This window comes from Carettochelys insculpta, chromosome 22 (assembly GCF_033958435.1).
Source record: "Carettochelys insculpta isolate YL-2023 chromosome 22, ASM3395843v1, whole genome shotgun sequence".
In the NCBI taxonomy this organism is placed as follows: Eukaryota; Metazoa; Chordata; order Testudines; family Carettochelyidae; genus Carettochelys; species Carettochelys insculpta.
This window is the reverse complement of record NC_134158.1, coordinates 17,497,243-17,740,836: the sequence shown is the minus strand read 5'-3', so window position 1 is coordinate 17,740,836 and position 243,594 is coordinate 17,497,243. Positions and strand designations below refer to the sequence as shown.

The following is a 243,594-nucleotide window of genomic DNA, read 5'->3' as shown; positions in this document are numbered from 1 at the left end:
TGGGCCTTTCCACCATCCCCTGGAACACAGGTGCCCCAGGAGGCTGGGAAGGAATAATTTCTTTGGTTAAAATCTGCTGCCTACAAATGTCACTGCGGGAGCTTTGTGTGGCCTGTGAATGAAGGAGCAAAATCACTTTCCCTTGTTCATTTCTCCCACACCATTCAGGATTTTCTAGCCCTCTAACACACCCACCCCGAAGAGTCCTGGTCTTCTTCATTTCCCCCATGTGGACACTGGTCCTAACCCCTCGGCATTGCTGTTACCCATCTCTGTCACTTTTCCAAACCCAACATATCTGTTTTGAGATGGGGCGACCAGATCTGCAGGCACCACGCCTGACGTGGGCATGTCGCGTGGCATGGAGTCGGGGGGGTCACCAGGCCCTGCACCCCCCACCCACAATCCGATGTGACGCACATTCAGCAGGGAGAACAGACCTGTCAGCACAGAAACCAGAAGCCGTCAGCACCATCCATCTTGGGGAGAGGGGCCAGAGGGGGTCCGGGAGCCAGAGCACTGGCCCCCCTTCCTCCCTCTCCCCACTCGACTGCCTGGTTCCAATTCAACCCAGCCAGGCCCCTCAGCCTTCCTTTGTCCTGTTTCCAGGGGAAGAAAGGTGTCTCCTGGCCGCCCAGGTTACAAAGAGCCTGGAGCCCCATTCTCCACATGTGAGACGTCATCCCACTGAAACGCCCATCACCACTCTGCACTGCTGCTGTGCCTGGGGAAACTGAGGCACCCACCTCGGGTTACTACAGGGCATCAGGAAACACACGCCACCCAACCGGGGGATACAATCCCCACACCCCCCACTTCATCACACCATGACTCTACATAGAGACACTATGGTATTTTCTGTCTCATTATCTAGGCCCTTCCTAATGATTCCCAGTGTTCGGTGAGCTTTGTAGATTGCTCCGGAACACTGAGCAGATGTGCTCAGGGAGCAATCCACCAGGATCCCCAGATCTTGCTCCTGAGTGATAACAGCTGTTACATACTTAGATTTGTCCATGTGCATTATTTTGCATTTCTCTTTGCTGAATTCCACCCGCCCATGTGTGGCCCAGTCAGCCGGTTTTTTGAGACCCTTTTGCTACCCTTTGCCATCAGCTCTGGGCTCTGCTATCCTGAGTATATATCACTGGCCAATTATGCCAGCCTGCCATCTACCCCTTTATTTCTCCTCTGGGTTTCCTGCCTTTTCTGGAAAGTCCCTGGCACAGTTTTCAGGATCGGTTAAGTTTCAGAAGTTTGGCCGTGGTCGTCTGAATCTTCAAAACCAACAAGGACTCCTGTGGCACCTTAGACACTAACAGATTTTGGAGCATGAGCTTTCGTGGGCAAAGACCTGCTTCAGCTAAGGAGCCTTCAGTGACGTGAATGAGGAGCCTTTGATTATGCTAAACTCCCAGCTGCCCTCTGCTTAGAAACAAGCATCAGAAGGGGAACCGCGTCAGTCTGTATCTGCAAAAACAACGAGAAGTTCGGTGGCACCTTATAGACACAGATGTTTTGGGGCATGACCTTCTGTGGGCAAACACCAAAGGGAACCTCCACTACCTGGCATCTTGTGCTGTAGATCTGCACAAGTGGGTCTGCCCCACCAAAGCTCATCACTTGATAAACCATTTTGTTATTCAAAGTGCGACAGGACTGCCGGTTCCCTTTGTTAGGATACAGACTGACACAGTGACCTCTCTGTGCCTCGCCAAAATATGGGTTAGTCTATAAGGTTGTCATGGGGTTCAGGGGTCCCCAAGCTCTGCCCCCCATCTGCAGGCAGGAGTGACTCTTTCAGCAGGTAGAACAGAAGGGGTATTAGCCAACAGGGACACACGCAGTGCAGAGGTGTCAGACAGCAGCCAGAAGCAGTCAGTCCAATCCATCTTGGGGAGAGGAGGCCCCAAGGGAGCCCCCAAGCCGGGGCCTTGCCCCCTCCTTTCTCTCTCTCTCTCTCTCCCAGACCAACTCCCAGTACCAGGTTCAAACCCTCAGGCTCCACATCCCCCTTTGACATCAGTCCAGAGGTGTCACCTGCTCACCTCGGTAACCCTCAGCAGGAGCCCCCCACCCTCTGTGAGCCACTCAGGAACACACCCGTATCCCCCACCACATCACAAAGGTGCCATTGTTTAGAGCCAAACTCCCTGCCCCAAAGCAACGCCGGGATCAGCACAAGCCCCGGCCCCCGGCCCAGCTCTCCAGGGTGAAATTCAGAGGTTCAGACTTCAGGGGGTGCTACAGCCCCCCCAGCTCCCCCGAATGGTGTCCCAGTCTCCAGCTCCCCCATACAGCCATTGCCCCAGGGGCTCTGGAGTGTGCCAGGTGGGCAGCAATGGGGCTGGAGGGGGGCCCTGGCACAGAACCCCCCCGACTTGCACCCGCAGACCAGTTCAGGACTTTGTCCCCTGCTGCCGCTGGGGGGCCAGTGCAGCCCTGCCCCCTCTGTGGGGTGATGGCAGTTCCAAGCCAGCTGCTGGCACCGGCCTGGCCTTGCTCTTTGCTCGCTCTGCCCCTGCCCTGGTCTTGGCCCCGTTGTGTCCTGGGAGCACCTGGCTCCAGCCCTCTGCCCTGCTGGCAAAACAGCCCAGCCTGTCTCCTGCTCTCCCAGGGCCCTGCAGAGACCCGGGGCCGTCCTGACCAGAAAAACCCCAGCACCGTCTTCTGGAGCCTGGCAGGGTGTTGAGCCGGGGCCCGAGCACGGACAGGAGGAGCTGGTTGACCGGCACCCGAGCAGTCCCCTCCCCCTCTGCGGCCGCTCTCCCAGCCAGGCCACCGACCCTGCCAGTTCTCCGCCCGGGAGGGATGCCTGGCGGAAAGGGAGATGCCAAGGTGGGGCCAGGGACTGGCAGGTGTCTGCAATGCCTCCAGGGACTCCTTGTTCCTGACTCTCTGCTGCCCCCCTGTGGACATCCCCCAGCAGACAGCGGGGCTGGGAGCCAGGGCCTGACATTCCCTTTGGGGCAGCCGAGGAGCTGGGAGCTGGCAGCAATGGGTGAGTGGGGCCAGTGCAGGGCTGGCAGGGGACCTGCCTGCAAGAAGTAGCAGAGAGGGGGCCTGGGAGGGGGCTGTCAGAGCGGGGCAGGCAGGGGAGCAGGGGGCCTGGCAGACCGGGTCAGGTGTGGGGGCTGGCAGCTGGGCTGGGAACCTGAGGCAGGAAAGGGCCTGGCAGAGCAGGTCAGGTGTGGGGGCTGGCAGCGGGGCTGGGAGCCTGGCGCTGGCAGACTGCAGCAGGCCAGGACCCCCCTCAATGGGGATGCGTACAGCCCCAGGGTCCCCTCTCCCTTCTAGGAGGTGCTGCTGCCTGGCACCACCAATCACACCTGGATCTGGCTACTGGGACCCCAAAGTCTGCCAGGCTGTGGCTGGTGGGATCGGCCCCTTGTCTGACCCTGGGTGATGGCGGAGGGCTAGGCCAGGGGGCCCACTCCAGGCAACGGGTGGTGGGAGGAGGACTGGGCTAGATCTGTCTCTTCTCAAGCCTCACTCAGCACCGTTTCCTGAATCTTAGAGACATTGTGCCTTTGTGGGTAGTTAGGGCCCTACCAAATTCACAGCCATGGGAAATGCAGCATGGACCATGAAATCTGGTCCTTGTGTGCTTACCCTCTAGTGCACAGACCTCACAGGGAAGACCGGTGTTTCTCAAAAGAGAGTTGCCAGTGGGGGGCGGGGGATCACCAGGCTATTTTCAGGGGTCGCAGTATTGTTGCCTTTCTGCACTTCTGCCTTCAGAGCTGTGCAGCCAGAGAGCAGCGGCTGCTGACCGAGGACCCAGCTCTGAGGCCAGCAGCGCAGAAGGGCGACAATACCTGACTAGGCCATTCTGACTTCTGCACAGCTGCTGGCAGCTGGTCTGCCTTCAAAGCTGGGCTCCCGGCCAGCAGGCACCACTCGCCAGCTGCCCAGCTCTGAAGGCAGCATCATCACTAGAAGATGCACAGGGGTAAGAGTAGCAGTGGTGTAAACCCCCCCACCCCCAGCAACGATAACCTTGTGACCCCTCCCAGCAATTCATTTTGGGCTCAAGACTCCTACCAGTGATTTAAATAGCCGAAATCATGAAACGTACCATTTTTAAAACCCTAAGGCCCTGAAAACGACCCAAGAGGACCTCGAATTCAGTAAGACCCTACAGATGGGTCATTGAGCCTGATGATTATCTGGATCCTTGCTGCAGCTCCAGGCACCATCTGCCCTGGCAGAGGCCTCCTGATCAGCCCCCCACACCCTGCCGAGCCTCATCTGCCCCATCAGATTCTGTAATGTTTCTGTTCCAGTCAGGAGCTGGGCTGCACTATGTGGCTCTCTTTGTTTGCCTTTGCACCCACTTAGATCCCACTCTTTGTATGTAATTAAAGCCTTTTGTTTCCTATCAAGCCCATTATAAATAAAAGTTACTGGGGTGGGGGGTGCAGCCAATCTCTCTTCCACTGACAAAGGGGGCTGACTGATGGGCTTACACCCTGTAAAAGTTTTGCACAGAGACAGGTGGATGCATGTGGGGGCTTGGGGGGTTGGTTTCCTGGGGACTGAGCCTTAGAACTGCCTCCTCCCACAGCAGAAGTGGGTCAGTGTCTGCATTGCTCTGCAGGGGGGGCGGTAACCCCAACTTGCTGCCTTGTCTGGGGGAGCCAGGGGATGTGGGGGTGGGGGAGCCCCAAAGAACAAGCAGGAGAGCATCAGCAGCACAATCAGCACCCTGGGGAACAATCCCAAGGGGTCTTTTGTGACCGTGTCCCGTCGCATTGCAGGCTGGTGTCAAACTAGGCGAATACCGAGCTGAGCTGCTGCCCCTCTGCGTACCTCCAGGGTGCAGTACCCTGGTGTGAGAACCACTCCCTGGTCACAGGGAGGCCGGCTTCCCACCCAGCACTCCCACAGCAGGGCATTCACCCAGAAACCCACCATAGTGGTGAAGCACTGGAATGTGTTACCAAGAGAGGTGGTGGATTCTTCACCCCTGGGGGTTTTTAAGTCCCGGCTTGACAAGGTCCTGGCTGGGATGATTTAGTTGGGGCTGATCCTGCTGTGGGCAGGGGGCTGAACCTGATGGACCTCCTGAGCACCCTTCCAGCCCTCGGATTCAATGATTCTACGAGTAGCTGTATTGGTAAGCGCCTTCCACTCCCGCCTCTTGGAGCATCAGCCACTGACAAGCACTCGCCGGTGTTCCCCGTCCTGGGCGATCTGTTCCAGTTCTCACCGGGTGTGTCCTGTCTTTGTGGTGTCTGCCTTCGGGTCACTACGCCAGGCGTTTCTTGAGGCTGTTATTGATGAATGCCTGGATTTTTGGCCAGGCCTCCTGGTTGTTCTCCACATTTCTGCTCCGTGCAGTAGGCACGATTTGACACTGGAGTTGAATTACCTGAGCTGAGTCTGAGTTCTGACCTGCTTAGAAACCCCCAGCCTCCAAGCGTAGTCTGCAAGAGCTGCTAAGTCTCCCAGGCCCAGGGGATCTTCAAGACGTTGAGACCCTTTCCTACTACAGCAGCACCTTCCTTCAGAGTTGGCTTTGTTTTGTGCTATCTGGTCTGGCTCTGCGGCTGTCTACTGCGCCTCTGAACCTCCTGTGGGCCATTCTACCCAGATCCAGCCTCCTCTGGTCCTTACAACACTTGGGCAGTTTGTCAGACGTGTGATCAGACACAGGAGCTGGTGCTGGTCTCACCAGGGCTGTATCCTCCCTGTTCCTGCTGGCCAGCCCTGCTCAGCCACCCCTGACTCAGCCACACCCAACCCCAAAGTCTTCTGTAGCCTCCCTGTTTCCCAGGACACAGCCTCCATCCAGGACGCGGAGCCAATACACTTCGGCCTTTGCGTGTGACCTCACCGTTGGCTGGGCGGTCCCAGGGTGCAGGCAGACCAGGCTGGGACGAAGCATGGCTGTTCTTTGCCTTGTTACGTTGTATGCGAGTTTGCACCATGTGTGTGCCTCAGTTTCCCTAGGCACTGCACTAATACCTAGATGCTGGTGGCAATTTTGGTTGGATAGTCTCCCACACGCACAAAAGGGCCTATGTCCTCTGAAGAAGTGGGTCTCATCCACGAAAGCTCATCGCCTGATAAATGTGGTGGTCTCTATGGTGCTGCAGGGTTGCTTGTTACAATGGCCGATGCCTCCTGAGGCTGGGAGGGGGTGCAGCTGGGCGACACCTTTTGCTCAGGAAGGTCAAAGGCCAGAGGGGGACAGGGACCGGGAGCTGGGAGCGGGTCAGTCTCAGTGGGCTTGGGAGATGGGCCGGGCGGCAGGGCCCCCTCTCCCCAGAGTGGATTGCACTCACTGCTTCCATTTCTGTGCACACAAGTCTGTTCTCGGCTGCATCCCTGTCGCCTAATAACCTGTCTGCTCTCCCTGCTGCGTGAGAGCCGCGTCTGACTGCAGACGGGGGGCAGAGCCTGGTGACTCCCCAGTCGATTGCTGCGTGAGACTGGTCTGACCTCACTGCCATGCGCTGCTCTGCATGGACTTTGCAACCCTCCCCAGCAGCCCTTGGATATTTACTTCCACATCACCCATAAAGCTCTGGGTCGGCGTTGGACCAAAAGCCCAGCCCTGCAGGAACCCGCAGGACACACCCACGGGTGATGGCTCCCCTAGATGGTCGTTGATCTCATACGGGCACCGGGATGGGTGTGTAGGGCCCAGGCTGGCGCTGTGCTGCTCCCCAGCTGGCCAGGGGTCTCTGGAGGTGGGCAGCAGCCCAGGGAAACCCCGGGACACACAATAGGCCTGTGTCTCGTGGGGCTGCTCAGCACCTTCGTTATCTCCCGGGGGCTGCTCAGCAGAGGGGAACCGGCCAGAGGGACCTGATTCGCCACTTGGGCACTTGGCAGGCTATAGGCCAGTCCCTTGGCTGCCCAGCCCCAAACAAGGGCAGCAGCTGGACAGAGCTCAGAGCAGCTCCCTGGACCTCAGGGCCAGCTCCCAGACAGGCGGAGTCAGGTCGGGCTGGGACAGGGGCAGAGGAGCCTGAGGTTAGGACCCGCCTCTCTGCAGTGCAGCGGGATCCTGCTGGGGTGGGTGCTGCAGGGGATGGCGCTGCTGGGGATGCCTCTCTCGGATGACCCTGGCTCTCACCGCCCTGCTGCCCCGCTGGCTTGCGGGTCCTTCTGAGGCCTGTTGGGGTGGGGGGGATCCAGGCCCATCGGGATGGAGCTGGCATCCTGCCAAAGGAGGCAGTCAGACTAGCTGAGACTCAGGGCTCAACCACAAGCCCTCAGGATTGTTCCAGCCTGGGGGAGTCCCCCCCGTCACTCCCCAGACTCCCCAGTGGTGCAGCAGAGCAGCCCAGGCCGGCTGCCCTGGCCGGTCCCCACTGAGGCCCCACTGCAGCATGCACCGCACATGCAGTCTGCTGCTATGCGGAACAGGCACCGCTCCTGGAGGGGGCCCGAACCGGGCAAACAGACACCAGCCCTGAGGTGGCTCCTGACCCATCCGCCCAGCACCAGCTGCTGCAAGCCGGCCGCTAGAGGGCAGCAGTGCCCAAACGCACGGGCACACGCCTGCATGCACACATCCACACACTGGTGCGCACACGTATGTACACGGCTGTGCACACGCTCCCGAGAGAAAACCGGCTTTGTCTCCAGCCATCCCCTCCCCCTCTCCACTCAGCTGCGGGGGAGAGGGCAGCACAGCCCAGAGGTCCCTGCTGGGTGCAGGGGAGCTGGGTGCTGCCCTAGCCTCAGCAGGGGAGGGGAATGGAACTACAGCGCCCCCTCCACCCCAGAGAGCTGCCAGTAAGCCCTCAGCCCCAGCGGCCCTGCAAGGGGAAGGGCTGCAGCTCCGAGGCTCCCCTCAGAGCAGTGCTGGTGGCTGGGCTTTGCAAACCTGCCGTGGGCTTTGCATAGTCCCCTCTGCGCATGTGCAGGGCTGTGCCTGGGTCAGCGCGTGCGAGCACGAGTGTGGCAGAGTGCACGCCTGCATGTGATTGTGCATTTGTACCAGGGGAGCGTGGTTTTGCTGGGTTCTGTTTGCACAGGATTTAAAGACAAATGAGCCCATGAGACCCTTTAGCTCAGCCTCCCACGTCTTGCAGGGTGTTCCAGCTCCCACGGCCCCTTGGGATGGGGCCTATTGCTCGGGCTTGGCTAAAGCATCTTCTCCAGAGAAGCCAGGTGGGCCAGGGATTATCAGAGGATGGTGCCTCCTTTCCTGCCTAGTTCTCTGTCTCATGGGTTAATCACCCTCCCTGTGGGCTGCCTGTGCCTTATTCCCAGTGGGAACGTGTCCAGCTGCAGCCAGCAGACCTGGACCATTGTCCTGCCTTGGCTGGGTCAGACCTCTGTAGCGCCCAGTGTTTGCTGAGACCCGGGCCACAAGGCTGGTTATACATAGGTACCCTGGTGGGTGGCTCGTTATACGTGTGTGCCAATGCCCTGGGCGTGGTTACATGTGCCCGTGCCAGTATAATGGCCACTGTAGTGGGTTACATAAGTGACCGTGCCAAGGGATGGATAATGTGTGTTTCTGTCAATGCCACACGCCCAGTTACACGCGTAGGCCCATGTCACATGGGTGTGTTACATGTGTGTGCTGTGCCATGTGTCCCATGACAAAGGTGTGCCTGGGGTCGCATCATCACTAACACGCATGTGCCTGTGCCCCATGGCTGGGCGCGTGCGTGTGTGTGTGTGTGTGTGTGTGAGCCAAGTGCCAGATGTCTGGTTACACACGTGTGTTCAGTGTGGCATGTCCAGTTACATGTGTGTGCCCATGAGCGATGCTGTGGCCTCTGTGTGGGGACATGTGTGCAGCAGGGCATGGTCCGTAGGGGACCCCACTGCCGCCCCCAGGTGCAGCCCGATGCCACACCCCCGCCTCCCCCCGAAATGACCCCTTCGGGGTGAGGGGAGCTGTTCCCTGGCCGCTGGGCAGCGAAGGGTTAACCTCCTGCTACTCCACGGGCTGAGCGCTGGGGATTGGCCGCTGGGTCAGCCAATGGTGAGCGAGCAGCCCCGCCCCAGGGCTGATGGACAGGTCTTGTCTCCATGCCTCGCCGCAGCCAATCGCCGCCGCACTGGGCGGCCGCCTCTAGCTCCGCCCCCTACCCTTGGAGGGAGCCCCGCCCCCAGCCCAACCCACTTCCCCCGCCCCTGGCGGGAGCCCCACCCCTATCCCCGCCCATTCTGCAGGAGCCCCGCCCCCAGCCCCTCCCTGGTGCCCCCAGCCTTGGAAGGACCCCACATCTTGCTTCCTTCTGTCCCACCCCCTAAGCCTGGAAGGAGCCCTGCCCTCTTCCCCTCCCCCTCCCCTGGAGGTAGCCCCTCCCCAGCTGTGCCCCCCGCAGTGTAGCTCTCTGTCCCCATCTCTGGAGGGAGTCCTAGCCCTAGGCTTCCTCCATGCCTGTCTCCCCATATGGGGCATAATCTCACTGCCTTCCTCTGAGCAGCCCCATCACCCATGGGTGCAGCTTGGAGAGCAGAGGCCCCATTGCCTGCCCCAGGGCTCTGGCACTGCCCCGCCCTCAGCTGCAGGGAGGGGAAGTGCACCCCTGGGAGCATTGCAAAGAGCAGGACCCAGCCACCCAGCTCATTCCGGCCTGGGTCCCCCATTTCCTGACAGGGAGAGAGGACTCTCCAGCCTGACTGCCTGTCACAACCAGTAGTTGTGCCCCCCCCCCGCCTTCCCCACACAGCCATGCCCCCCAACGCAGGCCTTGTTCCCCCTCCTAAGAGCCACAGGCCCCCACTCCATGTTGCTCAGCCCACAGCAATATAAATCCATCTCTGTGAAGCAACACCCCCCCCCCCGGTGCCCAGCCACACCCCCAAAAGCCACCCTCTTCCCTCTGTCAGCTCTTTCCCCTGCACACCCTGCTGCCTCTCCCAGCCCTCCCCCCCAGCATTTGTACCCTCCCTCCTTGGAGTCCTCAGGGTCATGGGGGTGGGGGCACAGCCTGGGGCACGGCCCCAGTAGGGCAGCACGCAGGCGTGGTGGAGCGGACCCCCTCTTGCGGCACCGCGGAAGCTGGCAACAGGCTCAGCCCAACCAGCAGGAGGGTGGGAGATCAGGCGCCAAGCGCAATTTTCTGGCTGAACTGCGACATTGTGTCCCCAGCTGTGCGGACGTCACCGCCCCGGAGCCGGCGTGGGAAGAAGGCCCTTGTGCAGCGCTGCAGCCCCACGCTGCGCTGTGCTCTGAGTGGGCCTCCACCCTGCTGGGGAGTGAGGAGGGGAGGGTGCTGCTCTCCGACCCCCTCTAGTTCCTTTCCTGGATGAATTGGAACCCAGGCTCTGACCAGCCCTCCACAGCTATTACGAAGTGTGGGGGTGGGGGTGAGGATTGTACCCCCCCGGTTGGGTGGCGTGTGTTTCCTGGTGTCCTGTAGTAACACCAGGTGGGTGCCTCAGTTTCCCCAGGCACAGCAGCAGTGCAGAGCGGTGATGGGCGTTTCAGTGGGATGACGTCTCACATGTGGATAATGGGGCTCCAGGCTCTTTGTAACCTGTGCAGCCAGGAGACACCTTTCTTCCCTGGGAAACAGGACAAAGGGGGGAGCTGGTTTGAACTGGAACTGGGCAGTTGGGTGGGGCAAGCTGGACTGGCTGCAGAGGGAGGAAGGAGGCCAGTGCCCTGGCTCGAGGATCCCCCTCCCCAAGATGGATTGCACTCACTGCTTGTTTCTGTGCTGACAAGTCTGTTCTAGGCTGTGTCCCTGTTGCCTAATAACCTGTCTCGTCTCCCTGCTGAGTGAGAGTCACATCTGACTGCAGATGGAGGGCAGGGCATGGGACCCCCACACTCCGTGACACAAACCAAGCCAGCATCAGTTAAACACAGGGCTTGTTCCAAGCCCTCACACTCCCCCAAGCAGCTGTACACTCCTGAGATCACTTCCTTTTTCCCACAATCCCCAGGCCATGGCCCAGCTGCCAGACTCCTGGTACAACCCCAGCTTCAGTAAGGGGGTGCTGCTTGAAGACAAGAACAGCTCCCGAGTCCCAGAGCCTAAGGTCAGAAGGGAACAAGGTGGCCTTTTCACCTGCCCTCCTGTGTCCGCCTGCCCTGAAGTAATCCCGCTTCTGGAGCCCATCTAGAAAGAACACATTCCCCTCTCCATTTCAAGCCGGTATGGAGAAGCCCTTCCAACCCTCTGTCCATTGTTCCACCCCACCTCCCTGGTAAAAATGCATCCCTTGTTTCCAACCTGAATTCATCCAGCTCATTGTCTGCTTGCCTGGAGAGCCCGTGGTCACGTATTTGTTCCCTTTGCAGGCTGTGATCACAGCTCTCCTCTGTTAAGATGAGAGGTTCAGCAGGCAGGTTTTCTGCCTGTTCCATCAGATTCCTGGCACTTCCCTGGCCCCTCTCCAATTGTTCAACACCCTCCTTGAACTGCAGGCACAGACCTGGCCTTAGCATCCCAGCAGCAGCTGCGCCAGTGCCAAACACAGAGGTGAAATCACCTCGCTGCTCCTGCCCCGGCTTGAGCCGCCAGGCTAGCACTAGCCCCTTTGGCCACAGCATCACGGCAGGAGCTTGTGTTCAGTGCATTATCCAACCTGGGCCACAAGCTATTTTAGCATCATAGCCCCTCAGAATTGAGTTCCCCACCCCACCCACCCTCCAACCCTAAGAACCGGTGAAGGGCACTGGGGTGCAGATGCTGATAAATAGAACTTTCTCCTGTGGTTATAACTATGGGCTTGCCAGCTGGCAATGACTTTATTAGGACAGCTGGGGTTTGCTTGTGCTGTTTTCCAAGGGATCCAGACCATGCTGGGTCAGTGGCCCAGCTGTCTGCTTCATGAGTCACCTCTCCCACAAGTTTTGGGCCTCCCGCAAATGGGAGCAAGGGCAATTTTGTATTTTCTTCCAAGTCACTGGGGAAAAACAATACACGGCTCAGGGCCAAGGACCAGTCCCTGGGGACCCTGCTGAAAAAGGAGCCACTCAGTGATGTGTCCCCAGTTCCAGGTACCTCTTGGTTAGCCCGTAATTAATCTGTTTAACTTGTGTTGTGTCAGGAGCATGGTCCACCTACAGGCAAAGGCCAGTATTCCCTGTAACCCGAGTGCTTGAGTGGCTGCCTGGGAGAGATTCGGGTGCTGTTCAGAGGGTTAGCAGAGCCTCCACAGCAGCTGGCCTGGGTTTCTACTGGTGGTGCACATCTCAACATGCCTTGGTGCACAGAACAAAATTTATTCTGCCCCTGGATTGAAAAATTAGAGGGAACCCTGGCACCCAGACTGCTCCTTCCAGGACAGGCAGCTCCACCACTGGCGACCCAGCTGCTCCGTGTCTTGTTCCTGCATTCAGGGGAGAAGTGCCTGGCATGGATGCCATGACTCTGACCCAGCCACCCTGGGGCACAGGGTCAATGTGCCTTGGCAGCCCTGGTTTCTGTGCCAGTGGGGACACAGCACTGAGGCTGTTCATGGCAGTACCAGAGGAGGAGGCTGCAGGCTCCGAGGATGCTGCTTTATAAATGCGCTAAGCTTCCCCCTGCCTTGTGTGGCAGGCTGGCATGAGCATGGCACTGCCGTCTGCTGCCAAGTCCCTGCAGTCAGAGCTGCACCCTGGTGAGGCCGCCATGGGGAGGGACTGCTTTGGATGCCTGGTGTTCACAGCTGGCTGTGCTTGGGGGGGTGAGCTGTTATGACGAGCATTTGTCTGTCTATCAGCATCTGTCACCTGACACGCTACCCTGTCTGGCTACTGGTAGCCACCTATCCTGTTTGTAACCATCCCTGGCAGTGCCTGGGGTATGCTCCCTCACACTCATCTAGACAACCCCTGCCACCCTTATACAGCCCCCTTCACTGCTTTGCACCCCCGTCCAGCCCCTCCACGCCCCACCCCATCCATTCCTATCCACCTCCCAGCCCAGAGCCTCCCTCCACCCATCCCCATCCATCCAAATACACCCCATTCACCTGTCCCATCCGCCCACATATACCCTCAGCCATCCACGCCTCACCTCTACACACCGCATGCACCCCTCTGCATCCCCATCCACCCTTCCATCCCCTCCACCTACACACACTCCCATCCAGCCCTCCATGCATGTACGCTCCGTCATCCATACCCCCACCTGGGCACTCCCTCCTCCACAGGCACCCTTATCCATGCCCCCCATCCCTCCACACCCCCCTACATACCCCTTCCCCCTTATAAACCTCCTTCACCCCATGCACCGCCATCTGCCCTTATGCACCCCCCTCCACACCACAGACTCCCATCCATCCATCCTCATCCACTCTACCCTTCCACCCCGCACACCCTCTATTGACCCCTCCCCAACCCTCAACGCCTCACCCATCCACCCGTGTCCCACCCCATAGACCCCCTCCCCCTCCTCCTCTCCCTCTCCACCCCATACAAACCCGTCTACTCCGTCACCCCCACACCCATCCATCCATGCCCCAAACCACCCCATCCACCCCACCGATCCCTCCGCCCACTGATCCCTCCATCCCCACACAGCCCCACCCACCTCTCCACCCCGCGCCATCCACCCCACCCCGCCCCTCTCTCCACGCTGTCCCCGGCGCTCCAGGGGCTCGCGCTCTGTGCCGCACCCCGCTTGCTGGGGCCCAGGCCCCCGGCTCTCTCCCCGGCCCGCCCGGCCGTACGCCTCCGGGCCCGGCAGGGGACACGGCGCGGGGGGCGGGAGGGCCCCCCAGCAGGCCGTGGGGGCGCTCCGCCTGCGCCTTTAAGAGGCGGGGGGAGGGGTGGCCCCGGCCCAGCCCCGCTCGCTCCCTGACGTCGGTTCCTTCCCTTTCTCTCGCTGTTTTGCAGCCGCCCCGGCCAGGCGGGGACCCCGCTCGCCCCCTCCCCCCCATGGCGCCCCGCCGCAGCGCCCCGGCCGGAGCCCGCGGCTGGCGCTAGGGGCCCGGCTCCCCCTGCACCGCGTGGGGCCGGCAGCGGCAGCAGCCTCCCGGCGGGCGGCGCCCCGGTGCCGGCCGCCCCCGCCCTTGGGGCGCACGGAGCCGGGCGGCGCGGCCCCCACCCTCCCCCCGCCGCTGCAGCCCAGCCCGGCTCGGCCCGGCCCGGCCCGCGGGCCATGAGTGGCCCCTGGTAGCGCCCGCCGCGCCAGCCCCCGCCCGGGGAAGATGTCTTCGCGCACCGCCCTGGCGTCTGGCAACGAGCGCAACTCGGAGGCGGTGAGTCCTGGGCCCTTTGTTCCCCGGGGCCCCGTCCCCTGCCCTGCAGCCGCCCGGCCCGGCCCGGCGCGCCGCGGGGCAGAGCTTGTCTGCGAGCCGGGGCGGAGCGGGGATGCAGGGGGCCCGGCCCCGGTGCAGAGCTCCGGCGACAGGGGCGGGGGGGCGCGGGCCCGGTGCACAGCCCCGGGTTGCAGAAGCGGAGCGGGGCCCCGGCCCCGGTGTAGGGAGCCTGGGAGGAGCGGGGCCCGGGCCTGGGGCAGAGCCCCAGGTTTCAGGGACTGAGCGGGGCCCGGCTTCGGTGCAGGGAGCGGGGCAGGCTGCTGGGGCCCGGCCCTTGCCAGCTGCGCCCACCTGCAGCATGGTGCTTCTGCAAAGGCTCAGCCGGGGGGGCCTTGCGGGGAGGGCGAGGCTAACAGAGGGGCCACTGCCCCCCAGCCTCTCTGGCTCCCATCCAGCTAGTGCCTTAGGCGCCCCCCCCCCCGGGGGAGAGGGGCTGGGCTGGGCTGGGCTGGGCTGGGGGCGCAGGGGAGTTGCTAAGGTCGGCAATGACATTTGCCTCCGTGAGGGGGCACGTGGTGTCTCTGTGGGCAGGGTGGGGGCTACCACGTGTGAGGTGGGGGGGGTCCTGCATTGGCTCCGCCCAGGCCTTAATCCACTGCAGCAGGGCTCTGCTCCGTGGGGTGTGAGTGGAAGGAGGGAGTGGGGTGGGGATGGTGGAGCGGGACATCCCCCTGTGGTGCAGAGCTGGAGAAGGGGCTGCTCACCCAGCCCGGCCTGCCGCACACCTTGATGCAAACCTTGCACGTGTGTGCTTTGCACACGCACACCTTGCACACACACACTTTTCACACCCTTCTGCCACAGGGAGACCCTCTTGCCCCCCCAAGGTGCACAACCCCAGCCTCACGCCTGCAGGCACAGCCCCCGCCCCACGTCACCCGCCTTGCGCCCTGTCAGGGGAGCGGAGAATCCCGCTGGCCCGGGCCTCCCCGCCTGCCGGTGTGTCATCATTGCCATGGAGTCTCCAGAGCCGCTCTGCCCCTCACTGGATCTACTTCCCAGGGAAAAGTAGTTCCTTAGCAACCAAGGTGGCATTTCCTGGAGCTGTGGGCATGGGGGGCCCCTCTACGCTGGCACCCTCCGCACCCTGGGACGCCGGTCTCGACCCTGGGGCGGCGAACATGGGGTTTCTCTTGGCCTAGCCCCGTGGCCTGGGGGGGCACTGGGATTTCTGGGCAGGGCTGCTTCGTGGTCAGTGCCGTGGTGTGGAGCCCCTGCAGAAGGCATTCGGGGTGGCCTCCTTCCAGCTGGGCTGAGCTGTCCCCTCGCTCTGCCAGGCTGGGCTGAGCCATGGGGAGGCTGGGGCATGGCCTCTGCTGGATACTCCCAGCATGCACCTGGCCTGATGTGGGATGCGGATCCCCTGGAGCGCCAGTCAATGAACCCCTCCACTCTCCTTGCTGGCTGCTGTGCGTGACATTGGGCAGCCCTCTTCGAGCCCGGCTCAGCTTGCGGGGAGCTGGCCCTGCTCCTGGCCTTTGTGTGGAGGGACAGCTCAGTCCTCACAATGGCCCTGCACCCATGGAGACCCAGATGTGTCTGGGCACCTGCTGCCTGTGGCCACTGGAGATGGGCGTGGGGAGTAAATCCATCGTGGCCCTGTGCTGTCTGCCCTCGGAAAGGAGCCTGCTCTGGGGAGATGGCCTGCTCCTCAGCCCCCACCAGAACAGCAGCAGAGCGGCACCTGCCTGGGGTAAACTGAGGCGGGGGGAAGTGACTTGCTCTGGGTCATGCTGCGAGTCAGACGGGTGCGGGGGAGGAGTCCTGTAACTCTCTAGCCCCCCCTTACCTACAGCTGGAGATCAAACCAGGAGCCGTGACCCTTCCAAGCTCCCTTGGCTCTAGCCACCTGACTCCCCACCCCTCAGGACGCCTGGGTTCCTTTCCCAGCTCTGCCACCTCTGCTCCACTCCCCTCACAGATTCTAAGCTCCTGCCTCCCTCTTCCCGCAGCTTTGGCTGTGCCCTTCTCTGCTGCTGCTGCTGCCCCCTTTGGCCCCAGCTGCAGAGGCAATAACTGTGGGCTGGGCTGTCTTGACTCACCAGTGAGCTCTGGGGCGGAGGGAGTGGGAGTTTTCCACCACCGCCAGTGACCCTGCCCGCCCCCTGTCCCTGGCTTCGGGGAAGTGGTTTTCTGAGACTGCACTACTCTCGGGCTTTTCCCCTGCCCGGCTGGGACGTGGGTGTCCAAGGAAGTTTCCTCCAGAGAAGGCCCTTGCCCTGCCCCCTCTGGTGCTGCAAAGTGGGCTCCCGGTCTCCCACTTTCGTGACTCAACCCCCTGTGCTGCCCTCCTGGGGGCAGGGTCCAGGAGTCCTTCCCAGAACCTGGCACCAACCCAGAGCTCTGTGCCCCACTCCACTTAGGGGGTTGGTACCAGGTGGCATCCGGTCCCCTTCCTAGTGAGTTGAGCAAGCCCTCCACCCCCCGCCCTGGCACTCAGAAGTGGGGCTTCCCAAGCCAGTACAGGCTCTGCACCCATGGGTGCTGGTGTCCTCCCTCCCATTCTCCTTTGGGTCCCCTTGGAGAAGTACTGGACCAGAAGAGACCCGACTGGAGAAGTCATCAGATCTAGTGCCTGTGCTGAGACTGGGCTCAGTCAACCTAACCATCCCTCACCTGCTGGGGAGTCCGGCCCCACCCAGAGCTGGGCTCCCCTTCTACTGCGCGATGGCCTGGCCTCCTCTCCAATCCAGAGCCGGCTCGCTGCTGCATCAGGCCTCTGGCCACCATGGCTGACAGTCCATCCCTGCCTTGTTTGGCCTTTGGCCGGTCTGATGGCCGTTCAGCCTCTTCTCAGCCTCTCTCAGGACTCTGTCTGCTCAGTTGTTTTTACCTGTTCTCCCTGCTCAGGTTTGCTAACCCCTGGATCGTTTTTGTTGCTCTCTGGACTGATGTTCTGCTTAATCTTTCCTGTCCCTGTGCAGAATAAATTTTATGTGCACCAAGGCATGTGTGGCTGTGCACCACAATAGAAACAAGTTGCTGGCTGTGGATGCTCTGCTAATCAGCTGGGCAGGACCTGTCTCTCTCCCGGGTGGCCACCCCAGAGCTCACCTTACAGGGAACGCTGCTCTGGATTCTCTCCAGGTGGTTCCCATTTTTCCTAAAATGCAGTGCCCAGAACCGGACCCAGCCTCTTGCTGAACTGCCCGCCCTGTGCCCCAGGACCAAGCACAGCAGGACAATGAGCCCCTGTGCCTTCTGGCTCTCCTGGTGACGCACCCAGCGTGAGATTGGCCTTGGTGCATTGCCTCCCGTTGTCGGCTCATCCTGAGTGTTTTGAGCCGCTGGACGCCGGCTCCCTTACTGCAGCCTTCCCCCCCCGCCCCCCCCCAGCCAGCCCCTACTTTACATGACTGCCTGTAATTTTTTTTTTTTTCCCTGCCTATGTGAAGTATTTTGCACTTGACTTTAAAAATCCAGCCCCGTTCTCTGGTTTGTCAGGGTTGTTCGGAATTCTGATCCCAGCCTCCAAAGCGCATCCTGCCCTCCAGCAGGGCAACTCCTGCAGGGTGTATAACCCTGCCCTTCACGCCGTCCTCTGCATCAGTCCTGACAATACTGACTCCTGCCCGGCCTGGCACCCTGTGGGAGTTCCCTGTAAGCTGAGTGCTTGCTGATCCGCTGGGTGATCACTCAGAGTGCCTGCAGCAGGCAGCATGTGTATCTGGTGGAGGTGCACATCCATGCATCCCTTGGTGCACGTAACATTTATTCTGCCCACAGATGGAAAAAATTAGAGGGAACCCTGAACCCTGCTAAATAGCTCCCGTCCCCCTCCCCGTTGAGCAGCAAACCCACTCTCTGTGCTTGGTCTGCCAGCCAATAGTTCACTCCCCTTACAGTAATTGTCTCGGGACCCCTTGGCCCTAGTTTGGTTATGATGTTTTCAAGCTTCAATCTGCAGCCCCCACAGATGGGCTGAGGCTGTCGAAGGTGCCCTCCTCTCCTGGCGAAATCCTGGTTGAAAACCGCCGTCTTGGAAGACGAAGATCAGAGAGGGAGCCGAGTTAGTCTGTATCTTCAAAAACAACCCAAAGTTCTGTGGCACCTGTTAGATGAACAGATATTTTGGAGCATCAGGTGCGTCTGCTGAAGGGCGTCTTTGTCCACGAAAGCTCATGCTCCAAAGTATCTGTTTGTCTATCAGGTGCCACGTGATGGTGGCTGACACCTCACTCAGGGGGTCCCTGCTGCCGCTCTCCTGCTGCCATTCACTAAGTCAGGAAGCTGAGGGAGAGAAGGAAATTAGATTGGCTTAGAGCAGGAGTGAGCAAACTTTTTACTTTGGGCCCTGCTTTAAATTCCTGCATTTAGCAGAGTCCCCCTAATCCATCTAATGTCATCCAACTTGATGGACATTTCAGGTATGTTTGTATGGGACAAATCCCTCTTGGCGTGTGTAAGAAAATAAGTCTGTAGAATGGAAAAAAACTCTGAGTTAGTCTAGAAGCATGACTGTGCGGAACAGTAACAAATCTCAGCATTTGTAATGAGGTGAGCAAGCCCAACACCCAGTCATGCCCTCCCCACTGAAGGGCCACCACCCACTTTGCACACCTCTGGCTTGTTGTCTCCCATCCAAGCTGTGTGTTCATTCCAGCCTGCTTAGCTGCCATCTAGAAGCAGCTCTTTAGCAGAGGTACCAGGGTTCACTGGCTGCTTGGACAGCCGTGGAGCTCTGTGGTGGAGGCCTGCGGGAAGTGCCTGGTTATTGAGTGGCTCCAGTGCCCAAGCAAGGGGAGAGCTGGGCCCCCAAAGTCTTCCCAAGCCACCCTTCTGCTCAGCTCAGAGGGGGGCAGCTGCCTCAGTACCAGCCCCATTCTCACTAGGCTGTGCCTTGAGGGCATGGCTCTGTGTTGTCCCTCCATGCTCTGCCCCGTACCGTGGACACGGTGCCTGGCGGAGCTCCGTCCCTGCAGCTGCTCCCGTGGCGGGACGAAGGCCACCAGCCTGCAAATCCAGGGGGTTATTTATGGACTCAGGCCAGGTGGGGTGCCGAGTACCACCCCCCTCCCTCCCCCCCCCGGAAGGGCTCACGTGGCATCCCAGCATGCATTGCTGTCTGCCTCCCATGGCCAGAGCGAAGGGGTCTAGGAGCAGCAGTTCCTGCATGATGTGTTGCTGTTTGACTGCGGCCCCCGCCGAGGGACCGGGCTGGGGCTGGAGCCCTGGATCCCGTTGCTCATGCAGGGAGTGGGCGATGCTGCAGCCCACGCCGCCTGTGAAAGGGAGCTGGCGTCTGCCTCGTGCCCAGGTCAGCGAGTGGTTCGGTTTCGTTGGGCACCTCTGGCCTGAGGGCGACAGAGAAGGGCCTGGGGAAGGCTGTGGGGCTGGGGGAGCCAGGAGGGGGCTGGCAGGAAGGTACCGGTCCGGCATGAGGGGCTGGATTCCAGCGCTGGCACAGCTGGGGGCTACGGGGCGGGAGTGAGGGGCATCGGTGGGGCATGGGGGCCAGAGGAGAGGTTGGCGAATGGGCGGCTGGGATACTGCCACGTCGCAGCAGGCCCCCATGAGTGGGGGGGCGGCAGGACCCTGCCATTGGAGGGGCTGCGGGGCTCCCAGGGGGCCTGGATGTGGAGGCGCCGAAGTCGGTTAAGTTGTGTGCAGACCCGGGCCTGAAGCTCCCTGCCAGGACCGGGCTGAGGAGCGCCCCCTGCTGGAGCCGGGAGGGCGAAGGGAGGGAACCGGTGCTGGTGGGGGAGGGGCGGGGTGCTAACCTGGAGGTGGCCAGCGTGGGGGAGGGGCCGGGGGGGGGGCTCGCTGCTGTGACCGAGGGGAGGTGCGGCCTGGGAGAACAGCCCCCAGTGCACGGCCTCGGGCAGGGGGTGCGTCCTGGCCTCTGAACGCCGGCTCCCTGGGCCAGTGGGAACAGACTGTGCCCTGCTGCCAGTGCCCCTCTCTGCTGCAGCTCTGGGCGTCTCCTGCTCTTGGCATGGTGCCTGTCTGGCATGGCTAAAGAGCTGGTGCCCCATTGCCCTGCCTGGACCTGGCACCTCCCCCACCCCCCAGCTGTGCAGCGCCTCCCATGGCTGCTCTTGGACCCTGGCAGCCAGCCCTGAGCCCTTGGGCAGGGGAGGCTGCTGCGTTCCCATGTGTTTGCTGCTCACTCCCAGCTCCTGCCGGGTTAAACGCCGCGCTGGCTGGCACCCCCCACAAGCCTCGGCCACTAGGAAGGGCTGGGGTGCTGCACTGGAAGCCAGGTGCCCTGCCCAGCCCCGGGGCAGGGGAGGCGCAGACAGGACCGGGCTGCGTTTGACTGCAGGGGTGGCGTAGCTACACCTGAGTCTGGCGCTCAGGCTGCTGCCGCACCACCCTGGCGAGGGAGATGCTATCCTTCAAGGCCCAGGGCTGCTCCTGCCTGACAAGCCTGGCCCAGGGTGGGGCAATCCCCTGCTGCGGCCTGGGATGGGTGCTCCCTGCCCCAGAGCGCTGGTGGAGGGGCTGGGTTAGATCTGCATCAGCTGGGCCCGGCTTGCAGCTCAGCTCCCTGGGCCCCAGCCAGATGCTCTGTACGTGAGCTGTGTGCATGTCTCAGCTGCTGGACCTGAGCCGGCCGGCATGAGGGGTACGAGCCCCCAGAAGCTCAGCTCTGCAGCCCAGCTGGGGCCTGGCTCGTGGACACTCAGCCATCCCCTTGCCAGGCCCCAGGGTTGGGAGCAGGCAGGCAGCTTCCCCTCGCCCACCGTGGCTTCCGTGGCAGTGCAGGGCGGGTTATGGCACCTGGGGCCGCCCGCCGGGGCGAGTCAAGCTCCGCGCTCGGCCTGCCCGTTCTGCGCAGCGAGCTCGGGGAAGTGCCGCTCCAGCCGTTAATTAGCTTGAGTTTAAATTACTTTTCAAAGGGGCCGTGCAGAAGCCACGCCCCGGGGATCTGTGAGGGTGCGCAGTGACGGCTCCGGCGGCCCTGGTCCAGAGAGCTCACCAGGGCCCTGGCCAGGGGGCGGGAAGAGGGGGCACTGTATCTTCATGTCCCCTGGTTCCCTCCACATCAGGCGTTCTCTTTCCACAGGGCTGGAGAGGGGGTTCCCCTGGGAGAGGTGCCCTCTCCCCCGGCCCCAGTAGTGTGGCTGGCTTGGGGATCGCAGCTGGCGTGAGAAAGGAGCCCGGGGGGGTGCTAAGCCTGTGGCCTTCCTGGGCGATGCCAGGTGCTAGTGACTGGCTCCTGACCCATGTCCCTGCTGGGCAGCAGTTCAGGGGGCTCGGCCTCGCCCTGGCCCCATGGGGCTCCGTAAGTGTAACTCAAGTGGACAGCTGCGGCTTCCTGCAAGGCAGATGTCCCCTGGCCCAGCCTGGCGCTAGGCTTGACCGCGCCTTGAGCATCCGCAGCCGATGGGGAGGGGGAGCCGCGGAACTGGAGACCGGATGCAGCCAAGTGGGCCCCGGCTCGGGCGGGCGGGCGCAGGGCGAGGCTGATGTAGTGAGGTAGCTGAGTGTGTTGGTTACCCGCTGGGGGTGGGGCATGGGTGCCCCTTTCACTGGGGCGGGGGGGGTGTGCATCCACGGGAGAGCAGAGCTCTGAGCTCCTGTGGAGTCACTGGGGGAGGGTTGGCCCCCTGGCTCTGTCATGGGGCAACACTGCTGGGATGGGGACCCTGAAGTGCTGCCTCTGCTTGAGGGGGGGGTCGGCATCCGCGGTGCAGTTGGCGGGGTGGGTCGTGCTGCCAGAATCGGAGGACTTCCTGCAGGCCGGTGCTTGCTCCAGGAGGGGGGGGAAACCTGACTGTGCTGGGATGGGCAGGGCTCTGCGGCTCTGGCCGTGCTCCAGGATCGGAGGCAGTGGCAGCACCAGGGTGGGATGGGGACAAACCACCTCTTACCTCTAATCTGTGCCAACCGTGTGCAGAATAAACTTTCCGATCTGCACCAAGGCTGGCGCAATGTGCACCACCCGTAGACACACGAGCTCTGGGCGCTCTGCTAATCCGCTGGGCGGCGTTGGACTTTCCTGCACAGCCACCCGAGCTCCCAGCTGGCAGGGAGCCCTGGCGCTCAGGATTGCCGCCCCCTGTGCGTGGGCTGTGCCCGAAAGCCGTCTCTTTCATTCAGTGCCCCTGGCTGACGGCCTCAGTTTACCCACAGGAGGCGGGCAGTGCAAGGAGGCTCCCCCTTGGCCCTATGCCAGCCTCAGGGGGCAGGGGAGGAGGCAGTGCTGGTGGTGAGTTATATTCCCTGTAAGCTGAGCGCTCGGGCGGCCGATCAGGAGAGATTCAGGTGGTGCCCAGCTGGTTAGCAGAGCACGCGCAGCCGGCAGTGTGTGTTTCTGTCGGTGGTGCACGTCCGCACATGGTGCCCAGAAGAAAATGTATTATGCCCATGGATGGAAAAAATGAAAGGGACCCCGGTGGGGTGGGCGTGGGGCAGGTCTAGCTCCTGCCACCCGCCCCTCCACAGTGGCACGAAGCCGTCGAGCCTTGGGCTTTATGGGGCCATCCCTCGCTCTTGTCTCTGCACACCCAGGCCCGGCCAGGTGCTGGGCACAACGCACGCAGACTGCCAGCAACACTGGGCGGAGAGTGGCACAGCGCTGGCTGCTCTGGCTGTGAGCGCCGAGGCTGCAGCCTGGGTCCCTGGCAAACGTGTGAGCCCCCAGCCCCTGCTCCTGTGTGCCTCTGGGGAATCCCAGCTGTTCAGCCCCTCCCCTTCCCAGCATGAGTCACAGAGCGCTCGAATGGGAAAGGGCCTCGAGAGGTCATTGGGTCCAGTCCCCTGCCCTCATGGCAGGACCAAGCACCGTCAGACCATCCCCGACAGGCGTGTGATGGAGATTCCACAACCTCCCAGGCAATTTATTGCAGTGCTTCACCACCCTGGTGGGAAATTCTTCTTCATGTCCAACCTAAACCTCGCTGGCTGCCATTTAAGCCCATTGCTTCATGTCCGACATCAGAGGCCAAGGAGAACAATTTTTCTCTCTCCTTTGTAACACCCTTCGAGGCACTGGAAAACGGCTATCAAATCCCCTCTCTGCTAAACAGAGCAAGCCTCGTTCTTACACTCGTCCCTCCCAGGTCCTGGTTTCTAGCCCTTTAATCATTTTTGTTGCCCTTCTCTGGAACTTCTCCAGTGTCCCCATACCTTTCCTGAAGCGTGGTGCCCAGAACTAGGCACAAGGCTCGGACTGAGGCAGAGCAGAACGACGGCTCCTCGTGTCTTGCTCACAACACTCAGGTTAATGCATCCCAGAAGCACGTGTCCTTTTTTTAGCAACCACGTCGCACCGTTGGCTGCCTGTTGACGGAGCCCGTGGCAGGGCGCACCAGCACTTGAGGGTGTTCACGCTAAGTGAGAACCTGCTCGGAGGCGGCTGCTGGGCCAGCCCCTTCCACGGCGCTGGGACAGAGGACAGCGGTTACTCATTCTGCAGCCGTACAGGCAGCCACTAGAGTGACACACACCAAGCTGTGCAACCTGGTGGCTCTGGGTTCTGGCTGGCCTTGGGGTTGACTCTGCGGCATCTGGCAGGGCACTGGGCACAGACCTGTGCCAAGGCCAGCTTGGCCAGGTGTCTTTAACATCACTGTGGGTAGGACAGGTTCCCTGGTGCCACTTACCTCGCCGAACCACAGGCTGGGACTTGGAGGTGACTGGCCTTTGCTCATTTGGGGTTGGCAGCAGTGCCCTCTGCTAACGCGGGCTCTCTCCTAGCCCCACGGGCCTGGCTTCAGATCAGTGTGCCCTCTAATCTTTTCTATTCAGGGTGGAATAAATTTTACATGCACCAAGGCAAGTGCGGGTGTTCACCACCAATAGGAACACAGGCTGTGGGTGCTCTGCTAACTAGCTGGGCAGCACCTGAATCTCACCGGGGAGGCCACACAAGTGCTAAGCTTACAGTGGGTACTGCCGCAGACCCACGCCCGCAGCAGCCTCTGGCTCAGTAGCTCCATCCCCCTCTTTGGCAGAGATGGTCTCTCCAGACGACCGACAGAGCCTCTGAACGGCTCCGTGGACACGTTCTTGGAGTGCTGCTCTGTATCAGCACTCCAGGGAGCATTCTACCCAAGCACCCTGCGGCTGGAGCTGAGGATTTTGCAAGTAGCAGACCCCGCAGGGCCGTGGGCACACGTTTCACCCGACGTGGTAAAGGGTGGAGCAGACCCAACCCCATTCTCAGTTCTCCTCCCCACCGCGTGGCCCGGTGCTCGCCTTGCCTCTTGTCCCTCTGGGATGCACTTAAAATAAAGACTCTCTAGTTCTGAACATAATTAATTTGGTGTGGTCTGGGTACTGGGTTACGAGAAAGGCATCGGAGTTCGAGATCTGAAATTCTTGCCTGTACTTGTTCTCAACTGTGGTTGTTTGGCAGAAGTCCCTGTTGCTTCCAGAGGCCGTGTCTGCCCCTTCTTTCCGAGCCGTGCCCAGGCAGGCTGTGCTCTCTGCTCCGAGAACCACCTCAAGCGGCCGTCAGACCCAAACCTGCAGTTCCTCCCTCCGCCTCACTTCCGGTCCCTGCAGGTCCTCCTGAGAACCCCAGGAACGTGCCTCCTACCACGGAGACCTAGTGCAGTTCTGCCAGTACCGGTTCAGTGGGCCCTGTGCCGGGGCCTAATGAGGCACGGAAGCATGTGAATAATAAGGCGGCGAAGCTTGACGTGCCTAACCTATGTTCTGGCTGCAGAGCAGTGGGCCGTTCTCACGGGCCTGACAAGATGTGGCAAGGACTGCTGGATCCGTCGGTTCTGTCCACTGAGCTGTATGCACCTTCCAGGTTGGCACTCCCTCAGTCAAGGGAAGCTACGGTGCCAAGGCAGTGCTCCAGTCTGGCTTGGTTCCAACTGGATCTTGCACCACTCCTTGGGGGAGCTTGTGTCTCTCTAGGGCCTTGGGAACTTCACATCCTCCACACCTTTCAAACCAGGATCTGACTTCTCAGTGTCAGAGGATTTGGGATACAGGACGGGGACTGGCCCTCCCGTACTGTAGATACAACCATCCAAAGGCTCTGCCAACTCCATGGCAATACCATTAGTTTCCACCACTGGCGCCCAGTTCCTTGGGAACCTCTGCACCATCTGCCGGATCCCTCTCCTGGGCTGTGCTGTGGGTCCTGTCCCCCGTGTCCCCTGCTGGAACTTTCCTATTCCTCCCTCTTTCCTTTCCCACTGTCCTGGAGAAGGTGTTCGGAGCCAGAGTTGGAAGACAAGCTGCTGGGCCTGGCTCTGACGGTACCGCTGGAGCAGGACTGGTTCCGTTCATCATCTCCAGCCACCACTGTGTCTTCTGTTCCCTCCTCGCTCCAGGCTGATGACCAGTTCCTGGATCTCTTAAGGAGGCTGCAGCCACTCCGCCTGTCTCACAGGAGGTGGTACAGGACAAAAAGTATCTACTTTTTGAGACTGTGGATGCCTGAGTACCAACCACTGTATCTCTACCAGTCCATGATGCTGTTATCCAACCAACCCAAACCGTCTGGCACACTCCAGCCACCTCTGTATCCACCCCTAAGGGGCAGAGAAGGGGTATTGTGTGTCAGCAAAAGAGTCTGAGTTTGTTTTCTCACCTCCCTTTCCCTTCGCCCCGTTCCTTTGTGATACAGCCAGTGACAAAGCAGCCCAGACAGACAAGGAGAGTAAGCAGCTGGATCTCTTGTGTTGCAAAGTTGTCGTCTTGGCCAGCCTTCAGTTCTGACTTTCCCATTACCTGGCACAGTTTGCCAAATGTGACTTTCTAACTTAGGTCAAGTTGAATAGTAACAGAGAGGTCGCTGGGGTAGTCTGTACTCTAGCAAAACAAACCAGCATCCTGTAGCACTTTAAAGACTAATAAGTGATATGTCAGGTTGGTGGACTTGGCAAACAGGCGTCCCCTGAATGCTTGTGCCCACATTCAGGCGGTCTTAGAATAGAGATTCTCAGCCTGGGATATGTGTACCCTTGGGGGTACACAGAGATCTTCCCGGAGGTACATCAGCTCAGCTAGATATTTGCCTAGCTGTACAGCTGGCTACATAAAAAGCACTAGCAAAGTCAGCAGAAACTAAAATGTCATACGATGACTGGTTTATACAGCTCTATAGACAATACACCGAAATGTAAGTACGAGGTTTATATTCCGGTCGATTTCCTTCAGAGTTGTATGTTAACAGTGGGAAAGGCAATCCTCGTTCAGTACGAGCAGGCTGGGACCCTGTAATGTTGGTAAGCAAAGTCGTTTTCAAGTAAGGTGGAACAGGGGGTTTGCAAGACTCGTCAGCCTCCTGAAGGGGGAGAGTAGCCTGGAAAAGTTGAGAACCTCTGTCTTGGAGGAGGACGTACGCATGGGGGGATGACATTCCAGGCCTCGGTGGATGTGGTGAGTGTCTCTTCATGCCCAGGGGCTGTTGAGTACCACAGAGGTTCTCCCCTTTGATGAATCTCATCTCTTCAATCTGAAGACCAACCGTTCCCACCACTCCCTCGATGAACCCAGAGCCACACTACAATTGTTGAGGAGGTACCCACCAGCACCCAAGCGTGAGTCCTGCTGCCCGCCACCGACAGCGATTTGGAACACCTCCGTTCTTCCATCCAGGGCCACATCCATCACTGCACAAGCAACAAAAGACCTAATGGCCCCATTCTCCTCCAAACTCCTCATTGTGTTCTTCCGCATCTTGCGCTCAGAGTGATATCAGAATGCACCAAGAGAACCACCAACCGCCTTGTTTGCCATGGTGCATTCAAGCACCCGTTTTGGCAGGGAAGAGCCTTAGCATTCTTTTGTTACCAGCTTGGCAGGTGATAGCAGTGGACAAGCAGTCCCTGGATGTCATTTGTCATCAAGCTCACCTGTGCTACGGTCATCTCAGAGATCTCTCTCACAGGAGCCTCCTTGCCCTAGAAGTGGATTCCTTACTGCAGAGGGGCTCGGCAGAACCCGTTCCACTGAGTTACCCAGTGGTAAGTGCAGGGTTCTGTTACACCCGTGTCCTCTTGTAACCCACACGCCAATCTGTGGTTCACTGTCCCACTTAGTGGCATCCAGCCCACGTCACAGAGAGAGAATGAGTGTCCTTGACAGCCTAAGCTGAGAGCCAGTTGCCTTTTAGCACAAACTGTAGCAGCACCTGCGCGACATTCCAGAGGTCTCAGGTTCGAGTCTGCCTATGGGCCGTTACACTCATAACCAAGAACTGAGCAGATGGAGCCCCATCTTGGACCTGTATCATCTCTGGCCACTGGTGACGGCAAGCAGCAAATACCTCCAATCAGCTGCGTGCCTCATGTGGGGCAGTCTCCTCATCCCATCCCTTCCAGAATCTTATCAAGCTCAGTTGTGAAATCGGGTAGGAAATTTGCCTCTTGGGAGGCTGCTCCACAACGTCGCTTCTGTGATGGTTAGAAGCTTTCACATAATTTTCAGGCCTCACGCTGCTGATGGGCAGTTTCTAACCATTTGTACTTGGCTGTACATAACTCCTGTCCCTTCTTGGCGTTTGTCCTGGTGCTGTGTGTACAGAGAGCAGGTGCATCTCTTCTCGGCCTTCGCTTGGTTAGGCCTGACAAACCAAGCTCTTTGATTCTCCTGTTAGTGTAACACAGGGTTTCCATTCCTTGGACTCTCCTAGCAGCTCCTTCCTGTACCTGCTCCTTTTTGGCTCAGTCTTTCTTGAACGTGGGAGACCAGAACTTCAGCGGAGGTCTCACCCATGCCTGGTGTAACGTGTCCTGAGCTCTGCTGGAAATACCTCACCGGATGCATTCTTGGACTGACTTAACCTTTTCCACGGCTGAATCCATTGTACCTAGTCATCCTGTGCTCTGCCGATACACCCAGTTTTTGGTTTAGGTTGGATGTTAGGAAAAAGTTCCTAACTGTCAGGGTGGTCAAACAGTGGAATAAGTTGCCAAAGGAGATTGTGGAATGTCCATCACTGGAGATATTTCAGAACAGGTTAGATAGATGTCTGTCGGGGATGGTTGAGACATTACTCGGTCCTGCCGTTGGGGCAGGGGCCTGGACTCGATGGCCTCTTGAGGTCCCTTCCAGTCCTAGTATTCTATGATTCTACTCCAGTTTTCAGTTTCCTAGAGATCGTCCTGTTTGATATTCCTGTACTGGCAATACCTCCCTCCGGCCCAGGTTCTGCCTTGGCTCATAGAATCGTAGGACTGGATGGGACCTCGAGAGGTCGTCAAGTCCAGTCCCCTGAGCTCACGACAGCACTAAGCACCAAGATCATCCCCGACAGATGTTTGTCTAACCTGCTCTTAAATATCTCCGATGATGGAGATTCCACAACCTCCCTTGGCAATTTATTCCAGTGTTCAACCACCCTGACAGCTGGGAAGGTTTTCCTGATGTCCAGATTCCCTTGCTGCTTGTCCTGTCCTCAGAGGTTAACAAGAATAATTTTTCTCTGTCCTCATGTACTTGAAAATTGCTGTGGCATGCCCCTTTTCTCTGGACAAAACAATTGGAATTCTTTCAGTCTTGTCTCGTAGGTCAGGGCCTCTAGGCCAGCGTTTCCTAGTGTGATCCGTGGCCCAGTACCTGTGCTTGGAAAAAAATTACTGGTCCTAAGAAAATATACAAGTTGTGACACACACTCCCATTAATTTGGTACATTTCGTATTTTTCTGCATAATTAAGGTAATAACAGTAATAACAGAGAGGTCGCCGGGTTAGTCTGTACTCCAGCAAAACAAAGCAGCAGAAATGTATTACTTTAGATACTAACAAAATAATTTATTCAGTGATGAGCTTTCGTGGGACAGACCCACTTCATCAGATCTGAAAGCCCATTGCCGAATAAATCATTTACGTTTCTGCTGCTTTGCTTTGTAATAACAGTAAGTTAGGCACATAACATAAATCTTGATATAAAATACTTATGTGCTATTATTATTGTGAATATATAATAAACAGTGAAAATTGATTCATTTTTCATTCACTGTTTATATTTTTGGGCTGCAAAAAAGGGTATTGAAAAAAACCAGGTTCCAACTATATAAAGTTTGGGAAACCCCGTTCTGGACCTGTAATCATTGTCTCTCTGTCTTGTCCTGTCCTGCCGGGGTAGGTAGGAAGAGGGAGAAGGCCACGGTTGTCATTTAGTGGTCTCAAGCATGTTGCTGCAGGATGAACGCCAGCTGTGGCACAGTGGGGCCCTGCTGCCAGGTGGAGAGGGTGCCGGATGCCAGGCTGAGGCTGGGAGGGAGAAGCCTGGGGTGGGGGCCATGGCTGTTGGTATGGGCCAGCAAGTTTGAGCCCGTAGGGTTCAGAAAAGGCAACCCTGGGGGTCAGGGCAGGGCAGCCCAGCCTGCTGTGTAGGAGGGCCCAGCCGTTGTGAGGCTCGGGGCTCATACATGGCTGTCACAAGGGGCTGGGCCTCGCATGGGGCGGGGAGGGGTCTGCCAGGCCTGCGTGCTCTGTGGGCTGGGGCTGGCACTCCTGCAGCGTGGTGGGCTCCATAGGTTCTGGCCCCGCCAGCAAAGACCGGAGGTCGTTCCGTGCTGGCCCTGAGCCCAGCCCGCCAGGCTCGGGAGGGGGGCGCTCTTGCTTAGCTGGGGTCGAACCAGCTACCGGGTGCCGAGCTCCCAGGGCCCAGCAGGGGCTGAGCAGATGTGAGGCCGGATGGACAGAGACACACGCGGGCGTTTCCAAGGAAACAGCAACGATTGGCATGGAGCTGCAGCTGCAGGTCGCTCAGCCTTTCCCAGGGAAACGGCTGCTGTGGGTGCAGCGGTACCCTGCCAAGTGCCACCCTCCTCCTGGCCCACGGGCACCTTATTGCTGCCCCCCCAGGTGTGCCCCCTCCCTCTGCCCCCCCCCCCCCGTGGCCCAGCCAGCCGGCCTATCAGCCTTCATCTTCTCTGCCCCCCACTCCTCCAGCGCCCATGCCAACCCACCCCCCGGCCTTGCTCTACCTACCCAGGGCAGGGCATTTCTGGGGCATCCGTGGGGCGGGGGGGGGGGGCTGGCTGGGGGTTCCCTGGGCTCTGGCAGATGTGTTGGCTGCAGCTGTGACATGGGGCTCCCCAGCTGGTGCCAGCCACTGGCCTCCTGCCTGCACTGCTGAAATGAGGGTGGGGGGGGCTGTGATAGGCCTTTTGTGAGGAAAGGGGGCAGAAAAGGGGCTGGGGCAGGTGGCCTTTCACCTTCCTGATGGGGGTGGCGTTGTGGTCCCCCGTGGGTGTCTTGGAGACCTTCTGGCTGTTGGAGGGGCCCAGGGGCTGGCCAGCCCCCAGGCACAGGGTTTGGAGGGTCCTGTGCTGGGGAGGGGAGGGCAGGGGGTGGGTTCGGGGGAGGTGTGAGGCGGGGGGAGGGGCAGCTGTGGCGTAGGGGGAGGGGGATGTTTCCCTTCTCTGCTTCCTGGTCGCCGCTGGGTTTTCTGGGAGGCAGAGGGGCAGCAGTGCCAGGCGGTGCCAATGCCCAGCGTGATGTGCTGGGGCGGGCGTCTCCTGCTGCCCCTTCTCCTTCTGCCTGAGGAGGGGCAAGCTTGGTTAGGGCGCCACTCGGAGACGGCCGGCGAGCAGCCAGGCATGGCAGGGTGCGTTCTTGCCACGCAGTCAGGGCTGACTTGCACAGCAGCAGGGGGCGCTGTGCCGCAGGGAGTGAGTTTTTGGGGGTCCCAGCAGGGGGCGCTGTGCTGCAGGGAGGGGGTGGGGGCCCAGCAGGGGGTGCTGTGCCGCAGGGAGCAGGACGGGGGCCCAGCAGGGGGCACTGTGCTGCAGGGAGTGAGTTTTTGGGGGTCCCAGCAGGGGGCGCTGTGCTGCAGGGAGGGGGTGGGGGCCCAGCAGGGGGTGCTGTGCCACAGGGAGCAGGACGGGGGCCCAGCAGGGGGTGCTCTCCCTTCACAGGGCTGATCCTTGCTGCACTTGGGGGCACTGTACTAAGGGGGGGGCAAGTACTTAGCAGGGGGCACTCTCCCCTCATGGGGATGACTCGTGGCAGCACTCGGGGGGGGGGACTCAGGGGGGTGGGGCAGGGATGTAGCAGGGCCAAGAAGAGATGGGGGCAAGAGCAGGCAGGGGCAGGGGGCTCGGGGAAAAGCGTGGTGCAAGGGTGGGGCCTCGGACAGGGCAGGTTGAGCCCCTGGTGGCTGAAAGGGGGATCAGCACCTGTGCAAGGATGGACTGGGACACAGAGTTTATCACTCTAACGGTCTCCTCCCCTCCCCAGCTTGCAACGGAACACAGGGACCCTGAGTTTCGCCAGTTCTCTGCTGTCACACCACCCTTTGGAAAGTGTGACGCTCATCCCCCTCTGGTCTAACAGTCGCCTGCTGCTACCCAGGCCCCCGTCAGCCCAAACAATAGAGCACGGTGTGGTGGGTGTGAATGTCCAGCCTTGCCTGTGACCTGGGGGGGGGCCTCAGGTCTGTTCCCAAGGACGGGACACAGGTGCTCAGTTTGCTCTTATAAACACAGGCATTGGCTAAAAGCAGATTAGGCTTGTGAAGCCCAGCGCTAGGGACACTGGGTTTCCAGGGGCCCACGTGGGACAGAGGTGGGAATTTGTATGAAGGGTGCGTAGGACTCGGTTTTGCTGCCCAGATAGCACTGAAGAGTTAAATACTCCTGGGGCAGAGCAGGAGACGTTCCCACGGGTGGTAAAGTTCTGGCTGAAACTCCCGGAGGGTGACGGTGGATTGAGAGGCCTTGGGTGTCTGCAATACCAGCGGAGCTCACAAACTCTGAGCTTTTAGGCCAGGGGTACAACCATCCCTAACTTCGGTATTACGTATGTTGCTTGTGGTGTGAATAAGCCACTGCCCCCAAGTTACTCCATCTTATGGTCTTCCGCAAGCCTACAGCCTCTTCACCAGACATGCCGACGTAGTGCTTCTGCTGTCGACTAGCCCAGGGGTCAGCAACCTCGGGCACGCATGCGAGCCAACTTTCGTCAGCATGCAAGGTGAGAGCTCAGCCCTGCTCCTCCCCACTGCAGCCAGGAGCTTGCTAAAAGCCAGGCTGCCTGCGGATTAGTGAAGGACCAGCTAATGCTGCCAACCACCACCTAAATGGTACAGCTCTGCATCTTCATTTATTCACAAAGCTGTTGCAAGAGGGACTATTAGTGACTTTAAAAAGTGTCACCAGCACTCGGCCCATACATAGAGGTCAAAAGGTCAGATTTCGGCACACTGCCTCGGAAAGGTTGCTGACCCCAGGATTAGCCCTAACTTTTACACGGAGCTTTAGAGAGATAAGGAGGCTGGGGTGATAACTTGTTGGGCCAACTTCTGCTGGTGGGCTAGAGAAGCTTTTGAGCAAGACAAAGGCTGTTCCTCAGGGCTGGGAAACGTTCTGAGGGTCACAACTCAATGCCAGGTGGAACAGATTGTTATGTGTTAACTACTTATGCCGGTTCTCTTCTATCTGTGTAGTTCCCAGCATATTGTGTGTTTCCATGTTCAAAGAGACCATTTGAGGTGAAGTGACCCTGGAGCCAGAGGATAAAAAGGAGGGGTTAGTGGGTTACAGATTGTTGTAATGAGCCATAAATCCAGGATCTGTCCTATGACCCTGTCTAGTAAAGTTATGAATTTTAGCTCCCACGCTCATCTTTTGAAAGGGTTGTGTAGGATGCCTGCGTGCGGAAGGGCTCAGAGGTCAGATACGGAGGGATCGTTCTGCAAAAATCGTTCATCCCAGGTGACGTGCCTGTGTTTGTGTCTTTTTATACTTTTTCTGAGTGAGTTCATTCTGGTTTCACCCACACTATTCGTATCACTGGGGCATTAGGTGTGCGTTATGCTAGGCATGGCCAGGACCCAGGGACCCTGAAAGGTGTGTTGTGTGGAACAGTGATCATCACAGCAATGGAGAGAGGGCTGCTAGTGTTGTGTTAGTGGTTCTGGCACGGTCTGGTGCCATTTTGAGTTGCCGAGCCCTGATCTGTGGGGGAGCTTAACTGGTTGTCCTGTGCAGTAGACAACCACACGCTCGATCATTACATTGATTGCTTCAGGGAAAATCACTGACTATGAAGTCAACAAGCAGCATGTCCGCCACAACAACTCTGCTGCTGTGAGGAGGACAAGACCAGATACTGGTCCAACCAGCCCATAAAGGGGCCACGGTTGTAATTCTGAATCACAACGACTAGGTCAGCAAGGCCAACCCAAGTGACAGCTCTCTGACACTAACATTCTCATAGAGAAAACACCACAATTCACCCAGAAACTTAAGGATATCATCAAATCTTTCCCCCAGACGACTCCAAGAGAAACTCTGCCATTTCATCCTGCCTCAAGCCCACCCTGGGGGCCCTCTGCCTGCTTCCCAAGGTGTGCAAGTGAGGGAACTCAGGCAGACTGATTGTATCCGGCCTGGGAACTCGTACCGGAGGAATATCAGCACACTCAGAAACTATCCTCAAACCTCTCAGGACACAAAGGGCACATTTCCTCCAGGATACAATGGACTTCCTGCAGAAACTCTGCAACATTAACAGCCTTCCTCTGAACACATCCCTCATCACCTTCCCGCACACCACATCCCTCACAATGGAGGCACCCTGCCTGCCTCGAGAGGATGGACAACCCTCAGCTGTCTGCCCCAAACGCAGCACCAAACTTACCCCTTTTATCCACATCCAAAATAGTCATCGTTCACCACTTTGTCCCAATCCATGGGACCAGCGCAGGGCGCTAGGACAGTATCCCGGTGTATGGGGGCACCACGTGGAAGAATTTCTGGAGAAATGCAGCACAGGCGACAAAATACCTGGGAAACCACAATGGTGTTTTCACCCTGTGGGCAGGCAGCCTGGACTCCCACCTGGGTTTCCAGTACAACTTCAGTAGCTACCACTTGTCCATTAAACTCTCCAGGATGTTCCTGGACCAGCACCAACTTCCTGAATGCTGCAGTTGGCTTCAGCAAGGGAACCTGATGGCCAACAGCACAAGGGGAAACTACATCTGCCATCACCGATCCTGTAACCAACCCAAACACCATGGAATCTAGCAAAGCAATTTCTTCACTGATGAGCTTTGCTTTGGGGATCCCCAAGGGCTGGGCTCAGAATCCTGAGTTTTCAGGGCCACCATTCAAACCACTGAGCTATTCCATGCCCTGGAGAAGGCCTCCCTTGCTGGAAATCTCTCACCATCAGCTGTCGGTTGGTCCAATAAAAGCCCTCACCTCCCTCTCGTTGGCTGGCCACCATCTTGGGGCTGACTTGGCTACACCCACCCAGCGAGCATGAAGCTTTCCTGCCCCTGAGCAGCTGAAGGGGCAGAGAGACAAAACCAGAGTGGGGTCCTGCCACTGGCCAGTCTGTTCTGCCTTACCTTGATGTCTCTCTTCTGCCTAAGGATGTCCCGCAGGCTGCCTGGAGTGGCTGCAGTTGCCGATCCCCTGTGGTGCTGGGCAGGGGGGTGCAAGGGGGATACCTGGCTTGCAGAGCTGTGGGGGTTCTGAGCACTTGGGTTCCCCTTCAGTTCGGGGGGGTACCCAGGCTAGGAGCCGTTGGGTTCTTAGTGCTGCAGCTCTCCGCAGTGCCGGGAAGGAGGTGCCCAACTTATGGGGCTGTGGAGTACTGAGCGCTGGGCCCCCTGCAGTGCTGGGAAGGAAGTGCCGGGCTTGTGGGACCATGTGGCACTGAGCCCTGCCCCCTCCCATGGCGCTGGGGGCCCACCTGGCCTGCGGGCTGTGCTGCCGGTGTCCATCCCTGAGCTCCTTCTGCCGAGCCGCCTGAGCTCATTAACACGATCGGCTTCCTGGGCCTGGCCCCCTCGCTGCCAGCCTGGGAGACGGCAGCTCTGCAAACACGGGGCATTTGGCAGGGTGGTGAGGGCTCAGGCTGGGATTTGGGGGGGGGGGGGTCTTTACTGCTGCAGAACAGGGAGCACGTAGCACTGAGCAGCGAGGGTGGGGGTTGGCAGTGCTGTGTGGGGGCAATGGCAGGTGTTGGGGGTCCCAGGAGCTACTCTCGCTATCTGGGCCCTCCTGACACCATCCCCTGCTTCTGCTTCCCTCCCCAGCAGGGTGCAGCTGGGACAGGGGCCGGGGCCGGAGGGAATGGATGGAGTCTCCTTGGAGCTGCAGCTTTCGGGACTGGCACAGGCTGCAGGAACTGGCAGGGGCAGTGACTCTGAACAGGCTGGGCTTGCTGTGACCCCGGCAGGACTGGCTGCAACCCTCCCCTCCCCTGACTCCCCAGCAGTGCCCCACCCTTGCTCCTGTGGCTGGGCCTGACCCCAAAGCTCAGCAGGGGGCTCTGACAGTTGGGCAGGTTCTGGTGCCAGTGCTGTGCCCAACCCCAGGGCTTGGCAGGGGCTCCAGCAGCCAGGCCAGGCCGGACGTTCAGCGACTCTTCCTCCACTGAGGGTCCCTTCCCAGGGTGGGACTCACGATCCTGTTCCCCCCTGGCCAGTGCCCGGGAAGGGGGTGGAGGATATGGAGGGCATCTTCCCGCCCTCCTGGTTGCGGTCTGTGGTGCACCATTATCCCACCGCAGACTGGCAGCATGGGATCCCCACTGGGCTTTCGTGCTCAGCTGGGCACATGGCCCTTGGGGCAGGGGCGCTGTACTGACTTATCCCAGCTGGTGGGAGGAGCTGAGGGGTGTGGGGTGTAGTGGTTAGAGCGGGGGGGCGTTGGGAGACAGGCTGCTTGGGCTCCCTCCCCAGCTCTGGGAGGGGAGTGGTGTCTAACGGTTAGAGAAGGGGGCTTGGGAGCCAGGGCGCCTGGTTTCTAGTCCCAGCTCTGGGAGGGGAGTGGGCTGTAGTGGTTAGAGCAGAGGGGTTGGGAGGCAGGACTCCTGGGTTCCCCGCCCAGCTCTGGGAGGGGCATGGGGCATGGTGCTGAGAGCAGGATGCTGGGAGCTAGGGCTCTGCCAATGGCACCCAGTGCCCCCGCCGGTGATGCTGTTGCTCTCCCCACAGCACTCCAGCCTGGCCAGCAGCCGCTCGGAGAAGGGCTCGTCGTGGTCCAGCCGATCGCTAGGCGCGCGCTGCCGGAACTCCATCGCCTCCTGCACCGACGAGCAGCCCCACATCGGCAACTACCGGCTCCTCAAGACCATCGGCAAGGGCAACTTCGCCAAGGTCAAGCTGGCCCGGCACATCCTGACGGGCAGAGAGGTGAGAGGGCGGGAGCCAGGGGGGCAGCACTCTCAAGGGGTGGGCAGAGGCCTATGGGGCAGTGCTGGGAGAGGGCAGGGAAGGAGACAGGGCATATGGTGGGGAGCCATGGGGCTGTCCTGGGAGAGGGGCGTGGGACATGGGGGGCGGATCCGTGGGCAGTGCTCTGTGCAGGGGATCAGTGGGGAGGCCAGGGGGCACCCCTGTGGGGAGGCCAGACAGATAGTAGGGGGAGCCATAGGGTAGGTGATGGAAATGGGGGGCTCTCTGGAGCTGTGTGAATAGAGGGGGGCCCAACAGCTCTGTCAAACTTGGAGAGGGAATGCAGGGAAGGGCCAGGGAGGGTGAGGTGTTAGGCGCTGCTGGGTATAGCAGGAGGTCGGGCGGGGGGACGGGGGCGCCGTGGGGGGCACAAGGAGAGAAGTGGGGGGCGGGGCCACCCAGCGCTTGACCCTCCCTCTCCCCCCAGACAGAATCTGCTTTGTCTGTAGGTTGCAATAAAAATCATTGACAAGACGCAGCTGAACCCTACGAGCCTCCAGAAGGTGAGTGGGGGGCTGGAAGGGAGGGGTAGCCCCAGGAGGGGCAGGCCCAGCAGTCCCCGCTCCCTGCTGGTGCCACAGGCCCATGCGCTGCTGAGGGGGTGCTGCCCGGGCTGGGGACGTGCTGCTGGGGCCTGGGCTGGGTGGGAGGATCAGCAGCCCCAGGCCGGTCTGCACAGGGATTGCCTCCTGCAGCTCTGACACCAGCCGCTGGGTTCCCAGGCTCCACAAAGAGCCCATTGTGCTCTTTGGGGCAGGGGTAGGACTGAGGGGGCTCCAGGCCCCGTGTTCAGGTCCCCCATGCCTGGCCCTGCAGCGGGAGCTGGGGACCCATACCCCACACCTGCCCCCCTCGCTGCGGTGGGGTCCCCCTCCCTTGGGCACCTGCCCTGCCCTGCTTCTCCGCCCAGCTAACCCAGGACACCCCCCAGCACCCCCTCGGCTTCTGCACCCCCCCATGCTAACCGACCGCCCCCCGCCTGGCTCCCCACCCCCCCAAATCCCAGCTCTGAGTTAGTGCCCAGAGGCCAGGGTGGTCGCTGTGGTAACAGCCACTCGGGAGGCATCTCCAGGGGCTGCTAATTAGCTCCCGACTCGGAGGTCAAAGCAGCTGCCAGCAGAGAGTACATCAGTGCAAACCTGAGCCAGCCCCTCCCCAGCCATCCGAGCGGTGCCCCCCAGAGGGGGACGTTCCCGCGCCCCTCCCCTGCCCCCAAACCAGCCCCTCCCCCACCATCCGAGCGGTGAACCCCCGGAGGGGGAAGTTCCCGCGCCCCTCCCCTGCCCCCAAACCAGCCCCTCCCCCACCATCCGAGCGGTGAACCCCCGGAGGGGAAGGGCGCTTTGCAACCCCTGCTGTCGGGCTGGGTCGGAGCTGGTGCCCCATAGGAGCAGAGGCCCTGCGGGCTAGAGGAGCTGTGAGACTAACCCCGGCCCCCGTCTCTCTGCCTCGTGCAGCTCTTCCGGGAAGTGCGGATCATGAAGGGCCTGAACCACCCCAACATCGGTGAGCCGGGGGACGGGGGCCTGGCTCTGGGGCCCAAAAATACAACTGCTCCACCTGGCCCAGCTGAGGGGGTCAGGGCCCTGGCACTGTGGCAGTGTGGGCAGCGCCCCAGGGGTCCCTCAGCTACTGGGGCCCAGGCCTTTCCCAGGGGGAGGGATCGGGGCCATCCTGTTAGGCAGGTGGGATGGGCATTGGGTGGGAGTCAGGCGGTCTTGTGGTGACGCTGAGGGGGTGGATCGGGCCCATCCCAGGAGGGCGGCAGACAGGGTGGCTGTGACCCATCTGTTTCAGGGAAGGGGTCCAGGCACCCCAGGGTGAGCCCAGCGGGTTCGGGCTCCTGGCAGTGCAGCCATGGGCCTGTCTGCCGGCTCCGAGCACCGGCCAGAGCAGACCTGCAGGGGCCAAGCCCAGGCCGATGGCCGCACAAACCTTTCCCCCAGTGTTTCCAGACACCGGTTCATCCCCGTCCCTGCTGCGGTCACTGGGACGTGCGTGAGGAGGGAGCAGAGCGTGGGGGGCTGGGCAGGGGGCAGTGGGGCTCACCGCCGCCCTGGCAGCCGGGCCCTGACCTGTGTCCCTGTGCTACAGTGAAGCTGTTTGAGGTGATTGAGACGGAGAAAACGCTCTACTTGGTGATGGAGTATGCCAGTGCTGGTGAGCACGTCCCCGCCTGCCCCACTGCCCCCCCATCCCTGCCACTCCTGGGCACGTCTGGGCCCCCTAGAGCTCTGACCCCTCTGCACCCCGCTCTGCCTGGCGCCACTGCCCCCAGCTCCCCTCCAGTCTAGGGGCTGTGGCCACACCCAGCCTACCCTGGGATGCCGCCTGGCCTTGGGACCCTCTGAAGCTATGGGAGCCGGCCTGGCCCAGCCCAGCCAGGTCCCCAAAGGCTTTTCCAGCGATCGGAGCCTGGGCTGGGGGGGTAGGAAAATGGGGGAGGGCAGGAGTCCTGCCCGGCCTGTGCCCTCAGCCCGGCCTGAGCAGAGGGCCTTCCTGACGTGGTTAGCTCCCCCCACACCCCCTCATCCCCCCTCCCCCCCACAGCCCGGCCCGACAAAATTATCCTCCCTCGGCTTAAAATAAGCTGAGCCAGTGGGCCCCGGCAGGTGCCGCCCACCTGGCAGCTGCCTCCCTGCCGCCAGCTGGCACGGGCAGGCGGGCAGGCACGCGGGGGTGGCCACAGTCCCATCCCTGCCAGTGGCTCCCATCTGCCCCGTGAGCTCAGGCTCATCCCGAGCGGATGCTGCAGGGCGCAGATGGGTGGGCTGGGGGGCGGGGCCACGGACCCTGGCACAGCCTGCTTCTGGCCAGGGCCTTGCCCAGCGGTGGGGGGGCGCCTGCCTCCTGGCCTGGGGTTCCCTGGCACTGCCCCGCCACCTCGGCCGACTGCTGCTGATGGGACCCCTCCCCGCAGGCGAAGTCTTTGACTACCTCGTGTCGCACGGACGGATGAAGGAGAAGGAAGCCCGGGCCAAGTTCAGACAGGTCAGGACAGAATCCGGAAAGGGGGATGGACAAAAGACCTGACCACCCCAGCAGGGGGCGCTGTGGGCCAGGGCACCAGCTTTGGGGGCAGCCCTGGGCTACGCCAGCCCCAGCCTCTCCCAGCAGGGGCGCTGTAGGGGGAGCTCTGGGCTAGACCAGCCCCACTTCTCCCAGCAGGGGGCGCTGTGGGGCAGGGCAGTGGCTGTGGGGTGAGCTCTGGGCTAGACCAGCCCCACTTTTCCCAGCACGGGGCGCTGTGGGGCAGGGCAGTGGCTGTGGGGTGAGCTCTGGGCTAAGCTAGCCCCACCTCTCCCAGCAGGGGGCGCTGTGGGGCAGGGCAGTGGCTGTGGGGTGAGCTCGAGACTGTGCCAGCTCCACCTCTCCCTGCAGGGGGCGCTGTGGGGCAGGGCAATGGCGGGAGCTCCTGGCTATGCCAACCCCGGCCTCTCCCTGCCAGGGGCGCTGTGGGGCACAGGGTGGGAGACCCGTCCAGTCTTGCACATCGCGGTAGCTCAGGGTGGGGGCCGCTGGCGTGAGCCTGGTTCCTCATGGTGATGGCTGGGCCGTGCCGTGCAGCAGGAGGCAGGAATCAGCACTCAGCCCCTCTGCTGCCCGGCCTGATCCCTGCTGCAGCCCCACGGGGCAGCTGGCTGTGCCCGCCTCAGGGGACTGCACCCTCTGTGCCTGAGGTGGCAGCCCCGCTGTGTTGCTGGCCCGCGGCGAGTGGGGCGTCCGGTGGGAGGAGGGGGCCGGGCTGCTGTCTCCTGTGTGGTCGGGGGGCTGAGGGCTGCCTGAGAGCCGGGCTGGAAACCCAGAGCAGGCGCTGCCTTGCCAGCCTCTGGTGCCTGGCAGCCGGGCGCCCGCCTTCCCGGGGCCGTTCCCCTTTGCTGCCCTCACTCCCGCCTCTGCCCCCAGATCGTCTCAGCTGTGCACTACTGCCACCAGAAGAACATCGTCCACCGAGACCTGAAGGTGGGTTGCGCTCCCCTGGCACCCGGCACTGCCCCTCCCCCGTGGGCGTGTTCCCTCTCCCAGCCTGGGCACTGGCTGAGCAAGCCCTGGCCTGTGGGGCCTACCCCCCTCCCCCCGCAGCCCCGGTCATTTCCCCTCTCACCCCCGGGCCCTGCCTGAGCATCCCCGCCGCCCCCGGATAAGCTCCAGACCCGAGGGGAGATCCCCTTTCTGCCCTGGCTCAGGCCCCTGCCAGCACACCCCACCCACTGCTCCTCCCTCCCGGGCACTGCCCTTCCCTCCACCCCAAGCTGTGGGGATGGGGCCTGCTCCGGACGTCTTAACAGTGGGGATGGAGGCTGATGTTGCCCACTCCCTCATTCCCTCCCCCTGCTCTGGGGGCATAGCCAGACCCTGTGGTGCCCCCCCGCCAGCCCTGGGGGTGTGGCCAGACCTTGTGCCCCGCCTCCTCCCATTGTGGGGGCATGGCCAGACCCTGTGTGTCCCCCATCCGCACCCCAGGCAGAGAACCTGCTGCTGGACGCCGATGCCAACATCAAGATCGCCGACTTCGGGTTCAGCAACGAGTTCACGCTGGGCTCCAAGCTGGACACGTTCTGCGGCAGCCCCCCCTACGCTGCCCCTGAGCTCTTCCAGGGCAAGAAGTATGACGGGCCCGAGGTCGACATCTGGAGCCTGGGGGTCATCCTGTACACCCTGGTTAGCGGCTCGCTGCCCTTCGACGGGCAGAACCTCAAGGTGGGTGCCGGGGGGGCAGGGAGGAGGGTCAGGGGGGCACAGGAAGAAGGGTGTCCTGGGGGGACACAGGAATGGAGAAATGGACATGGGACGCCTTGGGGGCGTGGGGACGGGGATGTGGACATGGGGGGGTCTGGAGAGGCCTGAAGGTGGGGAGCGATGGGGGTGGGGAGATAAAGGGATGGGGGGTCCTTGGGTGATACAGGGAGGCATTGGGGTCCTGGGGGGGGACATGGAAGAGGGTGGGGGCTCAGAGAGTGCACAGAGGTATGGAGAATGTGGGAGATGGGATGCGAGGGACCCCCGGGGAAGGGAGAGAGATGGGTGGCGTGGGCTGGGGGCAGTGGGGGGGTCCCAGGTGGCCAGTGGCAGGGCAGTCTCTGGGTTGGGCTGTGCTCTGTGCATTTCCCTGCCCCCAGCATCACATGGGGGCTCTGGACCCCTACGGCCAGAGCCTGCCCTTCCCCAGTTGCCTGGGTGCAGAGCCGGGGCCCTGCGACCCTGCAGGGCGGATCCCAGGCCCAGCCTCTCCACAGATTTTTTTCCCCCATTTATGCGGGGAGCCGGGGGGGAGCCTTTGGGGCCAGCTTCTAGCCAAGTACCGGGGCTGGGAGTCCCCAGCAGGCAGGGGAGGCTGGCTGGGGGATCCCTGCCTGACCCGGACCCCCACGGACCGCCCCCCCCAGGAGCTGCGGGAGCGGGTGCTGCGAGGCAAGTACCGCGTGCCCTTCTACATGTCCACCGACTGCGAGACCATCCTGCGCCGCTTTCTGGTGCTCAACCCAGCCAAGCGCTGCACCCTGGAGGTGAGCGGGGGGGCGGCTGTCCCGGGGAGTGGGGGTGCCTAGCGGGTTGCGCCCCCAGGGCGGGGGGTGGCAGGGCACCTCTGGGGTAACTGGGACCTCATGGCGTCTCCTGTCGCGGACCCAGAGAGGCTGCTCCGCGCCCCGGCCCTTGGCAGGGCCCCCTTTCGTGGGCTGGGCCCCAAGAAACCAGTTTTTCCAGGGCCGAACCCACAGCTTCCAGGGCAGCAATCCTGGGCCCGGGGCGCCAGCCACACCAGCTGCCAGCAGCAAGTCCAGCCTGGCCGGGCCCTGTCCCATCCCCTCCAGCTCCCAGGCGTATGGCAGCGAAAGCAGCAGCCTGTGCAGAACAAGGCGGCTGGGGACTCTCATGGGGGCCCCAGCCCAGCCTCTGCCCCCAGAGGAGCTGTTTTAACCCTTTGCACCCTGGGCAGAGCAGCACCAAGCCCAGAGGGAAACTGAGGCACACAGGGGCCTCATAGAAATCTTGGCAACATTCCTGCTCCCTCACCCCCTCCCCGCCGCTCCTCTGTGGCCCCGTTTACCTGCCCCCCAGTTCTGCCCATGAAGCTGGGACCCCATCCTTGCCTCAGCTTCGCTTGGTGCCCACCCCCGCAAGCAGCAGCAGTCCCCAAGGGGGCTGAGCTCTCATTAAGCTGGTGCTGCCTGTGCGGGGCCCTGCCTGGTGCTGTCTCCCCAATGACTGTAATTAGTGTAATTGATTCAGGGGATAATTACAGGGTGTCTGGGACCCAGGCAGGCTCGGTGCAGCCCCCGCGGAGCACGACTGCCTGGGTGGGTGGGTTTTCGGAGCCAGCAGGGAGTGCTGGGAGGGGGGCAGCTCACACAGGCCGAGGGGGCTCCCCTGGGGGCAGTCTGGCTCCTGGGCTCCCTGACACCCAGCCCTCTACAATTGGCGGGGATGGGGCCCAGGTGCACTGGAAGGAGTGTGCTGAGCCAGGGGTCTCCGTGCCGGGTCTGCAGCCCTCTTGGGCATGGGGAGCCTGGTTCATGTCCCAGCCAGGAGCAGCAGGCTGCGTCTTGGGGGTGCACAGCAGGGGGATGCGTCCCCTGTCCCGGGGGAGGGATGGGTGTGGGGCAAGGGGACAGCCCCTGGGCAGGGGGGCGCCGGGTGCCTGGCGGGAAGAGACAGCCTTTGTCCCTGGGAGGCCCAGCGTGTTGGGTGCCAGGCAGGGAGCCTTGGCTCCTGTCCGGGGGTTGGGGGATGGGTACAAGTGGGGGGTAGACGCAGCCCCTGTGCCTGTTGGGGGCGTCGGGGGGGGGTAGCAGAGGCGCAGCCCCTGTGCTGGTTATGTGGGGGGGGTCGGGTGTGTGGGGGGAGCCGTGACCCATGTGCTGGTTGGCGGGTGAGGGGTGTGTGCGGGGAGCAGATTTGGTCCCTGTGCTGGTTATGTGGGAGGGTGTGTGGGAGGGGAGGGCACAGCCCATCCTGGTTATGTGGGGGGGGGTGTGATGGGTGAGATCTGCCCCCCCCATGCGCGCACTGCCAGCGGGGAGGCCTGAGGCCCCTAACCCGTCCCTCCTCTCTCAGCAAATCATGAAGGACAAATGGATCAACATCGGCTACGAGGGTGACGAGCTGAAGCCCTACAAGGAGCCTGAGGAGGACTTCGGGGACACCAAGCGCATCGGTGAGGGCCTGGGGCTGCTGTGCTGTGTGGGCCCCCGGCAAGGAGGGAAGCCCGGGCGGGGGAGCAGCTCTGGAGTCAGGGCTGGGGCTGGGGAACGCTTCTCCACAGCTCCTCTGGGGGCCAGGGAGGGGCACACTGAAGTGGCCCAAGCCGGCTGTGGGGGGCAGAGCCAGGCCACATCCCCATGGCTTGCACCTTTTGGCCAGTTCCCATCCCAGGGCTGGGACGTGGCCCCTTCGCTCCAGCCCCCAGTGGGCTCAGGGGCGCCTGGGCAAAGGGGCACCACCCAGGGGCTACAGGGCGCGCGCCATCTGGCGGGGGGCAAGGGGGTGTCTGTGCCAGAAGGGACTCCAGCCCCGCTCTCTCCCAGAGGTGATGGTGGGTATGGGCTACACCCGCGAGGAGATCAAGGAAGCCCTGAGCAGCCAAAAATACAACGAGGTCACGGCCACCTACCTCCTGCTGGGCAGGAAGAACGAGGTGAGTGGGGGCCGTCGGGTGGGGGGACCTGCAGGGAGTGGGGAGGGGGTGAGGTTGAGGGGAGCCTGTGATGGTTCGCCCCAGTTCCTGGGGGAAACCTTGCTGAACCCTCCATCCCATTGCCTGGACTCCCCCTCACACTGTCGCGCTGTGGCGAGCGCCAGAGCCCTGCTAGTCCTGCACAGGACACAACCAGCTCTGTCCTAGGGCCCTAGGGGCCCTGCTTTGGAATCCCAGCTCTATTGTAGGGCCCCCTAGGGCCCTGCTCTGGAACCCCAGCCCTGCCTATGTATTTCCCAGTCCAGCCCTCTCTCAGAGCAGAGAAGACAATGCACCAATCCCTGGTCCTAGGCAGATTCCCCTTCACTTGAAACAAACCTCACAGTTTGAGGGAAAACAGAAAATCGATGTATTACCTAGAGCAAGTATCGGAGGGGTAGCCGTGTTAGTCTGGATCTGTAACAGCAACGAAGGGTCCTGTGGCACCTTATAGACTAACAGAAAAGTTTTGAGCATGAGCATCTGATGAAGTGAGTCTGTGCTCACGAAAGCTCATGCTCAAAACTTTTCTGTTAGTCTATAAGGTGCCACAGGACCCTTCGTTGCTGTTATCTAGAGCAGCGGCTCCCAGCCTGGGGTCTGCGGTCCCCTGGAGGTGCTGGGGGGTCCATGGGGAAAAAATGCAAGATAAATGCAAAGGATCATAGAAGAGAAGTTCTAGATAAACTGGAATGTTACAATCAATCGTCACTTTTAAATTAAATCTCTTCCAATGAGGTTATGAATCGCTGTCCCAAAATCCCCGTGGTGGTTGCCTTTTTAAAGTAATGAAGCATATGCAGTGGCTAGGACTGGCTTTGATGGGGGTCCAAGCACGGCTTTGGGGGGTGCGACTGGGGGTTTGCACTCGTGAAGAAGTTGACAACCGCTGGCCTAGAGCAGGATCTGCTTTCAGCGGCCAGAGCGTACAGCTCACAGTCCGTTAGCTCAAGAAACGGAAGCAGACTGCTGTCGAAATTCTCTGAACTCCATCAGTTCTGAAGCCGTCCCAGTGCTCACACCCTGACTGTAGCCACAGGTGCAGGAGTGGCTCACTCTCCGTATTCTTGGGCCGTTCAACTTGAATCAGCCCTTCGCAGGGGGCTGGCTAGACTGGGTGTGCAGCCGCGTGGGTGTTCCCAGGAGCAGACAGATGCGCAGTTGGTATTTATAACTCCCGATACCAAAATGGTACGTGCCTGCAAGTGGGATGATCCTTGTCAGCCAATCGGAGCTTTTCTCTTGGCCCCGCCCAGGAGATCTTTGGCACAAGATGTGTTGGGATGATAAGCGCATCACAACCGTATGGCTATGGTGAATATGGGGTGCAGGGGTCAGCCCTGCTCCCCAGCCCCTCTGCCCTGCAGTGCCTGCTCCCCTGCATCCAGCCCCATGGCGCTTCAGCCCTGCAGCACCCTGCTGCCCAGCCCCACAGCCTGACCCTCAGTGCACTGCTGCCCAGCCCTTCTTCCTGGCCCTACAGCTCCTTTGACCTCCAGTACCCGACTGCCCTGAGCCCAGCCCCACACCTCAGGCCCACAGCACCTCCAGCCCTCAGTGCCCTGCTGCCCTGCTCCCAGCTCTACTCAGACCCACTCCCTGGCCCCACAGCACCGCTGCCTTTCAGTGCCTGCTGCCCAGCCACACTCTCCTGCCCCATGGCACCTCTTCCCTTCGGCATCAAGCCCCACTGTCCAGTCCCACAGCACTTCTGACCCTCAGTTCCCCTGCATCCAGCCCCATGGCACCTTTCTGCCGCAGTGCCCCACGGCCATGCTCCCCTGCACCTAGACAGTGGCCGGTGCCAGTTGTTTCAGAGGGAATGCACAGAGCAGGGCAGTTACTGAGCGATCCATCCCTTGTCCTCCAGTGCCAGCTTCAGCCAGTCACCAGGGTCCTCTCTCCTCTGCCCCTTGTCCTTCCACTGGCCAAAAGTGACTGGGCCTCCTGGTCCTCAGGCTGCTGGGGTCCGGTGTTCCCCTTAATCTTTTCCATCCATGTGCAGAATAAACTTTTATGTGCGCCTAGATGTGTAAATGTGCACCACCCATACAAGCAAAAACCTAGCTGTGGTCACTCTGCTGATCAGCTGCATGCATTTGACTCTCTCCTAAGTGGCTGCACAAGCACCTCTCTGACAGGGTCTGCTGCTGGGGTCCCCCTCTCCAGGGTCCCAGCTGCTAAGTGAAGTCACCCTGATCCTCTGCAACAAGCCAGCTCCCACTCCCCTTGTTAAACATGCAGCGCACAGGCAAACTGAGGCCTGTGCACACTGTTCACTTAAAACACTACAAAAATCCCCAGCTTCATCACCACCTTCACAGCATCTCCTGACAGTGGGTTCCACAGGTCGACTGTGCCTTGGCTCCCTGAAGTTTGTTTTCTAATCTGCGGTCTATTGATGTCACTGGGCAATCCCCATTCCGGGATAAATAACACTTCTTATTTCCTTTCTTCACACCGGTCGCAAGGATAGACCTGTCGTAACTCCCATAGTTGTCTGTGTTCCAAGAGGAGTGTTCCTTGTGTTTTTTGAGCTTTGCTTACGTAGAAGGTATTCCACACCCTCCTCGTTTTTCTCCTTGCTCCCTCTGCACTTTTTCCCAAGTCTGGTGTCTCTCTCTGGAGATGGAGTGACCAGAGCTGCACACAGTAGTCAAGGTGTGGGCTTACCATGGTTGCATATAGCAGCATTGTGATATTTACTGTCTTCTTATCGGTCTCTTTTTCCAGTGGTTCCACACACTGTTTGCTTTTCTGACTGCTGCTGCTGCACCTTGAGCGGATATTTTCAGAACCTTATGTGGGATGAATTCAAGATCTTTCTTGATTGGTAGCAGCTAATTTAAGCTTCCTCATTTTGCATGCAGAGTGGGGATTGTGTTTTCCCAGGTGCATCACTTTGCATTTTTCCCCATTGAATGTCATCTGCCATTTTGATACTGGGTCACCCAGTTTGGTGCGATCTCTTTGGTGCAGTCAGCATTGGACTTAACAATCTTGAGTAGTCTTGGATCATCTGCAGGCATTGGCAGCTGGCTCTTTTTTACACATCGTTCATGAATATGTTGAACAGCACTGAGCCCTGTTCAGATTCCCAGGGGAGCCTGCTATTTACCCCTTTCCACTGTGAAAACCAACCATTTATTCTTATCCCTTGTTTCCTGTCTTTTAACCAGTTACTAACCACAGGAGGACTTTCCCTTGTGTCCCAGGACAACTTACTTTAAGAGCCTTTCATGAGCGAGGCTTTCTGGCAGTGCAAGTGCCCTATCCACTTGGTCCCCTTTGTCCTGCTGCTCCCTCAAAAAATTCTAATAGATTGGTGAGGCGTGGTTTTCCTTTGCAAGAGCCCCGCTGACCCTTCCTTAGCATACTGCCTTCTCTCAGCACATTTTGTGTATAGCACAGGACTCAGAACATTATTGCAGACTCAGCGGGCAATTCACGGGCTTTCTATGACACCACGTGCGCCAACATTCACTAGCTGAGAAATTCCAACCCTCAGAATCCTCTTTGTCATCCATACGAACAGCAAATGCGCCCAGTACTCCTGGGAAAGGGGGCAGAGCTCAGCACCTGCTTCCAAGGCAATGCCCTGGTCAGACCAGATCAGTTATTCCAGTCCTTCCCTGCTGCTCCTGCTATGTGTGCTATACAAGCTCAGACAGGAGAGAGCCGTGGTCGGTCTGATTGCTCTCCTCCAGCTTGGTCAAGGCTGGTTTTCCCTCCAGTGCAGGTCAACGCATCCCCGGCTTCCACTGCCAGCCTTCCTAGAGCGGCTCACACACCAGGCTCAGGCATCCAATCCACAGACGCTCCCCCCACAAGCTTGGTTTTCAGGTGGGCATCTCCACTAGAATGGGACTGTTTGTCCGAGGTGCAGGACATCCTCCCTAGTAATGTCATAAAATGCTAGAACTGGAAGGGAGCTTGAGAGGTCATCCAGTCCAATCCCCTTCCCTCCCAGCAGGACCAAGCACCGTCTCGATCAGGGGTCAGAAACCCTCGGCATGGGTGCCATGTGTGGCCCGTGAGCCTATTTTCATCGGCATTCGAGGTGGGAGCTCAGCTGCACCCCTCCTCCCCATGCAGCTGGGAGCTTGCTCAAAGCCAGGCCACCTGGGGATTAACAAAAGACCAGCTGCTGGGTTGGGGTCATCAACCACCACCTGAAGCTGTGCATCCCAATTGGTTTATTAATGAAGTGGTTACTGGTCGGACTCTTAGGCTGTGTCTACACTAGCTCCCTCCTTCGCAGGGAGGGTGGTAAGGAGGCTGCTGGGAGTTTATCAATGAAGCGCTGCGGCGCATAAGCACCATTTTAACACTTCGGAGTTGCCGCGGGGGGGAATTTGCTGAATGAGGTGGTACCTATGCGCCACAGCGCTTCATTGATAAATTCCCAACAGCCTCCTTACCACCCTCCCTGCGAGGGAGGGAGCTAGTGTAGCCAAGCCCTTAGTGACTTGAAAAAGCATCACCAGGCCCTGCCCCCCGACCGCAGTCAGACGCGGCTCTCACTCCGCTGGGAGAGCAGACGGGTTATGAGGCAACAGGGACACAGCGCAGAACAGATTTGTCAGCAACCGCCTGTGCAATCTGTTTTGGGGAGAGGGGCCCAGAGGGGGTCCCCAAGCCAAGGCCCTGGCCGCCTTCCTCCGTCTGCAGCCAGAGGAAACTGACCACCTCCCAAGTGCCCAAGCCCAGTTCAACCCAGCCAGGCCCCTGCTCCCTCCTTTGTTCTGTTGCCTGGGGAAGAAAGGGGTCACCTGGTGGCCTAGGTTACAAAGAGCAGAAACTTCCTTTGTCTTCGTGTGAGGGTTTTATTCCCCTGCCGTGTGTTTCCTGATGGCCTGTAGTGTAACACCAGGCGTGTGCCTCGGTTTCCCCATGACCACCATGCGCTGATGCTGTGTCTGGGGAAACCGAGGCGCACGCCTGGTGTTACTACAGGCCATCAGGAAACACGTGGCAGGGAAATAAAATCCTCACCTGTCCCACTTCTTCACCTTGGTGCCCTGCAACATGCCCCTGACTCCTACTGGCCTGGGGCAGCCAGCCTGGCCAAGCCAGTGCCTGAGGAGCCAGCCAAGCTGGGGTGGTTCCCCCCACAGCCTTTGCGCCAGGTCTGGGCTCGGCATGCCTGCAGGAGGCAGCCTGGATTGCAGCTCCTGAGCCCTTGTTCCCACGCCCGGCCCCCCATGAGTCCTGCTGCCTGTTGCGGGTGGTGGCTGTCTCTGGCTTGCTGGAGCTGCTGTTGGTCTGGATCAGGCAGCCAGCTGTCCCCTCCACACCCCCCCACAATTAACTCTTTGATAGCCATTGGGGAGCCAGGCAACATCCGGAGGGAAACTGAGGCATGCCTCGACTTCATAGGACAGTTACAGAAAACTTGCACTGGGTTACTGAGGGCAGCCACGGAGCCCATGGCAGGGTCTGGGCTTTGGGAACGCTCCCCAGGAATGGGTCCAGGGGGTAACGGACCCGCTGCAAGAAGGAGCCAGCCCCCAGGGTTCTTTCTGAGAATGGCTTTAGCAGCTAGAGGGGGCTGTGGCCTGTGTTCCCTGTAAGCTGCGCACTCGGGAGGCCGCCCAGGAGAGAATCAGGTGCCGTCCAGTTGATTAGCAGAGCGCCCGCAGCCGGCAGCCTGTGTTTCTGTTGGGGGTGCACTTCTGCTCAAGCCTCGGTGCATAGAACCAAATTTATTCCACTCATGGATGGGAAAACGGAAAACAGCGTGCTCTCTGGCTGTGGCGCAGTCTCCCTCCTCCAAACTGGGCTGGCCCAGGTCTGGTGTAGGGGCGAGTGGGGAGCCGCCCAGGCTTCCAGGTGGCCAGAATAGGCGCAGAGCATTGGCTGGCGTGGGCGTCATGCTCCATGCTGGGCTCTCCGAAGGGCTGGGGCCGGGCAGCCCGCCAGAGGCATGAACGAGTTGTCTCAGGGGCTCCTCTGGCAACGGGTGTCTCCTCGGTAGGTGGAGGGGAGCGAGTCACGCACGGGTAGCAGCCTCTCCCTGGCCCGGGTGCGGGCACCCAGCGAGGTCTCCAACGGCACCAGCAAGTCGTCCTCCCACACCAAAGGCCAGCGCAGCGCCTCCACCTACCACCGGCAGCGGCGGCACAGTGACTTCTGTGAGTGGCTGAGTGCCCCGTCTGTGTCCCCGGGCGGCTGGGGGCCGGGAGCCGCCTGGAGGTCCTCAGGCAGAGGTTGGGGTCCCACCAGGAACTGGAGGAGGGGTCAGGGCAGTGGGGGGGCTGTGTGCACTGGGCGTGAAGCAACGTGGGGGGCAAGATGGAGCCCCCCCCCACGCTGCCGAGGCTGCTGTATTTCTGGGCAGGATGTCAGAGCTGTCCCCTGCCCGCAGGTGGCCCCTCGCCGGTGCCCATGCACCCCAAGAGGAGCCCCACAAGCACGGGCGAGGCGGAGCTGAAGGAGGAGCAGATGCCCTCCCGCAAAGCCAGCTGCAGCGTGGTGAGCAGTGGGCGCGGCATCCCCCCCTCCAGCCCCATGGTGAGCAGTGCCAATAATCCCAACAAGTCGGAGATCCCCGACCGGCGGAAGGACAGCACCATCAACACGGTGAGGGGGCGTGCCGGGGTGGGGGAGGCAGGGGGTGCTGGGGCGGAGGGCGTGCCAGGGCTGGGGGTGTGCTGGCCGGGGGGGTCATGCCAGGGCGGGGGTGTGTGGTGTGCTGGCCGGGGATGTGCTGGGGCGGGGGGACGTGCCGGGTCGGGGGCGTGTGGTGTGCTGGCTGGGGATGTTCTGGGTTCGGGGGGGAGGCGGGGGCGGGCTGGGGTGGGGACGTGCCACAGGATGGGGAGGGGAGGGGAGGGTGGCAACATCGGGGGTACAGCCAGCAGGCCGGGACGCCAGGGAAGTGCTGGGCTCGTCTCCCGGTCTCAGCCCCGCTCGGTCCCTTGCAGAACAACATCCCCTCGAGCGTGATGACGCGGAGGAACACGTATGTGTGCACAGAGAGGCCGGGTGCCGACCGCCACTCCCTGCTGCACAACGGCAAGGAGAACAGGTAGCCCGGGGGTGGGGGGCTGGGGTTGGGGGGGGCCGGGGATAGACACCCCCCCCAATCTGTGGTTAAACTGGGGCTGCCCTAAGCCTGAGGCGGGAGCCCCCCGAGCTCACAGCCCAGGAGCCCCCAGCAGCCTGTGGGGAGGGGCTGCTGGATGGGTCAGGCCCTCGGGCAGTGGGACTGGGCTGCCAAGGGCTCCCCCGAGCCCAAGCACACAGGGGTGAGGGGCAGAGCCTGCCAGTCTGAGTCGGGGGAGGGGGGAAGGTCTGGTGGGGGATTGGGGGCCTGCTCTGCCCATCCCCCCACTTCGCGCTTTAGCCACAGTATTGCCACGTGGTCCTGGCACACGGCACCACCACCGCTGAGCTGCAGCTGCTCCCCCCTGCCCAGCACCCCCCCAGCACTCCGGGGGGGCCTCTGGCCCAGGTTCCACTTGCCCTGCTCCAGTGCCTCTTGGGCAGTGCTGTGCCAGACCCGGGATAACCACCCCCAGCGCCGCACCCCCCACGTACCCTCCAGCGCCCCGCAGGCAGCGCTGTGCCAGAACCGGGATAACCTGGCAGCAGGAGCTGAGCTCCCTGCTGAGTCGGGGCAGAGCTGCGTGGAGCGAGACCATTTCTGGCACTGCCTAGCCGGGGGGTGCGTGCAGGGGCTCTGGGGCGCAGGGGGAGCTGTGGGCTGGTGACACTGGTGTTGCGGGGGAGAGGTGAACGGGGCTGATCCAGCAGGGGAACGCAGTGGGGGCTACGTGGGGCTCACAGTGAGGCTCCCCCTCCCCTCCAGCTCCATCACCAGCCGGGTGCCTCCCGCCTCGCCCTCGACCCACAGCATTGCCACCTCCTCCGCGGACCGCACCCGCCTCTCGCGCGGCACCACCATCCGCAGCACCTTCCACGGGGGCCAGGTGCGGGACCGGCGGGGGGCCGTGCAGAACGGGCCACCTGCCTCCCCCACGCTGTCCCACGAGGCCACGCCGCTGCCCCAGAGCCGCAGCCGCGCCACCTCCAACCTCTTCAGCAAACTCACCTCCAAGCTGACGCGCAGGTGAGTGCCCCCCGCCCCCCCGCGGGGCAGGGGCGCCGGCTGTGGGCACTCCCGACGTCCCCCTCTGCCTCGCCCAGCAGGGGGCGCTGCAGCTCCCCTGGATGGGAGGGGAGGGCAGGGGACGGGACAAGGAGGGGCGGTCCCAGCTGGCTGATATGGGTGGGAGGGACAGCCCCCTTAGGCTGGGGTGAGGGAGGGCAGGGCAGGCTGGTCCCTAGGATGGGAGGCAGAGCTCCCAGCTACTCTAGCCCCCCTCCCCGCCTTTCCCAGCAGGGGGCGGTGTGGGGCACGGGGCAGGAGCTGGCTGGGCCTGGGCAGGGCTTGGTTCCTGGCTACTCCAGCCCCCGCCTCTCCCAGCAGGGGGCGCTGTGGGGCGTGGGCTTGGGGCGCTGTCTTTTGGGGGTGCTCCCAGTTACTCCAGCCCCAGCTGTGGTCCCTCCGGTTTGGGCCCCCGGCGCTGGGCGCCCACTCTCCCTGTGTGCGTGGTGTGCCGGGTGCGGGCGCCTGCTGTCTCTGGTCTCTGGCTCTCTGCTCCCCCTTCACTCCGGCCTCCTCTGTTTCAGGGTCACTCTTGACCCGTCTAAGCGGCAGAACTCTAACAGGTGCGTCTCTGGCGCCTCTGTGCCTCAAGGAGCCAAAATCAGTAAGTGCCGCTGCTTCCGCTCACCCCGCACGGCCCCTGTGCCCCCCTCGCTCTCTCGCTCTCTCACTTTGTACCTTTCCTGTCCAGCTCCGGCCTGCCTCACCCCGCCCCGCAGCCCGGGAGCCCCAGCTGTGCTCAGGGGGGCGGGTGTGGAGCTGGGTGCCCCGCAGACCCCAGACGGGCCCTTTCCAGGGCTGCGGGCATGCGGCCCGTGTCTGGGGGCGGCAAGGGGCCCTGTGCGTCTGGCCCGGAGGCAGTGTGGCCCCTGCCCGCATCGCTGCACAGACCTCTGGGGCTCACACTGCGGGGGTCTGAGCCTACGGGGGCTTCCCTCCACGAGCCTCCCACCCGTGCCTGCAGCCCGGGGGGTGACATACACCCAAGCAGAGAGTCCCACGGCAAGGCCCGTCTGCACCACCACCCTGGGGCTGAGCCAGGCTGCGTGGGAGGGGAGCCCCCGGTGGCGCAGCCAGCAGGAGGGGGAGACCGTCTCATGCCACTGGGGGGGGTAGCCTCAGGCCCCCAAAGGGGCAGACGTGCTGCCGCTTCTGGCCCCACCGCTCCCATCTCGGCCCAGCGGCTCTGCTGGGGCAGTGCCCAGCCACACCCAGGGCCTAGCACGCAGCAGGCACCTTCCTCTGGAGGGCTGAGGAACCTGCCGGCAGCGTGCCACAGCCTCAGTGCCCTCCTCTGGTCCCCCCTGCGGCTGCCTGGGCAGGGGTCTGTTCAGCCGCCCGCTGGGCGGATAAGCGAACCATCAGGAGGGCCCCTCGCAGCCCTGCCTGGGGCAAGGACGGGAACCAGCCCTGTCTGCTCAGGCCCAGCCCCTGGCCTGCCCCCGGCAAGCCTGGCACCCAGGCTCTGCCACTGACTGCAGCTCTGTCCCCGCCGCAGGGTCGCAGACGAACCTGAGAGAATCGGGGGATCTGCGCTCACAAGGTACGTGCGGCCGCACCCTGCCTAGCCCCATCCCGCCCCTTCCCCTCCAGCCTGCTTACCCACCCGCGGGCAGCTCTGCCCCAGCCCAGCCCAGCCCAGCCCAGCGCATCTGCTCCGTAGCAGTCCCCGGGGATCACCCCACCCATCCCGTCCCGTCCCAGCCTGCTGGGACCAGCCTGCCCTGCCCTCCCCAGCCCCGTCCCAGCCTGCTGGGACCAGCCTGCCCTGCCCTCCCCAGCCCCATCCCAGCCTGCTGGGACCAGCCTGCCCTGCCCTCCCCAGCCCCATCCCAGCCTGCTGGGACCAGCCTGCCCTGCCCTCCCCAGCCCCGTCCCAGCCTGCTGGGGCCAGCCTGCCCTGCCCTCCCCAGCCCCGTCCCAGCCTGCTGGGGCTGCCCCATCCCTGCACCCTGTGGCTGCCCTCCCTCCCCTCCTGCTGGCACCCCCCAACCCAGCTGCTGCTCCCATCAGCCCCTCCCATTCCCCTGGCCCGGCTCTGTCCCAGCCCCCTGGGCTGCCCTGCCTGAGCCATTTGCCCCCCCGCCCCCCCGCCACCTCCGCCTGCTGGGGCTGCGCCAAGCCCGTGGCATCCTACAGGGCCTGCCCAGACCTGGTCTCCGCACATCTCCCCCCCTGCAGCTCTGGCAGTGCCCGTCCAGCCCGTCGGTGTCACGGCAGGGACCCACCCCCTCCGCCCCCCCCACCCCCCGTCTGACGGCCTCTCTCCTCCTGCCACTTGCAGTTGCAATTTACCTTGGAATCAAAAGGAAGCCGAACCCCGGCTGCTCCGATGTGCCGGGCATGTGAAGGTGACCAGCGCCCGCCCCCCCGAGGCCATGATGGCCGCCCTGCGCCAGGCCACGGACTCAGCCAGCTGTCGCTGCCACCAGCTGGAGCCCTTCCTGCTGTCCTGCACGCACGCCAAGAGCGCCAGCGAGCACTTCTGCCACTTCGAGGCCGAGGTGTGCCGGCTGCAGCGCCTGGGCCTCACCGGCGTGCTCTTCCGGCGCCTGGCCGGCACCTCGCTGGCCTTCCGCACCGTGGTGACCAGCATCGCCAGCCAGCTGCAGCTCTGAGCCTGGGGCTGCCCTGGCACTGGGCCCCAGCTGCCTCCCCACGCCTGCCTGCCCTCGGTGGAGGTCCCCGGCCTGGGGCTAGCGTGGCTAGGGAGCAGTGCATCTGGCCGCTCAGCCCGCCCACCTGTCCTCCACTGGGCCCAGGCCTGGGGCCTGCCTGCCCCTCACAGGGCCTGCTGAGGCGAGCCTGGGACCCAGGCTTGTCTGCACTCTGCTAGACTTGGGGCTGTCCCCTGCGCAGAGTGGGGCCTGCCCAGCCTAGCCCAGGCTGTGGGACGTAAGTGAGCCCCTGGCCCCAGGGTAGGGGGCATTCCCCCCTCCGCTGCTGCTGGGGTGAGGACGGGCAAGGCAAGGCCTCCACGAGAGGCAGGGTGGGGTGCTCAGGGCCAAGGCAGTGCATTGGAGCCTGAGGGAGACGTGTCAGGTAGTGTCACCAAGGGCCTCCAGCTCCAGCCCAGAGGGGAGCCCTCGTCACCCTGGGGGCTGACGGCAGTGGCAGGCCAGTAACCCGAGGTGGAGGGGCAGCCGTGCCAGGGCCAGTGCTGATTGCCAGCCCGTGGCCAGCCGGGGCCTGGGTCCCACGTGCCCCTTGGACAGGAGTGGAGCTGGCAGCTCCGTAGTCCAGCGCCAGGGACCCTGCCCTCCTCCTGGGGCAGCGCTGACTCCAGACCCCCCTTATCCCCAGCTTGCCCCCCACCCCGCTCAGGTCTGGTGACCGGGAGGGGCCAGGGGGCGGCCCCAGGGAGGCTGGACCTCCAGGTGGACTTGGAGCTGCTGGGGCCCAGCCCCCTAGGCCCCAGGTGGGCCGTGGCCTTCCCCAAGCCTGGCCTGGCTGCATCTCCCCTGGCTGGGCATGGCATGGCCCCACATGCCCAGAGAAGAGGGGTGACATCATTTGGCGGGGGGTGGGGGACTCAGCCAGGCCTTGTGCCTTGCTCCTGTGCAGCTGATGGGGGGCAGGGCGGAGGTTGGTCCGAGGGGCAGGAATAAGCAGGGCAGGGGCTGTCCTGACTGTGGGGGGGGGAGGGTCTTGGGGTGGCAGGCAGCCTGGCCGTGGAGGGCGGGGTCCCACTGTGTCCTGTTGACCCAGCGTCTCCCTCCATTTCTTAGAGCAGAACAAAACAACCGGCAACTCCGGGGGGGTCCCGTCCCCCTGAGCCGGGCCCTCCCCTCTTGTACAGCTCCTGTAAATAGCCCCCGAGTCCCGTCGGGTTGTGTAGAGTAACGAGCCAGCTCGTAGCCTTGGGACGTTTTTAAGTTATTCCAGACCTACCCCCCCCACAGTCTGTAGCGACCCCCCCCAATAAACATAGGAAACCTCTGTCCTGCCTGGCTCCTCCTTCAGCCGCCCCTGGGCCCCAGCCGGGTCCCTCTGGCCTGGCACCACCACAGGCCGGTCTCCCTTGGACTGCCACCCTGGAGCAGGCAGCCCCTGTCCCTGGCTGGCTGTGCACACACGTGGGGCAGAGTGCAGGGGATTTTGCTGCAGGGCCAGGGGGGCTGTTTATTTCATGCTAAGGTCCCGCCCACCATGCCTGTCTGCATGGCACTGTCCCCATGCGCAGCAGGGGTGGGACTTCCTGTCTTTTCCCCCTTCCAGGAGCAGGGCCTGCTGGGAAATGGAGGCAGCAGGCCCAGCGAGCCCTGGGGCCAGGCGGGGTGGACCCCAGCCGCAGCGCTTTGCACACTGGGGCTGGGAGTTTTGCCTTGTGTTACAGAGTGTATCAGGGCCATGCCCCCCACCCCACCCATCGCATTGCTTCCTGGTGGTGGGGGCATCACCTCCCGCTGGGCTGGCAGGAGTGTAGGGCCCAGGACTGGCTACAGCACTGCATGGGCATGGCTGGTGGGGGTGGAGGGCAGGGGGCACTGAAGGGATGGCCAAGGTCCCATGTGGTAAGTAGAGTGGGCCCGGGGTGGGCGGAAGGGAATGTGGATGGGTGGGCAGAGCAGCCCAGCCCGGGGCAGCCTGGGGAGTGGTGGGCACAGCTCAGGCATGGCAGGGGCTGGGGTGGCTGAGGGGCACGGAAAGGTGGCAGGGACGGCCAGCAGCCTCCATGGGGGGGCAGGGAATGGGGGTGAGCACAGAGTGCCGACATGGGGCGGGGGAAGCACAGGGCCATGGGTGGGCAACTTGCATGCTGTGGGCTGGTGGGCAATGCTGAGGGTTTGGCAGGCGGTGCCAGACACTGGCACTGCTGCCATCCAGCTCCACCATTACTCAGCTCACCCTCTACCCCCTGCCCCAGCCCCCTTGGGAGCAGCTGGTGCTCTGGATGGCACAGCATTGGGGGGGGGGTGCAGCTGGCAGCCAGGAGCTGGCCCCCTGCTCCTGGTGGCATTTGGAGCTGTGCTCCCTGTGGCAGGGCAGTGCCTGGTGGGTGAATGCAGGGGCTCTGTATAGCCCTTGCACCAGTCCCCAGCAGAGGTCAGGCAGGGCCCCTGGCACCCAGCCCTGATGGAGGTGCCGCCATGCCAGAGCTCAGCACCTCCTGGGGGTGGCAGTTCCCAGAGCAGGATGGGAGCTTACTTCTGGGTCCTGGCCCCTGCCCAGCCGCCGGGCGCTTGTCCTACCTGCCTCCCCAGGCAATGTCAGGGGAGCGGTGGCCCCTGGGCCCAGAGCAGGGATGGGTTAGGGGGCAGGATCCCCCCAAAGCAGCCCTCACTTTAACCCTGCCCGCTGGGCCCCTCGGCAGGCAGCCATGGGGGCAGCAGGAGCTCTGGTCACTCCTGCCCAGACCACAGTGCTGAGCAAAGGTTTGGGACAGGGCTCAGGGTCTGGCCCATCACGTACCCCCGGGAAGGGCAGTTCCCACCTAATCTCCCCCACAGCACTGGAAAGGGGGGGGGCAAGATGGCCCCTTCTTGGGGCACCCCAGGGCTGTGCTGCCCACCACCGGGGCAGGGATTGTGGGCCCTGCCCCCCGCCCCATGCGCACAGCTCAGGCGGTCAGGCAGCCATCAGTGCTTTATTAGGTCACCCGTGCCCGCTGGCGAGAGCAGGTCTACTTCTGGGCTGGGACCATGTCGTCGATGGCCTGGCCCTTCTCCAGCTTCTTCTCCATCTCCACCATCAGCTTGACGCCGTCCACCACCATCTGCACCTGCTCCACCTCGGAGAAGCCCAGCCGGTCGGCGTTGGAGATGTCATATACGGCACCCACAGCCTCGGTGTCCACGCCGCCTGGGGGCACAGTGCCGGGGGGCTCAGCCAGACTGCTCCCTGGGCCTGCCCCTTGTTCAAGCGTGGGCCAGCACAGCTCCCCCCTGCATCCCTCTGCTCCACCACAGCTCCAGCTGGCATCCACGGCCCCCCTGGCGCAGGCCCTGCTCCAGTCAGTGGCACCCCAGGGCTCAGTCAGCCCCAAGCCTCTCTGCCCACAGAGCTGGTGAGCCCTGGCCTGAGTGCCCAGAGGTGGGGGTCACACCTCAGTCACCCAAAGGCCCCACTGGGGCAGGGCTGTGGCTGCTCGGCCCTCCCCCAACACCCGTGACCCTAGTGCTACCCCCACCCACTTGTGGCCCCTGCCAGCCTGGGTTGCCTGCCCCCCACGCCCACCCAGGCCCCTTGTCCCCCACCAGCCTGTACCCCCCAAGCCCCCCCATACCTGTGCCACGCTTCTGCAGCCGCAGCCTCTTGAGGATCTCCTCGAACTTGGGGTGCTTGCTGAGGTGGGGGAGCTTGACATGGACGCCGCCCCGCAGGCCGGTGCCCAGGTTGGAGGGGCAGGTCAACACGTAACCCAGGTGCTCGTTCCACATGAAGGGGTGGCCGGCCTTCTTGAAAATCTCCTCAATCTGCCGGGGTAGGGGCAGGGGGAGCCTGTCAGCCCAGCACCCACCTCCCAACCAGGCCCAAAGTCCCCCTGCCGGGGCCGGGGATGCCCCTGCCAGCTGGCACCAGAGGTGCGGGGGGGAGAAGCAATCTTGAGGTCCCAGGGTGGGGGGCATCTCTACCAAGGGGTGTGGGGGGCTGTGCCCGCAGAGGGCAGCACCTCAGCTGCATGTTGGGAGCTGCCCTGGACACCTGCAACTTCACCCCCCCCTCACAGCCCAGTGCCGGGGAGGGCAGTGGGGTTCAGTGGTTAGAGCAGAACGGAGTCTGCCATCTGGGGCTCGTGGGCTACTTCCCCGGCTCGGGGAGGGAGCCGGGTGTCAGGGCTGGAGGCAGAGGGCCGCCTGTGTTCCCACCCAGCTCCAGGCGCTCACCTTGTTCAGCCCAACGCAGAAGCGCCGGAACACTTCCTTCATGTTGCCACCTTTCTCCATGGAGATGACGCGCAGATGGTCCTCCTCGTTCACCCACACCAGGAAGGTCTTGTTGTCGTTGTGCCTGCAGCATAGGGGGTGTGAGGGCACTGGCCCAGCCTGCGTCCTGCATGGCATGGCCCAGCCTGGCCCCTCCACCCAGCCCGGTACCCAGCCAGCCTACCCAGGGCCAGACTCCGCTGCTCTGTTTTGGGCCCACTGGGCTGCAGGGCCAGCTCCTGGGCTGGGTAGGGCTACAGGTTGTCCTCCCCGCCAGGGGCACAGGGCCTGTTTGCTGGCAGACCCCCATCCCCTCATGCTGCCTTAGGGCCTGGGATAAAGGAAGGAGCATGCGGCACCACCTGGAGCAGGACGATCTAACCCCGTTGGGTGACCCCTCCCAGGGCTGGGACGGAGCAGAGTCCTGGCTCCCAGCCCGCTGCTCTAACCACTGGTCCCCAGGCCTCTCCCAGAGCCGGGATGGATGCCAGTGTCCCGGCCCCACACGTGCTCCAGTGCAGTGCTCACCAAATGCCCCTGGCGTCCGGCCAGTCGCGAGCCATGCCCGAGGCCAGCAGCAGGGGCGAGACCGGCTTGTCGAACAGGAAGTGGTCGTCGATCAGCTGCTGCTGCTCCTGGTCGCTCATGTCCTTCAGGGGGTAGTACTTGCCCTTGAACTCCCCGGTCAGGCTGTTCAGGGCTGGGGGCCGCAGAGCAGAGCTCAGCGCCAAGCCCAGCCCCACTCCCCGGCCCCACGGCTCCTCAGCGCCAAGCCCAGCCCCACTCCCTGGCCCCACGGCTCCTCCGCCCTCACCGCCAGGCCCAGCCCCACGGCTCCTCCGCCCTCAGCGCCCGGCCCAGCCCCACTCCCCGGCCCCCTGGCTCCTCCGCCCTTGGCGCCCGGCCCAGCCCCACGGCTCCTCCACCCTCGGCGCCCGGCCCAGCCCCCTACCTGTGATGGAGAGCTTCTCGATGGCCCGGCGCTCCCCGCGGCTGCAGTGGGGGGGCAGCGTGTAGCCCTTGATGCTCCGGCCTGTGCGCACCCGGCTGCTCAGCACGTACTTGGGGTCCAGATCGTCTCCGCCCTGTGCCAGCCGGTGGGAACCAGAGCCTGAGCCCTCCTGGGGTGGCGCTGGCCCCTGGCTGAGTTGGGGCCCTTCCCCCAGCTCTGCCCCCTGCTCCCCCAACCGTTCCCTGCCCCCCACCCCACTGCTCCCTCCTGCCAGCTCCCAGTCTGTCCCCTGTCCCATCCCAACCCGCCTCCACCCGCACCTTCAGGTTCTCGTGGTTCAGGTCGGTCTTGTGCTTGTCTGTGGGCTTGTATCCTCCGTGCCGGTCCTGGATGACTGGGTCGAACAGGTCCTTGAAGACCTCATAGGACTCCTCGTCCCCGGCCACACAGCCCACCGTCATGATGAAGGGGTGCCCTGCAGGCAGCAAGGGCGTGAGCCAGGGCGGGGAGGGGCTGTGGGGCGCAGCTGGGGACCATCCCCCCGAGCGGCTCCCAGGCAGGGCGGGGTGGGGGCTGTTCCCCAGCGAGGGGGCAGCCAGGCCAGGAGCTGGGGAATGGGTCCAGCCCCTGCTCCATCCCCACAGCCAGGGCCTAGGATGGGGAGGGTCGGCAGAGCAGGGACTGGGGGGGCTGTGATGGGGTTAGGGGGCTGAGTGGGGGACAGCCCCCAGCCGGGTGAGCTGGACCCCTTCCCCACAATGGAGGGTGGGCAGGAAGTGTGTGGGGGCGGGGTTACACTCTCCTGCCCTGCCTGGGCACTCTGCCCCTTTGCTGGCGGCTGTGTGGGAGGACCAGGTGGTGGGGGGCGGATCTTTCCTGGGCATAGGCTGGAGCCAGGCTGTTCAGCTGCAGGGTCTGAAGTGGGGAGAGCTCCTAGGAGCCTGGGTGCACTGGGGGGAGCAGGAGGCTCCCAGGAGCCTGGGTGCATAGAAGAGGGGGGAGCCTGTGTGCATTGAAGTGGGGCTCCCCTCAGTACCCGCCTGGGACTGAGGCCAACACTCAGGAACAGACACCTTCCAGGGCCCATTTCTGGCTCACCCCCAGCAGGCGGATGGGGTGGGGGCTGGGGAGTCAGGGATGCTGGGGGCAGCAGCTGCCAAGCCCAGCTTGACTTGGAGGTCAGAGCCCCCTCCCCCGCTCCGCCCTGATCTCAAGGGGTCAGAGCCCTGTCCCAGCTAACACTGGCTGGGGAGCAGCTGCCTGCAGGGTGGCCCTGCCAGGGGTCAAGGACCCCAGGTTTGGCCTTGGGGGCGGGGCGGGGCTTGGCCGGCACCCACCTGGGTTGTCCACCCCGGTCTGGATGATGTCATCCAGGGTGAAGCCGCTGGGGGTCTCCTTGTCCCGCAGCTTCTTGTAGATGTCCAGGGTGAGGGCCTTGGCCATGTGGTTGTTGTGCTTGGTCAGGTCGGGGAACTCCTCCTCCGCCGAGAAGTTCAGCTTGTACTTGTTGTGGGTGTTCCCGAAAGGCATGGTGGCGGTGGGGTGACTCCTGCAGGGACACAGCCCACTGAGGCCGGGGGTGGGGAAGGGGATCCCACCTGGGCCCAATAGCAGAGCAGCACCTCAGAGGCCCAGGCAGCCCGTGTTCATTGCACCAGCCCCAGGGCAGCCTGAAGCCTCCTGGGGGGAGCAGAGGTGCCTAAGGCAGGGTGACCCCATGTGACAAAGGGGGATTGTGCCTAATGGTTTGCCGGAAAACGGTGCGAGCCTCAGTTTCCCCTGAGTGTTACCCAAGAGCCCAGGAGGTGGGACGAGGGCGTGTGATGGCTGCAGAGACCCCTAGTGGGCAGGTGCGGCTGCTGCCTGGGCACAGACAAGGGCCGACACTCGAGCCTGGCACCTGACAGACGGAGTTCACCCGCTGCCAGGAGCCAGCTGGGGACGTTGGAGACCAAAGCCAGCGGTGGGAACCGGGGGAGCTGCTGGCCTGGGAGGAGACAAAGGACGGAGGAGGTGGCAGGTGTGGCTGAGGCTGGGCTGCTGGACGGGGCCGTGGCTGGGACTCTGGCAGGAAGCCCGGGATGCCGGATCCCCCCAGGACGGGCTTTGCTGTAAGGTCCTGTGCACTGTGCTGGCCGGTTCCACTCTGTGCCGGGTTCCCGACCTCTGAGCCCTGCCGGGGAACCTGCTGGCTGCAGGGTGAGGTGCAGGGCCCTGCTGGGGGATGTGCAGTTGTCCCATCTGGCAGATGCCCTGCAGGGAGCTCCAGGGTGAAGTGGGGGCTGAGTACGCCGGGTTGGACCCAGCCAGCTGCCCTAGGCAGAGTGAGCCCTGCATGGTGGGGGGGTGTCTCTGCTCATGCAGGGGCCAGGGGGTGCCTGTGGGGTGGCACGCACAGGCAGGCAGGGGTCACAGCCCTGCAGGGACATGCAGGGGGAGGGGCCGATCCAGTTGCTGCCCATGGAAAAGGGGGTGGTTTTCAGCTGCTCCGGGAGGGTTATTTTTAGCCCCTCTCCCAGGCACCTGCCCAGAGCAGCCACAGCTGCCAGCTGAGCCCACATTCCCGGGTGGCATTTGCGAGGTGTCAGCCCCCCTGCAGCCAGGGCTCACCAGTCCCCTAGGGCCCTCATGGGGGTGTGGGGCTCTGCCTGAGGCTTCCACAGTCTCCTCTGCCCTGGGGGCCTCACACAGGGTGTCCCCACCTCCCTCCAGGACCCAGCAACATTGCCAAGGTCAAACTGGCCGGCAGCATCCCTGGGCAAGCCCCAAACCCCAGCCCTGCCACCCCTCTGCTCCAGGGGGGCACCACTATCCTCCACCACATGGGGCCCCCTGCTCCTCTCAGGGGAATTCCCCCCAGGAGGCCAAGGGGGCTTTGCCCCATGCCTGCTGCACCCCTAGGGCCCCTAGCCCCAGCCCCTGCCTGGCAGCTCCTGGGGGTCTCAGCGTGCGCTGCCCAAGGTCACAGCAGGGGACATTTCAGGAGGCATTGCCCCTTCCCCCGCGGGGCTCCCTGAGCTGGTCCCCCCATGGGCCAAGACCTGGGTTACCTGATCAGCAGAACAGCGGGGACGGCACAGCACTACCTCCTCTACTCCAGCGCAACAAGTGACCCAGGACACCCACTGGAGAGCTGCCCTTATATACTGTGTGCCTGGCTCCCATTGGCTGTCCCCGAGCCACCGGACAGCTCTGATTGGACACTGCTGCCACCAGCCCAGCACAAAATTTGGGGATGTCTGCAGCGGGCCTGGCTGGGGTCCGGCGGCTGCAGGATCAGCCCAGCTGTATCCCGGTGACCAGCAAAACAGACAAACAGCATGGGGAGACATTCCACCTGCTGCTGTGTGACCGGCCGCGTCCGTCCCCGCCGCCCCAGGGCCACGACCGGCCCCATCCATCCTACCCACCAGCCAGGGCCACAACCAGCTGCGTCCATCCCAGCCACCCCAGGGCCACGACCTGCCCCGTCCATCCCAGCCACCCCCAGGGCCACGACTGGCCCCATCCATCCTACCCACCAGCCAGGGCCACAACCAGCTGCGTCCATCCCAGCCACCCCAGGGCCATGACCGGCCCCATCCGTCCCAGCCACCCCAAGGGCCGCGACCGTCTCCGTCCATCCCAGCCACCCACAGGGCCACGACCGGCCCTGTCCGTCCCAGCCACCCCCAGGGCCGCAACCGGCCCCGTCCATCCCAGCCACCCCCATGGCCACAACCAGCCATATCCATCCTACCCACCAGCCAGGGTCACAACCAGCTGCGTCCATCCCAGCCACCCCAGGGCCACAACTGGCCCCGTCCGTCCCAGCCACCCCCCGCAGGGCCGCGACCGTCCCTGTCCGTCCAAGCCACCAGCCAGGGCCACAACCAGCCACGTCCATCCTAACCCCCATCCAGGGCCATGATCGGATGTGTCCGTCCCACCCTACCGCATCCTTAGGCCACAACTATCCCAGCACCCCCCCCGCAGGCCACGAGCAGCCATGTCCATCCCAGGGCTACAAGCAACAGCATCCAGCCCAGCCACCCCTCGGAGCCACAATCAGCTGCATCCATCGCAGCCCTGCCCCACACCAGGGCCACGGCCAGCCGTGTCCATTCCACACCACCTCCCATTCTAGTTTTCCCCTTCACAACATCCCCCAGCAGCATGTGCCACGCCTCATCTCTGCTCCCTTGGCTGGGCCGGGCCAGGACCTTGGCGACCTCCTGCCAAAGAAAGTTTACTAGGCCCCAGGCAGCTGGCTCCAAGAGACATGTTCCTTGGATTAGCCAGCTGGCCCCATGTCCCCAGCAGGGCAGGAGCCCTGCTGGGTCTCCGTCGCCATTACCGCTCCCTTCCCCATGGAGCAGGGGCCACAATGCCCAGCCCTCCGGGATAACCCCGGGGATAACTCCGGAGAAGAGTACTTTGCAACAACACTCTGCTTGACTGAAAAACTTCCAGTGACAGTGAAGCCACCCTCTAATTTTTCCCGCCATGTGCAGACTAAATTTTATGTGCCCGGAGGAATGTGCGGATGTGCACCACAAGTATAAAATCAGGCTGTGGGCTCTCTGCTCATCATCTGGACAGCCACCCATGTGCTCCGCTCATAAGGAACATTGGATGACCCACAGGAATTTGTCCCCATGTTTAGTGACTCCCGTGGGGCCCAGCTGAGCTGTCAGACTCGACCGAAGAGCCATTGTTACCTATCGGCTTGGCTCAGCCCTGAACCGGCACTTGTTCTGCTAAACATCCGGGCTCCCGGGGCTGCTCACTCGCAGGCAGGGTTCCTAACCCTTTAGTCAGCCTTGGGGCTCTTCTCCGAGCCCCCGATTCAGCAACTTCTTGGGTGTCAGCCCCCTGGCTGTGGGCAGGGCCTTGAGTCCTTGACACAGCTCTGCTGGGGGCGGGGGCAGCCATGGCCCCAGTGCCAACCCCCCCTGCAGACACACACTGGCCTTGGCTCGGTTTCCATCTGCCCAGTCCCCCAGCCAGCCTGCCCCCCCCCGGCACCCACTGCCACCACACTGGTAGCATCCCAGCCTCCCTGCCAGCCTGCCCCCCCCCCACTGCCAAGACACTGGCAGCCCCCCAGCCCTCCTGCCCCCAGCCATCTGGTCCCCACAGCCCCTCAGCTTTCTTGCCCTCCCCCCCGGCCCCAGCCATCCTTTCACCTCAGACCTCCAGCCTGACCCTCCCCCAGCCTGTCCAGTGTGCAGCCAGCTTGGAGCGCAGGACCGGGCCAGCTGAGCTGGGCTTGTCAGCACATCATCCCCGCCCACCGCGGCCCAGGCCGCCTAACGCTTTATATAGGCAGCAATGCCATCCCTCCGCTTGCTCGGCAGCTGGCCCGAACCCAGCACTGCTTGGCAGCCTTCCACCAGCCCTGCATGCCAGGCTGGAGCCCAAAACAGCCCGGCTCGGGTTTCCCAGCCCCTGACCCCTTCCTAACGGGGAGCGGGGCCATGAGTGCCTGCGGCAGCTGGCCCTGCAGTGATTTATGGGAGTTCCAACCACAGCTGGGTCATGGCATGGGGAGGGGGCTCACAGGCTGGGCTGGGGCTCGCCTGGTCCCTCCACCTGGCCTGTAGGGTGGGGCCATGGCTGGGCTCCCCATGCCACAAAAATGGGGGATGCCAGCAGGGCTCCTTCTAATTTTTACCATCCATCGGGTGGAATAAATTTTGTTCTGTGCACCAGGGTGTGGGAGGATGTGCGCCACCCATAGAAACACACACGCCAGATGGGGACATTCTGCTAATCAGCTGGGCAGCGCCTGCATCGCCCCGGGCGGCCGCCCAAGCGCTTGGCTTACAGGGGACGCTGGTCACCAACCTGTGGCACGTACTGCAGCAGGATATGGCGGCAAAGTGAAAATCGCAGCCGGGCGGGTTTGTGTGATGCTTGTGCTGGCACGTGGGTGAGTTCGCGCTAGACCAGAGCTTGTGTGAGGTGCCTGAGTTCTGGGCATCTCTCCCTAACTGTTGGCACAGGCGCACCCTCCCTGGCGCTGGGGCAGGGGATCGGGGTGTCCCCCTGAGTCGAAGCCGTGCCTGGTGCCAGAGCACATCACAGCAGCCTGGGGCAGTAGAGAGGGGGCTGAGTGTGACTCAGAACTAGGCCTGAGCACTAACGCCCTAAGAGCTCAGCTCTCTGGGACTCAGCAGGCATCCCACAGAGCAGCACTGGATGCACACTGCTGCTGCACCAGAGTGCAGCCACTTCTGGGCTGGAGCAGGGCAGGAGGCACAGCCACACAGCACAGCCCAGAGCTCAGGGCTGGTGGGGGACTTGGACAGCAGATGGGAAGAAAACCGCTGAGAACAGCTGGGATTGTTGCCGTCTACCTGGGAAATGGAGTCCAGCATTTATACACTGCACTTGGCATGGGGTATGCAGTGCACCGCACGCAACGTGCTGCAGATGGCAGGCTGCGTCCCACATGTACACGGCATGTTGCACACTGCATGTGTCACACTGTACCCAGCACACTGCATGTTGCGTGTCATACTCTACGAACAGGATACTGCACGTCATGCTGCACTGCACTGCACTGCACACTGCATGCCACACACTGCACACCATATATTGCACTCCACACCATACACTGCGCACCACACACTGCACAGCATATTGCACAGCACGCCACATGCAGCACGCTGCATGCCACGTAGTGCACTTTGCACTGCACCTCACACACTGCGCCTCACACTGCACAGCTCGTCCCGTGTACTGAACACTGTATATTGCACACCACACAACACACTGCATGCCACACTGCAGGTCAGCTAGTGCATGGCACATCACACACTGCACTCTCACATATCACAAACACTGCACACTGCATGCCAAATACAGCACTTAGCACACCAACTGCTTCACACTCTTCTCAGGCATTTCAGTCCCCAGGTTAGGAAACCCAACACCCCCAAACCCAGCCAGCCCTCCAGGAGATTGTGCCTGGCACGTGGGCCACCAGGTAGCCCAGCCCAGTAGCCCACCTGCAAGTACTGGGGTCCCAGGGCCAGCTGAGGCCAGAGACTGGCTTCTCCCAAGAATACCCGTTTGCCAGTGCATGGGCACCACGGCTGCTCCAACCCCAGGGAGGCTGTGCTCACATCCGGCCAGAGAGAACACCCCCACCCTGGTCACTGCAGCCTTTGGGAGACACCCAGCCTGAGAACTGATCACCTCAGCTGGGCTGTGCCAGGGCCTCTCTGGCCCAGCTGCGTCACTGCACAGGGTAAGAACCCCAGAATGGGCGGTGCTGCTGGCCCCTGATGTGGGGGGGAGCTCCTCCCCCCGACCCCACAGGTAGAGCTGGGTGCCGCCTTGCAGGAGGAGGGCGCAGAGCCAGAGCTCCGTGGGGCCAAGGCTGCCCCATGGGCCACAGCCTACCTGCCTGTCCGGCCCTCTGTCCCCACAGGCTCCTGTTACGCTCAGATGACCAGCCTCCGCCTGGCCAGGTTATAAAAAGAAACAGCCGCACAGGGGAAAGGGGGCAGTGAGCCAACAGCCACCTCACGAGGTGCTCCTGTGCGCCCCGACCGGCTGCCCAACGCGGTCGGCTCAGCCCCAACCCTCTGGCCACACGTGTTCCCCCAGCAACATGCTGACAGGCAGGATCGGGCCCTCACAGGCAGGGCACTGCATGGGCAGGATCAGGCCCTCGATTGGCACGCACAAGCCTAGAGGCTGGGTGGTGGTGTGGCCACTCGGGAGAGATTCCGCTGCCATGCAGCTGGTTGGCAGCACGCCCACAGCTCGGTTTTGTTTCTAGCAGTGGTGCACGTCTGCACAAACCTCGGTGCACGAGAACATTTATTCTGCACATCCATGGGAAAAATAATCTGCCCCGAGCTGGAAAAGGTCAGCAGGGCCCCTGGGGAAGGAGCAGCTGAGGATGTGCAGTGCAGGGCCAGGTCTCGGGGATCCCGCCGCAGTCACTGGGGCCCGTGCCAGGCCCTCCTGCTGGGTGGCAGGAAGCTCCCTGCGGTGCCGCCGCTGAGTGGGTCAGTTGGCTCATGGGCACTGGCTCTGGCAGGCCAGGCACCTGGGAGCGAGCTGTTTGCAGAGCCCCAGAGAGGCTGAGCTGCACAGAGGTCACCCTGCCCACAGGTGGGGCGTGCAACTTGCCAGCCTGCAATAGGGACAGACCACAGGGACACCACCAGCTCCCGGGACCACCTGAGACCCCCCCCTACTGACACTGCCCATCCCCCGCCTGAGGCCCTCCCCCCTCACACGGACCATCGTCCACCTGGGACCCCCCCCACACACACACAGCCCATCCCCCACCAGGGACCTTCCACCACTCACACCCTGCCTGGGACCCTCCCCCACTCACACTGCCCATCCCCACCTGGGAACCTCCCCCCCCACTCACAGCCCATCCCCCACCAGGGACCTTCCACCACTCACACCGCTCATCCCCCGCCTGGGACCCTCCCCCACTCACACCGCCCATCCCCCAAGCAGCACCCCCACACCTCCACCCTGCAGTGCAAGGCCAGGGCTGGCGTGCTGCTCCCCTCCCCCGCTAGCACCCTATCTCCCCCCACAGCACCCCCAGCTGGGACAGGCTGCCTCCGCAGGCTCTAGTTTCTCATCTCCAGCAGGTCCCCAGCCAGGAGCTCACCCTGAACCCGCCCTTGGCCAGCACCTGTCACTTGGCTCTGCCGCGCTAGCCGGCCACTTGCTGACAGGGCGGCTGGGCTGCCAGCCGCGGGGCGCCCCAAGACGGCCTGCTGAGGAGCTGCTGGTGCTCGCCGGCCCGCAGGGGCTCCAGCCACTTGCAAATGGGCCCCGGAGGAGCTGTTGTAACCAGGGTGGGCCTGGGGTCTCCTCCCACCCACAGGCCCCATGCTTGGCACATGCTGGACCCGGTGCTGGGACTCTCTGTCCAGCGGTGCCTGAGCAGCACGTAGGCTGAGATGCTGGGGAAGGCAGCATAGCTCAGCGCGGCATCATCTTACCCGGGGCACTGCCTGGCTGGCCAGTAACCTCCCAGCCAGGCTGAGCCCCTCACAAGCCAGCCAGGGCGCTCCTGGCCCAGGGAGCTGGCGTGGGTGAGCCTGGTGCAATGCCCAGAGCAGCCCCCACACGCCCCCCCGCAGTCGGGCGCTCACCACCCTAGACGCTGCTGGAGTGTCCCGGCTGGCGGAGGGGGCTGGGAGCCAGGACTCCTGGGTTCCGTCCCCAGCTGGGGGAGGGCAGTGGGGCTAGTAACTGGAACAGGAGGGGGCTGGGAGCCTGGACGCCTGGGTTCAGGCTCAGCGTGAGCATGTAAAGTGGTCCCCCTCCCTCCCTTCCCTCTGGTTCTCTTCTTGCAGCAATGCCAGCCAGCGGCTCTCAGCTCCAGAGGTGCCTGGCCCGAGAACCTGCCCTTGGTTGGGGGAGTCCTCTGCTGTGCGGCATTCCTGGGAAGCCCAACCCCTGCTGTGGGTGCTGGGGATTCAGGTCCCAGTGCCTGCCCTCCCAAATCACCCCAGGGCAGCAGCCACACGGCCCAGCAGTGCCCCCTCCGGCCGCTCAGGAGCTGGCGGGGTGCCCGCCAGGCAGGCTAATACAGCTCCAGGACTGAGAGCTCCTGTACAGGCAACCCCAGCTGCTCCCCACCTCCAGGCTCCGAACCCAGGGCGGATGCCAAGGCCAGCAGCCTGAGCCTCAGGAAGGGCAAGTGACCCAGGGCTCTGCCGCCAAGAGTGGGAGCTGCTGTCTCCCTCCCTGCCATGGGCAGGGTTCCCTGGAAGCTGAGCGCTTGGGCAGCTGGCCTGGAGAGAGTCAGGTGCTGCCAGGCTGCTAAGCAGGGCGCCCGCAGCTGGGCTGTTTGTCTCCAGGTGGTGCACACCGCACAGCTCGCTGTGTGCATAACAAAATTTATTCTGCGCACGGATAGAGAAGGGTAAAGGGACCGCTGGCCGTGGGCCTCAGCGCCCGGCCGGGCCCTGCATGGCATCTCGTGCTCAACAGCTGGATCCAGCCCAAGCCAGGGCCCAGCTGTGCCCCTCAGCAGGGAGGAGTAGGCACTGAGCACTAATTACCTCGGTGCGCTGGTGGGGGCCAGCTGTGATTAACGCCCCCTGCTGTAATCACCGCAGGGGCCTCCCTTACCCGCCCCCAGCCCTGACCCAATTCCCAGGCACGCCCCGAAGCTCAGTGCTCATTGAGCGGGACCCCCCAAAGAGCTACACTCACCAGCTGCTGCTCCTGCACCCCTTTCAGCGAGGGGCCCAGGCACGGGGCCAGCGGAGGCTGGACAGGGCAGCGGGAGCCCCCATCATGTGGCCAGGCGGTTGTGTGGGCAGCCCCTGGGATGGCACGAGCCTCAGGCACAGTGTCGGGGGAGGGTCTCCCCAGGGGCCTGTGTGCTTCCCCCGCCCCCCCCCGACTCCTGCCCTATGCCACACACCCACCGTTGGCTCCACCCCCGCTGCCGGGAGCTGAGCTGCGGATACGGCCCTGGCAGGGACCCAACCTGGCATTTCTCTCACCCCTGCAGTCGCGCTGCCCCCTTCCCTGGTGGGATCCGCCCACCCCTGCCCCGCCTGGCTCCTCAGCCGCCCAGCAGGAACTGAAGCTGCCCCGGCCCAGCTCGTGCTCCCCCACAGAAACCCTCCCTCCGGACCCAGGGCACGGTCCCTTCCACGTAGCTGCATCCCCCCGGCTCTGCTCTGGCCCACAGTCCCCGTGGGGCAGGAGGGGTCCCCAAGGCCTGGCAACTGGCTGAGGGGGGATTTCAGGGTCTGTGGAATGTGACCCTGCTCCCCTTGGCCTGGGCCAGGCCTGGGGACTTCCCTGTTCTGGGACACCAGCCAGGCCCTTGCCCTGGGAGCTGCTGCATCTCGTAAGTGCGTGCTCAGGTGGGTGACTCCTCCAGGACTTGCCCTGCTACCCCCGAGCCCTGGAGCTGCTGCCTCAGTGGGTGGGGGAGGGGGGCAGGGCCCCTCCCAGCTCCCTGACCTCTGTAGCAGCACTGCTTCCCCGTCAGGCCCCAGGGCCAGCTCCTCAGCTGCACTCCAGCCCCTTCACACCCCTAGGGGCTCTGAGGGCTCCACCTGCCAGCCTGGGACTCCCCAGGGAGGAAGTCTGCAGAGCAGTGGGAGAGGCCCAGGTGCGTGTGAGTGCAGAATACCAGCTAGCAGAGGAGAAGCGAGCGCACAGAAAACACAGCAAGGACCTGCCAGACACCCATTACACATGCAACAGATGCAGCAAGGACTGTCACTCTCGTGTGGGTCTTCACAGTCACAGCCGACGCTGCAAACGAGGATGCTGAACGGCGCTACAAAGGCGCGATCCATAGTTTGCGTAGACCGAAGGATGCTACTAACTATCATTGCCACTTGGGAGCTGTGAGCCAGACACCCCTACTGACCATCAGGCTGCGACCCAAAGGCCACGTGCTGGGGCCTTGTTGAAGGGCTCTGTCGTGACCACCATGGTCCAAAGCCATCGCAGGGAGCTGGGGTTATTCGGACCCCTCCCACCCCCCCGTTTCCCCCTGGCTCCTTGTTCCAAAAGGAAACCCCTGATCGGTGGCGTGAGCCTGTGAGCGCCTCCTCGGCGCTGCCCTAGTGTCACAGAATAGGGGTCCCGGGTCCTGCCCCCCATCCGCAGCCGGGCACGACTCTCACTCCGCAGGGAGAACAGACGGGTTATTAGGCGGCAGGGACACAGCACAGAACAGACTTGTCTGCACAGAGCCCAGAAGGTGTCAGTGCCATCTATCCTGGGGAGAGGGGGGAACCCCGAGCCAGGGCCCTGGACCCCCTCCCTCCCTCTCCAGCCAGCTGAGACAGCCCCACCTGACAGCCCAGCAGTGTGTGTGTGGCTGTTGGTGGTGCCCATCCGTACAGGCCACCATGCGCAGAATAAAATTTGTCCTGCCCATGGCCGGAGGGAAAGGGGCCCCTGGCTGTGACCCCGCCTCCGGCACGGAGAAGCAGGAGCATCGTTTTCCAAAGACATGGACCCAGCCGAGCTGTGTTACTTCCCCCATGCCTGCTGGTCGCCCTTCTCAATGTCACCTGCCCTCATCCCCCCGCACGCGTGCTGCCCCCTCTGAGTCCCGCTTAACCCCCTGAGCCCCCCACCAGCTGTCAGGGCACGTGATGAATGGGGGGGGGCGTTTCTCGCTCTCCGTCTCCTCCATCTCCCTCGTGCTGCTCCTGCGCACCTCCTCTGCCGGACCATGTGGGTTGGGGAGGGCAGGTCCCACAACGGCACATTGTCTTCAACAGCTGCACCAAGGACCACGGGCCCTGGGATGGGGGTGGGCTGGGCTCTGTATGCCCACGTGCAGGGGGGCACTGTACTGTCAGACAGCTCTATGAAGGGGACCCTTCCTGGTGGCTTGGCATCTCCTGCCAGATCTCACAGATCTGCAGCAGGCCTGGGCCCCTGCAGGGTGCCAAGGCCGGGGATCTAAGCCAGTGTTCCTGTAAGCTGAGAGCTTGGGCAGCCACCCAGGAGAGATTCGGGTGCTACCCAGCTGGTAAGCAGAGCACCCACGGTCGGCAGCCTGGGGTTCTATGGTTGGTGCACCCCGGCACATACCTCGGTGCGCAGAATAAAAACTATTCTGCACATGGATGGGAAAAAATGAGTGGGAACATCCCAAGCCTGGTTCCTTGGCAGGCAGAGCCAGGCTGGAAAGGCAGAGCGTGACGTGCAGGCCTGGGGCATTGTCTGCTGGGGCCCCACACACCCTTTTGGGCAGCACACAACTCCACACCCCTCGGGGGGTCAAAAAATCGAAGGGGATGGGTTTGTGTAAATATGCAAATTAGCCCAAGAACTAATTTGTGTGGCATGGTCACAAAGTAGCAGGGCAGGGCCCTAATTTATCTCTCTCACTCTCTACCTCTCTCTGTCTCACACACACATTCACACACACACACGACCTAGGCAGGATGTTTTGCACACGCCGGAAGGTAACACACACACACACACACACACACACACACACACACACAAAGCCTAGGTAGGACGTTTGCACCCGCCGAAAGGTAACGTTCCACCGGACAGCAGCGCCACCTGCTGGCTGATGGGGGCGCTGGACCCGTCCCAGCCCCTGCTCTGCCCTGAGCAGGGGGTGGGTGCGTGTGAGTCGGGGGCCGGGGGACGTGGGACAGTGGGCGAGGCTCACCCCAAAGCACGGGAGGGCACCATAAGGGGCTGAGCAGCTCTGCTGGGTGGTGGGCTGCAGGTAGCGCCAGGGGTGCAGGGGGGGTCTGAGCTAAGGAGCCCAGCTCCACCTGCAGCAAGCAGGTGCTGAACCTCTGCACACAGCGGGCGGGGGGCCTGGGAATGGCAGAGCCTGGCAGGGGAATTCCGCAGTGGCTTCAGACCCGACTGTTTCTGGATTCTCCATGCCCCACCCCCACTGCCTCCCAGCACTCGCGGCTACCAGGAATCGATTGCCAGGGCCAAGAGCTGCTGGCATCCGGGAGGGTGGCATTGAATCCAGACAAAGCTGCATGGAGCTGCAATCCTGACCTGAAGAGGAGGCATCCCCAGGAGAGAACGGGTGTCCCCCCCCGTCTGCCTCTGTCCACTGCAGAGACCCCCTCCAAACTCACCTGGGAGGAAATATGCCAGAGAAAAGCAGCACCCAGTCCATATCCCCCAAGGCAGGCAGTGCTGTGGAGTTCCAGGGTCCACCAGTCCCACCATCTTTAAACAGGGGCTGGGAGAGCCCTAATAAGCACCAGGCTGAAGGGCCAGGAACCTCTGTGCCAAACAACTCCATGTTTGCACCATCAGCCCCTCCTCCAGCTCCCAGCAATTTTCAAGGCCATTTGAATCGGATGGATGGATTGGGGAAAAAATACCAAGTTCATCTTAACCTCGTCTATTGGGGGGAGTCCGTCACCATGGCCTCTGGGCACCTCCCAATCATCTGTGTCTATTCTCTGCACAGCAGGAAGTAAAGAAATGATGGAGATTTGAAATGGTGGGGAAACTGAGGCACGGGAGCACTAAAGATGCTTACCCGGCTGTCCTTGGGTGAGCTTGGAAGCCGTGGAGGGGGTCAGAACAGGGGCTGTTTACTTCTGGTATTTTAGCCATTTGTTGCCCTGAAACCCCACGCTAGCAGCTGACCACTTTGGCCTGAAGCAGAGGTGTGAAATCTGGAAATGGGCAGGTTTCCCCTGAGGATGACAGAGAATATTTCTGCCAAGTCTGAAGCTATTCCATCCCCCTGTTTCCAAGTCACAGACTGCAGGAAAATGAGCTTGTCTGTAGCAAAGATGTAGGCTTGGAGTGTGGGCATAAAAATGTCATCATAGTGATGGGAACAGGCGCAATGTTTGCTGTAAGTTTTGCTTCTTCTTGGCCCTGCAAACTAAGTCGTGTGAGGTTCTTTTGTTAGTTCTGCAGTAACAATAAACTCCTGGCCGAGATGCTCCATAAAATCAGTTGATGCGAGTGGCGGATGGCGGCATTGCTAAGGAGAAGTGTGAAACCCACCACCAACAGCCAGAGGGGCCCGGGCAGGGCTCAGCCATCTTTCCGAGATGGCGTGCCGAAATCTGACCTTTTGACCTCTGTGTACGGACCGAGTGCCAGTGATACTTTTTTAAAGTCACTAATAGTCCTACTTACAACAGTTTCACCAGTAAATAAATTCAGATGCAGCACTTGACCACGTAGGTGATGGTTGGGAGCATTATCTGGCCTTTTGTTAATCTGCAGGCGACCTGGCTTTGAGCAAGCTGGCTGCGTGGGGGTGGTGGGGCGGGGCTGAGCTGAGCTCTCATCACATGTGCCAAGGAAAATCAGCTCATGTGCCACTCGCTCTGGGGGCTACTGGCCCCTGCCCAACAGTAGCCATCAATGGACAACTATGGGAAAACCCTGAGATTAACCCCACATAAGGATCAAGGATTACAGCACGACATGGCTCAAACTGTAACAGGGAGGGCGCCAGGTCAGTCTGTATTCTAACAAAACCAAGCAGTGGAAATGGAGCAGTTTAAAGACGACCATGATTTATTCGGTGACAAGCTCTTGTGGGACAGACCCTCTTCATCAGCTCGATCGTGTTTGTGACTGATTAGAAGAAGTGGTTCTGTCCCACAAGAGCTGGTCACCGAATAAATCATTTTCTATGGCTCACATGGGCAGTCACAAGTATAAAGATGGGGGTTTTACCAGGGCTCTCTGGAGCCAGGCCTGCAGAGCCTGCGGGTATCAAATTGCAAGCGACAGAGCTCAGCTCCTCGCTTGTGTTTCAGCTCAGTGGCTGCAAGCCTGACTCATGCTATGACAGATTGGCAACTATAACGAGAAGTCCTGTAGCACCTTGTAGACAAACAGCTATTTTGAAGCCTAAGCGTTTGTGGGCAAAGGCCCACTTCATCAGATGTCAGTTGCATCTTTGCGCAGGAAAGCCCATGCTCCAAAATATCTGTTCTTCTATAAGGTGTCACACGACTTCTTGTTGTTTTTGCAGATACAGACTAACACAGCTACCCCTCTGATACTGGTAACTATGAGACCATCTGTAGGCCTTGTGTGTGAGTGGATGCACATGCTGCTTTCCCTGCTGTGTTCTCAATAACGTGGCGCATCTTCTCTTCCCCTGAAGAAAGATCCTGGTGATTTTTATAAGCATAATATGCTCCTGCCTGGCACCTTCCCACCACTTAGACAAAGCCACTCTCAGGCTATGTCTACACTGCCAGCTGTTTCAGAAATAATGTATTTCAGCACTCCAAGGCAGCTGAGCGTATAGCTGCACCGAGCCAATAACCTGATGAATGTCTCATTTGGCTAACAAAGTGTGGTGTAGCTTCTTGTTCAGGTCTCACATGCTCTGTGGGAATACTTTCGAGGTCACATCCTTTGCATGCTCTGGAACCTGCTGAATCAGGAAATACATAAAAGAGAAAAGTGCTGATCTAACTAAAAACCCTGTGAACCGTAAACAGAGGCGGGTGAAATATTCATCACCTGCTTATTAATATTAGTCAGGTGGGAGTTAACCTTCCACAGATGTAGTGATAGAAAAAATGGTGACAAATCATTGCTGCCTCAGAATGGTGTATGAGGATCCGAGGCAGGACAGTAACACAGTCCCTTTACTCCGTCCTTTCCCGAGTTTCCTGTTTTCGTCTCTAACATCCCAGCTCTGACAGCGGCCAGAAGCTGCGTGAGAACCCAGCACCGGTAGATGGTGGAGAATCTGCCCCTGCACAGCTGCTTTGCTGAGATCTTGTTGGTCAGGAGCCCTGCAGCAAGAGCTGCAATATCTGTATTATTCACTGGGGCAGCTGTTGTGAGAGCTGTGCAATGGTCCAATCTCATTTTATAGCCTAGCTAAATTCTTGGGCTCATCGAAGTCCTGTTCCAGGAAGTTTCACTGGTTAATCATGCCCATTGAATACAACTGCTTCCTTTCACAGGTTGGACCTCTCTAGCCCGGCACCCTCTGGTCCAGCAACATCCGTAGTCCAGCATGATTCTAGTTAACCACTTACCATGGGTGCGGCCAAGTTTCCTGTGGTCCCAGAATGTTTGTTTCCAGACACCGGTCCTGGCTGTCCGTGTTCTGTGCTGTTATTTAGCAATAATTTACCCTACATGTCTTCTAAGGGCCCAGTGAGCAGTGGACGCTTTAGTGATGTGCTAGAAGATATTGACCTCCTGTGGATCGGCAAATTCTCTGGTTCAGCACAGGTTGAGGATTGGCCTGCTAAACCCAGGGCTGTGAGTTCCCATTGACGGATCTGGGGCAAATGGAGGTGGGAGGAAAGGGGTGATAGTGCTTGGTCCTCCCAAGAGGGCAGGGGCCTGGACTCAGTGACTTCCCAAGGTCCCTTCCAGCTCCATGAGATGTGTGTAACACTGGCCAGGTCCCAAGGTGCTGGACTAGAGAGATTCAACTTGTGTTGGTTTTTTTGATTTCCTGCCATTTAACCCCCAGGGATGTTATTGTCCGTGGCATGGCCTTCTAGAACATTGTTGCAACCATGGTTCTATACTTGTCCCTACCCTTGTGCGATGTGTGCCCCGCAAGAGGTCTAGGACGAGGTGATGATCTGCTGGTTCTGATTTTATGATCTGAGCTCTCGTATCCTGTGGGCACTTGGTGATGTGGACCTTAGGTGTGTGCCGGGCTGCAGGTGCCAGGCCCTGGAGTAACACCCACAGAATAGCTGGACAGCATGTCAGGGAAGGGCCCGTCAAGGAACATTCAACAAACGATGAAGCATGTGAGGTACCATCTACCCTGAACGGCCTTTCCGGCAAACCTTCAACCCGGCACGTGGGCCGTGATGGACACCTGCACAGAACCGAGTCACGCAGGGACGGCTGACTCCAAAGTCCGCCTTGGGATGTGCTGTTACACAGGAGGACAATGGGAATCCCCTCACATGGCTGAGGAGATATAAAGAGCCCTGAGACCCCCCCAATTTTTGTCTCCGATCCGGCTTCTCACCTCTGGAGCATCTTGGCTATGAACGGAAGCTCTGAACAAAGGACGGATGACCCAGCCCAGCCCAGCCAGGGTTCTCTCCAAGTTTTCCCTTCCATGGCGGGAATAAATGTTGTTCCATACACTGAGGGGAGTGCACCATCCATAGAAGCACAGGCTGCCGGCTGTGGGCGCTCTGCTAATCAGCTGGGCAGTGTTTGAATCTCTCCTGGGCGGCTGCCCAAGCGCTGGGTTCCTTTTAAGCTGGGTCTGCACCAGGCCCCAGTGTCCTGCCAGCTGGGCCCCCCAACCCCTCCAAACCAGGCCCTGGTGCCCCCCCCAGCTGGGGCTCCCTGCCACACCAGACCCCCTTATTCCCCCACTGTGCTCCCTCGCTTGCTGTCTCAGGCCTGATGGAAGCTGCCTGCTGGCTGGACTCGCCCTTGTGCCAGTGCCAGCCTGAGGGAGCCGAGGGGGTGGTTTTCGGCTGGGGAGGAGGGGACCCCAGCTCCTGGCAGATGATGTGGGGGGCCTTGCTGGTGCCACGCTGGGGGTCCTAGGGCCGCTCTATGCGGAGCTGGGTGGGGCACAGCCCCGGGACGGGGTGAGCCTGTCACAGGGCATGGCGCCGTTCCCAGGGCAGTGCCAGCCCAGCAAGCTGCGAGAGGTGGCTGTGTCCACTACAGCATGTGGGCCCCTGCCACAGCCCCTACAACGTCTCTTTCCCCTTTTTGCCACCGGCTCACACCTTCCACACAGGGCCGACAAGTCGCACGCAGCATCTGCCAACCTGTGCCAGGAGCTCACTTGCAGCTGTGCCCCACACCTGAGCTGTGGGGCAGCGGGGGGCAAAGCTCTTGGCTGGCAGACTCCTTCCTCCCCTGCTGCCCCTGGCTCGGATGGCACCCAGGAAAGCTCACGACCCTCTGGCACGGGGCACTGCCCCAGAGGAGCTGAGCCCTGCATGTGCCAAAGCCCCACACAGTGCTGGCAGGGGGAACTTCACCACCGCTCAGCTAAACTCTGCTGTGGTGGTGAAGAAGCTATTTCCAGACTGTGTGCGCTCCAACCCGGCAGCGGGTAAACAGCATCTTCTGGGGGCACATCACCTCATCGAGCCATTTGCCTAGTTTTACAAGCGGCTACAGAAAAACCTCAGTTAAGTCAGTAGAATCTAAAAGTGCATTGCAACAGCAGCTGATTTCTACTGCTTCATATGCCGTAGGCTGAAATGTAAGGACGATATTTCCATTCCAGAAACAGCAAGAAGTCCTGTGGCACCTTACAGACTAACAGATATTTTGAAGCATGAGCTTTCGTGGGCAAAGACCCACTGCATCAAATGTTGCATCTGACAAAGCGGGTTTTTGCCCACTGAAGCTTATACTCCAAGATATTTGTTAGTCTATAAGGTGCCACAGGACTTCTTGTTGTTTTTGAAGATACAGACTAACTCGGCTCCCCCTCTGATACCTATTTCCAATTCATTGGCTTGATAAGAAGGGGGCACGAAGTCGGCACATTTTCAGCAGCCGTCTTCTGGGATATTTTGTGGTTTTGTAAGTAAGTCGTTTTTAAGCGGGTGTGACTTGGTGGTACGCAAAACCAAGCTGACTCCTGAAAAGGGGATAGTCATCTGGAAAGGTGGATTGGTGTTTGTTTCAAGACCTCAGATTACTTTAGGACCATATTTCTTAAGTGGTGGTGTGTGCACCTTTAGGGCTGGGGTCAGCAACCCCCCAGCACTGGGACCAAGAGCAGCACATGAGCTGATTTTCATCAGCATGAGAGGCAAGACCTCAGCCCCGCACCTTCACCCCTACCGCAGCCGGGAGCTTGCTCAAAGGCAGGCCACCCGGTGATTGACAAAAGACCAGCTTATGCTACCTACACAGTAAAGTTCCACATCTGAATTTATTAGCGAAACTTCTGTAAGTAGGACTATTAGCGACTTTAAAAAGTATCACCAGCACTTGGCCTGTACCTAGAGGTCAAAAGGTCAAATTTTGGCCGTCCACCTTGGAAAGGTGGCTGACCCCTGGAATAGGGGTACAAGAGAGAAGTCTGGGGGTACTTATAATTGTCTTTTTTTTTTAAAAATGGGGTACTTCATAAAAAAAAAAAGATTGAGAAACATGGATCTTCCTTCTGTTCAGCAGATGCTGGGAGTGGACAACAACGAAGGAGTGACCACCCAGTAATCCACCACAGCCCCTGGCGCTGGTCACTGACCGAGGGCAGGACCCTGGGCTGGATGGATCTCTGCTCTCGTGCGGTGGGGCTGTTCTTACGTTACAAGTCACGTAACGTTACGATGTCTCCAGATAGCCAGGGTGCGAGATAACAACCGTGTCAAATAACAATCTCGACCCACTAGGGAAGGTGCCTTTATACAGTTTCCCCATCCGCAAATCCAGCCCTTTGGAGCCGTCCCTACAGCATCACCCTGCACGGAAATGTCCCTGGTGTTTCCTAGCTCCTCCCAGGTACCCAGGGTGCTGCTGGATGCGGGTGGGGTCTCCCCAGATGTGGCAGCAGCTCGTCTCTCTCTTGGCACCTCTGTCGGCCTCCCTGGCATGAGATATAGCTGTAACATCTCCTCCTAGACGTTGACGTTCCTAGGGCTGGTTCAGAGCTGGGCCAGCACACCCCCTTTCCCCGTGGCTGGTGATCCGGTACCTCTGCCTGCGTCCGGCTGCAGCGTGGCAGGCGCATGTAGCCACCATGGGTGCTGGCAGTCACACGCACCAGTGGGGAATGGTTCAGTGCGATCGCCAAGCCAGGCACTCAGGGAGCAGAGCTCCGCACTGTGCTGAGCAGCCAGCGTCGGGCACTAGCGTACAGCAGCTGCGAGGGTCGATCTAGGTCCTGGGGCATCCATGCTGGCACAGCCTTGACCTCTGAAGCAGCCTGCAGCTCTACGCTGCTCGGGGCGCCAGTGGGACGCCAGCACTGGGGCTGGTGCTAACGGCAGCAGGAGACAAAGATGAGGGCAGACAGGTGACAACTGCGGCACGAGACAGCTAAAGTCAGTTTCACTCTGAAGGGCAGGCTGGGCCTCCGCAGGTACCCAGGTAAACCAGCCTGAGCCCCGTTCTCCATCGGACAACCAGAGACCCACAAGCACTTTGTCGCCCCATTGCCTGGAGGGAGCAGAGAAAGGCAGGCAGGTCTGGGAACAGGCCGCCCAGCCTGGCATAGTAATCCCAGCTCTGTCCCTGGCCAGCTGGGGACCCTGCACAGCCCCAGCCTCGCCTGACCTCAGGCTGTTCCACTTCTATCTTTTCACCTTATCCTGGAAGCTCTCCAGGGCAGTGACTGCCTCTCCCTAGATGTACAAGTAGCACCTGTAAGATGGGGGCCCTGATCTCAGCTGGGGTTTGTGCAGCACCTGGCACAATGGGAACCTGATATCCACTGGGGTCTGGGCAGCGCCTGGCACAATCAGGGCCCTGATCTCAGCACAGTGGAGCCACTGATCTTTTCTGGATCCCTGGGTGGTACGTACCCTGCCACAAGCAGCAATAACAATAGGACCCGGGAGGCTGGTCCTCATCTGTGAATGGTCCGTCCTGCCTTTGATAACAATAACTCCTCTGGCCACACGACGCCGGCACAGTCGTGTGCTGGCACGGTGCCAGCGCCCCAGAAGAGGTGAGGGCAAACTGCTGGGGTAGCAGCAGCTGCTCTGGAACCCAAGGCCCCCACTTGCGGCCCCCAGGCCCTGCTCCAGCCATGATCCATGACCAAGAGCCTGTTTCACTTGACATATTTGCAGCTCCCGGATTTGCCCGACGTTCCCTGCTTGGCGAGTGCTGGCTGGGGATCTGCCTACAGCTTCCACGCCTGTCAGAGGGCAGCTCATCTGCCTGCCATCATCTTCCCAGGTGCACCCAGCACTGCTCTAGCTGGGCCTTCGCTCCCATCTCCCGGGCAGGGAGGCCGGTGGAGTCTCCTGGAGCCGGTCTATGCCCCATGCAGGGGACTTGTGACACCAGCCAGAAGTACCGAGGATGTGGAGAGGCACAGGGAGCAGGTCCCCTTCTCAGCCAGGCCACCAAGCAGCCTCTGCCCTTGAGGGGAGTCCTAGAGTAGCAGGTCCCATGACCAGAGGCCCCGGTGAGGGGCACAGTCTGGATGCTCAGCCGGAGAGCAGGCCAGGGAGCCGTTAGGGTACGGGGCCCACGTCAGTTACAGTCAGGTCCCCCTGTGAGTGTGAGGGGGCCTTCAATGGAGCAGAGACAGAGACCTGTCTGCCAGACTGGAGCTGGCACATGAGCCCCACTCCCAGACTCCCACCGCGAGGGGCAGATGCACCTGGGGCCAGAGTGCAATTCCCTGCCCTACCCCCTAGCCCAGCCCAGGCCCCTGGCCGGCTGGTCGGAGCATGGCTCCAGCCCCCAGCATTGTGCCCGTTTCCTGCCCACCATGGCCCACGGGGGGGTGAGGGTGAGGCTAGATGCCCCAGGGCCTGCGGAAGTGTAAAACACCCCACTGGGGTCACTCTAACTTACAGCTAGCTGCTCCTTGTGGACCCCATGGGGTCCCTGATCACCGCAGAGGGCTCATCCAGCCGCCCCCTGGTCCAGGGCTGGCAGCAAAGAGCCAGCCCCAGGGGTTACGGCTCTGGGTTGGCACGTGGGGGCAGGAGCCTGGCCCAGGGGATTAAGGCACCAACCTGGCACTTGGGCAGGGGGGAGGGAGGCAGGCTCAAGGGGTTATGGCCCCAGGATGGCACTCGGGGCAGGGAGCTCGGCCCATTGGCTTATGGCACCTGACCAGCCTGGGGGTTATGGTCCTGGGCTGGCACTCGGGGGCGAGGGGGGTGGGCAGGGCCAGCCAAGGGGTTAAGGCACCTGCCCAGCCCAGAGGGTTAAGGTGCCAGCCGGGCCCAGGGGGTTATGGTCCTCGGCTGACACTCAGTGGTGGGGCCGGTCAGGGGGTTAAGGCACCGGCCTGGCACTCGGGGGAGGGGGGCCGGTCAGGGGGTTAAGGCACTGGCCCGGCCCAGGGGATTATGGTCCTAGGCTGGCATGAGGGGGCGGGGGCCCGGCCCAGAGGGGCTGTTCCCTCAAAGCCGGGCAAGCCCAAAGCCTATGGGGCTGGGGGTCAGACAGGGGGTGTGGGAGGGGACGTGCCTCGCCCACCCCTCGCCAGGCCCCCGCTCCACAGGCCGGGGCCGCCGCAGGGGATCAGGCCCCCGGAAAGGGGGGCGCGGCCCCACCCCACGCAGCCGGGGGGGGCATCTGGCCCCGCCCGGGAGGTGGGTGGAGCCCGGTGCATTGTGGGGCCGCCCATGGCAGCACCAGGTGAGCGATGAGCTGGGGCAGGGCAGGGCAGCGGCTCTGGGCGCGGCGCAGGCGGCGGATGCTCCGGCTCGGCCGGCAGGTGGGTCTCGGCGGGGCTGGGGGCTCTGCAGCTCGGACCCCCGCGGCCGGGCCGACCCGAGCGCTGGGGCTGGATGCGGGCGAGCGCGTAACCCACGCGCGTGCGCGTGCACCCGCACCCCTGCCTCTCTGCACGGGTCCTGTGCGCGTGCACCCCTGCCTCTCTGCACGGGTCGTGTGTGCACGGGTTCTGTGCGCGTGCCCTGCGACTGGCGCAGGTGTGCGTCGTACGGCTAGACGGGCGTGCCGGTCCTGTTTGCACACCCCCCCCCCCCGTAGTGACCCGTGAGACTGTGCCCTGGGCGGGTACCAAGCTGTGGCCGGGCACCCGTGTGACCCTTTTGGCTCGGTGTGTACTCGGGCTGGAGTGTGGGGTGCATGGGGGGTGTGCTTGTGTGCAAGTAGGTTGTGCAGCTCACAAGTGTGCCCCGTTTGTGTAGGTGTGCCCTGTGGCGGGAGTGCAGGGTGGAGTGTGTATACATGCTTGTGCACAGGCCAGGTGTGCTGCTCACGTGTGCCCCCTGCCCAGGCATGCTTGGTTCTGTGCCCCGCTGGGAGGCTGGGCCGCGCCCACCCTGCTGCAGGCCGGGCCGGTTGGTATAGGCGTCTCGCTGTGCGTCAGGCTGGTGGGACTGGTTCTCCAGGTGGAGAGGAACGTGGCATCAAAGCTGCGAGCGAGCGGGGCCCTTACACCCCTGCACCGCTCTGGGCCCAGCCCTGCTTGGGCTGGCCATGAGGCGCAGGCCCTGGTCCCATCCTCATCCACTTGGACTACACCCTGGTGCTCCCGTCCTGCCCATCTGAGCTCGGTCCCTCTCTGCTGCCCCAGTGCCCGTCAGCCTCCCTGGAGATAGGGGTCTCTCTGGAGGTGCCTGTCTCCCTGCCCCGCTGGGCCCCACACATGGAAGGATCAGGCTCATTCCCTGTCCCCAGCTCTTGCCCCTCTTTTGGGCAGGTCGCCTGCTTGCAGCTTTGCCAGCTCCGGGGGCTGAGAGTTGCACCTTTGAGGGGAGACGGGTGCAGGAGCTGCCCGGCCAGGGGCAGAGGAGCCAGTGCTGAGGACACCCTCTCTCTGCAGGCTCTGCTGTGCCATGTCCCTGATGGTGGAGGCCAGCGAGAGCCAGCTGGGGAGCATGACAGCTGACGACATCGTGGCCGGCACGCGGCAGGTGACGAAGGGGCTTGAGGCACTGCGCAGTGAGAACAGGGCCCTGGCGCAGCAGCTGCAGGAGGCCCTGCTCCAAGGCCACGGACAGGAGGAGCTGCTGGGGAGCCAGGCCCTGGAGCTCCTGGAGGAGAAGTACGACCTGGTCCACAAGTCCCTGGAGCGCCTCGAGCTGGGGCTTGGTGAGGCGAAGGTACCGGCTGGGCTGTATTGCAGCTGTGGCAGGAGCCCCCAGCTACTCCAGTCCCACCTCTCCCAGCAGGGGGCGCTGTGGGGGCCCGGGGGGCAGGGAAGCTCCTGGCTACCCCAGCTCAGCTTCTCCCAGCAGGGGGCGCTGTGGGGGAATGGCAGGTCCTGGCTGTGCCATGCATGGCCTGTCCCAGCAGGGGGTGCTGTGGGGGCCCGGGGGGTAGGGAAGCTTCTGGCTACCCCAGCTCAGCTTCTCCCAGCAGGGGGCGCTGTGGGGGAATGGCAGGAGCTGGCTGTGGAGGGAGGTCCTGGCTGTGCCATGCATGGCCTGTCCCAGCAGGGGGCACTCTGGGGCACGGGAAGGCACCAGCTGTGGGGGGAGCTCCAGGCTATGCCCACCCTGGCATCCCACGGGGGTGCTCCCAATGGCCGGTGGCCAGCGCAGCAGGCAGGGACGGGGTTCCCCGCTGAGCTGCGCCCTGTCCTGCCCAGGTGCTGATCGCGCTGTCGTCCCACATGGGGGCGCTGGAGGCCGAGAAGCAGAAGCTGTGGGCGCAGGTGAACCGGCTCGGCCAGGAGAACCTGTGGTTGAGGGACGAGCTGGCGGTCACCCAGGAGCGGCTGCAGCAGAGCGAGGAGACGGTGGCGCAGCTGGAGGAGGAGAAGAAGCACCTGGAGTTCATGAACCAGCTGAAGCAGTATGACGCCAAGGAGGAGCAGGTGGGGTCACACCCGCTCCCCTGCACCAGCAGGGTGGGGGAGGGGAGAGGAGCAGGAGGGGCTCGGATGCCCCTGGCTGGCGGGAAGGGAGAGAAACAGGGGGTCCCAGACTCCCCCCACTGGGTGGTGGCGGCGGCCTCCCTGGCTGCACAGCACCCAGGTCCCACTTTGCAGGGCAGGACAGGGCCAGGCCTGGCCCAGCAGCAGCGTGGGACAGATCTCTGCCGTAGATGGGGGCTGGCCAGGGCTCTGATGAGGGGAGCTCAGGCACGTGGGGTGCTGGACGGTGGGGCAGGAGTGCTCAGCCCCAGCTTCCCTGCCTATACCCACAGCCAGAGTTGGAGGATACCCAGTGGCGGAAGGACAGCCTGGTCTCCCTGTTTGCCAGCGATGAGGAGGAGCAGCGGCAGGGTATGTGCCAGGGGCCCTGCCTGGGGAGCTGTGGGGCACGGGCTGCAGTGGGTTCAGGGCTGGCTCACTGCCCTGCATCCTGTGCTTCCTGCTGGCCCCCGTCCCTGGAGCCAGCAGGCCCAATGGGCTCAGCACCTTGGTTCTGCCCTCGGGGAGCAGCGACCTGGCTGCCTGTTTCTGCCAGCGTGATTTAATGTTAACAGTGCAAACAGAGCACCCCAAGATTTGAACCTGCTCCATCTGCCCTGCCATACCCAGTGTCCCTTCCTGGGCCTCCACCTCACCTGCTCTGCAATGCCCACCTGCCTGCCCTCCTCTGCTCCAGCCCACCCCCACCCCATGCGCCTGTCCTGTGAAACCCCCCAGCTCCTCTCTGCTCCAGCTGCCGTGCACCTGCTCTGGTTCACTTTCCCCAAGTTCCAGGGCCCTGGCCCCCTCTGCCTGCCTTCCAGGGCACCCACCCTGCTACCCTGCAAAGCTCGCCTGCCTGTGCCCTGGCCCTCCACCTGGCCAGCCCTCCTGTGCCCCTGCCCTGCAACGCTTGCTTGCCTGTGAGCCTGCCCACCCTTGTGCTCCATCTCAGCCTGGGCAGAGCCAGCTTCTCTACACACCTGGCCTGCCCAGGCTGGGACAGGGCATCAGGGGAGGCATTGCTGTATGGAAGCTTCAGCTGCTGGCCCCACTACCCATCACAGAGCACTCCCCATCTGCCCCAAACCCTAAGGGCTCTGAGCCACCCAGAAAGCAGGACCAGATGCTCTTTGGGTGGCTCAGGGCTTGCATGCTCCCCATAGGGCCCCGGGGCTGCCCCCATCCCTAGGGACAGCTGCTTCCTGGCATCTAATTTCTCCCCCCTCCCCCATGGGCTTTTAGAGCCCTTGCCCTGAAGTTCAGCACAGCCACGATGGGAGCATCCACCCAGCTCTAGGTGCTGAGTCCAGCATCCTGGGGCAGGGGCAAGAGGAGGGCCAGTATGGGGGTGGGGTAGATGAAGGGGACCTGGGGGAGGGGAAAGCAGGGTTGGGGTGGCAGGGGAGGGAAGCCCAGGGGTGTAGCGGCCTCCCCTGGCTGAGCTTCATCAGCTGGGGAGCAATGAGAGACACACCTGCAGTAGCCACCTGGATGGTTCTGGGGGGGGTGCAAGCAGGGGGTGAGATGGGGCTATGCTAGGCCCAAGGATCAGTCCCAGGGGAGGCTGGGGTGGGGGGCTGACTCAGTCTGTCCCAGCACTCGGCCCCGTGGCTGGGCGCAGAAGGCTGCTGGGGCAGGGGGTGGGGGGGCTTGCAGACATCTGCCTTCACCGGGGCTCTCCGCAGGGAGCCAGCCAATCAGCATGGCTGTGGCGGCAGCGCAGCGGGGTGGCTACGAGATCCCGGCACGCCTGCGCACGATGCACAACCTGGTGATCCAGTACGCCTCACGGGGGCGCTACGAGGTGGCAGTGCCACTCTGCAAGCAGGCCCTGGCGGATCTGGAGAAGAGCTCCGGGCACAGCCACCCCGACGTGGCCACCATGCTCAACATCCTGGCACTGGTGTACAGGTGAGGGCCATGGGCCTGTCCCCGTCCCCATGGGCTCCTGGCCACCATTCCAGTTCACTATTTCCATTGTGTGCAGAATAAATTTTGTTGTGTGCTGAGGCATGTGCTGATGTGCACCACCCACTGAAACACAGGCCGTGGGTGCTCTGCTAATCAGCTGGGCAGCACCTGACTCTCAAAAGCTCAGCTCGGAGGGAACACTGCTCTTAGCTGATTCATGGCACAGGCCACAGAGCTCACAGCCCCTCTCCCCCCGCCTGGCATGGGGCAGCGCTGCCTCCGGCACTGAAGGATGCTGTCAGCATGAGCCCTGGAGGGGGGAGTGGCCCCAGGGTCCCTGCCCTAGGCCAAAGCGGGGCATGCACCTTGGCGACACTGCTGCCCTCTGCAGGGACCAGAACAAGTACAAGGAGGCCACGGACCTGCTGAATGACGCACTGGACATCCGGGAGCAGACCCTGGGCGTGGAGCACCCGGCGGTGAGGAAGGAAGCTCCCTAGGTCAGACACCCTGGGACTGTGGGTCCCCCAGAGGCTGCTGGGAAGCAGGAAGGGCCTCCGCCCATCCTGGTGGCTCTTGGGTGCAGCTGGGTTTCCAGACGCATGCCCTGAATCCTGGAGAGCCATGTCCTTTGCCAACCAGCACCCACAGACGGGCCCCCATCAGCCAGCATGCTGGCCTTGCTCCCCACCGGCGCCACTGCGGGGAGGGGCTGGCGCAGCCAGGAGCACCCGCAGCCTGTGCCCCCCCCCTCTGCTCCCAACAGCACCTCCTGCTGGAACAGGCTGGAGAAGCTGGGAGCTCCCCTCAGCCCCCCTGCTAGGAGAAGCTGGTGCTGGAGTAGCTGGGAGTTGCCCCCACAGCCATCAGCCCCAACCTGCCCCCTGACTCCCCAGGGAGGGTGGGGCTGGAGTAGCTGGGAGCTCCCCCACCACCAGCACCCCCTACTAGGAGAGGCCGGGGGCTGGAATGGCCAGGAATTCCTGCCCTGCCCTCAGCTGGTTCCTGCCCTGCTCCCCACAGCACCTCCTGCTGGGAGAGGCTGGAGCTGGCATAGCCAGGGCTGCCCCCCAGCACCCTCTGCTGGGAGAAGCCAGGAGCTCCCTGTAACACCCCCTGCTGGGTGGGTGGGGACTGGTGTAGCTGGGGGCTCCCCCCACCATGCCCCCTGCTGGGAGAGATGGGGGCTGGAGAAGCTGGGGGATGCCCCCCTATGCCCCCTTGCTGGAAGAGGCGGGGGCTGGCATAAACAGGGGAAGCCCCCATGCTTGGAGAAGCCAGGAGTTGAGTAGCTAGGAGCTCCCCCCCCCCCGAGCTCATGCATCTCACAACACCCCCTGCTGGGAGAGGTGGGGGCTGGCATAACCAGGGGGTGCTGCCACTGAGCCCCATAGCAGGAGCTCCCCCACCCCTGAGCACCTCTTGCTGGAAGATGCAGGGGGATGGAGAAGCCAGGGGTTGCCCCCGTCCCAGCGCCCCCTGCTGGGAGAGGCCAGGCTGGGGGTGGAGGTCCAGGCAGGGGCTGCTCCCGGCAGGAAGGAGGGCCCCCCCCGCCTCCCCGGTGCTGCTGTGCTGGGCCCTAACGCTGCCCCTCCCCTGGCAGGTGGCTGCCACGCTGAACAATCTGGCCGTGCTGTACGGCAAGCGGGGCAAGTACCAGGAGGCGGAGCCCCTGTGCAGGCGGGCGCTGGCCATCCGGGAGAAGGTAAGGCTGCCCCTGCCGGCCGCCGGCCCCACTCCCGCTGCCGGCCCCGGGCCTGACGCGCTGCCTCTCCCTCCCCCACCAGGTCCTGGGCCCCGCACACCCCGACGTGGCCAAGCAGCTCAGCAACCTGGCGCTGCTGTGCCAGAACCAGGGCAAGTTCGAGGAGATGGAGCGTTACTACCAGCGGGCGCTGCGCATCTACCAGAGCCAGCTGGGCCCCCACGACCCCACCGTGGCCAAGACCAAGAACAACCTGGTCAGGGGGCTGGGGGTGGGGGAAGGGCCCCACCTGCCTCTGGGGGAGGGAGGTGGGGGAAGGGCCCCTGACTGCGCCGGGGGAGAGGTTAAGAGTGGGAGAAGGGGCCCCAGTCACTCCTGGAGGGGGGGGCTGCTAGCTTGGCCTTGCTGTGATCAGTGTGGGCAGGTGGCACTGCAGGAGGGGGGCTGACCTCCCCCCTGCTCCTTGGCCTGGCCTTCCAGGGGGAACAGGCCCATCTCCCCGTAACACTCCCTTCCCCCCACAGGCCACCTCCTACCTGAAGCAGGGCAAGTACCAGCAGGCAGAGGAGCTGTACAAGGAGATCCTCACCTTGCACAACAAGGAGCTGGCAGCTGCCCGTCACGGTGAGGCCACCTGGCTCCCCTGGGGGCAGAGGGCTGCCCGGCAGCAGGGCCAGGCTGCACCGAGCAGGGGTGAGGGGGAGTTGCCTTCCCCTGGGGTAGTGGGGCTCCAGGGACAAGGACTCAGTCCTGTGTCCTTCTCCCCCTATCCAGGTGACCCCTCAGCAGGCCAGAGCCGTGCAGAACCCCTGAGCCAGGTAAGTGCTGGGGCTGGTGCTGGGAGAGGGGTGGGGGGAAGGGAGTCTCAGGGCTGCGGGGGGAGTGGGGCCATCGTTGGCCTTGGACAAGGCGAGAAGTGGGGCTTGGGGGGCTCCCTGGGGGAGCTCTGTGCACCCAGCTCTGTCTCCCCCAGGACGCCCTGGGCAGCCTGTGGCGGAGCAGCTCCTTCTCCAAGCTGCGGGAGTCCATCCGGCGCGGCAGCGAGAAGCTCGTTTCCCGGCTGAAAGGCGAGAGTGTGCGGGCTGTCGAGCCCCAGGCTGGGTAAAGGGTCCCCCTGCTCCCACCCTGCCCCTGTGAGGGGCCCAGTGCCAGCTGCCTGGGCTCTCCCACCAGCCCCTGGCCTGCCAGAGTCCTGGAGCCTGTGGCTGGTGAGATGCCCCTGGCCGGTGAGATGCCCCTGGCCTTTGGCTCATTCCCGCCAGCGTCCTGTGTAAGCTGGGCCAGCTGCTCCAGCGCCCTTCAAATGCCATCCAGCCGCTAAGCAGTGCGCCCCCAGCCCTGGTTCTGCTTGCTCTGGGTGGTGCACATTCGCACATGCCCCAGTGCCAGTAACATTTATTCTGCACATGGGTGGAAAAGATTAGAGGGAGCATTGGTTACAGCAGCTGAGGGGGCTAGGAGCAGAGCCTTGCAGAGTCCCCCTCGCATGCCCCAGAGGTGGTTGCTCCCCTTTCCCACAGGGGTGACAGGGCCAATGGTTAGCTGGAAGGGTTGGGGGGGACCGGTCAAACCCAGGCTCTCCTCTGCCAGGGGTCAGCTCCAGCCTGCAGGTCACTTGGGGGGTGGACACCCCCTGTTTTTGCAGTCAGCTGCCCCCAGGCAGGAGCCACGACTCGGGCTGCTCCCTTCACCCCACGCTCTCTCCCGCAGGATGAAGCGTGCCAGCTCTCTGAACGTCCTGCACCTGGGTGAAAGGCCAGCGGCCCCAGCAGCTTTCCCCACGGTGAGAACCACTCCTGGTCCCCCAGGGAGCCTCTGTCTGCAGCCTGGGCCCCCGCCCCAGCACCCCTTAACTCCCTGTTCCCCCCTCTTCCCTTCTACAGGTGGCCAGCAGGAATCTCAGCTCCAGCAGCAGCTCTCTGTCCAGCGCAGGCTGAGGCACCTGTGTCTCCCCACTGCTGCCTGATATCTCTCCGGCGTGCAGAGCCAGGGGCACTGCTGTCCAGCCGGCCCCCAGCTCGGCCCTGGCTGGCTGCTCTGAATGTGCCCCTACCCTAGGAGAGAGATGGCTGGGCCCTTGCTGGGCCGTGCTCCGTAGCACAAGCTGCTTTCTCAGGAAGCCCATGGGCCAGGTCTGGCCCTGCCGCAGCTGCCTTAACGCCCCTGCCTGCACTGACCGGGGCTCGCTATTTATTCTATTTATAGGAGAGCAGAAGAGGCACACAGTGAATAAAGGTGTTTGGGGACAGCTGGCTGGGGTTCCCTCTCAGAGCTCCTCTCCAGGCGCCTGTGGGAGGCAGCAGGATGGCACGGGTGCCCCGCAGGCCAGCAATCTCCCCTGCCCCAGGCATAGCTCAGGCAAGCAGCAAGGCCTGAGCACCCCAGTGAAAATCCTGCAGCTGGGGGAATACCCCAGCCCTGCCCCCAGGCAGCAGGAGATACCTGGACACAGTGAGACTCAGCTGCAGTGCCAGGTGCCCTGGAGGAATAAGGGGGCTGCTCTCCAGCACTGCACAGCAGACAGGCTCTGTCCTGACTTTTATTGCTGTGTCCCAGACAGTCACTTCCCATATAAAAGCCCGTATCAAAAAAAACAGTCCCGGGGCCAGCACATCACAGGGGCCCACGTCCCGCGCAGCCGTTGCTCCAGCTCACACCTGCTGCGCGATCTGCTCAATCTTGTGCAGCATGTCCTCGGACTGCAGCTGCTCCAGCGTGAGCAGGGACAGGCCCAGCTGGTCCTCCTGCCAAAAGCGCACAGCCTGTCAGAGCAGGGCCTGGCTGGAGCCTCCAGCCGCTTCCTGGCTCCAGGGCCATTCAGGCCCCATGGCACGAGCCGCTTTCGCGGGAAGCCCCCAGGCTCGGCCTGGCTGTACAGCAGGTGCCTTAGCTCCCCCGCCCAGCCTGCGCTCACCTTGTGGAAGGGCTGGGCCATCTGGCGCAGGAAGTACTTGGCCACCTGCACGGCCTCGTCCACCGTGAGGTTGAGGTTAGCGTCCGTGATGTGCTCCTGGATCCAGCGTGGCAGCTTCCCCCGCTTGTCGGCCCGGGCAAAACGCTACCAACGAGAGCCCCCCCCGGTACCCCCTGAGCCACGGCCCACGCAGGGGAAGGAAGGGTGGGGTAGGAGGCCACAGCGCCGGGGCTGTTCAGATCTTCAGCCCAGCGTGCTGCCTCCGCCTGCCCACGCACCTTGTCCGCGAAGACCATGAGCCCGTAGTCCGTCTTGCCGCGGATGGCCCGGCCCACGCACTGCGCTGCGTGCCGCATGGCGTCGAACGTCAGGAAGTCGTTCTCCCGAATCTGGAACTGGTCCCGCAGGTACTCCAGCCGCGCCTGAGGGCGAGAGGAGGCTGGGGCTCACCCCCAGCCCCGACCAGCTACAGGGGACGGGAGGTGGCCTTGGGCTGAGGCTCCTGCAATGCTCTCAGATTCAGAGTGGGGCTGGAGCCCCAAGGCTGATCTTGCATGTGCAGCCGCTTGGCCTGGCCGGCGGCTGCCAGGAAAAATCCCCCACCCCCCAGCGCAGAGGGGCAGGGCCCCGCCCGGCAGGACCAGCTCACCTTGAGGATGCGGCTCTGGGTGTAGACGTAGGGAACACCAAACATGATCACAGCTCTGCCGTAGTGATGCACTGCAAGGGCAGGCGGGGGGGGGGTCAGGCTGCCATCCAGCCCCCAACCCAGTGCCACGCAAGGGGTCTGGGCGGGAGCCCAGCATGAGAAAGGACAGGCTCAAGGGCACCTCAGCCCAGCCCTGCCTGCCAGGTTCTGCCCTGGCACCGAGGGGGAGCCCTGCTAGGGCACAGCAGTATCCTACGGGGCAGAGTCCTGCATGCCACGTACCCACCAGGGGCAGGGAGAACTCTGCCTGGTCAGTGTTACCCACCCATGGGCAAGGGGGGAGCCCCACACAGGGCTTGGGAAGAGTAAGTGGAGCAGTTCCTGTACCCTCCAACTGCAGCAGGGCCTAGAGATTCGAAAGGGCTCAGGGCTCCCAGCCCCCACTCCTTAGACCAGAGGCCTGGCCCTGTGCAGCACTGAAGGGCTGGCAGGCGGTGGGGGGAGGGAGAGGGCAGGCCCACAGGGTGACACTGGATGGGCTTCCCAGGAAGCCAACTCACCAAAGTCGATGCCTTCGGACACCTTTCCCCTGGCCACGGACAGCAGGATGGCTCCCCGTCCGTTCTCGCAGGCCTGCATGCAAACAGGGGTGAGGCCGGGCTGGGACCTGCCCCCGGGCTGGGCTGCACAGGAGAAGCCAGGGCTAAGTCCGGGAGCAAGAACAGCACCTAGGAGTCTCCCACGGCCGTGACTGGGTCACGCGCAGTCCAGCTGCCGTCTTCCAGCCCAGCTACCCAAGGGCTACAGGCTGCTTGGGAAATGATGCTGGGAGCGCCCCGGCCTTCCGTAACCAGCAGAGCAGGGCTCAGCCATGCTGCTGGAGCGGCGCACCCCCGTAACGTGCCTGGCCCGGGAACTGACTCCCCTCTGCATCGTCCCTCCCCAGCACCAGGACTGGGCGCAGCTCCCACAGCCACGGCCACCAACCTCCTGGTACTTCTCCAGCGCCATGCTGGTCTCGGCCCTGTCCTGCGTCTCAATGAAGATGAGCTTGTTACGCTGGATGTTCTCCAGGATGCCCTGTGGGGAGGGGTCAGACTGCCAGGAGGCACAGCAGGCCCAGCCTTCGCTGGGGCCCACAGCAGGTTCCAGTCCTGCTCCCAGCTTTGTGGAGGGAGCAGCGCGTTCCCCTTTGGTCACAGAAGGGGGGACGAGGCTGCTCCAGCACAGAGCAGGGGCTGCAGCATCTGGCCGGGGTGGCTCTGCTGGAAACCAACCCAGGCAGGGGAGGTGCTGCAGGACCCATCACCCCTCCCTCCTTCCCTTCCCTTTCCTTCCCCAGAACTGTAAACAGGGCTCAGGATGGGAGGCCCAACCCTTCTCAGAGGACTGAGGGAGGGGGGATGCCGTGCCAGGGACAGGCTGGGAGCCCCAGGAGAACTGCAGGTGGAGGTGAGACTCTGGCTCACTGCCCCGTCAGGCTGGTACGGGGTGTGAGCAGGCAGGGCTGGAGCTCAGGGCAAACCCACCAGCAGGGGTGATGTGCAGCAGATCCAGCTAAGACGGCCCTGCCCAGCCATTCCCTGCTAGACCCTCTGACAGGCCATTTCCTGGCCCGCTTCCCTTAGCGACACCCAGCCGGGCTGGCAGGGGCCTGGAGAGGTGCTGGGTTTGCCCCTTCAGCACCAGAGCTCGTGGTGTTAACACAACTCAGCGTAGGAATCCCCCAACACGGTGCCCACAGCCCAGGCCCTGCCACACTGCCTCCGCATCGGCTGGGCTTTGGCAGGGCCAGAGCAGGCGCCCGCTCCCCGGACAAGTCCAGGATTTCTGGCAGGCAAGCGGAGCAGGCAAATCCCTTGACATGACCCCAGGCCACTCCACCCACTAACCACTCCAGCCGCACCAGGCCAGACCGCAGGGCCCTCTGCATTTCATGGTCCCCCAACCCCTGTACGCACCTGCTCGTACCACGAGGCCACGATGTTCTCCATGTACTGGTAGCTGGTGAAGAAGGCCACGATGCCGTCCGGCACAATCGCAGACATCTCCAGCAGCAGGTTGCCGTAGTTCCGGATCACAGCTGCAAACAGGCAGGGAGGGTCTTGTCAGTCCAGGGCCACGACAGGGCAGGAACAGGGCTGAAATGTGACCCATGCTAGGGGCAGGCCCAGCCAGCATGGGGGCGGGGGGCACTATCAGCTCCCCAGTGCCAGAAGGCCATGGGGGGAGGGCCATGGCCCTGGAACCGCCCTGAGTCCCATGGCCAGCAAGGCCACCAGCTCACTCACACCACATGGTTGGGGACGGGTGGGCCCAGTGGCGTTACCTCAGAGCAGGGTCCCCTCCCAACCCCAGCAGAACAGAGGGAGCAGACAGCTGCCCCACCCCACCCAGGCTGGCGCTGCAGGACTCCAACTCTGCCCACAGGGCCAAGGCAGAGGGAGGAGCTCCAGCAAGGCAGCCTCACCCCACCCCCCCAGCTGCCCAGAGGTGAGGTAATTCTGGGGGTGGGAGCCCCACGCCCTCCCGCAGGCTAATGTCCAGCAGCAGCCCTACCAATGTCCTCACGGGTCTCGAACTTGGAGCTAATGGCCACCTGGTCATTTCCTCGCCCCACAATCTGAAAGGAAAAGGGGACATTGATGAGGGGCCCCTGCCCACAGCAGGGCTGGGCACAGCCACCCAGGAGCTGCTCCAGGCAGGGGCCATGAGGTGCCCAGCAACTGCCCAGACATGGAGGATCATGAAGCTCAGCAGACCCCCACCCCACGTATAGCCCCCCTGCAGCTACCCCAGCCAGCCCAGCTGCCCACTCACCATGGGGCAGAGACAGGTCCTGGCCAGGGTCATGGTGAAGCTGGCCATGGTAACGGGGTGGAAATCCAGGATCTTGGGGTATATGTCCAGCGGGGACAGTGTCTATATGGAGATGGGGCGCAGCATGAGCTGGGGGCTGCTGTTCCCAGACAAGCCCCTCCAAGCCTCACCCCAGGCCTGGTGACGAATGGGTGGCCGAGCAGAGAGGCCTGCGACAGACAGCTCCGAGGTCTCTGCTCTGCCAGGGCAGCGTTTTGCTCCCCGGGTGCCTCACAAGCAGAGCCCCCGGGAGCCAAGCGGGGCTCTCAGAACAGGGTTGGCAGCCCAGGCCCCAGGCTCTTTGCAAGCCGGGGCAGCAGAGGGCTCCAGCCATGTGCCCCCAGAACTCAGCCTGAGCCCAGGCCAGGCCGGTTCTGCGGGGGACAGAGAAGCCAGGCTGGCCCACGTGACGGCACATGCTGGGGAGCTGCCCCAAAGGCACCAGGCCAGGAGAGGCAGCAGCCCCCACTGAGGATGGGCAGAGCCGCCCTCCAGAGCAAAGGCCAATCGTGGGCACCCTCCAGACCCTGGCTGCAGGGCTTCCTGGGCCCAGCTCCCCCCAGGCTGCCCCTTACCCCCGACGTGATGATGACCGACTGGAACCTCTCGAAGATTGGCTTGATGGCGATGGAGGCGTCCATGCAGCTGGAAGGACAGGACAAGGGCTGGGGGAAGAGGAACCCAACAGCAGCCCCACCCCCACGGCCCCCGGCAGCCCGTGGCCTTTCCCCGGCTGGGCCCCCCCCAACTCACCTGAAGTGCAGGACGGGGTTGGCGATGGTGGGGGTCCTGTCGTCGAAGGGCTCGATGAGGATGGTGAAGCCTGCGGAGCGGAGCCACCAGCGTCAACGAGCCACCCGGATCTCCGTTCGTGCCAAGCCCTGGGGGCGCCCGACCCCCCCACCACCGAGCGCAGACCCCCCCTTGAGGCTGCAGCGTCCTGCTGCTCCCCTCCCGCCGCCCCCCAACAGCAAGCAGCAGGACATGGAGTGCTGCTGCCAGGCTTCCAGGGCAGTAAGTTCATGAGCTGCAGTTCAACACATCTTCCAATGGGCGCTCCCTCCCCCAGCCCCTTGTGCCACCAGGTCACTAGCCCCGTACTCAATCCCCCACACCTCGCTGCTCTGGGGCCTGCCCCACAGCACTGGCCTGTTGCAGCCGGGACTCGCTCCCTGCCCCCGCTGTAAGGAGCTCTGCACCCCACACGCCTCGTGAGGAGCCAGCTGGAAACCAGTCGCTCGCCGGCCAGTAACGGAGGAAACGGCAGCTCTGCGCACGACGCTGCTACGGGCAGAGGCTGCAGCCGGGAGGGACTCACGTTCCCCACACATGCCTGAGCCCGGGCCCTGCTTCTCAAGCGCAAAGCAAAGCGACGCGCAGCTGGACCAGGTTTGCTGTGGTGGCTGCAACCGCCCACTGCTCGCCCGAGAGCTGAGCTCTGGAGGAACCAGCCCTGGAGGCAGACAAATGAATGGGAAAGCCGGGTCCGGAGCGCTGCCTGCCCCCGGTACACCCGCGGCCTGCCTGGGCCCCACCCCCCGCACTAGCAGAGGAGCCGGCGAGGTGCCTTGTGCTGGGGGGCAGTGCTGGAGGAGGGCTGCACCCGTCTCCCCCAGGGCAGGTCACCCCCACGCAGCCACGAAGGCTCCATCCACGTGCGCAACCCCCAGGCCGGGGGCTCACAGGGCAGAGAGCTGCTCAGAGCCTAGGCTGCTGCACCCCTGGGGCTGAACTCACACGGGTGCCGAAGTGGGGATTCTCCTCCCCTGGTGGGGTGGCCTGTGTTTCCCACTGGCCTGGAGGAACTCCAGGCGGGTGCCTCAGTTTCCCTAGACGCAGCATCAGTGCATAGCTGGAAATGGGAGTTCTGGCGTGGTGACTTCCCGCACGCAGGCCCTGGCCCTCCACGGCCTCCGTAACCTAAGCAACCAGGTGTCACTCCCTCCCCCCGACCCCGAGGAATAGGACAGAGGAGCCCGGCTGGGTAGAAGTGGAACTGGGCTCGAGTGGGGCAGCCTCAGCTGGCGGCAGAGGGAGGAAGGCGGCCGGAGCCTGGTCTGGGGACCCCTCGGCGCCCCCCTCCCCAAGATAGATTCCACTCACTGCTTCTGAGCCAACAAGTCTGTTCTGGGCTGCGTCCCTGTCGCCTCATAACCCGTCTGTTCTCCCAGCTGAGCGAGAGCCGCGTCTGACTGCAGCCGGGGGGCAGGGCCTGGGGACCCCCCACCCCCAGCTCCGTGACAATCTGGCATTCATATTCTGCTGCCAGCATAGAGGGGCACCTTGGCCCCTGCAGGCTAATCCCCCAACACACCATAGGCCCAGACATGCGGCCAGTCCCACTCGCTGCTCTCCCCAGCACGCCCTGGCCTAGACAGATGTGTAGCCCCCTCATGCTCTCTGCTTCCTCTAGGGCCTGACAATGGCCGTTGCTTCCTCCAAGGCAGAGGGGCCAAGGTGAGCCCGGGCTTGGCTCTTTGCCTGGGGCCATGCTGCTGCTGGAGTGCCAGCCAAGCGCTGGGTTGGCATGGGGCGGAGAGACCAAGGCTTTGCTGAGGGCACAGGCTGGGGTCTGGCCCGGGGAGCCTCCACACTTGGTCAAGCTGAGCTGTGCCCCTCTGCATCTCCCTCTACCTGCCCCGAGCCTGCGAGGTGGCCGGCCGAGCCACAGCCCCGTTTGGGGGAAGAAGCAGGCTGAGCCCCCATTTGTCCTGCAGCAAACATGGCACACACTGGCAGCCCAGCGCCCTGCCCACGCAGCACGCACCCAAGACACTCTGGCATGTTGCTGGGGCACCCAGCCAGACTCAGAAGATTCCCCACTCGTACTGCAGCCCTACTGCAGCCACGAGCCGCTGCCCCGGCCCACCCTCGTGAGAGGCGCTCGAAGGCCACCCCCAAACCCCAGCCATTGATGCTGAGGGATCGGGGGGTGGGGGGCTCCAGGCTGGTCCCAGCACCTGCCTCTCCCTCCAACAGCAGTCTGCAGGCTTTGTACCCAGAGTAGGGCATGCTTGGGAGTCTCAGCTCCCTGCAAGGCGGGGCAGAGCCCCTCAGACTGAAAGAAAGCACAGGGGAGCCACCAGGCCGTGCACACCATGAGCCGACCCCTGGCTCCCGGGCGCAGGGAGCGCCTTACCCTTGGAGTAGGTGCTGACCAGCGTGGCGAAGTTGGCGATGAGGGTGATGGGAGAGAAGTCAGTGAGGTCCACGATCTCCAGCGTGCGGAGCAGGGAGCGCAGCCGCTCAGCACAGAACCTGCGGCCGGCAGGAGAGGGCAGGGGGCAGGACTTAGCAAACCAAACCCTGGCCAGCACAAGGGTCGAGAGCTGCCGGCCCCCATGTTGGAGGGGCGACTGCACGTCATGCAAAGAGCAGAAGGGCCGGCCAGGCCAGGCCGAGACGCAGAGCAGAGGAGCAGGCTCAGAGCCTGAGCCAGGCAGACCAGATAGAAGTGGTTTAGCGGGGCAGGCCAGGCCCAGCTGGCAGGGGGACGGGGACAGGGACAGGCCCAGGCCGGCTGCTTACCGCAGTGGCTTGCGCTCGATGCACACCTTCTCGAAGACGTCCTTGAGGAAGGAGGGGGGGCTTTCCTGCACCATGTGATGGACCCGCAGCCGCGACTTCAGGTACTCCAGGAAGCGCTTCATGAAGCCCACAAAGTGCTCGGCTGTCCGGATGTTCCCAGGCACGGCCTCTGCAAGGGGCACGTGTTCACCCCAACCCACAGCCTGCCCCTGCCCTACCCACACGGGAGCCACAGCCAGGCTGAGCACACCCCTGGACACTGCTGCTGCCCAGCCTTCCCTCTGCCCTGGGCCAAGAGGGCACAGGCCCAAGTCCATGCTGGACATGCATGGCCCCCTGCCTGCACCTGCAGGGCCTGCGCCAGTAATCGGGGCTGGACTCCATGAGTCCAAGGAGAGGGCTGAGAAACAGCAGCTCAGCTCTCATACCACACCAGGGGAAACAGCCTCCAAGTCAACGTCAGCCAGCCAGAGGTGGAATGGATGCTGTATCCCACTCCCCACCTGTCTCCTGCCCCTCTGAGGTCAGCCAGTCCCTGGCTCGGGATTAGATCAGCATCACAGCAGCAAAAGGCTCAGCCCTCCACCCCGGGCCAGCCAGCTCCCTTTGGTCCCCAGCAATGGCACCCCCCACAGCAGCTGGCAAGGCCCACCTTGGAGAACCGCATCTGGCAACACTGGATTGGCCAGGTAGACGTCCGTTTCCCGAGCAATGTTGGCCTCTCTCAGCCCTTCCACCAACCGCCTGTACTCCTCCTTCAGCTTCTGGGCATCCGTCTCCTTAATCCTGAAAGGGCACTGGTGCCTGTGAGCTGGGGGTGGGGGGCACCAGGAGGGCACGGGGGGGGGGGGGGGCAGGGAGGGCACTCACTTCTGGATGGTGGCCTGCAGCGTGGTCACGTTGGCCTGGCAGCGATCCAGCGTCCGGCGTGTGATGTTCACCCCCATGGAGTCGATGCACACGTTGTCTGCAGGAACAGGGCACCTGGTTGCCGAGGGTACCCAGCAGGCAGGGTACCCTTGGAGGGGCCTTTGGGGAGGGACTAAACCCCAGGTGGACAGCGAGGGGCCAGGCTGGGCAGATGCCCCTCCAGGCTGAGTGAAAGGCCAAGTCGGTTGTGCGAGTGGGGGACAGGGAAAAGGCAGTAACGAACAGGGGCAGAGACCAGCCTTTGCACACAGACCCGCTTCCGTCTCCCATGTCCCAGAGGAGGCAGCAGCTGTGACAGGCTGAGACCAGGACTCCCTCCCGCGGGTGCTAGGGCAGTCCCCCACCAGCTCGGGTGAGAGAAGCGTCCCATTTCGCAGGGCAGGAGCCAGGTGGCACGAGTCACAACAGGACCCGAGGACAGGAGGGACTCGGCAGAGGAGTCAGGGATGCCCTGACCCAGGCCACATTCAGACACCACGGAGCAGACCCAGGGCACTGGATCCAACCAGAGCGACGCAACAGGCACCGGTCTGCAAGGGTCCAAGCAGGGAGGGGACAGCCAGAAGCGATGGGGCACCTCATGGGCACAGAAGTGCTGATGAAGCGGAGGGAGATGGGAAGGGTACGTGGCTCCCCCCCCCGCATCTCCCTGGGAGGCTGGTAGTCCAGGACGGATACTGCAGGAGCCATCCAGGCCTGGATGAGGAGGGGAATCAGTCCCAGGGTGCTGGTGGTAGGATCGCTGCCAGCCCGCTGCCCTAGCACATTCAAAACCACCTAGGAAAGCATGCCAGCCAAGTGGGCAGGGAGAAGACCTGCAGTGCCAGCAAAAGGGGCGCAGCCACCCGTGTTCCCTGTCAGCTGGGCACTTGTGTGGCCGTGCAGGAGAGATTCCAGTGCTGCCCACCTGATGAGCAGAATGCCCACAGCTAGGTTTGTGTTTCCCCTGGTGGTGCACATTTACACATGCCTCAGTGCACTTAACAAAATTTATTCCATACTTGGATGGAAAAGTCCACACATGGACAAAAAAAAATTAGAGGAAACATTGCCAGCTGCTCCCATCAGGGGCCCCGACGACAGAAGGGCAGGAAGGACCCGCCCAGGAAACCCATTTCCCCCGTGGCACAGCTCGCCCCACAAAAGGGTCAGCCACCCCCCGTACCAATGTTGTGAGCTTCATCAAATACGACCACAGACTTCTTGGCCAGCTCCTTGGACACCAGGTCTGCAATCTTGGGGTCCAGCAGGTAGTGGTAACTGTACACGACAATGTTGGCATGGAGGATCTGACCAAAGGAAGGAAATGGTTAATATCCACAACACCTCGTCACCAGGGTCCCTGAGCCAGGCAGCTCCTGGCTGGGCAACTTCCCTGGTGAGCCGTTGAGGGACAAAAGCCAGCAGCCCCTGAGCAAGACAGAGGCTCCACACCCACGGCAACAGCTGGGAAGGGTTGCACCAAGACCAGCTGGGCTATGGCCTCGGCATGGCCGGCAGCCACACAGCACTCGATGGCCCTGACGCCACGGCAGGAAGCTCTGGGTGGGACGGGCCTCGGGCAGTGAGAGAAGGGAATGCCCGGATCTCCCACGGGGAAAGCTCAGGGACAGGGGGGCTGAGTCACCACTGTGGGGCACCGCCCAGACCAGGCCTGGCCCTGGTCAGCTCCTGCTGTGACCTTTTGAGAACACACAGCCCTGGAGGGCCAGACCTGCCTCAGTTTCAGCCTCTGCCCTGACAGCAGGCAGGCAGCCACCCTGGCCCAAGCCCCCTTGGGCCTGCCATGGGCCTGATTTGGACCTCACTCACCCAGGAACAGACCCACGCCACCCAACGGGTCACTACCAGCACTGGAGAGCACAGGAGTACCCCGCTGGAGGGGCAGAGCAGGCCGGAGCCACCCGAGTGGGAGGACAGGTTGGTATTGTGCCTGCGGGGAGGATGGGGCATCACATAGCCCCCTCCTGTCCACATGCAGTGCTAAGATGAGCTCTCAGCTGGCCCACCCCGTGCCCAGCTGCCTGCAGGGAAGGAGGGTTTGCTCTCCGGGGTTCAGAGCACCCCCAGCTCTCAGGAAACCTCCGATCCCACGTGCTGGGGCCCAGCAAGGCGGGAGGGACCCGCCACGTACCGAGTAGCGGGCAAGGAAGTATGGGCACCAGCCCTTCTGCCGACAGTACTCTTTCAGATCGTCCAGGTTGTAGACTCCATAGGGGATGGGCACCTGTCGCCCATGGGCGTCGAACTCCTGCAGGGAGACAGCACGCAGCATATCAGGGCCTCCTGCCACCCAGGCCCACACCCCTCCGCCTCTGCTGCTCCAACCCTGGGGCCAACCCATCCCCAGGGGCTGCTCCCCCCTCCTCAGCCCCCTCCTGTACCATCCCCGCTCCGCTCACTGTCCTTTAACCTTTCTGAGCAGGCCACGGGGAACACCTCCCACCAGTACTGAGGGCAAAAGCCATCTCAGCACGGGCAGCAGAAGGGTCTCTTCTTCACCGGTAACCCAGACTGGCCACTGGGGCCTGGAGCCTTCCCCTGGGCAGGGCAGACCCCCGGGTGTCACCTAGCTGAGGGGATAAGGGGCAAAAACGGGTTTACAGGGATCACTGGGATCTGATATTTACACCACTCTGCACCAACGGGTGGCGTGTGCTGTCCCTAGTGATGCCCCACAGCCGGCTGGTCACAGGACAGTGGGCGAGGTCGGGACTGCCGGTCTCAGCAGGAGATGCGCAGGGTCAGCCTAGGCAGGGGATAGCAGCCCCCTGTGACAAAGTAGGGGATTCCCTTGTTTCTCCAAGGGGGTGGGACTCTGTCTCTGGATGTTACTTGTTTAAGGAGGTGGTGGGAGAGGCTGGTGTTCCAGAGGACCGGGGAGTGAACGGACACCCCAACGACCAGCTCGTGACGAGAAGACCCAGCTGGAAAGTCACAGCTGGTTCTGGTCAGCGGGAGGACGCTGGGCTGCGGAGCGAGGGGGTCAGGCTCCCACCTGCAGACTCCAGCCAGAGAGGGAAGGAAGGACAGGCTGAAGACAACGGACAGGGGAGGAGCTGTTGGGGCAGGTGATACGAGATACTTCCACTGCACTGGGGAGAACACAGCCAGAGGCCACCTGGCTGCAGGTCAGGAGAGACCTGGATGTACCAGCTGCACGGAGGGAGGCGCTGAGAGCTTCCAATTCTGCGCTCGGGTGCTCCATAAACTCTCCTGTTTTACACAGGCTGAGTCACTCCAGTCTAGAGATCAGACTGGCGTTGTTCTCTCTGGGACTCAAGGCCCCAGGTGTCCCAAGGGGGCCCATGACAGGAGACACACGTGCTGATGGGTCAGGGGTGCAGTTCCAGGAGACAGGATCCTACAGCTTAGCCCCCAAAAGAGAGTGGACCCCTGAGAAGGGCTGTCGCACAGAGGGGGACTCCTCCCAAGGACCATATGGAGCCGAGAGAGAGCAGAAGCCTTGGAAGTCCATGACCCTGAGTCTGTCCTGGCAGCAGCTGGGTATCACGTGCCTTACAGTGCAAGTCCATTGGCACCAGGGGCCACCAACCCACCGAGACCACACGAGCTCCAGGAAGCTGCCAGCAGCCCCCTGCTCAGGCCTAAGATCAAATACGGAGGCTGCGTGCCAAGGGAGTGCAGAGACGCACCCGGGATCGTCCCTGGCCCAGCAGATCCGTGGATGTTTTGAGCATCCAGGCACCAGCGGCTGCCGGGTGCCCATCGCCAGCCTGCAGGAGCACGGCACAACTTGCCAGAGCTTGTGCAGAGCTTGGCCGGTGCCAACGAGGCTCCTGCGCGCACTGGCAGGTGATAGCGAGAGGCCTCGCACCCTGGGGCGTGTCCCAGCAACGCTCAGCTGGCGTGTCAAAGCCCGGCCCCACCTCGCCCCTCCTGGAAAGGTTGGCCCCGCAGCTGCGAGGGGCTTCCCCTCGCCCACAGCCCTGCTACCTCGAAGAAGCGGCACGAGGGGATGGAGCTGTCCCGCTGCTTCTGCGCCCGCACGTAGGACGCCGTCAGGCTCAGACACTTGCCATCCACTTCCTTCCCAAAGCGCAGCGAGCTCACCTGCAAGGAGCAGCTGTCAGCACAGTGCGTGCTGGGACACGTCCCCACAGGACAGCCCTGGGGAATACAGCACCACACCCAGGGTAGGAGGCAGCAGTTCCACACACACTCCATGCAGCAGCCTCGGCCTCTGCCCAGGGCACGTCCCTCAATGGGAGAGCCTGGCACTGGGGCAGCGGGCGCGGAAGGCAACCCAGCCCCAAGCTCCTCGCTGTGCCTGCAAGGGAGTGTGCTCCACAGCCAGGGACCCAAGGACAGACTCACCTCGGGGTGGACGCAGAGGTTCTTCCTGGAGCTCAGAGCCAGGCCGAGGAAGGAGAGCTTCTCCCCCGTCTGCTTCTCATAGAAATTCAGGAGTTTCCGTAGCTCCTCAATGACCTGTCAGAGCCAGGGGGAGGGGGTGTGAAGGTGGTGAGGGGCCCTGCTGTGAGCACCCCAAAAAACCTTCCATCCCAGGACAGCAGGAAGCCCTGTCACAATCCCCCCACCCCGTCACCCCAAACATCTCCCCCTTGGGCAGCAAAGCCCCCCCCCGCAATCCTCCCACCCCAACAATGATGCTCTTCCTGATGTGGGGCAGAGGGTCCCACCACATACAGGCCCCCGCTCCCTCCCCGCACCCGAGTCACCTTCTCGATCTCGGGCACAGTTCTGGAGCAGTAGATCAGCTTGGTCACCTCCAGCGGATAGGCCTGGGGAGAGAGATGGGGAACCTGCACTGCTGTGTGGAACGGGGGCTTGGCTGGTCCAAGGCTGCTGTGAGGACCCCACCAGGCCATAGAGCAGAAGGGTGGAGCCTGCACAGAGGAGGTCCTGACCCACAACCGCCAGAGCCCCCAGATCAAGGCAGCTCCAGCCCCCAAACAAGGCTCCAGCCCAGACCTATTCATGAGGTCTGCAGGACAGTGCCAGGGCTGGGTCAGCCCCACGCTGGGCTTGGGGGAAATGCCTCTCCCAGGACCCGGACCTGGCAGCCTCTGCCCCCAGGTCTTGCCTGGCACTCACCCGCTGGTAGGCCACAATGAGCGACAGAAGTGAAATGGTCTTTCCAGTCCCAGAGGGCATTTCCAGCACGCCATGGCCCTGGGAGAGAGGAACAGCAGTCACACAGGGAGCCCCCAGCGGCAGGGAGGGGGCTGGCAAAGGAGGCTGAGCCTCAGTAAGGAACAGAGGGGAGACAGCAAGAGTCCTGCAAGAGGCGGCCCTGGGAGCCAAAGTCACCAGGCCTAGGACAGAAGCGAGTCTGAGAGCAGCAGAAGGACCACAGAGACTGGGCCACACTGGTCCCTCCCAGCACAGCAGCCTGGACAGCACAGGTACAGAGTCCCACTTGGGGGTGGAGGACAGGAGGACACCTCCCAGCCAATGATCTCTGCCCCCACAACCAGACCTCAGGCTCCAGGGGTGGCGAGCACCACTCATAAGCAAGATGTAGCACCCTGCAGTGCCCGTGCCCACCCCCACCACGCAGACATTCCTCTTCTACCCCCGAAGAAGGGACCTTGGCATCCAGCGTCCTTTTGAGCTCCAGCATATACGAGTACTGCTCGGGGTAAATGTAGTCATAGGGGAAATACACCAGCAGCCCATCGATGTTCAGCCTGACAACGAGATCAAGTCACAGGGTCAGAGAATGCAGCTGAACCATCACGACATGGGGCTCCCTAGCACGGTGAGGTGGCAGAGGTGAGGGGCAGAAATAAGCAAGCAGAGTTAACACCCGTCCCCTGCCCTCCCTCCCCACCTCTGCCCAGCCCTACTGCACCACCAAATTCCTCTGCCTGTTCCCAGGGCATTCCTCCATTTCTAAGCAGTGGGACTTCCAGCAGGAACCTCTGCCTGCCCCAGCCTGGCTCGGGCAAGCAGCCTCGCTATCTACTCCATGAAAACATCTAGTCCTGTTTGAATGCTGCTGAACTCTGGGCCCCAAAGACAACCTGTGGCAAGGAACTCCACAGGCTACTTGTGTGTTTTCTCTTTTATTGGTTTCAAATTTGCCACCTTCCTATTCCATGGAACGTTCCTTTGTCCTTGTGCAGGGAGAGCAGAATCTCCTTCCTCTAGACCAGTCAGGGTTGCATAGACCGTTATTCTGGCCTCTCCTATCGGTCTCTAAGGGAACTCCTCCCAACTTTTTGCCTTCTCATTGCAGGGAAGGTTTTCCAGGCTGATGGTTCCTCCCTGTTCTGTGCCATTCTGCATGTGACAGGCTGACGGACCTTGCACCTGGCCAGATGAAGCCACACTGCTGATTTCTATGGAGGCATACAAATACTCGCCAGTCCTTAGGGCTGGTGACATTCTGTCTGGTTTCTTGACCACATCTGCATATTAAGCCAAGGTCTCTGTGGAGCCATCTATAGCCATGTCTGGGTCCATCTTAAGTGACGCAGTCTGTTTAAGATTGTCAGATGTACAAACAGGTAACTCATTCTGTCCATCGTTCATTGCTTTGCATCTATAGACAGGGAATCCCACGTGCCATTGGGCCATCCACTCCCTGGCTGGGTCAGGTCCCTCTGAAGTTCCCTTTAGTCTTCTGTCTTTACTGAGCTAACTGTGTCACTTGCAAATGTCTTCTGCCTGCTCCCACTTCCCCAGCTCTTTAACATCCTGCTCCAGCAGCTCCCAGCAACAAGGGAAGCTGGTCGTCAATCCCGGTGTCCAGTCTCGTAGGCAGCCATTGATCTGGGACAATTCTTGGCTTTCACACCCTGAGAGATCAGCTTCCTTTGCAGCTGACTGTAAGGAACCTACGGGTTCAGTGAATTCTTCCATCCACTTCTGTATTCCCTACTTCAGTGACACGTGCAAAGAACGCAAACAGATGCCCAAGGTACAATCTTCCTCATCACAGGACTGCTTCATGTTGTTATCTTCCAGATGGTGTTTTGATGAGGGGCTAAAGAGGAGTCCCAGTAGCTCAGGGTGGGATTTTTACTTTATCTCTTTGTTCCATCATCTCCCCTTCCAACTCCAGCAGAGTTTCATCTTTGTTCCCAAGTGGAGTACACTGGAGCAGAAATCTCCCCAGCAGACAAAGGTGCAAAGAACTTCACAAGAGTTTCAAAAACATCCTTGTCTTCCATAAGTGTGCCCCTTGCCCAGAAAGCCAGCCAGCCACTGGCCTTCAGGGGCCTCCTGCTCCCATGTTTCAGCAACATGCTTGGTTAGCGCTACCATAAGTCTGGGTTTTCCAGACACAGCATCTTTTTTAGGCTTCCTTTCTTTGTCCAGGGAGGACTTTTAAAATAACAAGAAACCTCTTGGGGTTTTGATCAGCAGACATGGTACAGCTCAGAAAGGGCACTGATTGATCCTTTCCCTGGCAAGCTATAACTTCTGGATCTTACCCACTCAGGTCCCTGCTCCCAGACCCAAGGAAGGGGCCCACAGGCATAGGGGGCATTGCCCATACACCATTGCCCTGCCACTGTGACAGGGAATCATTGTCCCCTCCTCCCTCCAGCAACACCAACTGTATCCCCAGTGTTTGATTTTTGGAGGACCTGAAGGATGGTAACCGAAGCTTGGCAGTGTCACACCTTTAACACTTGGGTCAGAAATGGCAGCTCATCCGCCAACCCTTTGCCTGCTGTGCCACACGCAGGGCGCGCCAGGATGCAACGCTAGGTGCTGCAGGGGGCTTTTCCCACCCGCAGCCCCTGCAACCCACAGCTCCCCTCCCTGCCGTCCCTCACCCCTCCACACCCTCAACCTTTTCCTCCAACCACTCTCAGCCCCCACCCTTCCCTTACCGTCCTGCCCCCTCCATCTCCCACCCCTTCCTTCCAGCCCTCTAAGACCCCCAGCTCTTTCCACTCACAACCCCTTCCTCCTTAGCTCCTCACCCCACAACCTCCTCAGCCCCCCACTGCCTCCTCCCACTTCCCTTAGCCCCCTCTTCCCCTTCCATCCTCCTCAGCCCCCCACCCTCCCCCCACTGCCCTCTGCGTCCTCCTCAGCCCCCCCTCCCCCCACTGCCCTCTGCATCCTCCTCAGCCCCCCCCGCCCTCTGCATCCTCCTCAGCCCCCCCCTCCCCCCACTGCCCTCTGCATCCTCCTCAGCCCCCCCACTGCCCTCTGCATCCTCCTCAGCCCCCCACCCTCCCCCCACTGCCCTCTGCATCCTCCTCAGCCCCCCACCCTCCCCCCACTGCCCTCTGCATCCTCCCCAGCCCCCCACCGACCCACCCACCTCCTTAGGCCCCTCCTCCCCCTCACTGCCCCCCCCACTCACTTCATGGCTCCGAGCCCGTCCCTCGCAGCCCCTCTCGCTCCGCATCCCGGTTCCCACCTCGGTCCGACTCGCCCGCCCCTCCTCCGCCTACTGCCTGGAGGGCCGCCCACTTGGGCGGAGTCATGCTCCCATTGGGTGATGATGCTGCCTGTCAGGGCAGAGAGGCGGGGCCCGAGAGTCAGAGTAGACAGAGAGTCGGAGGCGCGCGGTGGGTTTGCTTGCACCGCGCAGGCAGAAGCAGCCAAGGGGAAGCCGACTGCATGGGCAGGCCTGAGCAATCGAGCCCAGAGAGCTTCAGAGCCCACCCAGCCAGGAGCAGGGTAACTTCTTTGCTCCGGAAAGCTCATGCTCAAAACTTTTCTGTTAGTCTATAAGGTGCCACAGGACCCTTCGTTGCTGTTACAGATCCAGACTAACACGGCTACCCCTCCGATATTTTCCCTGGGTGGTGGACTCAGGGGATGGGTCAGAGTTAAGGTGACCCTGGGAGTTTTCCTGTCTGCTGGTGATTCCTATTAAGAGCTGTTAGGTCCTTGCTCGGCATTTTCCCTCCAGCTCCTAAAACCAGCTGTATTAATCACATGACTGGGAAGGAAGGTGATGTTAAATCATAATCACTTTAGCCCCTGGTAGCTGTGACCCTGGTTGGGGCCACCAAGTCATGGCTTTCCCACCCGTCTCACCACCTTTTGGGTTTTCCTTCTGTCTTCAGATCTTGGCAGTCCTGTGAGAATCATCATTTTCACATGTTCACAAGGGGAACAACTATCCATTTGAACTGAACCCAGGGCCATAGGGGCAAAGTTTCCTCTAATCGTCTCCATCCACGTGCAGAATACATTTTTCTGTGCATCCAGTCATGTGTAAAGGTGTACCACCACTAGAGACAAAAACCTAACCCTGGGAAATCAGCTGGGCAGCATATGACTTTCTCCTGAGCAGTTTACACCCAACACAAGTGAGGGCTCTCTAGTGCTAGGGAACGGTGTCACTGCCCTGAGTGACCCTAAGAGCTCCCCCAGCTGGGCTCCTTCAGCTGTTTAGGAGACCAGGCTGCCTGATAAGATGTCTGCCCTTATGTCTGTAAACTCTGTAAAGGTTCAGAGCAAGACTGACAAGAATAGGAGTTCTTGCACTCCAGGCAAGCTCCCAAACATCTGTATCCTAAATGGGAAAGACGGGGCTCCAGTGGACCTGCCAGTGAATGCTCAGGACTGTACTGGGTTCAGGTGATCCAGAGAGGGGAGGCTGATCTGGGTTGGCCAGGGTTCAGCTGACCCTAAGGATTTGCCTGACTAGGACTGGGGAGCAGCAGGATTAAGGCACAGGTAACCCCCGAGTACTGTGTTCAAGGGGTTCAGGCAGTAGGAACTGTTTTGTCTATCCCTTGCCCAACTTCTCACCTGTTTGACTGCCCAGTGCTCCCTATACACCCAGCAGGGGGCCTTCCCCAGCATAACCCACCTACCATGGTTTCCTGGGAGAGTGTGGGGATTGGACTCTGCTCTGGGGAACCCCAGATAAGAAAGGCCCTTACACCACAGCGCCCCTCAATCCTGTGACAGATGGGTGACGCATCCTGGATCTATTCAAAGACCCTCTCACAGCCCAGAAGGATGGGCCCAGCTGGGCGGCAGCACAGTCCTGGCTCCCTGCTGATCCTAGGGACTTGGCCTGCAGCACCCCCCCACCCAGGAAGGCTCCAGAGATGGTGCATGGCCCCAAGAGAGCTGGAGCGAGGGGTGGTGGGGGCAGCATTCCTCCTGTTGTCGGGCAGGCTACGTGACATGACTGGACATCATTGCAGGGTCTCACCAGGAGACATGGGTCAGCCCTAAGGAACTTGGGGATGGCTCTCACCCCTCCCGCCGCCAGGGCAGTTAGCCCGGGAATGGGGCCTCTTTCAGGGAAGTTCCAACATCCTCAAACTGCTTTGCTGTCCAGGCTTCACTCCTGAGCCCAGAGGTGATCCTGCTGCAGGTTTGTATTGGCTACGTGCTTGTAGCTCAGATCTTTGCTTGTGGGAGATAGCAACAGGAGGCTGGGCTGACATACAAGGAAAGGTTTGCTTGTCCTGTGAGGAGTACTGGACTCCCAATGCACCTCAAGCGGTGCCCATCCGCAGTCAAGGGACTTCGCTGTCGCTGTGAATGTTCAGACCAGCACGTAGGACACAGCTGCTGTCTAAAAAGGACCAAGTCACACCTCCAGACATGACTTGCTCATGTGACCCACTCCATCTTGGGACATGGTTTCACACAGGACAATGGGATTCCCACCACACAGGCAAGAGTATTTAGAGGATCCTGGCATTCCATGATCTTTGCCGTGAATCTGGCTCGTCACTGATGGAGGATCTCTTCAATGAACTGAAGCCAAAGGGACTGAGGCTCCACCCTGAGAGAGGATGTACTCCAGAGACCTGTCTTAAGACAGCAGTTTATTCCATCTCCGCTACAAGCCTGCACCAAGAGCTTTGCAAGTGGTGTTTGCATTTGGATTCCTTTAGCACTCAACTCTCACCCTTTCCACTTTCTTTTATTAACAATACTTTAGATTTGTAGCTTCTAAAGCATGGGTGTCCAACCTTTTGGCTTGCCTGGGCTGCATTGAGTGAAGATAGTCTTGGGCTGCGTACAAAGTATATAATATAGTTAATGTATATAAATCACGTAATAATGTTAAAAGTTTACGATCTTGTGGGGCCGCATTACAAGCTGTCCAGGGCTGCAGGTTGGACACACCTGTTCTAAAGGATTGGCACAGCATGCAGTTTGGGTTAAGATCTGAGGCATGAACTGACCTGGGAAAGTGGCTGGCCCTCAGGGATCAGAGCTGGCTCAGATATGGGGAGAGTGGTGTTCATTACCTCTCATCAATATAAAGTGCTGGTTGTGGCACAGAAAAGCTGGAGTGTCTAAGGACAGTGTTCATATTACTTCAGCGTGGTGAACAGAGGTGCTCTTTGTGACTGGCTTGGCACCTTTTAACAGATAACACCCATTCTTGGGCTGTAAACAGAACTGTCTCTATGCAGGATGCCCCAATTTGACCCTCTCAGCCATGTCCCCAGAAACCTTGTGTATTAATCCTTGACAAAGGCTTTTTGAAAGTCCAAGTAAACAGTATCCAGTGGGTCACCTTTATCCATGTTTTTGGACTCCCTTGAAAGAATTCTAATAGATTGGTGAGGCGTGATTTCCCTTTATAAAAGCCATTTTGAGTCCTCCCCTCATAAATCATCTTCATGTGTCTGATCATTTTGTTCTGGACTAGCTAGTTTCAATGAATGTGCCTAGTACCGAAGGTAGGCTCACCAGCCTGGGATTGATAGTATCACCTCTGGAGCCTTTTTTAAAAATCAGCATTACATTACTCACCTTTGGCCAGCTGGGACAGAGAATGATTTAAGTGATAAGCAGAGTTCTGCAAAAACCACAGACATCCATGGCTCATTTTTGCAGATATAGACGTGGATACAAATTTTGTATCTAGGCCCCTGCAAATTTGGGCATATCGGCTTTACACACAGATGCGGATATCCACAGCTAATTTTTGCAGATGCAGGCACCAATTCTGTATCCGCGCAAGGCTCTGACACTTCATTACGTACCACAGTTCATAGTTCTGCACTTTCCCCTTTGATTCCTTTAGAACCTGGGTGAATGCCATCTGGCCCTGATGATTTAATACTGTTTCATTTATCAATTTACTCCCAACCACCTTTATTGCTTCATTGAGCTTCTCTGCAAAAACCTTCTCTTCTGTGAGCGGTCCTTAAGCATTATCCGCCAATGGCCCCACTGACAGCTTGCCTGGCTTCCTGCTTCTGCTGCACTTAAAAACATTTCGCTTAGTTTGTACACCTTCTGCGACATGTTCTTCAAATTCTTTCTTGGCCTCCTGAATCTACTTGCTCCTTGACTTCATAGAAGCATAGAATGCTAGAACCGGTAAGGACCTTGAAAGGTCATCAAGTCCAGTCCCCACTTCCCTTGCAGCAGGACCAAGCACCATTTTGATCATCCCTGAATGAGGTTTATCCAACCTGCTTTTAAATACCTCCAACAATGGACATTCCACAATCTCCCTAGCATTTATTCCTGTGTTTAATCAGCCTAATGGGGAGATTTTCCTAATAGCCAACCTATAAAACTCCCTTGCTGCAATTTAAGCCCATTGCTTCTTATCCTATCCTCAGAAGTTAAGAATAATTTTTTCTCCCTCCTCCTTGTAACACCCTTTTAGGTCCTTGAAAGTTGCTATCAAGTCCCCTCTCAGTCTTCTCTTTTCCAAACTAAACAAGACCAGTTCTTTCAGTTGTCCCACACAGGTCCTGCTTTCTAGAACTTTAATCACTTTTGCTGCTCTTCTCTGGACCCTTTCCAATGTCTCTACAAATTTCTTGAAAGGTGATGCCCAGAACTGGACATAATACTCCAATGGAAGCTGAAGCAGTTAAGAGTAAAGAATTACTTCTCAGGTCTTTCTCAGACTTCTACTGTTAATGCATCCCACGCATGTTTGCTTCTTCCACCACCCCCAACAGCTTCACACTGTTGATTCATATTTAGCTTGTGGTCCACTATGACCCCTAGATCCCTTTCTGCAGGGCTCCGTCCTAGGGAGTCCCTGCCCACTTGGTACGTGTGAAACTGACTGTTCCTCCCCAAGTGGAATATTTTGCACTTGTCCTTATTGAACTTCATCCTCTCTACCTCAGACCATTTCTCCAGTTTGTCCAAACCGTGTGGAATTATGATCTTGCCTCCAGTGCACTGGCCAGTGTTTACGGTACTTTCTCCTTCCCTTACTAGGATCTCACTTCCAAAGTTTCAAGGGTGCCCTTTCAGCTCTAAGCCTCTCTTTTATGTTCTTGTTTAACTCCAGGGACGTTCCCCTCCCCCATGTGGGGCGTATGTTTCATTTGAGCCTCTCTTAGGGTGTTTCAAAGTTCTCGGTGCCGAGCTCAGCCTGTTTGGCTGAGCCCAGTGATAACTGAGAGGTGGCTCCATCGTGGCATTGAAGCGCCTTCCCGGCAGCCGATCTGGATATGAAAGGGCACTTTAATGGAGAAAAGCAGAATAAGAACCAGCGGCTGCAAGTCAGGGCCTGACACATTCCAGTACGAAATTAGGCACAAATATTCACCAGGAGAACAAACTCCCCGAAGCAGCAGGGGATTCCCCGCCTCCTGACGCGTCCCATATCAGCCTGGCTGGCCTTGGGGGTCCCTGTAGGAGTAACCTGGGGCCTGTTCCCCATCTTGGGATAGACAAGGTCAGACGTGATGATCTAATGAATACATCCAGCCTTGGAATCAGAGGAAATCCAGGGGACATCAGCCCCTCCCGCCTGCACAGCAGCCCCCAGCCCCATAGGGCACAGGCTCAGCTGCCGGACGCGCATGGTGGGCTACAGGGGAGCAGAGCCGGGGCTCCCTGACTCAGGCGCGTACCTCCAAAGCCGTCCCACGGATCGGAAGACTGGCCTCTCTTCGGTGTCATGCCGCCACAGCAAGCAGCCCAGCGTGGCTGAGCGTCGGGGTCCGTGTGGGGCATTTGCATGGCCTCAGGTACAAACCGACCGGAGGTCAGCAAGGAGCAGCGGAACGTCTCTGGGGAAAGGCCTGTGAGCGAAGAGCACAGAGGGGGGCCTAGTCCCCTACTCCCTGGCTGGCCAGGTGCCTCGCCCCGGGGCTAAGGAGGACCTCAGCAGAGCAGGGCCCGTTGCAGTGGTACCAGGCACTCTGCCAGACTGTGGAGGAAGTTGGACCTTGTGTCTCTGTGGAAGTCAAGCTCAAAGGGGGCAGCTCGGGGGTGCCCAGGCTCCAGTGAGGGTGATGCCCCCACAACATCAATGCTGGCCTCAATGCATGCTGGGAGTTGCAGGCTCCATGGGCTGCATGTCCGTCTCTTGATGGATTCTCCCCCCGTATGCCCATTAGGAGCAAGCCCAGGGCCAGCAAGCAGATGCTCCTGGCCCAGCAGTTCCCTAGGGACCACGCCTGCTCTGAGACTGGGGCCAGGAAACAAACACTCCCTGCACTCTCCCCCGGCCAAGCATCAGGTCAGGCTGGTACCCACAGGGCTGGGCGGGAGCAGACTGGCACCGGGGGCTGCTTGTGCCACGCTCACCCACCCCGGGGTTTTCCTGAGGGACTTTGGTTTAGTGACCAGCTTGAATTTGTTCCCCGTTTCCCTGCAGTCACACATGCCCATCGCTGCTGGAGATGAGCCAAGGAGGGATCAAATCCAGGGTAAGGCTCAGCTCCCAACAATGCTCTCACCCCTTCCCCTCAGTGCACACCACAGCCAGCACACCACCCCATCCCGCCCCTCTGCCAGCAGGACTTCTGTCCTGCTCCACTGGCTCCTTGCCAGCCCTGCTCCCGCTCCATTAAGCCCCTTGGGTCCAGCTGACCAAGTCCTTGGGGCAGGGGGACACTTCCCAGCTGCAGAGCCCCAGGATTCACTCCAGCCCCTCAGTTCCACAGGTGCCTGCTGCATTCTCAGGTCTGCAGCAGCAGATGGGCTGTGTGCTGCTGCATCAGACCTTCTGCTGAGGTTTCACTCTGGGAAACAACTGAGAGTAGAGAGAGAGAGAGAAACAGTGTGAGCCGGTTGCCTGCCAAGGTTCAAGGGTTCACAGCTCCACTAGCGAGCCTGTCCACCACCCAGAGCATGGATGGACCAGGCTCCAGGGACTGGCCAGCTCAGAACTGGGGAACTGCTAAAGAACCCCGGAGTGAAACTGACTTTGTCAGTTTCATGGCTGCTAGTCACAGGGCAGCTCTGAATTCTTGTCCCTTCCACCACTTCCCTGCAACTCTTTTGGAAACCAATTTTTCAGGGATCTCTGGTTCCCCAGGGCACTGTGGTGAATTGGTTTTCCAAAGTGGAACCACAGCACATCAGAAAATACCAGCGCCTCCGGTGAACTGAAATCCCCCCGTCTCGGGCCAAAGGCACACCAGTCCGGCATCAGCCGGTGCCACGGTGATGCTGGCAAACACTCCAGGATGGAGGCAGCATTGTCGACAGAGACTCGGGGAGGTTCAGGTCCCTCAGTTCAAGGAAATGATGTTCCGAAGGCAGGCAAACTCCTCCTGCCGCCAGCTTACTGCATTTGCCCTAGGAGCTCTACCGCTACAAAAGAGGTGCCCCAAGCAGGGGGTGTGCCCCCTACAAGGGCGTGGAGGAACACCTGGCAGGGAGGGCCGTAGGCCAGCACCCACAAGGACAGGGAGGAAGTGTCACCCAGCCCTGCTCTGCTCTGGCCATACCTCCAGCTACATCCCTGGCTCTGAGCTTCATTCTCAGCCCAGCACCAAGGCTGCAGCCCCAGCTGAGGGCTCCCATCCCAGCCTTTCTGCAGGTCTGCTGCCCCCTCGGCGCCCCTGGCCTCAGCCTCACCCCCAGGCCCAGGCCCAGGCCCAGGCCCAAACCCATCCCTAGCAGCAGCCACAACCTTAGCTCCATTACCCCAGCTGCAGCCCTCCTCCCCAGGCTACACCCCCCAGCCCTAGAGGATTTGGGGTGTGGCTGCAGGTAAGGGGCTGACCCTGACAAGTGTGGGGGACCACCTTGCTACAGGCTGCAGTGAAGAGAGCCTAAGCCATGTCTGGTCCCCAGCCATCCCTGCACGGCCCATCTTCCTCCAGCCCCGGTCCTGTGCCCAGCCCCACCGAGCTCAGGGCAGGCCCCTGCGGGGCTGCAGCGCTCACCCCAAAGTAGTTCCTGGGCACATAGCCCTCCTGGCCGTAGAGCGAGGCCCACCACCAGTCCAGCTCCTCCTGGGCATCGCGCCGCAGCACAGTGACCGGCTCTCCCTCGCGGAAGGACAGCTCGTCGCTGAACTCGGCGCTGTAGTCCCACAGCGCGTACACCGCCCCGTTGTTCAGCCGCCCCATGTTCTGCTCCACATCTGGAAGGACAACGCAGCAGGGGTGGAGGGGTGAGCCGGCCTCCGCCATCACCCCCATCCCCAGTCAGCCACCCGGTGCTCCATTCCTCATAGATATATCCTGTCCCTTCCAGCAGCTGTGGGCACAAGCCCCAGCGCTCCCCAGCTGCCCCCACGAGGTTGAGCCAACGTTCACTCTAATTTTTTCCATCTGGGGCAGAATAAGTTTTGTCGTGCACAGAGCCCTGTGTGGATGTGCACCACCCATAGACATGCTGCCGGCTGTGGGTGCTCTGCTAATCAACTGGGCAGCACCTGAATCTCTCCTGAGCAGCCGCCCAAGTGCTCAGCTCACAGGGAACCCTGGATTGAGCCCTCCCCTCCCCATGCCCCTCTCACCAGCCAGGTAGCTGTAACACTCGCTGAAGCCCTCGCGGTAGGGGTCGCACTTCTCTAGGGCCGTGCTGCCGTCGCTGAAGGTGGTGGTGAAGACGGCCGCTCCGTGCTGGACCAGGGCCATGCAGATGGCCGTGTCGTTGCAGGAGGCGGCGCAGTGCAGGGGGGTCCTGGGGGTCAGGAAGGAGGGACAAGCTGACAAGCAGTGAGAGGATCTGCAGGGACCCGCAACCACTGCCTGCACCAGTGGGTGCTCTGGAGCCCTGGGCAGGCAGCACTGGAAACAGGGACACCTCAGAGTCCAGGGCAAGCTGCCTCCCCAGCCACATGCCCAGCACCCGCTCACGTGAGCCCTGCTCAGGCCTGTGGGGAGGAGGGGCTGAGCGCACAAGCCGAAGGGAGGGGTGGGGCTGGTTATCAGGCACTGGGGGAATGTAAGGGACAGAACAGCGCAGCAGCCATTGGAAGGATGATGGTGCCAGGACTGTGCAGCCCGAGCTCAGGAGGGCAGGGCTGGGGCTGCCAACAGGGCAAGAGCACTGGGGCACAGGGCACTGCTGGCAAAGGCAGGGAGGGTTGGCACCAGGGCACAGTGTGCCAGGGCCACAGGGCAGCAGCACGGCGGGGAGCCACAGGGCAGGCCTGGGGCAGGCCCCGGCGGGCACACAGGCGGGTGGCTCACCAGCCATGGCTGTCGGGGGAGTTGACGTTGGCGCCCACGCTGATGAGGAAGTCGACGATGTTGTAGTTGGCCCCGCAGATGGCGTTGTGCAGGGCGGTGATGCCCTCGTCGTTGGGCTGGCTCGGGTCGTTGAGCTGCAGGCCAGGGCGGGGCAACTCAGAAAAGGCCACTGACCCCCGCAGCGCCCAGGGCTGGGCCTCCCGCTCTCCCTGCACCCTGGTCCCAACCCAGGGGCTGTGCCTGCCCGATCCAGGGCAGAACACTCCCCCTCTCCGCACCCGCTGCTGCCCAGGGACCTGAAGGCTGTGGGGCGCAGGAGGTTCTGCGTCTGCCCACGGCAGCCCCACAGCTGATTACCAAGGGGCTGACGGGACAGCAGCTCGGGCCTGCCAGCTGCAGGGGCTGCAGCCCCAGTACAACAGGCGGTGGCCCCGTCGGACGAAGGGGCAAGGGGGGCTCCGGTACAGCCGTCGCCTCCTGGGGGTTCCCGAGCCCCGGGCCGGACCTGGTCTGTCCCCAGAGGGGCCCTGCCGCAGCCTCACCTCATTCACCGCCTGCTGCACCACCTCCAGCTCGCCGGCCAGGGCTCCATCCAGCAGCAGCACCAGGGGGTTGAGCCGCACCCGCTTCCCCGGCTGCCGCCTTGGGGAGGGGAGTTTGCGCAGCACCGAGCGCTTCTCCTGTAGGCACGCAAGGGGCCAGGTCAGCCGGTGGGCAGGGGAGGGGCTGCACTTACTGGGCTGGGGGATAGGGGGCTGGGGCTGAGGGGGGAGACCTCTACTTACAGGGCTGGGAGGGGCTGGGGCTGAGGGGAGAGGGACATTGGGGCCGGGAGGGGGAGGGCCTCCACTTACAGGACTGCGGGGGGGCTGGGGCCAGGAGGGGGACCTGCACTTTGGGGGCTGGGACTGAGGGAGGAGGGGCGCTGGGGCCAGGTGGGGGCCTGGGGCTGAGGGGGACTGGGGCCAGGAGGTGGAGGACCTCTACTTACAGGGCTGGGGCTAAGGGGGGATGGGTGCTGGGGCCAGGACGGGGACCTGCACTTACAGGGCTGGGGAGGAGGGGTGCAGGGGCCGGGATGGGACCTGCACTTACAGGGCTGGGGGCCGGGGGGCCGGGGCTCTCAGTCGCCGCCGGCAGGGGCGACGCTGCAGGCACCGCAGGGCTCTGGGGGGAAGGCGCCAGGGCAGGGTTGACCGGAGTAGCTGCCTTCAGCTCAGGAGTCTCGGTGATGGGCGTCAGGTCGGCCGGGGCGTCCGCGGCCGGCAGCGCCTCCTCCTTGCGGCCCCGGTGGTGGAAGAGGCGGCTGATGAGCTGCTGGTACTGCTTCTTGTGGGTGGGCGGCAGCGCGGGGCCGGGACTCTGCTCCATGGAGCCACGGCGCTTCAGGGGCCGGGGGATCTCCGCCAGCACCCGGGCCACCTCCTCGAACTCGGGCACCTTCTGCGCCTCGGGGGGCAGGACGGGCTGCAGGCGGGTGGGGCTCAGGGGGCGAGCCACCTCCTCGGCCTCCGCCGGCTCGCTGCCCTGCAGGATGGTCTCCAGCTCGGGCTCCGTGTCGCCTCCCCCTGCGGCCCCTCGCACGGGCTCCGCCGGCATCTCAGGGGCTGATGCCCGTCCTGGGCCTGCGAGGAGACACACCAGGTCAGTGCCCCCCAGGCCCAGGCCGCCCCCAGGATAGGGGGCAGCACCCCCAGACTCAGACCCAGGTCAGTGCCCCCCAGGCCCAGGCAGCCCCCAGGATAGGGGGCAGCCCCCCCCCCCCCCGACACCTCCCCCAGACCCCACAGGAGCCAAGACAGCCAGAACAGCTCCCCCAGACTCCAATCTGGGACAGCACCTCCAGACCCCACGGGAGCCGGGTCAGCCCCCACTTCCCCATATCCACAGGGGGACCCAAGGCAGGACCCCCAGGCCCAGACCCCAGATGTGGGGCAGCAGCCTCACACCCAGACTGCAGACCGCACCCCCCAGGCCCGCAGCCCTCAGACCCAAGGGGAGGCCAAAAACCTGCCCAGTGCTTCCCTTACGCTAACAGCTGGAGCAGACCCAGATCCACTCTCTGTGCCCCAGGGCTTCACACCCCCAGCCCCACCCTCACGGCCCCTCTTGCTGAGAGCAGAGTTGCTCCTGTTTCCCCCACACACACACACACTCTGCCCCATGGCCCCAGGGGTCTGACCTCACCCCAGGGTGCCATCAGGCTCCAGCACCTGTGCCCCGGTCCTCTCACCTTCGGCGGGGGCCGGCCTCGGCGGAGCCTGGGCGGGAGGAGACAGCTGCGGGGGCGGGAGCTGCTTCTGCAGGGAGCGGAGGAAGAGGGGCGAGCCCGGGGGCCCTGGGGGCTGGCTCTTGGCACTGGAGGCTCCAGAGGCCCAGAAGGCATTCTGCAGCTTGAAGATCATGGAGAGGGGCAGGGGCTTGTGGGGCTTGGGCCGCACGCCCGGCAGGCTGGGGGGTGGCATGGCAATGCGGGAGACGGGCTGCTGGGAGAGCTGCCAGCTGCGGGGCAGGGTGCCGGCCTGGCTGGTGGGCAGCAGCCGGCGGAAGGAGCTGTCCTGCCTGCGCTCGCCAGCCAGCAGGGACACTTTGTAGTTACGAGGCAGAGTGGAGCTGTGCACGGTGTACGGCTGGGGGGCCTCCTCCTGCGGGGGGGCGAGAGGGTGCTGTGAGATGGCAAGGAGCAGATGGGAACTTCACCCCTGCCCCCCAACCCATGCAGAGGGCCAGACTCCCCCCACCCCCAGCACACGCGCCCATGACGTGCTACAGCCACAAGTCACCGGGCTGCAGCTTCGGCACCATCAGCACATGGTCCTACCTGCCCTGGTGCAGGACCGCTGCTGGGCGCCAACCCCAGCAGCTGCTGGATGCCGCCTGCCCAGAGCTGGGTTTCCAGAGCACTGACTCAGCCGGCCCCAAATCTCTAACCCCAGTTCAGACCCCCGGGCCCTGCTGGGCTCATCCGTGCCCCAGATCACACCCCTAGCCCTAGCCCCACACCAGCGGCCACAGATCATACCCACAGGCTCAGCTAGCCCCATCCATGCCCCAGATCAGACCCATTGACCCAGGTGGCCCCATCCCCACACTAGTAGCCCCAGATCAGCCCCCCAGCTTGGTATCTGGCCTCTTGCAAAGGCCTGGTTCAGCTAGAGCTGAATTCCCTCCACCCCCAGAGCACACAGACTGGTGCTGCAACTCCTTCCTCACCGTGCGCCCCACGGTCTGGGCCAGCCCCACCAGCCGGGAGCCCTGGCCAGCACTGACCTTGCCTTTCCCCATGGCCCCATCCAGGCTGGATTCCCTCCAAGCAGCCAGCTGCAGCACTGCAGGCATCTGCCTGAGCCCCGGGTGCACCTCTCCTCCTGGGGGAAGGCAGCAGGTGAGGGGAGGTGCAGGGGTCAGGCCACACACCCCTCTCCTGTCCTGCTAGTATGGGAGTTCGGGGGAAGGGATGGGCACCCGGTGTGGGAACAGAGCTGGTACCTATCACTGGACAACAGTAGGGCAGGCCCCAGACATGGCCAGCTCCCCCTACAGCCTGCAAGGAACACCCTGGACATGGCCAGCCCCTCCCACCCCCAAAGCCTGCCAGTGACACCCCCAGGCTCGGCCAGCTCCCCCAGGACACCCTGGGTCAGGGACTGGGACAGAGAAGCCTGTTCACCCCTGCTGGCCCAGGCACTCACTCTCGTAGCCAGCTGAATGGGACGACTTCTTCTCATACACCACGTCCAGGTCCGACTCGTTCCAGCTCCTCTGGGGTCTTCGCCTGATCACCAGGTCATCTGGGGGCAGGGACGCTGAATGGCCTGAATTCACCCACCCACCCCAGCCCCCACCTGGAGCCAGGGACCTCAGCCCTGCCCCCCAGCAGGGGCCAATCCAGACCCAGGTTGGGGGATGGACAGGGGAGACCTTGGACGTGAGCCAGAGACCTCCATCCCCTACTCATCCCAGGGAGGTGGCTGCCTGTTCCAGCACCGCAGTCTGGGCCTGCTGTGAACCAAGAAGGCCGGAATGGGGGAGCCCCATGTTCCACCCCCACACACACTTTTTATTGGCTGTAAAGTGGGGGGCAGGCTCTTGGTGGGGGGCAAGAGGAGGTGCAAGATCAGGGCTTCGGGGGAGGGGACAGCATGCGGGTGGGGCCTTGGGGCGACGTAACTGGAGTATAAAACGAACATGAGAACCAGGATTGCAACCACTGTCCTAGGTCTGCACCAAACCTTGTGCCAAGTGGGCCCAGCGAGGTGTCTGAGGAGAGCTAGATAAATTCATGGAGGTTAGGTCGGTCAAAGGCTATCAGCCAGGGGTAGGAATGGTGTCCCTGGGCTCTGATTGTCAGAGGCTGGAGATGGATGGCAGGAGACAAGTCACTTGATCATTGTCTTCGGTCCACCCCCTCTGGGGCACCTGGCACTGGCCGCTGTCGGCAGACAGGATGCTGGGCTAGATGGACCTTTGGTCTGACCCAGTAATGGCCATTCTTATGTTCTAAAGCTGGTGATTCCCTGCATCCGTTGATGCTGCTTCTGTGCCTGTATCCTGTTTGGATGAGAAGTTCTAAGATGGGCTCTGGGCTTGCATTAGAAACGTGAAGCTCTGGGAGGTCACAAGGGGAGGCTTGGCCAACCGCCTGAGAAAGGGTCCCTAGCCAGGTGGAGCAGTACTGCACTCAAACTCGCCTCGCAGGGATTTAGCTGGGGACGGTTGCCTGGAAGTTTGCCGACAGCAGAAGGCTCCATAAAACAACATGGCCAGGGGACCTGATCATGTGATTCTCCGTGAACGTGCTCCCAGGAAGGCAGGAAAAATAGATTCCCTCCACATGGGCAAAGGCTAGAAAGGGGGACCCTGAGGTTCCTCCATTTGTCTTCAATGTCCCACCTGGAACCCGGCTCTTCACTTCAGGAAAAGCTCTGCTATGAGCTGTGCCTGGAAGGATGGCCAACCCATCCCAACAAAGGACGTATGCCAAAGACTTTTAAGACAGCCGCCTGTTCCATCTGCGGCGGCCGGCATCAAGAATGTTGTGACTGACGTATTTGACAGCTACAGTCACACTCTCGCCCTGTTCTTTCTTTCTCTTTGTTAAGAAACCTTTAGATTTCAGATTCTGATGGACTGGCCCAGCACACTGCTTGGGGCAAGATCTAAGTATACATTGACCTGGGGATGGGGCTTGTCTGTTGGGGCTGGATGAACCTGTGTGGATTTGGCGAGCCTGGTTTTCATACCCTCTCATCTGTGCGAGGAGGGATACTGGTTGTGGCACAAGGGAAGCTGGAGTTCCTGAGGGATTTGCTTGTGTAACTTCTTGCTAGCCAGGAAGGCAGCAGAGATGCTCCTTGTGGTCGGCTTTGGTGCCTTATAGTGAGGGACCCCCACTCTGGGGCTGGCAGTGGCCTTGTTTTAAGCAATTTGCCCGGTTTTGGTTCTCTCAACCATGCCCGAAAAAAGCTCACAGGGAGAAGGCAGATATGAGGGCGGGGCCTCAGAGCAAAGGGGGCGGGGCCTCAGGGACAGGCCACCGAGTTTCGAGAGCACTTCTGTGGCTCCTGCTGGAGCCGCCCACAATGCTGCAAAGAAGCAGCAAAAACTCTTCCCAGTGCCTTCCCCTTCCAACCCAAAGCCGCATGGGGAGGGGGCCCATGCCTCAGGCTGGGGCCGACTTACCTTGGGCCTGGAAGGGGGTGAAGGAGCTGGGCCCCGTGGGGAACGCGCTGTGGCTCTCGTAGGGCAGCGGCCGGGGAGACGGCGCACGGTCCGGGAAGAACATCTGTGGCCCTGGGGCCTCGGAGGGGGTGGGTGCCAGCCTGGGGGAGCCGGCGCGCCCCATTGTCCTTGAGGTCAGGCGCTCCGCGGTGCCAGCCGGCCACAGGGTGCGTGGGGAAGGCGCACGCCCCTTGGGGCTGGGCAGCGAGACGGGCAGCACCTTGGGCCGGGGCGACTGGGCCCGCTCCAGCGGCTCGCCTGGCAGGTAGAAGGGGGACTGGGGCGAGGCGGGGCGGCCCAGCGGGGCCTTGGCAGGTTGGCTGCAGGCAGCGGCAGGCAAGGCCTCGGCACGGTAGGGGACGTAGCTCTCGGCACTCTCCAGCGACAGGCTCTTCCTGCTGTACTGGAGCTGCGGGGAGGGGGCCAAGCGGAGCGGCTCTGGGGCATGCACGGCACCGGTGCTGTACCTGTCCACCTGAGAGCGGCAGGGAGAGCGGGCGGGACTCAGCGCTGCAGCACAAGGCCTCTGCCCCGTCCAGGACACATCAGACCTGTTGTGGCCTGGGGAGGGGGCTGTAAACCACACAAGTCCCTGTGAACTGGGAAGGGGGCGCCCGGCCAGTGCTGCGCGAGGGGGCGCTGTGCTGCTGGGAGCAGCGCAAGGGCTCAGAACGTGGCACTGTCCTGCCTGCTGACCCCACTGCAGCAGTAGGGGGCAGTGTGGTGCCAGGAGCTGCACAAGGACCCAGCAGGGGGCGCTGTCCCTGTGGGTGAGTGCCAACCCCACGGCCCAGCGTGGCAGTCGGGGACACTGGGCTGTCAGGAGCACAAGGACCCAGCAGGGGGCGCTGTCCCTGTGGGTGAGCGCCAACCCCAGGGCCCAGCGTGGCAGTCGGGGACGCTGGGCTGTCAGGAGCACAAGGACCCAGCAGGGGGCGCTGTCCCTGTGGGTAAGTGCCGAAGCTCCCCCTCGCCCAGCGTGACACTAGGGAGCGCTGAGCCACCATCTCATCTCTCACTCACTTGATGCCTTCAGCAGCCCATTCCCAGCTCTCCCCCTCACCAGGGAGCTGGTCCTGGCCAGATCCCACCCCACATCCTGGCATCATGAGACGGTTCTTTCAGTCCCCTCCCACCCCAGAGGTAGCTGCATCTCAGCGGTGGGGCCGTGGTTGCCAAGACAAGTCATCTCCTGCCCCTGCTGTACCTTGGGCTGCCCAGCAGCCTGCCCCGGGCTGTCCGTCCACAGGGATTCCAGCTGTCTGGAGAGCTCGTCCACCTTGGCTACAGCTGTGTCCAGCTCCACCTGCTTCAGGCCAATGTGCTTCATAGCTAGGGCTGGGGGAGACAGCCCTGTGAGGCCTGTGCCAGGGCGGGGGCAGGCTCTGCACCTGGCTGTGGGGACAGCCCCATGCCTGTCCTGCTCTGAAGGTGCTCAGGCAAGCTGGTGGCTCCAAGGGAGGCCCATAAGTGTGGGGCGTGGCATGCAACCCCTGGAGCTCGCCGGCTGCAGTTGGCAGCTCCAGCTCCGGGGAATCCAGTGGGCACCAGAAATCCCACAGCTGATAAGCAGGCCTGGCATCCCACGCTGGGCCCCCGAAGTAGGAGCCACTTGGGCACCTCCCTCAGCCCAGCCAGGAGAGAGGAGCTGGGGGAGTCCCCCAGAGCCCAGGGCAGACCGTGCCCTATGGGAGTCGCCCCACTGTGAAACGTCTCCAGCACTGGGGCCCTGGACCCTTCCCCTGAGGGCGAGTACAGCCTCATCAATCCCATCAGCGAGCAGCTGGGTCCCCAGTACCCCCCCAGCATCTCCGCAGGCCTCCTCCAAGGGGTTGGTGGGGAGCAGTAGCTCGGGCCTGTTGATGGGAAGCCTGAGCTGCCACAACAGCAACCGCAGCCCAGGAGCTGGGAGAGTGGGACCAAGTAGCAGAAAATCCCCTGCTGAACCCCAACCTACCCCTCCGCGGCCCCCTCCCACCCCTGCCAGCCACCACACCCCCTGTCCCCCAGAACCCCAACCTACCCCACCCCCACCCCACCCCGGCCCCCTCCCACCCCTCCAAGCCACCACACCCCCAGTCCCCCAGAACCCCAACCTACCCCTCCCCAGCCCCCTCCCACCCCTGCCAGCCACCACACACCACCCCCAAACATCCCCAAACACCCCAACCCCACCTACCTGGCACCTCTGCCAACCACCGTGAATGTCTCCCAAACTCCCACTCACTACACTTCTCCCAGCCCCTCCATGGCCACCCCTCCCTGCCCCCTCAGCCCTCTGCCTTACACTGGAATCTGAGCTCCTGGGTGCCCCGTGTCTTCTCGCTGGCCATGGTGCAGGGGGCTCTGAGGCCTCTGGCCACCAGCTGGAGCCTTGCAGGAACCTGGGGATGGGAAGCGTTTCCATTAGGACCCAGAGCTGCCTTCTCAGCCAGGCCCCCCGCCGGCCCCTGCCCCGGTGCCACTGGCATGGAGTAAGCGCCTGGTGTCGCTCCCCTGCCTTATGCAGCAGCCCCGGGAGCCAGGGGTGTGGCTGGCTCCTGCCTGGTCCTGGGAATGCGGGTGGAGCGGCTGACTCAGGCCTCTTGGGCAATCGAAGCAGCAGAGACACCCAGGCAGGCCCCACGTGCCCAGCACCAAACAGCACAGGCCCAGGGACACCCAAGCCCAAGGCCTTGCCGAGCCGGCACAGCCACCGACGCAGGACCTAGGGATGCCAGGAGCAGCCACCCCACTGGCACGCCTCCCCTGGCCTTGGCGACACACCAGTCCTGGCACTTCTGCCCCCTCGCAGGGCCTGCCTGGCACACAGACCGTGCATGGCAATGCCTCGGGCTGCTGAGCACGATGGCAGGGAGCAAAGCCTCCTGCCAGCCATGGCCACGCCAGGCCCTAAGCAAACACCCACTGGTGGGCACAGCTACACCCTCCGGCCTGCTTGCCAGGCACGGGAGAGCCCCGATGCCCTGCTGTTCCACGGCCAGCAGCACTGCCCTGTCTTTGCCACCCAAAGCAGCTGCTCCCCTGCAACCCCAGTGCAGCAGAGAGCTGCTCCTCTGCCTCCCACCCCCCCAGGCAGCTGCTCCTGTGCCCCCCACCCCCCCACCGCCCCAGGCAGCTGCTCTCCTGCCCCCCATCACCCAGAACCCCCTCCTCCCCAGGACTTTTCCTCTCACCCCTGCCTCCCGCAGGGATTTGCCTTATGCTCCTGGCCTGCCACCTGCCACCACCCAGAACCCCCCAAGGACCTGTCCAATTCCACTGCCTCCGGGGATCCAGCTGCTCCCCACCCCGCCATTACCCAGAATCCCCAGAGACCCTGCAGCCACTCCTGGCTCCATGCTAGGCCAGGCTTGAATCACTTTCAATAATAATAATTAAAACAATTAACCCCCTGTGAGGCTCAACCCAAGAGTAATCACCACCAGGGCGACCAGCCGTGGGCACCTCCCCTACTCACCACGCCTCTGCCCATGCGGACAGCACGTGGCACCACCATGCAAGTTATCATGGCGAAAGGCTTCCGTGTACCCAGAGCCCAATCCCGGCTTGCCCTGCCTACCCCAGCAGTTGCACAGGGCTTGGGTCCACCTTGGCCATGAAGAGCTTCGAAAGGCTCTCCCAACAGAGGTGACTGGGCAACAAAAATCACAGATGAATTCGTATGTCAATAAATGAAAAGAAAGACCTATTGGAAAACCTAATCCTACTGATCCGTGCAAAACGGGGGGCGCTAAATTAACTGTTAGCACCCAAGGGCAAGATCTCGAACTCAATGTGGATCATTCTCTGGAATCACCCACTCCAAGCGCAGCAGCAGCCGAAAGGACAAACTCAGAAACAAAACGTTAGGAATCATTACAAAAGGAAGAGAAAATATCTGAGTGCCTCTCTGTGAATCCCCGGTGTGCCCACAGCTCGAGCACGGCGTCCACATGTGGTCATCTCATCTCAAAAAAGGGATCTTGGCACTGGGAAAAGTTCAGAAAAGGGCAGCAAGAAGGCTCAGGGGTTGGGCCGGCTGACCTGTGAGCAGAGATGAAAAACGGGGACTTTTCAGCTTGGAAAAGAGGAGTCTAAGGCGGGAGATGACAGAGGTCTATAAAACGACGCCAGGTGTGGAAAGAGTGAATCAGGAGAAGTTATTTACCTGTTCCCATAACAGAAGAACTAGGGGTCACCCAGTGAAATTCGTAGCAGCAGGTTTACGACAGACAAAGGCCAGTATTTCTCCTTGCAACACACACTCAACCTGCGGAACTCCTCGCCAGGGGATGTTGGGCAGACCAGGGCTTCAACAGGGCTCCAAAAAGAGCTCGCTAAAGTTCATGGAGGACAGGCCCATCGATGGCTGTTCGCCAGGATGGGGAGGGCCGGTCTCCCCGACCCTCTGCTTGTCAGGAGCTGGGAATGGGCCACTTCATGTTTATTTGTTCTGTTCAGCCCTGGGCTAGATGGACCTTGGGCTAACCCAGCATGGCCGCTCTGACGTTTTCATGGCCCACCACGGCCTCCCCCAATGCCACAGCTCCACGGGAAGGGCTGCGCCCCTGGCTCAGCTCCTCAGGGCCCCACCACGCAGAGCCCCCAGAGTATCTCCCGAGAGCAAGGAAAGAGGAGGCAGCGGGATTGGAGTACACGTGGGCAAGCCCACCTGGTTCCACACACACACTCACACGTCAGTGCACACGTGGGCCCCCGGGGGCACAGGCAGGCCCAGAGTGACACCGAGAGGAGAGCTAATCCCCCAGGACGCTCACATCCATCCCTGGCTCCAGAAAGACTGAGGCGGTGGGGGCGGGTTTCAAGCCTTAGGCATGTCCACATGGCCCAGCCGGAACTCCCCCTGCCCCCTCAGCCCCAGGGACCCAGAGCCCGGCTGCTCCCCGGTCTGGCTCAGATCAGTCCCCTTGATGGAAGCTTTTGGCCTGCAGCCTCCAACCCACTGAACCACGTTGTGTCTCCAGCAGCTGGCCACAGACAGGAGCTCACCTGGGGCACATCATGGGGCAGGAAAAGCACCAGGCACTGAGCTGGGGAACACACCACAAGGGGTCACCCCTCAGTTCCTGCGAGGCCGCAAGGCCCCACACAGGGGCACAGGGCTGCAGCAAGCCCCGAAGCTGCTGTGGGCAATGGGGAGGGACCCCTCACCAGCCCTCTGCTGGGGTCACCGGAGAAGTGGCCAGCACAGCAGGTCTGGCTTCTAGGTCAGGTGACTGTGGGGCTCTGCACACCCCAGAGCCTCATCCCTCTGGACCTGCTGGGTATGTAGCGCAGTAGCCCAGGGCCGGCAGGCACCAGGCAGCCTGCGATTCCCTGTCCAGTGGGGCAGGGTTTGGCCCTTGGTGGGAGGAGAGGAGTGGGGGACGGAACTAGAAAGTCGGTGCCTCTGGCCCGGGGCACAGAGCCAGCCCAGCAAAGCTGAGCAGCCTGAGTCAGCCCGGGCACAGGCTTAGCTTAGGAGCCTGCCTGGGTGCCCATGTAACCCACACACCTACTGGGTCCGGTTCACTGCCCCACATAGTGACGCTGGGACTGGGCACACAGAGGCCTGAGTCTCCACTATGGGCTTAACTGAGAGCCAGCCGCCTTTCAGCTCAAGGCGCAGCAGCTGCTGCGCTAAGCTCCAGAGGCCATCAGTTCGGTTCTGCCTGTCGGCATCACACCAGCTGCCCCAGTCGCCCAGGCTGGGCCTTCTCGGCTGCAAGGGTTGTGGGGGCAGGCTCAGCTCTCTGTAAAAACCCTCCTGGAGAGTTGGCTCGGGAGGGTGTCAAGGGAGATCAGCACAAGCCTGGGCAGGGATCTCAAGGCACTGCTGCCGAGCCTGGTGGACCTAGCGGCATAGCAAACCTGGGGTGGAAAAACAGCAGCCCAAGAGGGGTTTAAAACTGTGTGAGTTAACCTGGCGCATCCTTACACTCGGCACCTGGGTGCAGTCCTGCCCCGAGCACCCCTTGGGCAGGCACAACGATTCAGAGACACAGCTTGTCCTCCTGCCTGTCTGGCTTAGCTAGCGCTCTGCAAACGCCGTCCCCTGTAGAATTGCATCCACAGCAGGGGGTTGCCCAGCCTCGTCCAGGACAGCCAGAGCTGTGCACAGACAAAGCCTCGGGGCCAACAGCCGGGCGCCAGGGCCCATGCGGCTGTGACACACGAGCCGAGACGTCGGCAAACAGGTTATTTCCCAGCGTGGCCAAGCCAGACTCACAGCCGGCCCTGCAGCCGCAGGGAGGAAGCAGACACAGCAGCCTGGTGGGACAGGGTGTGCGAACACCAGCCCCAGCTGCTGCAGTGCTGGAAGGCCTGGAGTGCAGGGCTGATGTGAGCTGAGGGGGAGCAGCCTTTAAAGGCAGACGGGCCCCAGATCCTGGCGAATCCGGGTGCGGGGAGGGCGAGGGAATTCCTGCGGCTGAGGTGGGACGCAGGGCAGCACCGGCTGCTTGGTGGGATGGAACAGGCCCAGCCGGGGAGGAGCTTTGGGCTGCAGCTGTGGGACATGGTGCAGAAGCCAGGCTGGGAGCCGCGGCATTCGCCCCCGAGGCTCGGGGTAGAGAACCAGGCCACCAGCCCTGGGCGAGAGCAGCAGGGACCAGGGCAACCCAGCATAGCCCCGGCCTGGGCTGGAGAGGCTGAGTGAGACACCCCCCAACAGGCCAGGGGCCCCGTCTCTCCTGGCTGGGGGACGGATCCGGCCAGGAATCACCCCAGCGCTAGGGAGGTGGAGACTCAGATCTGGCAAAGGCCCAGGGCCAGACTGAGAAGGCGGCTGCCGGGGGCCTTCTACCAACAGCACAGACGGGGCCCTGCCATGTGGGTGCTCCAGGCCCACCCAGCTCTGCTCTGCAGCCCCCCTGCCCCCAGACTGAGCTCCTGCCCAGGAAGCCCCACCAGCAGCAGGGTGCCCCTGCGGCCCAGGGTGAGCCGAGCTTTGTCCCCCAACACCCACTGCCCCAGGGAAAGGCGAGAGTGAGCACTGCCACCCCATGGCCTTGCTGGGGCTCTGCCCTACCTCCTGCCAGCCCGGTGACCTCCAAGAATGTCCCCGCAGAGCCGGGCTGGGGTGGCCGGCACAGCCAGGGGCTGCTCACTGCACTGGGGCTGGGCTGGCCTCCGGCACTGCAGGGCTGCCTGGGTTTCCATGGTCTGGGGGTACGCAGGAAGCACATGTACAAAACCAGTAGATGCACACACCCTAGGTACCCACAGCAGCCCGTAAACCCCCCTCCCCATACAGCAGCAGAAGGTGCGGCCCACACACAGCAGGTGCAGACCTAGAGAGGCCCATACACCCCACGCACACACAGGCGGCACAAGCAGACACACCCAAAGGGCACAAGCAAGTGTGCAAAGCCCAGGCGTAAGTGCGCAAAGCCCAGGAAGTTGGGGCCCCCCCCGTGGCTGAATGGCATTCACCTTGCGTCTCCTGTGGCTGGGACACAGCCCTAAATGGGAGGAGGCTGGGAGGGGCAGGAGGACAGTACAGGCCTCTAGCACAGGAGGGTTGCGGCTCTGCGGGCCCAGAGCTTCAGGTGGAAGCTGCATTGGGATGTGGGTCACCTCTGTGCGTCACCGCTGCTGTGCCAGGAGCCCAGCTCTCCTGGCTCTGGTCCTGCCCATCTCTGCCCTGCACTGAACTCCCAGGTCACGAGAAACAGGAAAGCCAAGGAGGGACCCCCAGCCCCCTCCGACCAGCCCCCAGGTCGCCCTGCAGCCCAACAGAGACGTCCCCAGAGGAGCTGCAGCTCCACCGTGGCCCCTTGCAGGAGAAGGGGTAGTGGGAATGCCAAATCCAGGAGAGTCAGGCTGGGGCCAGGCCTGGGTCGCTCACCCACCTGCCACCGCCAGGGGACAGACTGGGCAACGCAAACATCTCCCAGGCGTTCTCCTTCCCCTGACACACCTGCGGCACCCTGCAGCAGCTGAGCCAGGCCAGCCGTTCACAACCAGGCCCAGCACCCCCGGAGATGCCAGCCAAGGCGCCCCAGGAACGACGCGTCACAGCTGGCCGGGAACGCAAGTGACAACACAGGGCTGCGCACGTACGCTGGAGGAGAACAGCGGAGCAGGGCCAGCCTGGGGCGCCGCCCACACGAGAAGCCAGCTGGCGCGGGGAGAGGACCAGAAGGCAGATCTGCTCTGTGCCTTCTTCGATCCAGTCCTCTCACCAAAACTAAACAGGGGACCAGCCAGCTAGCGACAATACGAACAAGAACAAACCTGGCCAGGCTAGCCTGGTTTGCTTCGCCGCCGCTGGTGGTGCCCAGAAGGATTCCAAACCCACCCGCCCACACACCTGCCTTGGAGGTCGAGAGATATATTTAAACATGGACTGGAAAGGGTCCTACTTCCCCCCGCCCCGGCCCCAGCACACAACCGCAGGGCTCCCTGCGCTCAGGTCACTTCCCCAGCTGGGCTGCTGCAGGTGAAGGAGCTGCCACGCCAGCGGCTTTGTGCACCCCGGTGGGGCAGTTTCCCCACGCGGCTGCAGGAGGTCATAGTGAAGCAGCACAGCGGAGAGATGTAGGGAGTAGAAGTGCAGGGGCACCGGAGGGGGCAAATGGAGCACAGCGGGGACTGTAGACTTGGGGACCCACGGGTGGAGGGGAGGCGAAAACTCCTTCCTGCAGGAGTCTATGAAGGGGCTTGCCTGGGATGGAGGTGGAGAAGCTGGCTTTGGAATGCGGAATTGCTTCTCTACTGATAGCGCCAGCTGCTGGACTTGGCAGCGTTGAGGAGCTGCAAATGGCTTCTTTAAGAGCCACATACAGCTCCGAGCTTAACAGCCCTTAACAAATCTAATCGCGATGCATAGGTTGGGAAGCCCTGGCAGGGAGGGAGGCGCAGGGACTGGGGAAGGGGAGTCGATGGGGGGCCAGAGGCAATGGGGGGCACCACAACCATGGGAGGGGGAGAGGGGGGACACCAAAATGCAAATTTGTCCAGCTTCCAGGGAACACTGCTCCTGTCCTTTCCCTGGATCCCACCTGCCTTGTCTGGGGAAAGTCACAGCAGCATCTCTTCATTCAAAGCTGCTTTTGAAATGCCCCGTGCAGGGTCTGGGTCCCAGTAACCCCACCTCAGAACCTGCCCGAAGCCCATTTAAAGCAGCTTTCGCTCAAGAGACACTTTCCATGGAGCAGGGAGAAGTACCGTGGCGGCAGCCGGGGCCCCCGGGCAGCGTTCCCCGTAAGCTGAGCGCTCGGGCGGCTGCCTAGGAGAGATTCAAATGCTGCCCAGCTGATCGGCGGAGCACCCACAGCCGGCAGCCTGTGTTCCTACTGGTGGTGTATATCCACACATGCCTCAATGTGCACAAAATTTATTCCACCCATGCAAGGTTAAAAAAAAAAAAAACCACCAGAGGGAGCGCTGCCCCTGGGCCCTGTTAAATTGCAATTTAAGCAACTACCCCTTTGCTGCCTCACCTCATCAGCGGAGGTCCAGAGAGCAGGCTGGCTAAGTCTGCACATGACACAAAGGGGTCAGGGGAGGGAGGCTGCCAACCCCTTGTGGACAGAGCTGGAATTTAAAGGGATCCTGCTACACTGGAGACCCCAAACTGAACTTCAACCCAGACACAGGTAAGGTGCTGCCCTGGGGGGAAGGAAAGCCAGAGGCACCGCTCCAGACTAGGGGACAAGTGGCACGGTGGTGCTGAGTGGGATCTGGGAGCTGCGGGTGGTCAGCACCTCAACACAGGTCACGAGTGCGATGCTGCTGCAGAAGCTGCATGAGCAGAGGGGCAGCCCGCAAGCCCCGGGGGCAGGGAGATCAGATGGCTCTGCTCGGCGCTGGCTAAGCCTCCCCCAGGATACACTGTCCAGCCTTCCTCCCCAGCACGTGGCAAGAATGCGGAGAAATGAGGAAGGGGCAAAGTGCCAAAGAATCCAAGGGACAGAATGAAGCCGCACAGGCAAAGCTTGGAGGACGTGGACAGGTTTGCCGTGGAGAAAAAGAGATGGTGGAACGAGAGACCTGGCAGCAGCAGGTTCCCTCGATTTTTCCATCCATGGGCAGAATGAATTTTGCGGAAGGTGCACCACCCATAGAAACAGGCTGCCAGTGGCGGGCGCTCTGCAAACCAGCTGAGCAGCACCTGACTCTCTCCAGGACGGGCTGCCCAGGCACTCAGCTGACAGGAAACAGCAGCTTCAGCAACGGGATGGGCTGCCATAAGAAAGATGGAGAAAAATCATTCTCTTCCGCCACACCGGGCAGGGCTAGAGGCAATGGGCTCAGACGGCGGCAGAGCAGATTGGAATGCAATCTCCCAAGGGAAAGCTCCCAATGGGGAGAACAGAAGGACGAAGGAACAGAGTCTAGGCCAGCCGTGTCCAACAGGAATTCAAAGCTCGCCACGGTTGTGGTTGTTGTCTTTCCATTGTCGCCACATTATCTTACACAGCCAGGTTCCCCCGCCCGCCCCCCAACAGAATCCCCTCCCCTAGGCCGCCCCCCAGTTCTACGTTTAAAAGGCTCCAAGAGCCGCAGGCAGCTGGACAGCCGCAGGTTGTCCACCTCCATATTCGCCATAACGCAGCGACCTATTTGCAGTGGTGACCACGTTGGACACCCCTGGTTTGTGGGAGCCCAGGAGGTTTTCAAAAGCTGGCTGGAGCCATGTGTCTTGGGTGATTTACAGTCAATGAATTCTGCATCTTGGCAGCGGGCAGCATTCCTAGTAAGCTGAGCACTTAGGCTGCTGGCCAGGAGAGCCAGCTGCTGCCCAGCTGATTAGCCGAGTGCCCACCAGCAGCAGCTTGGGTGGTACACATCCGCACATGCACAGGATAAAATTTATTCTGCCCATGGATGGAAAAGGTGAGCAGGAACGTTGGCAGGGGTTGAGACTAGGTGACCCTCGCTGTCCCTTCTAACCTTGTGGAGCCCTGGTTACCCTCACTTACCCCAGGACCCCTCCCAGCAGTCTTAAGTGCCTAGGCAATTGGGACCCAGGACACCCTGTGGAACCCTGGTCGGATCTGTTCACACCCAGCCCCGCTAGATCTGGGCCCTAGCTGAGCGCTGGTGCAACCATTCAGGAGTGATCCTAATGCTGCCCAGCTGATTAGCAGAGCACCCAGGGCCTAGCTTTGTTTCCACTGGTGGTGCACATCCACACCAGCCTTGGTGTACATAAAATTTATTCCACACATGGGTGGAAAAATTTCTGCCCATGGGCAGAACGGTTAAGACAGAACATTGCCAGGGGACCTGTGCGGGAGGGGCACAACTAGGGCCATCACAGGGACAGCAATGCCTCGTGCAGAGGGCAGCCCTGGGGCTGTCTTCTGTCCGTTCACCCTGGCCCAGGGCAGCCTCACGTGCTCTCACTCTTCGGCAGGCAGGTGGGGCAGGCTCAGGGCTCCTCCCCGGCTCCTGGTGTGAAGTAACAACACAGCTTCGCAGCAGCCAGGCAGGGCGGCTCCCACTGCCGCCCAAGCGTCAGAGCGAAACCCAACGACCCGGCACTGGGCCAGACCACCCCACCGCTGTGCTGGGGTATCGGGAGCACAGCGCCCCGAGGGACCTGCGGGAGCCAGGGCTGCAGGGAGGGCAAAGCACAGAAAGGCAGGGACTCACCCCAGGTCACACAGCAAGATGGAGAGATCCCTGGATTCCCCTTTCCCAACCCCCTCCCCACTAGACCCCACTCCCCTCCTAGAGCCACAGGACAGAAGCCAGGAACTCTCCCCTGCTCTCTCAGTAGCTGGAGAGCTGTGGGGAGGGAGGGGGGAATCTGTCCGCTCAGAACTCCTGACGTGAGCGGCGCAGGGGGCACCGCACAGCTGCAGGTCACAGTTCGGTCGGGGGGACACCAGCAGGAACCAACCGCTGAGACTACAACCCTGGAGGTGCAGCTGCCCAAACCTCCTGGCCCACGGAAAAGGCAGGCGCCAGCTGTCGGCCACTGCAGAACCAGAGGGAGGAGCAGCCCCCCCGTAGCCCCGTTCCCCAGAGCAAACGTGAACTGGGTGGAAGACCAGCCTGGCCATCCAGCCACCTCAGCAGGCGCTGGCAGCAGACACTGGAGGACCGGGCAGCAGGGCCCTTGGCTTCCCACTGGAAGCCACAAACCGTCGCCGTCCACGGCCTGTCCACCTGCGGCAGCAGGGTCTGAGCAGCACTGCTCGCTCCAAGCTGCTTTTCCCCAGCAGAGGGGCCATTGGAGTGACCTGCCTGCCCGGGGGAGATCTCCTGCCACAGTCCTGGCACGCTGCCCGAGCAGGGCCTCAGGAGAAGGGGTGAAGGAACGATGGGAGGGGCTGCAGTAACATCCCCAGCACTGACCCCCTGGCCTCCCACACCTGCCCCGAGGGAGCGGCGGGTCTGGGGTGAGCTGGCAGGGAAGAGCTAGTGGGCCGGCACCAGCCAAGTGCCACTTCTCTCCTGCGGCCAGCCCAGCTCTGAGCCCTCCCAGCCGGCAGAATGCCCCACACCTCCCTGCAGGGCCCTGGCTCCCCGGCAGCGCTGGGGGTTGAGTAACGCACAGCGCTGTGCACATCCCAGACGCTCGCGCTGCTGCCACACGCCCATTAGGAGAACCTGCTCTTCAGCCAGCCACACCCAGTTCCAAAACACTAGGAAACGTGCACCCAGCACCACCCAGCCCATGGGACGCACCAGGCAGAGAGCGCTGCCCCAAGACCCCCAGCCCTCTCCCTCACCGGCCCAGGAGCCCTGAATGCCACCAGCAGGAGATACCATCATGGGCCAAACTCCCAGCTGGGGGGGAAGTTTGTGGGGGGGAGAGGTCCCCCTCACCTGCAGGGCCTGGGAGGCTGGGTCCCCCTCAGTGGGATACTCCCTTTCCTCGACTCATCCCTGGAGCAAAGCGGCACAGCCTCATGACCAGGGTGCTCTCTAATTTTTCCACCCATGAGCAGAAAAAAATTTGTTACATGCACCTAGACATGCGCATATGTGCACCACCAAGACAAAGCCAGGCTGCTGGCTGCAAGCACTCTGCTAATCAACTGGGCGGCACCCAAATCTCTCCTGGGTCCCCAGCCGCAAGGAACTGTACCCTTGGGCCAGATCTGACCCTGCCTGTAAAGGCTTGGCAACCCCCTCCTCCCCACAGTGCATGGGGGCACCACAGCTGGCGCCCCAGCATCGACCCTGTCGCGCCACTGTGGGGGGCACCCCAAGCCAAGCGGGGCCATAAGGTGGATTGGGCCCGGGGGCTGTGCCTGGCAGGGAAATGCCCCCTGCAGGCTTCGCCCCTTCACCCCCATTGTCTGGGAATTGGTGTCAATGGGACAGAATGCAGAGCCACAAGGAGACACCAGTGTCCCTCTGGGAGCTGGGCCAGGTAGGCGCCCTGGTCCCTCGGACCCTCCCACCCAGACCCCACCCCCCACCTGCTCATTCACGCTCCCTCCCACCCAGACCCTGCACCCCCCACCTCCTGCACCCCAACTTCCACCAATGCCAACACCCTCATCTCCAGCCCCTTCCTGCACACTGAACCCCGCATTTTTGGCCCCACCCCAGAGCCTGGAGGGGGGACAAAATCCACTAGCCCCAGAAGAGCAAATCCAATCCTGAGCCTCAGCCCTTCATCTCCCCCTGCTCCCACGAGGCTGGAGCCTGGAGAAAGTGAGGGCTGAGACACATCCACAAGGGTTTTTTTCTCCCTCTTTCTCCCTTGGGGCCCGGGCCAGTGGCAGCTCTGCACAGAGTGGGGAATGTGCCGTCACTAGTTAGCAGCACAGGCTGGTGCCCTCTGGGGGAAGTCCCACTGCCCACCCCCCAAGCCAGCCCAGCGCACTGCCCTGAGCCCAGACTGCCGCTAGCACCCCCTCGAGGGGACAGAACCTATGTCCCGGCCTCACCTTCCCCCCTACCCAAGCCAGCCAGTCCCAGCCTGGGGCCAGAGTGGAGCTGGCGCCCTCTAGAGGGGAAGACGCAGCATCTCACTCTCCACCCCCACTCTGAGCCAGCATGGCCCCGCCCCCTAGGAAACTGGCGCCCCCTACAGGGGAGACACTGTGTGCTACTCCCCACCCCCACCCTGAGCGAGCGTGGCGCCCCCCCTAGGGCTACATGGAAGCTAGCGCCCCCTAGAGGGGAAAGGCCCCATGTCCCACTCCCCTCACTCCTGAGCCAGCAAGGCCCCTGCCCAGGGGCCAAATCAAACCAGATGCTCTGTTTTGGGTGGGGCTGCTGGTACCCTCCAGGCACTTTCCCACGGGAGCAGGCCGGGCTCTGCACACGGCCCAACGGTTGCAGAGCTCAGCTAACAGCACTCCAGGTTTGCCAAGGAAGCCATGCGGAGGCAGGAGAGCCCTGCGTAGTGCCTGCGGGGGAGGGCAAACAGGCGGGGGACCCCCCCCCCAAGCAGGAAGTGCAGCAATTCCTGGGAAGGGCGAGGGAAGGCACAGCCTTAAGTGAGTGGCGTGTGCTCGCGCTGCCCGGACAGGCGTGGCCGTGCAGCTTTAGGAGTGCCATCTACCTACAGCCAGCGCCAGCAGCCTCCCAGCCAGGAGATCAAAGAGCCACTTCCAGCTGGGCTGAGCCAACAACGCACCAAAGCCCTTAAACGCAGGCAGCGTCTGGCATCTGGGAGTGGCTCTCATGAAGCACAACCTGCTGCCCAACCCAGGGCCCTGGCTCTCCTGCCTGACACCAGCACCAGGCACCACTGTCACACCTCTGGCCTGCCCCGTCCCCGCCCAGTGCACACAGCAGGGAGCACCAGGTTGGGTGTAAGCGACAACTTGGAGAACAGGGTCCTGGAGAACCAGGCCCAGGGGGTGCAGGGAGGTATTGCTCTTCCCTGTGCTGAAGTACCATCGGGCAGAACAGGCCACAGAAGCGACGCTGAGCCACACCAGGGCCTTGAGAGAGGCACAAGGGGCACTCCAGCCCCATCACCCCTGCTGCACAGCGGGGTGGGGGTAGCACACAGCTGACCAAGCCCCCTGTCTCAGCAGAGCCCGGACAGCAGGGGAACTAGCGAAATCGCCGGCGGGAACGTGGCCCCATCTCTGCGGCGAGTGAGCCGCCCTCCGGAAAACATCCCTGGAGCGGCTCCTTTGAAAGACAGCAGCTCTGTACGGCCACCCCCACCCAACACCACACTGGAGTCAGCAATGACTGGTGAGAAGACAGTGCCCCCCTCCGAGCCCCTGCCCCCGCTCCCTGCAGCCCATTAATACTACGCTGGGGTTGGCACTGCCGACAATGGGAGAACACCCCCTGTGCAGCCCCCTTGCAACTTCCTAAGGAAGGTGCCCAATTTTTTGTGCCCACACCCATATGAAGTCACCGGTGCCCCACTCGCCTGGCCAGCTGGGCCCCACAAATCATGCAAAACTGGCAACCCCAGGGGATTCGGCTGCCCATGCCTGCACTGTGTCGCCACCTCTCGCCCGCCACCCAGCTCGCTGGCTCGCCCATACCGGCTTTGCAATATTCCCGCTCCCAAAGCCTCTGGCTGGGGGCCTCAACTGGCATGCAGCCATTTCACTCAGCGCCGTCCGCAGCCAGAGAGCTAACAAGGTCCCTGAGCATCTGTCAGCATTAGGGTCCGGAGCTAACATGCTGCCAGGGCTGCTCACACCTCTCCACATGGCTGTCTCCAGCACTTAGCAGACTCAGCCCAGCCACTCACATGGGCAATGCCCCCTGCCCATGCTGCACAATGGGCAGAGCATGAGCCAACCAAGCCCCTGCAGCCTGGCAGGGCAGAGACACCAGGGGAATGAGCCGTACAGCCAGCAATGTCACATGCCACCTGGGTTGCAGGGTGTGAACCAAGGGCCAGGTGCAGCTGGAAGGCCCCACACCAGCCCAGGGATGTCACTAGGTTTCACCAGCACAGCAGCACTGCTCTGCTACTTTTCAGGCTGAGCCCAGCTCCTGGGTAAGGCAAGATCCCAGTGGGTACCTGCAAAAACCCATCCCTGCAGGCAGCCTGGCGGCATGCCAGGGAGCAGCTCCCAGAGTGCCTGGCTCAGCACCCGGGCACAGGGCCTGACAATCCAGGATCAGCCAAGGATAAGAATGCAGGAGGCCAGAACACAGCCAGCCCCCAGCCCAGGAGCCTTTTATGGCCCCAGCCAGGCTGGTATGTGCAGTTATCTCAGCCACTCATTCCAGCCCGGCTAATCCCAGTGACCCTTGAGGAGGCTGGGCCAGAGCCTGCAGAAATGTAGGGGGTCCCGAACCCTGGATAAACAGGAAGTTAGATCACAGGGGGCTGAGCCAGGGAAAAATTAGCCCCTAGGTTGGTGCTACTCCATGTCCCTCCCACCCACTAAACACACACAACTCCAATGCACACAGTACAGGGGAACGGGGGCTGGGAAGCTCAGCAGAGATCCAGTCAGGAGATGCACAGCAGGGCCGTGCCCAGGGCCTCTGCCATGGAGGCTGAACAGACTGAGACAAGGCACCTCCTGGGGCCGGCAGCTTCCTTAGCATCTCCTCTAGGGCCCACCTGGATGGGGCTGGAGTTAAGGGTCCCAGTCGGGTGGGGGTCTCTCAACAGTCCAGTCCAGTGCCAGCCCACATCAGCCCTGGTACGGTGAGTCCAGTGAGTCCACACAGCAGCCAGCTGCCCCCAGGCACAGCTTGGCCCTGGCCAAGAGAGAACACCAGCAGGAACTGCAAGGCATGTCCATGTCCATCCCGCAGCCTTCAGAGAGAAGCCCAGCCTGGGTAACACCAGCTGCCAGACCCTGCTCCCACCCCTTCCAATCCAGACAGGAAACACGTGCACCCACCACACCACACCGGGGCTCAGCATCACAAGGAGCGAATACCAGCCAAGACACAACAATCACTGCCAGATGCACAGTACCCCAGACACTCAGCGATTCCCCCCCCCCACACACACACAGGGAGCAGGTCCCAGCCTCTGGGCTGGCTAAGTGCCTTGCTGACCCGACTGGCTCTGGGATCCCTTCATTCTGGGTTGTGCCAGTCTTGTTTTCCTGCTGTCTACAGAGCTGTTACTAGTCACTGTCTGGGGGGAAGGAAGCGAACTCCATGGCAAACCTGAGTCAGCGACAATCCCCATCCATGCATCCATCCCAAGACACAGCCCCCAGGGCCAGAGTTTCAGCACCTCTCTGGGGATGTCTCATGGGTTCTCCTCCTCCTCTAAGAGCCCCCACACAGCACCTCTCACAACAGGTGCCCACAGCCCAGCACCACATGGGTGCTTCTCCCATCAGACCCCTGCCCAGCCTACCAATACAGAGTCACCCTAGGTCCCCACCCACCCCAGCCTGGCACAGGCAGTAGCTGAGCTACAGGAAGACAGACCCTGTATTTGCCTTTCAGCCAGCAGGGACCACTAGTGCCAGCCTGAGCTCCTGCCTAACCCAGGCCAGAACCACCCCCAGCCAGCAGCCCTAGATGAGCCAGAACCGAGCCTGGACTTCATCCTCAGCTGAGGGTTTCTATAGGCCAGACAAGAACAACCCTTCCGGAGCCCGCACCCCCAACGCGGACCCCAGCCTCTACCAGCAAGGGGCGCAGGGCAGTTCCCCCCACAGCCTGTACCAGCAGGAGGTGCCGGGCTGTGTGGGGGAGCCCCGGGGTGCTCCGGCTCCAGCCCCTCCCCGGTGTATGGCGGGGTGCAGGTTTCAGTCTCCCCTGCCGGGAGGCCCAGCCCGACGGCGCTCCCATGCCGCGCCCCCCAGCTCAGACACGTGCAGGGCGACCCGCGCTCACACCGCAGCACCCGGGGCATCTTCCACCCCAGCCCCTGCCCCCAGCTGAAGCCTAACCCGCCCCCCGCACCGTACCCCGGCCGCCCCCTCTCACTCCACAACCGGGGCAGCCCCGAACCGGGCCCGCGGCCGGGCACTGACCTAGCACCGGGCGCTGCCTTTCCGAGCGGCTCCACACAGCCACGCCGCCCTGGGACTGCTAGCAGGTTTGGGCAGCGGCACAGGTGGGACGGGCGCGTCCCGGTGCAGGCCGGGAGCTGTAGTTCTCCGGCGGGCCGGGCGGGGACCGCGGCGGCCCGCGCGCCTGCCCCAGCACAGGGAGCGTCTGCGGGGCAAGGAGCGGCTCGGCTCTGTGCAGCGCCGAACACGCCAGGAGCAAGTGTCTGGTCTGTGCAGGGTACTTACCAGGGGCGGGACTGGCTCTTCTCCTGTCTGTGCAGCGCCGAGCGCGCTGGGGTCGGGGTATCTGCTCTGTGCAGGGGAGTTCCCATTCCAAGGGGCGGGACCGGCTCTTCTCCGGTCTGTGCAGCGCCGAGCGCGCTGGGGTCGGGGTGTCTGCTCTGTGCAGGGGAGTTCCCATTCCCAGGGGCGGGACCGGCTCTGCTCTGTGCAGCCCAGAGCATGACAAGAGCAAGTGACTGGTCTGAGCCGGGGGTGACAGGCGCAGGGATCAGCCTCTGGCCTGCTGTGTGCAGTGCCAAGCACTCTGTGGGACCAGGTGAGTGGTCTGTGCAGGGTGCTTCCCAGGAGCAGAACAGGCTCTTCTCTGGTCTGTGCAGTGCCGAGCACGCTGAGATCTGGTGACTGGCCTGTGCAGAGGGATTCCTGGGATGGGGACTGGCTCTGGTCTGGTATGTGCAGCACTGAGTGTCCTGGGCTCCAAGTCAGGGTTCCTTCTCATTTTTGCCCATCCATGGGCAGAATAAATTTTGTTATGTGTGCCCAAGGAGTGTGCAGATGTTCACCATCAATAGAGACACACGCTGCTGGCTGTGGGCACAGTGCTAATCAGCTGGGTGGCCCCTGAATCTCTCCTGGGCGGCTTCCCATGTGCTTATCTTACAGGGTACACCGGTCCAAGCCTGTGACTGGCACTACTGCAGTTTGGACAACGATCCCAGGAATATCTCTGTGTTGCCTTGAACGGCTGGCCGGCCCTGAGAGGTGGGAGAGCAACTGGAGGCCTAGCTGAGTGTAGTCCCAGGTCAGTCGCAGCTGGCATTCAGGTCTGTTACCTGAACTTCTCAGCCCTTTGGCCTCCCAGGTGCCGTGGCTGGGCAGGTTGCTGTGCCCTGCTCCTGGCCCCTGACCATCTGGGAATGCAACTGGTCAACTCAGACTCCACAGTTATGTTCAGGAGACTTGCACAGATCCACAACACAACCCCCCCATCTTACAGCACAACACAACACAAGCACACAACAACCCACCATGTCAGCACCCAGCAATACAACCTGTTGAATAAAGCCTCCAGTATATTGCAGACGTAAGTTCTGTAACTTTCAGTCATTGCTGGTTTCAAGTCTTGTCACTTTGTGGAAGTTTTGCCAGAGCAGCTTTGTTTTATAGATTCTGCTGTGTTCTATACCATTCTATTTTGTTTCGTAAGCTTTGTTTTGTAGCAGCTGCTAGGTCTATATTAAGTATGGTAAGTTAGTGAGGAAAAATTGTTTCTAGGTGTACCATAAGTCGGTAAGAATTCCTGTCTGTTAGAAAGTTAGGCATGTCTGTGATTGCATTTAGAAGCAAGAATGTGTGTGTAATGGAATCAGGTCCCTAAATCCAGCCTGTCTGGATGACCAGGTGTCAACAGTATCTTGATGGCCAGAGAATAATAGTAAGAGAGTGAGAGCCGAGTTAGTCTGTAACTTCAACAACAACAAGAACTTCTGTGGCACCTTATAGACTAACAGATATTTTGGAGCGTGAGCTTTCATGGGCCCAGCCTTAGAATAATAGGAGCTGAGCCCTGCAAAAGAACCCACCCCAGAAAGGGAAAGAGGCCCCATGGAGAGAAGATCAAAGGCCCATCTGCACCTGGCTGATGACTCATGATCAGATAAGAGTCCTGGGACAGTGGTAATCACTCATGGTCTTACAGCATCCCAGGAAAGTGGGACAGGACAATAGCAGTGGACGGAAACACATAAAAAGAGGGGTGCAAAGCTGTGGGGGAGTTTTTGCCATCACCACTCTGCAGGAGTTAATCTTGGCTGGCTGGGGAGGCTGGAGGAGGCTCACCCCAGGATGGATGGTCCTGATTGCTCCGCAGCACCACGCTGACAAGAGAGCAAGGTGATAATGGGGTCATACAGCTCGCCGCCCCGGATTCGTGGCTGCAGGAAGACACACTGGACCTGCTATGCCTTGGCTTTTTCTGCTGTCTCTACGCAACTCTTCACCTGCGTGAGTTCACCTGTGTTTGTGTGTGAGCACAGGCGGGGGTGAGAGTGCAGGGGTGTGTGCTTGAAACCTATGTCCCCCTTTTCCTTTAACACAACAGTGCCATTTAATAAAGTACAAATGAGTGTGACCCTGCCGTGGTCTTTAGTGGAAATTAGGTAACACAACACACGCACAATCACAACCCCACCTACCTCGACCACAGCTCCCCCATTTAGCAACAAACCCACATACAGTCACCTCCATACCCACCCAGCAATACAACCCACTCAGTGACACATCCCCTGCACAGTCACACCCTCACCCCCGCAATCCAACTCAATTCGCCTGGTCATACCCTCCCCTCCTCAGCAGCACAATACCCCCAATCACACCTCCTCCCACTCAGTGACGCAACCCACCCCAAGTCACACCCCTGCCCACCTTGCAACACCCACTCACAGTCACATTCCCACCCACATAGCCACACAACCCCACCCACAGTCACACCTCTGCCCACTGAGAAGATAGGGTTATAAATGAATTCCGGTACCAGGGATTAAAGTCAGATGACCATGATTAAGGGGCTGGAGCATGTGACCTGTGAGGAGAGGCTGAGAGATTTGGGCTTATTTAGTTTGCAGAAAAGAAGACTGAGGGGTGATTTGATAGCAGCCTTCAACTTCCTGAAAGGGGGCTCTAGAGATGATGGAGAGAGGCTGTTCTCAGCAGTGACAGATGGCAGAACAAGGAGCAATGGTCTGAAGTTACAGAGCGGGAGGTGTAGATTGGATATTAGGGAAAAGCATTTCCCCAGGAGGGTGGTGAGGCACTGCAATGTGTTACCGAGAGAGGTGGTGGAATCAGCTTTGCAAGGTCCTGGCTGGGATGACTTAGTGGGGGTGATCCTGCTTGAAGCAGGGGGGCTGGACTAGATAACCTCCTGAGGTCCCTTCCAGCCCTAGGATTCTATATTTGAGTCCCACCCCCTCTCTGCCCCATGCCAGTCAGAAGCCAGAGCCTGTCAGGGTGGCTGCAGAGGGCAGAGGTGGTGTAACTCGGAGGAGAGACAAGCAACCAGGGGAAGACTCTGGGTAGAGACAGCTACCCAGGCCCCCACGGGGTTTGAACAGGCAACCTGCTGTATTCTAAGCCCACGGCTCTAGACCCCGGAGCGATGGAACCAAGCCCTGCGGTAAAGGGAGGAGGTAGGTGAATGCTAATGTGTCGTGAAGTACCCGTACGGAAATTCCAAATCCGTGACTGTGACTCCAGGCCCTCCAGGAAATTTGAGCGCTGCATTCCAAGACCATTGCTCTAAACCCTGCCCACCCCACTCTCCCCCCAGCCACACGCACAAATACACACTGAACCTCAGCTGATCCTAGGCCCAAGCAATTTTTCAGCTCACAGCCTCACACATCTAACATCAGCCCTGTAACTCAGCGTTTCCCAAACTGTTCTGCAGAAAGTGAATAGGTGTCCCTTGAAAAACTTTCAATGCTAGCAATATTTTTCCTTCTAAAATATTGAATAAGAAATTGTGTGTGTGTCAGAAATACTAAGGTATTTGAACAGTATTTAGATGGTAGGTATATTAATATTTATAACACATTCATAAAAGTATAATTGTTATTACGTGGCTCGTGCTGAAACAGAGACGTAAAAACACTCTTCCCGTTAGAAATACTGTCAAATGTTGCTTAGTTTTATTTTCCAGTAGTTTTCTGTAAAGATAAATTTATAAAAAAACACATTTAAAAATATTTTTCCATGCCTCATGTGTTCTGCGCTTCCTTTGCACAAAAGTGTTTTAAGCTTTCAGGAAGAACAGTCCTTTGCTGAACAATATTGTCCTTTCTATGTTTGTACAAAAGAACAACACTAACCATCCTTTTTTCAGCTGTTATACTGATGTTTTGGTTTGGGCTTGTACTTAATTTTTAGACTTAATTATAGGGTTGCTAACGGTCTTCTTATCAGAAGGATGTTAGTGGTTCACTCAGATGATTTTCTCTTGCTGTTCTTTGTAAAATACAAGACATCTGAAAACTAACTCTTAAATCAACTTTTGAACAGTACGTGCTGCAGTTTGTGGTATGAACCCCTCCCTCCACCCCAGGCCAGCATGATGTGTTCTGTCAATATACTCCAAGCACAAAAGTGTTCCATGGCTAGATTCATGTATGAAATGCTGCTCGAACCACTTAGCCAGCCAGTTTTGCACTCACCTTATAGTAGCCCCATCTAAGTTGTATTTGCCTAGTTTATTGATAAGAAGATCATGCGAGACCGTATCAATGTTTGGCCAGAGAGCCGGTCTCTTCTCTTTTACCATTGTCTCTAGTGAAACTTTTTGCTAACCATACTCAGAGAGTAGTTATTAATGGTTCTCAATCCTGCTGGAAAGGCATAACAAGTGGGGTTCCATAGGGGTCTGTATTGGGACCGGTTCCATTCAATATCTTCATCAACGATTTAGATGTTGGCATAGAAAGTACGCTTATTAAATTTGCAGATGTAACCAAGCTAGGAGGGGTTGCAACTGCTTTGGAGGATAGGGTCAAAATTCAAAATGATCTGGACAAACTGGAGAAATGGTCTGAGGTAAACAGGATGAAGTTTAATAAGGACAAATGCAAAGTGCTCCACTTAGGAAGGAACAATCAGTTTCACACATACAGAATGGGAAGTGACTGTCTGGGAAGGAGTGTGGCAGAAAGGGATCTAGGGGTTCTAGTGGACCACAAGCTAAACATAAGTCAACAGTGTGATGCTGTTGCAAAAAAATCAAACATGATTCTGGGATGCATTAACAGGTGTCTTGTGAACAAGACATGAGAAGTCATTCTTCCGCTCTACTCTGCGCTGGTTAGGCCTCAGCTGGAGTATTGTGTCCAGTTCTGGGTGTCACATTTCAAGAAAGAAGTGGAGAAACTGGAAAGGGTCCAGAAAAGAGCGACAAGAATGATCAAAGGTCTAGAGAATGTGACCTATGAAGAAAGGCTGAAAGAATTGGGCTTGTTTAGTTTGGAAAAGAGAAGATTTAGGAGGGACATGATAGCAGTTTTCAGGTATCTAAAAGGGTGTCATAAGGAGGAGGGAGAAAACTTGTTCTTCATGGCCTCTGAGGAGAGAACAAGAGGCAATGGACTTAAACTGCAGCAAGGGAGGTTTAGGCTGGACATTAGGAAAAAGTTCCTAACTGTCAGGATGGTCAAACATGGGAATAAAATGCCTAGGGAGGTTGTGGAATCTCCATCTGTGGAGATATTTAAGAACAGGTTAGATAAATGTCTATCAGGGATGGTCTAGACAGTACTTGGCCCTGCCAGGAGGGCGGGGGGCTGGACTCAATGACCTCTCGAGGTCCCTCCCAGTCCTAGAATTCTATGATTGAGAAGTCTTCTCTTTGGAGCGAAAGCATTTCTCTGTCAGTCTGGCTGCACTGGGGCAGGGGCAGAAAACATGTCCTGATGCATTCATTCGGGTAGGGCTTCCCAAACTTTATATAGTTGGAACCCAGTATTTTTCAGTACCTTTTTTGTGGCCCAAAATTATAAATGCATATAAAAAAAAGAATAAAAAATGAATAAATTTTTATGTTTATTATTTATTCACAATAATAATAGTACGTAATAATATAAATCTGGATATAAAATACTTAAGTGCCTAACTTATTGTTATTACTTTAGTTATAATTTAACCAGTAGAAATTTAACAGTTGTAAAGTTTGTATATTTACACATATGTTGTTGCACCGCACAGAAACAAACCAGGGCTGCTGTGTCGCGTGACATGAAAACCGATAACAGAGGCTTGGTCGCACAAAAACACATGAGCGTCACACGGGAAAGTATGAAATGTACCAAATTAATATGCTCATGTACAATAATTTGTATAGTCTTCCCCCGCCTTACGAGGGTAATTCGCTCCTGAAAAACCCCTCTAAGGGCGAAGCCTTGTAAGTCGAAAACGTAATTACCATTAATTTCAATGTGAAAAAATTTAGTGTTTCTGAGCCCCAAAATTTACACCCATTTATGCTAAAACAACACCAAATCCCATTAAAATGAACACCGTTACTTCAATAGTTAATATTAGTTATCATAACACAACCTAACAAGGCATTTTCCCTTCATTAGTTACTCTATCATATGGCTGTTTACCTGCTTTTGGGGGGCTGTCCCAGGTGCAGAGACAGGGCTGCAAGGGGAATGGAAATCGAAGAGTGCCTGGGAGGGGGACTCCGGGAAACCGCCGCCGGGTGATGAGGAGAGATGCGCAGGGCAGGATGCAGCTGCGGGCAGCCGTTGCCTGGAGCCAGGGCCTTTCTCCTGCTGCAGGGCGACCACGTCCTGCTGAGGTGCACAAAATCCAAATCAGTCCTCGTAAATGTGAAGAAATGCCTCATAAGCCGAAGGAGGGGTATTAAATGAAACTCCTTCTAAAGTCGAATTCCTGTAACCCGAATGGGCATATCTCAGGGTATGACTGTATTTTCTGAGGACCGGTATTTTTTTTCCAAGGACCAATACTGGGCCGCAGACCACACTGGGAAACACTGTGTTAGGGAAAAGGGGAGTTTGTGATTTTCATTCTCAAACACAGGAATCAAGCCCCCGTGAGTGTCCACTAAATAGCTACTCCCAAGCTGCGTCTACACGTGCACGCTACTTCGAAGTAGCGGCACCAACTTCGAAATAGCGCCCGTCGCGTCTACACGTGTCGGGCGCTATTTCGAAGTTAACTTTGACGTTAGGCAGCGAGACGTCGAAGTCGCTAACCTCATGAGGAGATAGGAATAGCGCCCTACTTCGACGTTCAACGTCGAAGTAGGGACCGTGTAGACGATCCGCGTCCCGCAACGTCGAAATTGCTGGGTCCTCCATGGCGGCCATCAGCTGGGGGGTTGAGAGATGCTCTCTCTCCAGCCCCTGCGGGGCTCTATGGTCACCGTGGGCAGCAGCCCTTAGCCCAGGGCTTCTGGCTGCTTCTGCGGCAGCTGGGGATCTATGCTGCAGGCACAGGGTCTGCAACCAGTTGTCAGCTCTGTGTATCTTGTGTTGTTTAGTGCAACTGTGTCTGGGAGGGGCCCTTTAAGGGAGCGGCTGGCTGTTGAGTCCGCCCTGTGACCCTGTCTGCAGCTGTGCCTGGCATCCCTATTTCGATGTGTGCTACTTTGACGTGTAGACGTTCCCTCGCTGCGCCTATTTCGATGTTGGGCTGAGCAACGTCGAAGTTGAACATCAACGTTGCCGGCCCTGGAGGACGTGTAGACGTTATTCATCGAAATAGACTATTTCGATGTTGGCTGCACGTGTAGACGTAGCCCCAAGCTCCTGCAGTCAGGAGGGGCCCTTTTGTACCTTCCGTAGAGTAACTGGGCCATTTTGTATCTTTCATGGAACGACTATAAAAATGTGCCCCAGGGTTTCAAAACCCAAAGCAGGGGTATCATAACTGTTTCTCTCCAGCTGCTGTCAGAAATAAATCCGTGGGGACCCAGCACTGCCGGATGATAAATGATAGATACAAACCAGAGAGATATATCAGAGGTAGCCGTGTTAGTCTGTAGCTTTGAGAATAACAAGTCTTGTGGCACCTTATAGACGAACAGATATTTTGGAGCATAAGCTTTCATGGGCAAAGACCCAGTTCACCAGATGCATGAGTGGGGGGGGCAGCGGTTTCAGAGGGGTTAAAGAGTGGGGTCCCAGTAAGAGGGGGGGCCAGAGCTGACAAGGTTTATTCAACAGGGTGGAAATGGCCCATTATCAACAGTACTTATCAAAAGAGTTAAAACAAGTCAGATCAGACAGGGGGATGTGAGCCTTTGTCAGAGTCTAATGGGGAGATATTAGCACCCAGAGCAGAGAAACTGCCTTTGTCAGCTGTGAGCCATTCCCAGGCTCTGTTTAATCCATGGTTAATGGAGTCAAATTTGGAAATAAATTGCAGCTCAGAGATTTCTCTCTCCATTTGATTTTTGAAATTTTTTTTGTTTCAGGACTGTCACCCTTAAATCTGCCACTTGTCACCTAAACCTACTTCCATTAGGTTTCAAGCCACACACACACACACACACACACACACCAGGGTCCGCGCATCTCAAACATAATTATCCAAGGTCTGAGAGGGTTTGGAGTGCTCACCAGCTGGGCTGTCAGGCTGTGTCTACATTACAGAGTTATTCCAGAATAACATATTCCAGAGGATTCCAAAATAAACTATTCCAGAATAATGCAGCTACAGTATGGGGAAGCCCCAAAGTAAGCAAACTTACTCCAAAACAGTGTGTTTACGCACAATAGAGCCTATTTTGGAGCACTGCTTCCAGGAGGTCTAATCCGAAATATTATGTCTACACAGCAGTATTATTTTGGCATAAAATATTCTGGAATACCTGATTTTGAAATAGTCCCTTTTGTGTTATTGCTTGTAAAATGAGGTTTACCAAATTTGAAATAATTATTTTGAAATAGCAGTTGGGTTGGTTATAAGCCCACAAAGCTATTGCAGAATAGCGACCATTATTCTGAAATAACTTTGCTGGGTAGCCACAGTCTCAGGGATCCTTCTTCTGTGCAGTTGATGACATGTATAGGTGTCAGCTCCTTGCCCAAAGAAAAGCTCCCTTATCCTGCTCTGAGTGATTTACTTATACTTGCTTTATTTATATTTACTTTGCAGCTAACTCTTTAAAAACACATATCCCATAGGTGAGCAATTCTAAAGTCAGCAAATCGCTTATTTCTGCTGAGCGCCAAATAATTCCTTATATTTATAATCGTAAAAACAACATAATGTGTATGTCAGGGCCAATGTCTCTATCCACTTGCTGTCTTCCATTCTCATGGTCGGTTAACTCTTTTCTATCCCATCCTCACATTCTGATTAGCAAATCTGAAATCTTGCAACTGGTTGGGCTCACCTCTCAGGGGCTACATCTACACTAGGGGAAAACTTTGAAATGGCCATGCTGACAGCCAAACTGGAGAATACTAATAAGGTGCTGAAATGAATATTCAGTGCTTCATTAGCATGCTGCCAGCCGCAGAACTTCAAAAGTGTTGCATTTTGATCACGCACAGCTCGTCTACACAAGGGTCCTTTTTGAAAGGACCCTGCAAATGTCGAAATCCCCTTATTCCTATCAGCTGATTTCAAATTTGCTGATCCTCATTGTACAAGGAAAAGCACCTATTCTGAAATAGGTACAGTAATCCCCCGGTATGCACGATTTTGATTTGTGTTTAACTCGCATTAATGCTAGTTAAGTGCAAATCAAAAGCCCCGGTTTTCCCAGCTGGGGCAAGTCCTGCCGCAGCAGCTGTCTGCATGCCAGGCTCCTCCAGCTAAGGCAAGCGGAGGAAGGAGGGTGCAGACAGCTGTGCCGCTGTGGATGTCTGTCCTCTGGCTTCCGCCAGTTGGGGGAAGCTGGGTGGGCAGACAACCACACTGCTGCAGCTTCTCCCCAGCTTCCCTCAGCTGGGGAGAAGCTGCGCCTGGCTCCCAGAGTAGGTGGGAGCTGAGAACCACCAGTGCTGGTCAGTTTCCCGGCTCCTGCTGGTCAGTTTCCCGGCTCCCTGCCACCTGGTCCCCAGCTCCCCTCCCCTCCCTGGAGCCAGGAAGCTTACCAGGGAAATTTAACTTATGTGGGGGTTGTGAGAACAAGAACGAGTCAGGGATCTACTGTATTTCAAAACAGCTGTGTGGACAGGAAATAGAGGCTATTTGGAAATACACTATAGTGTGTCCAAGGGGTCTATTTCAAAATAGGCTCTGTTGTGTCTGGATGCCAAACTATTTCGAAACACATTTTGTGTGTGGCTGCACTATTTTGGAATAAGCTAATCCGGAAAACCTCTTCCAGAGTAGCTTATTCCAAAATAACGCTGCTGTGTAGCCATAGCCTGAGTCCCGACCGTCATTCCTGCTCTGTGGCATTTGGTTTTCAGCTAACAATGGCCAGACGCACAGAATGACTGCGGTTCAATTTGATCGAGTTCTGGGGTTCTAACGAGATGGGAATATCGACCAGCAAACTTTGAACTCCCATGTTTTCAGCCACTTTACTATAGTGAGTGTCACTTGTAGTCAAACTGATCCAGCCCTTGACACGCTGCCAGCTGGGCTCTGATAAGCTTTGCCAACATTTGGATTCTGTAGAGCAGTGGGGGCGAGGATCTGACAGCTAACTCCTTGGTGAGCTTTTTCTTGCATGGGGCGTGCATAAATTGCATGTAGGGAGCCATGAATGTAGGACTGTCCCTCTGCTGAAGCAGGGAAATGTTTGTTTAAGGAAGTCTGGAGAAGACCAAAAGTGGCCCACTTAGAGGAAAGATCAGCAACCTGGTGCCATAACTACTTGGCTACTCAGTCTGATGGATGTGTTGTTATTTCATTGTTCTGAAGGTCTCTGCTTCTTGTAATCTTTTCCCCTGCGGGCCATAGGCGGCGGGTAGGTTTTGGCTAGTGCCTGGTTCCCAGCCTTTCCACTAGTGTGGACCTCCAAACACCGCCCCCCAAGCCATTCACAGACCCCCAATCACCCCCAAACTGTTCACAAACCCCCATTGGATCCAATTCTAGCTGCTCTGTACACTTCAGTGAATGAAAAAGGAAACCGCCACATAGATTTTTGGACAGAGGTTCATAACATGATTGGAAGATAATTCATTTAAAAATACTAATTGGTTGTAACTGGCATTTATTTAAAACTTATTTTCTATTATTCTTTTTATTTCCTTTTCATGGACCCCCTGCAATACCCTGGGTCCACAGACCCCAGGTTGGAAACCACAGGGCTAATGAAATGAAAAGACTTTCTGGGTAGTATTGTGAAAGACAACAGATGTGTCTATAGAGAGCGCTTAAAGCAGCACAGCTCTCTCTCTGCACTCCGGCTGTGGTCTCATTGGAAAGGCATTTCACATGTCAGTGAAACATCCCAATTGTTCACTCAGACCAGCTTCCCCAGGACCCTCAGGGCAGCTGCCTAAGCGTGGCCAGGGCTGAAGAGCAAAGTTTCCTGCCAATTTCTCTTCTGTCTGAAGCGTGATGAGTGTGTGTTTTGTGGTTCATGATGTTGCTGTTCATAGTTGTCACAGTGGGGAATGAACGCTAGAGCCAGGGTGTTTCCGCCCTCTCTGCTGCAACCCAAGGACTCCAAGAGCAGGGGTCAGGCTTTCCCTGGGAAACTGCCCTGTAGCCAAGGGAGTGGTGACTCCTTTCATTCCTCCCCTTGAAAGGAATTCAGCCTTTCATTCAGGAGCACTTCCAATTTTTTCCAATCGGGGCAGAATAGTTTTGTTACATGCACCAAGCCAGGTGTGACTGTGCACCACCAATGGAAATGATGCCGGCTGTGGGCTCTCTGCTAATCAGCTGAGCAGCACCTGAATCACTACTGGGTGGTCACTCAAATGCTCAGCTTCTGGGGAACACTGGAGAGGAGGCAGGCAAGAGGACCGGCAGGGATTTCATATAATAAAGTAAGTGTAAACTTTTCTGGTTTTGTTATTTGAAGTTGATGAAAGTTACTACAAGTTGAACCTCTCTAGTCCAGCACCATCAGGGCCTGACTGGTGCCAAACAAGAGAATTTGCTGGACCACATGAGGTCAGTATTGTTTAGCAGCGTTACCAACACTTCTACTGCTCACTGGGGTCCTAGATGATGCTTAGGGGTAAATTATAGCTAAATAACAGCACACAACGTGGAGAGCAAGGACTGGTAGCTGGAAACAAACTTTAGGGGACCGCGGGAAACTTGGCTACACAGTTGTCTGGCTAACTAAAACCATGCCAGATTATGGAGGTTTCCAAACCAGAGAGGGCCAGACTTCAGAGGTTCAACCTGTACTGAGCATAAAACCATCCATTCTTGATGGGGGCAGGTGTGATCTTTCACTGAAGACACTCACCTTGGGAAGTAGCTGTAATTTATACTCAGAGTTTTCGTTGTGCTCAGGGAGTCACTCCCTGTTGTTAGATTTAAGGTTACATGGGTGTGTACCTGCATGCTGCATTTCCTGCTGTCCCAGAACTGAGTTTTGTTTAACTTGATGTTCTGGAAGAATAAGGAATGCCATTGGGAAATCACAGGTCTGCGTTCACAGTGGGTTTTTTGTCTGTCACTGAATGGATCACACCACTAATCCTTCACTTCTGTGTTTCCTTGGTTCCAGTTTATTCCTACCCTATTTTTAGGTCTGAGAAAATAAAGACCTGGAAATGACCTTCCTAATGAAAATGATGTGGAAATGTTGGCAGCTCAAATAATTCAGTTTATTCTCTCTGTCTCTACATTTGTGTGTGTGCATGTAAAGGATGGAACCCATGCATTTACAATCACATCTTTTCTAATACTTTTAAAACACAATGTAGTACATTCAGGATATCAGATGGTTTGTTTAATATGGGGACTTTGTCATGCATTACCCAGAACGGAGTCTGTTTCATTCTGCAAAGTGTGTTGGAAATGCAAATAATTAAGGTTATTCTCTCTGTCTGTGTATGGAAAGCACAACAGAAGAATGTCCATACTGGGACAGACCAGAGATCCATCTAACCCAGGATCTTGTTTTCCAACAGTGGCCGATGCCAGGTGTCCCAGAGGGGTGAACGTCAAGGGAATCATCAAATGATCCCTCCTCTGTTGCCCATTCCAAGCTTCTGACAAACGGGCTGGGGAGACAATCCCTGCCCATTATGGTGAGTAGCTATTTAATTGGCCTATCCTCCATGAACTTATCTAGCTCTTTTTTGAACCCTCTTATAATCTTAAGACTTCAATACATCCTGCGGCAAGGAGTTCCGCAGGTTGACTGTGTGCTGTGTGAAGAAATACTTCCTTTTGTTTGTTTGTTTGTTAGTTTGTTTGAAACCTATCTATTCACTTCATTCGGTGATCCCTAGTTCTTGTGTTATGGGAAGGAGTAAGTGATTCTTTATTCACTTCTTCCACACCAATCTTGATTTTATAGACCTCTATCAGATCCCCCCTGTCGTCTCTTTTACAAGCTAAAAACTCACTCTCTTATGAATTTCTCTTCGTATGGCAGCCATTCCATACCCCAAGCATGTTTGTTGCCCTTTTCTCAACTATTTCCAATGCCACTGCATCTTTTTTTGAGGTGAGGTCACCACACTTGCACATGCAGTACTCAAAATGTGGGCATACTGTGAATTTACATAGAGGAAATAAAGTATTTTCTGCCTTATTCTCTATCCCTTTCTTAATTATTCCTAACATTCAGTTTGCTTTCTTGACTGCTGTTGTACATTGTGGGATGGTTTAATAGAATGATCCATAATGTCTCCAGCATCTCTCTCTCCCTCTCGAGTAACAGGTAGTTAAAAGTCCCCATGTTGAATGGTAACAGAGAGGAAGCTGTGCTAGTCTATATACTATCAAAACCAAAAGCAGTCAAGTAGCACTTTAAAGACTAGCAAAATAGTTTATTAGGTGAGCTTTCGTGGGACAGACCCACTTCTGAAGAAGTGGGTCTGTCCCACGAAAGCTCACCTAATAAACTATTTTGCTAGTCTTTAAAGTGCTACTTGACTGCTTTTGGTTTTAAAAGTCCCCATTGTATTAAAGATATAGTTAGAATTCTATTCATTCATTCATTTCAGTAATGTTGAAATTGTTCCCTTCTTCCCCCAGGTTCACCTTCCCTCAGGTTCAACTTTCCCTTTGGAGATGAATCTGTTCCTAGGAGGACAAATTATGTTTCTATGGAAAAAGCCAATTTTTTTACATGCAAAGCAGTGACCTTAATTGGCCACCTGGTGGCTCCACAACAGCAGCAATGAGAAGCAGCCGGCTCCGTCTGCACATGGATGGTGACAAGGGACTGAATGGGATGAGGTTTGTTTCTCCCAGAGCCAAACGAAAACGCATAATGGAGTGGAGGAGAGAACAACCTTTCCAATCCATGGGGCGTTTTGGAGGTGTGGGGCCAAGCCAGGGAGCCCCAGCTGCAGTCCCCTGCAACCCGCCATGCGAAGCCAGCAGCTGGTCCTGTGCCCCTTGAGGCTGGCTGCTGTGCACATGGGAGGGGCTGGCCCTACGTGTATTTCTGACTCCAAGGCCAAATTTGCCCATTGGATGATCATGTCCGATCTCGTCTATCCCAGGATGGGGAACAGCCCCCAGGCAACTCCTACAGGGACCCAGTCGTGTCTGCTGGAAGCACCAAGAGCCAGCCAGGCTGAACTGGGAGACATCAGGAGGCTGAGAATCCCCTGCAGCTGCAGGGAGCTTGTTCCCCTGGTAAATATTTGCACCTGATTTTGAACTGGCACGTGTCAGGCTGTGATGCAACTACTGGTTCCTGTTCTGCTTTCCTCCATTAAATTAAAGCAGCCATTCATACCCAGATGGGCTGCTGCGAAAGCCCTTCAACGCCGTGATGGAGCCAACTCTCTGTCGTCACTGGGCTCAGCCAAACAGGCTGAGCTTGGCACTGGGAACTTTAAAACACCCTAAGTGAGGCTCAAACTCAACGTGCACCCCACGTGGGGAGGGGAAATGTTGCTGTGGCTGAACAAGAGTGTAAGGTGGTTAGAGACACAGAAGCACCTTGAAACTTTGGAAGTGAGATCCTAGTAAGGGAAAGAGAAAGGATCATAAGGGCTGGCCAGTGCTTTGGAGGACAGGGTCATAAGTCCACATGATTTGGACAAGAGAGAGAAATGGTCGGAGGTAAATAGATCCCCTTCCCCAGCCTGCTTCCTGGTCACCCCATCCCACACTGAATCCCTCATTTCTGGTCTCATGCTAAAGCCTGGGGGTACCCACAAATTCTACTAGTTCAGCCCCACTATGTTCTGGGGCTGGTGTGGGAGGGAAAGGAGGGGTGAACGGCAGCCCTAATTTTGGGGTTAACCAGTATGGCAGCAGCCCCCACCCAGCAACCAGGTCAGGAGATTTCATCTAGCCACCAGCATCATTCTGCTATGCAGCCCCAGCTCACCCTATGAAATAGTTCCATAGACAGGAAACATTATACAGCAAAGGTGGCCAATCCATTAGAGACGAAGAGTCAAAATAGCTGTGGATAGTGTGCAAAGAGCCACATCTATTTTTATCTGTCTAGATATAGATAGCTAAAAGTATATATTTGGCTCAATGCCCCCACCAGAGCCCGGCTCCCCCAGCCTCCCTGCTTTAAACCAATGCCCTCCTGCTCCCCCAGCCCCTTGCCCCCATTCTAACTCAATGCCTTGGTCTTACCGGAGCTGCCGCAGCCACGTTTCTCCCTCCAGGTGCCGGGGAGCACGTGCGGAATGGCGGTGAGCAGTCTGGGCTCACAGCTCCAAGCGTTTCATTGATCGAACAGCCGGGGGTTGGCCACCCCGGTATAAAAGTTCAAACTTGGAGCACCAAGCCCTGCCAGCAGCCCTACTTATGAAAACCAGCTGGGGGCAGGAATCCGGGAGCAGGGAGGGATCTTGGCAGCCCCGCAGGACATTTTTACGTGAATGTGGAACGCGGCACCGCTCATGGAAATTTGGGACTGTCCTGCAGATTGCAGGACATCCGGCAATCCTACCCCTGAAGGTCATAGACACGGGGGAGATAGGGAGTGCTGCACCAGCACGGCACGGCTGCACCAGCATGGACTGGCCTCAGTGGCTACTGCACCCCTCCAACACTCACTCTGCCTGTGCATGGATCTCTCCGCCAGGCTGACCCTCCTGCTCCCCATGGCAGGCTGCCAGTGGGGCTTTGTGTCTGAGGCAGCAATCTCATGCAGCACCGCTCCTCCTGTTGCCTCTGGCTGAAGGCGTGCAGTTTGGGGGGGGCATCACTGTGCCTCGGTGGGTCACAGCTGGCGCCCTTTGGCTGCACTTTTCCCACACTGCTGGTGAGCGCTGGGGATGGGTGTGGACGTGTACATCTGCTGCCCTCCATGCTGGGCCTGCTAGTCCCCCATGCTGCCTCAGCTAGGAGAGCAGGGGCAGGGTATGGGCTGTTCCAGGCTGGAGGGCCCATATTGCTGGTGGGCCCCGCCTCCCGCTACCCCGTCACCAGTCATCTCTTCATGCAGGATGTGGGGCGGGGGGAACACAGTATAAATTGGAGAACAGAAAAAAGATGTTTATTTCATATAACATGAGATAGAACAAGATTTGGGGCCAAATCCTGCAGAATTTAAATGGACAAATCTCCCCTTCACACCAGCTGGTTCTGGGCCAGAATAAGGACTGTATGACCGAGCTGTCTGCCTGACATATTAGGCCTGTTCAGAACACCCTCCATCTGCTTGGCTCCCTGCTCCCACTTCAAGTCATACTCTAGATCAGGGATTCCCAACCTCTGGGTTTGGACCCAAACATGGGTCACCATTAGATTTTTCTTAGGCTTGGTGGCTGGGCAGCACCGAGCCACATGTGGCTCTTTAAGGAGCCATTTGCAGCTCCCACCGCTGCCACCACTTGTTCTTCTGTCTCCCAGTCCTGCCCTGCTGTGCTGAAATGGAACTCGCATCATAAGCCACAGAATTTCCTTATTTTATCCCCAGGCCTGTATGCAGGGGTGTGTGTGCAAACACTGCCCCCCCGCCATGTCTGGTTTCTTTCCCTGCCTCCCTGCTGTGCTATGCAGGGGGAGCCTGCAGGCCATGATGGGGGAATCCAAGGCACCCTGGGAGCTGTAGTTGCTTGTCCAGCTCCCTGCCTAGAGAGCTGGACCTGGAGCAGTGAAGGGCCTATGTTTCCCAGCATGCCCTTTGGCCACTAGCAACAAGAAGGGAAGGGGGCAAGGAGGTAGCTGTGAGACTCCTGCATAGCACTTGCTGTGCATGGAGAGGGCTGCTCCAAGGGGGCAGGGGTGCTGTGAGTGGTGAGCATTCGGATTATATATATCTATATCTATAAATATTTTAACTGAGAAACTCTGAGGAAAAGATGGGAATATTTTGGAATATTGTTTTTCACTTGTGATATTGCAGCAAGATCCCAGGAAGTAATTACAATAACACCTTTATTACCATGTACATTTTTAGCATGTTACAACAAAATCATTTTACCAATCATTGTTTCCACTCCAATTTTTCATGAACCTTTCTTATGCACGTTCACGGCACGACTCTTAAACTCCTTTACATGTAAACGTAATCACAGTGCACAATTACAATAAAAGCATCCCCCTCCCCCGCCACACACAAATTCCAGCAAACGCACCTGACCGTGTATTGAGCCCAATAATGTGCAGTTGGTGAAAGCAGCTCCCAGCAAAGCACCCAGAGAAAACTAAAAAGCTTCACGAGATGGACACTCCCCCACGTCCCTTGGAGATTTCTTCCAATGGTTCAAGCTGCATCATTTGGCCCTGTGAGTTCTTGCCTGCTCATGTTTCAGGGAGGGCATCTGGGTCTTCAGAAGCCTCCACCCGACCTTAGAGAGTTTAAGTCCAAAGGACGAGAGACGAAACCACTCAGGATACAGGAGCTCAGCAAGGAAGCTCTGAAATGAGCCAAGAAGGGACAAGTCATTCAAATGGCTGCCAGCTATTCTACACCCCACACAGGGCCTTGGCAGAACAGAGGTGTCTTGTGCAGTGCGGTTGTGGACAAACAGAGGGGAGAAACACCAGGCCATCTTTATGACTTCAGGTGCCCAACATGTAGCATAAAATTCTATTTTATTTATACCTAATTTGGTATAATGTTGCAATTTGCCTAGTGCTAAAAAATTACTTGTAGTTGATGTTATGGCAAGAATGGGCCCTTATGATTATTATTTGAACTCCAACTTGAGATGAATGTTGTGAAAAAGTACAATAAGCGTTTAACACTGGAACTTGATAGTCTATCTAAATGCTGATCTGCTCTGTGTTAATGAGAGCACTCTGGGGTATGGGGGAGGAATGTGTGTGAAACAGGCAAGGCCATCACCAGATAGTCCAGGGAGGGACAGGACAGAGGAGAAGGTGCCACAATGGTTGTATAGCCTCAAAATCTGAGAAGGGGGCATATTGATGGCTCTGGAGAAGGAAGGAAAGCTGTTATCAATCAGGACAAGCTAACAGTGGTGGAAACCAGTTTGAGGGAGCAAGAGATAAGAAGGACGACTTAAGAAAGCACAAACACGTCTCCTAGAACTGGAGGGGACCCTGAGAGGTCATCTAGTCCAGTCCCCTATCCTTTTGGCAGGACCAAGCACCATCCCTGACATCTATTTGCCCCAATTTCTAAACAGTCTCCTCAAGGATTGAGCTCACAACCATGGGTTTAGCAGGCCAATGCACACACCACTGAGCTATCCCTTCTCCCTGAAGCTGGGTCCGATGGCCACTAGAGGGATTTAAACCTGTGTTACCCACATGTTAGGCAAACACATTTACTACTTCACTAGCACTTAGGTCAAGCACCTAAGGTCAGCAACCTCCACCCCAGGTGCCAGGAGTGGCACACAAGCCAACTTTCATTGGTATGTAAGGTTAGCACTCAAAGCACTGGTTCTCCCGCAGGCAGCTGGGAGCTTGTGTAACGGCCCACAGGCAGACTCAAACCTGGGACCTCGATGCAGGCGCCTCTACGGCTTGAGCTAAAGTCCAGCTGGTTCTCAGCTTAGGCTGTAGAGGACACTTCTTCTTCTTCTGTGAAGTGGTCTATGTACCACTACATGGGGCAGTTAACCACCCGTAGGTGTGTGGGTTATGCTTGCGCAAAGCCAGGCCGCCTGTGAATTAACAAAAGACCAGCGAATGCTACCAGCCGCCATCTACGTGGTAAAGCTCTGCGTCTTCGTTTATTAAGGAAGCTGTTGTAAGTAGGACTTGAGTAAACGCTTTTGTATCCGGCATTCTATCATCCGGAACTGGCATTTTAACCATCAGTAAATTTTAGTTATTTTCCATACGTACAATATAGTGAAAGTAAATACAGATAAATGCAGTGCATACGGTATCAGATTACAGCGTACAATACTACTGTTGTTGGTAAATAAAGTACTCTGTGCACATTTTTGTTTGTTTCTTAATATCTAATCCTGTTTTTCTTTAGTGTTATACATTGCTAGGTCTACCTCTCTATTATCCAGAATATCAGAATATCCGGTAACCTCCCAGTCCTGGGGCTGCTAGATATGAAAGAGTTCCCTGTATTCAGTATCAGAGGGGCAGCTGCGTTAGTCTGTATCTTCAAAACCAGCAAGAAGTCCTGTGGCACCTTATAGACTAACAGACATTTTGGAGCATTAGCTTTCCGTGGACAAAGACCCACTTCAGCAGATGCATGAGTGGGAGGTTTCAGAGGAGGGTTTTAAGAGGGAGCCTCAGTCAAGGGGAGGCCGGAGTTGATAAGGTCTGTTCACTCATGGAGCATGTGGCCCATTATCAGCAGTGGATGAGGAGTTGTGAACATGGAGGCCATGTCCATGCTCACCGCTCCTTTAGGAAGAGCTGTGGTAATATGGCACTTTAGAATAAGCTAATGAGGCACTGCCATAAGTAGGCCGCACCTCATTAGTATAATGGTGGCTGCGTGCGCTTTGAAAGTGCCAATTTCAAAACACGTGCTGCTTGTGTAGCTGGGGGCCTTTTGAAAGTACCCCCCTGATTTTGAAAGCCCTTTCTTCCCAAAACCAGGGGGTCATTTTGAGCAGCCCCTGGCTACACAGGCAGCGTGTGTTTGGAAACCAGCAATTTCAAAGTGCATGCGGCTGCCAAGATGCTAATGAGGCACTGCATATTCCTGGAAGTGCCTTATTAGCATATTCCAAAATGCCACGTTACCACAGCCCTTCCGAAAGGAGGGGCTAGCGTGGCCACAGCCCAAGAGAGGAGGAATCAGGTCAATTCTGTCAGGGAGGATGTGGGCCCTTATCAGCAGTTAATGTGGAGGTGTGAACTTCAAGAGTGGAGAAACTTTTGCAGTCTATAAGGTGCCACAGGACTTCTTGCTGTTTTTACTGTATTAGTAATTTTTAAAAGTATGACCAGTGCTCGGTCCATACACAGAGGTCTAAAGGTCAAATTTCGTCACTCTGCAGTGGAAAGGTTGCTGACTCCTGGTTTCTAGCATGAGGATGCAAAATCCACTGATATCAATGCAAGAAAACTGCTAAAAGAAGGGGGCTGCACTTTCACAGACTTGGAGTTCATCTGCCACTTCCACTGGGATCTGAGCCCAGACTGAAAGGTACCTGGTCCCGATCCATCCTCATATTTCTTTAGCTTGGCCGACTGATTGAAATGCGAACAACAGACTGGTCAGTGTAACCTCACCTGGCACGGCTGTGTGTTGGAGAGCACATGCTAGCTGGTTTTGTTAGTGTGTTCTCAATCACCGTGATGTATTGCCTTTTACCCCCAAGAGAGATCCTGTGCACTTCTTATAAGCGTAACATACACATCCCAAGCACCTGCTCCCCTCACCCCAATCAGGGACCAGGGAGGCAACTCTGGAGTATGTCTACACTACAGAGTTCTTCCAGAATAACTTATTCTGGAGTAGTTATTCCAAAATAAGATATTCCAGAATAACGCATCTACACTACAGGGAAGCCCCCAAATAAGCAAGACTTATTCTGAAACACTGTGTCTGCACACCATAGAGCCCATTTCGAATTGGAGCCGGCTCCAGTCCGAAGCGCTGTCTACGCAGCAGCTTTATTTTGAACTAAGAGATTCCGGAGTACTTATTTCGAAATGGCCCCTGTTCCCTGCCTAAGCAGCCCCCGTTTTGAAACACCTTCTTCCCAACAGGCGCTATTGCTCGCACAGTGAGGTCTGCAGAATTCGAGCTAAGCCAACCAGGTAGATGCTCGCAAAGTTACTTTGAAATAGGGACTTTCCTGTGTAGCTATCCCCCTGCAGAGGAGGAGGGGGCTCTTCTTGGGGCTGACTGACCTGGACGGTGTGGGAAAAGCAGCCCGAGGTCCTGCTGCTGAGTCCCACGGTGTTCAAAGCCTCATGAGCAAAGTCGTCTGGGGTCTTCACGTAGTAGCTGAGTTTGATGTTGTTGGTCATGTTGGTGGAAACGAAGAGAGGCAGGACGCTCTGGAGCGGGCAGAGGAGAGATGGTGGAGAGAGTTACGGTCTGTTCTGCCAGGCTGAGCCTGCCTGGCAGCTGGACAGCAGAGTGGATCCTTCACATGGCTGGCAGTGAAGTCGCGAGAGTTTCCGGCCTCGATTCGGGTATGGAAGCCACAGAGAAAAGGAGGAGGCGAGTCAGAGCCCACCTTGGTCCCTCCTGGTCAGAGGGTCACCGAGCTGAGCAAGAATGGCTATTGCAGTCCAAGGAAAGAGAAAAGGAGAACGACTTCTGACACAACCCCAGCACATCCCTGCGGACCAGCGTTCCCTGTAAGCTGAGCACTTGGGTGGCCCCCCAGGAGAGTCTCCAATACCCCCCAGCTGATTAGCAGGGCGCCCAGAGTCAGCTGTGTGTGTTGCTATGGGTGGTGCACCTCCGCCTTGGTGCGCGCAACAAAACTCATTCCGCACATAGGTGAAAAAAATGAGAGGGAGCATTGCCTCCGACCTGAGGAGGGGCAGAGAACAGGCCACAAGCTCTTGTCTCTCCACCCCCACAGCAGGACAGAGCGCTACCACACAGGTTTTCGTAAGCGTCTTGCACCTAGCAACCCCTGCAGGGACAATCCCCCTTTCCCTCCCTCTTCCTTCCCTGCTCCGGCAGCCACAGAGTGCCTATGCAAAGGGCCGCCCGCAGGTGGAGCAGTGGAGCACAGGAAGCTGCACCCTCGGACACTGCCCCAAGCTGCAGAGTGCCGCTTGCACCCACGGGGGAGACTGTCTTATTGCCCTGTACCTGCACTAGGATGCCCTGGGAGTGGTACTCGGCCTCCAAGCTTCTGGAGAAGAAATCGACAAACACCTGGAAGGGAGAGAGAAAAGGGAAATGACGCCATGGGAGCAGGAGAGGGGAACGGACAGTGTGGGAGTTGGTGGGGGGCGGAGAGGAGGACATGTCATAATGAAGGCTGACAAGACACGCGGGAGCAGATCCTGAAAGGACGGGTGGCCAGGACAAGCCCTGTTGCTCTGGCTGTTGTTATGTGCAGAGAGGCCACCAAGAGAAACCCAGGCTGCCCCCCGTGGGTGCTCTGCTCATCAGCCAGGCAGCACCTGAATTTCTCCTGGGCGGCTGCCCAAGCCCTGAGCTTACAGGGAACCCTGCTGTCTGGTGTGGGAGTGTCGGGTGCCACTGCAAGGCCTTCCCCAGCCAGCAGGGCAAGCACAAGGCTGTAAAAGACGAGCGAATTTGCACCTGAAGATCCTGCCCAGGTATAGGGGGACCGGGGGTGGGAAAACACCTTCTCTCCGCATCTCCACTAGCTGCAAAGAAGTTACTGACTTTCAGCCTTCCCTCTAGTTTTCCCCACGCACGTGCACAGTGAATTCATTACAGGCGCCAGTAGTGGAGGTCACACATCACTGCCATACTGGTGCACATAACAAAATTCATGTGTGTTGTGGGGGGGAGGTTCAGAGTATGGGAGTGGGCTCAGGACTGGGGAGAGGGTTGGGTGGAGGAGTGAGGGCCCTGGCTTGGGGAGACAGGCTCTGAGGTGGGGCCTGGGCTTTGTGGTGCAGATTGCCCCAAGGCTATCATTGGGAGAGCGACTCCCCTCAGCCCTCTCCCCACAGCAGCACCTGGGCTGTAGGGGAGGGATGCCTCTCCCCTGGTTGTGGGAAGTCTGGGGCTGGGCTGTGTTGAGGCTGGGGTGGAACCTTGGGACATTCAAGGCATATTACATGTGGCGCGTACGTTTCCAGAGCTCCTCTGGGAAACTGGCAGTGAGGGAAAACCCACAGCCCAGGAATTCGGGGCAGAGGAGGGAAATCTACATTATGGACACTGGTGATCACTGGCGTCACCTGGGAAGAAATCACTGTTTTTGTGATGAGCGGAGTCTGGGGAAAAGACTCCTGAGGGCCTGAACGACTGTGTAGGGTTTGAAGAAACCCTCCTTTGTTCAGAAGTCGCACAGCCTTGCTGCTTGAGCCCCCAGTCGCCACAGGGTCATCAATTCCCCCCTCTGCCCTGCTATGGCTCTGCATTTATGAGCCACCCATTTGGCCAGAAAAAGTGGGTGTCTCAGGGAACTGTCTCACTGAAGTGTGCCGTGTTACTGAAAAGGTTGGGAACCACTGGTACAAGGTTCCCCACTCTGAGTCTCACAGGTGACTTAGAGGACTTCCTAGAATGCACCCCCTCACACACCTAATTTACATTGATCCCTACGGGAGAAAAATCCCCTCTTTGTTTCGTTAGAAGTCACAGTTCCCCTGCGTGAGGAGAAACTGTTGCACCAGGAGGGCGGTGAATCACTGGAATGGGTTGCCTGGGGAGATGGTGGAATCTCCATCCCTAGAGGTTTTTAAGGCCCTGCTTGACAAAGCCCCAGCTGCGCTGATTTAGTTGGGGTTGGTCCTCTTTGGAGCAGGGGTTGGACTCCATGACCTCCTGAGGTCTCTTCCAGCCCTCGGCTTCTGTGTTTCCAAGCAAAGGTGCTAGGGACAGAGAGGGCACAAGGCAGAACTTCCCTCACCTTGGTAGCACTGTACACTGTGACTTGTGGCTGCGGGTGGCGGCCCGTTTCAGAGGACAAGTTAATGATGACTCCCTTCTTCCTGTCATGCACAGAGAGAACTCAGTGTGAGGACAGCCCAAGAGAGCAGCCAGGAAAAGGGAGAGAGGTGCGCTCACCGCCCAGGCCCTTAGGGCAGGAGAGAGCTCACTGCCCAGCTGGGTCCCCATAAGCTGAGCGCTTGGGCAGCTGCCAGCCCAGGAGAGATTCAAACACCCCCCAGCTGATAAGCCGAGCACCCACAGCATGCTGGGAGCACGTGTCTGTTGGTGGGGCCCCTCCTCCTATTCCCAGTGGCACCTAACAAGTTTTTTTTCCACATGTGCATGGAAAAAACTAGCGGGAATGCTACTGCCCAGGCCCTGCCCACCAGGCAGACTGTTGGGGAAGGAGGGAGGGAAGGCTGAGGAGAACCCATCCCTTGGAGCAGGGGCAGGAGAGCTCGCTGCCCAGGAAGGCTCCTGATCTGGGCAGGCGCAGCCAAAGGTGGATGCTACCCAGAGGCACACGGACATCACCATCTGCGGCTGCTCTCAGGCAGGCCTAGTGCATGGGGACCCCCAGCTGCCGAGGCCCAGTCACTCTGTCGGTTGTACCTGGTGAGCATCTGGGGCAGGACAATCCGGGTCATCTGTCATGAGAGGAGTCAGAGAGATATGAGACAGGCCATGCTGTGCAGCCAGCCGGCTATGCCCTGGCATCTTCCCCTGCACGGCCGTGCCCCCAAAGGCAGAATTTGGCTCCCGTACCCCAAATTATCCTCCAGCCACAGCCGATGATGCTCGTCCTGCCTGCCCTGTTACGTGACCCCCCGATGACAAAGTCTGTCCTCCCCCCTCAGCCAGCACCCCAAAAGGCAGGGACAGCCCGTTTCCCTGCTCTCCTGCCACCTGCCACACGCCCCGGGAATGACCAGCCACCTGCTCCCAAACCAACCCCTCAGCCATGGGCGTGTCCCCATGTCCCATCCCTCTCCCATTAGTGCCCCTGCTACCTCCTCTCTTTCACCCACCAGCCCTTCACCACCCAAAATTGGAACTGCCCTCTCCCCCCTGCAGTTTCCCCAGACTTTATCGGGTCCTCACATCAAGCCCCAGGGCAAAGAACCCGGAGAAAGCCACCGCAGGACGCTGGCTCTACCCCACTCACCTGCGGCACAGAGAGCACGTTGCAATTCACGATATCCGACAGCATCTGAAGGGAGAAGGGGGGAGAGGAGACCAGGCAGTGATTTTCCTGTCCCCGGTGTCACGGAGAGCCCTGAGCCTGCCTCCCCTCGCACTGGACGTGCTCGTGGTTATTGGGGTGGCTCAGTGTCAGAGCCCCAGCCACTGCCCTGCCGTACTGAGAGAGCCCCGGTACCACAAAGCTCCCCACCTACATCTGGGCACTTTTTCGGCTTGAGGGCCACGTTGGGTGCAGAAATTGTGTGGAGAACGGGGTGGGGAAGGCTGAGCCTCAAACATCCCCCTATAACCGGAACCGGACTGGCTTAACATGCACTGTAAGTCCAGCGGGACCCGTCTTTCTCAACAAGGACGGACCAGCAACCCCAGAGCCTGCAACACCCCAGCCGCGTCTACAGTAGGGCAGGCAGGGTCGCTGGCGGCCCCCAGCCAACAGGGGAAGGGGGCCACGACCCGCCGGCAACGCAGCCGCGTGGACGATTGAGCTGCAAGCGACGCTCAGACAGGCGTAGCCCCGGGAGGAACCCGGGGCCGCAAGTGCGTTAGAAGTGCCGATGGTCAATGTGTCCTGCAGTTCACATTGATTCTCGCAGCTAGCTGCGTTCTTCATCGACGCACGAGCCGAGTGATCCGCCGCTAAGAGTTGTCGCGAGGTGTTTTTGTTTGGTTTCGGAAAGGTTTGGGAGGCACTCGCCTTTCCCTCCCCACCCGAGCGGCCGAAGCCATGCCGGCATCGGTGGGGGTGGTCCTTGTCCGCTCCAAACACCAGGAGGGTCCCGGCCTGCTGTCCATGAAGGAGGGGGGGAAATCGCGGGAGGGGGGTGGCAGGCTGGCAGCTGGAGTTCCCCCCCGTCACTCGCTGCCCGCACACCGCACCCGACCCCCATCCTCCCCTTCACCTCTGTATCAAGGTATCGTCAATTAGCATGAAAGCCACGAGGGGCTCTGCGGGGAAGGTCAATGCTGTCTCTGAGACCTTGTGACGTGGGGCCCCCAAAGAGGAGGTGAAACAAAGTCTGAGCAGCTTCTTGCATTTCCCTGTAAGCCAATTCTTCATCTCGGACAAGCCCAGCCACAATAACTCGGCCCTTTCCTTGAGCACTTCCCTGCTGCTGCACTGCGATCCAGGGAGGTGCCAGGGAGTGGGGTTACAGCTCTCTCAGTTCCCTGTGCATCTTTAAACCCCATTCGCTTAACATGGATCAGGAGCATTGGAGCGGGTTCAGTGGAGGGCAATGAACGTGATTAAGGGGCTGGAGCATGTGACCTGTAAGGAGAGGCTGAGAGACTTGGGCTTATTTAGTTTGCAGAACAGAAGAGTGAGGGGTGATTTGATAGCAGCCTTCAACTTCCTGAAAGGGGGCTCTAAGAGGATGGAGAAAGACTGTTCTCAGTGGTGACAGACAGCAGAACAAGGAGCAATGGGCTGAAGTTACAGAGGGAGAGGTGTTGGTTGGATATTAGGAAAAACTACTCCCCAGGAGGGTGGGGAAGCACTGGAATGCATTACCCAGACAGGTGGTGGAATCTCCATCCCCAGCATTTTTTAAGTCCCATCTTAACATGGTCCTGGCTGGGATGATTTAGTTGGGGTTGATCCTGCTTTAGGCACGGGGCTGGATGGGATGACCTTCTGAGGTCCCTTCCAGCCCTAGGATTCTATGAGACTGTATGTCTGAAAGTTGACGTTGCCTCGGCTGCAGGAGACTTTTTGCACATTTGCAGACAACACACGTCTACACTCCAGCTAGACGAACGGGGCTCAAAGTGTGCTTAGAAAACCATCCACCTCATTCAGCAGAGACCCAGCCTCCCTCCCGGGTTCCCTGGGAGACCAGCACACCAGCCAGACAGGAAACCAGCCCAGCAGGAACAAACCTTATCAATGTTGGGGACATCCAGGAAATTCACTGGCTTTGCTGCGTAGGTCATGCCGACGTTGTTCACTGTTAAGAGAACACTGCCTCAGGCCCAGCTGCTCTGAATTATGAGCATCACGCAACACAAATGCTTGGTGCGGTAGCAGTAAGGCAGGTCTGCCCCTAGGCCCCAGATAACCAGGCTTGGACAGGCCCAAGCAGGGAGGGGGATCTGGGTGCAGCTAGTCTGCAAACTGGGAGGGGTGTTTGGGACCTTTGTACGCCTGCCTTTTGATCTGGAGATATAATTCCCAGCTCAGAGAGGCGTACCGGCACTAGCTCTCACTGAGCCACCATGTTAAAAATAGCGGGCAGCCCTGGTGGGAGCAGCTAGCCACGCCAACTAGGAATCTCTGTGAAGCCACAGGTGTTGGGGCGGTTCTCCCAGGTCTACCACCACCATAGCCACACACGACAGCTGTGTCTACACTAGCCCAAAACTTCGCAATGGCCATGCAAATGGCCATTGCGAAGTTTACTAACGAAGCGCTGAAATACATATTCAACGCCTCCTTAGCACGCAGGCAGCCGCGGCACTTTGAAATTGACACGGCTCGTCCAGACGGGGCTCCTTTTCGAAAGGACCCCAGCAACTTCGAAATCCCCTTATTCCTTACAGCAGGAAGGAACCCCGTCTGGACGAGCCGCATCAATTTCGAAGTGCTGCGGCTGCACGCATGCTAATGAGGTGCTGAATATGTATTTCAGTGCTTCGTTAGTAAACTTCAAAACGGCCATTGAGAAGTTTTGGGCTAGTGAAGACACAGCGTACGTTTATTTTAGCACACCAGCTTAAAGCCAGCAAGAATCCAGCCCCTCGAGCTGAGAACTACACCTCTGGCTCAAAGCAGGGGTGCCTGGTGAGAGTGAAGGCCGTGCAGAGGAGCAACAACCCTCCACCCCTGGGGATTTAAGAGCATGAGGTGTGGGGGAAAGAAAATGCTGCAGGAAATGCAAGCGGGAGTGGATGAGGGTGACAGTCGTCCTGGAGCAAGTGTAACCACCCACAGGTGGACTTGACCCGAGAACCTCTGGAACTCAGTGCTTGAGCCTCTACAGTTTGAGTGAAAAGGCGGGTGGGTCGCAGCTCAGGCTGCAGAGGAGACTTGTTCTTTCTCGGGGTAAGTGTTTGAGGTGTCACTACACGGGACGGTGAACCGCACCCTTGGTGTGCAGGTTACGGAAGCCCGTGGCTGTAGACTGGTCCCTGCTTGGAGCGTGGAGAGTTCTGTGCATACGTCCAAGGCCAAAGCCGCCCCGTCCATAGGACGGTTGGAGCAGCTGCGCCAGGCTCTGTGCTTTGGGGGCCCCATGGCAGCTGCCTCATCCCTCCTGTAGTCTGGGTTGTTCACCATGTTCACTGGGAGGTCCAAGGTGGCTGCAGCAGGGCCTGGCATGGGGTGCAAGCCGAGGTCGGGTCGCCTGCGCTCGTCACAGCCGTACGAACCCTGGGGGATGGCGGGGCAGGGCGGTGCGGAGCCGGCTGCAGGTCGCTGCCACTCCCACCCCCATGGTGTGTAGGAGGGGGCCCAACCCCTGCGGCCACCCCACAGGCCCCCCAGTAATCCCCCAGCTTGCATCGCTCAGGGGGAGGGGACTTCAGGCAAGAGCTGGCGAGGGGGCGGGGCGGAAGTGGGAGAGCTGCCTGAGCCCCATGCCTGGTGTACAGGGGGTGGGGGATTTCCAGGGCCACGCCTGAGGACGGCCTTATCCAAGGTCATTGCCAGTCTCAGAAGATGCTTCAAAGAGGCTCGCGCATCTGCTGGGCTTACGTGGGACCCATTAGCTCAGCTGAGGTCAGGTTATTTCCAGCGACGAAGGTGAGCCGGGCTGGCCAGGTACGTTGGGGTGGCCGACAATCGCTCCGAGAGGCCCAGTGCACCCTGTGAGCTCTTTACAGCCAGTACAGCGCATTGGAAAGACACGGCACCTCCCTCCCCCAGCCAGCTCCTGCTCCAGCTCTCCCTGTGCAGTACCAGCCCCACAGGGGAGCAGGGCCTGGGGCAGGGCTGGGAATGGCACAACAGCTGCTGGGGTTCTGCTTCTACCCCCACTGCCCTTCCCAGCCGGGAGAGGAGCAGAACTTCCAGCCGTCTGCTCCGGCCGCACTGCTGCTGTACGAGGGGGGCGCAGCTGCTGGCCCGGCAGAGCGGGGAAAGCAGCAGAACTGCCAGGTCCTCCCCCGGCGAGATGGCTCCCCTCCCTGCCAGGTGATGGGGGAGGGGAGAGAGTGTGAGGCCTCTGACCGGTGGAGGGCAGAGTTGGGGGGGCCACGCAGCCCCCCCCTTAGCTGGTATGCCCCCTCCCCCGCTCCCCACCAGGGAAAAGGGAATTTTATGTTCATTCCTGGTTATTGCTGAGCCCGACTTGGGGGCCGCCCACTGGGAACGGCACAGACGCTGAACCAGGGCGCCGGATCTCTGCCCCTGCCCTGGGAAAGCTCCGGACAGGGGCTGATGTTCCAGGCCAAGGGCAGCTGCAAAGACCGAGAGACAAACCCAAACAGCCAGGTTACCCAGAATGCCAATCTCCAGGCCCTGCAGGGCGGTTCCGATGGACGCGTAGATCTCTGGCCCCCGGGTGAAATCCGCCTCGATAACCCTGGTGCTTCGGCCATGCTGCTCTTCTGAAAAGCAGAGGCCGAGCAAGGTGAGAACCGCAGGGGGGCGCTGGGAGAGCACGGGAGAGGGCAGGGCTGGGGGTGGATCCAGGCGAGCTGCTACAGATCCCTGGGGGAGAGCCCAGGCTTGCAGCCACTGAGCTGGGGTAGCGGGGTCAGGCCTGGTCTGGTGAAGGAAGAGCCCCTGGGGTGTTCCCAGCACGACCCAGACTTCTCCTCCCCAGCCCTTCGCTCACCCCCTGTGCTAACACTGCAGCCACATGGTGCCACCCCGCAAGATTCCCACTTCAGACCGAGGTACTTGGGCCCTTGTGTTCTCCACAAGCTGCGTGTGGGCGGTGGGGGACCCGACACCTTGGGGAGGTAAGACCCCTCCCAGCCACGTCCCTTCCACCTTCCACCACGCCCCTACTGTCGCCACTGACCAGTCCCCCTCCACTCCCCTCCCCACACACTCACAATGGGGCCGCAGGCCCCCAGCCCACCAGAGCGTGACCCCAGAGCTCTGGGGAACGAGCAGGTGATGCAGCTGCCTGGCCTGCCCTGCCAGCCTGCTTTGCCCAGACTCTGCCGCCCACAAGAGCAGGCTGGGGGAGGGAGCCTGGGAGTCTCTGGCGGAGCATGGGCAGTGTCAGGTGAGGCAGTCTAGGAAGGTGTTGCCTATGATCCCTGCCACCCATGAAGCTGAGCGCTGGGGCGGCCACTCAAGAGATTCTGATGCCACCCCGCTAATTAGCCGAGTGCCCACAGCTAGGCTGGGGTTTCTCTGGGTGGTGCACATCCACACCCACTTGGGTGCACAGAACAAAATTTATTCCTTCCCTGGATGGAAAAAATTAGAATGTGGGTGGAGACCCGGCTCAAATGCCAGCGCCTGTCCAGCTGGTCTTACTCACCAATCTCTGCTGCCACCTGCTTGAGTCTCTGCAGGGAGCGGCTGATCAGTACCACATTGAGGCCTCTCCTGGCGAGCTGCAAAACAGTCGAGGTGGGAGCTCAGAGCAGAACACAGAGAGCCCCAGATTCACTCAGTGGGCCCCACGGCTGCTCTGGGGCCAGCTTCACCCTTGTGCCAAAGCGGATCTAAGGCAGCACTGGGTCTTACCTCCTGGGCATAGGCTCTCCCAATCCCAGACGTAGCTCCAGTCACCACTGCAAAGGAGAGAGGCACAGGCTGTAGATGCCTCCTTAGGCTGGTAGCTGAGAACTACTCCCCAGCAGGGCCACCAACCACCATGGGCCCAGGGGCAAAGTAGGAGGCGGGGCCTGGCTCTGTGCTCCCGAAAGGGGAGGGACCAAGGGTGGAAGAAGTGAGGGTCAAGCCACACGGAGCAGAACTACCGGCATTAGGATCTATTCTTATTATTTAAAATATTTTTACTCCACCTCTCTATTTCAAATCTTCAAGGCACTTACAAAAGTTTTTTTTTTTAAATATGAACATCTATAGAAAGATTTAACAATACAAAGCTCCAAAAGGACATAAAACCTGCAATAACATCTCTGAAGAAGGACCACGCACACAAACTCAAACACCAGTAAGAGCCTGAGTAAGAAGAGTGGCTTTAACCAGCTGCCGAAACAGCATTAATGTTGGTGCCATGTGAATAGCTCGGGGAAGAGAATTCCACAGCAAAGGCTGAGCAGGCCCTGCTCCGTGTTGATGTTAATCTTATCTCCTTAAGTGGGGAAACAGTGGGCAGTGGCTCCCCAGCTGATTTTAATTTCCAGGTGGGTTCAGAATGGGTCATAGTGGACCACCAGCTGAGTATGAGTCAACAGTGTGATGCTGTTGCCAAAAAACCCACAAAAAACCAAAATGTGATTCCAGGTGCATTAACAGGAGTGTTATGAGCAAGACATGAGACGTCATTCTTCTGCTCCGTTCTGATGAGGCCCCAGTGGGAGTATTGTGTCCAGTTCTGGGCCCCACCTTTTAGGAAAGATGTGGAGAAATTAGAGAGGGTCCAGAGAAGAGCAACTAAAATGATGAAAGGTCTAGACGAAATGACCTATGAGAGACGATGACAAGAATTGGGTTTGTTTAGTTTGGAAAAGAGAAGGCTGAGAGAAGACATGACCACAACTTTCAGGTATCTAAAAGGGTGTTACTAGGAGGAGGAAGAAAAATTGTTCTCCTTAGCATCTGAGAATAGGACAAGGAGCAACGGGCTTAAATCGCAACAATGGAGGTTTAGGTTGGACATTAGGAAAAACTTCCTGACTGTCCGGGTGGTTAAACACTGGAATAAGTTGCCTGGGGTGGTTGTGGAATCTCCATCACTGGAGATAGTCAAGAGCAGGTTGTGTCAATATCTAACAGAGATGATCTAGATGGCGTGTGGTCCGGCGGTGAGAGAGGGGGACTGGACTTGATGACCTCCTGAGGTCCCTCCCCATTCTAGCTCCAGCTGCCAAGGCTGAAGTGGGAGCCGCGGAGGTGGCTGGAGTTCTGGGCCCCCTTGAGGCCAGGCTCTGGGGCAACTGTCCTCTTCCCCTCCCGGCCCCTCTCCTCCTCTCCAATCAGCAGGCCAGGTGTTCCCCTGGGGAATTTGCATGCCTTGTGCATGCTCCCCGGCATGCTTTGGTGCAAACTCCATGGAACAGGGAGGGGGACGCCTTATTTAGGGTCCAAATCAGTGCTGGGCCCCTCAGCCCCAGAGCAGGAAGACAGAGTCTCTCTCTAGAGGTTCTACTGGAACAGCATCTGGAATGCTTCCTAATCACCCCCGAATACGGAGAACCTGGGGGAGTTCCATTCCGGATGACAGCTCTTGCTGGGGCCATTGGCCATGCCCACCGGTGTCAAACTCCTCCTTCAGCTCATTCTTTTCTAATAGACTTTATGGCTGTTGGCACCTGTTCCCCTCACCCTACCCCATGCTCCTCCTTTGGCCCATCCTTCCCTCCCCCCTCTGCCAGTGTCCCTCCAGGCTCTACAAAAAACAATTCCGCCATTTGATTTCGCACACCTGGTGGGGACGTGCAAAATCGAACTCTCAGGGGGTGAGAATCGACCCCTCTGCTCCTCAGTTTCGCAAGGAATAAAGAAGGTCGACGGAGGTGGGGTCTCCCGTTGGCCTCCCTCAGCGACCTAGAAAAGCTTGCCCAGGACAGGGACCACTGGTGAATGGTTGTCAATGGTCTATGCTCTAAGAGGTAAGAGCGGAAGATGCTACTATTACTAATTGCCAATCGACCTTCCAGATGGACTATACGCCAGATCTACATCAGACTTAGAAATTTTTGCTGCTGAAGAAATGTTGGCGGGGCTGGGAATTTAGAGGAACTTTGCAATACCAGGAAACGCCTGAGGTGGACGTGTAGGTGGAATTACATCAGCATCAATGGGCTTTGCTGCTCTGGCTTATTTTGCTGCGGAAGCCCAAACGCTATTGTTTGTTTTTATCAGTGGCATCGGTGGCTTATAGGTTTGCGTAGCTGGGGGAGAAATCCAGGGATCCTGGCTCCCAGTCTGGTACCTCAAGATCTAGTGCAGAGCCTAGAACTCCTTCTGTAGCTGCTGGAAGGAGAAAGGGCTGTGTGAAGAGGACACTACAGGAGGTGCATCGCTGACCTCAGCGAGATGGGGAACGTATCTTCTGGACACTCGCTACCCCAACACGGTCCTCTCCACAGGCCCAGCATCACCTGGGCTCTTTGCCTTCTCCATTCCTATGACCAGGGCTGTGGAAGGATTTCCTGGGCCCCACAACTCTTTCAGCGGCAAAGGCTGGGTCATGGGCAGTGCTGATGACAGCAGGGGTTGGGGGGAGAAATGGGGCAGCTGCAGTGTTCCCTGGAAGCCGAGATCTTGGGCAGCTGCCCCAAAGAGGATCAGGTCCTGCCTGGCTGATTAGCTGAGCACCCACAGACCCCCACAACAGGCGTTTCTACTGGTGGTGGACATCCACACCTGGCTTGGTGCCCATAAGAAAATTTATTCCAACTAGGGATGGAAAAATTAGACTGAACCTTGGGCAGCTGCCCAGGGGCCCAGTGATTTGAAAGGGCCTGGGGTTTCCAGCTGTGGCTGCGGCAGCGGCGGGAGCCCTGGGCCCTTTAAATCACTGCTGGAGCCCTACACAGCATGCTCAGGGCTGGCTGGGGGAGGCTAGTCCAGCCCTGCCCCTTCTGAGACATGGAGCCAAGCAAGTCTTTGCATAGCCTTAGGCATGGAGCCCACTGGCCTCAACCACCCTCCCTTCCCGCCAGGGCTTCCAGCTGTTCCTGGGATTCATCAGGAGCTGACAGGACACCAGGCAGCCTTGTGCCCGGATGTCCTGTGAGCAGGAACCTGCCTCAGCAGCCAGGCCCTGCCCCACAGGAGGCCACCAGCCAGATGCGTCTCCTCCCACGCCTGAGACAGACACACAGGGCTCCCTGGCGTTCCAAGTGCTGCAAGAGTGTCTGGAGAAGCTGTGCCAGGCCGGGGGAGAGCACAGAATAAAACCACCTCCACCAGACCGGGGCAGTAAGGCCCCCGACCCCCGTAGGGCTGTGCCCAGGGGCGCTGAGGTCAGTGTAATGGCCCTGGTGCCAGGGGCTGGCAAAGCTGGGCCCTGCAGACTCAAACTGTCCTCCCTCCCGGGTGCTCAAACAACCCATCCTGCACCAAAAGCCCAGTGTGGGGCTGGGCCAGTGGGGGCGGCACATCGTCGGCAGGAGCCGCCTGCCTGCGAAGGAGGTGACCCCTGCCAGGGTGGGGGAGTATCTGGTCACCGCAACGGCCGCCAAGCAGCAGTCATGTGGCTGGACTCTCAGGGACACAGCCAGGTCCATGCGACTGAATGCGGGGGGTCGGGGGGGCGGATGGACCCTCGTTTGCAGCCCAGCACCATGGAAACTGCACAGAAATAACGCTAAGTAGTGACCGAGAGGTCACTGTGTTAGTCTGTATTCTGTCAAAACAGAAAAGCAGCCCAGTCGCAATTTAAAGACTAACAGAATCATTTATTAGGTGATGAACTTCCGTGGGACAGACGCACTTCTTCAGATCAACAGCCGCACCAGAACAGACTCCACATATAAAGCACAGGGGTCCAAAAATTGTTATCAGGGTTGGCAAATCAGAGGAGCAGAGGGGCGGCAGGAGGGGGTGTGGGGTGGGGAAGTGAAGAGTTAGATAAAAGGGTGTGTAAGACAGTTCTTACAGTGCGCCAGGTAAGGCTGCTGATCTGAAGAAGTGGGTCTGTCCCAGGAAGGCTCATCCCCGAACAGATTATTTTGTTAGTCTTTAAAGTGCTACTTGGCTGCTTTTTTGTTTTGATAGAAATAACGCTAGTGTGTCCAAGCCCTCCGCCCCTCCGTCCCCCGCTCCGGGCGGCACAGCCTCCCCTCCCCCAGCCCGGCCGGTGGGGGCTCAGCACCCTCCAGCGCAGCCTCCCCTCCCCCAGCCCGGCCGGTGGGGGCTCAGCACCCTCCAGCGCAGCCTCCCCTCCCCCAGCCCGGCCGGTGGGGGCTCAGCACCCTCCAGCGCAGCCTCCCCTCCCCCAGCCCGGCCGGTGGGGGCTCAGCACCCTCCAGCGCAGCCTCCCCTACCCCAGCCCGGCCGGTGGGGGCTCAGCACCACCCAGCGCAGCCTCCCCTCCCCCAGCCCGGCCGGTGGGGGCTCAGCACCATCCAGCGCAGCCTCCCCTCCCCCAGCCCGGCCGGTGGGGACTCAGCACCATCCAGCGCAGCCTCCCCTCCCTCAGCTCCATCCCCGGCATCCCCCCCCCCCCCCCCGCAGCTCAGCAAGGCAAGAGGCTCGGCGCCGCCCCAGGCAGCCCCCGCCCCCGGGTCCGCGCTCACCCGCCCAAGCTCCGAAGGTAGCGAGCTCCGCTCCGCGCCCGCGGGCAGCCCGCAGCGCCCGGCTCAGCGCCCCGGCGGCCCGCAGCAGCAGCAGGGCCAGCGCCCCCGCCCCCAGCACGGCCAGCAGCCCCGCCGCGCCGGCGCCCATCGCCCGGTGCCGCCCGTCCCGAGCGCAGCCACGGCTCCCGGCCCGTGGGCGGCGGGGCTGCGGGGAGACGCCCGCGGACGCGCAGCAGCGGGGGACATGCAGCCGCTGCACCCGTGGGTGGCCCTGCACCCAGTGCCCAGCTGCGGGCGGGAGCTCGCAGCACCAAGCTCCCCCCGCACCTCATTCGGGCCAGCGGGGAGGGAAACCCCTCCCCTGCCTTGCCCTGCCCAGCGTGGATCTGCCCCGGGGAGCAGGAGCCACCAACCCCGGCCCCACCTTGAAACCCCCCCCCCAGCGCCGAACCCCCCTCACCCCCCCAAGCCCTTATGCCCAGCCCCAGCCCAAAACACACAGCCCCAGCCCAGAGCCTGCACCCCGCTGTGTTCAATCCCCAGCCCAGAGCCTGCACACCCCCGCACCCCTGCCCAGGCCCTGCACCCCCTGTGTCCAATCCCCAGCCCAGAGCCTGCACCCCCCTGTGTCCAATCCCCAGCTCAGAGCCTGCACCCCCCCGCACCCCCTAGCCCAGAGCCTGCACCTCCCTGTATCCAATCCCCAGCCCACAGCCTGCACCCCCCAGCCCAGAGCCTGCACCCCCCTGTATCCAATCCCCAGCCCACAGTCTGCACCCCCCAGCCCAGAGCCTGCACCCCCCTGTGTCCAATCCCCAGCCCAGAACCTGCACCCTCCCCCGCACCCCCCCCAGCCCAGAGCCTGCACCTCCCTGTATCCAATCCCCAGCCCAGAGCCTGCACCCCCCTGTGTCCAATCCCCAGCCCAGAGCCTGCACCCTCCCCTGCACCCCCCCAGCCCAGAGCCTGCACCCCCCTGTATCCAACCCCCAGCCCAGAGCCTGCAACCCCACACCCCTCCAGCCCAGAGCCTGCAGCCCCACCTGCATCCCACCCCCAGCTCAGAGCCTGCAGCCCCCCGCATCCCCCCAGTCCAGAGCCTGCACCTCCCTGCATCCCATCCCCAACCCAGAGCCTGTACCCCACCCCCAGCCTAGAACCTGCACCCCATCCCCAGTCCAGATGTGTAATCACTGGGGGAGGGAGTGGAGGGAGGCTCAAATGCACCAGAAAAGTGACTATATTTTATCACTGCCCCCGACTATAACAATTATCCCGGCCTCCCAGCCTCTGGGGCGCCGCCGTGGGACATGAGCGCCTGCCGCAAGCACTGCAGAGTGGGGAGTGGCTCAGCTCTGTGCGCCTCCCTCAGGGCAGACCGCACCAGCTGGGGCTCATGCTCCAAAATAGCGGTTAGTCTCGAAGGTGCCACAGAACTTCTTGTGGTTTTTCAAGATACAGGCTAACTCGGCTCCCCCTCTGATAAAGATTCGTTGAGGAAGAAAAGGAAGTGAGAGAGATGGACGGAGTAAAGCAGATAAAATATATGTCCAGGTGAGTCACAGTTCATAGTTACACACGGTGGCGGGCAGGTGATAAACTGCCCCTTTCCCAGAAGTTTTTCCAGGCTTTCTATATTCTGTCTGGGGAATCTCCGCTTTGCAGCTGGTACCCTTCCCTGTCGGAGTTCAACCAAGCCGGAGATGATGGATTTCCCCCTGAATCTGTGCTTACAGCTTCTTCTCGCAGAACAGCAGACGAGGTCGCTACCGTAGCTCCCCATTAGTTGCGCAGCTGCGCGGCTACCCATTAAGCCCTGCACTGGAACTATTAAGCCTCACACGGGGGCTCAGGGCTGTAGTAGGGAGAAATGCCTCTCCCCAGCCCTGAAGCTGCCAGAGCCATGGGACAGGAGCTCCTTTCCACCAGCCTGAGGATGGAGCTGCCACGGCTCGTGGACGGGAGGCCCCTCATTGCTGGCCCCAGCACAAACCCCAGTCCCCTGCCCCACCTTGAACTTCCCCCAGCCCTGAGCACCCTCCTGCACCCCAAACCCATCACACCCAGCCCCACCCCAGAACCCTCATGCTCCTGTACCCCAACGTCCTCCCCCATTCAGAACCCCGTGGCCACACCTCTGCCCTAGGGATTTAGTTCTGTGCACCCATACAAGGGTGATGCGTTGCACGTCCCCTCCACCTTGGTGCACATAAGAAAATTCATTCCCCTCAGGGGCTGGAAAAATTAGAGGGCTCCCTGGCACCGGCCCTTCCAGGCTTCTCCTTTGGCGGCTCAAAGCGAGGGCTGCATTGAGAGGTTTGCCCTCCGGTCCTCCCACGCAAGGACAGTTTACTCCGAAACGAGCGCTGCGGCTACGCTGCAGAGGTTCGTCAACAAAACTCGCGCAGCGTCCACACTGAAATGCGTTCTGGTGACGAACCGGTGACGGAACTTGGCACGTTGGTCGGCAGCCTTCGGCCCCTCCCCCGACGAGGCAGAGCACCTTTCGCAACAGCCTCTGTCGACAAAAAAGCCGTGGGGACGTTCCTGGGCGGGAGGGGCGGCTCTGTCGACAGACAGGGCTTCTGGGTCACCGGGCAGCCCTGTCCGCTGTGCTTCTGGTTGGCCCTTCTGTCGAGAGAGCGCCCAGGCAGTCGGGCTGCACTCTATCGGCAGAGCGATCCGCTTTCCTGGGTGGCTGCAATCTGACGACAGACGTTTTGCCGGAAGATCTCTTGCCACAGTAACTTCTGTCGACAGGTCACTGTAGCGTAGATGCAGCCCTAACTCTTTTCCCTTGAAGTCCTTCATCTGCAGGCTGCCACACGTCTTTCTCCTTTAAAAAAACGAGAAGTCCAGTGGCACTTTATAGGCTAACAGATTTATTGGAGCGTGAGCTTTTGTGGGCAAAGACCCTCTTTGTCAGATGCATAAGAAAGCTCACGCTCCAATAAATCTGTTAGCCTATAAGGTGCCACTGAACTTCTCGTTGTTTTTGTGGATACGGACTAACAGGGGCACCCCTCAGGTCCTTTCTCCTTTGGTGAGTTATTTAGTGCCAAGGCTATAAACCCAGGGCAGGCAAGATACAGCCCCTGGAAAGCTACAGCTCCTAAAACTGCAGAGGGGGTAGAGTTTCAGGTGCTGCCTCCACCCCCAGCAAAATCTGTCAGCTCCCATTGGCCGGTTTCTGGCCGATAAGAGCTGTGAGATTTTGCAGGGAGCTGGGGTAATGTCGCACAATTTCTCAGCTCCCATTGGCCGGAGGTGGCTTCTGGCAGTGCACCCCAACTCTCTCCCAGACCCTTCAGCCGCTCCTACATCCGTCCCCCAGGTTGGAATCCTCTCCTGCACCCATACCCCCTCCTGGACTCTGCACCGCAAGCCTCCCCTGCCCCACCCCAGATCACAACTCCTTCCTTCATCCAAACTCCCACTGTCTCCTGCACCCCAGCCCCCCACCCCGAGCTCCGTTCTGCACCCAACCTCACTCCCAGACCCTGCACCCCCCACCCCCCAGGAAAGTGCAGCCCTTGACCACTTACCAAAATCTTGCAGTGGTCCCCCATAAACAATTATCACCCACCCCTGGTAAAAACAATATATAAATCTTTGCCACTACATTGGAACAGGATTAAGATACCTGGAAATGTGCTGATCAGCTGTATTATGGCAAAAGGCCCATTCCCTCCTCCTACGTTAAATTGCAAACACCAGCTGAAATCACACCTGAAGTGTGTTTCCCAGAGATGTCTGTGGTGTGGCTGAACCAGTTCCTCCCAGACAAAGGCCAAGCTGGCACCTCCACCTTTATCTCCTCAGGCAGTCTCTGCACTGGCAAAGCAGGCACCAATTTGTTCTTGTTCAGAGGTATTAAACCCTCCTCCCTCCAGAAAACCACAAGAGCTTTGCTGCCACAAGAGCCCGTGTGACCAGCGTGCCATGGGCTCGAGCACTATCTGCGGACAGCGTGAACGCCGCTGGTTGGGGGTGAAAGTGGTCAGTTCAGGAAAGAGCCAACCAACGGTGTCTCCGGTGCTGGACTGTTGGCGACATGGACGTGTTGGGGGCAAGGATTGCTCAGGGGAAGGTGACCATCTGTCCCGTATTGGGAGGCCAAAAAGGCGTCCTGACTTGTCTTTTTAAAAGGGACTCTTTGTCCCATATTTGGGACGTCCCTCCCGCCCTTTTCCACCGGCAGCCGAGCTCCGGGAAGCAGGGAGAGCATGGGCAGCTTCTGGGAATCTCCATGGGCTGCGGCTTCCTCAGGGCTCCTGGGGAGGCTGGCAGCTGTGGCTTCCCCGGGTCTCCTGGGGGTCACGGGCAGCTGCCTCATCCCTGGGGCTGCTGGGGATCGCCAGCAGCTGCAGCTTCCCGGGATTCCTGGGGATCACTGGCAGCTGCCACCTCCTCCTAACTCCTCAGGGCTTGGAGGAGCCGCCCCTCTCCCCCATATCGCCCTGTCCTGTGTGTGGGACAGGGAGATGTGGTCGTCCTAGCTCAGTGGTTTGCGCGTTGACCTGCTAAAGGCAGGTTGTGGGCTCAGCCCGTGAGAGGGCCCTTTAGGGATCTGGGGCAAATAGATTTATAAAAAACAAAACTATGGTAGGGATGGTGCTTGATCCTGCAGTAAGGGCAGTAGACTAGACTCAATGACCTGTCCAGGCCCCTGCCAGTTCTATGTGGTAGGTTTATCTCCCTTTATTTATGTATTTCGTTTTAAGACAGGCTGTGCAGACAAAGCCTTTGTGAACTTTCTTTGGCAGCGACAAAACTTTACTTCGCAGCAACGAAACCCTGGGGAGTTTCCTTTCCTCACCCGATTGCCTGTCCTCTCGCTCCCAGCCGGGAGCGCTTCTCAAAGGGGTGACAGGACTATAAAAGAAGGGGCAGACACCTCTCACTCCCTCCAGAGCCATAGGGAGATTCGGGGTGGCCACCCCAGTCCCTGTGCTTTTGGGGGCCTTGTGGCAACTGCCTCAATTGTCCTATGGATGGAAGGGACCCGGGGGATTACTGGGCTTGTTGGGGGGTGACAGCACCAGGAGAGTCCCCCACACACTCATGGCTACAGGATGCAAAGTGCCCTGGCCCCGGGTACTCCGTTCCCACTGCCGTGGAGAAGCTGAGTGCTTCAAGCCAGGAGAGGTGGGTGGTGTGGAGCAGGCTTCTGGGCTGCCCTGGGTCTCGCTGCATTGAGTGCAAGGGGAAGGCCCCTGCTTCTGCTTCATGCCAGACCCCTGTAATCCCCTGGCTCAAGTTGCTGCGGAGAGGGGTCAGGGGCAGTGTGAGGGTGGAGCAGGACTGGGGTTTGGGGAAGGGGTGGGATGGGGCAGAGGTGGGGTCTGCAACAGAAGGGCTGCCCTGGCCCCAAGGGAGTTGCTCCAGGCCAAACAGCCCTCTGGGGATGGCTCGGCCCTCCCTGATCATATTCTCTGCACCTTAGAAGAGGAAAGGAAACATCCCCTGAACTTTATGAGTGGGGCCCTGACCTGAAGTCAGGTTTGGTGGGTAACCTTGCTGGAAGCACACAGGGTGAAATTTTGCTGGAACATTAGTATAGTTTTTCATACTAGGCTCCAGTAAGAATTTTGTCTTTATTTTTCCTATCTTTTTAAAAATAATTGCCGACTTTCAGGCTCAGGCTGCGTAGAATCAAAATCATAGAACACTGGAACTGGAAGGGACCTCGAGAGGCCATTGACTCCAGCCCCAGGACCAGCCACCGTCTAGGCCATGGCCTTGCATGCACGGAGGGGTGAGATACATTACTCTGCAGAAGTCTGGTGCTAACCTCTTTGCATGTGTATATATCTCTGCCAAACTGAAGTTTCCACTTCATGCACCTGGCCAAGTGGGAAAGCTGATGCCCAAATAAATTTGCTAGTTTTTAAAGTGCCACTTGACTCCCCGTTTTTATTGAAAGAGACTAACGCGGTGACCCCTCTGAAACAGGCGTGTTTGCAAGTTTCAACCATCTAAATAACTCTCCTTCCTTTTTCTTAGGCCTAATTCTTGAGCGAGTTTATTACTGGATTCGCTACTGGTGTTGTCTTTGGTTTGAGATCCGAAATGCAACTGACCTGGGGTGAGTGACTGGTTTTTTGAGACTTGGAGTAACCTAAATATTATCAATCATAGAATTCTAGGGCTGAAGGGGACCTCAGGAGGTCATCTAGACCAGGCCCCTGCCCAAAGCAGGATCAACCCCAACTAAATCATCCCAGCCAGGACCACGTTAAGCTGGGACTGAACCTCTAGGGATGGAGATTCCACCACCTCTCTGGGTAATGCATTCCAGTGCTTCACCACCCTCATGGTGAAATAGTTTTCTAATATCCAACCAACACCTCTCCCTCTGTAACTTCAGCCCATTGCTCCTTGTTCTGCCATCTGTCACCGTTGAGAACTGTCTCTCTCCATCCTCTTTAGAGCCCCCTTTCAGGAAGTTGAAGGCTGCTATCAAATCACCCCTCAGTCTTCTCTTCTGCAAACTAAATAAGCACAAATCTCTCAGCCTCTCCTCATAGGTCATGTTCTACAGCCCCTTAATCATTTTCATTGCCCTCCACTGAACCCTCTCCAATGCATCCACATCCTTTCTATACTGAGGGGCCCAGAACTGCACGCAATACTCCAGATGTGGCCTCACCAGTGCTGAGTAGAGGGGAATAATAACTTCTCTAGTGCTTGAGATTCTTCCATCCCTAGTGCAGGACTCTGCACTTCTCCTTGTTGAACCTCATCAAATTTCTTTTGGCCCAATCCTCCAATTTGTCTAGGTCACTCTGGACCCTATCCCTACCCTGCAATGTATCTACCTGACCTCCTAGCTTAGTGTCATTATGGTGATTATTTTTATGTAAAGTGATCATCTATCACAGAACAAAGCAGCAGAAATGGAGCACTTTAAAGACTAACAAAATGATTTATTCGGTGATGAATTTTTGTGGGACAGACCAAATAAATTATTTTGCTAGCCTTTAACGAGCTACATTTCTGCTGCTTTGTTTTGTTGGAGCACAGACTAACCCGGCGACCTCTCTGGTACTATCCATCTATCACAGAACCAAGCTTGCATAGGTTGCAAGATACAGTACCATGCCAAAGCAACAACGAGAAGTCCTGCGGCACCTTATAGACTAACAGATTTTTTGGAGCATAAGCTTTTGTGGGCAAAGACCCGCTTCATCAGATGCGTGTTGTCAGATGCAGTCTATAAAGTGCCACAGGACTTCTTGTTTTTGTGAATACAGACTAACACGGATACCCCTTCCGATACAGGCCAGAGGGACCATCTGTGACTCCACCTTGTTCAGGTAAGGCTATGATCTGAAGAAGTGCGTCTGTCCCATGAAAGTTCATCGCCTAATCAATTATTTTGTTAGTCTTTAAAGTGCTACTTGACTGCTTTTTGGTTTTGATAGAATACAGTCTAACACGGCTCTCTCTCTGTCACTGCAGTGCCGAAGGATTTCACACTTGTGACTGGGTTGATGAAATCTAGGCACAGAACTGAAAATCAGCATGGGAATAACAAGCTGTTCTGTAGCACCTTAGAGGCTAAGACTGTGTCTGTACTAGATGTAGCAGTCGACCGCTGATGCGCAATTTTAGCTGCGCCAACTGCATAGCTAAAATCGACTTATCAGCAGTCTACTATACTGGGTGTCTATGTGGAGGAAGGTTGATGGGGATGTTTCTCCTGTTGACCTTCCTTAAACTGCACCACTTGCAAGGAATTCTGAGGTCGACTTTGACCCCAAAAAACGCTGTTTCATGCATGCATGAATGAAAACCCTGGAACATTGGCCCTGAGCGGGTCGCTCTTCCGTGGCAGTGTAGACCAAACCTCATACGTTTATTAGGTCATGAGCTTTCATGGGTAGTACTCATTTCTTCAGATGACTGAAGCAGAAAAGTAGAATCCAGAGCTTTTATAGCAGGAGAGGGGAGAGACAGGGTTACTGAAAGGGTTACTGTCATTAGTAGGACCAGCTGATTCAGGAAATTAAGTAGGACGTGTTGCATTTCTGCAAATAGCAAAGGTGGGAATATTGCTCCTGTAATTAATGCACTACAGAGTTAAGATCTGTGTTCAGCCCTAGGTGAAATGAGTCACATTTGTAAATGAATTCCAACGCAGATGTCTCCCTCTATAATTTTTTGGTAATTTTTTTTTGCAGAACCATTTTAAATCAATTTTTAATCCGTTATGGAACGTCCAGCAAGGCTAAAGTGTTCCCCCCTAGGTTTGCATGTATTTCAATTCCTGACGTCAGACTTATGTCCCTTCTTCCTTTGGCGCAGAAACTGTCCAGTTTGGCCAATGTATGTGGCAGAGGCGCGTTGTGGGCACACGATGGCTTATTGTGACATCAGTGGACATGCCTCTGATGGCGTGGCTGATGTGGTTCGGTGCTGTGATGTTGACACATACATGGACAGAGCTGGCAATGGGGTTTGTTGAAGGGATCGGTTCCTGAGTTAATGTGTGTGTATGTTTCCAGTTTTAACCTTATAAATGATTCTGCTTTCTTTTTATGAGTCCTAAATCTTTAGTGAGTTTACTGATGGATTGGCTATAGGTGTTGTCTTTGGTTTGAGATCTGCAATGCAATTGAGCTGGGATAAGTGTCCAGTTGTTTGGGACTTGGAGTAACCTGAATATTACTGGGAGGAGGTGGGTTGGGGGTGGGGTTTGGTTTGGTTATTTAATGTGAAGTGACTCTCCATTGCAGAGCCAAGCTTGTGTTGGGTGCAAGATAGAGAGCCATGCTGACGAGACCATCTGTGACTCTGCCATAAGGCTCCTGTACCGCCTAAGGGGTTTACGCCTGTAACTGCGTTGGTGGAATCTAAGTGCAGAACTCACACCCAGTTTGGGGATGTGCCCTGCTCCTTAACGGCCTGTTCCAAGGTTGGGGTTCCTGCTTGTGAGCCAATCCAGACCCAGCAGACTGATTTCCCCCATACAGCCAGGTGACGCACTCACACCTCCCACTCCCTGCATCCTTCCAGCAGCAGTATTAACCCTTTGGGGCCCACAGGGTACCACAGCCACATGCTGAGGAACTCTGAGGTTAGGGTAGGGAGTGACCCCCTCAGCACTGGAGAATCAGTGGACATTTGTCCCCCTCCAAGTTTGGTCTGAAGTCAGATATATTTTTGGGGCTCTGGCAGCACAGAGTCTGGTGAGGCAGGGGGCTCCCCCCATTGGCAAGTCCTCTCTGGCAAAGTGGAGGGAGCATCACTGTTACCACCGCAGCCTTCTGGCTGCTTTACCCTTCCCTCACCCTGGGGCAGACTAGATTCAGGATCAGGGTGTCACAGTCCTCCACCAATCTAGACCATGCCCTGGTGTCAGAGATCCCCCTGCTGCTTGACAGGGGGTCATGCCTAGAGAACATAGACCTGCTCACTTGTAGACACTTACGTTACCTTTTTAAAACCTGAGGCTGTAACTCGTTTGTGTGTCAAAATCATAGAACCCTGGAACTGGAAGGAACCTCGAGAGGCCATTGAGTGCAGTCCCCTGCCCTCTCAGCAGGACCAAGCACCATCTAGACCATCCCCGAGAGGTGTCTATCCAACCTGCTCTTAAAAATCTCCAGTGATGGAGATTCCACAACCATTCTAGGCAATTTATTCCAGTGTTTAACCACACTGACGGTTCGGAAGTTTTTCCTGATGTCCAACCTAAACCTCCCTTGCTGCAGTTTAAGCCCATTGCTTCTTGTCCTATCCTCAGAGGCCAAGGAGAACAATTTTTCTCCCTCCTCCTTGTAAACCTCTTTAAGGTACTCGAAAACCGCTATCATGTCCCCTCTCAGCCTTCTCTTTCGTAAAATAAACAAGCCCAGTTCTTGCAGTCGTCCCTCACAGCTCATGTTCTCTAGACCTTTAGTCATTCCTGCTGCTCTCCTCTGGACCCTCTCCAATCTCTCCACATCTTTCTTGAAATGTGGTGCCCAGAACTGGACACAGTACTCCAGCTGATGCTTAATCAGCGCAGAGTAGAGCGGAAGAGTGACTTCTCATATCTTCCTCACGATACTCCTGTTAATCCATCCTAGGACCTTGTTTGCTCTTTTTTTTTTTTTTCCTGGCAACAGCACCACATGAAGCGTCCTGGTTCACCTCGCAGGCTAGCCACTCTGAGCACCAGCTTTTGTGGGTTGGAAGCCACTTTGTCAGCAGCAGGAAGGGGAAATTTCAGTTTGACAGGGATATCGGCACATGCAGACAGGGCCGTGCTTAGGTTCACGCGAGCATGCATATTTGGCAGCAGCTTTCCTTCTGCTCTTTCCCATGTGTGGATTTTTTTTTCCGTCCATGCACAGAATAAATGAACGTGCACCAAGGCATGTGGAAATGCGGACTACCCGTAGGATCACAAAACCTAGCTGTGGGCGCTCTGCTTATCAGCTGGCCAGCATTGGGCTCTCTCCTGGGCAGCTGTAGAAGTGCCTGGCTTCCAGGGAGCAGTGTTTGGCGGTCCTGCATACCAGCCTGTGTCTCCTCACATTTAGTGGTAGGACAAACTGGGGTAGTTGCCCCAGGCCCCGTGCTTTTGGAAGCCCCGCAGCAGCTGCCCCGATGGGCCTTTGGATGGGGACGGGGTACCTGGAGCTGAGCGCCAGGCATGGTGCAAGAGCCCTGCCCTTGCTATGGGAGCAGCAGGAGTGGCAGGCAACTCCCTCTGCTGCGCTGCACTTCCCTACCCCACCCTCCCAGCCTGCTGCGCCTCGCTTCTCTGCAGCAGTGGGAAACAGAGCGCCCCTCTGGCTCCACCACCTCTGGAGAAGCAAGACACGGAGGGCCGGGAGGGAACCGCGGCAGAGCAGGCTGCCACTCCGCCCCTTTGAGGTGAGGGCAGGGGCTGGGAAGTGACCTGTTGCCTCTGCTGTGCCCACCCCTCAGCTTCAGGTAGCCCCCAACCCCCTTGCCTGGGGGAATGGGACAGGAGGGCAGGGGCAGGCCTGTGGCACCAGCGGGAGGTTGCCTCAGGCCCCCACACCTGGGGTACAGACCAGGCCTCGGTTCCCCTCCAGGCTGGGGACTCAGTTACCAGAGGGCTCAGCTCTGCTTCTGCTTCCCCCGGAGGGCAGCCTGCCAGCCGTCTCCACCAGCTGCAGCTCAAGGCTTCTGGGACTTTACTCGTGAGCGTACGTGTGACTCACATCCCTGGTGCACGGGTATAGATTGGTTGGGGATTATTCCCTGCCCTGGGCAGAGGCAGGTGTCTGGTTGCAGAGAGATCTGTCACCCTTTCCTAGTGTTTCCAGGGACAGGAGAAACACTTTTCTCTTCCTGCCAGTAAAGCTATTTGCATATTCAAGACCAACTCCCTTCCCAGGCTTTTGGCTTGGTTGGTTCAAACCCTTCCCTGCCATAGCAAAGGCAGGGCAGGTCCTAGCCAACTGCCAGCCCCGAGTAAATTTCAGCGGCCCCTTGAAAATGGCAGCCCCACAATAACCCCGAGCCCAGCACTCCGCCCCAGCTCTATACCCAGCAGCCGGCCCAATCCTGGAGCGCGCAGTGTGGTGGGGGCTGCCTGGGAGCAGAGCGTCTGTGGGGTGCAGAGCGCAGGCAACATGGCAGGGGCCACCCAGGACCAGCTTGGGGGCAGAGCGCCGGCTCAGGAGTGCACAGTGCCGGGGAAAGCTGACTGCCGAGGGAGCACCCGAGCCCAACACACCAGACCGGCTTTTTGGCAGCCCCTTGAAAGGGGCAGCCCCGGGCGACCACCCAGTTCCCAAGCCCCTGAGAATGGCTCTGAGCAAAGGAACTGGATTTGGTCTTCAAAACGACCCAGGCTGTATTGCTGCAGCCACGCAGGTCCTGGGAGATGAGAGAGACAAGGAGGGTGAGGTAATCCCGTGTGTTGGGCCAGCGTGTGACAGGGGAGCTCTTCTTCACCTCTGGAAAGGTCCTTTCCGGGTCAGCGGTAAGTAGGAGACAGAACCAAGTCCAGGAAGTAAGGAGGCTACATTGTCAGGGGCCACGCACGGGGAAGTGGCCCAGGAAACCCCCTGTAGTCACTTCAGAGCCAGTCCCAGAGGGTTGTATAATATTGTAACCAACCAGCCCCCGTGGGACCCCAGCACGTGCAGCTGCCCCGACAGCTCCGGCTTTCCCTGAGCAGGTGAAACTGTGCGTGGGGCGTGGGCAGAGCCCTCCCGTCCATAGGATGTTTTGGCCCTGCACTTTTGGGGGGGCTTCAGTGGCTGCTTCTGACATCCCGTGGCTGGGTTGCAGGGCACCCACTGCCCTGCCCTGCCCGACCCTGTGGGGGGGCGGGCGGCAGAAGCTGCCCCATGGACAGGACGGACCCCCCTATACACAGAAACGCTGCCTGATGGAGCTGCCTCCTGTGTTACCTCACGCTCAAAAACCTCCAGGCATTTTCCCAAAATGCTGCCGGGGGCAGGACCCTGGGATGGGGGTGGGGCAGGGAACAGAGGTTGCCCCTCCCCTCACCAGGCTGCAGGTGCGGGGGGCAGGGCAGGGCAGGGCAGGCTGTTCTGATTCCCACTGCTGCAGTGAGTGGTGGGGGGGGGGCTGACCCCTGCCGCTGACCTGCATCGCAAGCCCCCCACCCCTAAAATCTGCCTGGCTTCAGCAAAGGAGCTGGGCAGAAGGGCTGCCCTGGGCCCTGCATCTGGGGCACTGGGGGGAGTTGACCGAGACCCCACTTCCCCCGTAGGGACAGCCCTGCGTGTGGTGGAGGCAGCAGCACTTTAAAGGAAGCTTGGGTGGTCAGAGTTAAGCACCTGGAGCAAAAGACACTGCCCAGTGTACTCTGCAGCTGGTCCTTAGCTCATGGTTGCAGCTCATGAACCCTGTGTGTGGCAGGTTCCCCGGGTGACACTGGGTGACTTCCCTGCTTTTCATTAAGTGTCTTCTCTACGCTCAGGCTCTGTGCTTGCAAGAAGGGAAGTACAGGGTGAACCTCTCTAGTCTGGCACCCTGAACATCAGAACAGCCAGACTGGGTCAGACCAAAGGTCCATCCAGTCCAGTATCCTGTGCGCCGACAGTCCCCAGGGTGACCATCTGTCCCGTGTTTGGGATGCCAAAAAGGCATCCTGCCTTATTTTTTCAAAGGGACTCATTGTCCCGTGTTTGAGCCCTCCCCGTGACCTTTCCCGCCAGCAGCTGCGCAGGCAGGAGTCACTTCCCCAAGCCTCGGGAAAACGGGGGAGCATGGGTGGCTGCCATGGCCTTGCCACTTCCCCAGGGCTCCTGGTGGCTGCCGTCTCCTTCCCGGCTCCCCAGGGCTTGGTGGAGCCAGGAGGAGCTGCCCCTGCCCCCCATATCTCCCCGCCCTGTATTTGGGACAGAAAGATATGGTTGGCCTACCAATGCCAGGTGCCCTAGAGGGAGTGGACCGAACAGACAACGATCAAGCGATGTCTCCTGCCATCCGTCTCCAGCCTGGACAAACAGAGGCCAGGGACACCATTCTTTGCTCAGCCTGGCTAATAGCCTGGGGACCTGAGTGGTGCTGGACGAGATAATTTGCCAGACGCTGGGAGGTCAATATGGTTTAGAAGCATCACCAACACATCTACTGCTGACTGGGCTCTTAGGAGACATCGAAGGGTAAATTACAGCTAAATAACAGCACAGAACACTGACAGCCAGGCCTAGTGGCTGTAAACAAACTTTATGGGCCCAAGTGGTCATCTGGCTAAGTAAAATCATGCCGGATTATGGATGTTGCCAGACAAGAGAGGTTCAACCTGTATTGTCTCCTACAGACTCCAAGGGGTCGGGTGTCATTTTCCCAAGTCACTGGGTGGGGGCTTCTGCTAGTTCTGCGTTGTATTGTTGAAAAGGAACCCATACACCAGGGCTCAGTAACTAACAGAAGACGACGACCCATTTTTTTCTGAATTTGGTAAAAAAACTCACTAATTAAGAGCTGCACTGCAGGTGAATATGAGACAGTCCTGAATAAATAACCTCAAACCATATTGTCTGTAATCCCTATTTCAAGAACAGCCCACACGTATATCCCAGAATGCACTGCACATATTAAGGGGGGAGTTTCCCAACATTTTGCGATCACGTATCATTTGCTATTTAGATGTGGGTTGTTCTTATTTGTGCTTTTAGATGTTCACCAAAATATCAAAACGAATCAGGAGGGTTTGGTTTTTTTTTACTTTGTAATTATAGGGTTGGGAGCCACAAAAAAAGCCCTTTGCAGGTTGCAGACTCCTGCCCTAGACAGAGCTGTTCCATCCATAGGACAGTTCAAAGAGGCCACTCCACACTTTGAGGGAGCCTGTAGAAGCTGCCCTATGGACAGGACAGTCCCCCCATCAGTAACACCACCTGATACCCAGATGCTGTGATCTTGGCCTGGGATCATTATCTGAACATGAAGTTCCAGGAATAAATTCGTAACTCTCACGTGGTCATCTTTAAGGGTGTGACTCAAGATATCTAATCTGAAGTGCCTCTATTTAGTTACAGTGTAACACTCCAAAGCCTGGGCAGTGTTAAAACCAGCACTTGACTGTGACCAATATCAGCCGTACCTGCAATGGGCTGGACAAAGTTTGTTGAACTGGGTATTTTGTGAATTCGCTGGGTTAACAATGTAAATGTTTGTAGGACTGTGTGTAAGATTGGTCAGGGAGAGGCAGGTGGCAAGTGTTCTGTGACTCAGAGAACTCATTTAAAGCAATGGGACAGACAAAATTAAACTGCTAGGGAGAGGCTCTCCTATGAAATAGGTGGGAGGATGGGAATGCAAATTACCCACCTCCAGTCTCATTAGGGTTACCGTATTGGACCTGTCAAAACAGAGGACACACCTGAGTGGGAACGCATCAGTATCTACCAATGCACATTGTGTTAATGTACTAAATATACTATAACACATTAATACAATATACATTGGTAGATAATCATACAGATATACTCAGGGGTGTCCGTTTTTTTTAATATGGCAACCCTATGCCCCATTCTTTTGAGGCTGCACCCTGAGAAGATATGCATTTTCTGCTCATTTGTTACAAAAGGACAGGTTCAGCAGCCTGAACTAGACAGGCTGAAAAATATCTGGTTCTGAGCTCACAGCTGCTAAGAACTTGTGATCTCAGAAATACCCCTGGGTGCTGAGGTGGAGTTTGAAACACTGGCTCCAGCCAGTAGACAATGGGCTCTCTAATTTCTCCCATCTGCATGCAGCTTTTTTTAATTCATGCGCAGAAAAAAATTTACGTGCCCCAAAGGATGTGTGAATGTGCACCACCAGTAGACACACTAATCAGCTGGGCAGCATTTGAATCTCTCCCGAGTGGCCGTCCAAGTGCCCAGCTTACAGCGCACACTAGCTTGAGCAGGGGTCAGCAACCCCTGGCAGGGGTTCCAAGCGTGGCAAGTGAGCCGATTTTCATTGGCACGCAAGACAGGAGCCCAGCCCTGCCCCTCCTCCCCCCTGCATGCAAGAGCTTGCTCAAAGCCAGGCCACCTATGGCTTAACAAAAGACCAGCTAATGCTGCCGACCACCACAACGGTAAAGTTCTGCATCTTCATTTATTTATTAATGAAGCTGTTGTAAGTAGGACTGAGTGTCTTTAAAAAGTATCAGCGGCACTTGGACTGTACCTCGAGGTCAAAAGGTCTAATTTTAACCCTCCCCCTTGGAAAGGCTGCTGAGCCCTGGGCTGGAACGTTTAATGGCATTCAGGTGTTAACGTTTTCTCTGTAAGGGCTTTCTGCTAAGAACTGCATGTATTTAGACAGTTCCGTAGGGAAACATTATTTTGAGCATCTAATTAAAGAGGGGATCAAAATACAGGTGCACAAGGGGACTGACGCAACCCTAATCACCTTTCCTAACTTTGCAGGGCTTCACTTTCTCAAGTGAACATTCTTTTAATGTAGTTTTTGGGTGTAATATTAAATGCAAAAGGGAAATTGGCCTAAATTGTTACCTGCATAACCCCAATGAGACACGTACTGCAATAACTAGAAGGGGGTTGGATCTTGTTGCTAATATAGGCCAAGTGTATACCCAGCGGACACCCTTGTGTCAGTGGAGGTATAGCTGGCTTGAGTTGGAGGCACAAGTTTTGGGTCAGGCGCCAGAGGCTCCTGGCTGCTTGATTTCCTCTAAACCCTGGGCCATGCATGCTCATTTGGTGCTGCAAGCAGAGGTTCCCTAAGTCTAACCCCACCTTCAAGTCACTGCCTCACCCGTGTTGGGAGATGCGCCCCTGGCACAAGCCTGGGGGAGCTCCTGTCTCACCCCTACCCTGAGTCTGTGCAATTATGCCATTCCACCTGGCAGAAGTCAGGGTTTTCAGTTCTCTCGTTTTCACCCTCAATCAAGAGGATTCTGCCATTGGTCCTTAGAACATGCGTGGGCAGGCGAGGCTCCAAACATTTATCACCCTAGAGCTGTGGTTTTCGACTAGCGTGCTGTGAGAACCGTCCCAGTATGCCGGGAAATGTCATCCCTTTCCCCCTCGCTGTGGTTTTTTGCAGAGCCCCTGTGAGGGGAAATGCTGACCCCACAGGACCCTGTTTGCGCTGAAATGGTGCTTCCCTGCCCGAGCACACTGGCAGGGAGCCTGCCCCCCACTCCCTGCTGTGGAGGAAGGATGTGCACAAGAGCCTTTTGGAGCTGGGAGAGGGTTTAAATGCTGCATCCTGGCTCCAAAGGGCTGGCAGGGAAGGGAGCTGGCTTTCAGTGGTTACTCATTTACTCAACATCTCTAGCACGGTATCGAGCAGATTTTGAAAATGGGTCTGAGCTCAATGTCTAAGAGTGTATTCTGTGGTGGATTTGAAACATTAATGCATTTGGTCCTTGTTTAACTTGTTGTATGTGCTGCTGTGTTGCCAACCTCTCTAGTAAGATTGTAATCCTAGTAAATTTAAGTACACCTCTCCCTCAATTTACGAACTTCTGATTTATTAATTTTTGCAACAACGAACCAGGTAAATTTATACCTATTTTTCCAATTTACAAACGCTATGTTCACTACAAGTGAGTCTATTAGCTTCACAACTGACTACACGCGAGGGAACAGGCAGAGGAACCATCCCCTGAAAAAGCCCTGCTTTAAATTCAGTCCTGGGGAGGGGTAACTGGCAGTGACCTTTTGGCAACTCTCCTGTTTGGACAGGGAACATATTCACATAACCTTTAATCCCCTCAGTAGTTTGTGATTAGATGTGGCATGGAGACCCTTCAGAAATAAAGAACCCACAGGTGCCATGCTCAGAGCTTTTTACTTACATCAGATTATTTTTACAGCCTCCTGTAACCCAGAAAACAGCCAGCAGGACCGACACTGCCCTTTACCTTCAGACACGAGGTGGACCTACTACTCTGAAAGCAGTACCCTAAATCATGGGCCTTACGGCACATCCGCTGCACGCACTTCTTGGGATTAGCTCCAGCCATATGTTAACGGCCTTTCTATTAAGCAGCAGTTGCATGAGATCTTTGTGCATGCTGGGAGCTGGGCTCCATGAGATCTTGGTCATTAATTCACTTGGGACTAGCTGAGCTAAGCCCCCAAAATACTAAGAACATTTAGGGATAAACCAGCTGCCTTTGCTATCCCACATCTCAGCATTTTGACAAGCCAGTGCCCGTGAGTAACGAGCCAGCCCAGCACTCTGAGCTGCCAACCGCTGGGAGCAGCTCAGGTTCCCCAATTCCAAAAGAACAGAGAGGTTACACCGGCGGCAGCTCCATCTGGATATCAGGCAGCAGGTTGCAGCTGGTGATGATATCCATCTTGTCCGCCACAGCACGCAAGTCATCCAGAACGAGGCGGATGTTGTGTGAGGCGCTGATGATGCCGCTCTGGGAGTTGCTGAGCTGCGCCGTGAGGGTGCCCAGTTCCTTGGTGGCCGTTTGATAGACCTGCTTGATGGCGCAGGTGACATCGCAGTACAAGCGGGCGTTGCTCTCAGCCAGCTTCTGCTGCAGTAAGGTGCTGTAGCGGCCCTCATGCTGGATGTGAAGGGCAGGTTTCTCTTCTATTCCCACAGGAGACTGTGGCTCCTCCTTCCTGACAACAATCAAAGGAGGCAGGTCCAGGTCATCCAGCTTAGACTTGACCATGTGTTCCCTTGGGCTGCCTTCATCTTCATCATCTGTCTCAGATGCTTCCCCAAGGACCTTCACACCATGGAGGCTGGGACAGGATTGCTGGGTAACGGACGACAGATAAACTTCTTCATCAGAATCACTCTCAGATGCTTCCCCTTGAACCACTGTTTTGTACTGGGATGCAGCCATCCTCGGGCTTCAGCCACCTACAGAAACAAAGGCAAATCAATCATAGCAACAGAGGGGAAACCGCAACAATGGAGGGAAGTCTGGGAGTGTGGAAGATCAACGCATCTCAGGAGCCCAGGAGAAGCTGGAAAGAGGTTGTGAAATTCCAGGGGAGAGCTGCTAGCTGGCTCTTTAACTGAGGTGCTACAGGCCAGTAAGAACCCACCCAACAGCTACTGGAAGGTGGGCACCCAGTCAGGAGAGTGGGGAGGGGTGAAGGACTCCAAGTGGGGTGGCAATAGAACAAGTTAGAGAGGTGGCACGATAGATACCAACACAGGACAGAATATGGCCATGGACAAAGTCCCAGAAGCTTGTCACTCTTCAGGGAGACTCCCACCCCTGCTTACCATAGATACCCCTCCCATCTCTCCCCACAAAGCCTCCTCCCCAGCTCCTCTCCTTCACAGCACCTGCTCCTTGCACAATCCCCAACCTGCCCCACACAGCCCCTGCTCCAGCAACCCCTCCCCTAGAGCACCCCTATGGCCACAGGGTGCTCCTAAGCTCCCCTCCGCACCCAGAGCATCCTGGCGACACTCCTCCTGAGAGCAGCTCCCCTCCCGCAGGCCACCGCCAGTCACCCCCCCTCCCCCAGTGCACCCCTCCCCCTAAGCACCCCCACCCCGCCCCCAGAGCCCCCTCACTCAGACCTGCCCCTCCCTCCAGAGCTCTTCCCGCTCCGCTCCGCTCCGCTCCGCTCCCCCCCCTCCGAGCGCCCCCCACCCACTTAGCTCCCAGCTGCAGCGGAGGCAGAACAGGGAAGCTTCGGTCGTCTTCCCGGTCACATGATCCAGCCGCGGGCAGGTCACATGATCGGCCCTGCGGTCCCAGAACCCGGAAGTCGCGGCTCCGGCCATGGCGGACTCTCCCCTCTTCCAGGCGCTGCACATGGAGATGACGCATGCGCTGTGCGCGGTGAGGGGAGCCGGGCATTGAACCGGGGGCGGGGCTTTGTGCCGGGCGTGGCAAGTAGAGGGCGGGGCTATATGCAAGGGGTGGGTCCAATGGGGGAGGGGTTGTGTCCCGCGGGGCGGGGCTCTGAGCCAGGGGCGGGGCTACATGCCAGGACCGGGGTACAGTGGGGAATGGGGCTCAGTTCTGTGCCAGGGCTGGGTGCAGTGGGGGGCGGGGCTATATGCAAGGGGTGAGTCCAATGGGGTGGGGTTATGTCCCATGGGGCAGGGCTCTGTGCCAGGGGCTGGTGCAATGTGAGTGGGGCTACATGCCAGGACCTGGGTACACTGGGAGTGGGGTTCAGCTCTATGCCAGGGGCTGGGTGCACTGGGAGGCAAAGTTACGTGCTGGGGGTAGGGCTGAAGGTGCACTGGGGGGTGTCTGGACTCTCTGCCAGATGCAGTGGGGGACAAAGCTACACGTGAGGAGGACGAATTGCTGTACCGAGGGTGAGACTCTGTGCCAGGGGTGAGACTGGGTGCCGAGGACAGGACTCTGGGCTACAAATGTGACTTTGCTGAGTGTAGTGATGTGTCCCCCCGGCCCACCCCATCACACCCCACTCTTCAGAGTCAGCTTGGCAGGATTGCATCTTGCCCTGCTGCTCCCACCTCTCAAGACCTGCTGCCCCCCTTCTGAAAGGAAGGCTGATCCCAGCGCTGCGGCAAAAGATCCCATGACAGGCCCCATTCTGAGACTTTTCCTCTGTGGCGTTTGACAGGAACGGGAGAAAGGCCTCAGTGCCCTGGAGGGAGTGGGCTTCCGCGTGGGCCAAGGGCTCTCGGAGAGGTGAGTGGAGAATACGGAGCTGCGAGGGGGTTCGTGGAAATTGGCAGTGGAGGGAGGAGGCTTAACATGGTGGGCAGGTCAGCAGAAGCATTTCCCAGCACAGAGCGGTCCCTATGAACTAGGAGCGAAACAGTCTGAAATGGAGCCCTGTGGGCGGCAGGGAGGGGAGAGCGGGGTGAGCAGGTGACCTGAAGCTGGATTTATTTCAAAGGTTGACCCTACCGGCTCTGGGTTCCCTTGGCCTGGCCTGCCTGGAGAGCCCTGTGTGGACAATGGTTAGCTGGACCTGCTGCTGCAGCAATGAACTGCGGAGAGCCACCGATTTGCAGTGTTCTCGCTATAAAAATTTGCATCCACATCCACGTAAAGCCGACACCTGTGGCTTGCAGGGCGCAGCCCAGAGCCATCCCAGGCCCTGACAGAAGGGGCCCGGTGGATCATGCGGGCCTGGTGCGGAGTGGCAGCAGAGGTTACCCTGCTCCCGCATGGGAGTGGGATCTGGAGTGGCCCTGTAACCAGCTCTGCTCCACCTCGGTGCCCTCCCATCCTGCTGCGCTTGGCTCCCCTGCAGCAGCAGGAAGCAGAGCATCCTAGCCCTAGGGCACTTCACTTTCTGCCCAGGGGAGGAGGGGGGTGCAACAGCCTGGAAGAGGGCAATGGGGTGGAGTGGGGCAGGCTACCAGGCTGCTCTGGCTCCTGCCAGCTCAGTGAGTGCAGGGTGGCAGCAACCCCTGCTGCTGCCCTGCACCAGGCTCTGTAATCCCTGGGCTCGCATTGCTTCGGGGGGAAGGGGCAAGGGGGCGTGGGTGGAGCAAAGGCAAGATGTGGGCAGGGTTTGTGGTGGTACGCCCCACACCTGAGCACTGGGGGGTGTTGGCCCAGGCCTTACATGCCCCTTAGGGTTGGCCCTGGCTCTGCCTTGTTTTCCCTCCTGAGGTTCTTCTTGCCCACTCGGCAGCAGACTGAGCCGCTGAGCCTGTCGGTTTAACTGGAGGGAAGAGTTTTGGATGCTGGGCAGGGCTGGGCGGCTGATTCCGTGGAGGACGTGTCGTAAAAGCCATGGAGGAGAGCAGGAAGGCTGCACAGATGCGATTTCAGAGCCTCCACCGGATAGAAAATTATATTTAGGCTCCTAAGTGACGAGGAAAACGTTTAGCCTTTCTGCTGCCATTGATGTCGCTCTGTTAAGTGATAAGCACTTTCCCAACGCAGGAGTAGCTGCAGCGTCTCTCCCAGAAGCTGAAGGGGCTCCCAGCTCCCTTCCCAGACAGGGCTCCAAGCCCAGGCCGGGGTAAACCCAGCTTCCTTTAGATACATCTAGTGCTCTGCCTTGTTGGGCAAGACACCAGTCGGACAGGAAATGGTGGAGGGGGTAAGAGAGTCAGGCCCCCTGTGGACTGCCCGTTAACCTGTCAGCGTTGCTCGGAGAGGTGACTCAACTCTGGGTTTTCTCTCATCCCACGGCGGTTGGGCTGAGACCGTGGGCCACTTCAAAGGGACAATGACCAGACTTTGCCATCTCCCCCATCTGCTCAAGGTTGACCAAGGAGACGCCATCTTTCAAGGGTGAGCTGGACGTCCTGAAGTTCCTCTGCAAGGACCTGTGGATTGCTGTCTTCAAGAAGCAGGTGGATAATCTACGCACCAACCATCAGGTCAGAGCTGTGCTCCTTGCCTCTGCTCCCAGCCAGCCAGGACGCTCTCTCACACTGTTAGCTAACACACAGGCCAAGACATCTCAGTGTCCCTGCAGCACTATAGCCAGGGGTTGGAGAAGCAGCTTTAATTCTCCCTACGTGGCTCATTTTCAAGAGGAGTGTGGAAACAAATGCCAGGGATTAGAAGGAGGCCTGAGCAATCATTGGTGTGTCCTTGCTGCCAAGAAGGCTAACAGCATTTTGGCATGCATCAGTAGGTGTATTGCCAGCAGACTGAGAGGAGCGATTATTCTTCTCTGTTTAGAACTGGGGAGCCCACATCTGGTGCATTGCATCCAGATTTGGGCCCTCGTTACAGAAAGGATATGAACAAATTGGAGAGAGTCTCGCGGAGGGCAACTAAACTGATTAGAGGGCTGAGACACATGACTTACGAGTAGAGGCTGAGGGAACTGGGCTTATTTAGTTTGCGGAAGAGAGGAGTGATGGAGAATTTGATAGCTGCCCGAAGGAGGTTTCCGCAGAGGACGAAGCCAGGTTGTTCTCAGTGATGGCAGACGACAGGACAAGGAGCAATGGGCTCCAGTTGCAGTGGGGAAGGTCTAAGCTGCATATTAGGAAAAATTTTTTCACCAAGAGAGTGGTGAAGCTCTGGAACGGGCTGCCTATGGAGGTGGTGGACTCTCCATCTTTAGAGGTTTCTAAGGCAAGGCTTGACAAAGCCCCAGCTGGGTTGTTTTAGTTGAGGTTGGTCCTGCTTTGAGCAGAGAATTGGACTTGATGAGCTTCTGAGGTCTCTTCTCCTGAGGACCCTCATGGACTATGAGCCTATCATTGTGGCTGTGGGCGGTGTGGCACAAACACAGCCTTATGCCCAGCAGAAGAGAATATGGGGACCGTTCCCTAAGAATGCCCAGCCCCAGAGTTCCACCACCCTGTCCCCACTGTGTGGAGCTGTGCTGGGAGAGATGTGGTCACTATCTCCTGAGCACTCACAGATTCAAACGAAGACCGTGAGGCGCACCCAGAGTTGGACCAGACCATTCTGAGAGTCCTGTGCCTGTCGCTGCTTTGGAACTGACCTGCCTGTGATTCTGGGGTGCCGTTGGCGGCTGCCTGAGACAGGGTGCTGGCCAAGGGGGCAGCCGGGGTGCTCCCCGCTGCAGAGCAGCGCTGGGGTCATTTGGTGGTAGGCAGTGTCTTCCCACTGTGCTCGGGCTCGGCATCTCTTCAGCCTATGGCAGTCAGCAGTGGCAACGGGTGTGGAGGCTCCAGGGTGGGGGCCACGTGCCCTTGCCCCATTCTCTCCCTGTTCTTGCCCCATCCATGCTCCACCCCTGCTGCACCGTGCCCCACCCACACTCCGCCTATGCCCCTCCCCCTCCTGCCCTTATCTGTGCCTCCCCCTGCTCCACCCCCACTCACCTCATCCTCTGGAAGCCCTGTGTGGGTTCTGGTAAGCAGGCGGGGGATGTTTCTGCCTCTCCCTGGGGCAGCACAAGCTAGGAAGCCCTCGCACTCATTGGAAGTGGCGCAGCCTGTGGACACTTGGGGGCAGGGGGTGAACCACCCACCCATCAGCGATGGATTGCTTGGCCGATTGCTGAGGGTCTCGTGCTGCGCGGGGGGCACCTGGTACGTGGAATCTGACACTTGGCGTCTCTTCTAACGGGTGTCGTATTTGCGGTCCTGAGGCCCAGCCATCTTGACTTGGTTTGACTCCCAATGCCACGGAGCTCTGTCCTTCCCACAGGGAACCTACGTGCTGCAAGACAACCAGTTCCTTCTCCTAAGCCAGCTGTCCAATGGCAAGCAGTACCTGGAGGAGGCTCCCAAGGTAAGCACAGCCCCTTCTCCAGATGCTTTAATCTCCTCGTTTGTTGCGGGCCACAGGAAAGGAGCCGTCATGCGACCTCCCTAGGACTCCATCCTCTCTCCTCAACATCCAGATCCCTGAAAGAAAACCCGAGCAGTGGAATTCCTCCAAAGCAGGCGTGGACGTGCTGTGTGCCACCTTCTGCCAGGCCCTGCCAGCTGCCTAGCAAGCCAAGCTGGAAGTGGAATCCCAACCAGAGAATCAGAGATTAGGGTGCACAATGGGGCAGTTTCCCCGGCATCCAGGGATACAGAAGAGCCCAGGAGTCCCAGCGGTTGTCACCGCTACTGCGGCAGTGGTGGTGGCTGGAGCCCTGGGCCATTTAAATCACCACTGGATCAGTGAGCAGTACGCTGCTCCAGCCCCGCCCCTTCCACAAAAGGCCCTGCCCCTTCCGATGGAGGCCCCGCTCATTCCTGGAATGTGGAGCCAGGGGCTCCCTTCGCCTCGCCCGGGGACCCAGCAATTATGTCGGCCCCTCTAGAGGTCATCTAGTCCAACCAGGGATGCCTTGTGGCTGCTTTCCCCTGGGGCTGAGCACAGGCCTTGGGGATGTTGGTGCTGACTCTGCTCTCGTGCCTGCCTTCCCCACCCCCCAGCTCAGAGCACTTATATTAATTGTAAGCTCTTTGGGACGGGGCCAGGCCTTTCTACCTTCTTGTGGGAGAGGGGGAGGCTCAGCATGTTGTGAAGGAGCGAACATGGTCTGGTGTTGCTTGGAGCAGAACCTGGGCTGTGCTCAGGGATCCTCTGGTGAGGTCTGTCATTGGTGTGCTTTGAACTTGATGGTGGTGTAAGTCTTGAAAGCCCAGATAAGAGCCAGTGGGCTCCGTGGATGCGTTAATGGCAAGGGAGGTGTGTGAACCTTCCGCTGGGGGAGGTTAGACCACCCCCTGCCCTCCCTCTTCTGCCTGAGTCAATGTCCCTCCCCGCCCCAGCCCAGAGCACCCCCACCATGATCACCACCCCCACCCCAACCCCAGGCTGCCTGAGCATCCCAATCCCAGAGTGCCAGGTGGGCAGCCCCAACCCCAGGGTGTTCGGCAGGTGGCCCCAGCCCTGGAGCATCAGGCTGTAAGAGCACTGGCTCCAGCATCCTTGAGTTTCAACCACAGGCTGGCCAGGCCCAGCCCAAGCCATGGGGGAAGAGCAGAAACTGCAAGCAGGCAGGCACGAGTCCTGGGAGCAGAGCAAGGACAGGGCCACGCCGAACTGGGTGGGGAGGTTCAGCCTTCTGCAGCCTGTGATAGCCACCGACTATGGCTAACAGGAGTAACAAGTCGGAGCTGGAAGTGATTTTCCCCCATAGGATTTTGGTGAGACCAGCCAAAGATGCTGCATTCAATTCTGGGCTCCCGATTTTAAAAGGGATTTTGAAAATTGGAGAAAGTGTAGGGAAGAATTATGCAAATGATTGGCGGGAAATTGGAGAGTTTAGTCTCTTTAATTTGTCCACAAGACAGCTAAGGTTATGACTGACATGTGGAAGAGATTTCTGGCTCTTTCATCTAGCTAGCGCAAGTCCCACTGACTGGAGGGTGAAATTAGATAAACTCAGACTAAGGACAAGGTGCACATTTTTAACAGTGAGGGTAATTTATCCCTGGGACAGTTCACCTGAGTGTGGTGTGCAAGCTTCTCGCTAATTTTTGACTTTCTTGGGTGGAATAAATTTTGTTATGTGCATCCAGGCATGTTTTGATGTGCACCACCATAGAAACACAAGCTGCCCTCTGTGAATCAGCTGGGCGGCATTTGAATCTCTCCTGGGTGGCCGCCCAAGCACCCAGTTTACAGGGAACACGGGTGGTTCTGGATTCTCCACCATGTGGAGTTTTTAAATTAAAACGGGACCTCTTCCAAGGAGAGGCTGTTCCTAGCCCGAAGTTACACGCTCGGTGCAGGAATCGGCAGGAGAGACTCTCCAGCCTGTGTGACGTAAGAGATCCGACCCAGTGATCTTACCTGACATTCGTAGGGGTGAAATCCTGGGCCCACTGAAGTCCATAGCGGAGGCCCTCTGAATCAGGCAGGCCAGGATTTCACTGGACAAATCCAGGACCGTGCGGACCATTCCTGTGGGTTACCTGCTGGAGCAGTCCGTCCTGTCATGCCCACTCGAGCTAGCCAGTCCTGGCTCAATTCCCCTCTGCCTAGGGCGCATGTCGCGGCTCCAGAAAGCCTCCCCGGCAGAACTGACCAGCTCTCTGCCTTCTGTGTAGTTTCTCGCCTTTACATGTGGCCTTGTGAAAGGAGCTCTCTCCAACCTGGGCTTTGACAGCACTGTGACCGCCGAGGTGCCCGTGATGCCGTGCAGTGAGTAGCCTGCCTCTGCATGGGGAGGGGCAGCTGAGATCATCTGCTGGCAGACAGGGAACCTCAGACTATACTGGCTGTACCCCTGCCCCAGCCCTGCTCTAGGGAAGAACGGGGCACCCTGGGGAGCCGTGGGGCACAGCGTGATGTGCTGGGTGTTGCTGGGATGTGACAGTGCATCGGTGGCTGTTCTCTGGCCCCGAGTGGAACAGTTCTGGGTTCAGGTGTAAACCCTCCCCACAAAGCTGTCACCACCATTGGCCCCCTGGGCTCCTCCGACCGGCAAGAGTCCTTCATTTTTGTTATTCAGGTGCAGAACATTATGTTGCACCACCCGTAGAAACCGGCGCTGCCGGCTGTGGGTGCTCTGCTCGTCAGCTGGGCGCCATTGGGATCTCTCCTGGATGGCTGCCCAAGCGCTCAGCTTACAGGGAACCCTGCTGTCTGGTGTGGGACAGTGTTGGGTGCCACTACGAGGCCTTCCCCAGCCAGCAGGGCAAGCGCAAGGCTGAAAGAGGCAAGCGACTTTGCACTGCTGGCTGGTGGCCTCAAGAGAGAGGTTCCAGGAAGGAGCAGGCCCTGCAAGCTGAAGGCCCTAGAGCAGGGGTCAGCAACCTTTCCAAGGCAGAGTGCCAAAATCTGACCTTTTGAGCCCTCTGTACAGGCCGGGCGCCGGTGATACTTTGTAAAGCCACTAACAGTCCTACTTACAACAGCTTCGTTAGCAAATAAATTCGGAGGCAGAGCTTTACCATGTCGGTGGGGGTTTGCAGCATTAGCTGGTCTTTTGTTAATCCCCAGGTTGCATGGCTTTGAGCATGCTCCTGGCTGCACGGGCGGGAGCGGGAGGAGCGGGGCTGAGCTCCCGCCTCATGTGCAGATGAAAATTGGCTCTCGTGCCACTCTTGGCGCCCGTGCTGGGGGTTGCTGACCCCTGCCTTAGAGGCTGAGCCACGTGGAGGAAGGTGTTTTGCTGTTGCTTGTGTAATGCAGTGTGTGCTAGGCTGGCCAGCCTTCCCCTGCCTTATAGTCACTTCAGAAAGGGACCCCTCCTTCACAGCTCTTGGTGAGGAATCACCTGGGAACATGTCCAGGGACAGCAAGGCCCAGAGATCTGGGCTTATGGTTCCTTATGTGGTAGGGCCACATGGAAGAAGTCAGGACAGTGATTTCCCAGGCTGATATTCCCAGTGTCTCAGCCATGAGATCTCGCTTTTTCTGTGCCCCCTCCTTCATGAGCTGTGTGCTCAGTGCTCTCTCTTTCTCCCAGGTAAATTTCAAGTGGTGATTCAGAAATCCTGACCCGGGGCCAGTGCCTGGGACTGGCTGGAAGAGAGGTGGAGCAGTCTGCAGCCTTGTTTTGGTGGAGTTGGTTTCTGCTTTCTGGGTACCGGGAGGTCCTAGGTTTGAAATAAAGTGGTTCTGAGTTTCATTTATCTGTGCCACCTTCCTTGGTAACCCCCGCTCCCACCCTCCAGCTTCTGTCAGGCCAGCGGCTGGCGCAGCAGCCTTGTGCTGGTGCTACAGAAGTGAAGGTGCTGGATCTGGCTGGCTGCCCTGTCTGTCTCAGGTGCAGGAGGAGAAAGTGGGGGGGGGGGCCTATGCCCTGAAGCTTTGGGACTGATTCACAGGTCTCTGGGGGAGTCGGGACCCTCACCCCCCTAGGAGCGAGGCTGTTAGCTCCCATGGCAGGTGAAACCATTTCTTCCTATGTGGTAATGGGGGAGGCTCTGAAGTGGGGTTGACTCCCTGGCACAGCACCTCCTGCTGGTCTCCTTGGGCATTAGCTCTTCCAGCCCTGGAGCACCCCCTGTTGGCCAGTCTCTTGCCCTCACTTATCTGTCTTCACTACTTCCAGCCCCATGTCCCTTTTGGCCCACAGTGCCCTTTCCTCACAGCACTGCTCCACAACAGCACCCCTGCATTCTGGGGTCCTCCCCTCCCAGGGAACCCCAATCCCTGCCTTGCCTCAGGGACCCACTGCCAGCTCCTTCCCTCAGAGGCAAACAGCCATCTTAAATGGCCACTCGTCACTGGCAAGAGGTTTAGACCTGCTGCCTTCTGCTGCTCCCACCTCTCTGCAGCCCTAGTGCCCTCTGGCCTTGTCTCCAGCCCCGCAACCTGGAAGTTGGGTCAAGCCAGAGTGCCACAGCTCTGCCTGCCTTTCCCCCAGCCCTGCCCCATCTCAGAGACCCTATAGCTTCCCTGGCAGCTAGCTCCTTCCTGCTCCACAGCAGGAATAAGAGTGGCCTCTCAGCCTTTTATAGGGCACAGCCTGTCCCTGATTGGCTGACTGGCCCCCACCCTAATTGGCCAGGCTTGCACAAGCCTCCTCTGGCTTGCTTGTAACTCTCTGCCTGCTGAAGTGGGCTACAGTGGCTCTACAGGCTGCCTGAGGGGAGCTGTGGCTCTGAGTACGTGCTGCTTGAAGCTACTGGACGGAGGGGGCATGGAATCTGGTCACCGTCAGCTCTAGGTCCCCACAGATGGTACCTGTATGCAGAAGCGACTAAGGAGTGAGTCTTCAGGGCAGGCACCAGCCATGTGCCTTCCCCCCAGCCTGGGGAAGGGCTGGAACAACCCCACCTCTGCCCCAAGCCCCCTTGCCTTTGCCCTGCCTCCACCCACCTCTTCCTTCTCAAATGCCATGTCTCTTCTGATGAGTGTGGGAGCGATCCCACCCCTGCCCCAGAGCAGCACAGCCCGAAAGCACTGCTGCAGCAGTCAGTGAGTGAGGAGGGGCAGGTGCTGGGGGATGCAGGTGACCCCTGTCCCCTCATGTGTTGCCCTGCCTGTGTCCTAAGAAATATGATCTGTAGCAGTCTCTCTTCGTGTATTAGGCCTAGCCAGTGTGTTTTGTTTATTTTACATTAGTAACTTGCTTTGATCTGTCTGTTGTCACTTGCAGTCACTTAAATCCGCCTTTTTACACTTCATAACAACCCTTGTATTTATCCTCAAATCCAGTGTCAATAATTATTACATTTGGGGTGGTGGGGGGAGCAACAGTTGTGGATCACTCTCATTTATAAAGTGAGGAAGCTTTATGAGCTTTCTCTGTGTAAAACTTTTATACAGAGTAAGGTGGATTTATTTGGGGTTTTGGTCTCTTTTGAAGGCTGGACTCTTGGGTGCTGTCAAATCCCTATCAGTGACCCCTCCCTGAGCTTTTATCACCATCTGTGTTACTCTGCTGAGGGGGGGCTGTTATCCTAACCCTGTACCTTGGCTAGGGAAGACCAGAGCTTCTGGCCCAGCAGGGCAGAGAGGCGGGGCGCCCCAGAGGACAGGTCGGGGGGGGTGAAGTTGGATGATCAGCCCGCCGGGTGAAAGTCTCAAGGAAACGAATTAGAGTTATTTACAAGGTGGATACTGGAAAGGAACATACGAAAGTGAGCCACTGTCTTATGTGCTAAAATATTAATACGCAGGCTGTGTCTGTCCTTTAAGGCTAACCCAAACTCAACAGCTGCGCATCTCTTGCGTGGGGTTAGAAGTTATTCCTCCTCAGAGTTCAAATGGCACAGAGAGAACAATTCCTCTTCCTAGGGGTTTTTATTCCCTTTCCTCTGCACTCAAGCTCATGGGACAAGCCTTTGGGTGGGTCTTCTCTTCATGGGTGTGGGGGCAGCCATTCGCCAAGCCTCGTCCCCTGCTGTCCCACAGGGGCCTATGGGATGTCTGTAGGCTGCCTTTCGTTGGCCAAGAGACACCACCGCTTGAGATAAACTCGTATTTCATGCTCAGTTCTCTTTCCCTCCTGCCAGGGGGCCTTTCCAGTTTCTTAGCAAATGCTTTTCTAGCTACAGAGCCGACACAGTTAGGATTTTCTGCTCCGTGTTTGAGGAAATGGGTCTTACCCACGAAAGCTCATTGCCTCATAAAGTGTTAGTCTTTAAGGGGCTGCTTGTTTTGTGTGACTCTCATGAGATGGGATATAGACAGTCATTGGCTGCAGTGATGGCGCTCTCATTTCAAGGGTGATCATTCTCACGGATTTATATATAGGTCTGTCATGACCTTAGGAGTCCGATCCTCAGGGCTGTCCCTAAGGGAGCTGTGCAGCCCTGGGCAGCTCCACCCTAATCTCTTCTCACCCTACTGCATCCTCACTCTATGCCTTCCTACCAACCCTGTCCCAGTTCCAACCCCCACCCCCACCTCTTCCCATACCTGCTCTGCCTCCACCCTCCCCTATTCCACTCCCTCCCCCAAGTGATGACCCATGGGATTCTTGGGGGCCTGGCACCAGCAGCCGGAGCGAGGCCTGCCCCCACGCTCCCTGGCGAGAAGCAGAGTGCCGTGGCCCCGGCCTGCTCTGCTCTAACTGCCATAAGGCAGCGACCCAGTTCGCAGCTGTCTAGGCCTAATGGGTGACTTTCCCCCGACAGAGCAGGAAAGGGACATTTCTCCAGCAGACAGTGCAGTCACGTTGTCTCTGGACCTGTATTTCCTCTTTCCTTCTGCCATTCGTGGCCATGTGGCATCACCCGCCTGCCTTCAAGAAAACGTGGGGTTTCAGAGCCTGATGGGGTACATGCGTCTCCATGTGGCACAGAGAGCTGAGCCCTTGAGAGCCATGGCTTGGATGGGGCACTTCTGTGTGAGACTTGGGGGGTTCAGAAGAAGGGCGGAGGGGGAGGTTTAATAGCCACACCAGGGCAGTGCTGGGGACACGAACAAGCTCTTCTGTGCTGCTGAGCTCAAGGAAAATCATAGAACACTCGAACTGGAAGGGACCTCAAAAGGTCATTGAGTCCAGTCCCTGGTTCTGATAGGTGTCTGTCTAACCTGCTCCTAAATATCTCCACTAATGGACATTCCACAGCCTCCCAAGGGAATTTATTCCAGTGTTTAACCACCCGGACAGTTAGGAATTTTTCCCTAATGTCCAACGTACACCTCCCTTGCTGCAGTTTAAGCCCATTTCTCCTTGTCCTATCCTCAGAGGCCAAGGAGAACAGTTTTTCTCCCTCCTCCTTGTATCCCTGTGTTAGGTACTTGAAAACCGCTGTCATGTTCCCCCCCATATCTTCTCTTTTCTATACTAAATAAACCCAGTTCTTTCAGTCTTCTCTCACAGCTCATGTTCTCTAGCTCATCCCAGTGTCTGCCTTGGTCCCTCCCTAGAACATCTGGTGATGGTCTTGCTCTTACCACACAGACTCCTCATTCACAAAACCGGGGGCTTTCATTAGCATAGAGGCAATATCCGCGTTCAGAGAGAACATCAGGTTAGTTTTAACAAATGCTCATCGTACTCTTTCACAATATTTATTGTAAGTCTGAGTTCAGCATCCGATACAGGTAAACTATTACAACATTGTACTAAATTTACGACAGCGTCCTAAAGATTGTACCTCCCTCATCCAGCATCATTGGGACCAGAGTGGTTCTGGACGAGCGGATTTGCCGGACAAGGGGAGGTCAGATCGGCTGCTTGGAGGGTGCCCCCACTCCTGCATGGCTCCCTGCAAAGTGGCTGGGCTCCCCCTGTGTGGCAGGAGTCCCCACAGCTGCAGGGGCTCTGTGCCCTGCCGGCTTCCTGCCGTGGGGCTCCTGGGATCCCTGTGGCTGGGGCTGTTGCCGGGGCTCTGTGCCCCAGCTGGTTCCCAGCCTTGAGGCTGCTGGGTTCCCCTTGCTCCCAACAGGGATTCCCGCAGCTGGGGTTGCCAGCAGGGCTCCATGCCCCAGCCAGCTCACAGACACGGGGTGCCGGGGTCCCCCTGTTCCTGGCAGCGGTTCCTGTGGCTGGGGATGCTGGTGAGGCTGGGCGCCCCAATGGGCTGCCAGCCACGTGGCTGTGTGATCCTCCTGCCCTCGGGAAGAGTTCCCATGGCTGAGGCTGCCGGAAGGACTCTGCACCTCTGCTGGCTTCCTTCTACCGGGCTGCCAGGGTTACTTCTGCTGGTGTCCCAGGGCTGCCCTCTGGTCCCACAGCATCCATTGTCTTGCTGGATGAAGGATGTTGCTGGCGGAGAGAGTGCCAGGTAAGGGCGTTTTAACGTGTATAACTAAACTAGAATTGTATAACTAAACTAGAATTGTATATTACAGTGGCCAGGGAGTGGTGGCAGCTGGGCAGGTGCCCAACCTGGATAGGCCGCTCAACCGCCAGCAGCAGTGCAGAAGGAAGGGGGGGCGTGTTATGGGATTGCCACCCTACCCGCCCCCCCCGTGCTGCTGCTGGCGGTGGCTCTAATTTCTAAGCTGGGCATCAAGAGAGTGCAGGTGCCAAGTGCACAAGGCAGTCTGCCACCAGCAGCTGCACAGAAGGTTTGCGACCACCACCCTCCTTTCTGTGCCACTGCTGGTTGCAGCACTGCTTTGCATGCTGAGCAGCCAGAGTGGCTGCTGCTGGTAGGACACCCAGCTCAGAAGTCAACGCCACTGCCAGCCACAGCGCAGAGGGAAGGGTGGCATGGTATGTTATTGCCACCTTTTCTTCTGTGCTGCTGCTGGCGGGGAGGTGGTTGCTGCTGCTTTCTGAGCTGGAGGGCTGCAGAGCAATGGTCCCTGGTGAGCTGCCCAGCTCGGATGCCAGCAGTAGCAGAGAATGAAAGATGGTGTGGCATGGTATTGCCTCTCTTCCTTCCATGCCACTGCTGGTGACATCACCCCTTTCCAATCTGGGAGGACAGAGAGAGTAGATGTCCAGCTTTGAGGTCAATGCCACCAGCAGCAGCACAGAAGGAAGTGTAGCAAGTTATGGTGTTGCCACTCTTCCTTCTGAGCCGCTGCTGGCAGTGGCCATGCTTTCCAGGCTGGGCTGCTGAGAGCAGCTGCCACTCTAGCCACCCAGCTCTGAAGGCTTGGAAAAGTCAAGGGGACATGTTTTTTCATATTTCCAAAGTCCACCTAGACAGAGATCCAAGGACTAAAGAAGAGGTCATGGCTGGGAAAACCCAAACGGATGGTGACCCTATAAACAACCCTCCTACACTCACTTTTGCTACCCCCTTTTTGGGCTGGGACCCCCCAGCATGAGAAACATTGCACTAGGGAATTGCTCTATGACCTTGAGGTCCAACACGGCCAATCGTCCTTGGCAGACCCTTTCCCACAACTCCCATGGAAGTGGTTGAAGATTCTCTGGGAAGTTTTTCATATTTCAGATATCTGTCTGGATGGAGATTGGAGGACCAAGAAGGAGGCCACGGCCAGGAAAACCCAGACACATGGCATGTCTGTCAAACATCAGCATCCCTTGCATTAAGTGACCATCTACTTGTTTGTACAAAAAAACCTGATACTTACCTAGGAACAAAAATATACCACTGTTGTCAGCCAGAATTTATACCACCTTCTACTAAGTCTGTAGTCTCCTGCTGCCTGCTGCTTCCTCATTTTCCTGGAATAGCAAAAAAAGGAAACTTAGGCATCTAGAGAGAGGCTATCTCAATGCAGAATTCTTCATCCTGGCAGCACAGCGAACACCAGAAGCCAAATAAAATAAAATCATGAGACTGGCTTAAAATAAAGAGATTAAAGGAGAAATACACAATTCGTCAGCGGCGTTATGGGTCTTTGCTTTGTGAGCCTTGAGGACACACTCGGGTGATGGTTTCAGCCTTTTCTCTGCAAACCTGAGGACTTGAAACGCTTTTTACATTAAAGTCAAGGGTGCATCTACACTCCAGAACCTATGTTGACATGGCTGTGCCAGCCCAGCCCCCAGCTTAGATGCAGCCAACATGCACAGATGGAGTTTTCCTGTTGGCAGTACAATGCCATCCCCGCAAACAATGTCATTTAAGACTCCTAGATTGGGCAGTTATGCCTAGCAACCAAAGCAATGACAGTCAGAGACCAGGCTTCAGAGACATGGGTCAGACCTGGGGTCTAGCGTTCAAGAGCAAACCAGAAGGCAGGTCTCACTGACTCAGACTTTACGGGAAGGTGGTACCATCATGATCCTCTGATGTGCTCTCCTGCGCGGTGCAGGCCGCAGAACCTCCTCTGTTTGCTCCCGTAAGAGGCCCCCAGGCTCTTACTGAATTACTGACGTTCTTAAATCCTGTTTTAAACACCATCAAGGTTTGGAGAATCCACCATTTACACCTGGTCTGCAAAGGAAGTCAGTCTTGCTCACTCAACCTCCCTATGTCTTTGCAAACCTGACCCTTTGAAAATTCCTTCCTCTAGCCCCAAACATGGGGGTCAGTCACAGCAGGAGAATTTCAGCAAAACCCACCAGCTGAACACCTGTGAAAGGACCACCTGTAGTAACTCCGTTATGGTTTCCTCCTCTCCACTTTGCTAGTCACTGGCTACCCCTCCTGAGTCCATTTGTTGTGGCTACCTCCTGTCGCCCAGGCTTGGGCCGCCCTGCCTGCCCTCCCAGTGCTCTGGGGCTGGGGCTGCACCGCCTGTTCCCTGCTCCGCATCAGGCCTGCCTACAGCAGAGGTAAAGGGTGCACTTGCCCCAGGGCCTGGCTCGGGAGCCCTTTGATCTGCCATAGCAGAGTTGCTCCAACATTCTCCACAGCCGGGCGGGGGACAGGACCATGATCTGAGCAGCGCTAAAGCCTGGTTGCCCTAGGCCCCGCCCCTTCTGCTCTTGGTCCTGCCCCTTCTGCTCTTGGCTCCGCCCCTTCCAGGGTGCGGATCTGGGCCACCCTCCCACCTTGATCCAGGGCCTGTGCTGGCTGTTGGGCTTGTTCCCCCTGTGCTCCAACACTGAGGAGGTCAGGGTCATGCATCCTGCTGCGGGAGGGAGACTGGGAGACTGGGAGCCAGTCACTGCAGCGGGGGGATCTTGGCACCAGTGCTCCACGTGCCACCCAGGGCTGTCGATCAGAGCAGCTTTCACAGCCTGTGTTCTAAGCGCCCCCCACCACCACCACACACACACACACTGTTGTGTTGCTTTGCCACTCCTGCACGTCACCCGGTCACTTCCTCCCCCCTCCCGTGCGCTGAGTGCTTGTTTCCCAGTTGCTGCCTCACGCCCTTCCACCTATTGTCTGAGCAAACTCCCCTGCCCGCCAGCCCTGTGAGCTGCCAAAGACCTCTCGCTTCCATGGTACCATCGCACAACGCTTTTAGGGCCTCACAGGGAGGTGGATCGCTCGGGGGGACGCTCTGCTGCCCCGTCCCCACAGCGGAATCGTCTGTGCTACACCGACGGGCCTCTAGCAGGGCACCTTTGCTGCTTGCCCACGCGCGCCGGCCGTTTCTTTGTACGTCTGTGCTGGTTTCCCCTAGGACAGTGGTTCCCACCCTTTTCACTAGTGCGGACTCCCAATCGCCCCCAAACCGTTCGTGGACACACACCCCCAATCGCCCCCAAACCGTTCGTGGACACCCCCCCCCAATCACCTCCCAAATCATTTGTGGACAACCAGTCGACCCCCCCCAAATTGTTCAGGGACCTCTGATTGCCCCCCCATACTGTCTGCGGACCCTTAATCAGTCCCCCCCAAAGCCAATTCTAGCTGGTGTGAAGACTTCATCGAAGGAACAAGGAAACCACCTCACCGATTTTCAGACAGCGATTCGTAAGGTGATTGGAAGATATTTCATTTAAAAGTAACGGATTGTAACTTTGCAGTGGGTTTAACACATATTTTCTGTGATCGTTTTTATTGATCGTTTATTCTTTTTCCACGGCGTCCTTGCAATACCCTCGCGGATCCCAGATTGGGCCCCACTGCCCGAGGGGATAACTGAGGATTCGGGGGGGCTAGTTTCTGTTGGCTGGAAGGTTTGTTGGCATCTGCCGTGCGAGGAGCAGCCTTCTGTTTCCATTGTGACTGTCTTATTGGTGATGGGTTTGGGGCAGTAGTTCTTAATCCCCAGGCTACACATGGCCCAGTTAGCACATGGCTGCAGCCTGGTGTGCAAAAAGAAATTCAAAGCTTCTTGGTCAGGTGTGGCAGAGGGTGGGGACGTGAAGGGACAGACGGCCCCACACAGACCTGCTGGAATACTCTGGCCAGCAGGGAAGGCAAAGCAGCCCCCATGTCTGGAAAACCTGAGCTATCCAAGGCAGTGGGCCCAGCCAGGCAAGTGCGTCCTGAGGTAGCCCAGCGTGGGCAGGCCCCACTCCTGCTCCTGCGTACCTGACCTTGCCACTCCCCATGGGACTGAGCAACGCCCGACCAGCCCCAGCTGCACTGCTGGCTCGTGTTCCAGCAGCTGTGGGGGGGCAGAGCGTCGGAGAGTGGGTCTGAGGGAGTTTGTTGGGGGGCTCTGGGCAGAGAAGGGTTTGTGGGAGGTGCTGGGCAGTTGTGGTGGGGTTCTGAGGGTGGGTGCTTGGCAGTGGTGGGTCTGTGGGTAGGGGGGCACTGGGCATATGATTCTGAGGGGGTGGCCTTAGTGTGGGGCACTAGGCATAGGGTTTGGAAGGGTGTCTCCAGGCAGGGGAGCCCTGAGCATGGGGAGTCAGGGAGCTCTGGGCTGGAGGTCCATGTGGTGCGTGGCCTGGGCCTGCCCCTGAGGGGAAGAGACAGGCTGGCCGCACAGGGCTGAGCCGGCCAGTGTGTGTGTCTGGTGCAGTGGTTCTCAACCTGACACCCTGTAGGGGGGAGGTCACCCTGCTTCATGAAGATAAAGGGTTAAAACCAGCCAAGTCGGGGAAGCCAGCACTGAGGCATAGCTGCCAATTAGGGCCCAGAGGGCGTGATATAAATGAGTGCTCCAGACTCTTGCTGGCTGATAGGGAAGCTGCAGGGGGTCCCTGAGGCAGGGCAGGGCAGGGCAGGGTAGGGTGACAGGCGTGCAGAGCTGGGCAGTTCAGGTCTGATGCCCTGCAGCCTGGAAGCAGGATAGTTTGGTTGGCTGATGCAGAGGGCCCTGACTGGTAAGTGAGTCCTGAGGTAGCCCAGCATGGGCAGGCCCCACTCCTGCTCCAGCGCACCTGACTGTGCCACTCCCAGTGGGACAGAGCAATGTCTGACCAGCCCCATCTGCGCTGCCAGCTCACGTTCCAGCAGCTGGCGGGGGCAGAGCCTCAGAGAGTGTGTGTGGGACGGGGTAGGGGGGTGTCACATTGTCCTATTAGGCCCTAAAGTCCAGAGTTTCTATTCACTCCATGATGTTCAGCGCCTGGCAACGTCACAAATGGAAGCTCCCAGGTTGCTCTTTGGAAAGGGCTGCCCAGGTTTCCTCTGAGGAAATGAGCAGCCAGATGCAGCGGGATGGCTTGGTGAAAAGCGTTCACCTCCAGGTGCTTTGGTCAGGCTTTTAAACATCCCCCCCGCCCCCCGCCCCGCTCCACACTAATGGGACGATAGGGCTGAATCAAACCCTGGAACTCGGTCAGTGGTTCTCAACCAGAGATTCATGCCCCCTGGGAGCGGGTGCTCAAATCACTGAGGTCAGTGTTTCTCAACCTGTGGGTCACAACACCCAACAGGGGGTCGCTGGCTGGGTTTAGGGAGTTCACAAGAGCAGGGCTGGCATGGGGCAGGGGATGCAAACAGGGCGACTGCCCCAAGCCCCAGCAGCCCCCTCAAATGCAGTTACCTAATGCAGCCATGTTGCTTGAGGCTCAGCTTTCAAACAAGGCTCATAAGTGAAAAACAGGCTCAGCCATCACCCGGGAAGGTAAGGCCTCTATTTACATTCCACTCGATGCATTTGATAATCCTCTGGGAGAGCTGTGGGTGTTAGCGTCTTTGCAGTAACCCTGTGCTGTTGTTATGCTTATAAAAGCCCACGTTCCCAGGGACAAGGCAATAAGCTGAGTTTATTAAAAGTATAAAATACATATCAGAAACCAGCACATGCCAACATCTGCACACCCCGCCCCAAAAGGTTCTGCAACTGGCGATCTCATTACCAGTTCTTATGTGTGCTTGAGTCAGCTGAAGGGCCGGCCTTGTAGGTGAGCTGAGGCTCAGCTGGACGCAATCGAAGCTCTGTTGTTACAGAATAACCCAAAGCCCCGGGACTTCTGCTGATTTTTCATACTGCCATATCCTCATGTGAGCCTATGGGCCCTGCTGCGTCAGGCTTGGACCATTCATCACACGCTGGCGGTTTTCAAAGTCCTCCATCAGGAGTGTTGTGTTTTCATATCTATCCTCCATCTCCTTATCATGTGGCTTGGTCTTGATGTAGTGCAGATACCTTTTGTCCTTGGGGTCGCCAGTTTATACTCTCTGTCCAGCCTGGTGAGGCTGGTATCTGGTTTCTTCACTCCCTCTTTTATAACTTACTGGCATCTTCTATCTGTCCACATCCCACCCTGGCCTCATTCACACACGGAGCAGTACAATAACTTCAAAAGCGAGCTTCTAACAGGACAGAATACTTCTATCAACGCTGAATAGAACAAAGCCATCTCCTGTGTTACTGAGTGTGGAATGTTAATGTACGGGTTGAACCTCGAGTCTGGCACCCTGGGGACCTGACCGGAGCCAAACAAGAGAATTTGCTGGACAACAGGAGGTCAATATTGTCTAACGGCATTACCGACACTCCCACTGCTTATTGGGCTCCTAGAAGACATTTAGAAGCCAATGAGAGTGAAATAACAGTACAGAAGTCTGAGAACCAGGATGGGTGGCTGGAAACAAACTTTGAGATGGCGCAAAACTTAGTCATACCCATGATAAGCGATCGTCTGGATAGTTATCACGCCAGATCGTGGATATTGCTGGACAAGAGTGTCAAACTAGAGGATCAACTTGTATAAACTTATATTAAAACCATTTTGTCAAGTAAACATACAATAAAAGACAAAAAAAAAATCATCCCGAATCAATTTTTACCAGTCTCCTTTTGTATTGCTGTGTCTGATTTTGTAAGCAAATAGTTTTTAGGTGAAACTGGGGGCAATGCAAGATAAACCCAGCTCCCGAAAGGGCTGCAGTGTTCAGGCTGAGAACCGCTGCTCTAATTTACGGTATCAGAAATGTAGAAAGAGAGGAGCCCTCCCTCCATCTGCCAGAGTGAGAATTCGGAGCTTCTGTAGGTTGCGAGAGCTGGTGGCTGAAATCTCCAGACTCGGCAGTTTCAGAGACCAGTCCCAGAGAGGTAACCGTGTTAGTCTGTATCTTCACAAAACAAAGAACAGTCCCTTGGCACCTTAAGACTAACAATATTATTTATGAGGTGATGAGCTCTCATGGGACGGACCCACTTCTTCAGATCTGGAGAATTACTGAGAGTAAGCTGAAGAAGTGGGTCCTTCCCATGAAAGCTCATCACCTAATAATGAATATTGTTAGTCTTTAGGGTGCTACAGGACTGCTTTCTCACTTCCAGAGTGTTAACCATGCTGGTCTGTGTCAGTAAAACCAACAAGGAGGCTGGTGAGACCTTAAAGACTAACAATGGCTGCGTCTACACGTGCACGCTACTTCGAAGTAGCGGCAGTAACTTCGAAATAGCGCCCGTCACGTCTACACGTGTTGGGCGCTATTTCGAAGTTGAAATCGACGTTAGGCGGCGAGACGTCGAAGTCGCTAACCCCATGAGCGGATGGGAATAGCGCCCTACTTCGACGTTCAACATCGAAGTAGGGACGTGTAGACGATCCGCGTCCCGCAACATCGAAATAGCGGGGTCCTCCATGGCGGCCATCAGCTGGGGGGTTGAGAGATACTCTCTCTCCAGCCCTTGCGGGGCTCTGTGGTCACCGTGGGCAGCAGCCCTTAGCCCAGGGCTTCTGGCTGCTGCTGCTGCAGCTGGGGGTCCGTGCTGCATATACAGGGTCTGCAACTAGTTGTTGGCTCTGTGTATCTTGCACTGTTTAATGAAAGTGTGTCTGGGAGGGGCCCTTTAAGGGAGCGGCTTGCTGTTGAGTCCGCCCCGTGACCCTGTCTGCAGCTGTGCCTGGCTCCCTTATTTCGATGTGTGCTACTTTGCCGTGTAGACGTTCCCTCGTTGTGCCTATTTCGATGTTGGGCTGAGCAACGTCGAAGTTGAACATCGACGTTGCCAGCCCTGGAGGACGTGTAGACGTTATTCATCGAAATAGCCTATTTCGATGTCGCAACATCGAAATAAGCTATTTTGAAGTTGGGTGCACGTGTAGACGTAGCCAATAAGTCCTAATGAACTTGTTAGTCTTTAAGGCTTGGTAGTGAAGCTGTTGAACGAAGAAGAGGAGAGAGCTGCGAACTGGCATGTAAGATGCAGCATGATGGTTTGGCTCAAATATGGAGAACTGAGTGGCTTGGGGGGGGACTCTCCATCAGTACTGCACGCAGGAGAGTGTCACATCTCCCAGTATCTCCAGCTGGTCCACCTGGTTGGCAGGGATGCGATGGATGTAGTCAAACGCGTGCAGGCCGTTCACCGAGACCTGGTAGCAGTTCCTGGTGTTCGTTATCTCCATCTGGAGGAGAGAGAGGAGTTAAATTTGTGTGTCCTGACACACACACGTTCATGAACAGCCATCACCCTGATAACACACGGCCCAGAGGAGCTGTCAGCTCATCTTGCGACACATTGGCCAAGAAGATGCCGTTGAAGCCAAGCAAACATTCTCTGGACCTGCGGATATGATGCCACATGAATGCCTGAATCTCAAAACCCCAAATGTAATGCGTCCTAACACAGCACCGGTGATAAAACAGCAGCTGGCTTCTCTTCCGGACTGCCCCGTGCCTTACACAATCACAGAGTAGGTATTCTGAGTTCAGGGCATGCAGGGTGGCTGATGGCAAGTCCACCCTGGCTTCCTCAGAAGTATCTTTAAAAGACTGGTTTGAGTCCAAAAGTTTATCGACTTGGGAAAGGCAATGAAGGGGGAGGGCAGATCACAGGAGATAAAAACTACATTTCAAAAAAACCTATATGAAACGAACGCTAAAGTTGCAACGTCAAGGACTCCACAGGATGTCGGCACAGGGGCGCCGCATGGGGATGCACGAGGGTCCTACCCCCCACGCACACACTCACTGTCAGTGTTGAGCGTGGGGGGCTGCCCTGGAGTGGCTCAGTCTAAGAGCAACACAACCCCAAGCGAGTTCTCACACGGTTCTGGGTCCACACCACTCTGAAGGAGGGGTGGGACTGGCCCCGTGCTCACCAGAAGCAGTGCAGGGCTTCTGTAAGAAGAGGCAGGTGGAGGTGGAGCAAGGCTGGGGGTGCGTGGCTTAGGGTGGATGGGTTTTGGGTGCGGGGCATGTGGACCGCACCCCTCCTGGAGTCTCTCTCACCAGTCACCCAAGTGTAGGCTATTGCCCAACAACCTCAACTCCTCTGTCCTGTGTGTGAGTATCATGGCATAGCCTTTAGTTACACACCTTCATAGAAATGGAGGACTGGAAGGCTACAGCTACACAGCAGCCCTGTTCGGGGATGGACACCTACCTGCCCCCGCACCACCATGGAGAAGCTGCTCTTGTGCCAGAGGACTTTCCAGGCGACTGGTCTCAGGCCACAGATGCTCAGATGGGACTGTTGTGATCACCCCTTGGAAGCTATGAACCACCCTGCCTCTGCTCCTTACCCCTCTGCCTCTTACTGCCCGGGCCCAGCAGCCGGGGCACTGGGAACACAGGAGAGACAATCTCCTGCTCTCCACGCTGGAGCCTGACAGGAGGAGCAAGGGCAGGAAAAGCCCAGGGCAGGCCTGGGGTGGAGCAGGCTCGGTGCAGAGAGCAGCTCTTTGGAGAATAACCCTGCCAGCCTCTAACACGCCTCTGCTGGGCACGTGCGAAGTGCCATTTGCACTGGTGCACACGTGGGCTGCAGTCGGGTGGATTTTCTCTGGGACAGCAAAGGGCGTGTCCCTGGCACCGGGGTGATAACCCTGCCCAATTTTTGAACACCAGCTCGACAGCACAGGGGCTCCACCCACAATGGGATGGAGACCCCCAGCTGCCAGGCTAGGCATCTCAGGCCAAACTTCAGGACCTCGGAATGCTGCTCCACTGTTCCCTGAGCTGCCAGAATCCTCTGGGTGGGTGGTCCCTGGGAGAGACTCATCAGCTGGTTTGCCCAGCGCCCACAGCCTCCCGGAGCCAGCAGTGGGTTGTACATCTGCACGTCTTGGTGCACACAGCACAATTTATTCCTCACAGGGAAACGTGTATTTATCCTGGGTGGGGAAAATGAGAGGAAATGCTGCTCTGGGTGGCTTCATTTCTCCTGTCTGAGCCTCCCAGCCCCCTGCAGGTGGATGTGGGCCCAGGGCTGGCAGCTGGCTAATGCTGGACTCCTGAGGGGATTGACAAACTTGATAGGACTTGCCTGATCTGCTGGCCAAGCTTTGGAGCCTGTCTACTAGATGCAGCCTGGTACAATGAGGTGGGAGTGCCCCTTGCCAGAGGTTTATTTTGGAGATATGCACCTCCTAGAGCCAGAAGGGACCTTGGGAGGCCATCTACTCCAGCCCCCTGCCCTCTTGGCAGGGCCAAGCCCCATCCCTGACATTTGCCCCAATCCCTAAATGGCCTCCTCAAGGATTGAGCTCACAACCCTGGGGGTTTAGCAGGCCAATGCCCAAACCACTGAGCTATCCCTCCTCTTGGGTCACTTTGCCCGGGGATGTGGGCCATGAGCAGGCCTGCTGAGGTTGGGGTGGGAATGGGCAGGTGCCCTGGGCCCCAGCATTTCAAAGGGACCTGGAGCTCCAGCCGCGGCTGTGGCTGCTTTGAAGTGCTGTGGTGGTGGGCGCTCCAGCTGCCCGTAGCAGGGAGGGAGTGGGACTGCGGGGCTCAGGGAGCTAGCGAGGGACCTGGCGCCAGCAGCAGGCATTGGGCCCACCAATGTGGGGGAAAGGATGGATTGGGGCAGGGCAGGAGTGGGAAGAGGTGGGGGAGGCAGGGCCTGGGGGGACGGGAGGGGCAGGGACAGGGCTTGGAGATGGGGTGGAATGGGGCAGGCAGGGTGAGGAGGTGGAGCAAGGGAGGCAGTGTGCGGGAAGGGGAGGAGCAGAGCAGAGCAGGGGCAGGGCTTGCAGAAGGGGTGGGGTAGGAAGAGGCGGGGTCTGGGGTGGAGCGGGGGTTGTCCCTTGGAGGGGCTGGGCTAGGGGCGGCATGGGGAGGAGGCACATGGCCAGCGCCTCCCTCATGTCCCTCCCCATCAGTCAGCACTGCCTGATCCCCGCCTGCACAGCCCCCCGGCTGCTGCAGGGAGCAGGGCCCATGCCGCAGGGCGCGGCCTGGAGGCTCACCTGGAAAGCCTGGCCGGGCGAGAAACGCATGGGGCCGTGCCGCTCCTCCGAGCCCCAGCTGCCGTGGGTCTGGGTGTTGCGCACCAGCGCCATCTCCTTCAGCCGGGGGCTGATGTGCAGGGCGATGTTGCCGGAGAGGCTGTTTCTCAGATTGACTTGAAAGCTAGGAGGTGGGAGATGGGGTTTGTTCAGCGCCAGCCACCACCAGGGCGCAGGGAGAGGGGCCAGAGCCGTGTCACACCCCCCAGGCACTGGCTCCCACGCAGGTTTCATGAGATGTTCCCACGCCCAGCTCCTATCCCAGCCGGGATTTCCTACCTGCAACTCTTCCAAGGCCCGGCGATACACAAGGGCCCAGAGCTACTGGCTCTTGCAGTGTCTGGAGTCCTCAGCCCTTTACATGGCTGCGTGCACCCTGCGGGGGTCACTGAGGGCTGCTAATCCCCAGCCCCACCCTTTCTGGGGGCAAGGAGCAGCTCCCTTCCCCGCCACCTTGCCCAGGAGCCCAGCAAGTCTGTCGGCCCCTCTGCTTCAGCCTTGTGTCTCCAGACCATGCTGCGTGGGGAGAAGGGGGGCTGCCCCCCACTGGGCCTAGCGATCATCCCAAAGGAGGACGAACAGTTGTGTTTGTTAGCGGCTGCTCCCAGCGTCCCATCCCAGGCTGCCACCTACCAGCTGTGTCTGTGAGAGGGTCTCCGGGTGCCCTTACGCGTGGGCCTGAGGTTCCACCCCCCATTCCCCTCCAGGCTGTACTGAAACCCACCTGTGTGCATAGAAAGGCACGTTCCCCACGATGGTGATCTTGCGGGCTTGGGACAATGTCCCTGGGAGGGCCACTTGGAAGGGGACGGCCTGAAAAGAGAACCCAGAACCTCACAGGTCACAGCAGCCCCAGGTGAGGCGGGGTGGGGGGGGAGTCATAACCCCAGATTGGGGCTGAAGGCTGACAGACCTGGCCCAGGGATGGCATTGTGGCCGAGGGACAGGGGACCCCTCTATGCCTGCCAGGCCCTGGAAGGGCAGTGTGGCTACAGAGGGTGGTTACCAGGTCTGTTGGTGACGGATCAGTTGTGTCTAGGTCAGGGCAGCTCTGTGCAGCGAGCTCAGCTAGGTGCTGCCCTGGTATGATGAAGTGGGGTTTGCAAGGATTTGGTTCCCCTTGTTACAGTGCATGTGTTTCCTACTGTCTTGTAGTAACGCCAGGTGGGTGCCTCAGTTTCCCTGGGCACGGCACTAATGCATAGATGGAGGTTCAGGGGGATGACTGCTCCCACTGTAGACAATGGCCCTCTAGGCTCTTTGTAACCTAGGCAACCAGGTGACACCATTTGCCTGGGAAACAGGACAAAGGCAGAAGAAGGGGCCTGATGGTTTGAATTTGAACGGGGCAGCTGGGGAGTGGGGCAGTCTCGGCTGGCTGGAGAGGAAAGGTGGAGAGCTGGGGCCACGGCTCTGACCCCCTCTCGCCAAGCTGGATTGTACTGGGGGCTTCTGGCTTCTGTGCTGACAAGTCTATTCTCCCTGCTGAATGACAGCCCCATCTGACTGCAGATGGGGGTGCAGGGCCTGGGGACCCCCCCCCCACTCCCTGGCACCTGGGGCACAGGGTGAAGCTTCTGCCCAGAGCAAGCCACGTTGCGTGGCCTGGAGAGTGTATTGATGTGAGCAGCTAGAAGGGAGACTGAGGAGCTGAGCCAAGGCAGGGACCCCCCTGCGCAGATAAGCCAGAAAATCCGGTCTGCGGCTCAGCTCCCCCTCATTCCGTCCCGCAGTTTGGCTGGGTACTCACAGGGTTGGTCAAAGTCACAGGAGCCTTGAGCTGGGGAGAGAGGACAGGAAGACAGTCAGAACAATCCCTCCTACATCACTGTGTAACTCCCCTCACCCCGGCTAGTGCTGGCTGAGGAGTGCCAGGCCTTAGCCACTGACTGGAGGCCTCAGCACCTCTCTGGTGTGGGGTCTGCACCAGGCCTTCCTTGTGCTTTGACAAGCCATTGCGCACAATCCTGCCTGGTCGGTGTTTCCTCTGCAGGGCGCAGTGAAGGCCATGGGGGGACCTCGTGAAAACAGAGGCCTCAGCGCCCTTTGTTTCCCAGAAGAGAATCCGTGTCCACTGCTCAGGACTCTGGAGCAGCCCTACACTAACAAACCCGGGTGCTTGTCCTGAGCAGCCTGGGTCTTCCTGCTGCTGGCTACAGGGCATACGTCTCTCCTGTGCACCCTGCCTCCAGCCTGTGCCCTGGGTTGCCTCCTGAGCAAAGCTTCCCCTGAGCTTGCTTCTGACAGGAGCTCCCCCAGCCTCGTTAGCAGCTTTGACTTAAGAACCACTCGTAAAACCTGCTAACAATGGTGCCTGGGAGGAAAGAGACAGCAACTGATAGGTCTGTTATGGGGAAAATAGAAACCCCAGGGAAGTCCGGTTTCTCCTGCTTTCCAGGGCCTGGACCTGGCCCCAGATGTGCTGGGAATCATGGTGTCTCCAGGACAGGGGCACCCCAGGCAGCCAACGCACACTTCCACCTGCCAGCGTGCCCCACCTCTGCCAGGGCAGGGCCAGCTCTGCCGAGGAAACAGGCACTCTGCACCTTTGGCCTATTTGAGTCTTCACCTTTCCATCAAGGCCATGGAGGGGCAGCGGTGACGGGTCAGTGCCACCAGGAACTGAGCTGAGGTCCATCGAACTCATTGTGCCGCTGAGAATTGTGGGAGACGGTCTTGTTTCAAGCAGCATGAGATGGACCAAGCTGCCAGGCCAGGAGGTTGGCATGAACAATAAAAGAGAGCTGGAATTGCTGAAGGGCAAGGGGATATGGGATGGCTTGTAAGGGCAGCCTCGGGAAGGGAAGGCGTCTGTCTGAGCCCAGGAGCTATCTCACGGCAGATGCAGCCAGCCAGTGGGTGGAGACATCCAGGAAGGAAGCACAAAGCCAATCCCAGGGCAGTAAAAGACAGGAGAGGAAACCTAATGCAGGCAAAAGAAAGCAGAACACAAATATTGGAAGTGGCCAGTGGGACGTCCAAAGAAGCTTTTGTGTTGCTAACAGCTCTTCCTCCTCCACGTAACCAGGAGCAGAGTATCAGTTCTGTTGAGGTGCGCAGAAATAAACTGGGCTGAGCTGCAGCAAAGTCTCAATGAATCGACAGACCTGGCAAGATCCCAGAGAGACCAGGAAAGCCATCACCCAGCACTGATATAAAACAGGCCTACAGGAGAAGCTACAGTTTGGGAGTGCATAAGAACTGGCTGGCAGGGATTCGTATTTCCATGAGCTCAGTACTGATGTGCAGGAGAGGCAGGTTCCCTGTGGATTCATCTCTCCAGATAAGCACAAAGTCAGGGAGGGGGCTCAGCTGCACAGGTGGGGCTCGGTGAAGCCAGATCTCCCCATTGACAGGATGGAATAATCTGGGAGAGGACAGCAGTGCAGAGCGAGAGCTGAGACGCCTACGGAAATGCAACCACAATGTCTTTACAGTGGGTCAAAGGAAGCACCTTTTTACCCAGCAGCTAAGCAGTGTGCAGAATTCACCCCCATGGGACAGCACAGAGATCAGAGATGAAAGAGACCAGCTGGGTCATGCGTGCCGGGGCCTTCTCAACAGCGTAGGGACATAGAACTGGAAGGGGCAGCCTGGGTAAGACTCCAGTTCCTGCAAGTTCTGTCTGCAGACCCTCTGGTCCACTCAAACTGGGAAATGCAGCTCCAGCAGCAGCACAGAAATCCCCTGAGTCACACATTTCCTGGATTTGCTCAGGCCAGCCGGACGCTGCTCTCCCCAGACCCTCACTAAGAATGCTGTTGCTGGGTCTGTGGATAGCTGGCTGCCCGTAGGAGAGCTCACTGCCCTCCCCACAGTTTTCAAACTGCCCCGCAGAGGGCCAGGCATGAGGTTAGGGCCATGCTGCATTGGGCTGTGCCTCCTACCAAAGCAGCTGACACCTGTCGTGGGAAGTTCTTCGCTTTCTTCATCTGCAAAGATAGAAGAGAGATTTCACAAGGCAGTCTGCGTGGCTGGTCCGCTGGTTATTCTGTCTGCCAGCTTGACTCTACCTGCGTGCAGGCCCTGCTCCATGAGCAGACTCCAGCGAGCCTGAGGCCCTTATCGGCTAAGCTGTTGCTGCAGCTGTTAGGCGGATGTTTTCAGCTGGTTCCTCTCCAGAATCAAATAGGGCCTCTCCATCTCTGATTTCTGAGAGCCCACCAGGCTGGGGTTTGGACCCAACAGAGCCAAGGGCTCTCAGCTGATGTTGCTTTGCTCTTCCGCATTGCCTTTTACCGTAGGCCAGGTCTAAACTACCAGGAAAAATCGACCTAAGACGCGCAACTCCAGCTACGTGAATTGCATCGCTGGAGTCGACATATCCAAAATCAATTTCTTCTGCTGTCTCCACAGCAGGAGGTCAATGGGAGAAACTCCCCCATCAACTTTTGTTTGTCACGAGGAGTACCAGGGTTGACAGTGGAGCCCTTGTGGTTCAGTCTAGAGTGGCCTCACTAGGTGCACTAAATTTAACCCAGGAGATCGACTGCCGTCAGGTTGATCTTCTGGTAAGTGTAGATGTACCCTCACTCCAACCACGATGCCTCTGTAGTGGGGCACATCCATCCCCCAAGGATGCACTGAGACTAGATCTAATCATAGACCACTGGAACTGGAAGGGATCTTGAGCGGTCATCGAGTCCAGTCCCCTGCCGTCATGGCAGGACCAAGCACCATCAAGACCATCCCCAATAGGCGTCTATCTAACCTGCTCTTAAATACCTCCAGTGATGGTGATTCTACAACCTCCCTAGGCAATTTATTCCAGTGTTTAACCACCCTGACAGGATTTTTTTCCTAATGGCCAACCTAAACCTCCCTTGCTGCAGTTTAAGCCCATTGCCTCTTGTTCTATCCCCAGAGGCCAAAGAGAAAAATTTTTCTCCCTCCCACTTGTAACCATCTTTTAGGTACTTGAAAACGAGTACCATGTCCCCTTTTAGTCTTCTCTTTTCTAAACTAAACAAGCCCAGTTCTTTCAGTCGTCCTCACAGCTCATGTTCTCGAGACCTTTAATCATTCTTGTAGCTCTCCTCTGGAACGCCTCCAATCTCCACATCTTTCTTGAAATGAAAATGGTGCTCTTTTTCCTTCCTGCTTTTATTCTGTTCTTTTCCGCCCAGTGTTCTTCCCTCGCAAGAATGACAGAGGTAAATTCTCTAGTCTATGCTCTGCTGACCAGATTAGATACTCATAAAGGTCCCGCGGGCCTTAAAGAGTAGCAAAACCAGGACTCCTCCCAGCTTTGCTCTGCAGTTAAAGAGGCTGTTCTGCCTTCAGCCCCACCAGAATTTGTTACAGGTTAAGCACCATGTTTTTGAAAAACAAGAACTGGCCCGGATCTCTAGACAAATAATGAACCTGTTGATACCACTCTGGAGGCTCAGTTAATAATGTTCCCCTGGGGTCACCTAAATCAGTCTCTGCTTGATGGTTTTTTGCTATGTCTTGATGCAGAGAGTAACTTACCATCTTGGATTGGACTATTAGGCCATCTAGCTGGACATCCTGCTCAGGGGCATTATGTGCAGCTACAAAGCACAGTAAGGCTACGTCTACACGTGCACGCTACATCGAAAAAGGCTATTTCGATGAATAACGTCTACACGTCCTCCAGGGCTGGCAACGTCGACGTTCAACTTCGACGTTGGGCAGCACCACATCGAAATAGGCACTGTGAGGGGACGTCTACATGCCAAAGTAGCACACATCGAAATAAGGGTGCCAGGAACAGCTGCAGACAGGGTCACAGGGCGGACTCAACAGCAAGCCGCTCCCTTAAAGGGCCCCTCCCAGACACAGTTGCACTAAACAACACAAGATCCACAGAGCCGACAACTGGTTGCAGACCCTGTGCATGCAGCATGGATCCCCAGCTGCAGCAGCAGCAGCCAGAAAGCCCTGGGCTAAGGGCTGCTGCACACAGTGACCATAGAGCCCCGCAGGGGCTGGAGAGAGAGCATCTCTCAACCCCTCAGCTGATGGCCACCATGGCGGACCCCGCTATTTCAATGTTGCGGGACGCAGATCGTCTACACGGGCCCTACTTCGACGTTCAACTTCGAAGTAGGGCGCTATTCCCATCCCCTCATGGGGTTAGCGACTTCGATGTCTCGCCGCCTAACGTTGATTTCAACTTCGAAATAGCGCCCAACACGTGTAGCCATGACAGGCACTATTTCGAAGTTGGCGCCGCTACTTCGAAGTAGCGTGCATGTGTAGACGCGGCCTAAAAGTCCTCAGCTATGCATTCAGCTAAGTGTAAAATCCTGCACATGGATCAACCTTTGCTCTGAAACATGAGATGTACTTACCCCCAGCCAACAGGATGACCGCCACCGTGGGTCCTAGGGCCAGGTGGGAGGAGGGTCAAACTCTATGTCCCCCAGAAGGGGTGGAGCCAAGGGCAGAAGGGGTATTGCCTAGGGTCACAGCAATTCAAAGGGCTCCGGAGCTCAGGCTACCAGCAGTGCTGCAATACCAGTGGCTGGATGTCTGGAGTCCTCTGTAACACCAGGTCCCTATGCAACTGCCCCATCAGCAGGCTCGTCCCCGGCAGATGCTATCGACATTGTTAATAGAAGAAAGCAACAACTTCTAATGGTTAAAGCAGGAGTGGATGATGTAGCGGCATTGTGTGCAGAAGTAACTAGTACCAGAAAGGCATCGCAGTTGAAATCTATTGGCATGCTGTACTGCTTGAACCAATGGGGCTCCAGCCAAAGTGAACCCTGGACATTGTAGTGCAGAAGAGAGACCAGACAGGCCTTTCCTGAAATGACCAGTGCACTGTGGGATAGCAGTGGGAGGACAGAAGGAACAAAGATAATGCGAAGTGGTACTTAATAGAAAACCCAAGAAAGCTCATTACCTAATAAATACAATTGTTTGTCTTTAAGGTGCTACAAGACTGCTTTTGGGTTGGTTGGTTTTTTGTTTATTTGTTTGTTTGTCTGTTTGTGAAGCTACAGACTAACACAACTACTCTGAGTCTTCATAAAAATGAATTCATCCGGTGAAACTAGTATTAATTAGCTTTGCTGTTGCTAAGCAAACACACGTTTTTATGCGGTTCAAAAGAGTTGCTTGTGTGTGAGTTTAGGCGTGATTTTTTTCACACTCCTGACCCACAAAAAAGCTAGTGTAAATGCACGCTTCCTGTCCTCAGCACACACCTCAAACGTGCCATCGGCACCTTCCTGCAGTTGTTACCACGTGGATTTACTCAAAACGAGACCAGAAGTGAGCAAGAGCCACGGGACGTGGAAGGAAACAGCCTCTTTGGAGCATTTGCTGGAGGAAACTGGCAAAACAAACCCTGTACTTGCATTTACCACTGACTGTGACACAACCCTAATTCTAGGGGTTACAGTCAGCCCAGCAGGGAACAGAAACAAGGGTGTCAGATGGACCAAAATTAACCATCACAGTCTGAGTACCAAATGAAACAAACGCATCCAAATTGCAGACCCAGGATTACTCAGGGAATCATTTCAAAATTAAATCAGAGATGACTCTCAGACAATCATAAATGAACAGGGGGACATTCAGCAAATAAACTCAGTCAGTCTGTCTAGAGCTGTAGCACATTAACTGAAGGGGCTAGCATGTTTAATGAAGTCACATCTTTTAAGTCGCACTGGGAGGGAATGACCTGGAAGATGTGGAGCAGTTCACCTACTTGGGGAGTATTATGAGCAGAGATGGAGGAACAGACAAGGGTATCAATGCGGGGATAGGGAAAGCAACAGCTGCATTCAAGACTCTTTGTCCCAGATGGAGACCACAAATAATAACTGCGAAGACAAAACTGTGGCTCTTCAACACAAACATGAAGAGTTGTGCTCTTATCTGGATGCGAGATCCGGCGTACTAAAAAGTCCTCAAATCACAAGCTACAGACATCCATAAACAGGTGCCTGAGGTGCGTCCTTCACATCCAATGGCAAGACTTTATCACAAATGAGGAGCTTTGGAACAGCACAAGACAAGACCAACTGATGTTCAAATCAAGAGAAGAAGGTGGGGATGGCTAGACCACTCTCAGAAAACCACTATCCAGAATAGTCTGTCAAGCTCTCCCATGGAAAACGCAAAAGGGGAAGACCTCGGACAACATGGAGAGGATCTACTGAGACTGAAGGAAAACAACTGGGGTACTCCTGGAGTCAGCTAGAAGTTTTGTCCCGAGACAGAGTGAGGTGGAGGAGGTTTGCAGATGACCTATGCTCCACCCAGAGTACAAGGGTGTAAATCAAGTCATCCAGAGCTCTAACACATTAACTGAAGGGGCAAACATGTTTTATCAAGTCACATCTCTTTTCCCAAAGAGCTCATTAGCCCTGGGCATTGGGTGTGTGTCAGCCAAAGCCAAGGCGCAGAGTATTAAACAGTCTGGTCCAAGGACCTACAGGCAAGGGACTGACAGAGCAGCAACTCTGCAGAAAGGGGTTTGGGGATAACTGTGGATGAGAGGCTGGGTATGAACCAGCGGTGTGCCCATGTTGCCAAGATGGCTAATGGCGTATTGGGCTGCATTCATAGGAGCACTGCCAGCAGGTGGAGGGAAGTGACTATTCCCTTCTTTTTGGCACTGGTGAGGCTGCACCTGGAGTACTGCATCCAAATGTGAGTCCCCGCTACAGAAAGAATGTGGACAAACTGGAGAGAGTCCAGTGCAGGGCAACAAAAATAATTACAGCTTATGAGAGGCGGAGGGAATGGGGCTTATTTAGTCTATGGAAGACAAGAACGAGGTGAGGATTTGAGAGCAGCCTTCAGCTACCTGAAGGTAAGCTCTAAAGAGGATGGAGCCAGGCTGTCCTCAGTGGTGGAAGAAGACAGAACAAGGAGCAATGATCTCAAGGTGCAGTGAGGGGGGTCTAGGTTGGATATTAGGAAAAACTACATCACTAGGAGGGAGGGGAAGCACTGGACTGTGTTACCTAGAGAGGTGGTGGAATCTCCATCCCTGGAGGTCTTTAAGTCCCAGCTCGGCAAAGCCCTGGCTGGGGATGATTTACTTGGAGTTGGTCCAGCTTTGAGCAGGGGGTTGGACTCAATGACCCCCTGAGGTCTCTTCCAACCGTGTCATTCTAGGAGCAGCCGCTCTTTCTGTTGTCACGGTGCATAGCAAATTCTGCACAGTGTCTCTGCTCTTGCCTGCAGGTCCCTCTGACAGCTCCCGCTGCCCCCAGTGACTTGCTGAACACAGACTGCACAAACTGTTCCCCAGTTTAAATCTTCCGGCCCCCTTCCTCAGCGCATCCTGCTGGCCCACGAACACTCCCATCACAGGCCACCAGCTACTGCCCCAGCCAGGTCCAGGCTTTGGGGCCAGGAAGTCTTTTCTGCATCAGCTTTTCCATGCAGGAGTCATTGATATATCGTGTGCCTCCTCCACACCTCTGCAGCCTCACCCGGCATTGCTGTATAATATGCCAGGATTTAGGCCACCCTGCTTGGTCTCCCACCCCACCCTGCCTCTTCCTAGCCTAGGATCTCGTCCGAATCTGTGTGTGAGATCGACGTGTCTTGTCCGTCACTAAATACTCACTCTGGGAGCTGGAGCACCGAAGACTGGCTGGGCAAACGCTTGGGAGACCTGCAAGGACAGAGAGGCCAGCTAAGCACAGCATCTGAGAATCACAGCTTAAAACGCCCCTGCCTTGCATGGCGCAACTGAGTCAGAATTAAACAGCAACATCGTGGCACGACAAAGCAGGGGCCGGATCTCGCACCCCTCAAAGCCCAGAAAAAACCCCTCACAGAGGTGCCAAGGAAAAGGATTCCTGTAGGGAACGAGACCTGCTGCTCGCTTCACTTCTGCTGGTGTAAGGGACTTCCATCACTCACGGTCCAGAGTTACTGAAAGGGTTGCTGATGCTCTGGTCCTGAACCCCCCGGAGGGCAGGCTGCAAAGCAGCATTCCCTGGAAGCTGAGCACTTAGGTGGCTGCCCAGCTGACTAGCAGAGCAACCACAGCCACCCACAGGGGGCAGCCTGTGTTTCTATGCCTGCAGATGACTTGGTGCACGGAACAAAATTTATTCCACCTGTGGGCGGAAAAAAAAATTAAAGGGAACACTGGTGGCCAGAAACTGAAGCATTTTGGCCCCTGCACTTCTCCTGGAGCTTTCTCAGCTCACTTTTCCGGGCTGATCAGAGACACCGTCCCTCCTGCACGAGCAGATGATGGGAATGGAAGAGTTGTACTTACAGTGCTGGCGTGAAATCCATAAGCCGGGGCTGAGGCAGTATGAGCTTGTGGAGCCTAGACCCAAAGAAATACATTCAGGTACATTGGCGCACCTGGGATTTCAGGTAGGGTTACCGGCTTTGAACTTTCAAACGAGAGGACACGCCTAAGAGCGAGTGTCTGCGTGTCAGTATCTACCACTGCAAGCTGTATTAATGCGGTGTAGTGTATATATAGCACACTAGTACAACATGAGCGGCTAGATAGTGGTACAGATACATTCGGTTGCCCTATCTAAGGTACTGGAGAGAGCGCAGGGCAGTAATGGGAAGTCAAGGCCAACAAAGAGCTGCAGGCCTAGGTACTGAGCAGCTGCGATGCAGCAGCAGCTGGCACAACCCCAGAACAGTGCAAGAGCAAACTGATGGTGAGTTGGGGGGGAGGGGCTGGGGACTGGAGGTTGCATGTAACCCTTTGTGTGCGCCCCCCCCCCGACATGCACTGCACTGGGGAAGGGGGAGCAGCAGGGAGGCTGGAGGGAAGCCTTGAGTCCTGGGCCCCCAGCAGAAGTTGCCTGTAGTGGGGAGCAAAGCCTCAGTTCTCAGCAGAAGCCATGCAAGGGACAGGGAAGGAAGCCCCTGGTCCCTGGCAGAAGCTGCACGGTGGAGGGGGACCCTCAGCTGCAGAGGTCCCTGTCATTTGCAAGGCCAGCCCTGCCTGGGACAGTTGAGCGGTGTGTTAACACCACGTCCCTTGCCATGGGGGCTAACACAGCCAGAGCAGAGACTCACGCTCAGGTTTGTGAAGCTGATGCAGTTCACGGACACATTCCCATTGATCTCCAGGGTGTGCACGGTGTGAAGGGGGACGCGGTGATTGTATTCCAGGAAGTGCTGCCCATTCACCGAGACCTAGGGAGCAAGCAGAGGGAGGGCGAGGAGTGAGAAGAGGAGGCAAGCCACACCAGGGAGCTTCACGTCAGGGCTGCAGTTCCGCCAACCCCAGCATGCAAAAATGATGCCGTGCCCCAGCAAGTCACCAGGCCGGCTTCAAATAAAGAGTGTTGGACTCTGGCTATTTGCCTTCTGGATTTGCTTTTGCAAACTTTTCCCCACAGCCATGACAACTGGAAACCTAGTCGCTTTGGGGATTTTTTTTTAGTAAAGCTGAGAGACTGGTGGAATCACGTGAACTCCAGGAGCAGGGGCTTTAAGAAAAGCAGCGAATATTGTAAGACTCTGGGGCAGTGTTGCCTGTATTTTTTTCCCTCCATGGGCAGAACAAATGTTATGTGCAGACATGCACCACTGATAGGAACACGCTGCTGGCTGTGGGTGCTCTGCTAATCAGCTGGGCAGCACCTAAATCTCTCCTGGGCAGCTGCCCAAGTAGTCAGCTTACAGGACACCCTGATGCAGGGCTTTCCAGCCCTTGCTTGCTTCCTGAAAATGTCTCTGCCTGGGTAGACAGAAAGTCAGCATCTAGGAGAGGCTGAGAAGTGGTGGGCTTCAGCATGAGGAGGCTGAGCTGGCGCGGGCCTCGGGGCAAAGGCCTGGGAGCTTTTGGTGCTTACCCGCAGCCTGTCCAAACGCAGGAGTCACACGCTGCCCTGTGGGACTGGGAGCCACCCATCAGAAGCCTGTCACATTGTGCAACAGTGCTTTAAAAAATCTCCCCCTTGTAAGGGACCCCACCCTCTGCAGGGCAGTGGAGACAGACCTCAGCCTCCCCCCTCCCCACGAAACATGGTATCAGCTGTACTCCCTCAATGCTCAGGGCCTGAGCACGTGGCCCTGTTGCATCCCTCAGTGCCATCTCCAGGCCCCAGAGTCCCAGAGCAGCAGGTCCTGGCACCAGCCAGGTACCCCACGAGCCCAGACTGGTCTGTCCTGGCCTCCCCTCAAGCCGTGTTAACCCCAGCACATCTGTCATTGAAGCTTTTTTGGTCAGCTGCTGCCCAGCTGATTAGCAGAGCGCCCGCAGCTGGTGTGTTCTGTGGGCGGTGCACACCCACACGTAACAAAATTCATTCCGCCCCGGATGGAAAAAATGAGAGGGAACGATGCCCTAGACTAGTGTTCACAGCTGTGTCCTGTCCCACCCAGGGGAGCTGCTTCCCCTCCACCCGCCTGGCATGGCTAGCATCCCTTGATGGTCCCTGGGGCAGTGTGGAGCAGGGGGGTACCTACCCGGGCTGCGGGGGCCAGGCGCTCACCTGGTAGCAGTGGTTCTTGACGTTGATGATCAGCTCAAAGTAGGAGCCCAGCTGGAAGGGCATGTGGTAGGTCCGCTCCTCCTGACCCCAGCGGCCATTCTGCTCCGTATTGCACACGACCACCTGGCGGCTCTCGTTGAAACGCGGGTTGAAGTGGAAGGCGATGTCCCGGTTCCCGCACCGCAGGTTCACCGCAAATCTGAAAGTGAGCCGGACGGCGTGACCTGGGCTGCCCGCGCCGGGAGGAGAACTACCCTCACTGCGAGACCTCATGGGGGCGGCCCTTGGCACGGAGAGGGCCTGGGGGCTGCCTGGGTTAGGGGAGTAGGAGAGGACTTCCTGAGCCGGGTGTGGGGGGGGGCTGCCTGCGTTTGACAAGGAGTGGCCATGGGGGCTGCCTGCCCTAAGCGTGGGGGAAGGGGATCCTGGAGGGCTCAGAGGGAGCATGAGGGTGGGGTGGAGAGGAGGCCCTGTGGGGCAGGTAGGTTTGGGAGGGGGCTATGGGGTAAGGCTGGGAGACAATAGAAGGGGCCTTTCCTCTGGGACCTGCACAGAGGAAGGTGCCCTAAAGCAGGCCTGCCTACATAGGGAGAGGGAATAAGGCTTGAGGGGTGGGCGCCCCTTCCTTAAGGGGGGCATAAGGGGCTGTGCTGAGCCCAAAGGCCCCCTGCTGGAGAACTCAGGGCTCTGCCACACCTGTCCTAGAATGGGAGCAGTGCAGAGGTCCTCCAAGCAGGCTAGAGTGGCTGCATGGGCTGGAACCAATCAGGGCCTGGGAGGGCCATATAAAAAGGAGTGATAGCCCAGAGCAGAGTTGGTAGAGCTGCTGGGAGTGTGGGTGGAGCTGGGCTGTGGGAGGGGAGTGTAGTATGGCCACAGCTGGGGGGATTGGGGAAGCATCAGACTTCTGGCTGGTGGATGTGTTTGAGTGAAGGACAATTTGTGAGCAGGGACCACCAGGTGGCATTGCAGGAGCAGTGATGAGGACTGAGGCTGGGTTGGGTGTCCAGGAGAACAGGGGGAGGGCTGGTGGCAGCCGCTGGCCTGGGGGAGGGGGAGCGTGCCAGCCCCCAGGGCTTGGTACAGCCACCCCTCCTGCCCCATGTCTCCTTGTCCCGTGTTTGGGACAGGGAGAGCTGGTTGCTCTGTTTATTGGTCGTAGTTCTTTAAAAGTTGCTCTCTAGCGAATCTGACCCTGTGGCAGGTGAAGTGTACGATGGCGAGTTTCGCTTCTCCCAGCAGCACGCTTGCTGGCCAGCTGGGAGCCGTGCACAGCGATCGTAACGAACGCCAGAAGCCATCTCAGGGTTCCACTTGCAAGCGGAGGTTGGGCTGGAAGGAAGCGCTGGTCTGGAGCCCTTAGCGCCTTGTGGCGCTCCCAGTGCGTGGTATAACTCCACGGCATGCCCAGGATATATACCTCGCCAGAGCCGCCGCCGCTCCCGCCGCGCACTGCTCCCGCCGAGCAGTGGGGCGCGCGGGTGGCACGGCGGATGGTGCTCCCTGTGTGCGGCTCTGAGGCTCCCACGCAGGTTGTGGAGCACTACACAAGACACACAACCTCTTGTCGTACACAGCCAAAGTGCCTGGGCCGGGCCCCTGCTGGCTGGGGGAGGGGTGTGGCTGGCACAGTGTCACGGGGGGAGGTGGGGCAGAGTCTGAGGGGGTAGAATGGCTGATACTTTGAGCAGTGGCCTACTAGATGCAGCGTTGTGAGTTCAGCCCTCGAGAGGGCTAGTTCAGGATCTGGGGCAAATAGGTTTTTAAAGAAGAAAAAAGGGGCTGGGGGGAGCTTGGCCTGGCCAAGTAGGCAGGGGACTGGACTGAATGACCTCCGGAGGTCCAGTCCAGCTCTCTGAGATGTGCGTGTGGATGTGGAGGGGGAAGTAAGCTGGGGGCTCCAGCAGGAAGGCTCTGGCTGGCGGGAGCCGTTGGCTGCAGAAAGGGGGGTGGCGCATGCCCAGCTGGGCTTCCGGGGCTTTCTGCTGAGCCGCAGGCAGGCGGGTTAAAGGGCAGAGCCCTGCAAATCGGCGGGAGTTCCTCTGTAGCTGCAGCACCTGCAGGTGGGATGCAGGTATCTGCGGCTCATGTTCTCTGAGTACAGAGGTGGAGGCAGATACAAATGTCGTATCGGCCCAGGCCTCTGTTAAAGGGACGGGGGGGTGCATTCCCCAGCACTGCCTGAGCCCCTCCCTCCAGGCTGCCCTTGAGAGAGTGTAGTAGGGGGGTGAACCCCCCCCCCCGAGATTAGCATGCGGGGGGCATTGCTTGTTGTTCCCGATCCCCTCTGGGAAAAAGAGCAAAGCCCACAGCAGGTGTGCACCAATCTGCTGGCTGGGGGAGGGAGGGGGGCAGCAGACGAAGTGGCCCCAGCTGGGAGCTGCCCTCGTGCTCCCTGCGAGTGAGACAAGGGAACAGCAAACAACCGCCTGGTGCAAATCTTGGGGTGGGGGCTTGGACCCCCTCACTAAATAGTGCCCTGTACTCTCTGCACCCACATGTACCCCACCCCATCCCTGAGCCCCTCCTGCCACACACCTACTGCCCTGACCCCCATCCCTGACTCTGCACCTCCCCCACACATCTAGCCCCTGCCCTGAGCCCCTCCTCACACACCTCAACCCTGACTTTTGCACCCCCACACTTCTAGCCCCCTGCCCTGACCCCTGTACCCATCATGTCCCCACCCCCTGCCCCAAGACCCCTGCAGCCCATCCCACACTCAACATGCTGAGCCCTGTGCGGCTGAGCTGGTGGGGAAGAGAGATGGGGGGTGAAGGGAAGCCGAGGCTGGGAGGAGCCGAGCTCTGGGAAGGTGGCAGTGAGGACAGTTCCCTGAGTGGTGTGGTGAAGGAGGGAGCAGTAGTGGAGAGCTCTTGGGTGCTGGAGAGGGGAGGGATGTAGCTGGACCCAGCTGGAGGGGGGCCTGGGTGAGGTAGCTCACAGGAGGGGTAAGTAGCACCCACCTTTGTATGGAGGGTTCGACTCTTCCTTGGATTAACACCATCTTCCCATCACTCAGGCCTCCGAAGATGGGCCCAGAGAAGGGGACGCTCTGGAAAAAAAAAACACCCCACAGTTTTCAGGTCAGCTGAGGAACCCTGCACTGGGGTCTGGCCCCAGCAGCACAAGACCTGCCCTGGCCAGTAGGGGGCGGTAACTCCCACCAGGCCCTACTGCCGGCTCTCTGCTGAGGCTGCCGGCTTTCCGCTGAGGCTGCTCCTCTTGAGCCCTTGTGGCCGGGCAGCCTCCCTGCTGGAGCCCTGACTGGCTGACCAGCTGCCCTGATACTAGGGGCTATGATTTAAATAGACTAGCTTTGGCCACCGAACACTTTGTGGCTTTGACTGTATCGATGGAACACATCCAGGCTGGCCGGGGAGCACGGACGGGGGGTTTCATACGGAAAAAACTGCCGCACAGAATGCTCGAAAGCCGATCTCGAAAGCTTCTCTTAGAGGTCTTTTATTTTACAAAGTGCAAAAAAATAGCAAGAGGAAATCAGCTCAGAAGGACGCGAGGCGCTCGGGCGGGAGCACCGTTAGCAACCCTATAATTAAGCAGAAAACATTAAAAATTAAGTACAAACCCAGAACAAAACCACCCTATAAGGAGGGTGGCCATCCGTCCCGTATTGGGCGGGACGGTCCCGTATTGGATGCCAAAAAGGCGTCTCAACTTATTTTTTCAAAGGGACTTATTGTCCTGCATTTCTCCACCACCCACCTACCCACCTGCTGATCTTTTCTGTCAGCAGCTGCTGGCCGGAGAGCACTGGGCTGCTGTGTCTGTGCCATTTCCCTGAGGCATGAGGGCTGGGGGGGGGTGTCCACAGCTTTCCCAGGGTTGGTTGTGGGGGGGGGGGATCCGGGAGCAGCCACCCCATATCTCCCTGTCCCATATTTGGTCACCCTAACTGGATGGTTAGTGTTGTTCTTTTGTGCAACGATAGACAGGACTCCATTGTTCAAAAAAGGACCGTCCTTCCTTCAAGTTTAAAACATGTTTATAAAAATATACCTCTCTCACACAGCTGGAAGGGACCTTCCGGGGTCACTGAATCTCGTCCTCTGCTGTCACAGCAGGACCGAGCACTATACCTGACTCTTTTTTTTAAAATCTGTGTGCCCAGATCTCTCAAGAATGGCGCTCACACCTCTGGGTTTAGCAGGGTAACACTCAGACCACTGAGCTATTCCTCCCCGCCGATGAGAACAAACCACAAAACAGTAACAGAGAGGAAGCCGTGCTAGTCTATACACTATCAAACCAAGAAGTGGGTCTGTCCCACGAAAGCTCACCTAATAAACTATTTTGCTAGTCTTTAAAGTGCTACTTGACTGCTTTTTGTTTTAAAACCACAAAACAAATGAGGTATGGAAAATACTTTTAAGTTTTGTGTTTTTTAAAAATTTGTTGTTTTTACAGAAAGCGGCTGGAATATCAAAATACGTCACATTTGACAGGGGTTTTTTTTTTTTAAATGGGAGCAGTGTTTTTGCAGCTCCCTTTTGGCACAAGTCGCATAATCACTGTAGCATTATGACTTTGCAGGTATATTTATATTTACAACCATCAAAATACTATTCCAATACCTTAGCATTTTAGCTACATACTTAATGTCTTATTTTAGAAGGGAAAATAGTGCAAGCATCAAAAATTTTTCACGGAACGCAGTTTGAGAAATGCAGATACAGACATCTCGTATGGCCCGTGACTCTATTACACCCCCATGATGCCACCCCCACCCCCAGCTCCAATTTTTCACACTTGCCGGCTGGTCACCCCAGCCCTGCCCCGTGTCTCCTGCAGACACTGGGCATCTCCTGCTGCCACCCTGCCTCACTCACCGGGTTCAGAATAGGCTGCTGCAAAGCCATGCTGAGCTGCTTGGCCACTGAAGTAGTAACCCCAAGTGGCTCCTTGTTGTTCACTTGTCACTAAGTTTCGTTTCCTGAGCAGCAAGCCCAGAGCAGGGCGGTTTGTCTCTCTGCTGCCAAACGCCAGATCTTTGATTTAACCCCTGAATGTCAGCCCTGCTGGCAGGTCTGTCCCAGTGCTGCTGTCCGCACGGCTGATGCAAGGGAAGGTCAGGAATGTGCCCCTGCCGAGGCATGAGCCTGCCGGACACCGCTGCCCTCCCCTGCCCCGTGCTTTCGCAGTCTGCCACCCAGTCCCTTTCAAATGGAGTGGCTGGCGCTCACCCAGCTCTCAGCTGTTTACTTAGCTGCTTTGGAGCCAGCCGAGGAGCGTTGCCCTATCAAGGACACCCCAGTCTTTTGTGCTCCCCTGACCCATGGACACCTGTTGTGTGGGACTCCAGCACTGAGGCACACAGCCAGTGTTCGGGCTCATTTTTCTTCCATTCATGGGTGGAATAATTTTTATGTGCACCAAGGCCCATGCGGTTGGGCACCACCAATAGACACAAATGCTGCCAGCTGTGGGAGCTCTGTCCTCAGCTGGGAGGCACCTGACTCTCCCCTGGGCAGCCGCTCAAATGCTCAGCTTCCAGGGACTCCTGCACACGGTACATCCCTGGGAGTCCTCAGGGCCTGCTCCCTTGGGCGCGGCTTGTTTGGGGAATGAGATGGGAAAGGGGTAATGCCTTTGGCCCTGCGTGCCTCTTCCTTTAGCCTGGAGCTGGGGCTCTGCCTGAGAACATAAGGACAGCCACACTGGGTCAGCCCAAAGGTCCATCCAGCCCCGTATCCTGTCTGCTGATTGGCCAATGCCAGGCGCCCCAGTGGGAGCAAACAGAACAGGTAATGGCCTCTCTCCTGCCATCCATCCAGAGGTGAGGGCCACCATGCCTTACCCATCCTGGCTAAGAGCCATTAATGGACCTAACCTCCATGATGAATAGTAACAGAGACGAAGCCGTGCAAGTCTATACGCTATCAAAACAAAAAGCAGTCAAGTAGCACTTTAAAGACTAGCCAAATAGTTTATTAGGTTAGCGTTCGTGGGACAGACCCACTTCTTCAGACCTGTCCCATGAAAGCTCACCTAATAAACTATTTGGCTAGTCTTTAAAGTGCTACTTGACTGCTTTTTGTTCTAACCTCCATGAGTTTATCTAGCTCTCTTTTAAGCCCTGTTACAGTCCTAGCCTGCACCACCTCCTCTGGCAAGGAGTTCCCCAGGTTGACTGTGAACTGTGTGAAGAAGAACTTTGTTGTATTGGTTTGAAACAAATAACACACGCCTGGCTCTGCATGCGCAGATTCTCCCTTGTGGCTGTGATCTCCAGCCTGGGTTTCTGGACTTTCTGAGACCTCTGCAGCTGAGAATTATAGAATCATAGAATACCAGGACTGGAAGGGACCTCAAGAGGTCATGGAGTCCAGCCCCCTGCCCCCAATGGCAGGACCAAGTACTGTCTAAACCATCCCTGATAGACATCTATCTAACCTGTTCTTAAATATCTCCAGCGATGGTGATTCCACAACCTCCCTAGGCAATTTATTCCAGTGTTTGACCACCCTGACAGTTAGGAAATTTTTCCCAATGTCCAACCTAAACCTGCGTGGAGTCCTGAGCCCAGGGCTCTCTTGCTCTCGGCACGAACATAGGTTTGGGGGGGGGGACAGCCCTCTCAGCTTATCTAGCAGCTCATGAGGGGTGTGGTGGAGTCATCCACTAAAAATCAAATGCTGTCCCAGCACGGTGGATCCTGACCCCTAGCACAGTCAGGTGCAGAGAGTGGAATGATGAGATAATAAAGATCCATCTTTAATGAAACAAAGCAGCAGAAATGAAGCACTTTAAAGAGAAGCAAATTGATTTATTCCCACAAAAGCTCATCACTGAAAAATCATTATATTAGTCTTTAAAGTGCTCCATTTCTGCTGGTTTGTTCTGTCGGGGTACAGGCTAACATGGCCAGCTCTCTGTTACTATTCAACATCTTTAATGAGAGGTGAGCAGCGGATGCAAGAATTCCTGCTAAGTACCAGGAATTGCTGACACCCCCCCGCAGGCACTGGGGGAGAACGAGGTGCATCATGCTCCAATCCTGTGTTCTTACCCCTGTCTTCATGCCCCATCCCCAGCCTTCAGAGGAGACAAGGCGCACACCTGTGCATCCGGCTGTGTGAGCCTGTTGGCAAGGGGCCAAGAGCTATACTCAGCTGCTGGGCCCTTCCTGGTGTGTGTCCCACTTCTCCTAAGCCAGCCCCACACAGCTACTTGCTGAACACCACCCCGCCCGGGCCCACAGGCCAATGAGCACTGGGCGGTGTGTGAGTGATGGTGTTGGAACAGGTGGCCCATTATGAATGCAGGTGTCGATCTTTGGAGTGGGGTGCAGCTAAGTGCAAAGCATGCAGCTTAGGAAGAAAGCGTGCAGGCCTCATGTCCCGAACAGGGGATTCTCCCTTGGGAAGCAGCCATTCTCGAAAGAATTAGCCGGGGGAGGGCCGGGCAAGGAATCAGCTGCACATGCGCCCCACAAGCTGATGCACAAGGGGAAGCTTGCGTAGGCGCAGGGAGGTTATTTTACCTTTGCACTGGGCATGGATGCAACTGCTTCTGGGCTCGGGCATCCAGTTCTGGTGCCCACCTTTCAGAAAGGCTGGTGAGAAGCCACCGAGAGGCTCAGAGAAGGGTGACAAGAAGGATTAAAGGATGAGAAAACCTGCCCCAGAGTGAGAGCTGCAAGGAGCGCAGAACCTGTGTAGTTCAACCAAGAGATGGGCAAAGGGTGAGTTGATCCCAGTCTATAAATAACAGGAAGAACAAACTTTTAATAACCAGTTTTTCCATCTAACAGAAGAAGGTCTAAGACTACACAAAGGCTGGAAGTGGAAGGGAGACAGTCCAACTGGAAATAAGGTGTGAACATTCAACAGTGAGAGTGATTAGCTATCGCAACAATTCCTAGGATTATGGTAAAGGCACCATTACAGAACAAAAAAGCAGTCGTGTATCACTTTAAAGACTAACAGTATGGTTTATTATGTGATGAGCTTTTGTGCTCATTAGGTGAGGAGCTTTCCAGAACTTCTTCAGATCTGGAAAATCGGTTAAAAGTTGCATCTGATGAAGTGGGTCTTTGCCCCCGAAAGCTTATGCTGCAAAATATCAGTTAGTTTCTAAGGTGCCACAGGACCTCTTGTTCTCAAAGATACACACTAACACAGTTCCCTTTCTGATACTTGTTAAAAGTAAGCTGGCACAATGAGAATTTAACAGAAGGTGAGAAAGAAATGAAATGAAAACTGATAAATGAGCTACATCGGACGGAAGGAGGGGGGATAAGGAGGCGGGTGAAGAGGGTGAAGAAAATTACTCACTGCAAAGTGTCTGTTAAGTTAAATGAGTTGCCTGAGGGCACTAAAATGATCAGAGACGGGGAACCTGTCCTTGTAAGGTATTTGCTATCTTTTTTGAGATCTGAATGCAAAGTGTCAAACTTGAGAATAAACTCCAGTTTGGATATCAGATAAATTCCAGTTAGGGTGCACGTTTTCGGGTGTTGGGTGCTGTGGCTCGCTCCAGTGAAATGCTCACTGACAGGGTTATGCATGCTAGTGTGACACGGTTAGGGGACAATAACTGAGCTAGGGTCTCTAATTGTGGTAAACTGGCCAGGTGAATATTTGACCCCCAGCCTCTAGGGCTGATACTTTACATCAGCATTCATGCACTGGGGACTGAGCTGGAGGACTTATTCCACCTGACCTCCACTGTTGAAACGACACACAGACAGCCGATAAAATCGGTCAACACCACCGTGGACTGGCTGAATATCCCATCCAACGCACGTTCTCCCACGGCTTCTGCTTCCTGCTTGCAGGGTTCCAGAATGAAGTGGTGCAACCAGCACATCCACTCATTCCAGTCCCACTGCTCACAACCCCAATGATTTCATCCTTGAGCTTCCTGTGTCATCCACTGAGCAGGACTCCAGGGTGCCCATACCCGGCCTCCCAAAACAACAGGAATTGGGGGATCGTCATACACTGGGTAAACCCTTGTGTCCTTGGGGAGGGACCTAATGTGTAGGTAACCCCAGAGTGGTCTGGTAATTCCTAAGGACACTACTGTGCCAAATAAGGGTTTACGTTCTGGGCACCATTCTTTATACACAGTTGATATTACCACCAGGGTCCCTTGATCGCACCCAAAATGATTGCTGTTCATAGTATGTGATGGCAAAGGCCTGGATGGTGGTGCCGCTTACGGCGGAGGCTGTTTCATTTATTAAGTTTGCAGACCCCTGCAGAATAGCCCCCGAGGTTAGGGACATTTTTACTAGGAGTCTACTGGCAACTTCAGTGGTATGCACGCAAGCCTCTTGGTAGGCGGTATTGGCTATCACTTGGCCTTGGATGGCTTGGCTCAGTAATTGCCCCATTCTGGCTAACTTGTTGCGCACTACCTCTAGGTTCATGGCATTGAGTGCAGCCTCAGCTGTGCCCAAAGACTCCAAAACCATTCTCACATCCAATGTTCATCCTATTCCTTGAGGGATCCCCATCCAAGCTTCCAGAATGGGAGACGCCAACGGCACACACCAAAGGTGCAATTTAGCTGTATTTATTTCCCACATGATCTCTACGTGATGCTCAAAGAAACTCGAGGGGAACGCTACAAAAGTCTCCAGAGCCTTAGACCCCACCACAAATGGCAATGAATGTGCATAATATTCCCAATGGAGACCCAGAAGATGAGACTCCCCCTATTTTTGAAGCCCAATCACAGCCCCGATAAGGTGTAGGGATAGGACTACCATCAAAATAATTGGCACTACCACTTAGTGTCTCCCATATACTCCCAACTCCTATTGGTTGGGAGTACCTTGCTGGGTCACAGCCTATGTGCCCTACCACCTCCAGTACAATTAATACAAAATCCACTCTGAACCAATCAGCGGTGTTGCGTGTGTAAGTCCCATCTCACCTGGTGCTCTCATTCACTCGTATTTCTATGTACTCCTTGTCCTCTACTGCCATTGCCCAGTTAGTCTCCTACCAGGGGTAACTCAGAAATGGAAAGTCACATTGTGGGAGGGGTCGGGCCCATGAATCCCTGGATGCGTTTGGCCCCAGGTAGCTGATCCTGGCCACCCCGCGGTTTCAAGTCACACACACCAGTGGATGCCATATTCTGTCATTTCATTTACTGGCTTGGTCCATGGCCCTGCATGGGAACTGGCATTCCAGGCCTGGAGCGTAAATCTCTCCAACATGAATCCCATCCTCATGTGCAGTAGACACATCCCATTATTCCATGTTTGGTGCAGCATCTCCAGGTAGCTTCTTGACTTTCACCACATGGCTTCTCAACTTTCACCACGTGGCCAGCCTGGTGACCGGCTGCGTTGCCAGAAGCACTAGGCATCCCCCACATACCAGAATCTGCATTCTTAAAGGGGAAAAATTGATTGGCAACAGTGCAAGTTGTGAATCAAAGGGGTTCCAGGGGACCACTCCAGGGGCAACCTTGACCTCCTCCCCTGTCCCCTTCTCATTAATGGTGACGATCTCTGCCACCTGAGGGGCTCCGTGTGAAGGAAGCTCAGCAAACTTTGCCAGTGCTGATGCCGCTCCCTGGAGCATCTCTTTGCATTTGGTCACCTGCTGAGTTGCCAACTCCCACATAATTCCTCTAACGCCTAAAAAGCCTTCGCCCCATCCAACTTGTGCACCTTGGAGGGGGAAGTTTTACTCCCTAATTCCTGCAGCATTACAGTCTTGGGTTTCCTGTCAACCATGGGCAGAACGGTCATACCCATTCCCAGCCAGTAACCAACCTTTCAGCGTCCTTCCAGTACCCACCTCCTGGGTTTCCACACCAGTTGTTGAGAGCTGACCCAACCAATTCACTAAAGGCCAGTAAGCCAAACAGTAACCCTAAGATCTAGTTTATTGACAGTCAAGCCCCAGCTATTATTTCACAAGCACAGTGAGGGCCCCCCAACAGACAGGGATGATCCTGTTCCTGCATGCGTGCGCGCGTGCGCGCGCGCGCACACACACACACACACACACACAGAGAGAGAGAGAGAGTGTGAGTGAGTGAGTGAGTCCTGGATGGCGGGAATCAAGCTGCCTGGGTGATCTGTTCCTCCCCAAGAGGATGGTCCTACCTTTTTTCTCCTTCTTGCACTATATCTAGTTTTGTTTCCTCCTTTTGAAACATTGGTTTACATGGCATGCGGAGTTAGCAGTAGGTCAGTTTCCTCTTTTTGGCAAAGATTTTGCTTATTGCCTTACAGCAGCATGGGGGAAGAAGCATCTGCTCAGTGCTTCACCCGGACCTCAGACTCGGTTTTCACCCCAGCTAAAGTCACGAGGAGTTTATTGTTGGTAATTTTCCACCGCTCTCGCCTTCACACATCTGTAATCCAGCACAATTTAATTAGCCAGATAACCACTTGATCATGGGTGTGGCCAAATTTCCTGCAGTCTCACAAAGATTCTCTCCAGCCCCCAGTCGTGTTACTCTTGTATCTTCCTTGGTTTTAAGCAAAATGAGGTACAATACAGAGATACATGCCTTACGGAAGTCTTAGTATGTTACAATCTTTAGCAGTACAATTTGTGATCTCATCACAATCAAATTAGAATCAATTACTTGGCTTAATCTAATTCTTGACCTTCCCCCCCCAACCCCTCCACTCTCTGATTTGCTCACCTTGATCATCTTTTTCTGATTTGTCCTCCTTGCTTACTGTTTTTGGTTCTCTGTGCCTTAAATATTGAGTCTGTTCTGGTCTGGCTATGGTCTCAAAAGTGGGTCTGTCCCACAAAAGCTCACCAATAAACTATTTTGCTAGTCTTTAAAGTGCTACTTGACTGCTGTTTGTTTTGATAGTGTATAGACTAGCACGGCTCCCTCTGTTACTATGTGGGATTGGTATTAATACAGGCCGAACCTCTCTAGTCCGGCACTTTCTTGTCCAGCAAGCTCTATAATCCGGCATGATTTTGGTTAGCCAGACGACTGCTTACTGTGAGCGTGGCCAGGTTGCCTGGGGGTCCCATAAAGTGTGTCTACAGTCACCAGTCTTGGCTCTCAGTGTTCTGTGCTGTTATTTAGCTGTAATTCACCCCTAAATGTGTTCTAAGAACCCAGTAAGCAGTGGAAATGTTGGTGATGCTACTAGACAATATGACCTTCCCTGGTCCAGAAAAGTCTCTCACCTGGCAACAGTCAGGTCCTGAGGGTGCCAGGCAAGAGTGATTCAACCTGTAGCAGAGGTCTGATGTTTCAGACCAGATGCTTAAAGCTAAGTCCACCTCAGAAAGCAGCCTGGTTTGCAAAGGAGCTGAGCAGCTGGGCGCTCTCGTTAATTCCAGTGTAGACTGTGGATTGTCAGCGCTTTGGAAATATCAGTTATTTATTTTGATTCCTAATTTCAATCCCTTCCTCGCCCTACCCCCCAGTGGATAAATTTGCCTGCCCTTTCACTTGTTTCCGAAGCTAGAAGCCTTTCTTCCTCAGCAGTCAGAAAACTCCACTGTGTTTTTGCCAGAGACTGAAGTGGTTTCTTGGGCTGTGTGTGTGGGTGTCAGATATTTGTCCTTTGTCATGTTCTTGTCTGACTTGATTTACTGATTGCACCTTGTCTGTGAGTGAAGGAACAGATGTTTGACACTGTGTGGATTCAAGCACAAGGCCTTTATTACACACAGCTGGCAGAGCGTCATATTGCTTGTTAGGCTAAGTGAAAGTGACAAACAGCTGATGACAAT

The 243,594-nt window shown here is 58.4% G+C and overlaps 10 protein-coding genes, 2 long non-coding RNA genes and 1 other non-coding gene across 24 annotated transcripts in view; 5 read left to right on the top strand and 8 right to left on the bottom strand.

Annotated features, from left to right (window-relative positions):
* Positions 1-13,745: 13,745 nt before the first annotated feature.
* Positions 13,746-55,965, top strand: MARK4 (microtubule affinity regulating kinase 4). 3 transcript variants are annotated; one of them, XM_075016156.1, is made up of 18 exons: positions 13,746-14,121; positions 35,999-36,196; positions 36,688-36,741; positions 37,696-37,744; positions 38,333-38,398; positions 39,159-39,229; positions 40,145-40,201; positions 40,703-40,939; positions 41,626-41,745; positions 43,295-43,394; positions 43,765-43,874; positions 49,891-50,047; positions 50,281-50,495; positions 50,840-50,943; positions 51,727-51,987; positions 52,551-52,630; positions 53,525-53,569; positions 54,311-54,516. In XM_075016156.1, the coding sequence occupies exons 1-18, from the start codon at positions 14,071-14,073 to the stop codon at positions 54,373-54,375; spliced, it is 2,040 nt and encodes a 679-aa protein (XP_074872257.1). In that variant the 5' UTR covers positions 13,746-14,070; the 3' UTR covers positions 54,376-54,516. The 3 variants fall into 3 exon arrangements, with proteins under 3 accessions (XP_074872257.1, XP_074872256.1, XP_074872258.1); XM_075016155.1 differs by lacking the exon at positions 52,551-52,630 and having other exon boundaries at positions 54,311-55,965; XM_075016157.1 differs by lacking the exons at positions 13,746-14,121; positions 52,551-52,630 and having other exon boundaries at positions 36,121-36,196; positions 36,666-36,741; positions 54,311-55,965.
* A 1,632-nt stretch (positions 55,966-57,597) lies between these two features.
* On the bottom strand, positions 57,598-63,021 carry CKM (creatine kinase, M-type). The gene is made up of 8 exons (XM_075016439.1): positions 62,895-63,021; positions 61,182-61,393; positions 60,165-60,319; positions 59,845-59,977; positions 59,421-59,592; positions 58,854-58,977; positions 58,253-58,442; positions 57,598-57,828 (listed from the first exon to the last, which is right to left on the bottom strand). Exons 2-8 carry the CDS (start codon positions 61,372-61,374, stop codon positions 57,650-57,652), a joined length of 1,146 nt encoding a protein of 381 aa, XP_074872540.1. The 5' UTR covers positions 61,375-61,393; positions 62,895-63,021; the 3' UTR covers positions 57,598-57,649.
* A 19,522-nt stretch (positions 63,022-82,543) lies between these two features.
* Positions 82,544-90,621, top strand: KLC3 (kinesin light chain 3). 4 transcript variants are annotated; one of them, XM_075015945.1, is made up of 13 exons: positions 82,544-82,572; positions 83,729-84,008; positions 84,497-84,724; positions 85,057-85,135; positions 86,452-86,677; positions 87,069-87,156; positions 88,281-88,382; positions 88,465-88,638; positions 88,907-89,006; positions 89,157-89,200; positions 89,356-89,483; positions 90,093-90,165; positions 90,266-90,621. In XM_075015945.1, the coding sequence occupies exons 2-13, from the start codon at positions 83,742-83,744 to the stop codon at positions 90,317-90,319; spliced, it is 1,563 nt and encodes a 520-aa protein (XP_074872046.1). In that variant the 5' UTR covers positions 82,544-82,572; positions 83,729-83,741; the 3' UTR covers positions 90,320-90,621. The 4 variants fall into 4 exon arrangements, with proteins under 4 accessions (XP_074872046.1, XP_074872045.1, XP_074872047.1 ...); XM_075015944.1 differs by having other exon boundaries at positions 82,547-82,651; XM_075015946.1 differs by lacking the exon at positions 89,356-89,483 and having other exon boundaries at positions 82,547-82,651.
* Positions 90,622-90,904: 283 nt separating this feature from the next.
* ERCC2 (ERCC excision repair 2, TFIIH core complex helicase subunit) lies at positions 90,905-107,649 on the bottom strand. Of its 3 annotated transcripts, XM_075016059.1 has the most exons (23): positions 107,577-107,649; positions 104,838-104,937; positions 104,342-104,419; positions 103,966-104,028; positions 103,601-103,714; positions 103,220-103,336; positions 101,397-101,513; positions 100,428-100,551; positions 99,203-99,299; positions 98,985-99,118; positions 98,333-98,501; positions 97,944-98,062; positions 95,558-95,627; positions 95,380-95,449; positions 94,766-94,867; positions 94,505-94,568; positions 93,907-94,028; positions 92,933-93,025; positions 92,506-92,578; positions 91,946-92,016; positions 91,575-91,718; positions 91,297-91,440; positions 90,905-91,126 (listed from the first exon to the last, which is right to left on the bottom strand). In XM_075016059.1, exons 1-23 carry the CDS (start codon positions 107,579-107,581, stop codon positions 91,034-91,036), a joined length of 2,283 nt encoding a protein of 760 aa, XP_074872160.1. In that variant the 5' UTR covers positions 107,582-107,649; the 3' UTR covers positions 90,905-91,033. The 3 variants fall into 3 exon arrangements, with proteins under 3 accessions (XP_074872160.1, XP_074872161.1, XP_074872162.1); XM_075016060.1 differs by lacking the exon at positions 92,933-93,025; XM_075016061.1 differs by lacking the exons at positions 90,905-91,126; positions 91,297-91,440 and having other exon boundaries at positions 91,581-91,718; positions 92,506-92,628.
* A 4,586-nt stretch (positions 107,650-112,235) lies between these two features.
* Positions 112,236-140,425, bottom strand: PPP1R13L (protein phosphatase 1 regulatory subunit 13 like). 2 transcript variants are annotated; one of them, XM_075016351.1, is made up of 13 exons: positions 140,376-140,425; positions 124,568-124,664; positions 123,488-123,618; positions 122,242-122,755; positions 120,252-120,350; positions 119,830-119,927; positions 118,793-119,204; positions 117,655-118,184; positions 117,102-117,239; positions 116,560-116,693; positions 115,881-116,047; positions 115,303-115,502; positions 112,236-114,161 (listed from the first exon to the last, which is right to left on the bottom strand). In XM_075016351.1, the coding sequence occupies exons 2-13, from the start codon at positions 124,611-124,613 to the stop codon at positions 114,126-114,128; spliced, it is 2,505 nt and encodes an 834-aa protein (XP_074872452.1). In that variant the 5' UTR covers positions 124,614-124,664; positions 140,376-140,425; the 3' UTR covers positions 112,236-114,125. The 2 variants fall into 2 exon arrangements, with proteins under 2 accessions (XP_074872452.1, XP_074872451.1); XM_075016350.1 differs by lacking the exon at positions 140,376-140,425 and adding an exon at positions 140,112-140,173 and having other exon boundaries at positions 112,237-114,161.
* LOC142024390 (uncharacterized) lies at positions 140,253-142,448 on the top strand. The gene is made up of 3 exons (XR_012648463.1): positions 140,253-140,356; positions 141,036-141,174; positions 142,243-142,448. It is a non-coding gene; the product is annotated as an uncharacterized LOC142024390 (long non-coding RNA).
* A 9,440-nt stretch (positions 142,449-151,888) lies between these two features.
* On the top strand, positions 151,889-157,187 carry LOC142024391 (uncharacterized). The gene is made up of 3 exons (XR_012648464.1): positions 151,889-151,976; positions 152,951-153,070; positions 154,026-157,187. It is a non-coding gene; the product is annotated as an uncharacterized LOC142024391 (long non-coding RNA).
* A 169-nt stretch (positions 157,188-157,356) lies between these two features.
* LOC142024389 (very-long-chain 3-oxoacyl-CoA reductase-like) lies at positions 157,357-175,649 on the bottom strand. 2 transcript variants are annotated; one of them, XM_075016353.1, is made up of 11 exons: positions 175,444-175,636; positions 170,756-170,802; positions 170,547-170,622; positions 169,546-169,656; positions 166,990-167,057; positions 165,074-165,118; positions 164,521-164,555; positions 163,886-163,967; positions 162,142-162,207; positions 161,220-161,369; positions 157,357-157,831 (listed from the first exon to the last, which is right to left on the bottom strand). In XM_075016353.1, the coding sequence occupies exons 1-11, from the start codon at positions 175,589-175,591 to the stop codon at positions 157,688-157,690; spliced, it is 972 nt and encodes a 323-aa protein (XP_074872454.1). In that variant the 5' UTR covers positions 175,592-175,636; the 3' UTR covers positions 157,357-157,687. The 2 variants fall into 2 exon arrangements, with proteins under 2 accessions (XP_074872454.1, XP_074872455.1); XM_075016354.1 differs by lacking the exons at positions 157,357-157,831; positions 161,220-161,369 and adding an exon at positions 161,395-161,596 and having other exon boundaries at positions 175,444-175,649.
* LOC142025386 (5.8S ribosomal RNA) lies at positions 165,604-165,756 on the bottom strand. The gene has a single exon (XR_012648658.1). It is a non-coding gene; the product is annotated as a 5.8S ribosomal RNA (ribosomal RNA).
* Positions 175,650-191,046: 15,397 nt separating the features above from the next.
* Positions 191,047-194,629, bottom strand: BLOC1S3 (biogenesis of lysosomal organelles complex 1 subunit 3). Its single transcript, XM_075016332.1, has 2 exons — positions 194,493-194,629; positions 191,047-193,740 (listed from the first exon to the last, which is right to left on the bottom strand). The coding sequence occupies exon 2, from the start codon at positions 193,721-193,723 to the stop codon at positions 193,154-193,156; it is 570 nt and encodes a 189-aa protein (XP_074872433.1). The 5' UTR covers positions 193,724-193,740; positions 194,493-194,629; the 3' UTR covers positions 191,047-193,153.
* Positions 194,502-202,769, top strand: TRAPPC6A (trafficking protein particle complex subunit 6A). Of its 2 annotated transcripts, none has more exons than XM_075016334.1 (6): positions 194,502-194,680; positions 195,441-195,508; positions 197,046-197,136; positions 198,920-199,003; positions 201,265-201,358; positions 202,629-202,769. In XM_075016334.1, exons 1-6 carry the CDS (start codon positions 194,621-194,623, stop codon positions 202,658-202,660), a joined length of 429 nt encoding a protein of 142 aa, XP_074872435.1. In that variant the 5' UTR covers positions 194,502-194,620; the 3' UTR covers positions 202,661-202,769. The 2 variants fall into 2 exon arrangements, with proteins under 2 accessions (XP_074872435.1, XP_074872434.1); XM_075016333.1 differs by having other exon boundaries at positions 194,508-194,680; positions 197,046-197,163.
* A 12,267-nt stretch (positions 202,770-215,036) lies between these two features.
* LOC142024377 (galectin-9-like) lies at positions 215,037-235,871 on the bottom strand. Of its 2 annotated transcripts, XM_075016335.1 has the most exons (11): positions 235,741-235,871; positions 233,857-233,945; positions 230,891-231,089; positions 229,467-229,586; positions 228,697-228,750; positions 228,034-228,081; positions 222,362-222,406; positions 220,225-220,254; positions 219,199-219,287; positions 218,436-218,598; positions 215,037-215,648 (listed from the first exon to the last, which is right to left on the bottom strand). In XM_075016335.1, the coding sequence occupies exons 1-11, from the start codon at positions 235,768-235,770 to the stop codon at positions 215,505-215,507; spliced, it is 1,011 nt and encodes a 336-aa protein (XP_074872436.1). In that variant the 5' UTR covers positions 235,771-235,871; the 3' UTR covers positions 215,037-215,504. The 2 variants fall into 2 exon arrangements, with proteins under 2 accessions (XP_074872436.1, XP_074872437.1); XM_075016336.1 differs by lacking the exon at positions 222,362-222,406 and having other exon boundaries at positions 215,040-215,648.
* A 7,630-nt stretch (positions 235,872-243,501) lies between these two features.
* The window catches only part of LOC142024379 (galectin-4-like), an 8,100-nt gene continuing 8,007 nt past the window's right edge, over positions 243,502-243,594 (bottom strand). Inside the window, exon 5 of the mRNA XM_075016337.1 lies at positions 243,502-243,594. This exon is cut by the window's right edge and continues 225 nt beyond it. The gene's annotated coding sequence lies outside the window, so the exon portion shown is untranslated.

Excerpts from the sequence above, each read along its gene's own strand:
- CKM (XM_075016439.1), bottom strand. The coding sequence starts at position 61,374 with ATGCCTTTCGGGAACACCCACAACAAGTACAAGCTGAACTTCTCGGCG. Across the intron at positions 59,978-60,164 it reads TGAACCACGAGAACCTGAAG|GGCGGAGACGATCTGGACCC; the intron begins GTGCGGGTGGAG and ends CGGCTGGCACAG. Across the intron at positions 58,978-59,420 it reads CCGGACGCCAGGGGCATTTG|GCACAACGACAACAAGACCT; the intron begins GTGAGCACTGCA and ends CCTATGCTGCAG.
- ERCC2 (XM_075016059.1), bottom strand. Across the intron at positions 94,868-95,379 it reads CGGTCATCATCACGTCGGGG|ACACTGTCCCCGCTGGACAT; the intron begins GTAAGGGGCAGC and ends ATCTCCATATAG. Across the intron at positions 94,029-94,504 it reads CGAGACCCGTGAGGACATTG|CTGTGATCCGGAACTACGGC; the intron begins GTAGGGCTGCTG and ends GCCTGTTTGCAG.
- LOC142024377 (XM_075016335.1), bottom strand. The coding sequence starts at position 235,770 with ATGGCTTTGCAGCAGCCTATTCTGAACCCG. Across the intron at positions 233,946-235,740 it reads AGCAGCCTATTCTGAACCCG|AGCGTCCCCTTCTCTGGGCC; the intron begins GTGAGTGAGGCA and ends TTTTTTTTCCAG. Across the intron at positions 219,288-220,224 it reads CTGTGACTTTGACCAACCCT|GCCGTCCCCTTCCAAGTGGC; the intron begins GTGAGTACCCAG and ends TTCTCTTTTCAG.
- TRAPPC6A (XM_075016333.1), top strand. The coding sequence starts at position 194,621 with ATGGCGGACTCTCCCCTCTTCCAGGCGCTGCACATGGAGATGACGCAT. Across the intron at positions 195,509-197,045 it reads GGCCAAGGGCTCTCGGAGAG|GTTGACCAAGGAGACGCCAT; the intron begins GTGAGTGGAGAA and ends CATCTGCTCAAG. Across the intron at positions 201,359-202,628 it reads GGTGCCCGTGATGCCGTGCA|GTAAATTTCAAGTGGTGATT; the intron begins GTGAGTAGCCTG and ends TCTTTCTCCCAG.
- MARK4 (XM_075016155.1), top strand. The coding sequence starts at position 14,071 with ATGTCTTCGCGCACCGCCCTGGCGTCTGGCAACGAGCGCAACTCGGAG. Across the intron at positions 50,048-50,280 it reads GCGGCGGCACAGTGACTTCT|GTGGCCCCTCGCCGGTGCCC; the intron begins GTGAGTGGCTGA and ends CCCTGCCCGCAG. Across the intron at positions 50,944-51,726 it reads CACAACGGCAAGGAGAACAG|CTCCATCACCAGCCGGGTGC; the intron begins GTAGCCCGGGGG and ends CCTCCCCTCCAG.
- LOC142024389 (XM_075016353.1), bottom strand. The coding sequence starts at position 175,591 with ATGGGCGCCGGCGCGGCGGGGCTGCTGGCCGTGCTGGGGGCGGGGGCG. Across the intron at positions 170,623-170,755 it reads GGAGAGCCTATGCCCAGGAG|CTCGCCAGGAGAGGCCTCAA; the intron begins GTAAGACCCAGT and ends ACTGTTTTGCAG. Across the intron at positions 164,556-165,073 it reads ACGTGCTCTCTGTGCCGCAG|ATGACCCGGATTGTCCTGCC; the intron begins GTGAGTGGGGTA and ends CTCTCATGACAG.
- BLOC1S3 (XM_075016332.1), bottom strand. The coding sequence starts at position 193,723 with ATGGCTGCATCCCAGTACAAAACAGTGGTTCAAGGGGAAGCATCTGAG.
- PPP1R13L (XM_075016351.1), bottom strand. The coding sequence starts at position 124,613 with ATGGCCAGCGAGAAGACACGGGGCACCCAGGAGCTCAGATTCCAGT. Across the intron at positions 120,351-122,241 it reads CACCCCCTTCCAGGCCCAAG|ATGACCTGGTGATCAGGCGA; the intron begins GTAAGTCGGCCC and ends CCCTGCCCCCAG. Across the intron at positions 119,928-120,251 it reads CCATTCAGCTGGCTACGAGA|GAGGAGAGGTGCACCCGGGG; the intron begins GTGAGTGCCTGG and ends GCCTTCCCCCAG.
- KLC3 (XM_075015945.1), top strand. The coding sequence starts at position 83,742 with ATGTCCCTGATGGTGGAGGCCAGCGAGAGCCAGCTGGGGAGCATGACA. Across the intron at positions 84,009-84,496 it reads TGGGGCTTGGTGAGGCGAAG|GTGCTGATCGCGCTGTCGTC; the intron begins GTACCGGCTGGG and ends TGTCCTGCCCAG. Across the intron at positions 88,383-88,464 it reads CGCTGGCCATCCGGGAGAAG|GTCCTGGGCCCCGCACACCC; the intron begins GTAAGGCTGCCC and ends CTCCCCCACCAG.